The sequence below is a fragment of the Ursus arctos genome, unplaced genomic scaffold (assembly GCF_023065955.2).
Source record: "Ursus arctos isolate Adak ecotype North America unplaced genomic scaffold, UrsArc2.0 scaffold_31, whole genome shotgun sequence".
Lineage (NCBI taxonomy): Eukaryota > Metazoa > Chordata > Mammalia > Carnivora > Ursidae > Ursus > Ursus arctos.
The window spans coordinates 28,919,546-29,197,801 of NW_026622997.1; the positions used below are offsets into that span (position 1 = coordinate 28,919,546).

The 278,256-nt window shown below is 54.5% G+C and overlaps 7 protein-coding genes and 1 pseudogene across 11 annotated transcripts; 2 read left to right on the forward strand and 6 right to left on the reverse strand.

The window, feature by feature from the left end:
* Window positions 1-352, reverse strand: part of LOC113243689 (60S ribosomal protein L29-like) — a 731-nt pseudogene extending 379 nt beyond the window's left edge.
* Window positions 353-47,901: 47,549 nt separating this feature from the next.
* Window positions 47,902-54,548, reverse strand: BAK1 (BCL2 antagonist/killer 1). Its single transcript, XM_026482672.4, has 6 exons — window positions 54,319-54,548; window positions 52,202-52,302; window positions 51,086-51,221; window positions 50,577-50,720; window positions 49,315-49,495; window positions 47,902-49,222 (listed from the first exon to the last, which is right to left on the reverse strand). The coding sequence occupies exons 2-6, from the start codon at window positions 52,269-52,271 to the stop codon at window positions 49,118-49,120; spliced, it is 636 nt and encodes a 211-aa protein (XP_026338457.1). The 5' UTR covers window positions 52,272-52,302; window positions 54,319-54,548; the 3' UTR covers window positions 47,902-49,117.
* Window positions 49,408-60,576, forward strand: LOC113243664 (putative gametogenetin-binding protein 1). 2 transcript variants are annotated; one of them, XM_057304926.1, is made up of 6 exons: window positions 49,408-50,739; window positions 57,240-57,334; window positions 57,541-57,685; window positions 58,566-58,705; window positions 59,884-60,030; window positions 60,307-60,576. In XM_057304926.1, exons 1-6 carry the CDS (start codon window positions 50,673-50,675, stop codon window positions 60,355-60,357), a joined length of 645 nt encoding a protein of 214 aa, XP_057160909.1. In that variant the 5' UTR covers window positions 49,408-50,672; the 3' UTR covers window positions 60,358-60,576. The 2 variants fall into 2 exon arrangements, with proteins under 2 accessions (XP_057160909.1, XP_057160910.1); XM_057304927.1 differs by lacking the exon at window positions 59,884-60,030.
* Window positions 60,577-79,694: 19,118 nt separating this feature from the next.
* ITPR3 (inositol 1,4,5-trisphosphate receptor type 3) lies at window positions 79,695-146,832 on the forward strand. 2 transcript variants are annotated; one of them, XM_026482674.4, is made up of 58 exons: window positions 79,695-80,029; window positions 94,342-94,412; window positions 105,721-105,842; window positions 107,704-107,790; window positions 108,454-108,612; window positions 108,801-108,899; window positions 109,217-109,300; window positions 111,718-111,864; window positions 112,052-112,147; window positions 112,737-112,787; window positions 112,963-113,105; window positions 114,116-114,215; window positions 114,308-114,468; window positions 115,061-115,202; window positions 117,161-117,322; window positions 117,901-118,073; window positions 118,632-118,751; window positions 119,084-119,266; window positions 120,132-120,383; window positions 120,470-120,614; window positions 121,097-121,238; window positions 121,837-122,036; window positions 123,575-123,704; window positions 124,225-124,282; window positions 125,388-125,553; window positions 126,581-126,745; window positions 126,836-126,910; window positions 127,345-127,470; window positions 128,562-128,684; window positions 128,761-128,961; window positions 129,877-130,128; window positions 130,377-130,502; window positions 130,673-130,798; window positions 132,012-132,132; window positions 132,689-132,879; window positions 133,469-133,617; window positions 133,769-133,877; window positions 134,031-134,121; window positions 134,215-134,384; window positions 135,733-135,907; window positions 136,082-136,266; window positions 136,424-136,624; window positions 136,755-136,865; window positions 137,289-137,384; window positions 137,509-137,610; window positions 137,703-137,789; window positions 138,336-138,446; window positions 138,545-138,737; window positions 138,984-139,109; window positions 139,552-139,724; window positions 140,419-140,583; window positions 141,243-141,435; window positions 141,907-142,011; window positions 142,098-142,225; window positions 143,049-143,214; window positions 143,816-143,976; window positions 145,128-145,289; window positions 145,969-146,832. In XM_026482674.4, the coding sequence occupies exons 1-58, from the start codon at window positions 79,941-79,943 to the stop codon at window positions 146,035-146,037; spliced, it is 8,016 nt and encodes a 2,671-aa protein (XP_026338459.1). In that variant the 5' UTR covers window positions 79,695-79,940; the 3' UTR covers window positions 146,038-146,832. The 2 variants fall into 2 exon arrangements, with proteins under 2 accessions (XP_026338459.1, XP_044234266.1); XM_044378331.3 differs by having other exon boundaries at window positions 136,091-136,266.
* Window positions 146,833-147,831: 999 nt separating this feature from the next.
* LOC113243815 (ubiquinol-cytochrome-c reductase complex assembly factor 2) lies at window positions 147,832-161,745 on the reverse strand. Its single transcript, XM_026482675.4, has 4 exons — window positions 161,570-161,745; window positions 151,887-151,961; window positions 151,004-151,073; window positions 147,832-148,012 (listed from the first exon to the last, which is right to left on the reverse strand). Exons 1-4 carry the CDS (start codon window positions 161,705-161,707, stop codon window positions 147,885-147,887), a joined length of 411 nt encoding a protein of 136 aa, XP_026338460.2. The 5' UTR covers window positions 161,708-161,745; the 3' UTR covers window positions 147,832-147,884.
* A 7,784-nt stretch (window positions 161,746-169,529) lies between these two features.
* On the reverse strand, window positions 169,530-193,299 carry IP6K3 (inositol hexakisphosphate kinase 3). 2 transcript variants are annotated; one of them, XM_044378332.3, is made up of 7 exons: window positions 191,689-191,873; window positions 182,632-182,890; window positions 182,019-182,363; window positions 175,501-175,705; window positions 174,182-174,354; window positions 172,906-173,081; window positions 169,530-170,996 (listed from the first exon to the last, which is right to left on the reverse strand). In XM_044378332.3, exons 3-7 carry the CDS (start codon window positions 182,215-182,217, stop codon window positions 170,529-170,531), a joined length of 1,221 nt encoding a protein of 406 aa, XP_044234267.2. In that variant the 5' UTR covers window positions 182,218-182,363; window positions 182,632-182,890; window positions 191,689-191,873; the 3' UTR covers window positions 169,530-170,528. The 2 variants fall into 2 exon arrangements, with proteins under 2 accessions (XP_044234267.2, XP_026338461.2); XM_026482676.4 differs by lacking the exon at window positions 182,632-182,890 and having other exon boundaries at window positions 191,689-193,299.
* A 16,682-nt stretch (window positions 193,300-209,981) lies between these two features.
* LEMD2 (LEM domain nuclear envelope protein 2) lies at window positions 209,982-227,308 on the reverse strand. 2 transcript variants are annotated; one of them, XM_026482678.4, is made up of 9 exons: window positions 226,528-227,306; window positions 224,867-224,907; window positions 221,735-221,810; window positions 218,610-218,686; window positions 217,661-217,740; window positions 215,889-216,034; window positions 214,751-214,852; window positions 214,566-214,668; window positions 209,982-211,590 (listed from the first exon to the last, which is right to left on the reverse strand). In XM_026482678.4, the coding sequence occupies exons 1-9, from the start codon at window positions 227,261-227,263 to the stop codon at window positions 211,440-211,442; spliced, it is 1,512 nt and encodes a 503-aa protein (XP_026338463.1). In that variant the 5' UTR covers window positions 227,264-227,306; the 3' UTR covers window positions 209,982-211,439. The 2 variants fall into 2 exon arrangements, with proteins under 2 accessions (XP_026338463.1, XP_026338464.1); XM_026482679.4 differs by lacking the exon at window positions 209,982-211,590 and adding an exon at window positions 211,609-211,723 and having other exon boundaries at window positions 226,528-227,308.
* A 5,451-nt stretch (window positions 227,309-232,759) lies between these two features.
* On the reverse strand, window positions 232,760-239,112 carry MLN (motilin). Its single transcript, XM_057304865.1, has 4 exons — window positions 238,991-239,112; window positions 236,972-237,088; window positions 233,737-233,845; window positions 232,760-232,930 (listed from the first exon to the last, which is right to left on the reverse strand). Exons 1-4 carry the CDS (start codon window positions 239,105-239,107, stop codon window positions 232,923-232,925), a joined length of 351 nt encoding a protein of 116 aa, XP_057160848.1. The 5' UTR covers window positions 239,108-239,112; the 3' UTR covers window positions 232,760-232,922.
* Window positions 239,113-278,256: the final 39,144 nt, after the last annotated feature.

Below are 278,256 nucleotides of genomic sequence, written 5' to 3' on the forward strand. Positions count from 1 at the left end.
TCCTCAGGAACTCAGGCTCCGCCCCCTTCAGAGAGTCATATCTTTTTAAAAAAAGATTTATTTCTTTATTATTTGAGAGAGAGCGAGGGTGGGAGAAGAGGCAGGAGGAAAGAGGGAGAGAGAGAGAGAGAGAGAGAATCTCAAGCCGACTCTGCACTGAGCACAGACCCCACACGGGGCTCGATATCAGGACCCCGAGATCATGACCTGAGTGGAAACCAAGAGTTGGCTGCTTAACTGATTAAGCCCCCAGGCGCCTGAGATTCATATCTTTGTGACCGGGGTTTCTTGATGCCCCTTCTGTGCCATTTTTGTGCCTGGCTGTCGTTGTGTGGTTCTTAGACTTGGCCATGCGTGAACCGAAGCCTGCGGCTTCCAAAGCGCCTCCCATTTCATTTACTGTATTTATTATTTCAAGAAGTCCAATTTGGTTCTTTTTAAGATGTACCATATCAGTTTTTCTACTTTCCTGTTCCCTGCAGATATATTCAACCTATTTCTTTGCGACAGTAAACTTACTTTATCATCTGTATCACACAGTTCCATTATCTAAAGTCTTTACATCGGGCGGTCCCCAGGCCACAGGGCATCTTCATACAAATTAGAATAAGTGGCCCTTCTTCAACCACGTGTTTTTGTTTTTGTTTTGTTTTAAAACTTTATCCATTTATTTGACGAGCAGGAGAGCACAAGCAGGGGGAGGGGAGGAGGGAAAGGGAGAAGCAGGCTCTCCGCTGAGCAGGGGACATGGGGCTCAATCCCAGGACCCGGAGATCATCATCTGAGCCGAAGGCAGATGCTCAACCCACTGAGCCACCCAGGGGTCCCCAACCATGTGTTTTTTGAAAAGTTAGAAGATTATCACAAAACCTGACCAGCTCGGCCAGGGAGAACATTCCAACATGCTGGTGGCACACGCGCGCGCACACACATGCTGTCACGCACTCACACGACCCCTGGCTGCTGGGGCACTCAGCTGCTGACGGCCACACACTCCTTTGGTGCCACCCCGGCCCCCAGGTGTCAGATGTGGAGTCTGACAGTCTCAGAAATTGGGCTTCTAGGGCAGTGGGCTGGAGCCTGATTTCCTTGTTTCCCGAGTTATCTTTGACGACATGCTGGTTGTTATACTTGAAAAATTATTTGTAGGAATAATTCGGGGTGAAGGTAATTTCCCCCACAGAGCATTTGTGTTTGCTGCTTCCAGGAGCCCGGGGGGCATTGCCAGCGCTGAGCTACTCAAAGTCGAGGCTTGGGGTACCCTGGGTCACCCGGGCCAACAGAACCAGGCTGTAATCCTGGCAGGCTGGTCCACTCCTGGTTTAACCCTTAACCTGGCTTATTGGGGGGACAGGGGCCTCCCGTTAGGCTTCCCACTCGGGGCTGGGTGGCGACATATTGATCCCAAGAGGCCATCCGAAGGAGAGCCCCACCCTCGGCTAGTGGGCAGAGGTCCTCGGGAAGAGAGCAGCTTCTCCTGATCCCCGTGCCCTACAGAGGCATGCTGTCCCGTCTTGTCAGCTCTTTACAGAGGCTCCTTTCAACATCTTCTCCCGCTTTTTTAGTTGTTTCAGCGGGAGGGTTGCTGGAGAGAGCTCTCCTGCTATTACCAGAGAGTCCTGTTGTTTTAATTTGCATTCCTTTGATGAGTGATGGATCCCAGCCTCGCTGGCAACAGTTCCAATTTCCTCTCCGGCCAAGTGCCCGCTCCTCCCCTGTGCCCTCTTTCCTGGCGCTTTCCTGCCTTTCTCTTGTTGATGCGAAGGTGTTCCTTAAACACGCTAGATGTTAATTCTGTGTCAATTGCATATGACATCTTTTCCTGCTGTGTTATCCACCGGTCAGCACCTTTCTGGCAGTCTTTACTGAACAGAAATCCTTGATTTTGATTTGGGCAAATTCAACATATTCACCTCTGGAAGGTTTGCAATGTGTCACTGTGACCCGTCATCATTCAAAGCCAGGTCTCCCAGCCTCATCTGACCTGCGTGAAGTAGAGGGGCTCCGACCTCCCTCTATTGTTCACTAAACTTGCATTTGCACAGGCTAAGTCTGCAGTGTTGGCGACCTTGCCACATTGCTGCCTCATTTGTTAGCTTCCAATAAAAACCCCAAGTCCCTGACGCATGTTGCTGTGAAGCCCTACCCCCCTCACCCTGGGCTCGCCAAGCTAAGTCGGAGACCTACCGGCGGAATACGGATTGCTATTATTTTTCATCTTGAGTCAGCCCACCATGCCAGGCTGCAAAGTTATTTTTGGACCCCAATTCTGTCATCCAGTGCTTTGGATGTCCCAGTTTTTTGGGGCCACCTGAAACTTTGGTAAATATGTCATCCATGCATCCACCTGCGTCACTGGCGAGAAGGTGGACTGTGAGAGGACGAAGGCCTGAGCCCTGGCCCTTGTCCCTGGAGTCCTCTTTCAGGCAGATATTGATTGATTAATTAATGATAACAGGAGTGCCTGGGTGGCACAGCGGTTAAGCATCTGCCTTCGGCTCAGGGCGTGATCCTCGCGTTCTGGGATCGAGCCCCACGTCAGGCTCCTACACTAGGAGCCTGCTTCTTCCTCTCCCACTCCCCCTGCTTGTGTTCCCTCTCTCGCTGGCTGTCTCCCTCTGTCAAATAAATAAATAAAATCTTTAAAAAAAAATTAATGGTAACATTCCCCTAGAGTTCTTGAGGAGCAACTAAATGCCAGAGCCTGGGCGAAGTGCTGGGGACGCAAGGTGGCCGGTCTCTGGGCTCACACTGTCTCGGAGAAGGTGGAGACAATTAAATCTATAAATGATAACTTCCACTTGTTCCCTGCTTTTGTTCTTACAAAGAACTCCCTCACGGATTGTCACTTTTGAGCCCTGTTTGGAACAGGCAGTCAGCTGTGAATAAGCATACTTAGCCACAGACCATCCTGCGGTTCCCAAGTTCTCCTGCGGGCTTTCAGGAAATCAGCCAAGCGCTTTGCTGAAATTCCCGCGCACCGTGTCTACAGTGCTGGTCAAGTTCTGCACCCAGGACAGAGATCAGGCTTGAAGGGCTCCTCACCAAGGCACGCCGTACCCCTTTATTACTGCTTCCTAATTATTTGTTCATAATTCACTGCCAGTCTCATTTGCAGCACTTCCTGAAAGGTCTGTGAGGGCTGCTGGGGTGTAATTCATCAGGACCAGAAGATTCCAGAGATTCTTACTGTCTGCTCTGTTTATCCAGGGAGGTATTTACACTCCAGCCCAGCAATTCAGGGAGCCCTAGTAAAGCCCTCTTCTGGGTCCAGCGTACCCCCTCCACTGGTGGGAGGGGGTAATGCAAGCCTTCTCCAACTGCAGAGGGGGGGCGTTAGGGGTCCTGTCCCATTAATGGATGAGGAAATGCATTTACCAGGTCGTGACTAGCATTTCCTTTTAAATAAAACAGAACGAATAGAAAATATCAGAGAGCGCTGTAGGTGGCAAGGGCACATGCTGTTTTAGGAAATTCTACTTTCAGTTATATATTAGATGTATGTGCGCTGGGTTCAGATCTAAAATCCATCTCTTACTGTGGGTCTTTGTGGAAAACGTTCCAAAACTACCCGCACAGTGATTAAATGCATTCTCTTGAGTCCGCTAGAACACGGTTCAGCTCTGTGACTTTGGAGCCAGTCACCCAGCCTAAGAGAATTTCATCAATAACACAAGATTGTAGGACCTATCTCCTCGGGCTTTAATGAGGATTAAATGAAATAATAAGTGGAAATTGCTTGGTTCAGCATCTGGAATGTAATGGACTCCGAAGATGGGGTTGTTTTCTCGCTTTGAAGATATGCACACATGGCCTGCTTTCCTTCTCATCCCCAGCGCTATTCATTTCACTTCCTACTTTCTATTTTCAGCGGTTTGGAGAAGCAAGTCTGTGGCTTTCTAGCAATCCTGGATTTTATGGATATTATCTCTCACATCTCAGAGGGTTTCAAGGCTCATAAACCCGCTTCTCCCGAGGCTCTTGATGCCTGTGCTGCCTGCGGTTTGGGGGCGGCTCTGCGCGCCCCAGCACCCCCTCCTCCGTCGGAGGCCCAGGCCTGGAGGTATTTTAAAACCAGGCTCTCTCCTTCCTTTTCCTCTGAGGAATGGAAACCTTTTCCTGCCTGTTCTCCCAGCGCCGTAAGCTCTCTCCCATTCTCTGGGCCGGGCCTCTTTTCCTGCCTCCCTGCACCCCTGCTCCATGGTCAGTCCCCCCCCATCCTGGGCGCCCTCACTGTTCCCTGACTCCCGGGGCCTGGAGCCAACTCTCCCCGGGGGGCGGGCGCCCAGCTCCCCGCCCCCTCCCTGAGCCGGGGTCCAAGGGCAGGGTGGGCAGACTGCAAAGCCCAGCTCCCCCCAGAACCAGGCACCCGGTTGCCGGCTTTATGACCACGTGAAAGCACCGCAGGCCTCTCATCATTTCCACCCGGTGCTGGAGGAGCCCAGCAGACTAGGGAACGCTCTCTGCGCTCAAAGGCTGTCCAGGCCTAGGTCTCTAATGCCACCCCTCAAAAAGGCTTGTATCAAGCAGTGGGTGCAGGGGGTGGGGGTGCCTGTAAGACATTCCTCCAGAAGGGCACCTCTAACAGGGGAAATTGCCTTTCTTAACAATAAAATTTGAATCCAAATATGTCACAGTTTATAGCACAATGGAATCAGGATCAAAGCAATTTGAAGGATGAAGCAGAGTTTGCTTTCGAAAAAGCATTTCAGGGATTTTCCTCGATTGTCTATCCAACAGGAACCTCCTGGTTTTTCTTTTCAGATTACATGTTGAGTGCCAGGTGTCAGGAGGGGAGCAGGGAGCCAGAGCGTCCCTTCTGGGCCGTGCCAAACCCCAGGTCACGAAGTCCACTCCACTGCTGGAGACAGGTCCCCAGGTGACTGGGGGACACTCCCTTCTGTTCACAACTCGCAAATAAACACCACTTAGAAAACATGTTGCCATCAGTACACCAGCAGGCAACAAAATGGGTACTTCTCAAATACTCCGAGATCATACACCCTTTTCGGCAATCCCATTTGAACTAGGCTTTAATTAAAAAAAAAAAAAGCCAATTTGATTGGATAGAAACTACTTTTCTACAACTTCCCTTTAGCCAAAAATGTTATAAATTGTTTTTACTCTGAGCTTTATACACCATGTGGACCTGTGTGTCAAAATTAAATTTCAAGGGAAGTAAATGTATAGAAAGATCAGCTGAGCTGAGCCCTCATCCTGAAAACACTTAGAAAAGATACTAGTAACTAGTAGTTAGTAAACAACCGCACACGTATTTTTCCGTATTTTAATCTCTCATTTTGATGACAGAATACATTAGAGGCACACGACATGGGAAGTGAGCCTCTCTAGTAATTCCATTTCCAACGTCAAACCTTAGAGGCCGTTGTGTGTCTGGCCCCCCTTCTCGTAGAGAGACGAGCGATGCCCGTGTGTGAACACTCCCAGGAGCGTAGGTAGAAGCAGGTGTTCGGGACATCTAGGTGGCTCAGTCAGTTAAGCACACAACTCTTGATTTCGGCTCAGGTCGTAATCTCAGGGTTGTGAGATGGAGCCCCGGGTCGGGCTCCATACGCAGTGTGGTGTCTACTAAAGACTCTCTCTCCCTCTCAAATAAAATAAATAAATCTTAAAAAAAAGAAAGAAAAGAAAAGAAAGAGAAAGAGAGAAAGAAAGAAAGAAAGAAAGAAGAAAGAAAGAAAGAAAAGAAAAAGAAAGAAAGAAAGAAAAGAAAAGAAAAAGAAAGAAAGAAAAAGAAAGAAAGAAAAGAAAAAGTTTGTTTCCATCAGATGGTTTGAAGCACTTCCACCTGGGGGAGAATGCAAGGGGTGGGGGCCTTATGCTGGTGCTGGGGTAGCGCACTGCGACCTCTCTCAGCTAGGGCTGGCAGAGCGGGGGGGGGGGGGGGGGGGACTTGGGGCGGGGGGGGGGGGTGGCTCAAAGGAAACCCTTCCAGTGGCATTGAATAGACTGGGGATAAGGGCAGGGCAGGGCAAGGCTGGGAGGGAGCCAGCAATCGCTGCGGCGCCAAGAGGCCACTGGAGAGGCAGAGGTGCAGTGGGAGGGTTGCACACAGCCTGCCCTCAGTGACTTCGGGAGACTCCCCTGCACACCCTGCCCCTGGGGCTGTGCATGCGGCGGAGCTCACAGGTGGGCTCCTGCAGGAGGGAGGCAGCAGTGGTCCCCCCCAGACAGCACAAAGTGACTGCTCAGGACAAAGCCCTTTCCCCTCTCCAGTCCGCGCGGTCGTGGCAGCGGTGCTGGCCAGGCCTCGCCGTGGTGGGGCTGCGTTCCTAGGCCGGTGACACAGGACGGTGAGCTGAAACAGGGAACCCGACTTACTCAGGGGTGTCTTTCTGAAACAGTTAGGTTTCAGCTGCGGCTTGAAATACATCCTCCCCCCCAGCACACACACCATCTTCCCCCCGGTGCTACCCTCCCGGGAGTAACTTCATTCCGCCATCACCGTCTGTCTATACACCGCAACGTGGCCTACTCCGGCCAAAGCCTCCACCTAAGGCCTGTTTAGTTCTCTCTAGTTCTCTTTTGTTCAAGGCTGAGATGGTCTCAACTCAACTCCCAAAAGCGCGCCCCCGTCGGTGTCCCCGCTGAAGATCCCGCAGGTGCAACAGCTGGGGTGAGCCATTCCCGTCGAGATCCGGGCATGGCCCGACGCCAGGCCGGACGTGGGTGCCCCGCGTTCAGGAAGACTATGTCCTCCTCCGGCAGGTCTGGGAAGTGGCTTTAGCGATGTGAGGCCAGGCTTCCCGCGGCTGAGGGGGGGACGTGCCCTTTGTTCCTTGGAGAGCTGCCTGCAGGTAACCGGCTTCTGCCAGCGCCCAGCGCCGCCTTCGGGCCTTCCAGAGGCGCCCATGCAAGTCGGGCCCTTGCGAGCTCTGTCTCTCTTAGCTCCTGCCCCCTGGGCTTGGCTGCGCTACCCTTCCGCCCCCAGGGAAGCTCCTGTGGCTTCTAAAGACCCAGTATGATGCGCCCACTGCAACGGCTGATTCCAGAAAGGCCATGGCGCCTGTTGGGAGGGGAGGGGTGCTACTCCAACACGGAGAGCAGGGTTATCGGCGGAGCCCGGCTTTCACCAGCAGAGCGTGACTCCACCTTACCTCCAGCTGGAGATCGGCTCGCTGGCTGCCCTGCCTCTGCCCCATTCTCTCCAGAACCCACTCTGGTACGGGTGGTGACCGTTGCTTCACCAGCAGAACCCGGAGCGGCCCGGAAGGTGCCCCTGCAAAAGTTATGTCCACATCCTAACCCCTGGAACCTATGATGCGAACGGATTTGGAAAAAGGGTGTTTGCTGGTGTAATTAAGAACCTTGAGACAAGATCATCCTGGATTACGAGAGGAGCCCTAAATCCAAAGCCAAGTGCCCTAGAAGCCACAGAAGAGACACAGACAGGACAGCGGGCCTTGGAAGACGCAGGCGGAGAAAGGAGTTCCTCAGCCACAAGCCAGGGAGCATCGCGAGCCCAGGAGCTGGCAGAGGCTTTCCCCCAGGGCCTGCAGAGGGAGCACGGCCCCGCTGGTACCTGGATTTTGGACCGCTGGCCTCCAGAGCCCTGAGAATCCCTATGGTTCTAAGCCAGTCAGCTGGTGCTAGGTGCTATGCGGCGGCCCCAGGGAGCTCGGAGAGCGGCCTCCACAGTCCCAGTGTCCCTGACCCGTCCTACGCCTGCCAGTCCAGCAGCAGCACTCGGAGGCGACTGTCCCATCCTCAGACACTTCGTCACGCTGCGCTCCTGGCTGCCCGCTGCTATCTTCCGACCTCACAGGTCGCTTTCATGGCTTTTCAGGCCAAGTCCCCCACTTCTCCTTACCACTGAATGTTGGAGGCCCCCAGCTTCCTGAATCCCCTTGGTGAAATCATCCCGTCCCATGGCTCTGAACACCATCGGCACCCTGACATCACCACTGTAAATGTGTTTACCATAGCGGGGCGCCTGGCTGGCTCCGTGGGTGGAGCGTGCGACTCTTGATCTCGGGGTTGTGAGTTCAAGCCCCACGGTAGGTGTAGAGATTACTCAAAAAAAATTAATATATGTGTTTACCATATTCACCTCGGAAGCACTCTCAGATACACTCCCTTGCTCTTCTCATAGAAGCCCTGTGGCTTCTGAGTGACTGGGTGCTGGTCCTTCAGCTACTTTATGGCAAAACCCAGGTTTCTGGATCTTTCATGCCTCTCCTACCGCCCTCTGACGAGGCTGGAGCACCCCCTAAAGGTTCTGTTCCACTGATCGTGCTCCCAGATTTCTCTGCATTAGGAATCCTGTCTAGTGACTCCAGCCTCTGATTATCAAAGCTTCCCAAGAGGCTTTCTCGCTAGAACACGGGTTGGCAAAGCATGACCTGCGGGCCAAATCGGGTCGGCTCTGTTTTTGTAAAGCAAATCATACTGGAAGGCAGCCACACTCATTGGCGTACGTACTTCTGGCTGCTTCTGCGCCCCGACAGCAGAGCTGAGTCACAACGACAGAGGCCAATAAGCCCACAAGCCGAACGTTTTTATTCTCTGGCCCCTTTACAAAAAGGCTTGGCGACCCCTGCTCTGGAATTGGCCACAGGGAAGCGTTCCCCCCTTGCTGTGTTGGCACCGTCAGTCTCCTGCATCCCTTCTGCCAGAGGGGAAGGGGTGATCTTTTTCTGCGTTCCCTCTTGTCACACTCCCGGGCTTGGAAATGGTAGGAAACCTACTATGTTAACGACGGTGTTCGTATTAACCACCTTTCTGCCCTCCTCCCTCCCGTCAAAGCCTGTCCCGGAAGTGGGGGCACTGCCCAGTAAGGCTGGGGTTCCTCCCGCATCTGCCGCACTCCCAGGTTTCTCTCCTGCGTGGACACTTCGAAGGGCCCTTCCATTCGGCTTGGCTGAAGGCTTTTCCAGGCCTCTGGCACTCTCTAAGGCTTCTCTGGAGTATGAAGAGTCTGGTGGGCGATGACAGGGGGCTGCTCCCTAAAGGCCTTCCCCCACTCGCCACATGTAAAAGGCTTTTCCCCGAGGAGAAGGAACCAGGTGTTGGGAGCTTTGCCATTCATGGAGCTTCTCTCGGGCTGAATCCATGGGGCACAGCAGTGACCGCAATACAGAGAAGCCCCGCCACCCCTGTTGCACACTTGTGGCCTGTCGGGGGTGTGACGAGGTGGGACCTGTCTTTATGGCCTCTACAGCTTTTCTCTAGCGTGGACTGGGTGGTCGACAAAGAAAAGCAGCCTCCTGAGAAAAGGCCTCTCCACATTCCTTACAGACACACACATACTCCTTCCCGTCAGGAAGAAAAGGAGAAAGGGCCTCGTTGTCTTGGAAGGTTCTTCCACACTTGTTACCTTCACGGAGCTTTTTCGATTATGAAGTCCCGGTGAGCAGCCTGAGCGACCGACTCCTGGAGCTTTCTCTCCACCCTCAGCTCTCAGGAGCCTTCCTCCCGCATGTCGGAAGCTGGGAGCCAGGGCTGAAGGCTGTGCCACACTGCTCACACTCACGGGCCTTCTGTCTGCGGCAGCTGGTCGGAGCCCTAGACACACACCTTCCCACACTTGCTACAGGAGAGGGCTCTCTCCAGCGTGAGCACACCGATGCACGAGAACGTGGATGCTTCTTGGTGCTTCCTCACGCTCCTTACCTCCATCAGACTGTTGGCGGGTGCAATTCCTCCCGGCCGCAGCAACGGGACAGTGCAAAGCTCTCCCCAGCAGGCTTCCCGCTCAGCAGTAGGTTGTGACTCCCCAGTGGACCTCGGCCCGCACTCGCCATGCTTGAAGGATCTTTCCTTCTAAGACCTTTTGTGCTTTCCCGGGACTCGGGAGATCCTACACAATTAGATCTCTGGGGCCCAGCCTTTGGGAGTTCTCCCCAGCCTTCCCTCCACACTTAGCGTCCCCAGAAACGCCCGGCTTCCCAGCTGACTCCGCCTTCCCGGCTCTGCTCTCACCGCCGGACAAATAAACACCGGACATGGCCTGATGGCCACTGTGCGCACAAGCCAACCTGAGCGCTCAACAACCGAAGAGAGAACGCCGGCGCGCAGCCCTCATCGCCGCAGCCCTCCGCCGGGAGGGGGGGAAGCCGACGCGGAGGGGCCACGAGCCAGCGACAGACGAGGCCGAGGGTACCGGTAACACACAGAGAACAAGAGGGAGGAACGAAGGGCTGCGCCAAACACCTAGGGAATGAACAGGGAAGTCTGCTGGTGTGTAGAGCTGAAGTCAACCCCCAGAAGGAAAGGGGCAAGAAAACAAAGCAGCAGGTGGAGTGCAATGGCTGCGGGCGACGCTCATCGGGGTCTCCGCCGCACACAGCCGGACCGGGCAGAGGCAGGGCGTCCGCTGCCGTCCTGTGCGTGCTGATGGCTAACCCAGGGGAGAGGAAGCGCACACTGGGGTATTCCTGTCCAAGTGTCTATCCGATTTCCCTCTACTGGCTAAGAGAACAAGAGAAAATGAGGAATCATCTAAAGCAGCGTTCTGCCCTCGGTGCGTCCGTCCGTGTTTCAGAAAGCGCGCGGGAAGGAGCTGCCGCAGGAGGAGCGCCCATGGACTCCCCTCACTCGCCCGGGCGAGCGAAGCCCTCCGTCCTCAGCGGCCGGCAGGTCTGGCACCCATCACGCTTCGCCTTGTTCCAGGAAGATGATCAAATCAGGCTGGGAAAATAAAATTCTATTCATAGCACCGGAAACAGCAAAGGGGAGATAATGGACCCAAACCAGCCTTAGTGCTTCTGCCAACGTGAAACAGACACTGCGGGGAAGCCAGCAGGCGAGCTGCTCTCTAGGGGGACGACCACCTCAGGCCGGAAGTGGAACTCCCACGGTCAAGGGCTTCCGTACAAAGACAGCTCACCTGCGTGTTGGAGAGGGTAGATTCAGATCCCAGGAAAGGGGCCCATTTCCAGTAAGGGAAATCTCAGAACCCAACATTTCTGGGAAGCAGAAATAGCCCACTTTTCATCAGGAGGGACCATGCAGCTTACAAGGATTCAGAAACGAAAACCAACTGAACGGCAAGCTGCAGACGCCGCCGCCAACAAACGGGTGACAGCGATGACTTAGTCAGCAATGGGTGAAACTGAGTCACAGAGTTCTTACCCAGTCAGGTCACATTCCCAAAACTCTCCATCACACTTTTTTTTTTCTTTTTAAGATTTTATTTATTTGTCAGAGCACACAAGCAGGGGGAGTGGTAGGCAGAAGGAGAAGCAGACTCACTGAGCACGGAGCCTGATGTGGGACTCAATTCCGGGACCCTGGGATCATGACCTGAGCGTAAGGCAGACGCTTAACTGACTGAGCCACCCAAGCGCCCCTCTCCATCACGTCCTAATTGGAGATTCCTCTGGTCAGGCAAGGCCAGTCCCTATGAGTGAAGTGTATGGCTAGGGCCTCACACGTCCTCAAAGGTCCCCCAATCCTGAAACATAGCATTTCTGCTGCCACCAGAAGAATAAGGGATTATTCAGCAGGGAAAGGGGAGGCTCTGAGTCTGCGTTTATACCTGACAGCAAGGACAGCTATGGAACAGGACAAGGGTCTTCCGGCAGGGAAGCGGATGGTTAGGGCTGCCATAGTCAGGCAAATACCACGGCAATGAAGGTGCAAAGGAAAACCGCATTTCCCTTCCCTACTCCCAGTACTTCTGGTCACCAAATATGTGGGTGTTCAGGGGTGTTCCCACACCAGTTCTCTGACACCAGCCGAGTGTCCCGCAATTTTTTTTAAGATTTTTTTAACCTTTTTAAAAAACTTTTTATTATTTATTAATTTATTTATTATTTTAAGTAATCTCTACACCCAGCGTGGGGCTTGAACTCACAATTCCAAGATCAAGAGTCACACGTTCCATTGCCTGAGCAGCCAGGCGCCACAAGGGAGCAGAATGACTTAACTCACTTCTGACACTGTCTACATGGAGAGAGCATCGTGTCCCACAGGTTAAGGGCTCAGTTCCCCTGGATCGCCCCCACTTCAGATGCCAATTGCAAGTCCAAGTCGTCACCTGCACGTCTGACTGACCGGCTCTAAATCAGAGGTTCCCACGACCCCCTCCTCAGGTTGTATAATTTGCTAGAGCCGCTCTCAGAACTCAGGAACACAGATGACTTACAATGCCAGTTTATTCTACAGGGCATTGAAAGACATGACTGAACAGCTAGGTGAAGAGATACAGAAGCAGAGCGTGGACTTAGGCTGTGCCACGTCCCGGCAAAGAGACGTGTTCTTGTTCATCACACTGGAAGAGCTCTCAAATCTCACTGCCCAGCACTTCTTACCGGGCTGCATGCCCAGTCCTCTTCCCTTCCCATAGGTTGGCAGGTGGTGCAACCCTCCAGTTACTTGGTCTCTCTGGTGACCAGTCCCATCCTGAGGCTATCCGGGGACCCTACCTGCCCTAAGTCGCCTCGTAGCATTAACTCCTGTATGCTTGGAAAGGGACTCCTTATGAGTAGCAAGAGACAATCCTATCACCCAGGAAATTCCAAGGGTTTTAGGAGCTCAGTGCCAGGAATCAGGGCCAAAGATCAAATATATTTATTCTATCACAGGAAGGAATGCAAACTTTAATTGATTAGATGGCCAGGAAAGGTCTCGTGAAGCAGCAGAAGGAAGCAAAGCTTACCAGACCCAAGGGCTAGGGCTGCGGCAGCCATGACCGCCATGACCGCCATGACCGGGCCTCAGGACTTTCCTCTGCACAGGGTGGGGGCTTCAGGGCCACAACCAGCAGAGGCTGGGGGAAAAGTTTCTTACAACCCCCCCAAAAAAAAAGAGGCAGTCCTCTGCCTTGTACCCCGACTCATTCCCAATACCCAGGGAGAGACCAAACACACAAGGCACGAATATTTCCAGAAGGGGGAGTGCCCACGGCCCTGCAGTTCTGACCCTGCGTTCAAATCTGCTTCAGAAACCAGACTCTGAGGCAACAATGGATAGTAAGTACCCAGCATCCCTCCTGTGGAAGACAAGTGGGCTTCACTTTAGAATTTAAAAATCTTCCTACATATATCCTAACCATCTTGACTTGGGCTGCTAAATACGTAAATAGCTAGAAGTGTCACAAATCATAGATCTCCACTGGTCACAGAGATACGGCATGTCTCGCAGTGGAATGCCATGAGCTACAGAGAGAATAAAGTAGACCTAGATGGAAAGACCTGGAGATGTTTCAGGATTCTGTAAGGGGAAAAGCAAGGTTCAGCTTGATTCTTTTAAAAAATATACATGCCTGGGCGCCTGGGTGGCTCAGTCGGTTAAGCATCTGCCTTCAGCTCAGGTCATGATCTCAGTGTCCTGGGATCGAGCCCCGAGTCTTCGATTTCCCTGCTCAGTGGGGAGCCTGCTTCTCCCTCTCCCTCTGCTGCTCCCCCTGCTTGTGCTCTCTTGAATTCTCTCTCTCAAATAAATAAAATCTTAAAAAAAAAAAAAAAAAAAGAATTTCCTTCGCTTGAAAGGCTGAGGAACATTCCATTGCACAGATACCGGGTTTCGTTTCTCCAGTTCCCCAGGGGTGGATACCTGGGTTGCTTCCACCTTCTGGCTCTTATCACTAATGCTGTGATAAACATGCGTGTGCAAATACTAGAGTCCCTCTTTCCAATTCTTTTGGAAATATACCAAGAAGCAGAATTGCTCGGTCATATGGTAATTCTATTTGAATTATTCTGAGGAACGGCCGGGCCATTTTTCATAGTGGCCGCACCATTTTACATTCTCACCAGCAACGCACAAGGGGTGTGATTTCTCCATAGCCTCTCCAACATGTGCAGGTTCTGTTTTGCTCATAATAGTTCTCGTAACAGGTGCAGACTGATATCTCACTGTAGGTTTGATTTGCATTTCCCTGATGATTAGTGATGCTGAGCCTCTTTTCCTGGAAATGTCTATTACTCAAGTCCTTGGCCCATTTTTTAATGGCGTTGTTTGTTTTTAATTGCAGGAGTACTTCATTCATTTACTTATTTGAGAGTGTGTGAGAGTGAGAGCACAAGGGGGGCAGTGGGAGGAGAGACAGAGGGAGAGGGAGAAGCAGACTCCCTGCTGGAGGCTCCATCCCAGGACCCTGGGAGCATGAAGGCTGACGCTTAACACACTGAGCCACCCAGGTGCCTCTAATTGTACGAGTACTTTATGTATTTTGGATCTCTTTCAATTTTTAAAGACTTTTCAAAACCTTTTTGCATGGAAAATGCCTTACAATTCAAGAATGTCTCAAAAATACCGTTTACAGCTGGATCGGGATTTTGGAGATTTTTTAGCTTTTTATTTTGGAATAATGGCAGATCTCACAGGATCTTAGATACTTGCACCTGGAGTTAAAACAGCATCACAGGCTGAATGTAAAGGCACAGTAAATACGCAAAGCTAAGCAGGAGAGCTAGTCCCCTAGCCCATCTCTTCCTCCCGCCCCCTCCCACAAAGGCCACTTATTTCACAAATTAGAATGGGAAAACCATAGTAGAGGGATTTTGCATCTGGGAAGAGTGACAAGGGTCATTACTTCATATATATTACAAAGTTATTCTGGTTTCACTGAGAACATCCCTTGAAAAAAATTTCTATAAAGGGTAGGCAGTGGAAATCATACTTTCTACCAAAAATGAATTGTGACAATTAAGAGGACTTTCCAGAAGCTTTTCCAATGTGATCTGAGCAGTCTGTCAGAGGCTGCGAGGCACTTACCAACGCCACTCTCCTCTCCTACTTACAGGAACACATTTGCGGTATTCAGGGTGCAAAGTGACCAGCTAAAAAGGCCACATCTTCCGGCCTCTCCCACAGCCAGGGCTGGTTACATGATACAGTTCTGGCCAATGAAATGAAAGCCAGGAAGTCACTAGACAGGGCTTCCAGAAAGTTCTTTCAAGTCCTCTTATTAAAAAAGTGTGACGGGGCGCCTGGGTGGCTCAGTCAGTTAAGTGTCTGCCTTCGGCTCAGATCATGATCTCAGGGTCCTGGGACTGAGCCCTGAGTCAGCCTCCCTGCTTGGCAGTGAGTCTGCTTCTCCTTCTTCCTCTGTGATCTCTCCCGCTCTCATGCCCTCTCAAATAAATAGATAAATTACTTAAAAAAAAATAAAAATAAGAAGTGTGATACTTTGTTAGAAATGCAGAATCTTGGGCATTTCCTCCAACCTAGGGAATCGGGATCTGCATTTTAACAAGACCCCCTGTTGGTTCACATATGCGTTTACAGTTTTGAGACATGTTGCTTTAAGGGGAGTTTTTAGCTTCCTCTCTTCCTGCCTGGAATGTGAATGTGATGGCTGGGGCTACAGTGGCCATCTTTTGACCACGATGTGACCTCAAAGAAGCCACATGCTAAGGAGGATAGTGAAAAACAACGGAAGGAGCCTGGGCACTGATGACATCATGGAGCCACCACGCTGCCCGGAACTGCCTGCTCCAGATTTCCTGAACACAAGAGAACCACCTCTACCATATGCAACTACTACTGAGAAGCAAGCTCTCCAGAGGCACAGACTAGAGGAAAAACCAGAAAGCCCTAGGCAAGAAAAAGCACAGTCAACTGTGACTGGATCATAAACTATACATAATCATCCCGTTTTAAGTTCATATAGGTAGGTACATGCAAGCGTATAAAAACGTCCAGGGGCGACTGAGTGGCTCAGTTAAGCAGCTGACTCTTGATCTCAGCTCAGGTCTTGATCTCGGGGTCGTGAGTTCAAGCCCCGTGTTGGGCTCCACGCTGGGCATGGAGCCTACTTAAAAGACAAAAAAATATCCAGAGGATAGAAGTATAGACATCAAAATGCTCATAGTGTAGGTGGTAGAATTATGAGTAAATTTAATTTTCTTCTTTGTACCTTCCATTGGCTGAATTTTTTACATTTTGCATGAATTTTATTTTATAATAAGAGAAATAGTTTTTAAAAGATAGAAAATACATGTACCCTACATAAAAGTACACCCAAGATAATAATAATAAAAAAAAGGTATAATATTGAGCAGGATAAAGAACTGCTGGGGCGCCTGGCTGACTCAGTCGGAAGAGCCCGTACGTGGCTCTTATCTAGAGTTTGAGCCCCACGTTGTGGTAGAGATTATTTAAATAAATAAATGAACTTAAAAAAAAAAAAAAAAAAGAATTGCCCACTTCTGGGAGTGGGAGTGGGCCGATGAGAATAGGGAATCGAGTGAAAGCAACCTTGCTGGACTCATGAGGACAAGGGGCGTCAGAGTATAATTCGCACACCCTTGATTCCTAAGGTCCCACAAACTTCCGGCTCACATCACAGACATTTTTGACTAAACATCAATTCACCGGCGCGAGCAATTCCTTGGTTTTCAGATTCTACTAAGTAACTTTTGGCTACATTCCAGAACAAAATGATCCTCAAGAGGCAAAGACTAGTCACACCTGAGGCCCACGGGAATGTAACCACTTCGAAGGCAGCTCAAGAAACACCCGAACCGGCACAGCAAACCTAAAGGAAGCAGGGCCTTCCAGGATCCTTCCTTCAAGGGGAAAATGTCCAAACACGCACACGCTTAAGGAGACAACGCAGCATCCTGTCGCGTGCACTTCCTCCTCTCGCTTTCCTTCTTGCACAGCTCTCCACGCTCTGTATGTAAGAGTGGTTCAAGAATTAAAATACACACACACACACAAATTTAAGCTGTCTCTTGAATGCAGCTGAGTTAAACTGTGTACACAACAACCCAAACTGGCAAAACTCACACTAAACTAAAACTGTACCAGGACGGCGGCTCAGCAGATTCTAGCACGTCGATGCCCCCCAGCGAGAGGCAATGATGCCCACACCCGACTCACGCGCACACACGTTCGTGAGGGGGAGAATTTTTATCTTTTTTGTTCATTGATGATCTCAAGCATCTAGAACAGGACCTGGCACATAGGAGGTGTGGGGGACATTTTTTTTGAATGACTGTTTATAGCAATAAACAGTCTTTGCTTGAAGCAAAATTACCCACAGACACACATTAAATCAATTTGCAAATGTCTCCAAGAGAAACGGGTATCGAATAAGCCCCCACTCATCTCTGCATTCATCTATGTGTATCAAGTGGATACACGGGCGCCCGGGTGGCTCAGTCGGTGAGGCGTCTGCCTTCGGCTCCAGTCATGGTCCCAGGGTCCTGGGATGGAGCCCCGCATCGGGCTCCCCGCTCAGCGGGGAACCTGCTTCTCCCTCTCCTTCTCACCCCACTCTTGTGCTCCCTCTCAAATAAATGAAATCTTTAAAAAATAAAGTAAAATAAAGCGAATACATATTTTATCAATCAAATACTCAGATGTTACAAACACATGGACTCTCTCCACGCAAGGCGATGAGATGTAAATTACGGGGGACAAAGAGGACGAGGCAGTATGTGTAGATGATGGACAGCCGTGTAAAATGTTCAGCTGTCGGACCATGGAGATGAGATGGCAGGCACTTAGGACCCTACCAGTGGCAGGAAAGACAAGATTAATCAGCTGCAGCACCCACCCACCTCAGGCTAGTTCTGAAGGTGAAGATCAGAAGGCCCCGACTCGCGTGATCTGGGCTTTGTCTTTGATGTAACTTGGAAAGCTGTGATGCAGACAATCCTATTCAAACATCTTCAAATGTGTATTAATAGGCTACCACGTAGCTTGCTGATGCAGGTTATTAAGATCAGTGCCCCTTTTTTAAAATTCTATGATATAATTTGACTTTCCATATCCTTTTTATAGGGAAAAGATGTGTGCCCAACTTGCAGAAATAGTCTTGTTCCCTTGCCAGATATATTTCTCATTGTAAATTCACATGCTGGCTAATTATAACAGCTTGGAAGTTACATAAATGTCCAACAATAGGGAATCAGTTAAGAATAAAATTCATTATAGTGCATATGTATAAGACGATGCAGTCATTAAAAAACATGATGTAAAAGTAGATATTACCACAGGAAAATGTCCACAAATAGAGGGCATATAACAAATCAGGTTATAAAACAGATGTATCAAGTAATCCCAGCTATGTTTAAAAAACTACTCAAGAGGGAAAAAAACGGGGCAGAACCTTACTAAGCATGGGGTTATGTCTCAGGGTACAATTAAAAGATGATTTGTTTTATTTTGTAGTTTTGTGAATTTAGGTCTTATTTTTCTATATTTTCCAAATTTTCTTTTTTAAAGATTTTATTTATTTATTTGACAGAGAGAGAGAGCGAGACAGCGAGAGAGGGAACACAAGCAGGGGGAGTGGGGGAGGGAGAAGCAGTCCTCCTGCTGAGCAGGGAGCCCGATGCGGGGCTCGATCCCAAGACCCCGGGATCACAACCTGAGCCAAAAGCAGATGCTTAACGACTGAGCCACCCAAGCGCCCCAGTATTTTTCTCATTTTCTATACTGAATAAGAATTACTTCTATAATCAGAAAATAAGCAGCAATTTTTTTTTCAATTTTCGTTCAGATGACCTTAGGCAACTTAACCTGTCTGTGGTTTCTTTACCTGTAAATGGTAAAGGTAAAGAAACCTTTAGGTTACCAGGACATGAAAATGCTTAGAACAGGCCCTGGCAAGTGGGAATTGCTCAGGAAAGGCTAGCTATTAGCTCGGAAATTCTTGCGAGTATGGCGGTATGTGCCTGAGGCCAGGCCTGTCTCACCTGTGGTGACCCTACTTATAAAGCCAGCCTGGGAAGCCGGCAGGCTTCTCCATCTTTCCACTGTGAACAGCTAACAAAGGTAGAAAGGGAAACTTAGAGCTGAGTTCACAAATTCCCAAGTCTTTAGGCACCAGGGAAGAAATGGAAACGTGAAAGCAGCAGCTGGGAATCTGACAAGTGGGGGGGTGCTATGGCTCCCTGGACAGGGGGACTCCCCAGAAGTACCCCAATTCAGCTCATTTATTTACTTATATGTATATATATATTTTAAAGATTTGTTTATTTTAGAGAGAGAGCTTAAGCAGGGGAGAGGAGCAGAGGGAGAGGGAGAGAGAGCCTTAAGCAGACTCCATGCTGAGCACAGAGCCCAAAACGGGGCTCGATCCCACAACCCAGGAGATCACAACCCAGGCTGAAACCGAGAGTCGGGACGCTTAACCGGCTGCACCACCGAGGCACCCTATTTATTTTTTTAAAAGATTTTATTTATTTATTTATTTATTTGTTTATTTATTTATTTATTTATGAGAGAGCGAGTAAGCTCACACAAGTGGGGGGAGAGCAGGAGGAGAGGGAGAGAGAATCTCAATCAGGCTCCATGCCCAGCACGGAGCCCAAGGCGGGGCTTGATCCCACAACCCTGAGATCATGACCTGAGCCAAAATCATGAGTCAGACGCTTAACCCACTGAGCCACCCACACGCCCCTAAACATTTTATTTTTATGTAATCTCTCCACCCAGTGTGGGGCTCAGACTCACAACCCAAGATCAAGAGTTGCGTGCTCTACCGACTGAGCCAGCCAGGCACCCCAACTCAGCTTCTGTGAAAAGTGGGCCCTGGCCCAACAGCCCGCATCTACCCTGGGCTGCCTGGCTTGTGCCGTATCCACAGAACACAACTTAAAGTGATGGGAACTTTCCAGGTTGACGACAGGCCACCCCATCAATGCTTCCCTCTCTTCAGGGTGTTTACAACTGGGTTTCAAGTATCTGTCAGTGCTGGGCTGGGACGTTATCAAAGCACACAGCAATGGACAGTTTCTGTCCTCACCCACCAGCGGCCGTGTAAATGACGGAAACCGGCCGTATGACCGACCTGGGTAAGAAAGGCCGTCCAAGGGCTGCACAGCTGAGGGGCCTGTAGGCAAGTTAGTCTGACTGGTTCCAGTCTGAACGACTGGGGAGGGAATTCAGAGAGTAGGAACTAATCCTGCAGCAAATGTGAGCTGTCCGAGAATTCCAGGGACCATATGATTTATTGTCACAATGGGGATACTTCTTATTTCTCAGAGTGGAAAGGAATGCTATTAATAATCACATCAGGACATCGGGTCTTGACTGGAAATGCCTCAAACACATTGGGATAAACAGCTACCCAATTAAATTGGGTAAATTCCAGCTCTTCACCTGACAACCATCTACTTACATGGCAGGAAGAAACCACTCTTTTCAAACCACTGTGTACTAGTAAATAACCCAGAAGGCCTATTTCAAGGGCTTACTCCCCACAAAAGTTTGGGATCTCCCTCTCTGGAATCCTTGGACTGAAAGCCGACAGGCTCTACAGCCAGGATGAGGGCCCCGGTTCCCAGAGCTGATACGGTGAGAAGTGGTGCAGAAGGAAAGGCAGTAGAGATCAGCTGATCTCCCAGTCACTGGTTCCTCCCTAGACCCCTGATACCACACCAGCCTCAAGGAGGGAGAAAGGGAGCTATTCTGTGCAGCGGCTCCACCTGGACTCAGCGGGGTCAGGGGTTGGGCCACCCGTGAACCTCTGTTCCCCTTTCCTCACTGGACTCCAGAGGTTACAAGTCAGCCACTGGCTCAGAAGCCACTCGTGCAGTAATGACAAGAGGCCAGGATTACAGGCCCAAGACCATGTCCGTGGGTGACACCAGCTGGGACTGAAAACTGATGTGCGTTCTACCTAACAAGTATCTTCCAATTCTACAGATGGGAAACAGGGCTCCATTACATTCCCATGGTCTGTCAGATAATTATCCTATTCAGCCCTCTTCCTATGTTGTGAATTTTTAGCTTCTCAAATTTGCCTCTCTTTTTCCTCCTCCTGTACTAATGAACAGAATTCCAAGTCTGGCTTTGAAACTACAGAACTCCCTGACTACTGGTGAAAATGTCTCAGCAAGATCAGGGGGAAAAATATTTCTCTGTTCTCCTACAGCTGCAGAAAAGCAAGCACCATTCAAAGTCCCAAAAGTGTTCTTGCTAAGGTTATTATTTTTTTAAAGATTTTATTTATTTGAGAGACAGAGCGAGTAAGCGTGCTCGAGCAGGGGGGAGGGGCAGAGGGAGAAGCAGTTTCCCCACTGAGCAGGGAGCCCAAGGCGGGTGGGGGGAGTGGGTGCTTGATCCCAGGACCCTGAGATCATGACCTGAGCCAAAGGCAGACACTTAATCAACTGAGCCACCCAGGCGCCCCTTATTAAGGTTATTTTAAGGAGTCTTTCGAGACTCCTAGACTTCAGACATTGTTAATACATCCTGGGAAAGTGATCTTTAAAGTCTATAAATTTTAAAGGCTTTAAAGTCTCTAATTCTGATTACTTACTTAATAATTTGTAGTCCTGGGGGGCACCTGGGTGGTGCAGTCAGTTGACCGTCCCAAATCTTGATTTTGGCTCGGGTCATGATCTCAGGGTCGTGAGACAGAGCCCGGCAACCAGCTCTGTGCTCAGCTGAGTCTGCTTGGGATTCTCTCTCCCTCTGCCCCTCCCCCCACTCACATGCACTCGCTCTAAATAAATAAAATCCTTAAAATAATAATAATTGGTAGTCCTGTAGCACTACTTAAATAGATATGCTAGGTTTTTTGGAAGGTGTGATTTTTCATTCTTAAGCCAGGAGAGGATCATTATTAGCAACCTCGTCTAATCATCAGAGCATGGAAATAAAAATGAATAAAAACACTGGCTTTGGGGCGCCTGGGTGGCACGGTGGTTAAGCGTCTGCCTTCGGCTCAGGGCATGATCCCAGCGTTGTGGGATCGAGCCCCACGTCAGGCTCCTCCGCTATGAGCCTGCTTCTTCCTCTCCCACTCCCCCTGCTTGTGTTCCCTCTCTCGCTGGCTGTCTCTATCTCTGTCGAATAAATAAATAAAATCTTTAAAAAAAAAAAAAACACTGGCTTTATTGGATTTTGTTTTTAAACAGAATTTGATAATCAAATGTTTAACTTAACAGCAATAAAGCTCCAACTGTTTCAATGTCTGGTGGCTGAAGTTATTCTTTTTGCCTTTAGCAAATCGTAAGAGGACTGAACCAAGCTGTCTGGGTGATAGGGAGTGCATCAACCCTGCACTGGGGCCAGGGCCCAACCCCCAGCAACCAGGAGAGTAGAACAGGGTTGGGTTCTTGGGCCTTTGAGCAACCAGGGAAGGTCTTCACCTTCTACAGGCATAACAGTCTGTCGTGTCAAGGTAACTTTCCAGTCCTCTTCCTGTTCCCCGGGGAACAGGAGTGATTTCACTAAGGGGACAGAGGTGAGGAAGGAGGGTTGGAGGTCCCACTGCCATCGCCCAGATACCTTTTCTCAGTCCACTTAGAAGAGGGGCCACTGGATTCAGACTGATGCTTATTTGAACATGAGGGTTCTGAGAATTTGAGGGGGTCCAGATCCAAAGTCCCGTTCTCTACTCTGCCTCCGTTTCCAAAGAAAAATGAAAATGCAAATTCTAAACAGAACATGTAAAAACTGTAAGTACTAGGGGCACCTGGCTCGCTCAGTCAGTAGAGTATGTGACTCTTGATCTCAGGGTCGTGAGTTTGAGCCCCAGGGAGACACAGAAATTACTTTAAAAATAAAAATACATTAATTAATTAATAACATGGGGGAAAAAAACCCTATAAATGCTACTACATTCTGCTCACTCAGAAATCCTACGTCCACTGGGAACCGAGGAGGGTGGGAAGAACTCCATCCTCAGCCCTCCTTCACAGTGACTCTGAGCCACAGTTCAGGCCGGAGAGAAAAGGCGTGGCTAGGCATTGGTAATAGTAAAAGAAACCAAAAATAGATAAATAAAATAAACCAGAAGGAGAAAACCAACTAGAATGAACCTGTATTCTGAACAAAAGAATTCACAAGCGTTTAGCATTCCTACGATAATGGGTGCAAGCTGACTGCAGAGCAGGACAGGGGTCCCAAAGGCCTTCCTGCACTCACCTGGCTATGGTTCTCTGTCCAGCCAAGATACATAAGGCTTCCCCACTTTCCAAGTGGCTTATCACTTCAGTTTTATAGACTGAAAGTCCTATTTGTGGGCAAGAAAAAGGATCCACACGTTAAGGAATCAGGGTATGAGGGCAACTCTCTGCTGATGAGCCCCCTAATTTCATGGCTCCAGGCGGGCTAACTGTCCTCCTCGTTCCTGCCCCTTGGCTCCTACCCACTGGCTCTGGATATGCCATTTACGTCCTTCTTTCCTCTTTTCCCGTGACCAACTGTAGACTTCCCAGCTCCCAATATCTTGCTGTCCACTCTAACCTAAAAATACTTCTCAGGTAAGTTTTTCTGAGGATCACCACAGAAATACAGAAAATGGGTAGAAAGCCTGGTCTGTGTTTCTGGTTTTCCAGATACCCTGGGAATTTCTTTTCTATCACCCTTTTGTAATCAAGGGTAGATTTCAATCCCCATTCATACATACTTTCTCCAACGCTTACACTAACTACAAAACGTGGGGGGCTGGCAAACTCCAGATGGGAATCTTCTACCTGAATGTCCTTCCAAATTTAATCTAATTAAAACATTCTGATACAGGATTACAGTGACAAAAGGAACGAAAAACTCATTTCCTGTATTTGGGGAGAAGTTGGAGAAATATGCTCTGAGGGGCAGAATATACTCTGAGGGCTGAATGGGCCTGGTCTCGAAAATCTTTTGTGTGTGTCTGGGATGAAAAGAAGACAGTGGCAGTGGGCAGCCCCCCTAGAAAGCTACCAGTCAGTCCCAGGCCTGGGATCCTGCTGTGGGGGCTGCTTACACAGAACTCTAGCTATGAGAAAGGCAAGAATTCCGAATGCTCAAAAAAACTGCCCACTTTAACAACTCTTGATCTTGGGGCTGTGAGTTCGAGCTCCACATTGGAGGCAGAGTTTATTTAGGAAAGAAAAAGAGAGAGAGAGAGAGAGAAAGAAAAAGAAGTATCTTGCCTCAGGGCCCAGCAGCACTTCAAGGCTCTCTGTCAAAATACTGGGAATTAGGACCTGCACCAGAAGAGCGCCTGCCATACCAATAAGGGACATTTCAAACCAAGGGACACGCAAAGTCCAAGCCTTTCCTCTGGCATAAAAATCATAATATAGGGGCGCCTAGGTGGCTCAGTCAGTTAAGCATCTGGATTGGGCTCAGGCCATGATCTCATGGCTTAGGAGATGGAGCCCCACGTGGGATTCGGCGCTCAGCGGGAGTCTGCTTGGATATTCTCTCCCTCTGCCCTTCCCCCACTCGTGCTCTCTCTCTCTCTCTCTCTCTCTCAAATAAATCAATCTTTAAAATAAATAGGTGAGTAATATAAATAAGAAATAAACATTGAAATAAAAACCAAAAACAGAAGGTTGAGCTCTGCTACTCGGACAGTCCGAAGCTCGGGAGGCTCTCCAGACCCCGAAGGTTCCACAACGCACGAGAAGGGAAATGCGGAGAAAGACCCACAGTTAGCGAGAAACTGCACTTAAGCCTTCCAGGCGGGCCGACTGAGGGTCACAGGAGCGCTCTTACTCAGTGTCATGGCGTTTCCGTAATTCTTTAATAGCACGTCCGGGTAAAGAGCCTTCTCAGGCCAGTCCAGGCGACTGCACTCTTGGTTTCTGAAGCCCACGTCCACATCATCGAAGGTCACCGGCCCTGGCCACGGGAAGTTTGTCCACTATGACCCAGGGGCGTCCCAGCACCTGCCCCTCGAAGAAGTAGGGCTGGGAACTCGAAGAGTGGGGGATGGACGCGCCTGAGAAGAGACGGTCGGGGGACACCGAGCCGACCACCCGGGCACAAGGAGAGACACCGCTGGCGTCGACCCCCTCCGGGGGACTCGGGACCCGCACCCACTCCCCTCAGGCGCTGGCGGCTCGGCTAGGTGAGGTAAACGGGAGAGCAGAGGAAAAACGCAGAACGCCCGCCCGCAGCAGCACACCTGCCCCCTACCCTCACGGGACAGGGGAAACTGCACGGTTGGTCAACCCCGCGCCCGCAGGAACCTCGGGCCCCGCCCCCAGCCAGCTTCCGCGTCCTCTCTAGGCTGCGCGGAGGACCTTGCGTCTCGGCGGGCAGCTCCGTAGGACGCCTGGAGAGCGCGGCTGGTGTGGGCTTGGACCGGAAGCATGGCGTCCGGGGCCGCGGGGAAGGCCTGAGCGATTCGGCGAGGCTTGGCCCCTCACCCCTCACGTTTTAGCCGATCATCTTTAAAACTATTTTTCCTCTATTGTATTTCCTGTTGGACAACTAAAGAGGAAAAAAAGCCAATGGCACCCCAAATATACGGAAATAGCTACTGTTAACATTTTATTTTTTAAAATTTTTATTTAAAAAAAAATTTTTTTAAAGATTTTATTTATTTATTCGACAGGATAGAGATAGCCAGCGAGAGAGGGAACACAAGCAGGGGGAGTGGGAGAGGAAGAAGCAGGCTCATAGCGGAGGAGCCTGATGTGGGGCTCGATCCCACAACGCCGGGATCACGCCCTGAGCCGAAGGCAGACGCCCAACCGCTGTGCCACCCAGGCGCCCCTAAAAAAATTTTTTTTAACTTGAAGATTCATTACAGGATTATTACAAGTACAATAATCAATACAATGTGATATCACGATAAGGATAGACATATGCACAAATGGAACTAAGTAGACTCAAAGAATAGCAATAAGCACATAAAGGATTCGATCATCAGATTGATACAACAGATATATGCAAATTAAAGCTAGAATTAGGTACTATTACATACCTACTAGAATGAAATTTTAAAACAGTAATGATATCAAGTAAGGTAAGAATACGGAGCATCTAGAAATCTCATTTTTACTGATGAGAGTGCAAAATGGTATAACCACTCTGGGTTTTTTGTTTGTGGTTTGTTTTGTTTTATTTTTACCGTTAACATTTTAGAGAATTTTACTCTGATAATTTTCTACATATAGTTTGATATTTTTGTATCATTCCACTTGATGTTGTCATATAAGCGCCCCTCCACCCATACTGTGACACCCATTGTAATACTCCATTAACCGGATTATCATCATGTATTTATTCATCCTATATCAAATCACCCCCAGACTGAGCCCAGGAAATCAGCCTTCCACCGAACAGCACCACCGAATTGGGTCTCAGCCTGTCCTCAGGGAGGTGCTATGAAGCTCCTCACTGTTTTCTGTCCGAGGAGGACGGTACCTTTTTTACACAGCCCTTCTCTATAGGCACTCAAAGGAAGACATTTTTATGGTCTTGCTATCAAGAAAAGTTTAATAGAGCAACTGATTTGTTTTGGCCTCTGGACCCAGGGAGTTTTGCATTTGAGTTGAGTTGGCTATTAGAAAGCTAACAGAAATTAAGGAGTTGATCCCATTTACAATTGCACCCAAAATCGTAAGTTACCTAGGAATAAACCTAACCGAAGAGTTAAAGGATCTGTACTGAGAAACTATAGAACATTCATGAAAGAAATTGAGGAAGACACAAAGAAATGGAAAAATATTCCAGGCTCATGGATTGGAAGAACAAATGTTAAAATGTCTATGCTACCCAAAGCAATCTATACATTCAATGCAATCCCTATCAAAATACCATTAACTTTTTTCACAGAGCTGGAACAAACAATCCTAAAATTTGTATGGAACCAGAAAAGACCCCGAATAGCCAAAAGAATGTTGAAAAAGAAAACCAAAGCTGGAGGCATCACAATCCCAGACTTCAAGCTCTATTACAAAGCTGTGATCATCAAGACAGTATGGTACTGGCACAAAAACAGACACATAGATCAATGGAACAGAAGAGAGAATCCAGAAACAGACCCTAACTCTATGGTCAACTAATCTTTGACAAAGCAGGAAAGAATACCCACTGGAAAGAAGACAGTCTCTTCAACAAATGGTGGTGGGAAAATTGGACAGCCACATGCAGAAGAATGAAACTGGACCATTTCCTTACACCATACACAAAAACAGACTCAAAATGGATGAAAGACGTAAATGTGAGACAGGAATCTATCAAAATCCTAGAGGAGAACACAGGCAGCAACCCCTGTGACCTTGACTGCAGCAATTTCTTGCTAGACACATCTCCAAAGGCAGGGGAAACAAAGGCAAAAATGAACTATTGGGACTTAATCATGATACAAAGCTTTTGCACAGCAAAAGAGATAGTCAACAAAACCAAAAAACAACTGACAGAATGGGGGAATATATTTGCAAACGACATATCAAATAAAGGGCTAGTATCCAAGATCTATAAAAAACTTACCAAACTCAACCCCCAAAAAACAAATAACCCAGTCAAGAAGTGGGGAGAAGACATGAACAGACAGTTCTCCAAAGAAGACATACAAATGGCCAATAGACACATGAAAAATTCTCACCATCACTTGGCATCAGGGAAATATAAATCATAAACACAATACAATACCACCTCACACTAGTCAGAATAGCTACAATTAACAAGTCAGGAAATGACAGATGTGGGCAAGGATGTGGAGAAAGGGGATCCTCTTACACTGTTGGTGCCAATGCACGCTGGTGCAGCCACTCTGGAAAACAGCATGGAGGTTCCTCAGAAGGTTGAAAATAGAGCCACCCTAGACCCAGCAATTACACTACTGGGTATTTACCTCAAAGATACAAATATAGTGATCTGAAGGGGCACCTACACCCTAATGTTTATAGCAGCAATGTCCACAATAGCCAAACCTATGGAAAGAGCCCAGATGTCCATCAACAGATGAATGGATAAAGAAGACGTGGTATATATACACAATGGAATACTACTCAGCCATAAAAAAAGAAATCTTGCCATCTGCAAGGAAATGGATGGAACTAGAGAGTGTTATGCTAAGTGAAATAAGCCAATCAGAGAAAGATAATTATCATATGATTTCACTGATGTGTGGAATTTAAGAAACAAAACGGAGGATCATAGGGGAAGAGAGAAAAAAAATAAATCAAGATGAAATCCGAGAGGGAGACAAACCATAAGAGACTCTTAAGTGTAGGAAAAAACTGAGGGTTGTTAGAGGGGGAGGGGTGAGGGGATGAGGTAACTGGGTGATGGATATTAAGGAGGACACATGATGTAATGAGCATTGGTTATCATATAAGACTGATGAATCACTGACCTCTACCTCTGAAACCAGTAATACATTATATGTTAATTGAATTTAAATAAAAATTAGAGAAAGAAAGAAAGAAAGAAAGAAAGAAAGAAAGAAAGAAAGAAAGAAAGAAAGAAAGAAAAAGAAAGAAAACAAGCAAGAAAGCACGCTAACAGCAAATCTTACCTAAGGATTAAGGGGACTGGTAAGTGCAAGGGTAACTTTTTACCCAAATCTGTTTCTTCTCAGAATTCAACCTGCTGCCATGTTTCTATAGATAACATTCTTGCTTGGCACAACAATACGAAAATGTTGGTTTACTTGTTTTGCAGAGATTTGGGTTTCAGTAGAAACCAGCCAGAACCAGTTAGGACCTCCAACCTTCTCTTGGAGCATGTACTAGTGTCTGATGGATAAATATTTGATATAGAAGGGCCTACAACCTCATGCGGGAATCATACGAAGGGCGCCATTTTCTGATCATGGGTCGTATGAAGAGGCATGCAGAAGATCTGTAAAGATGCAGACAATGAGAGCACTTAACCCTTCCTTACTTATTAACTCCCTTTATCTGATTTTGAAATCATGTAGCTCCTCTTCCCTATACTCAGATCCTTTTTCATTTACCTTTAAATATCCCTGACTCTTCCCCCTTTGAAGAAAGGAATTTGAGGCTTGCCTTCCCTTTTCTTTTCGCTGCCGCTTTTTTTTTCTTTTCTTTTCTTTTTTCTTTTCTTTTCTTTTCTTTTTTCTTTTTCAAATAATGCCAAACCTGGGGCCTGAACTCATGACCCCAAGGTCAAGAGTCACAATCTCCACTGACTGAACCAGCCAGCCTCCTCTCCTTTGGCAGCCTTTTGAATAAACCCTTTTCTTCCTGCATACTTGATGTCTCAGTGATTGGCTCTCCTGCACGTTGGTCATATGAACTTGGATTGGTCACAAATTTGGTGAGCCAGCCAGGAGCTCTTTGACCTTGGTTCAACGGCCCCAGCCATTAAAGGGAGTCCTGTGATGAGTCCAAGCAGCTGCCTAGGCTTTTCGTCCTAGGGACTTTCCCTGGGGGCCCCACCCCCATTTGGGTCCACTGACCTTGAGGCGCTTAATTAACTCTTAACTCTTGTGGCAAGGAAACAGCTTTTGGCTTCCATATGGACAGACATCTGTTTGGTGTCCACCAGTACAAGTGACCAAATGCTTCTTTCTTCCTCCCGTTTGGTTCCCTCCAAATAGGGGGTTTGGCTTTGGTTCTCTTAGCCTTTTTTTTTTTCCTTGCTTTAGAAAAGGTTGACTAGGAAGCCATTTATTCAGTTGATAAAGCTCTGACTCTTAGAGTGGAACTAGAGAATCTTTGTTCACGAAGGTACTCTTGGCTTCATTTGGTTCATTTGTTGCTGTAGCTTGTGGTATCTTTGAATAAAACTGACTGTGTTGTAATTGGAAAATAGGAAATGAAAATTTGATCCCTGCATGCAGCCCTTTGGGCTATGTTCTCAAAAATTGGACTATGTTCAGTTATGAACCTATGAAAAGGAAAAAGATGATCTTCTTTTGCAGCACTGCTTGGCCACAATATTCATTAGACTTTGGGGGAAAAATAGCCAGTTAATGGGTCCTTAAAGTATAATACCATCTTGCAATTAGGTTTGCTGTGTAAAAGGGAAGGTAAATGGGAGGAAATACCTTATGTTCAGTCCTTTTTTGCTTTTGTATCAAAATAAGCCAGCTCAGAAAAGATGTAAAATTCTACTCCAACAAACCAGTAACACTAAAAGCCTGTGTTGCCTGATTCTCACCAGGGAGAAGAGGATGATTTATTGATTACTTGGATTAAACTCCCCTACAGCTCTTCCACTCTATGGGGGCACCAGAGCTACTGCCTGTACTCAGCAGCCCCAGTGCCAACAACCTGAGCCCCTACAGAGCCCAAACCAGGACCCTCAGCCTCAGGGGGCCAATGGGTAGGAATGATTCTCCCCTTCTTATACCCTAACTCAATTTAGTCAAGGAGCCACTCGTTGCCAGGGAGGACAATATCTGCTAAGGCAAGTCCCAATCCAAGGCTTAGATGGGGGGTAGGAGGATAACCTGTAGGAATGATTAGGGTTCACTCTCCACCCTCCACCTTGAATATGTTTAGCTGCAAAAGCAATATACCTACTTACAGAGATGACCCCAAGAGGATGGAAAATTCATTCCCATCTATTTTTGCCACCCACAACCCCACTTACACAGATGTACAAAATTTGTTAAATATTCTCCTCACTTCTGAGGAATGCCACATGATGCTAAAAAAGACTAGGGAAGAAGTTACCTGGCTGCATGCTAAAACCCCCAATAACTCCCTAAGAGCTAATGCCATGATGCCCATTCCTACTGTGAAGCCCAGCTGGAACATCATTGTTGGGGACCGAGGTTAGTTGAACAATATTGGGGTGGTATTTAGCTGGATTAGGAAAGGGGGTCCCTACACTTGTGTAGTCCCAATAGTTTAATTTTACTTTTGTTTTCCTCACCTGAGGAAAACATATCTAGAAAACTGTTTCTGTGGCTAATGTCAAAGAAATTACTGCCTATGTTTTCTTCATGCTTTAAGGTTTTAGGTCGCACATTTAGGTCTTCAACCGATTTTGATTTGTTTTTGTGTATAGTATAAGAAAGTTGGGACACCTGGCTGGCTCAGTCGGTGGAGCATGTGACTCTTGATCTCAGGGTTGTGAGTTCGAGCCCCACACTAGGTGTAGAGATTACTTAAAAATAAAATCTTTTTTTTTAAAAGAAGTGGTGTAGTTTCATTCTTTTGCATGTAGCTATCCAGTTTTCCTAATACCATTTGTTGAAGAGACTCTTTTTTCCCATTGTATATTCTTGCCTCCATTGTCATAGATTAATTGACTATATAATCATGGGTTTATTTATGGACTCTCTGTTCTGTTCCATTGATCTATGTGTCTATTTTTGTGCCAGTACCATAATGTTTGATTACTACAGTTTTGGAGTATAGCTTGGGATCTGGGATTGTGATACATCTAGCTTTGTTCTTCTTTTTCCAGATTGCTTTGGCTAGGGGTGCCTGGGTGGCTCAGTCAGTTGAGCATCTACCTTCAGCTCGGATCACGATCCCAGCGTCCTGGGATTGAGCCTCATAGTGGGCTCCCTGCTCAGCAGGGAGTCTGCTTCTCCCTCTACCCCTCCCTACCCCTCCCCCCGGCTCGTGATCTCTCTCTCTCTCTCATGCTCTCTCTCCTCAAATAAGTAAGTAAATAAATAAATAAATAAATGAAATCTTTTTTTAAAAAAAAGATTGCTTTGGCTATTCATGGTCTTCGGTGGTTTCATACAAATTTTAGGATTATTAGTCCTAGTTCTGTGAAATATGTTGTTGGTATTTTGATACGAGCTGCATTACACCTGCAGATTGCTTTGAGTAGTATGGACATTTCAACAATATTTGTTCTTCCAATCCATGAGCATGCTATAGCCTTCCATTTGTTTGTGTTTTATAGTTTTCAGAGTACAGGTTTTTCACCTCCTTGGTTAAGTTTCTTCCTAGGTATTTTGTTCTTTTTGGTGCAATAGTAAATGGGATTGTTTTCTTAATTTCTCTTTTTACTACTTCATTATTAGTATATAGAAATGCAACAGATTTCTGGGTATTAATTTTGTATCCTGTGACTTTACTGAATTCATTTGTCAGTTCTAGTAGTTTTATGGTGGAGTCTTTAAGATTCCTATATATGGTATCATGTCATCCGCAAATAGTGAAATTTTACTTCTTCCTTACCAATTTGGATGCCTTTTATTTCTTTTTCTTGTGTGATTGCTGTGGCTCGGAGTTCTAGTACTATGTTGAATAAAAGTGGTGAGAGTGGACATCCTTTTCTTATTCCTGACCTTAGAGGGAAAACTCTCAGTTTTTCACCCCTGAGTATGATGTTAGCTGTGAAATTTTCATATATGGCCTTTATTATGTTGAGGTATATTACCTCTAAACCTACTTTGTTGAGAATTTTTATCATGAATGGATGTTTTACTTTGTTCAGCGCTTTTTCTGCATCTATTGAGATGATCAGATGGTTTTTATCCTTTCTCTTGTTGATGTGTATCATGTTGATTGATTTGTGAATATTAAACTACTCTTGCATCCTTGGAATAAATCCCACTTAATCATGGTGAATGATTTTTTAAATGTATTGTTGGATTTAGTTTGCTAATATTTTGTTGAGGAATTTCGTATCTTTGTTCATCAGCGATATTGGTCTACAGCTAGCTTCCCTCCTTCTTTCCTTTTCTTCTTTCTTTCTTTCTTTCTTTCTTTCTTTCTTTCTTTCTCTTTGTCTGGCTTTGGTATCAGGATAATTCTGGCCTTGTAAAATGAATTTAAAAATTAAACTATTGGGACTACACCAAAATAAAAAGCTTTTTGCACAGTGAAGGAAACCATTAACAAAACAAAAAAGCTACCTACTGAATGGGAGAAGATATTTGCAAATGATATATCTGATAAGGGGTTGATATAGAAAACATATAACTTATGTAACTCTACAAAAATATAGAACTTATACGACTCTGTGCACACACACACACACACACACACACACACAATTTGATTATAAACAGGCAGAAGACCTGAATAGACATTTTTCAAAAGAAGACATACAGATGGCCAATGGACACATGAAAAGATGCTCAACATCACTCATCATCGGAGGAATGCAAATCAAAACTACAATGAGATATCATTTTACACCTGTCAAAATGGCTAGAATCAAAACCACAAGAAGTAACAATTGGTGAGGATGTGGAGAAAGAGGAACATTCATGCACGGTTGATAGGAATGCAAATCAGTGCAGCCACTGTGGAAAACAGTATGGATGTTCCTCAAAAAAATAAAAATAGAATTACCATACAATCCAGTAATTCCACTACTGGGTATTTACCCAAAGAAAATGAAAACACTAATTCCAAAAGATATATGCACCCCTATGTTTATTACAACATTATTTACAATAGCCAAGATATGGAAGCAACCCAAGTGTCCATCAATAGATGAATGGATAAATAGGATATGGGGGCACTTGGGTGGTGCAGTTGGTTAAGAGCTGACTCTTGGTTTCAGCTCAGGTCATGATCTTGGGGTTGTGGGATCAAACCCTGCATCGGGTTCCACCATCAGCACAGAGTCTGCTTGAGATTCTCTCTTCCTCTCCCTCTACCCAGCCCACTCGTGCTTTTTCTCTTTCTCATAAGTAAATAAATCTTTTTTAGAAAAGGAAAGAAGATAGAGTATATTTATACAATGGAATATTACTCAACCATAAAAAGAAGGACATCTTGCCATTTGCAACAACATAGATGGACCTAGAAGGTATGATGCTAAATGAAATGACTAATTTATCAGAGAAGGACAAATACCATATGATTTCACTCATATGTGGAATTTAAGAAACAAACAAAGAAAGAAAAAAGAGACAAACAAAAAACAGACTCTTAAATACAGAGAACAAATTGGTGGTTGCCAGAGGGGAGGTGGGTGGGGGCATCGGTGAATAGATGAAGGGAATTAAGAGTGCACTTACCTTAGGGCACCCAGCTGGCTCAGTTGGTGGAGCATGTGACTCTTGATCTCTGGGTCTTGAGTTTGAACCCCACACTGGGCATAGAGATTACTTAAAAAAAAAATTTATCTTGACGAACACTAAAAATTGTTGAATCATTATATCACACACCTGAAACTAAGATAACACTATATATTAATTATACTTGAATTTAAAAAAAGAAAAAGAAAACCAGTCTCTAAGCAAAGAAGTTTGAATATGTTCTAAGAAATAAAGCAAGGGGCGCCTAGCTGGCTCATTCAGTTAAGCATCTGGCTCTTGATTTTGGCTCAGGTCATGATCTTAGGGCCTTGAGATTGAGCCCTGCGTGGGGCTCCACACTCAGCAGGGAGTTGGCTTGAGATCCTTTCCCTCTATCCCTCCCCCTGCTCACTCTCTCTCTCTCTAATAAAGAAATAAAAAGATTTATTGAGAGAGCATGAGATGGGGAGGAGAAGAGGGAGTGGGAGAAGCAGATTCCCCACTGATCAGGGAGCCCGATGTGGGGTTGATCCCAGGATACTGAGATCATGACCCGAGCTGAAGGCAGACACTTAACGACTGAGCCACCCAGGTGACCAAACTTAGAGACTTTTTCATGGATACTGGGGCCACAGATTCAGTACGGAACTCCTGGCTCTCTCTGCTATCAAATCAAACCACGGCTTTAATGGGAGTCTCTGGGGGAAGTGTTGACTAAAACCTTCTTACAACCACTAGCCTGCCAGATAGAACAAATTCACCTTAAACACAGCTTTTTGTATGTGCCTGAATGTCCCATCCTTTTACAGGGATGTGACCTATTAACTAAATTGAATGCCGAAGCTAATTTTGCACCTGGTCGCATGGATATAAAAGTACCACTGGAGCAAGCTTGTGCCTTTCAAGCAATGCTTCTACATCAAGGTGGGAAGTCCTATCAGAGCTGCCTGAAGAAGTTATCCAAAAGGTTAAGATCAGATGTTTGGGTCAATGGGAAGCTGGGACTAGCAAGCATGCATGTTAAACTTTACGGTGACACTCATGCATGTTAAACTTCATGGTGGAGGGGTGCCTGGGTGGCTCCATCAGTTAAGCATCTGCCTTCGGCTCAGGTCATGATCCCATGGTCCTGAGATAGAGTCTGCTTGTGCTCCCCCTGCTCGTGCTCTCTGTCTCTCTGACAAATAAGTAAAATCTTTAAAAACAAAACAACTTCATGCTGCGGTAAAGATTATGAATGTCAGACAGTACCCATCAAAGGAACAAGCAAAAAGAGGCATTCAGCCCATTCTCTCTGCCTTCTTAGAATTTGGCCTCATCGGCCCCTGGTAATCCCCGTACAATTCACCTATTTTGCCTCTACAAAAATCAGGCACCCAAGACTTAAGGGCCATTAACCAGATTGTGGAGTTTATCTACTAGGTGCTCCCCAATCTATATACTCTCTTAACAACCTTGTCTGGGGCCTTTAGATGGGTCACTGTTCTGGATCTAATGGACGCTTGCTTTTGCATCCTTCTCAGTTCAAATTCCTGTGAACTGTTTGCACTTGAATGGGAAGACCCCTGAGACTAAGAGTAAGCAACAAAATTGCTGGACAATCCTTCCCCAAGGCTTTAAAAACTCCCTCACCATTTTTGTGCAAGTCCTAGCTAAAGATCCGAGAAACCTCTAATTGGAGATGGGACTCTCCTCCAATGTGTGGATGATATATTCATTGCCGAGTAAAACAGAACAGTCTTCACAATTCAATACTATGTTGACTCCAGACTTTTTGGCTGAGGGAGGTTACAAAGTTTCAAGGAAAAAGGCCCAAATCTCCCATCCCACAATAACATCCCAGGGTTTCGGGCTTTCAGCAGGACAAAGAAATCTGCTCCTTGATAGAAGGGAGGCTCTAGCCTGAGTGGCAGTCCCTACTGCCCAGGAGACAATTGTGCAGGTTTCTAGGAATGACTGGGTTTTGTTGAATTTGGATACATAACTGTGTTTGTCTGATAGCTAAGCCCCTTTATGAAACACTAGAAGAGAGAGATAATAAGCCTCTTGACTGGACTGGAGAATGTCATAAGGCCTTCTGGATTATCAAAGAAAAGTTGTTAACTGCCCCTGCGTTGGGCCGCCTGGATATTAAGAAGCCTTTTGATCTGTTTGTTCATGAATGACAAGGAATTAGCTTTGGAGTCTTAACCCAAAATCTTGGCAGTACTAGAAGATCCGTTGCTTATTTCTCAGAGCGTTTGAACACTGTTACCAAGGGATGGCCTGTCTGCTTAAGAGCTGTGGCTGCTGCCTGGGATCTGGTACAAGAAGGAGAAAAGTTTACTTTGGGCCAACCCATCACTGTCTACACTCCCCCCACTGTGTGTTTCCCTTACTAGAGTGAAAAGGGGAATACCGGTTAACATCTAGAAGATTGGGCAAATATCAAGCCATTTTACTAGACAACCCCAATGTTACTTTGAAGGCTGTCTCCCCTTTAAATCCTGCTATCTTGCTACTTTTTAGCATTGAGGGACCCATTTATGATTGTATTCAAATAGTTGAACAAGCTCATTCCAGCTGTCCGGACCTAACCGATGTGCCATTGTAGGATCCTGACATGGAAATGTTCACTGATGGAAGCAGCTTCATGGACCAAGGTCAACAGAAAACTAGATCTGCAGAGATTACCAGCCACGGAACTTTGGAACCAGATACCTCCACTCAAAAGGCAGAACTCATTGCCCTAACAAGGGCCCTTCATTTAGGTAAAGGAAAAAGGATAACTATATATACTGACTCTAACTACGCTTTCTCAGTGATTCATGCATATGGGGCCATACAGGAAATAAAGAAATTAGACACAGCCAAGAAGTTCTAAACTTATTAACTGCAGTAATGAAACCAAAAGGAACTGGCAGTAGTTCATTGCCCAGAACATCAGAAGCCAAATAATGATACAGCTCAAAGAAATAATCAGGCTGATCAGGCCATCAAGGTGGCAGCCCATATGAAGACTCCAAAATCCTCTATGATGCCTTTAGTGCCAGATGCAGACTTAACTAAATACCAACCCAAATATTCCTTGGAAGACCTAGGAAGAGCTAAGGAATGAGGATTTGGGCACAATGCTGTCATGAAAGCTAACCGGAAATATAATGAATAAGGAATATTCCTTATTCCAGAACATCTTATGGAAGAAATAGTCATATTCACCAAAGCGTCATTATGAGCGAGAGGCTACTCTTCAGTGGGTCCAAGTGTATATTGTGGGCCCCAAACTCCAGAGAATTATCTCAAAGATTGTCCAGAAACGTGACACTTGTGCTAAGAACAATCCTAGGACTGGGCCTCCACCAGTTCTAAAAGGTATAAAACTTGGAGGCGCCAGTCAGTAGAGCATCCAACATCTGATCTTGGGCGTCTGATCCCGGCTTTCTGGGATCGAGCCTCACATCAGGCTCCTCCACTAGGAGCCTGCTTCTTCCTCTCCCACTCCCCCTGCTTGTGTTCCCTCTCTCGCTGGCTGTCTCTGTAAAATAAATAAATAAAATCTTTAAAAAATCTGATAACCTGAAACTTTAAGGTTTTGCTCAGTTAAATGATAAGTGAAGTTAGATTCATTAATTTCCAGGTCGTTTCTTTTTTTAAAAAAAATATTTTATTTATTTGTGACAGAGAGAGCATGGGGGGCAAGGAGGGGCAGAGGGAGAAGCAGACTCCCCACTGAGCAGGGAGCCCAATGTGGGGCCCAATCCCAGGATCCTGAGATCATCGCCTGAGCCGAAGGCAGATGCTTAACTGACTGAGCCACCCAGGTGCCCCAGATCATTTCTAAATAAGATAAATTAACAAAACATAGGTTTACTAAAACATAGTTTCTCTGCTTTTGGCTCCCTGTTACAGAAAAACTAAAGATATTTGGGTCTATTAGTAAACATGTTTTGTGTCATGCTGAGAAATTTACTATGAGAAGGCGCATGTTTCTAAAAATTATGAAATGTATTCATAAATTAGCCAATCTAAAGAATGCTGGTGTATCAGTTCACAATTGCTTCCTTCTTCACTTTCACTAGAAATTAAGGTTCCTAAGAGTTAAGAGTTAAGGATTTTTTTTTTTAAGAGAGAGAGAGAGAGAATATGAGTGAGCAGTGGGGAGGGGCAGAAGGAGAGGGAGGGAGAGAATCTTCAGCAGACTCCACACCCAAAGATTTTATCTTTAATGTAATCAGCCTAGAAAAATAAAGTTTCTTTTTTTGTCTTCTATGTTAGGTCTTTGATCACTCAAGAAAGTTGAATCTTCTCACCATTAAAAAAGCTGTTTTGCTAACAACAATGTAACCCTCTGTATTTGCTTTTAGAATCTCTTAGGGCCCCCTTGGTTAAATAGGTGACTAAGTTTTGTAATGATCTGTAATCCCATTTAGGCATGTGCTTTAAAACCTTCTGATATTTTGGGGGCACCTGGGTGGTCCAGTTGGTTAAGCATCTGACTTGATTTTGACTCAGGTCATGATCTCAGAGTCGTGAGATTGAGCCCCACGTTGGGCTCCACACTCAGCACAGAGTCTGCTTGAGATTCTCTCCCTCCCTCTTCCTCCTGCTGGAGCACTATCTCTCTCTAAAATAAATAAACAAATCTAAAAAACAAAACCTTCTGATACCAAGACATTTGCCAAAATTCAAATTTTAAATGAGGTCTTGACGAATTAGGCTTGTTTATTTGGTATGTCAAATTATATAGGAAGCATTGTCAAACATGTGATAAAAAACCTTCTTAGGTTATACTATAGAAGTGAGTGCTGTAACTGTTGTAGAAATTATATAAAATTCCTAAGGTTTTGATATGTCTTGGTATAAAGTCATCACTTGCAATTCTAATTACTGAAGCGTTATGTGTCACCGAAATAACCAGATTTCCTTGTCATCTGCATTAAAATGAACTCTCATCAGATCTCTAATCGTGGGCATTTTTGAGTCTTTTGTCATTTACAGTTCTTGTTTTATTCTGATACTCTTGCAAATGTGTTTCAGCTTCAAGGAGATTCATGGAAAGGACTTTTGACAAATAAAGGTTTTCGATGCCTTTAAGATCATAAAACTAAGCTGAGTAAGAATTTCCAGAACTAATGGGGAAACTGCACTCAAACAGAACAAGAATTAATAACATGAGACTGAATGAATTGAGAAAAGATGATTATACTTTTTATGACTCTTATTTGAAACATTGCTCGTTCTCCAATGTTTGCTCTTCTGGATTTAAGGAAATTTTTTCTCTTAAGTTATCTATGACTTATAGGTATTTGGTGAAATATTCTTTAGTAAACAAATACGGAACATCTTTCTCCCTATCTGATCCCCCCAGAATTTGGAAACTCAGTGAGCATTCTTACTTTCATGGTGATTAGTTGTTGGTTTTTTAGAAGATTTTATTTATTTATTATAGACAGAGAGTGAGAGAGCACGGGGGGGGGGGCGGGGGGGGCCGGCAGAGGGAGAGGGAGAAGCAGACTCCCTGCTGAGCAGGGACCCCCCCCCCCCCCGATGCGGGTCTCGATCCCAGGACCCTGGGATCATGGCCTGAGCTGAAGGCAGACGCTTAACTGACTGAGCCACCCAGGCGCCCCTTCCCTGGTGATTAATTACCTGCATAAGTTCAATAAGAATTTGTTCTCCTTGTAAGAGGACACCATTGGAAACACTGTTCATATTACTAAGGGTTTGACTGGAATGTCGTATCTGAGGGAGACATGCGTAGACTCGGATATGACCAGACAGCTTTAAGGAACTAAGACTGACTTCATGGAGCCAGTGAAGACACCTTGAAAATATCAGCCTAGTACCTTACTTAGAGGGTTCCCAGGAGCCCCACCAGGGGAGTAAGGAAGGTCACTTCCTGGAAGATTCAGGAACGTCAGGGTATTTTGGGGACCTCAAGAAGAGAGGAGTTCACCCAAACCTATAGGTATTGCAGGCAAAGTCTGATGGCAAGTTTCAGTTTCGCTTCTTAGCCAATTTCTATCTGAAATTCCTTATGAAAAGTTCCAGCAAAGCAGATTTAAAAGAACCTATGTGGCCAATCACTATTCTTGCTGAGCTTATGTAAATGATTAGGCCAAATTTGTTAAAACTGGACTAATTTTACAAATAAACTAGTCTTAATTTGGCTATCTTTAGTGGAAATGAGGGCGATTTTAGAGAGAAAAATTATGTTTCAGTAACACACCTTTGTGGATATTAGATTCTAGTTCTGATTAATTGTCTTTGAGTTTTAAATGACGGGGTTGGATACTGAATTCTTCGGGTTTCCTCAAATCTCTGAAGCTTCCAACTTTTTCCCCATTCTCTTGACTTGGAATCATTGAGAACTAAAACTGCCCTTTTTCCTAAAGTCCTGCAAACTGAAGCCGAACAATGGGACATAAATGTTAGAGAAACTGTCACAATGGCCATGTGTAGACAATCTTAGTACCTTAGTGTATGGGCCACGCGAGAAGATGGCCAGAGACATTCAAACTGCAAACCAGGAAAATCTCTGATTGCCGCTGCCTGCCCTCAGTCCATCTGAAGATGCTTGAAGCCTGACATCTAGAAATCTCACTGGCACCACTCAGGACTCAGACGCTGGATTTATAATTTGCCTCAACCACTAACCTGTGTTTTTCTTTTGTTTCCATAGAAATGTTTCTATTTTATTTTATTTCATTTTATTTTATTTATTTGAGAGAGACTGCATGTGAGTGAGGAGGAGCAGAAGGGGAGCAGAGGGGGAGGAACAGGGACAAGCAGACTCCATGGCTGAGCACAGAGTCAAAGGCAGCCCTTGATCCCAGGACCCCAAGACCATGACCTGAGCGGAAACCAAGTCAGATGCTTAACCGACTGAGCCCCCCAGGGGCCCTGGCCGTGGAAATGTTCCTTATTCATTACCTGATTGCCTCTACAATATAAACCTGAGAGCCCACCTGTAGGACCACCTCCTGAGATGAGACAGCTGTTAACTGAACTGTTCTCATATGGAGCCAACTTTGTACCTAAGGTCCAGAGCAGAACACTGAAACTCTGGCTATGCGGGAACAATGCTGATCTCTGATGTTTTTTTGTTTTTTAAAAGATTTTATTTATTTATTTGAGAGCGAGAGTGCGAGTGAGAGAGCACAAGCGAGCATGAGCAGGGGGAGAAGCAGAGGAAGAGGGAGAAGCAGGCTCCACGCTGAGCAGGGAGCCCAACGTGGGACTCAGTCCCAGGACCCTGGGATCATGACCTGAGCTGAAGGCAGACGCTTCACCGACTGAGCCACCCAGGGGCCTTGTGATGTTTTTTGTTTTTTTTTTAAAGATTTTATTTATTTATTCAACAGAGATAGAGACAGCCAGCGAGAGAGGGAACACAAGCAGGGGGAGTGGGAGAGGAAGAAGCAGGCTCATAGCGGAGGAGCCTGATGTGGGGCTCGATTCCGTAACGGCGGGATCACGCCCTGAGCCTAAGGCAGACGCTTAACCGCTGTGCCACCCAGGCGCCCCCCTTGTGATGTTTTTATAAGAAAAAAATATTGGTCAAAAGGGGGATCTTCTCATTACTTCTAACCAGCCTTGGGCTTATCTAGGTCTTGACAGTTGGAGAATAGGAGGGGTCTACTTACTAGGGAATTTGGTTACCCCTTTCTCTGTTCACAATTCCAGGGAACTTTTCAACTTTTTGCTGAACAAAAAGCGAATCAACACCAGATGGGGATTACTTGCCTGGTTATCAAGAGGATGGACCTTGGTGTTCGTTTGGGAGAGCATGTTTAGCGGCCAAAAAAACTGCTCTTGCCATTGTTGCCCAACAAAAAGAAAGTCAATTCGTTGGCAAAGGTAGTGCCTGATAATCACACTGCTTTGCCCTGTATTCTTGCAGAACAGGGTAGAATGCCGTCGCTACACCACTGGCTGTGTTTATATCAACGCTTCTGCTGCAGTAAAAACTAAAGTCTCATCTAGATAAAATCAAAGAGCCAGTCACTTGGCCACGGCAAATTTCCCCAGAGGTGCTTGGGAAAAGCGAGTGGTTTACTGGATTCTTTTTCTGGATTCCCCAAGGGATTAGGTCAATGTTACAAGGACTACTAAAATTTGGGTTATCTATACTTTTCATTTCATTAATTGGATATGTGCTAATCAAATGTGCTTTCCAGTGTTGCTCCAAAATGGCCAAAGAAGGAACTAATATTTTGGTCATGCAGAATGTACTCGTTAAGCCAAGGACCAGGGAACTGTCCCGATTCCTTCAAGGCTGAGGAATGATCATAACTTGGGGGGACTGAAAATGTGCCCCATAGGATTAATAAGATTAAGACTAACAGGAAATGTAAAGCTTGTTTTTCAGAGACCTGTCTCTCCCTAATCAGATATTGTTTCTTTTCAGACCCCACACAACGCACCCACTAACTGTTTCCAGAGGCCTAGACTCGCATCAAAGAAGGTCACTGATTCGGTTTCAACCTGTGAACGGCAATGCCCTGCAGGCCTTCCCTGATATAATGAGCCCAAGATCCCCTCCAGCTTATACCAGCTTTCAGAGCATAGCCCCTCTTGTCCTACAGATGACCTCCTGACAAGCGGGGCCAAATTTTGCCTCATTTTAATGTTACAGCTCCACGCCAAAGTGAACATGGGATGTATGTTACATGTATGTTTGCTCAAAACACATGCTTCATCTTTCCTCACGAGTAGTCTTTAATTTCCCTGCCCTTTGCATCAATATGTATATAATCCCACGCCTAAAATTATAAACATTTGTTCTGATCTCACTTGGGGGAAAGAGATTTGAGCCAGCCTTCTGTCTCCTCTTTTTGCTGCCTCTTGAACAAATCTTTTTGCTGCTGCATACTCGACGTCTCAGTGATTGGCTTTGCTACGCGTTGGGCAGACCAACTTGGGTTCATTTACACTATTTGCAGTTGCTCATGTAAATCAATGTTCAATTAATTAAAGTTGTAAATTTACAAACAGATTTTCCTAAGTTTTTCAGTTTAACTTGCATAACTTTGATGTTCTATTTAGAAATCTTGTGATTTTCATATAAAAATAAAAGTAATAAGTTGTTCCTTGATTAATGTTCAATTAGCCCATGGGCTTGACATATTAAATTTGCTTGAACATTACTCTTGCCATTCACAAAGTTAGCTAATTAAATTCTCTTACATATTTAAACTACATTTACAAATTTAATATACTTGATTTTTTCAAGCACTTCAAATTCCTCATAGGGCCAATTTACAAGTCAAACAAGAAAAAATCTTAAGCATGTAAATGACTCTCATAAACCTAATATTTCAAGCTTTTAAACGTGGCAAATCAAGTTATCTTAAAGATTTCAATAGTGTTTACAAACATAATCAAATTATCTTCTACCTTTCAGCTTCAAATTACAAGTCTGAAATAATTACACAATTCAATTTGAAATCACAAGACTAATCTGTCAGATTCTCTAATATGCCAACTTCTCTTAAATATTATACACACATTACACACACAGACTACCTCAATCTCCAAAAATCTTTTCCCTAAGGGGGCACCCGGCTGGCTCAGTCTGTTGAGCATCTGACTCTTGGTTTCAGCTCAGGTCATGTTGTCTGGGATGGAGCCCTGCATGGGGCTCCTCGCTCAGCAGGGAGTCTGCTTGTCCCTCTCCCTCTGCTCCTCCCCCTGCTCATGCTCTCTCTCAAATAAATAAATAAAATCTCAAAAAAACACACAAAACCCCAAAACTTTTCCCTAGGGGCACCTGGGTGGCTCAATAGGTTAAGGGTCTGACTCTTGATTTTGGCTCAGGTCATGATCTCAGTGTCCTGAGATAAAGCCACCCCTTGGGCTCTGTGCTGACCGGAAGTCTGCTTAAGATTCTCTCTCTCCCATCCCCTACCCCCACCCATGCTCTATCTCTTTCTCTCTAAAAAAACAAAAACAAAAAAACATCTTTTCCCTAACCTTACACAAATGAAGGAACATTACGGACTTCTTTTTATATAGCATTTTCCTTCCCAAGGTGGTAGAATAAAATGTCTTCTGTTTGTATTTTTCTTGCCACAATTCTATAATCATCTTATTGATTTGTCCCTACAACTAAAAAAAAAGTCTTATAATTATCCTTCTATTTTTTAATTTTATTTGCAAGAGAGAGTGAGAGAAAGAGAGAGAGAGCACGCATGAGCAGAGGGAGAGAGAATCTCAAGCGGACTCTGTGCTAAGCCCAGAGCCTGTCGCAGGGCTCAAACTCACAAGCCTGAGATCACAACCTGAGCCGAAAACACAAGCCAGATGTTTATTCGACTGCACCACCCAGGCGTCCCTGATAATTATCCCTCTAAATGTAAACCTAGATTTAAACAAAACTAATCAGTGTATTAATTTATATTATTTATCTATGCAAAGGAACAGAAACACTTGTGATGGAGTGAACAATGCAACTGACCAGTATCTTATACCATCCTGGTCTTTCTTTAGTATACTTTTTTTTTTTTTTTTGCTTCATCTATAAAATGGGCATAGTAATTTCTATCTTAGAGAGCTGTACAGCCAAACAAGACGTCTGTCATAAGCTTAAGAACTCAACACATGTTCATTTCCTCCTTTCTCCTTTTCTGGCACCACAATCTTTCCCCAAAATTCAGATTAAAGTGGAGAAATTCCAGGGCCTCTCCTTCTTCTAAGTGTAAGGGCAGGGGGCATATCTAGGACGCAATTTTGTGAAACAGAAGAAAAATTACTTTCTCCAGAGAGGCACCCCCTTCCTCACTCTGATCCCTCCACTGTCCGCAGTGGGGTTTTGAGATGATTTGCTGCTTTAAAAAATAGAAATAGGGTCTGTTTTAGAACTAGAATAGAATATGGGTTCAATCCCCATGTTGGGCATAGAGATTACTTAAAAAGAAACATAATGTATATATTTGTATTTTGTATTTAAAGGATACGTTAAGGGGGCGCCTGGGTGGCACAGCGGTTAAGCGTCTGCCTTCGGCTCAGGGCGTGATCCAGGCGTTATGGGATCGAGCCCCACATCAGGCTCCTCTGCTATGGGCCTGCTTCTTCCTCTCCCACTCCCCCTGCTTGTGTTCCCTCTCTCGCTAGCTGTCTCTATCTCTGTCGAATAAATAAATAAAATCTTTAAAAAAATAATAATAATAAAAAAGGATATGTTAAGGATTCCAAGGTCATGTGAAGACAGTCTGTTCCATTACACTATACACTCTACTATATATCACCATACACCAGGATTGCCCCACACCCTGACCAGGACAGCACTTGGCTTTGAGCCTACACACAACCCTTCTCTCACACGGCCCAGTAGCAGTGTTATTCAGGTTCCTGGAAACCTTGTTCTTTTTCAGGAGACATGGGAACCCACATCTCTAAGCCCAACCCAGAGCTCCCCTTGCACTCCGATTCACAGCATCCACAATTCAGAGATGCAGAACGTGCCAACTTCACCCCGCCTTGCCCTGGTGTGGTCCACCTGAGAATTTGGCAAGATGTTCCCATTCTGGAGGAAGCCTACCCATCCGCGGGAAATGAACTGGAGAAGTTGCCCTCAGTAAGGTCAGAGATCAGGGGTCAGATCAAAACATGAGAAGGTTGCTGAGTGCAGCTCCCAGGCAGCCGATCGTTGCAGAAGTCCGAACTCTGCAAAAGGAGCTTCCCGGTGGACGCGATGCAGCAGGCAACTTTGAAGAACTGTCTTCATGCTATGTTCTTAGCCAAAGCTGGGAAAAGTTGAGGCATTAGGCGCCAAGAATGACTCCAAGATTGCAAATCAAGAGTTAAGTGGAACTGGGAGGTATTCTGATTTGTCCGTTGATTTCAACAATGGGTGCCCACTCGAATGTTACTCTCCAGATGTCACACACAGGCCTTCACATCCTCACAGGCATCCATTTGGTTGCCGAATCCCATACTCCAAGTGGAGGGAGATTCTGTGGCTTTAGTCCCTTCAGCTATTAAGGGACTTTCTCAGAAAAATCTGGTTCCTGTTCACATCAGTTCATCACCTGATCTTGGTCTTACGACGCTGCCCCTCTACTGAATCATTCACACAATTTGCTGGGGATCTGCTCCCAGCCATGTGCTCAGTAGGCCAGATCACTGCTTTTTGTTCCTTTATTATCTGGTGGGCTGAATCCCCCCCCCAGCATTTTTAATATGCCAGGAGTCTGGTGTTCACCTTTTTAACATGTCCAGCAATTGGTGAACACGCCCCAGAAGCTGTGTGTGTTTGCTGGGTTTCCGGTTCCTTTGGAAACTCCCACCAATCTTTGGTAATTCCATTCCGTCTCCCTCTCTTTCTGTCTTACACACACACCTGCCCACACACGCGGAATCAGAGTGAATTAAATCCATATTTTACAAGTGTCTTTGATCAGGGGACTTTACATCTGAGGTGTGTACAACTGGAACAGGATGTGGTGGTGGTTTCTTTTATTTTAATTAACTAAAGAATTAATTGTACTTATTTTAATGCTATTCGGATGGTTAGGCCATAAAAACTTATATTCAATTCACTGAGTGGTTTGGGCAAAGGGAGGATTTTCTTGTTCGGATGGACACCCAGTGACCTAAAATAAACTTTTTTCAGGTTGGTAAAACATTAGGCACATGAATGTAAACTGTGGGGTGGGGCGGGGAGGCAGGGAGGCTCTGGGTAAAAGGCAAGTCAGGTTTTATACTCACACAGCACAACTGAGCAAAGGACACCTGAACAGGCTTCTCTCCCCGGGCTGTACTACCTACTCCTGGTTGGTGGCTCCACAAGACAGGAATCTAGACCTCTGTGATGGAAACGAAGCTACAATTTCAGAGGAACCACAATTTTGAGAATTTAACTTCCTTAATACCTGCAGAATCCATCTGCTCCCTTGCACCCCTACGACCTCTGCCTTTTTCTGTGCCTCCCAACTTCTCACGCCCTGCTTTCGCCCTGCTTTCGGCAAGCCCGGAACGCGGTGAGATTTCGGTTTTGGAAACTTCATTCTGGCAGAACAAAGGATGGAGTGGAGGGGACCAGGGTGGACTCAGACCAAATGTTTTGGGGCTCCCCACGCCTTCAGGATAGAGTTCCAACTTCTTCCTTACAGGGGCAGAAAAAGCCACAGCTCCTGCCACTGCCCGCCGGACTTCCTCCCAGGCTTGGAAACGCCAGGTCTTCCAAAGAAGGTCCTCAAGCGGTTCTCAAAACCCCGCAGGGAAGAGGCGGGAGGTGCATCCGGAGGCCCCGCCCACCAGAGGGCACGCTGGCGTGCTCGGTGCGGCGACGGCCATCTTGGATTCGGGCAGCCCGCCCATCTCCACGGTCTTCCTCTTCTTGTGGCGGTGGCGCGGCGGCTGCGCGCGGTGGGCAGAGGCGAGTTACACCCCCTCCCCGCCTGAGCCTTTGGTGGTCCTGTGCTGGAAACCAACGGCCCCGGTCCCCACCTGGCCGGCCTCTACGTAAACCATCGAGCCAGTACCCTGGTGGCAAGTGCCAGCTCCCGCCCTATCTGGGCAGGTACCTCAGATTCCTTTATCTGTAAAGTTGGGAGTTTAAGCCCCCCACCTTCCAACCCCCCAGGTCACGAGCTATAACACCTACCGATTGGGCGTGTATGATAAATTCTCAGCGTGAGGCCTGGCACGCAGCGTGTATTCCCTGTAGGTTGTCTAGGAGCTTTTCCTGCGGATTGCAGGGCGCCTCGTAGCCACCACCCTTCCAGCCACCACTGTTGGGGGGGAGGGGGGCAGGGGGGGAGCGGCTTGCCATGACTGCAGTCTGTACGTGGACCCTTTGAAGACCCAAGTCCAAAGGGAGAGGGGACTGGCAAGATGTCCTCAGGGAGTGGCAGTGAAGCCCCTAAGTCCTTTAGGACTCGCATGTGACCATTTTGGAAGGGTGTCAGAAACACAGACCCGAGTGCCCAGGACTGGAAAGACTTTGGAACATTTGAACGCCCCCGTCCTTGTTATTTTTATCACCCCTAGCTGCCTTCCCATAGGGACTCCAATGCAGCACATAATTCCTGGAATGAAAAGCCCTGTGTGTGTGCTAGTTGTGGCGAACATGGGGAGGAGGGGGCTGAGACACTGCATCGGAGGCAGAGCCAGGTGCCAGAGGGGGCTTTTTGGGCCTGCAAGGATGGTGGCACCAGGGAGGGGCATTCAAATCAGGCCCGAGGTGGCCTCTGGGAGTCCCCAGACATGCACAACAGCTCTACCAGCTCCACGGCCAGAGCCCAGCAGTTTGGGGAGCAGTAGGGAGCTGGGGCCTGGGAGAACCACACCTAGCCTTCTACAGGATTGTGAAGTAATAAACCGGATGAATGCCAGGCATGCCCAGGTTCCCCCAATCCAGCCTGGCGGAAAGAGGGGTAACAGAGGATACAAAAATTATCACATGGGAATTAGGGGATTAAAGTTGATTAAAGTTTATTTTTAAACATTCCGAGGGTGAGGGCTGGCCAGCGGGCTCCGTCTGCGTCCCCCCCTGCATTTGGCTTACTCAAGAACTTCTCTCTCCTTACCCCAAACCTCTAGGTATGAGAGATAGACAAGACATTCCCACCCCCATCCACAGGACAGGCTTACGCAGGTGAGGAGTGTGGAGAGTTGAGGGGTGGGGGGTAGAGTTCAAGTATTCACAGTTTCCCCATCCACACCCCCAGATTACACTGTGCCCAGGCCTTGAGGGAGGATCCTAACTCTGGGGTTGCTGGTGACGTTAACAGCCCTTTTCTCACTCAGAAACCTCAAATAAGCTCCTTACCCCCTTTCCCTGACAATAACAAACTAGTCCTAAAGTTTATAGTCTGGCCAAGGAGGGGACCGCAGCACTCCACTTACCCAAGACCCCTCCTTCCTTATCTGGAGTGATGGGGGCAAGGTGGGCTTCACTTGTAGTGAATAGACTGGGTTTAAGTGGTAATAGGTGAGGGAAAGGGGGAGCACTGAGGATCTTGGGAGGCAGGCTGGGGGGTGCTGATGAAGTTTTGACAGCTCTGGTCTGCACCCCCACTCCATCCCCATCCAACACCCAGGCCCAGAATCCCTGAGAGTCCACTGCAAAGGCAGTATGGGGTGGGGGGAGTGGGAGCAGGGCGATAGCTTAGGAAGGGCCAGGACTGGGCTCCAGGCCCAGCAATCAAGCTCTGACTTTCTAGAACAGCTGAATCCTGGGGAACACAGGGTGGCCTACTAACCCCCACATCCCAGACATCCTGGGTGGGAATGGGGGCGGGGAGAGTCCTTCCAAGGGCATTATAAAAAGATATAACCATTAAAAATTTGGGGGGAAATGACTCTCAGCTTCTTGCTTCCCCAAGTTGTCAATCTCCCATGTGTCCAATAGACAGGGCTGATGGAGTCCCAGAGAGCCGGGGAAGGCTACAGCCCCTCTCTGACAGGATGGGGCCCAGAGAGGGGGCCCATTAGCACCATGCAATGTTGGGGCACCCCGGCAGTCTGACTGGCCCCTGGGCAGGGGCCCTCCTGAAGCTGGAGTGCCCACTTGCTAAAGCTTCTGTTTGAGGGGGGCCCCTGCAGGGGAGGGGGGAGGGGAAAAGGCTTGGCTGAAGTCCAGGCAGGGGTGTCTGCTAGGATCCCAAAGGGCCCCTCTGGGAGTCATGATTTGAAGAATCTTCGTACCACAAACTGGCCCAAGAGAACCAAAGACAGAACTATCAGCACGTTGAGGATGGGGCCATTTCCCAAGTTCAGGGCTGCCACCTGCCAGGAGAGACGGAGAGGTCACCGAGGGGCCGACAGCAAATCCAGGCAGGCCAGGGCTGGGCTGGGGCCGGGACAGAGGTGGCACTTACCCAGCCGCCCCTCTGCGCGATCCACCGGGCAATGCAATGATGCAGCATGAAGTCGGCCACAAAGCGGGTCACCTGGCCCAGGAAGCCGGTCAGCCCACGCTGGTAGACGTGTAGGGCCAGGCGGTAGCCGAAGCCCAGGAGAGCCACCACTCGGCCCCAGTTGATGCCGCTCTCAAACAGGCTGCAGGCAGAGTGGTGATCCTGTCAGTGGAGAACCCCAGAAGGCCCTGCGGCCCGCTCTTCCTCTCCCACGGCCTGGTAGCCACCCGCCCCGCTCCCGGCTGGAAAGCAAAATGGCCGAGCTGTGAACCAAGGTGGCAGAGGCTGCCCCAGCCTGGCCTCAATTTGGGCAGAGCCTGCATCTCTGTGAAAGGAGAAAACTCAAGGTGCGTATGAGCGGGACGCTGCTGCTGGGTTGTGGCCGCAGCGCCCTGAGCGCCGAGGGACAGAGGGCAGGGAGGGCAGAGCAAGCAGACAGAGGCAGTAGGGAGATTACCTGTGGCTGTTGCTGCTGGCCTGGCAGCCCGAGAGACAGCAGAAAGAGAAGGACAAAGAGGAGGTTAGGACAGGTCTTGGAATCTGAGTGGGGCGGGGATGGCCTCAAAGGACAGGGGCAGGACGTTTGGGCTCTGAGCGCTGACCTGAAGTCTGTCACCTACCCCCACCTTCACCCCAGTGTCAGTCACCTCGAGGCCGACTCCTAACCCAGATTTAACAACAGATGACACAAGTACGGCCACTGTTCTGAGACTACTTCCTCTACGTGGGGCCTGAGGGCCAGAGGGTTTCATAAAGCCCGTAAGTGGCAAAGCTGAGATTTGACCCAGGCACGTGGTCTCTCTAACCACACCCGACTGCCTCTGGGACACCAGACTGTAGCAAAGGGAAGCCATGTCCAGGACATGAGTCACCTGACCGTCTTCGGTAGGAGTATGATTCCGAACTGGAAGGACAGCTGAGCCTCAGCGGGGCTGGGGAGCTCTGCCGACAGCCCCATCCTGGGTGCCTCGCTAGTCCTGATCTACCCGGTCAAGTCCTCAGTGCCCCAGCTCACAAGAGCTGCAAGCTTCTACACCTAAGATGAGGAGTCTGCGGCCCAGAGAGAGAGAGACAGGGGCCCGAGACCACGCGTGAGCTAACAGCAGATACAGGAACGGCACACATGTCTCTTGACGCTGACAGAGAAGCGTGTGTCTCCCATCCCACGGGCGGGACACAGTGTGAGGGCGACAGCACAGCAGAGAGGCCGGGGCCAGGGCTACCTCGAGGCGATCTTGGTGAAGTACTCATAGGCGTTCTCTGCCGTTGGCTGTAGGTGCTGCAGCATGGTCTGGAACTCAGAGTCGTAGCGCTGGTTGATGTCATCCCCGATGATGGCGAGCTGCCGACCCACCTGCCCCATGGTGCTGGAGGAACGGGAGCCAGGTAGGTGAGCAGGCCCAGGGCAGGCAGGGCTGGGGCCTGGGCTCACGGAGAAGGGGTTCCGCCTGAGATGCCCCCGGCCTTGTGGACCCCTCCCTAGACGTTCCTGACGGTGTGCTCAGACATGAGGGCCGAGCCCAGGGTCATGGGGCAGGCACGCGCTACAAAGGGTGCAAGGTCCCAGATGGGGGTGGAAGCCCAAAATGGAAAAGGCAAAGATGGGAGAAGGACAAGACACCCCCCCCCCGCCCCAGGCCTCCCCAGCTCCCTGGACCTACAGGGCAGTGACTTCACATGAGCCTCCACTTCCCTGAAGATGTCCCTGTGGGCCCAGGAGCCCTTTGCTCACCTGCTAGGTTCTAGGGACAAGGAGACCATTTCTGGGTCAGCAGGCGCAGCCGCCCCCTCAGCCTCCTGCTCCTGCCGATGGCGGTAAAAAACATAGCTGCGGAAAACCTCCTCGGTGTCCCGGGCTACCTGCTCCTCTGAGGATCAAAGCCAGCAGTCAGGGAGGAAGGGCTGGGCCGGCAGCCCCATGCTCTGTGGATGGCTCACTCTTCCTCAAGGCCTCCCTGTCCTCACCCGTGCACAGAAGCGTCCCTAACTCGAGCCCTCAGTTAACACCCGGTGCTTACTGTGTACAGGACTATCCTCACAACAGCCTTGTGCAGTAGGTGAACCCCAGTGTACAGATGGGGAAGCCGAGGCACGGGGCGTTCATGTAATTTGTACAAGGTCACACGGTTAGAAAGAGCAGTGGAGCCAGGACGTAAGGCAGGCACGTGGGACTTCTAGTGTGAGTTTTCATGTGTACAGGTACCCAGCCCTTATGGCTCAGGGAATGTGGGAAATAGAATTTGAAAATTGTAGCTTTGGGCTCAGAAAAGTCACATAGGGCCATAGTGACAGACGGGGCACTGAACCCAAAGCCCAGGGAGCAGTGGGCTGGGGACTGCAGGCGTCCCTGATGGTCCCCTTGGAAGAGGGAAGAAGGGCAGCCATCTTACTTCCTCCCCAATGCCGTAACAATCGCTTTTGCCAGTTAGCACGCCTGACGGGGTGATAAGCCTAGGAACTTCCTTCTTTCCCCTACTGTAGGAATAGGATAGCCACACCCCACTCTTCTGGCCTCTCCTCACCCCTTCCTGCTCCTCTTCCTTGGGATGGCACTGTGCCCACCTCACACACCCTCCCGGGCCTCTCCTAGCCTCTGCCCCACCCCCACCCCCAGGCCCAACCTCCTCCCCACTCCCAGGGCTTAACCTGGACTGCACTCCAGCTTCTGAAGCCACCTGCACCCACCCGCACCAGGTGGGGAGACGCTTTTCTCCTTTATCAAAGGTGAGTGAATGGGGCAGGACAGCCTGCCTGTAAGTCCTGCCTGGCCCTGTCCACTTCTGCTCTCAGCATCCTCTCAGACAGCCCTGGTGGTTATAGGATGGGTGAGGGGCAGAGAGACCCTTACCAGAAGTAGAAGATGGGGCCGTCTCTCCACACTCCTGCCTGGGAGGACCTGGGCCTTGCCCGGATGCCATTTCTCAGGTTCTGGTGGAGGACAGGGTTAGCCTGTGGGGATGGGTGAGAAAAAGCAGAGATGCGGACGGGCAGGGAATGTTGACGAGAGGGTCCCACAGCCACGGGGGGGGGGGGGGTCCCCCATCCCCCAAAGACCCCACGGTCCTAGCTCCAGCCGCCTCTCATTTCACCACCTTGGGTCCCTGTGACATCTGCTGGCAGAATCAGAACTTCCTAAGCATTCTACTAGCAATCCTTCAAGAGAGAGGGAGAAAGGCAGGGCAGTCCGGATTCATAGCTGGGGACCTGGGGCCTACAGCCAGGGTCCTGGGGAGGGGTGATGGCAGCATTGCCCTCGTGGATCTCAAGTCATAATTCACCTCACTCCTGGGCAAATGAGGCGAGTTTTAGAGGCTGGGGGCTCTTTCCGCTGCTCCTGGGGGCCTTCTGCACCCTACCTAGCACAAGCTTACCGTAGGGTTGCCACCTTCTAGCCAATGACCCATGAAAGCTGTGCTTGAAGGTCCCACTTCCCCTTGGCTGGTCAGAGTATGCCTGTTTTCCAACTCAGGCCTCTTAGCCACAAACACTTCCTGAGCACCTATGCCTTACTTACTTTGACCACTCCTCCAAGGGTGTCAGACACTGAAAATGTTCATTAACCCAGCAAGGGAAGCGTCATCATACCCATTTTACAGAGGGGGAAAGTGAGGCACCAAGAATTCAGGGCCCGAAGGCCACATAGCTAATCAGGGAGTCAGGGTGGTAATTTGAATTTTCATCAGTTCATACCCTCAATACTCACTTAAGATTTATTTTCCAGTTTGTAGTTAACTGTTGACATCTCACCTGTGCTCTACCCATTCCTGCCTTGCAGTGAGCTGAGGAAGCTGTCTACACAGCTCCCCTCCCCCGCCACGTGTACCCCCACCATATACCTGCTCTCCTGTCCCCAGCCCATTTTCCTCTTTGCGCAGTCCTGGCCACAGCCCCGATCTGCTCTGTGAACCCTCGACAGAAGGAGTATTTCCTGGACGTGAGCTGTTTCACTTTCAATTTGCACCCCTTCCTACCCACCCCTCCAAAGCTGCCTCCTTCAGCGTTTTGGGGAAGTGCCCCTCCTCTTACTCCTGCGGAAGGCACAGTCCTACCCCAGGCTGAGGACAGCCACCTCCTCCTCTCAGGGAGGACCTGAGTACCCTCCCCGCTTTCCTCCTGCCTCTCAGGCCCGGGGCCATTTTCGAAAGTGCCCCAGGGCGAGAGCTCTCAGGAGGGGTGGGGGAGAGCTCTCCACCCCTCCACCTCCAGAGGGCAGGGAGAAGGGGAAAGGCAGACCCTCCTGTCCTCCAGCCCTGGGTGCCAGTATGAAACAGAACTTTGCTTGGCACACCCCCATCCCTGTGGCTCCTTCCGGAACAAGATGCCCTTCCCTCTCCCCTGGTCCCCCCCACCCCCGAGCAAAATCGGCACCCCCGGACAGCAAGGCAGGAAGGAGGATGCTGACTGCACCACCAACTCCATCCACCGCTACCCCAGGGGTTCGCTGCTGGGGAGTGGGTGGGGCCTCAGAGCGGCCCCCAGGGCCAGAGGCCTGTGCCGCCCTGGGCCTACCCCTGCCCTCATCCAAGTAGCCTGACTTCCTGGTAAGGGGAGTCCCCTGCTCTCCATTTGCTGGGCCTAGGATGTTCCCCAGAGGGAGATGCCTGGTTGGGCGGCAGACCCGGTCTAGGGCTCTTGGGGCAGCAGGAAGTATCATGAAAGTTCTCTCCCTGCCCTTGACCTTGGCTCTGACCTCCACTCCCAACCCCCCAGACTGCTAAAGGACCTGGTTCTTTGGCACCCGACTCTTTGGCGCCCAGGGCCAGGGCAGGGCCGGGGAGGGGTGCCAGGGCAGCTGTCTGAGGGGCAGCCAGAGGGAGCCCTGGCTGGATCAGGCCCCCAGGCAGAGCTACCCAGGCAAGTCTCCAGATCTCCCCCTCCCCACCCGGCTGCCCGCGGGCTCCTTGTACCCCCCTGGGGCTGGGGCTGCCAAAAGCCGGGAGGATGGCCAAGACCCTCCCACCTTACCTGCCCGGACCCTAGCCCAGGCCCGGATGGCTCACAGGGCCGAGGCCAGAGATCCTGAGGGGCCAGCGGCTGCTCCCGGGGGGTTGCGTGCCCAGGCCCGGCTTCCAGGCAAGGCGTCAGCGCAGTCCCGGCGTCTGGATGCAGCCTCCGCTTGTCCCAGAACGGCCCTAGGGACCCGCGAGGCTGCGGTGATCCTAGAGGTGCCGGCGGCTCCCGGCTCCAATCAGCTCCCTCTAGAGGAAGTTGCTGCGTAGCCGCCGGACGTGGATGCAGGGCCTCCAGCCTGGGGGTCGGTCTGGACTGGTACGGAGGGGAGACGCTCCACCCCTCACACTTGGCCCAGGTCAGGTGGCATGGCTCCCCTTCTCCCACTCCTGATCTTTGATCTGCACCCCCTTTCATCAGTCAATACCAATAAAAAAGCCAGTGTCTTAAGCATGGCGGTGTGCCTTGCTCTTTGGTGGCCGGCCGTGGTCCCACTGAAGTTTTTCATAACCGTTGGAAGTGGGTGCTGTCCACTACACCTGTTTTACAGATGAACAAACTGAGGGTCAGCGGGTTTGAGGACTCCCCAGGTCACTAAGCTGGGGTTATAATCAAGTCTCTCGATGCCCTGAGGAGTGATAATACTACATTGAGATTCGATGTGCAGTTAAGATGTGCACAAGGCACTCTGGTGGAGGCTCGAAGTCCTGAAGGTGACAGGCAGGTAAACAGAGATGGGAACGGGGTGTCTGGGTACCACCTGGGCACGTGCCAGTGGATGCCGAGAGGAGAGAAAAAAGGGAAGACAGCAAGTATCTGGCCGTGGGGAATGGTTTTCAAGGGCAGAGGCCACTCCGTGGGACCAGAGAAGGACAAGCCAGGTGTAGGGAGGTGTGTGCAGAGGCCCGAAGAGCCCCTGCCCCATTCTTGGTCCCAGGACCCCCAGCCCCCATGCCTCCTGAAGCCTCATCAGCCACCCCAAATCTGCCTCCCCATACCTCCTTCCCCTGCCTCATCCACCCCCTGCCCTCTCTGGCCCCAGCTAATCGACCCCCCCCCACCGTGTCTTCCTCCCAGCCTCCCCATTCCCCCCCCTCCCTGACCTTTGCCTTCTAGAACTCCTGGAAGTTTCCAACTGGAGGTTTTAATTTGAAAACTCCTCCTGTTCTTAAGCAGTTGGTGGGGTGGCTGCTGCAGCCCCTCCCTCTGAGTCAGGGTCTCTCAGGATGGAGGCCCCAGCTCCACCCCCTCCATCCCCTCCATCCCGACTTTTGGGCCGCTCCTCCATGTTCCGCTTTTTCCGCAGCCTGATGGGGAGCAGGGGCAGCCCAAAGAGCTCTGACAACGCCCTGATGCGGAGCCGGGCATGCCCCTCACAAGAGCAAGATGCCACCCGCCTGATGACAAACCGCCAGGGAAGGGTGGGGAGGAAGGAGCTAAGACTGCCCACCACACTACCCTACACGCTCTCCGTGGCCTTGCCACGGCACGATCCCAAAGGGCTAGGGATGGGGGACCCAGGGGCCCAGACCCCCACCCCCATGGAGGTCCTGAGGGTGGGGGCCCAGGGTGGAGAGGTGAAGCCCATCCTGCCCCGGGGAAGCCAGGAGGTGCTGGGCAACTGGTCTGAGAAGGAGGAAAGGGAAGAGAAGGAGGAGGCAGTAAGGGAGGCCTCCGGGGATACCAGGATCGAAGACAGGTGAGGGACTGGGCTGTGTGGGTGGCGGGCAGGGGCCTGGAACGGGGGTACTGGGGCAAGGATATGGGGCTGAGATGGGAGGACCCAAATTGAGGAAGGCCCAGGAATGTGGGTCTTCAGATGGATAGAGGACTGAAATAAGACCCCTACCTGGGTGAGGAAGGGACAGATGTAGCAAGGGTGGGAAGGAGCCTGGGGGCTGGGGGCGGGGGAAGGTTTGGAGGGAGGGTACCAGAGATGGGATGGGTCTTCCCACAAGTCAGGGGTTGTGGGTGGAGGCACCAAAGATGAGAGAGGGACAGGCTGGGGATTGGGAGGGGAGAGTGCCAGGGTGAGCCAGGCTGCCATTGCTTCCCAGCTCCTTCCTCGTCCCCACTTCACCCTGCCTTTCCTCCCCACTCTCTCCCTCCTGGTTCCCACTCCCATTTGGACCTGGCACCACTCCCTGTGAGTAAGGGGGCCCACCTCCCGTTCTGTTCCCTACCTTCTTCCTCACTCTGCCTTCAAGGAGTGACAACCCCCCTGAATGATGAAGACCAAGCAGGGAGCTGTTGGAGGCGGGAGGGGGGAGGGGGCTGAGCAGAGCCTATGGGAGGGCCTTGGGGAGTTGGGGGGTTTAGGGAGCCTTTGCCACATCTCTGGCTCCACCTGCCACCCCCATCTGACTATGCTTTGGGGTCAGGGGCCACTTTGCCCAAGCCTTGGAGGTGGAACAAGGATGCCCACAGAGGGCCACGGGGCCACTGGAGGTCAGCCCCAAGACCTTCACCAGGGAGGAGGAGAAGGAGTGTCTGCTTGACGGTGAGTGTGGTGGCCACAGGCATTGGGGCAGTGCCAGAAATAGGCCCTCTTCCTCAGACTCCTCGGGGGTGTGGGGCCTGGAAGGACACAGAATGGTTTGAGGGAATGCTGGGGGCAGGCTGCCTGGATTTGAATTCATTCCATTCCACTATGCCAAGCTGTGGGACAGGGGCAAGTTGCTCAACCATTCTGCGTCTCCGTTTCCTTGTCTCTGGAATGAGAATGGAACAGTATCTACCTCAGAGGGCAGTTGCAAGGAGTCAATGAGATGCTCTTTGTGGAGTGCCTAGTACCGTGCCTGGCACATAGGAGGTGTTTGCTAAGAAAACGAGGGACCTCTCCCTCACTTCAGCCTGCTCCGTGCCCAGCTGGGCCTACCTAGGCCTGGGCTGCTCCTTGTTCCTGTCAGCCTGTCAGTGACACTGCGCCTTCACAGGAGACCTCAGGCTGGCCTCTTCGAAGGTGGGGGCAACTCCTTGGAACCGCCTCCTCACCTTGTACAAGCAGCTTCAGAAATCAGCCATGACCAAGGTCTGTGCGACCAGGCTGGGGCAGTAGGGGGTGAAGCCTGGGTGGGGCTCCTCCCCACACTTGGCTGGGCCCCAGGATTTTTGGCTTGGGCAGACCCCTCTTAACTTTTGGGGAGCTGTACCCTCCTGCTTTTTTTTTTATCTGGGGGTGAGGCTGCAGGCTTGGGTCCGTGTCCTCATCTGATCAGCGACGGGGCTTGCCCTCAGTTTCCTCTCAAGGAAGGCTTGCCTGATGAGAAAGGCAAGGAAGAGGAAATGGAGGAAGAGGACGGCTCATTCAAGCTCTGTGTCCCAGGCATTGTCACCCTACAGTCACCGCTGCATAAGACTTTTAGGTCAACAGATACAGTGGGTAAGTGCGGCATGCAACCTGCTCTCAGGCCCGGGGACTCCCCTCGGCCCCTGCTCAGGGGTGTGATACCAGTTCTTACCACCAGGTGGGACCAGAGGACCTAAGATGACCACTGGAGCCGGGGTGTGGGGCTGGGGCTGAGGACCCGTGGCTCGACTGGAGAAGTCTAAGCTAGTCCTTTCTCCAGGTCTGGGAGGCAATAGGTGGGGACGGTGACTAGGGCTTGTGCTCCCAGGAGCATCACCCTTTCCCAGGACAGACTTCTAACCCATTCGGTGCCCCTGTGCTGCCCAGACGTGGTGAGCAAGGATGGTAATAGCATAACATGATCACTGTTGACATTTGCATAGCCAAAACTATGGGCCAGACCCTCTTCTGAGCATTTTTCATGAAATGCCATATCACAACTCTAAGGTAGGTCCTCTATTATAATCTCTACTTCATAGTGAGGAAGCAGAGGCATAGAGAGTTTAAGTAACTTGTCCAGGGTCACACAGCTAGTATGTGGCAGAGCTGTGACTTGCACCTCGGCAGTTGGGGTAGTCCCAGATCCTTGTTCTTGAGTCTGTGGCTGGTGGAAGGTGAGGGCAGATGTCTGCCCCTTGCATGTTCTCCCCAGGAGGTGAGAACACACACACTCAAGCATGCAGGAGGGAGCCCACTGGCCAGGGAATTTCCTGGGGAAGTCAGGGAGGTGGGGAGGTGGTTATGCGGCCAGCTCCAGGTAATGGAAATGTAGGGGCCAGGGCTGGGGGTGACCAGGGACTGCACAGGGCTGGGATGAGGCCTGGAGAGCCGGAGCCGTCTCTTCTCCCTTCCATCGCCGGCAGGTTGCCCCACCATCTCCTGCCTGCCCCATGCCCATTTCTCTGACTCTCAGGTTTCGTGGAGTCGGAGTTAAAGAAGCTTCTGGCAGTACAACGGGAGTCCCGCCTCTGGAAGATGGGCAGCCATGAGGGCCGAGAGCTGCTGACCCAGCCAGAGATCACGCTGGAGGAGGCGGGCATTGTGGACGGCCAGGTAGGCCCGGCCTGTCCCGGACCACTGCCCCCTGCCTGAGGGCACTGGAGAAAGTGGGGCCTCCCACCTCCATAGGCCCCTGGCCCTGGCTCCAACCTCCCACGGCCTGGGTAGCGAAGGCAGCATCCCTTCTTGGTGGTGGTATTTCTGAGAGTCGGAGCCTGACCCCTGCACACACACACTTCTTCATCCGTCTCTCCGTCTCTTACTTGACCTCATAATATTGCTCTTGTTCTCTTTTCTCCCCCATTCTCGCCCACGCTTTACTCCCACAAAAACTTGTTGACACTGGCCTTCAAGGTCGGGCCTGTCCCAGCTTCTCTGAGTGCCCATGGACGGATCTGTGGTTGGAAAACGTGTTGATGTCCTTTTAAATTAATTCGCATTCATTCGTCAACTCATTCTTTCATTCCGTGGACATTTGGCCCTGACAGGCTACGTAGCTCCGTTTTGTAGGAAAGTAAAGGGACGAGCATAGGGTTCAGAGGCCAAAGGCTTTAGCCGAAGCCCTGCTCTGGCCTGGATTTGCTCTGTGGCCTTGGAGGCAGGCCTTGGCTTCTTTACCTGTAGAGGGAGACTGGTGGGAGAACCAGACGGCGCTTGATCTTAGCCAAAAGGCCGAAGCTACTAAAGGATCAAACAAAAGAGGGGATGCCTGCCAGCTGTCAAGGGCACTGGAGTGTTAGGGATGTGACTTACCCCTTTGGGGGAGTGCATAGCAGCATCGCCTGCCCCCCCTCCCCCGGTACTGAGGGGCAGCCCTCTCACTGTCCTGAGCCTGTGGGCCTGAGTCACCGGCCCCTCCGTGCTCCAGGGAACAAGGCTGTGCACCTTGTCCTAAACCACAGGGGTGGCCCCAGCTCTGGCAGGGGCCCTTGCTTCTGCCTTTTCACGCTAAAGGGATCTCTCGTCACCCTTCCCACCCTCTTTTCCTCCCAGTCCCCTCCAGAACCACCCCCAAGCCAGCCTGCCTCTTTCTCAGGGGTAGGGGTCACAGTCCTGGGGTAGCCTGAGCAACATTGGGGGTCCCTAGGGAGTTTCTGGGTAGTGGCAGGTTGGGGCCCAGCTCAGGCCTCACTTGGGGGACAGAGCTGTCCCAGGAAATATCTTCCTGCTGTGGGTGTTTTGAGGGTCCTATCCTCATCACCACCCCCCACTCTCTCCTTATCTGCCCTTAGGGACACCAAGCTGAGGGGGAAGGAAGCCACCCCCCAGCCTTTGGGGAATGCTGGGGACCTAGGGGAGGGGCGCTGAGGCAGCTGAAGCACCACCCAAGGCTGGAGGGAAGGGTGCAGTGTCCCCTTGGTGTGGTGTCCAGGACAGAGGTGAGGGAGGGGAGGGCTTGGCTGGGGTGCCTGACTCCTGGGGCTTCCAGGGACCACCCCCCAACCAAGTTGGAGGGAGAAGGGTCCCTCATTTAGTGGGAGGGAGGTGGCTCAGGGTTGGTGGCCTTGGCTGGCTGTGGGGACATGGGGGAGGGTCTGGAGTGGCCTCAGGATGCTTATCTCTTGGGGGGTAGGGGAACGGTTCTAGGGGTACAGAGCAGGAAGGGAGAGCCCAAAGGCGCTGAAGGCTTTTTCTTCACCCATTTCTGCCCCCAGCACTTGCTCCTGGAGGAGATGGACGAGATGGGAAACTGGCCTCCAGAGTGAAGCTGGTGCTGGCCCGAGTCTGCCCTGCTCCCACACCCCTTCAGCCTGAAGAGGGATTTAGCCTCCCCCTCATGAGGGCACATCCAAGGCGCCCCTGGGGCCAAGGGGTCTTGAGATCAATGGTATCCATGTGTCTGCAGGTTGGGCCTGCCCAGCAGAATGTCCCCACCCATCAGACTCAGGCCTGTGCTTTTATTAATAAAACCCACTTTGACTTTGGCCTCCTTGGCTGTCTCTGGACCCCACGCCTCCTCCTCATGTAAGAGCAAGCTCAGTTTATCCAGGGTCTCGGTCTAGCCCCCAGTGTGGCAGCCCCAATCGCAGAGCCCTGAGTTCCAGTGGAGGGGCCACAGTGGAGGACAAGAGGTTTGATGGACCTGACCTGGGGCTGGGGAAGGACTAGGGGTCAGAGTGCCAGGAAAGCCCCTGCAACCACAAGACCAGACCCTGTTAGTAGGAGCATCCCTGACTTCCCTCCTAAGTTCCCAGGCCAGGCTCCCGGCCTCGTGGGGAGGATCCGGGAATTCTCCAGCAGGAAATTCCTGCCCAGCCAGCACAGGGACAAAGCCAGGAAAGCGGCCTTGGGGCCATGGGGACCTGCTTGGAGGGCTGGGCTGGGGGCAGGTAAAGGGTCCCTGGGGAGTAATGCAGGAGGGCCCCTGGTACAGGGGTAGGGGCAGGGCCCCATCCTGCTGCCCCTGGTCACAGCCCCTCTGTGCTATGCTCAGTGCCAGGTGCCTTGGGGGATCCTGGTCAGAGGGAGGTCCAGACTTCTAGAAGACCCAACTCTAAATCCCAAAAGCAAGGATAGGCTTGAGTCGGGGGCACACAATGCCGTACCTGTATTGGCTATGGAATGGGGCACCCTCATACCTGACTTTTCGGGGATCCGGTGGGAGGGAGGGCCAGGCCCAGTTTGGACACCAGGAGGTGTTGTTCGCCTGGAATCCTTGACTCAGCCTCTGGGCTGGGGGCTGGTGGAAGGGCCATCTGACTGTCCCCTGAGTCAGCCAGGAAGCAGCCTTGTGACACCATGACTCACCTGTGCCCTAATTATTTCCTCCCAGAGTGTTGGCTGTTGGGAAGGGTGGGGGCCTTAGACTGTGGCCTGTGGGGTTCCCTGGTTCCACCTGGACCCTTTGATCTCTCCCAGGACAGACGTAGCACTCCTCGTGGACCCCGTGGAGAGGATGCCTTCTCTCCCTCCCCCATCCTAATAGGCACCGTGACCTTGTGCCAGCCCATACCCAGGCTTGAGTGGGGAATCCCAGGGCCCAGAGTACTGGAGGACAGAGCTCCTCCCCTCCCTCTTTGCCCTTCGAGTGGGGCCAGCCAGTGGAGTGCACAGGCAGCCCCATATTGGGTTGGGGTAGGCTGGGCCCCCACTGGCAGCTCAGGCTCCTTGGCCGCCTGTGTGAGCCAACTGGCCACTCATTGGTCATCTCTGCTCCTGGGGAAGGGACATCTCATCCTCGGCCCCCACGAGGGTGTGGCTGCTGGGGAGCGAGGGGGTAGGACCCTTGATTTAGTACGGGAGACTCTGAGGTGATCCCTCACTTCTCTGCTTCTCTTGTTCCCTTCCTGTCAAGTGAGGGTCATGCCATCTCCTTGTCCACCTCCCCCCATGCTCCGGGGGGTTCCTATGAACTACAGAGAAGAAGGTCTGTGAGCTGGGAGGTAGCCTGTGGGAGCAGGAAGAGGGTCTGCACACTGGTGCAAGGATGAGGACCTCGTCCCAGCCCCTTGAAGTCCTTGGTGGGTTTGTGGATGGGCCCGGTTTGACATTCCTGAGTGACAAAGGCAGGAGTGATATGGCCCAGGGACCTGCTGTAGGGGAAGGCCCAGTGAGCGAGTGCAGAGGGCTGGGCTCAGGCTCGCGGCCCACATGGAGAGAGCTGGGCATTTCCCAGAGGCTTCCAGGGACCTCTTCAGGTGCATCTGTGGGTCAGACCTGAGGACCAGGTGGCACTGAAAGTGGCCCTCCTCCTCCCTGCGCACATGGCGGGGGAGAGCTGCCATGCGATGCCCTGTGGGTTGGGCCCTGCACCAGTGTGCTTGGCTCAAAGGCCAGAAGGCTCTGGAGCGCAGCCAGGGTGCCTCTCTCTAATCCACTCCGAAGGGCCAGTGGGGTTGGCAGTGGCCCTGGGCCGGCCTGCGGGTTTGAGGGGAGCCATTACTGCCAGAACTCGCCAGGTCTCAGCTCCTTTCTGGGTTTCTTGTCTCTCCCATCTTCTTCCAACTTTCTCTGTTGTCTCTGCATGTGTGTCTCTGTTTCATGCTCCCCCACCCCCCACCATGTTTCTCTTTCTGTATCTCGCTTTTTCACTGTATCTCTGGTGAGATAGAGGTAAGAAAAGCAGCCTCCAGATTATTCTGAAGGCATTTTTGGGAACCAGAGGTGGCCAAAAGGAAGGGGGAGGGGAGTGGCGGGGAGGATGGTGCAGAAGGTCCCAGGGAAAAGTGGTTGGGGTCAAAAGCTGGGCCTGCCTTCCTGGGGAGCGGGTAGGGTCTCTCTCCCTGCGGGCTCCTGGGCAGGACCTTTAAGGAAGATGCTGCCTTGGGCCAGGTCTAGAGTCACTGGTTGTCAGTTTTGCCTATCCCAGGGCAAGGGAAGGGCAAAACCACCTGTATTCTTTTCCAGGTGGGCAATGAAATGGAGAACAGAGAAGTAGAGAGATGAGACTCATTGGGTTGGAGCCCCAGCTCCAACACTGACAAGCTCATGTGACCACAGACAGGTCCCATAACTCTCTGAATCTCAGTTTCCACTTCTGTGAAATGGGCAATTCATGGGGCTTCTTGTGTGGGCTGAATGAAGTGCTATTTGGCATCGAACAAGTACTTATCAAGCATCCCGTTCCTATTTCAGGCACTGGGGAATAGAGCAGAGAACAAGATGTACAGAACTTTTATTTTTTTTTAGCATTTTATTATATTGCTAGAAGGATAGACAATAAACAGATAATACATCAGGGAGTGACAAGTACTGTGAAGAAGGATGAAGCTGGGTAATGGGATGCTGTTTTAGACAGAATGTTGGGGTGGGAAAGGCAGCTCTAAGGAGATGATGTGTAAGCAGGTGGGAGGAAGTGAGGGAGGGAGCCAAGGGGGTTTGGGGGAAAGGGCCTTACAGCAGAGGGCATAGCAAAGTGCAAGGGCCCCGAGGCACTGGCTTGTGTGAGGAACTGGAAGAAGACCCTTCTTCTCAGTGGGAGAGGAGTGAGTGGGAAGGGGAGGACTAGGAGGTGAGGTCAGGAGGGAAGGCAGAGGATATGTATTTTGCCCAGCTGGGTTTTTTCTAGGGCTTATTTGATCAGAGCGAGGAGTGACATGATGTGGTTTAAAAGTCTTCCTTGGTTGCTCAGGGGGCAAGGGACTGTAGGGGGCAAGGACAGACGCAGGGAGGCCACGTCGGAGGCTGCTGGGGTCTCAAGGCAGGTGGCCTCACTGGCTGCTGTAATTATTACAAGGATACGGGGCGGGGGGGGGGGGGTCTCCCACAAGGGAGCGCCCCCTGGCCGACGCCTCTGTGCGGTGGTCAGCCAGGGGCTCCCCCCGCGGAATCTCCCAGCCCCGCCCCCGAGGGCGGAGAGGGGCGGGCGGAAGGCAAGCAGGCGGCCCGGGTCGCGCGTGGGCGACTGCAGCGCGAGGGCGGGCGGAGGCGGCTGCCACGGCGGCCAGTGCAGCGTGGCCGCGGCCCCCCCGCCCCCCGGAGGCCCCGCCGCGACCGCAGAGCTTGCGCATCTGGGCGGGCACGCGAGCCGCGAACGCGGGCTCTTTCTACCCGTGTTGGAGGCGCTCTAATTTGTGAGGAGACCGAGGGTAAAAGACACCTCCCTGCCCACAGGAAATTAACAGCCGGCGCTGTGGGGTAACAGCAGACCCCGGCAATGAAAGCAGATGATGATGTTCCCGCAACAGTGGTTTGGAGACATGCGGGAGGGAGCCTGCCATTCCAGCAGGAAGGAATCCAGAAGGCTTCAAGGAGGAGGCACCGTTTGTGATTTGCGCTTGCAGGGGGAGGCGGAGTTCAACAGATGAAGTGAGGAGGGGAGGGCATGCCTGCCAGGAGAGCTCCGTGGTGATGGGACAGTGTCCAGCCGGCACCACCACCCCACGGTCCACCTCCCTAAACCATCCTGGACTCCTCTCCTGGGCCTCGTGCTCAGTCCACCTGTTCATGTGTAGTCCTTTGCTGCCCGCCCTCCATCCCTCTTCACACGTGCTCTCTCCGTGCCTTTCCTGGCCCCAAATCACAGCCACAGCTTTCCGGGCCTCTCCCAGCTGCTGCCCCACCACTGCAGGTCTTCCGTGCCCCGCCCTCTCCCCCTCCCCCCTCCCCCTCCCCCCTCCTCCCCTCCTCTTCTCTCCCCCGCCGCCCATCCATTCCAGCTCAGCTCCAGCCCCTATCCTCCTGGAGCGCTGGCGTCTCCCCGGCTTCAGAAGAACAGGATCTGCGAGTTCAGCTGCTCTCCCCTACCCTGGACAGATACACCCTGAGGACACGCCCTGGGGGGCTTTGTCTCCCTGTCGGCTGTGGCTGGCACACAGTAGGCTTAACACCCGCTGCTAGACGGAGGGGAGTGTAGGTGGGAGGAGGGGGCCCAAAGATATTGCCGGAGAGACCGGCAGGAGCCAGATTGTATAGGACCACTCTGACCAACCTAAATGGCTTGGTGTTTATTCCCAGGGCCCTGGGAGCCATAGAGGGCTAAAACCTAGGAGAGTGGCATGGAGAGGTATACCATGGAGGGTGGAGTGGATAGGACAGGGGGCTGATTGGCCAATTAGGAGGCTGTCACAACTGTCATAGTGAGAGGGTTATGGGCCCAAGCTGGGACAGTGGCAGATGGAGTAGACAGGAGGACACTTGGGTAGCCGTTCTCAACTCGGGGCTATTCTGTCTGCCAGGAGCCATTTGGCAATGTCTGCAGACATTTTTGGAGTTAGGGGAGGTTGCTACTAACAGCTAATGTGTAGAGACGTCTCTAGCTCAATTTCATCATCTTTAATAAAGGTTACTAGGAGGATTAAATGGTTTAATACATGTTTGGGGGTTAGAAAAGTGGTTGATACATATTAAATGCTATGTAACATGAGCTACTGTTATTTTAAAGCATAAATCCTCTGTTCGGAGCCCTGCACTGGCTCCCCATCACCTAAGTGTGAGCCCGAGTCCTTCCAAGGACTGACAGGGCCCCTTCTTATCCAGCTGCCTCTCCATCTTTGACCCCATCTCCTGCCCTCCTCTTGCTCTGTGTGCTTGGCCTCACTAGCCTCTTTGCTGTTTCTTGCACACACTCCCTCCACTCCTGCCTCAGGGCCTTTGTAGTCGCTGTTCCCTCTGCCTTGGAGGCTCTTCATCTAGGAATTTATGTGATTCACTTCCTTACCTCCTTGAGGTCTTTGCTTAGCTGTCACCTTCTCAGGGGGTGTTTCTTAACCACTGTATATGTTGGGGGGGAAAAAGGCATCTATTCCCCTTCGTCCCCTACTACTGGCTCTGTCCCTGTGCTCCTGTCCTGCTTTATTTTCTTCAGAGCACTTTCATCATCTAACATAGCACCTGTTTCATTTTTTTTTTAAAGATTTTATTTATTGGGGCGCCTGGGTGGCTCAGTCGTTAAGCGTCTGCCTTTGGCTCAGGACGTGATCCCAGGGTCCTGGGATCGAGCCCCACATCAGGCTCACTGCTCCGCTGGGAGCCTGCTTCTTCCTCTCGCACTCCCCCTGCTTGTGTTCCCTCTCTAGCTGGCTGTCTCTCTCTCTCTGTCAAATAAATAAATAAAACCTTAAAAAAAAAGATTTTATTTATTTATTTGAGAGAGAGTGAGCACGAGAGCACAAGCCGAGAGCATAATCCGGGAAGGGGCAGAGGGAGAGGGAGGAGCAGACTCCCCGCTGAGCAGGGCAGCAGATGAGGGATTTGATCCCAGCACCCCGGGATCATGACCTGAGGTGAAGGCAGACGCGTAACCGTAACCGACTGAGCCACCCAGGCACCCACTATTTCATTTTTTCCTGTGCTTATTGTCTCTGAAGTGGAACGTAAGCTTTATGAGGGCAGGCACACTTGCCTGCTTTGCTTGCTGCTGTGTCCCCAGGGCCTAGATACTTATATAGCACATTCCAAGTGTTCCTTAAATATTGCTTTAATGAATGAATGGAGTGAGTGAGCGAAAAACCTTATCAGGAGTCAGAGAAGTAGGAAATGAATGGAGAGACGGTAGAATGGTGGAGGGGAAGGGAGGGCCTGAGTGGACCTCTGAGAGGGGCCCAACCCGAGGTCCTGGCATGGCCCAGGGCACAGAGACTTGCTCATCTGCCCTTCTCGGGCCTTCATCCCAATCTGCTCACTGGGATCTTCCTGCATGCAGTGGCCAGCTCTGCCTGCCAGGCCCTGAGCAGGGCACCCCCAGCCCAGGCAGATGGCCAGGCCTGAACAAAGTGTCCTTTCCCCTCTGATAAGCTGCCTCCTTCCAGGGGCACGCAGGCCAGGACATGTCCTGCTGCTCAGGAAGTGCCCGAGGGCCTGGGTGGGCCTCTGGAGTGGGCATGGGGCCGCGGCAGTAGCCACCCTGCCTGGAGGCCGAACAGAGGGGCAAGGGACAAGGGGCAAGGGCCAGGGCCAACTCCAGCCCACCACCCACTCCAGCTTGCAGCCACTCTTCATTCATTCCACAAAGCTCTACTGAGAGCTGTCCGGAATGTGGCTGGACGAGTCCCTGCCCCTGGGGGTGAAGGCTGCCGCGCACTGGGACGCTGGCCTGCCTCAGCTGCTTTGCCCTGGCCACTGTGCTATGCCGTTGGGCTACAGCAGCTTCAGGGCCGGCGGGGACAGGTGGGGTACTGAAGAGGTGTCTCACCTCTTGGCCTTAGGGCGGGGACTGAGGACCTTGTGTTTCTCCAGGCCTCCCTGACCCCTCAAGTCTCCACCCCCACCCCCCGCAGGTGTTTCCCTGTGCTGCCAGGAAACAACAATTTCTGATGATTGGCTGCTGCTAATTCTAATGATGTTGCTTCTTGGGGGCCCTGAACCCCAAGACCCCAGGCCCAGGATCCTAGCCCCTTCAACCCACATAGGCCTTTTTCTGGCTCGGCACACACTCTTGACTCAGCCCCTTCCTCCTGAAGCCCTATCGTCCCCATGGCCCTGCCTCAACTTTCCCACTGCGCTGCAAAATCTGTGTCCTACAAGAGCGGAGTTTGGTAACGGGGCACAGGATCTTCTAGTGAGTGCAGTAACCTCCCCTGTACATCCACACACGCCAGTGCTTGTACACGCGCACGCACACACTTAGATACCCCTTGGGCATAGGCAGCCCCCCACATACCTCTCCAAGTCGCTGCCAGCCCTGGGCCTCAGCGCCTGAGGACTCCTCGGCGTTCACTGTCATGAACAGGCAGCATGGGGCCGACGCAGGTGCTGAGAGCCAAGCTCTGTCCTCTCGGGGCCCCTGTCTTCAAATCTGTAGGATGGATGCTGGTCTCTTGGTATCCCTCGGGCCCATAACCTGTGAGGTCCCAGTTAGCATGGGGAGGGATCTGTTCTATGATGTTACCTGAGGTGGTTTAAAAACATGGTCCCAATATCCTTTGGCACTCTTTCCAGGGAGGGGGTGGGATCTACGTCCTTCTTCCCTTGAATCTGGGAGGGCTGTGGCTGCTTCCACCAGTAAAATACACTGGAAATGATGCTATGGGACTATGGAAGCTAAGTTATAACAGGCCCATAGCTTCCTCTTGCTTTTCTTAGGACAGTTGCTCTGGGATAAGCCAGCCCCTACGTGAGAAGTCAGACCACCCTAAGATTGCCCAGCTGGAGAGGCCCCATGGAAGTGGTCTCACGCAACAGCCTCAGCTGAGCTCCCCGCCATGGGAGGGAGATGTCTTGGGCATCCAGCCCATCAAGCCTTTCAGATGCCTTCAGCCCCAGGAGACATCTAATAGCATTTGTATAAGACCCCAGGTGAGAGCTGCCTAGCAGGCCTTTCCCAAATTCCTGACTTCTAAAGCTCTGAGCAAAATAAAATGGTGGTCGTTTCACACCCCTAAGTTTTGGATAATTTGTTATGCAGCAGCAGTAATCCAAACATTACCCCCAAACTGTTGCTGATCTTTCCCTTGGTCCCCTTCCCACCTTGTCTCCCAGACTGAACCCCTCCTCCACTAGACCCAAAGCCAGGAAGTGGTTCCCTGGGCTCTTGGAACGCAGTGGGGAAGCTGGGACAGGATACCCACCCTCCCTCTGGCCCCAGGGGGTAAATAGGAACTGCATGGGTTACCCTGAGGGCAGTGACCAGCCAAGCCCCTACAGAGACCTGCTGGGTGGCACCTCCACCCTCGTCCATCTATAGCCGGGGCCCGGGGGTCCCTGGTACCCACCTCTGTGCCTGTGTTGGTCCTCAGCTAGGCCCCACCCTCAGCCCGTGGCCCTCCATGTCTCTGAGGCCCAGCCTCCTGACCCCCGTCTGTTGGCCAAACAAGGCTGGAGCTGGATGGAGGTAGGAGAGCCTGTCGCCAGAGCTCAGAGCTGCAGGAAGCTGGGGCCTTGGACGTGAGTCAGTGCTGGAACTACTGACTGGTGTGGGGAGGGTGCATCGGAGATGTCCGTCGTTTCGTTGACTACTCAGCACCATCCCCTATGGTTGGTAGTTCATTATCCCCATCTGACAGATAAGGGAAGTGAGGTTTAGGGAAGTTGTTTATTCAAGGTGAAGAGCTAGGAAGTGGCAGGTTGCCTTGGAGAGCCTGGTGGTGGTCCCTGTGCACTGACTGCCCCGCAGGGAGCAGAGGTCCTCGGTGTGACCTGCTGGGGCGGAGGGGACCCTGAAGCTGAGCCCCAAGGGATGAACAGACATTGGGAAGATGGAGAATCCTGGCAAAGGCCTTGGGTCTTGGTTTCCTCACCTTTCAGGTGGACAGAATAGCTGTGCCCCTGCCGGGGGCTGTTTGAAGATTCAGTGCGTTGATAGAGACAGGGAAGGACTGTAGAAAGGTTCAGGAAATGCTCATTCTTCTTGGCTCTGAATGGGAACAGGGTAAGCAGCCGGGTGTGTCCTGGTTGGAGGTCTGAACAGGTTCTGGAGGCAGCCTTCCAGCTCCCACTCCCAGCACTCAGGCCCCGAGGGGAGGGAGCTGGAGAAGCTGAAGGAAGCTAATTAGTTTGGAACCCCTGAATTTGGGTTTTTACCCGGGCAGTCTAGCATATTCCTCTCTTAAAGAACGTCAAACCTCTGTCATCCTATCCTGCATCTTCCATCCCCGACAACCTGGAAGTCCTCCCTGCTGTCTAACTTCTTTCCCTGCTGATGTGCATTTTGTCCGTAGGGACCAAGGCAGAGCTAATGAATCATGGTGGTTGGCGCTGGAGTCTGCAGGAATCGGGGCAGGTGCAGCCTGCATGTGGCCCACAGACGGTGGTACCCAGAGAGCACCCATCCTGGGCGTGGAGGCCCACTGCAGTTGAAGTCAGAGGAAAGCTCTAGATGGAGGCTGGAGGCGCAGGCCCTGTCCCGATGGCGAGAAGCTCTTCCTGGCCACCCCTGACGAGGAGTTCTAGGCAGGGTCTGGGAAGGCAAAGGAACTGCCCTCTGGTGAGCTCTCGTGGGTGAGCACATTCTCCTCCCAGATTTCCTGTCTGCGACTCTTCTGCAGAGGGAGGATTAAGCCGGCAGGCTCTGGGGGTCAGGCAGGACTGAGCCGGGGTCCCAGCTCTGTCACTTATTAGCTGTGTGGCACTGAACAAGTCCCTTCACCTCCCGGAGCTTTCCTTATCCACGACATTGGGGACAGCGTACTAGCTGTACAACCTTCACCAACGTGTTAGATAGCTGTTTCCACTCCATCGGTAGCGTGGGAACGATCCGTTAGCCGTTTGATTGCCTTCAAGTCCCCTCCACTGTGCAAGCCTCAGTTTTCTCCTCCGTAAAATGGGACGGGGATGAGGCCGCCTGAGTGCACTAATGCAGCCATAGCACCACCTAGGGGTGGGCAACAGGTGTTGGCAGTGGTCTGTCATGAATCCTTTCCCCCTCCAGGCTCCTGCTCCAAGTGCTTGGAGAGCCTTCCTCTTAGTTCCCCCAGGAAACCCCCGGACAATACTGAGGGCTGGCTGATGTCTCGGGCTGCTCCTGGGTGTGGCTAAGTTCAGAAAGAGGGCAGAGAATGACAGCAGTGCCGACCAAAGAGGGAGCTGCTAAGGTCCAGCTTGGCCCAACCCATGTAGGTCTGCTCTGGGTCAGGGGCTGGGCAGGAGCTGGGTGCCCTGGAGACTGGGGGGCTGAGGCCCTCGGGGAGCTCTCATCCTGCTGCCCCTGCAGAGTGGCCAGCACACAGCACAGACTCAATAGGTATCTGTCAACTGGCTGAACGCAGGCCTCCTCCCCAGACTGCCTTGATGGTCTGAGGCTGGGTTTGTTCATGCCTACCAGGAGGGCCCCTTCCAGAGAAAAGCCTGTCCAGCTTTGACAGCCCAGACCCAGAGGGTTTTACGGCACTGGGGCCTCAGGAAGGCAGCACCTTGCTCAACAACTTGGGGTGTTTCTGAGCACCCTGGGACTGCCTCCAGAGCTTGTGATGTCGGGGTGGGACTGGGGGCTAGGCTTCACCAGGCCTCAGGAACCCTCCTCTCTTCATCTTGGGCTGGAGAGGAAGAGAGTCCCAGGAGCTCGGTGGGGGTGTGGGAGGAAGAGGCTGATTGCTCAGCCCGGGAGTCCCTCCTCTCCCCCCGCTACTCTCCATCTGGCCAGCAGCCTCCCCCGCTGCCCCAGGACAAGGGCCCTAGTGTCTGTCAGCTCCTGGGCAAACAGCAGGCCTTTCTCTCCCTCTCCTCTCCAGAGCGCCTCAGCCATGACCCTTCCCTGCCCCCTCCGAAGGGCATGGCACACCCCTTGCTGCTGGACCTCTGCTTTCTGAATGATCCAGAAACAGAGGCTGGCAAAGCTGGCATAGGAGCCAGCCCTGTTTGGTGGGTGAACCCCTATATTTCAGCCATTCCCAGCTTTGGCCAGGCAGCCCAGGCAAGGGCCGGCTCACAGGGCCTCAGTCCTGCCAAGGTGGGCGTGGGGCATGGCTGGAGGCCAGGACCCAGCCCAGGTGGACTTGACGTCATCGTCTTGGTCTCCTGCCAGACAAAGGCTGCTCCTGCCTGGCCCTGGCCCCAGGGAGATTTTCCATGCTGGTCCCCTTTCCCAAGAGGATCACTGGGATGATGTCCCCTCTCCTTCTCACCGTCCTCTCTTGTTGGCAGGTGAAGGGCAGAGGCCTGGGCAGCTTCCCCTCATGGTGCAGGGCCCTTTCCCCAAATCTGGAAAGAGGCAGAATTGCCAGAGACCTGCCCCCTTCTTGGGGGCTCCAACATGCTGACTTGGATAGAAGGATGGGGTGACCTCAGAGAGTGACTGGGAACTGTAATCAGCCTCCACTGTGACCTCCATCATTCCTGACTCCGACTCAGAATTCAGGGGGTTTTGCAGCTCAGTCCAGACTCCTGTACTTACTTCTCCTGGCCAGTGGGTGTAATGGGCACTCAACAACTGATTGTTCAGTGGGGGAGGGGACTCAGGCATGATTTGTGGAGAGCTTGATAAAATCTTCTGCCTTATCAATGTTCCCTCCTTGGTCATCCCACAAAACAAAATCCACCATTAGATTGTCATTTCTTTCGATCCACAAGCACTTCTCTTTATTCAGACCCCTCAGGACTATGCAAATAAAGACAATTGCAGAGAATATTTGCTGACTGAACTAAGGGCTTTACAAAGTACTTCCTTATGCTAGACATTCTCCACTCACCCCTCCAGGTCCACTGTCTATTCTTCTGCACTTGCTCTGGGCGGCCCTGGGAAGCTGACCTCTGTGGCCTGAAGTACTTGGCTCCCTTGCCCTCTGAGCAATGAGAGGCGCTGGTAAGACTGGAGGGCAGGAGAAGAGAGAGGTCCAGGGGTTTGTTTCATGGGCCACTTTTCAGGCTTGGAGCGGTAACAGCTCTCCACAGTTGTTAGCTCCAGGGTGCTGTACCATCCCTTCTCCGGGCCCTTGACCCTGCCACACCTCTGTGGGTGGACCCACTTGTTAACCTCTCTTCAGTCCCTCGTTGGGGACGTGTTGGCAGTTTCCTGCTGGGATCTTGCTAATACAGTGCTCGATCCTTATTTTACACACAAGAACATGGAGGGCCAGAGGGGCTGTGCAGCTTCTCCGTACAGCAGACAAGTGGTCAGAGTCAGGACTCCAGTGGTCCTGCTCCAGAACTTCTGCTTTTCATTTCTGCTTGTGGAGGTGCCTGGGGAGGGGTCACACCTTACCTGCCCGCACACCTCAGGGCACAGGAGGAGGGAAGACCTGGGTAGACCCCCCTGTTTCAGGACTCCAGAACCAGGATGTTTCTCAAGAGGTCAAAATGAGAAGGAATCATGCTTCCTTCTGTGATCAGAGGAAGTCCCAGAAGATTCTTTTCTCTCTTCACCAGCCCAGGAGCACATGTTAAAGTTAGCTGGCCACATTCTTACCGTCCGTTTCCTCTTTGGTCCCTTGCATGTGAAGGTGGTCAGCCATGTCTGAAATAAGTAAATATGGCATCGATGACTGGGGCGTGGGGGTGGGGTGAAGGCAAACAGAACAAGTATTGTTTCCTTTCAGGCTTCCTGAGAGGGTGAGTGTGTGTGAGGGTGTGGATGAGAGTGTGGGAGTTAGAGTGTGAATGTATGAGGGAGAGTGTGTGCGTGTGTGAGGGAGAGTGTGTGACAGGGTTCGTGTGAGTGTGTGAGAGTGTGAGGGAGAGAATGTGAATGTGTAGGAGAGAGTTGGTGTGAGTGTGTGTGAGAGAGTGAGTGTGTGAGACAGTGTGTGAGGGAGAGTGTATAAGAGTGTGTAAGAGAGGGGCGCCTGGGTGGCACAGAGGTTGAGCGTCTGCCTTCGGCTCAGGGCGTGATCCCAGCGTTATGGGATCGAGTCCCACATCAGGCTCCTCCGCTATGAGCCTGCTTCTTCCTCTCACATTCCCCCTGCTTGTGTTCCCTCTCTCGCTGGCTGCCTCTATCTCTGTCGAATAAATAAATAAAAATCTTTAAAAAAAAACAAAGAGTGTGTAAGAGAGCATATGTGAGGGAGAGTACACGAGTATATGAGGAAGACAGTAGGTGTGGGTGTGTGAGGGAGAGTGTGAGTTTGTGAGGGAGAGTGTAACTGTGGCATGTGCGAGTATGTGACGAGAGTGTTGGTGTGAGTGTGTGAGGGAGAGTGTGTGAGTGTGTGTGTGTGAGGTGAGTATTGGTGTGTGTGAGGGAGAGTGCAAGTGTGAGTGAAGGCTCCTGAGGCGGTAGCGCTGGTGGTGGCTAAGTGGTTACTGTGGGCTGGGGTGGCCGCCCAGGGCAGCTTATGGCATGGGGAAGGAATTCTCTGGGAATCCCAGAGGGCCTGGGCTGGCACCCCACCCACGGCGGGTGACCAGGCTGGGTGGTTGCTGCACTGAGTCAGCCCTTCTGGCCCGACTCCGCCCCTCCTGGCCCTGCTACCCTATCCGGAGTGAGGGGCTGAGGAAGCCCTTCAGAAGTACCTGTTATTTGCTTCAAACCACAAGATGGCACAGCTAGCATGGGGGGTGGCATTCCTACCCCTCCCAACTGCAGTCATGGAGGGCCAGAAAAAGGTTAAAGAACAGTCAGAGCCAAGAGTGAAATCTGGGAAGGGGATGTGAACTCTGTTTACAAGAAGTAACCTGAGGCCCAGAGAGGTCTGTACTCTGTGCAAAGTCACACAGCAGAACTGGGAATGAGTCTCCAGGAGGCAGCTGAGGTGTGGGTGGGGGCATACTGGTGAAGGAGGCCTAGGATTCACAGCTGGTAGCCCCTCCTATGTCCAATTGTCTTCTTGCCCCCACAACCCCCGAGTGTTCCCTCTGAGTCCAGGGAGAGGGTCTGAGCACCACCGCCCTTTCTTTTCTCACCTCTTCAGGCCCAGGTCCGACAGAGAGTGGAGGTAGGTTTCCTGGAAGTCCTGCTGGCTCTTGGAACTTGGGGGTTGATGATTTGAACATCTTTATTTTTATTTATTTTGAGTTATAGGCTGTATATTCACATAGTCCAAAATTCAAAAGTTAAGAAAAGAGACGGCACAAGGTAATTTCCCTCCAATGTAGCCCCTATCCCCTCCCCTCCCCCTCCCAGAGGCCCCCGCAATCACTGGCTCCCTGTGAATCCTGAGTTTGGGATTTCTGACCAGAGCTTCCCGTCCCTTCTGTTTTCCCTGTAGGAGAGGCTCCCATGGGAGGTGGGTGCAGCGAGACACCCAGCCATTGACGTTGGGGCCTGGACCAGGTACCCATTTGCCCTGGGGCTGGTGGTGACCTCCTTCCTGTGTCTGAACTTGGCCCCAGCTTAAGAGCATCCTGCTGGAGCCACTCAGGACGGGTGGGGCCCACTGCTTCTCCTTTTCAACTGCTTAGAGCAGCACCCCTGGAAGCTCCCTACCCTCCACCTAGGGGACCCAGGCACCTGCACCCTGAGCTGGGGCTCCCACAGTATCCTTTTATCTCTTGATATAATTTATACACTTTTGCCACCCTTTTTCTCCTTGACAGTTCAAATCTACACAGACTTGGGGCGCCTGGGTGGCTCAGTTGGCAGAGCACGTGACTCTTGATCTCGGGGTCATGAGTTCGAGCCCCACACTGAGTGTAGAGATTACTTAAAAACTATCCACACGGACTTGTTAAGCACTCACTGTGAGCCCGAGCTGGCCTGGAGACACAAAGTGAAAGGGACACAGCCTGCTCCAGCGAAGAGCTCACAGTCGCCTCGGGGAAGCCAGAAAGGAGAAAGATCATTCCAGTTCCAGACAGCCCGTGATATGTGCCTTGGTCGGAGTGGGGGAATTATAAATTCCACATTAAAGAGTCTGACAATGCCAAGTGTTGGTGAGGGTGTGGTTCAGTGGGCACACTCCTCGGGTCTGGTGAGAGGGTGAGGAAGAAGAGCCACTATGGAGAGTAATTTGGCAATTCTAGGAAGGACCTTCCCTGTGATCCAAAAATTCCACTTTTTAAAAAAATTAAACCATTCTTTTTTATTTTAATTTTTTTAAAAAATTTATTCATTTGAGACAGAGAGATACAGAGAGAGCAAGCATGAGCAGGGGGAGAGGCAGAGGGAGACGGAGAAAGCCGGCTCCCTGCTGAGCCAGGAGCCCCACGTGGGGCTTGATCCCAGGACCCTGGGATCATGACCCCTGGGATCATGACCTGAGCTGAAGGCAGACGCTTAACCATCGGAGCCACCCAGGCGTCCCCCAACAATTCCACTTTCTAAGTTCTCACTCTAAAGTAGAGTTTTTAAAAAATTTTGATAGTATCCTCAATAAGCATACACCGCACGTTCATGACTGATGCAACTCTCACCCTGCTAATTACCCTGACCACGTGTGATGCACGTTATTTTCGAATCAGTTTTGAGTTTTAAAAATGCTGACCTTCACCTGCTAAATTGATTTGACCCATTGATAGGTCTCCAGCCGAAGTCTGAACAATGCTCCCACGTGTGTGCACAGGAGACAAGAAGGCTTACTGCAACATTGTTGTCATAGCAAAAACTGAAATGGGGCTTTCGTGATTACCAACAAAATGGGTAAAGAAATTGTGACATGGTTGGGAAGTGGACTATCACATTGTCACGCCACTGCCGCACGTATGAAAGGGTACACCCAGGGTGAGACCATCTAAAGCCGTCCAGAAGGGAAAGCCCTGCAGAATGGTGGCATATTATGATTACGGGTATGATACACCCATGTTATTTGTGAATACATCCCTATGTGGCATAAACATGAAAACTGCACAAAATGATGCCTACAGCAGAATAGCGTTATCTCTGGAGGGAGTTGGAGGGGAACGGAGTGGGGGGGTAGCATAAAGAACTTCAACTCAAGTTTCAACGTTCGGTCCTTTTTTTTTTTTAAGATTATTTATTTGAGAGAGATTGAGTGCGAGAGCACGGCTGGGGGCTGTGCAGAGGGAGAGGGGGAGGGGCAGAGGGAGCCGAAGAAGCAGACTCCCAGCTGAGCAACGTGGCATCATCCCAGGGCCCTGAGATCACGACCTGAGCCCAAGGCTGACTGAGCCACCCAGGTGCCCCTTAAGGTTCAGTTCTTAAAAAAATATATTGGAACCAAATTTTGCAAAATATTAACATTTGACAAAGCTGAAGGAAAGGTACCAGGCCCTCACTATATTTTTAATATATTATTTTATTTAATTTTATTATTTCTTAAAATATTCCATAATAATACTTAGGGGACTGATGTTCCAGAACATCAGGGAAGGAGACTTTCTTCTGACTGTGAGAAGAAAGAGGGGAACTACGGAGGGAAGCCCATGAGCAGGTGCAGAGGTAGGAGTGGATGAGGTCCTGGGTAATGAGAATGCACACCTAGTCCTTCCTAACTGGGGACGCCTTGCTGATGGCCTTATTCGCTTCCCTCCCATGCTGGCACCACACCTTCCCTATTTAACAGATGGAAACAGAGTCTGGGACTCGAACCCAGGCCTGTGAGTCAGAGACTGTGCTCTTGAGCAGTCTGCAGGACGGTTCTTCCTTGAAGAACAACCTTTGTGTCTGCCCGGGGTGCAGGGGCAGGGAGGTGGAGAGAGGGTCTGGTGTGCTGAGCTAAGATGTGTAGACTGGATTCTGTCAGTGATGAGGACATTCAGGAGGATTTCTAGCAGGGGGACAGCGGGGTGAACTCATTATAGTTGTAGCATCTGAACCTTTCTTTAAACAAACTCTAACTCCGAACCCAGAATCTAAAAGAGCTTACAGGGCGCCTGGGTGGCTCAGTCGGTTGGGCGTCTGCCTTCAGCTCAGGGTCCTGGGATGGAGCCCCGCGTGGGGTTCCCTGCTCAGCGGGGATCTGCTTCTCCCTCTGCCTCTGCCCCTCTCCCTGCTCATGCTCTCTCTCATAAATAAATAAAATCTGAAAAAAAATTTTTTTAAATTAGAAAAAATAAAAGAGCTTATAGTAGAGTTGATTTGACAGAAGCAGGTGACAGGGCCCTAGAGCCCCGGGATGGATCCTCTGGGAACACAGCATGGACGCCATGTTCCAGAAGAATACCTAGAAGCAGTGTGTGTGGCAGGAGGCTGGCAGTGGCATCCCTCCTCCGTTGGATAAGAGTTGTGCTGTCTTCCCTCTTCCCCCCAGTCCTCCTGGTTGGTGGAGGCACAGAGGTCCAGAGTACTCCTGGGCTGGGTGTGGAGGGAGAAACAGTGGCATGTGCTTCTGGGGGAGAGAGGCCTGACCTCCACTTCCTGGCTGTGAGACCTTAGCTAATTTATGGAACCACCTATCTGACTCTCAGGAGTGGGAAGACATGGATTCTTGGATGTGGTTGGGGCAAGCAAGGCGCATGTTCCGAGTGTGGCCACTGGAGAGGGTGCTTCCAGCACATTCCTCTCCATCCTTGCTGTGTGGGGAGTGGGGAGGGCAACTGGGCTGGGGCTCTGCTCCATCAGAGCCTGGTGCTCAGCAGAGGCCCGGCACATAGTAGGTCCTCAATAAATGCTTATGGAATGGATGCAGATGTCTCCCTTCTATCCACGGGGACCTGACTTCTGGGAGCAAGAGTAGCTGTTTCCACAGGGCTCCAGGGATGGACAGCGCCAGCTCCAGGGCAGTGTGGGAGTACTGGAGAGAGTACTGGGCTGCCAGTCAGCGGCTGGGCTTCTGGCTCCAGCTGCCACGAATAATATACAGTGTGACCTTGAAGTTTGGTGCGCACTTTCTCTGGGCTTTTGTCATTTCTTTTTGGCAGAGAAATCAGAATGAGGTTTTTCAAACTGCAGTTAAATGTTTGGTACATTTAAAAAAACAATTAAATGGGTCACAACCAGTATTGAAAAACCAAACAAAATACAGAAATAGAACAGAAAATATCAGAGTGCGTCGCAGGTCATAAGGGTAAGTATTGTTTTGTGAAACTATTGTTTCAATTATATATAGATGACCATGTGGACTGCTGTGATGTAAAATGTATTTATTACTGTGGGTCCTGGTAAGAAACTGTAAAACACGGAGCTCAGCAAACCTGGAGGTGGCCCCCCTCCCACCTTCTAGGGGTCTCTGTGAAAAAGCTATACACCCAGGACTCCTCTCTTCATTCACTTGGGTCAGCAGCTGTCTCCTTGCTCTAGCTGCCTCCACCCCTCCCTGGGTCTCTCTTCTTCCTGCTTCAATCCAGTCCCCTCCTCCCTTTCTCCCGGGGACAACCCCCCCACCCCCACCCCCTTCCCAGGAAGTCCGGGTGGGGGTTTCAGAAGAGAGTAAATGTGATCCAGTGGGGGTGGCCGTGGGCACTCTGTCCCAGGAGTTAAGATAAAAGGACTAAGGAGCAAACACCCAAGCACCCGGGGAACAGAATAGAAAGTAGGCGAGCTGGGGACGTGGGTTTGAGGGCAGGACTTCGTGCTCCAGAGCTCGGCGGCGACACCGCAGCGGGTCACTCCCAGAGGGCCAGCACCGGCCTTGTCATTGTTGGCACTCGGTGCGCTATTAACTAGCCAAGGTAGCTTTCTCTTTCGCCACCTCCCCACCCCCCTTAAAAAGAAAGATAGAAGGAGCCAAGAGTTTTGGAGCCAACTCCTGGAGAGGGAGCGGCTGAACTGATTCGGAAGTTGGATCTCTTTGTACACAGGAATGCGGAGAGAAAAAAACAAAACCCACCCCATTGCTTCATTTCCCCTCCAAGCCCAAGCGCTTTCTATTGTGCAATGAAAGGGCTTTTCACGTTGAGAAAAATGAATCCCGATTTGCGCTGCGAAGGAATGAGCGCGTCTCTCCGTGCGAGACGGCTCTCAGCTGGGACGCTCCCGGGTCCTCCGCGCGCGGCTCAAGGTAGCGCCTGCGGGGGCGCTGGACCCCCTTCCGCGCGCGCCCGCACTGGCTCTCACCGACCCGAGGGCAGAGGAGTAGATAGCCCGGGGAATCCCGAGGGCAGAGAGCCCCCACTACGGCTGGGCCTCCCAGGGATGGCGGTTCCGCGAGTCTGTTTGGGAACTCTCTGGAGCTGTAACTCCGAAGCGGGCGACCCGCTGGAGCCCCAGGACTCCTCGGAGTCGCGCGGGGCAGGCGGCTCGTTGGCGCCCGGGAGGCCTGGCCCCGGACGCGCTAGGGGCGCAGGGCGCGGGGAGGCGGGCAGGCGCACATGGGTGCCGGCGGGCCGGAGGCGGCGGGGTGCGGGGGGGCCGGGGTGTGGCTTCCCCGCCTCCCGGGCGGGATTTGCATGTGTGTGTGGCGGCCCCAGACTTCCTGCTCCTTCTACGCTGCAGGTACGCGCGGGCCGGGCCGGGCGGGCGGGCGGCGGGCGCGCCGAGACGCGGGCACCTCCTCACCCGGACGCCACTAGCGGCTCCCGGGCCGCGCCGCGCCGCCTTCCGCTCGGGTGGCCGCTAGCCCGTCCCGGCCGCGCCGAACGCCCTGCTCGCGGGTGGGGGCGCGCCCCTCCGGCCTCCGCGGTCATCTCCGTCCTCTGCACCGAGCCTGGCCGCGCGCGCCTTGGCGCCCCCACCGCCCCGGGTCCCCGGCGGGCCGCAGCCATGAGCGAGATGTCCAGCTTTCTCCACATCGGGGACATCGTCTCCCTGTACGCCGAGGGCTCTGTCAATGGCTTCATCAGCACTTTGGGGTGAGTGAGCCGAGTTCGAGGGGGGCGCGGGCAGGGAGGGGGCGCCGTGGGCCCTGGTGCCACTTGCGGGCGTCCTGCCGCCGCCCCCGGACAGAGAACCTGGAAGTCCCCAGCTTCAAAGAGCGAGGTAGCGGTTCGCCTCCTTCTTTTAGAGAAAGGAAGTTAAATGTTTGCCCAGGTAGAAGTCGGGGACCCTGCGGGAGTTGGTGGGAGGTGCCCCGTCCGCGAAGCCTCCACCCTCGCGCGCTTGCCTTTCTTCCGACCCGGAGGAGAGGCCGAGACTTCCTCTGCAGGTGGTCCCGGGGCGGGGCAGGTGGGTGGCTGGGGCCTGGGTTGGGGGAAGGCATCCGGGCCTGGACGTGACTGGCTCTGGGGGTGGGGCGGAGCTGTGGGGGAAGGCAGGCTCAGCCGGGAGCCCGGAGTCCTCTAGTTACGGTCTGGTCCAGTCGCACCTTTGAAGGGTCTTACCTTTTCCTTCTAGTTCTCTCCTGCCCTGCCCCCTTCAGTAGGAGTGCCTTCTCTAGCCCTCCCCTTCCAGGAGTCCCAGGTCCCGGCCGGCTGCCCCTCTCCCCGCCTCTCCCTGTCAATTTCCTGCGCGGCTCATCTGGCGCCCCTCGGTCCCCGGTCCCAGGATCTCCCGAGCACTTTACAAACATTAATTAATTCTGGCCGTCACCCCCCAGGGTCTGGATAGCAGGAAATCTATTCAAGTCCCCGGAGAGGGCTGGGCCTAAAGCAGGCGTAGGGCAGGAAAGGAATTAGGCAGAGCGAAGAGGTTTATCTTCAAAGCAGCAGTTGGGTGAGTCGCTGGGGGTTGGGGTAGAGTGGTTTCTCCACCTCTCCAGCCAGGCTCCAGGGCAGGGCCTGCTGCCTTTGTCCCATTTTCAGTCTGGGGACTTAAGTTGTCTCATCCTCCCCACCACACCCCCTCCTCATCAGGATACCAGCCAGCCACAAGGTGCCTCCTGTCTGGGGGCTTTGGAGGACAGCCCTGGAACCCTCAATCCAGGTCTGACTCTGGACCTGGCCTGGCCTCACCCTGAGCCTGGGAAGTGGGAGTCACCTGGCTCCCTCCGTGTCTCCCAGGATTGTTGGGAGTTTGGCTCTAACCCTGTTGGAAAGCGAATGCAACAGGCCTGTGGGGGTTGGTGGGCTGGCTTGCCAGCAGGGGATTCTCACTGGGAACTCCAGCATACCTGCTCTCCTTATCTCAGCATCCTTCGTGACTGTCTCTTCGTGATTCCCTCCCCGTTCAGATGTGGACTCCCCAGCCACCAGATTTGACCGATCTTGCTCATTGCCCCAGAGGATGGGGGTGGAACCACATCTGGGCCAGCATCTGTGCCGGCCTCCCACAGAGCACTGACCGGGGTGGTGGGGGTCCCCGGCCGCTCCTCTGGCCAGGGCTGTGCTCGGGGCTAGCCTGCACATCAGAGGCACACAGTGAACTCCTCTGGCAATGCTGAGGGAAGCAGGAGAGAGTGTGGGGGCTGTGGGGGAAATGGGGGCAGATGGTGGAAGCCCCCCTCCTAGTGTCTGAACAGCACTGGGGCTTTTGCGAAATGATCGACTTCTCTGTTGCTTAGTGCCTGCGTCAGGGCTGAGCACAGAGTGGGTGGTTTTTAAGTACCTGTGAGATCTGTCAGCATCGGGAGAAGCATCTCTTCTGCCCTTCACACAGGCCTCATCCTCGTACAAGAGTCTGTCGCCTGCCAACATAGCTTCCTCCTGCCTTGGTCCTTCCTGCCCCCGGAAGCTGCTTCTTCCAGTCCATTTTGACCCTGGGGCAGGACCTGGTGACCTCCAATAGGGCTTCTTTCCGGGGTGCCTCTTCCCTGTGCAAACACCTCCAACAGCTCCCAACTTTCCAGCAATGGATGCCCGCCTCCCGGCTTGGCCTTCATAGCACCCTAACTTAATTTTTTTTTCTAACTTTTCTATTTTTTTCCCCCCCACCTCCCCTTTCACAGCCTCTGAAGCGCTAGGTGCATGGCGCTACTCTGATTCCCGGAACCTACCCCACTCTCTCGGTCTCCTTACCTTTGCTCCTGTGTTGCCCCCGCCCTTCAGCCAGCCTCCACCTGGGTAAATCTGACCCACCCTCTAAGACCTAGTGCAAAGTGACCTCTTTTGAGAGATCCAGCTCCTCCTCTCACAACCTGGCAGAATTAACCCTTCTTCCTCTGTGCTTTGCCCGGCTTTGCCCAGATTCCTCTCTGGGATTGTGCTGTTTCACGATTAGCTGGAGGTTTCTCTGTAGGGCCATCTAATGCTGGGCAATTTGCCAGGATTAACTGATTAATTACACCATGCATCCGCTCAGCGTGTCCACAGCCCGTGTACGGGGCACTGGGGACTCGGTGGCGACGGACGGAGCAGTGTGTCCCACCTTCTTGGAACTTAGAGTCAATGAGAGAATGATTTCTGAGCATTGCTAAGTCCTTGCCACTCAAAGGGTGGTCCGCAGTCCAGCAGCATCAGCATCGCCTAGAAGCTTGCTAGAAATACAGGACCTCAGACCTCTGCCTGCCCCTCAGAATCTGGATGCTCGTCCCTGTGGGATTTGGTGCCTTAAAGTGTAAGCTGTTCTGCTCTAAGTCAAATTCTCTCTGCCCCATCCTCACCAGCATCTTTCTTTCTCTTTCTTCCTTCCTTTCTTTCTTCCTTCCTTTCTCTTTCTTTCTTTCTCTTTCTTTCTTTCTTTCTTTCTTTCTTTCTTTCTTTCTTTCTTTCTTTTAGATTTTATTTATTTGAGAGAGAGAGAGAGCTCAAGCAGGGAGAGGGGTGGAGGGAGAGGGAGAAGCAGACTCCCTGCCAAGCGGGAAGCCTGATGCAGGGCTCGATTCCAGGACCCTGGAATTATGACCTGAGCCAAAGACAGACAGTTAACCGACGGAGCCACCCAGGTGCCCCCTTGCCAGAATCTTTCTGCCTTTCTCCTTAACTCTGGTCCCTTTTGGCCTTCACCCTGGCTCCTGGTGCCCATGCCTGTGAACCCTAGAGGCTGATTTGACTGAGTTCCCAGGCTAGCCCAATGCTTGATGTCCAAGAGGTACCCAGTAAGGACTGGATGAAATGAATTTGTTGAAAACAGGGGCGGCCTTGGTGGGCAGAGGGCTGGCCAGCTGGGAGATGGGAAAGGGGGGCATTGGTGGAGCAGGGAGTCTGGGGAAGCCTTCAGATTCTGGCCAGACTCTACGGGGCAAAGTGGAGGAGGCCAATTAGAGCTTCCTGAATAATTAGAGCTCCAGGGGAAGATTGTACATTAACTCTGGGTTGGGAGGGTGGGAGGGGTCTGGGCAGTAGATCCTGGAGCAGGTCGAGACCTCAGCAGGGACGGGAAAGCAGGCCCACGCCTGTTCTTGGCAGGAGAGTGTGGCCAGGGCCACTGCCTCACACCTCACCCTGGATGGAAGGCAGCAGAGGCCAGGGCTGGAGTGACTGGTCAGGGCCGGGGAAAGGTGGAGGATTTAATGTGGCTCCTGGCCAGTGGCTGTGGGGACCTGGCCCTGAGTGTGCAGGCTGGGCCCCTCAGAGTCTGATATCTAGTTCCGTGAAGATCTCTCTTCAAGGCCACTCTCTCTGAGTGGCCAGAGGGGTGGACCCAGCCCACAGGGTATAAGTTGGGGAGTGTAGGTGACCTGGGTCTTGAGACTGAGCTCCCAACATTTGTCAGAGTGCATTGGAACACCATTTGGGGGCTCTCAGGGCCTCTGGGCCTGTAATACCCAGGGCTGGGTGATCACGGGGCGTAGGGTCAGAAGGGGCCCCCTTTGGGGTTCCCCATCCACCTTCCAGCTTGACTCACTTCCCCAGGGCACTGGAGGTCAGCACCCAAGATACACGGAAGTAAATGTGGAGGAAGCCTCAGGTCCCCAGGGTCAGGACCCTTGGGTCAGTAGCCTCAGGGGCACGGCTCTCTCCTGCTTTGTCATTAACTCGATGGGTGATTTTGGCAAGGCCCTGCCCTCTCCGACTGTGTTTCTGTCATGCCGGATGTCCTCTAGAAGTGCTCTGTTTGCGCCTGACAATCCCCCTGGGATCTTTAAAAAAATTTCAGCCTCTGAGTCCCAGGTCTGACCAACTGTATCACTATTTCTAGGGCTGGAGTCTGAGGGTTGGGTTTTTTAAAAGCTCCCCAGTGATTTTAGCTGGGGGGGAGGAACCCCTGATCTAAGGGCCCTCCTCAGCTGACAGGCTATGAGGAGGCCTACCTGTTGGAACCACTGCCCCTTGGTCCAGAGAGCTCATCTCTTGGCCGTCATCAGACTTCAGTAAGTCATTCAGCAAACATGAATCGAGCACCTACTTTGTGCCAGGCACTGTTCTAGTCACTGGGGAATCTGTAGTAACCAAGATAGAGTTCCAACTCATTCTGGGCTGTACACGGGGGAGCTGGGGGAGGTGGTCTGTAAAAGCCCTTTGAGCCTTAAGTCTCTGAGACGCATATAATTCCAGGGGGGAGGGCACTGTCCCTCCCATGCAGCCTGCATTTCTGGGGCAGATTTCAGACCTGCCCTTGGCTTTCATTTAATTGTGATTTCCCTGGAGATGCTGAAACTTCCCCTGTCCCGTGCCCCAAGGCAGGGTCTTGGCCTCAGCTAGGCTGATTCACACAACTCGTTTTTTGAAAATATATATTTTTGGGGGCACCTGGGTGGCTCAGTTGGTTGAGCATCTGACTCTTCAGCTCGGCTCAGGTCTTGATCTCAGGGTCGTGAGTTCAAGCCCCGTGTTGGGCTCCATGCTGGGCATGGAGCCTACTTAAAACACAAAAACAAAAAACACGCACTTAAAAAAAATACATATTTTTTGTTGTTGTTCAAAAATAATGTATGTCCCATGGAGGAAACTGGAAAAACTCAAATAAAAAATTACGTGCGATACCGCTGTGACTTATACGAACGTGCTGTATGTGGATCTTCTAGCCTTTGGTTTTTTTAGCCTTTTATCTACACCAATAAACATTTACAAAACAATGTCAGACTGCACATACGGCTTTGTATCTGGTCATTTGGGGGGTACGTTAGGCTGTATTTTCCTATGCCCACACGCATTGTTTCGGCCACATAGCATCCCACGGTATGATGTATCCTAATTTACTCCGGTGACTCTAGGATTGGGCATTCAGGTTGCTTCTAAATTTTTGCATTATAAACAGTCTGCACAGAACATCCTAGCCCATACATGCCCGAACGCTTGTCCAGTTATCCTCTCAGGCTAACTTCCCAGACGTGGAGTTCTGAGATCAAAGGGAAGGCCCATCTTTCCCTCGCAGGCTCTCACTCTGCTGGTTTCTCTGGTGGTGGACGTGCTGCCAAGGTGACCCTGCGTCCCAGGGGCCTGACCCTGCTTCGCGTCCTGAGTTTGAGAGTGTTGTGCTAGGGGGATGTGGGGAGAAAGACCAGCCTCCGCCCTCGAAGTGGGGCGTGGTGGCTGTGATGGCGAGGAGGTGACACGGGGAGAGGAGTTGGGTGGGTGTTGGCCTGAGGACACCAGCAGCCCCAGGCTTCCACCGTGGGATGTGGGACGGACGCCAGGGACCCGGGCTGCATCCGACGCCCGGCCCTAAAGAATCTTGCTGTAGCCACTTCACACACTCTGCCCTGCCCTACATTCCTGACCCCACGTCCCCTCCCCGACTTGGCCCAGTGGGGCTGTGGGGTGGGTGGGGCAGTGGCTTGGGTTGGGGGTGGGGTGCTGTGCTGGATTTTCGGGTGGGGCCGCACCAGCCTTCTGCTCTCAGTTTAGGGGGGGGTGTCTGGATTTCTGTTGCCCCTGAGCCCGTGCCTGGAGGCCCTGTAGTCTTGCCCAGACCTGCGGTCCACGCTTCCCCCCCATGCGGACTGGGGGGCTCCTCCCTGGCAGTGGGGGCGGTGAGAGAGAAGGGGAGGAGGCCTGGGAGAGGGGAGGAGGGCAGAGCCCAGATCTCCAGTGAGTTCATCACAGGCCTCTGAGTGTGAGCTCTGAGCCTCCCTGTGTGTGTCACGTTGGTCGTGTTGGCAGTGACACCCAGAGTTCATACCCGCAGTCACGGTTTCCTGCAGTGGCGACTGCTGGTGTAGCGAGGCTGAAGGACTTGCCCGGGGTCACATAGCAGGGGCCCGCTGAGAGGGGGCTGCAGGGCCTTTCACATCAGGGACAGTGGGCGCAGAGATAAATCTAGGCCTTGACAACACAGCGAGCCCAGGGTGTGGGTGGGGACACTTGGAGAGACAGGCAAGAGGGACAATGCAGGGCAGTAAAATGATCCCGGTGGCGGTGTGTAAACGTAGGTATTTTTTGGGCTGGCAGGTGGGCCAGGCCAGAAGAGGCAGAGAACGAAAATCTCAGCCCCGGGGGCGTGGCGGGGTGGGGGTGGGGGGCGCAGGCAGGTGCAGGTGCTGGGCCAGACACCTGTGTGTATTTGGTTCGCAAATCCCTCCCTTCCCTCAGCCAGCCAGCTAGCACCCCCTTCTCCGGCCTGCAGGAGTGCTGTCCTCTCCAGGCTGTGAGCTGAGAAATGGCTGACGGGGTGATCTAGGTCATGAAAGGAGGACTGAAGTCTGTGTCTCAGGGCTGCCGCTGCGGGCAACACGTAGACTTCACTCAGTTTTTACGGTGGGGGGCTCTGCCTTTACCTGTCGCTTTGGCCCCTCACCACCGGCCTGAGGCATACGTATAATTCAAGAGAAGTAGAAAGAACTGTTTAGAACACCCGTATGCCCACTACTTCGACTTAATAATCGCCCACATTTTGCCATATGTGATGCATCTATATTTTTGCTGAAGTGTTTTATGGTAAATTACATAATTGCATGTTTTCACCTCTAAATACTTCATTACACAGCTGTAAGGAATAAGGATATGTTCCTGTGTAACCATAGTACCGTCATCACACCCTTTAATAACTTCCTAATAGCACCCAATGCCCTGTCTGCGCTCAGATGTGCCCCATTGTCCTCAGTCTTTCTTTGTTTTTTGTTTTTTAAAGATTTTATTTACTTATTTGACAGAGAGAGAAAGAGAGCACAAGCAGGGGGAACGGCAGGCAGAGGGAGAGGGGGAAGCAGGATCCCCGCTGAGCAAGGAGCCCGACGTGGGGCTCGAACCCAGGACCCTGGGATCATGACCTGAGCCGAAGGCAAATGCTTCACCAACTGAGCCACCCAGGCACCCGTCTCAGTCTGTCTTTGGCCACTGGTTTAATTTGGGGTCCACTTAAGGTCCCCATGTTACATTTGATTCTCCGGCCCTCACCGCTTTCTTTCCCACCATGATACTGAGTTCCTGACAAGACAGGGCTCGTTATGCTATAGACTGTCTCACTTTCTGGATTTGTCAGCGCTGTTTTTGCCACTGTTTCCCAGAGAGCTCTGCAGCAGTCTGGAGCCGGGCGGGCCGGGCCTCAGGGCCTGCTCTGCTGAGTCCCGAGGCCTCAGTTACTCTGTCTTGCAGGACCAGCGGAGTCTGGTTCCAGGTTATGGAGAGCAGGAGAAAGGCCTGGGCAGGCCATTGGATGAGGCCAGCTGGACGGTCCCTGCTTGCACCTTCTCTGTCCCTTCCCAGCTTTCCCGCTTGTCTCTCTAGCTCCCTGTCCCTCTTCTTAGCCTGACAGGTGCATCTTCCCATGTAACCAGCGCACTGTTGAGACCCCAGCACTTGCCAGAGCCCACGGCCTGTGGGCAGAGGCAGCGCCCTGAAGGCTTGCACGTTAGCCAGGGATCTTTATTTCTATTGGGCCAAAAATTCATTCATTTTTGCCACCTCCGTGCCTCACTGGAGAGATTCTCAGGGTTCTCTGAGTATGTGGCTTACTGTCCTTTTTAGACATAAGGTCTTTGAAGAAAAACCTACCTGCCTGCCCCTTGGTCCAGAGAGTCTATCTCTTAGCCTTCATCAGACTTCATGAAGTCATTCAACAAATATTTATTGATTCATGTTCTTTTAAATTCCATATACTGGTCACTCTGGTGGCAAATGGTGGATCTTTGGTACAGAAAGATATGCAGAGGTTAAGTAAATGGATGTGTTTGCAGGGATGCAGAAATGAATTTCTTTTCTCTAATGAGCCAGGGATCCCAGCCAGTGAACCAGGGTTCCTGTCCCAACATCCCTCCCCACCCCCAGCGAGTGGGTGTGACTTTGGGTATTTGGAGAAAGGGACTCCAACGCCCGCATCCACAACCAGCCAATCCCAGTGTTCTAACAGTGCGCACATTGGGAGTGGCTGTCCTTGGGTCTGGCCTAGATTTGTGGGGTGGTGGCCCGTGTCCTGGGCTGGGAGTCAGCTATCTGGGGTCTGGAACTGGCTGTTCTTTAACTTGTGTGACCTGAGCTGGTCGGTTTCTCCTCCATGCCTCAGTTTCCCAGCTAGCTTGGGGAGGGGCTGTCTGGTGTCCCTCAGGCATCTCCCAGTCTATGATTCCCTGTCCTGTGGCTGATTTGGTGGTGGGTGCAGGCTTTGACTCGGGCTCCTCTGCTAGTTACTTGCCCCAAGCTCCCTTCTTCCTCTTCCTTATCTAATCTTTCCAAACAGCATTGACCCGCCCCACTGCCTTTTCTGTTGTTCCCACTTGGATCTCAAAGTCCAGCCAGGGCAGAATGGGGCCACCCAGGTCCCTGGACGCATCTGCCTTCCTCTTTTCCCTCCAACCAGGGTCTTGGGGTGCAGACCCCATGGGCATTTCAGGGACGGCACCCTCCTCCACAACTTGGTAGAGCAGAATTGTCAACCATCTCCTCTTCAAAGGGTCCAGGGCAGCCCTGCCCACAGACCTCCTGCTACACCCCTCCCCACTTATCCTCATCCCACTGCCCACTTTGCTGATGCCCTGTTCGGCCCTGCATAGTCCAGGCTCAAACTGGCTTTGTGCCTCCCAGCAGATGGAAGACTCCTAGCAGGGACTGTCCTCACGGCTCCGAGTGCCCTCTGGCTGGCCCTGGAGTGGGGAGATGCGGGGGTCTAGGACATGGCTTCTGTCCTCAGGGCACTCAGCATGGCGGCTGTGAGCTTCCTGCCCCACCCAGCACATAATGGCTTCGCCGTAAGGTTTTGTTGAATGGATGGAGACCTAGCCTGTCCATGTGCCATCAACTGACCAGCTCTGTGGGCTGAGGGGGGCGGGGCGGCATTTAATTTTATTCAGTGAACCTCACACTGAACTTAGTAAAACTAGAATTAGGTATTGGATGTAAAAACAGCTTATAAATTAAAACATGTCTGGCACTTTGGAAAATTGGTTTTTCTACTGTGGTCCTGGCTGGAGTGCCACCCGCTTTTAGACGAGGGGCGATGTCTGTGGTGGGGTCAGGCAGGGAACTCTGTAGGAGCCTAAGCGCGGCCTTGAAGATGGCAGGACTCGGACGGGGATTCTGGTGTGCAAACGCCTGGAGGTGGGACGATATCAGGGGGCTGGCAGAGGGTGGGCGTCGGCCCTTCCTGGGACCTTGGGAGGAGACCGAGGCTCTCGCGAAGGGTGGGAGAGGTCCGGGTGGAGTGAAGCGACGCGGCCACTTTCCCCCGGCAGAGCTCGGCTCTGGTTACGGCGCCAGGTGCGCACCCGAAGCCAGGCACCTGTGACCCGTGTCCTGCTAGTTTTATAAACACAGATGCCCCCCCCCCCCGCCACCGTGAGGGAGAGTCGGGGGGTACGGCCCGGCCCGGGACGTGCGTGCCCCGGCGAGTCGCTGAGGGGAGGAAAGCGCGGACGCGGCGCACGTCACCCTCCCGCCCCCGCGCGTGCCTGCAGTCGAGACAGGCCGGGGCGAGGCTGCGCGGCGGGGAGACGGCCGCACGTGGGGCGGCGAGTTTCGCTGGGCGGCGGGGACAGGGGCGGGGCCTGGCGGCGGGGGCGGGGCGGGGGCGGAACGGGGCGGGACCGGGCGGCTGAGAGCGCACTGTGGACCCCGGGTCCGCGGGCTCTCGGGGGTCCTGCGCTCGGCGGCCACCGCCCGGCCGCTGCCCCCACCCGGGCTGCCCCCTGAGGCGCCCCCTCCATCAGGACTTAACCTGTCTTGGATCCCGGCCCTCGGGCCTCCTTTTGGCTTCAGGTCTCGGTGCAGCCCATCCGATAAGAGCTTCCCTGCTTATCTGTTAATGGTTTCTCGCGGCACCCCTCCCGCCCCTCTTGTCGGTAGCACCTTCATGGGTTGTCTCAGTACGAATGAGTACACACAGAGGAATGGAGGGAGGCTTTCGCGGGGGCGCCTGGGGACATTTGGGACTCTAAACATCCTGCCGATGGCTTCTTTGCTTACAGGCTAGGTGGGGAGCTGCCCTAAGCACCAGATGGGAGATAAAAGGATGAGTAGGGCAAGGTGCCACCCCTCCGACGTTCCTGGGAGGGTGCACGGAATGTAGCCCAGCGTTTCTAGGCGATGTTGATTCTGCTAGTCCGGGGCCCACACTTGGAGGACAGAGGGTGTGGAATGTTAGAGCCAGGAGGAACCTCTGAAAGGCCCATCTACTGACCTTGTTTCCCTGATACCTTCGGGGAACACCCCTGCCTCTTTTCTCCTCCCACCTGGCTTGCTTCTTTGCTCTGGTCCCTCCTACAGACGTTCCTGTCCCCTCTCAGCTGCAGGTCGAGGATGAGGATGATGTTTTCCTTCCCAACCTTGTTTGAAGTTCTCCTGGAGGCCATGTGCCTCCCTGTCCCTATGTGGTTTCAGCTCACACTCCCAAAGTATGTCCTGCTTTGTACACCACGGGGCACTGGGGAGGGGCTGAGTTGGAGACATCAGGGCTTCAGAAGCTGTGCCAGAGTGGGAGGGGACAGATGGACATCCGCATGATGACCAGGCAGATTTGTGCCAGGGGGATTAGGAAAAGCACGCCAGGCATACGAATTTGCGTGTGTTTTTCCTGCACGTGTGGCCCAGACAAGGAGTTCCCGGGGGAGCTGTGGTGGGGTCAGGGTGAGGATGGGTTTTTCCTCAGACAAAGTCTCTGAGGAGGTGGCCTCCCCAAGGCCTTGAGCACCGGACAAGATGGGGCTGTTGGGGGCTACCCCAGCCTGCCCTCAGCCACACTGACTTCCATGATGCCCTATGGCTGTCCAGCACCCCCAGCAGTGCCGGGTCCCGGGCCCTGGCCGGTGCTTCCTCCCTTCCCCCATCAAAACACAACCATCCCGGTGTCCCCTCCCTTCAGGGCTTTGCTAAGAGACAAGCAGCTAATCTGATCACTAATGTCTTACAGGAAATTCTATGAATTATTCAAGGCTCTGTACAGCTCCTGGCTCTTCTTTCACACCTTCTCTGAGTGGCCAAGCTCTGACCTGTTCCTTCCCTGAATTTGGACACAATCCATAGTTGGTACCACCAGCTGGCACTAATACATATTCTTTATATCATTAACTCTTCTGAGTGTGTGACTTGTCTTCCCAATGAGATTTTGAACTCCCCGAGGCGGGGACCTTACCTTTTGCTTCTCATATCCTTTCTGTAGAAGCCAGTAAAATGAATTCGTTCACTCACTGTGTATTGCGTGTGTGCGTGCTCTGTGCCAGGGATACCGCAGGAAGCCAAACAGACACATCCCTGTCCTCATGGCCCTTCCATCCCCGGTGGGGGGGTTGTAACCAAAATAGACAAACTGTAAAATATACAGCAGGCCAGGTGGTGAGAAGTACTGTGGGAACAGTGAGGCAGGGAGGACGGTAAGGAGTGTGAGAAGGAGCAGTTCCAAGTTTTAAGAAGGATAGGGAGGGAGGGTATTCAGGGGAATGGGTCATTTGAGTGGAGATCTGAAGGAGGTGAGGGAGGGAGCCAGGAGGGTGTCGAGGGGCAGACGAAAGAACCAGTTCCAAGTGTCCTGGAAGGTTTCAGGAGCCTGGAGGAGGGCTGTGGGCTGGAGTGGAGTGGGCAAGGGGCAGGGGAGGAGATGAGGTCAGAGAGGTGAGGGCTGGATCGTGTGGGTTCCAGCTCTTGTGAATTCTTGGCTTTTATGCAGAGATGGGTAGTTCTGGAGGGTTCTGAGCAGAGGACTGCCCTGACTTGACTCACCTTTTAAAGTAAAGGTGTGTGTGCTGTGTGGGGAACAGGTCTTAGGGAGAGGAGGGGGACATCAGGAGATCGATGAGGAGGCAGTTACTCACATCCCAGTGACAGCTGGTGGTGGCAGAGATGAGAAGCGGTCAGATTCCACACATATCGTGAAGATAGAGTCCACAGGGTTTCCTCACAGATGGGGTGTGAGAGGTGAGTGGAAGAGGAGCCAAAGATCAGTCCAAGTTCTCAGCCCAAGCAATGAGAAGAATGGAGTTGCCATCAGCTGAGATGGGGAGGACTTTAAGAGGAGTGCATTTAGGTGGCGGACCAGGAGCTCCGTTTTGAACCTGCCGAGTCTGAGATGTCTATGGACATCCAGGTGGAGGTGTTCGAGCTACGATCTGGAGTTTGCGGGGGGGGGGGCGGATATGGGAGTCACTGGTGAGTGTCTCAGTGGTCCTTTGAACCCATGAGTGTGGCTGAGATGCCCAAGGGTGTGCGAGCAGATGGGAGAGGGCAGAGGGCCAAGCACTGAGCCGGTGCTGGGGGCCAGGGAAAGGGAAGGAGACAAGGGGGGTCCTCAGAGAGCAAGCTGCCTCTCCCCTCCCCGTCATTGTGAGGTCCTGCACAGCATCTGCTCTGACGCCGCTCGGCCTGGCTTCAAAACCCAGCCCTTCTGCTTGCTGGCTGTGTGTCCCTGGCCAGATGGTTTACCTCTCTGTACTCAGGCTTCTCTGCCTGCCAAATGGAAATAATAACAAAATAGATTTAGAAAATTAAATAACAATATATGAAAACATTAGACACAAAATCCTGCTTGCTTTCATTATTCTTATGGATCACATTGAGTAAAGTGCTGGTGATGCCGAGGGGAAAAACAGCGGCCTGTCCTCAAAGAACCCATAGTGTAGATACGGCAACTAGTGGCAATAGGAAGAGACAGGGCAGCAGGCCAGGCCAGGACCGGGTGCTGCAGGAGCGCAGGGGAAGGAGGCCCAGTGGGAGGGAGGGCACTGGCCAAGGAAGGCTTCACAGACTAGAGAGAGGGGCTGAGGGCAGAAGAATAAATGAGGTCTGCTAGGCATGGGTCTTGGTGGGAAGCCAGGGGGGGCTGGGCACGAAGGGCATCGCAGACTGCCACTGCAGGGGTGGGCACGTCTGTCACACTGAGAGCTCCGGGGACCTTGGGATCAACTGGGGGTTTAGCATGGTTGGAGCAGGAAGTTGTGAGGCTAACTAGGGAGTGGGTAGAGGTCAGACCACAAAAGGCCTTGTTAGTCAACCCAAGGAGGGGAGGAGGAGAAGGAGGTTTTGAAATCAGCTCTGTGACTTCAGGCAAATTATCTCACCTTCAAACTCAGTTTCCTCCTCTGTAAAATGGTGTTAATGACTAGCCCCTGTGGGAAGTTGGTGAGAATTCAGACGGAACAGCTGTGAAGTGCTGAGATCGACTTGGCCTCTGAAATGGTGGATCATCATCACTGTATCCTAGAGGCTGGGATGGCATTGAAGACTTAAATGCAGGGATGGGTGGATGGATGGATGGATGGGTGGGTGGATGGATGGATGGATGGATGGATAGATGGTTTGGTGGGTGGATGGGTAGATGGGTAGATGGATGGATGGATGGGTGGATGTCCTCCAGAGATTCAGGATTAATTCCAGTTATGGCTTAAGAGGGGGGATTTTGGGCCCTAAGGGTAGGCCAAACAGGAGGGTATGGAATGGGGCCTGACCGAGGTTGAGAAAGTGCAAGGTTCATTGTCCTGTCTTTGAGACCAAAGGATGGTCCCCCTCGTTTGGTGTTTCATTAGCTTCTCCCATCTGTCCATCTCTAGTCTCTCTGTGCCTCTGTTTGTACCCTTCTTATTTTTCTATTTATCTTTTCTGTTCTGCTCTCTCTGTCTCTCCCTTCCACCCTCTCTGAGTCTCTCTGACTTCGTCTCTGTCTTAGTCCTCTTCCCTTTCCTTCCTCCATTGCCCACTGCCCTTTCAGGTCTGGGCAGCAGGGTCTCAGGGCTTTCGTGAGAGTTATATCTGCAGTGTGTGGCAACCCAGACTGGAGGCAGACCCCCTCATGGGACATCTCTAGCTCCATCTGGCAGAGGGCGGGGGCCAGGGGTGGGCCAGGTGTGTCTCTGTGCTTTCCCTGGGGCTCCCCCATCTCTTTTAACAGTGGTGCCAGGAAAGGGAAAGACTTGATGGGTTGGGGGTTTTGACAATGATGGAGAGGGGTTTTTTGGAGGCCTCTCTGATGCCCTGAATCCCCTGCCCCGAGGGAGGGATGCCCGGGGAGATGGTCCCTTCTCTCCCACTGACTGGGCTATCTTGTCCCCCAGGTTGGTGGATGACCGCTGTGTGGTGGAGCCCGCGGCGGGGGACCTGGACAACCCCCCTAAGAAGTTCCGAGGTAAGACCCCCGCCCCCACTCCCAGCCTTCCTCCCAGGCTGCTGGGTCCTGGCCCTGGACAGAACTCATTCGACCCCGTCCAGCGCCCACAGGCCGGGTTAGACGAGGCGCTGCCCTGCTGCCCCCATCCCCTTCGGCTTGCACTGCCATCTTGGCACAGATGGCCTCTGCTTGCATTTCCTGGTGGCTGCACCCCACTTCTCAGGGGCACACCCACTTCTGGCTGGGAGCTGTTCTCCCCCCAGCTCCCCACCAGCCACGAGGCCTTCTTTGTCTGCATGACGGGGCATTTTCTGAGGGAGCAGGGGAGGGAAAGAGAATTTCCTCAAGCTTTAGGAGGTGCGGGGTGAGAGCTCTTCCACGTGCTTCCGTCTCCTCATCTGCATGGTGAGGGGATCGGAACCCATGATCTCCGGGTCCCTTCTCCCGAACCCCCTGTGTGCCCCAGCCCCGGGCCGTGTGGATGACTCCGGCCCTAGGGGAGCTTGGGGAGCCCCGACCTGGCTCCGCTGAGTGACCTTGGGCAAGGGCCTTCGCTCGTGAGGCCGGGTGTCCTCCGTGGTCAGTGGGCTCCTCAGCCCCGCCCCGCAGGCCCAAGGGCGCTGAGGGAATTAAATGCTCTCCTGCTGTCACGTGCCCAGCCAGGGTAAGGTGTTATTGTTGTGATTACCTGCGAGGCCGAGACAGACAATCAGACAGATCCTGGGTGTGGTGGGCAGGGTGGGAGCAGGCAGGAACACGCCGGGCTCCTGCCACCTTGTCTGCCCACGTGGCTGCCTCTCCGGGGAGAGATTAGCTGGGATTGTCCTTGGGAGGGATGCTGGGAGGGAAGCGGGGGTTAAGATAATCCTGTGGCATCCTTGGCCGTCTGTCTGCCGGGGCCTTGCCCATCCATGGGAGGGTGGAGGAGATGGAGGGGGGCCCTCCCAGCCCGCAGAGGGGCCCCACGCCTGCTGTTCTGCTTCTGCTTCTGCTTCTGTCAGGGGCCTCTGTGTGGGGCTTTGTGCCCGTGGGAACCGCCTCTGGCCCTGGACTTCCCTCACCACCGGAGACCCCTCAGCCCTGCACCATCTGGCCGCTGCCTCTCTCACCTCATCCCCTCCCCCCTGCCTCCACCGGGAAGGCGTTCTGGTTGCTTTGTTCGCTGTTTTATTTGCGGTATCTGCCACATAGTTGGGGTCTGGTACACATCTGAGGAATAAACGCAGGCGTCAGCCCCTCCTCAGGCTTCCTCCTGCCCCTGCTGCCTCCCTCACGCCTGGCTTCTCTGTTCCCATTGATGTGACCCATCCAGAGTCCCTCAGTTGAACCCAGCCTCCAAGGCTTTGGGCCCGGGCTTCAGGGGTTTCAGGGTGCTTGTGTGGGCCCCCTGCTTGGAGGCCCAGCTCTGACCATGCCTGCCCCTGGGTCCTGAAGGTGGAGGTGGGGCCTGGGCCTCTCCTGGAGCCCGAAGTAGGAGAGCTTTGCAGCCGCTGATGGAGGGACAGGTTTCCACTCTAGCTGGAGGATTTAGGTACATTCTTAGGAAGGGTGAGGGTCCCCAGGGTAGGCTGAGGCAGGGCAGAGAGCGGGCTGGGGCTGGAAAGGGAAGGGGTGTGCGTGTGTCAAGGTGTGTGCAGTCAGCTTTGTGGTGTGGCAGATGGTGACAGGGAGGTGGGTGTGGCAGAGGAGGATTTGCCCTAGAGTTCCAGTGGACAGAGTTTGGGGCCAGTTTTTGACAACAGAAAAGCCACTTAGCAGAACAAATACTCCTTTGACTTCTCCTCCTCCTCTCCTGTTGCTCCTTCCCACTCTCTTCTTTCTCTTCCTCTCCATTTTCCCGAAGCCTGTGAGTGGGGCCCTCCCCAAGATCGGGGGGGGGGGTTGCCCTGTGGTCCCTGTGGCCTCGCTATGCCCTTGCTGCACCCAGCCAGCTCAGAGAGATGGAAGAGGGGACTCAGCCTTCAGCCTCCTCCCTGCCCTCTCTGCCCCAGGTCCTGGCCTGTGGTGTCTTGGTGAGGCAGGCAGAGGCCCCTCAGAACTCCCTGGGGCCCTATTTGGACCTGAGAAGAGCTGACCTTCTGGGACAGGACCCGGTCTCTGTGCAGCCCAGTGGCTGGTGGGGACAGTTGGAGTGTTAGAATTCGGGACAAGAGAATTTGGGACAAATGACTTCTTCATTTTGAGACAGAAGCTGAGAGAAGAGAAAAGCAGAGCTTGGCCTCACACCCGGGAGTCCTGGTTCTCTCCTGTAAATACCCTGGCACTGGAAGGAGGTTCCAGCAAGGGCGTGGGGGCCATGGCAGGCATGTTAGAAGTTGGCCAGGTATTGTCAGAGATGGCCGTGTCCTGAGCCCCACAAGTACTGTCCTTCCATCCTGGGGTGGGCCCGGCCATTGCTGGGAGCTCTGGTTTCTCCCTCTCTCCCCCTGCAGCTTGGTTGTCCTCACACGCTGACCCTGGAGCCCCCAGGCTGAGCTGGCAAAGCCCAGTGAAGCCCCCAGCCTGCCTCCATCAGCCCCTGATTGGCTTCTCGTTTGTGGTTTCAGCTCTAGCCATCTTTTGAGGCCATTCCAAGCCCTGACATGTTCTGGGAATTCTTTCTAGAGTCTGCAGGGCCTGGGGAAGCCCAGGCTACTGGTGCCCCAGTGTGTGGGGTACCCCATTTCAGCCCAACACCCCTGACCTCTGCCTCGCCGTAGGAATCTTGGGGTTATGGCTGCTCTGAGTCACGTGCTGCTGTGCAGGCCCTGGGGTCTGGGCATGTCCCTCCCGTGAGCCCTTTCTCTGTCTCCTCTTCCATGCGGGGGCATGGGGAGACCCAGTGAAGGGCTTGGACCGCTCTCACCGCCCAGTCTACCTTAGGGAAGCTTAGAGCCCACACCCCCAGCTACAGTAATGTACGTAGGGGCCACGTACCCACCCAGGCTGGTGGGATGGGGGGTGGTGCCAGCGAGGAAGATGACCAAGTGGCCTCCCTGTGTTCATATGGCAGGGTGCCCCCCAGCTCCCCCAAGCCTATGCTTCTGCTCTACCTGTCCTGCCTTCCAAGCCCAGTTTATTGGGTTTTTTTTTGTTATTATTAAGACATATTTCAACTCTGCGCTAAAGTAAAGAGAGCTCTGTCAAATCCTTTTTGCCATGTTCACTTCAGACCTTGTCATTTTTTTAAAAAAGATTTGTTTATTTACCTTACTGAGAGAGAGAGAGAGAGAGAGAGAGAGCCCTCGCATGCGCACCGCAGGCGGGGGGGAGGAGCAGAGGGGGAGGGGGAGGAAGAGGGAGACAATCTCCAGCAGACTCCGCCCTGAGCACAGAGCCTGATGTGGGGCTCAATCCCACACCCCACTGCCCTGAGATCCTGACCTGAGCCAAAACCAAGAGTTGGATGCTCAACCGACCTAGTCACCCAGGCGCCCCCAGACGTTGTCATTTTTAAAGCCTCTTATGCCTGTAACTGAAGCCCTCTGGGTCTTCTCCCCCATCCCTTTCCTCTCCCTCCCTCTGCAGAGGCAAATACTCATCAGAAATTGGTGTGTATCACTCAGGAGCCTGTTTTTATACTTTTGCTATTAATCCACAGGGCTTCATTCACAAATGATACAGGGTATTGTTTCCCGTGTTTATAACCCCGTATACGAAAATCTTTTGGCACATTTTTCGTTCTGCACCGTTTTTGAGATTTCTGCATGTTGACACCGTGGCTCTGTGCATCTGGTTAATTGCTATGTAATATTCCACTGGGTGAATGAACTGCAAGCCATTTATCGGTTCTCCTGTTGATGGACAGTTCACTCATCTCCATTCTGGCAGTTGCCGGCCGGGCTGCGGTGAGCGCTCCCATCCACATCTCTTTGGGCTCCCGGGCAAGAGTTTCCGGGGTGTGTTCTGAGGGCGGGGGGTCCTGGTTCGAAGAAGCTCTTCTGAGGCTTCCCCCGGGGCTGTGCGTGCTCAACCCCTACAGACTGTGGTTGCGTGTCCCCCCTGCTTCCACCGCGTTCTTGCCACACCTGGGTCTGTCTCACTTAAATTTCTTCCAGCCTGCTGGGTGTGAAATGGCATCTCACTGTGGTTTTAATTTGCATTCCTCTGAGGACTAGTGAGATGGAGCATCTTTTGGTATGTTTTTTGGCCCTTAAAATTTTGTTCTCCCCTCCCTTTATAAAAGTAAGGCAAATACAGATTCCAGGTTCAAGGCGAAAGCAGTGATGGCCCACCTCACCCTCTCGTACCTTCTGTCTGCCCTTCCAGGGGCAACCATATAGAAAAAGAGACTAAGTAATTTATTCATATGATTAAACCATCAAAAATTGTACAAACAGGTAGAGAGGGTCTGCTCCCACCTGCCTGGTCCCCCCACTCCCCTCCTCTATGATCATCCCTTCAGGTGACCACTTTCCTGAGTTCCTTATGCAGCCCCCAGGGTTCCTTTATGCAAATACAAACATATATTCAGGGATCCCCCCTTTTTCTTACACAGAGGTAGCATTCTATACACACTCTTCTGTTTTTTGTTGTTCTTACTTTATAAATTTTAACTATGGATCCTACTGGAGACCTTTTCATATTAGCGTATAGAGATCTTGAACTCTCTGTGTTTTTTGTTTTTTGTTTTTTTGTTTAGACACCCATTTTTGTTCCGTATCCCGGACAACTGTGTGAAAATAGTGTTTCTCCAACTTAGCTGGTTTGAAACATTTAGAAAATATTTATTTATTTTTAAACTGTGGTGAAGATCTCTAACATAGTTTCTCATCTTTTTTTTTTTTTTTTAAGATTTTATTTATTTATTTACGGAGAGACAGCCAGCGAGAGAGGGAACACAAGCAGGGGGAGTGGGAGAGGAAGAAGCAGGCTCCCAGTGGAGGAGCCTGATGTGGGGCTCGATTCCAGAACGCCGGGATCACGCCCTGAGCCGAAGCCAGATGCTTAACGACTGAGCCACCCAGGCGCCCCCATAGTTTCCCATCTTTAACCATTTTTAGGTGTACAGTTCAGTGGCATTAAGCACACTGTCACCGATATATGGCCACCGCCACCATCCAGCGGTAGAACTGTTGTCTTCCTACAACACTGAAACTCTAAGCCTGTGACGTAGTTACCGCCGCCGCCCCCTCCCCAACCACCGTGCTACTTTCCATCGTGATCAATTTGACTATTCTAAGTACCCACACAAGTGGAATCCTCCAGTATTTGTCCTTTTGTGACTGGCTTCTTTCACTTAACATCATGGCCTCAAGGTTTACTCACACGTAGCGTGTGTCAGAATGTCTAACCTCTCTCTCCTATGGCTGCAGAACATTCCATTTTGCGGCTCCCTTGGAATGTATTTAACCAGTCCTCTCTGATGGACACTTGCGCTCTTCCTAATCTCCATCTTTCCTGAAGACCCTTGTCGCTTGACATTTTGTACAAATGCAGGTGTGCTCTCCGAAGCTCGGACCGGCGGCGAGGTTGCCAATGAAGGGACCGAGTGGAGGGACTGGGGGCGGCTGAGATCAATGTCGTAGGAGAAGGCGGTCCCTTTGAGCTCTTCCTTGTTTCTCCTGTTCGCTCCCAGGTCTCTCCATGCTTATTCCAGGAGAATTTAGTGCCCCCGGGCCACTCCTCCACTTCCTCTGCCCCATCCTCCCGAGGGCAGCCTGCCGCGATTTCCCACTGTCACCTGCATAAACCCGGGGATCATGGTTCCACCTTGGTTTCTCGGCAGCCAGCCCCCCCGCGCCGCCCCACACCCCCTCCCTCTGCGGCCAGACGCACTTTCAGTTTTACATCAAGACCAAAGAACTTGCCTCCTCTTCTGGAACCACAATGGAGTCTTCCGTGTTTTGTTCAGTAGGTCGAGTGTAAATGTTGAAAATAATTAGAAGCAGGTGTTTACATGATTTACACAAAGCTTGGACGTTACCGTGACCGTAGAATTTTATTCCCAGTGCTCCGTTCTCACCTCCAGTCCTCGGCACTGGTGCTTTTCACCTTGCTGGGGCGGCAGAACTATTTGGGGTTGGGGGTGCCTTTACAGATGCATATCCCCTCACCTCGCGCCAGCCTGCTGAATCGGTGCGGGACGTGGGAGTTTGTATTTTTTTCTTTAAAGATTTAATGAATTTATTTATTTTAAAGAGAGAGAGAGCATGAGTGGGGAGAGGGGCAGAGGGAGAGGGAGAGAGAGAATCCCAAGCGGACTCCCCACTGAGTGTGGAGCCAGACGCGGGGCTCGATTTCACGACCCTCAGATCATGGCCTGGGCTGAAACCAAGAGTCGGATGTTCAGCCGACTGAGCCACCCCGGCGCCCCAGAGTTCGTGTTTTGTAAAGCTCCCCCAGGGGCAGTGGCTTTTGGGGTGTTAGGATCTTTGGTTTCAGGGAAGGTCATCAGACTTTGTTTACTATGTGAATATCCTCTTGTCTGCAGCCTCACGGGCCCTGTGTCCCCTCAGCCACGAGTGCATGTCCCCCAACACGCACAGTCCTGACTGTTAGCAAGCTCCTCAGACCCTGACTTGCTGCTGCTGCTCCTGTGTGAGCCCAATCTCCTGGCCACCCTCCCACACGTCTTCCTTTCCACCCTCCTGCCCCGGGGTTTGGTGATAAGAAAGGTTCCAGCCCCTTCTGGGGTTCTGATGGGGCTGCCTTTGGGCCAAAAGCACCGTAGAAGCATGGAAGTGTGCATAGAGATGGGCCACAAACATTTTAGAGGACTGAAGTCATTTATTCATTCAGCAAGCAGTTCCTTTTTTTTTTTTTTTTTAAGATTTTATTTATTTATTTGACAGAGAGAGCGAGAGAGCACAAGCAGGGGGAACAGGGGGAACAGTAGAGGGAGAGGGAGAAGCAGGCTCCCCACTGAGCAGGGAACCCGATGCGGGACTCGACCCCAGGACCGATGCAGGGCTCGACCCCAGGACCCCAGGATCATGACCTGAGCCAAGGCAGACGCTTAACCATCTGAGCCACCCTGGCGCCCCTCAGCAAGCATTTCCTGACAAGTATTACGGGCCAGGCTCTAAGAGAGGATCTATGTGAGGGAGAAAAAGACAAATGCGACAAGTTCAAGGGAGTCTGTTTCCAAGACAGAGCTAGAAGAGTCGGGAGCCTGGAGGGATCCCGTCTGGCTTCCTTCCCGCTCCTGGGTTGCAGTAGAGCAGTGTGCTTCACTCAGACACAGGCTCTGACCCATTAGTGGTTGTGCGAAGTCCCTTCAGTGGCTCCCCCGTCCTTTAAAGACCTGGAGAGAATAGAATTCGGATGCGTCACCATATTAGGGGTCGCTCTTTCTTCATTCATTCTTCCTTCAGCTCCTTCCTTCCTGTTAAATGCGTTCAGTGGGTTTTTAAATGTGGTTTTTGAAGCTTTCTTATTTCTAGAGATTCCATTTGGTTCTTTTTCAGTCTGTGATGTTACTCTTTATAGTTTCCTCTTCTCTGAGGGGATCCTCAGGCTTTTGTGGATTGAAGCGGCGCAGGCGTATCCGTTCTACAGCTGTTGTCTGTGCCTGGAGTCTCTTCACGTCTATTTGTACCGTCTGTTTGGTGGGTTGGTTCTCTCTCACGACAGCTAGCTCCCAAAAAGGCCCTGGCTAGCTTCGATTGTACACTGGCTATTGCATTTGAGAAATCTGGTATGAGTGGTTGTGGACCAGGAGGAAGGTACCTTCTTCGAGAGAGGGTGTGCATATCCTAATACCAGACTCCTGGGGCTCCACCTGTCCAAGAGTGCCCAAAGCCAGGCTCGGGTTCAGGGTTTCCTGCACCATCCAGGGCATTCCAACAGGGCTCTAGTTGCTGGAAGGAGCTGTTCTGCCTCGGGTTCAGCCTTCACTTGGGAGTGTAGCCCTTTGGGGTCCCAGCTTATTGAACGGGGGGTCTCCTGTTAGACTCCCACCTTCCATGGGCCTGCCTTGGATTTCTGCCCCCCCCCCCCATCACCTGGTGAAGCCATCCACATAAAAAGCCTGTTTTCTGGAATCAGTGAATATCCTCAGGGTGAAAGTAGCCTGGGTGTTTCTGTAGCTCTCTAACTCCCCCCCCCCTTTTTTTTTTAAGATTTTACTTATTTATTTGACAGATAGCGACAGCCAGAGAGAGAGGGAACACAAGCAGGGGGAGTGGGAGAGGAAGAAGCAGGCTTCCAGCAGAGGAGCCTGATGTGGGGCTCGATCCCATAACGCCGGGATCACACCCTGAGCCGAAGGCAGACGCTTAACCGCTGTGCCACCCAGACGCCCCTCTAACTTCCCTTTGATCCTCTGCTCGGGCCCAGTAATTCTTCACTATTTTGTCAGTTCTTTGTTCTTTCAGAAGTCTTAAAATAATACCGATTTGAAAAATCCGGTTGTGTTAGTTGTTTTCTGGTTGGGTTGGTCCAAAAGATATTATAACCACAGTTCTCGGCCCCGTCAGAGCCTGCCCTGCTTACCAGGGATGGAAGCCCCCGTGTTGTTTCGTGAAATAGTGATCCAAGAATGTCTTTCGTCGGTGAGTCAGTTCAGAAAAGCTTACGAACCTCTGCTCTAGGGCGACCTGGGTCAGCATCTCTCTTTCCTTCTGTTCTCTTTTCGGGATTGGGGGTGGTGGGGGGGTGGAGGGGTGGGCGTGCAGGGAGACCAGGGAGCTCATGATTGCCAAGGCCTGTGGGCTCCAGGCTCACTCAGACCCAGGGTCCTGGCCTACCCCCTCCCGTCCCAGACCCACAGTGTGACTGGCTGCTGTCACTTCACTGCTCCGTCCACGTGGCGCTCTCTTGCCCTTCCCTCCACTTGCAGTGCCTCATCCCTTCCCTCCCTTCTTGGCTATGAGTTCAGGCCCCACCTCATCCACTGGAGAGAGTTCATCTGGCAGGTATTTGCTGAGCCCCGGGCTAGGCGCTGGGGACACACGGGGATGAGCTCCGTGCCGCCCCGCCCACCTGCCGATGAGCCAGTCAGAACGGGAGCAGCTTGACTGATTAACTGGAATTCGAAAATAATACAATGCGTATCTACATTTATGTCATATAAAATGGGGGCTCCAGGGCCAGGGTCTGAGGGAGTCTGGAGCTGGTGGGGGAGGGAGCGGGGCCAATATAATGCCCTAAGTGTGAGAAAAAAGAGACATAAAAGGAAAGCGATTTCTAATGAAGTAATGCGCGTTTTAGAAGTCGATGTGGGGCACAACTAGAAGGCCCAAGGAAGCAGTCGGAGCTTGCCTGTGAATCATGACGAGGGCAGCCACAAACGCAAGCGTCTGGCGCGGCCACGAGTGATGCAGTCTCTGAAACAGCACAAAAAAAAAAAAAAAAAAAGAAAAGAAAAGAAAAAGAAAAAAGAAAAAAAAACTCCTGGTAAAGTTTGAACAACACAAAAGACAACACAGATTCCCTTAGCTTATATCTGAGTTGCATTCCTGAAAAATTCACTGTTTGCTAAAATCAGGCAAAAAATACTTTGTGTTTCTGTGTGCCGCTCTGGGCCCCGAGCACTGCCCGCAGCCGTCCGCTGGGAGCGTGCGCCACGCTGTTCTCAGCAGGAGTCCTGCCGGACGATCTTTATGGTGCCCGTGCCCGGCACCCCTGTCCCATCCAGCTCCCCTGTCCTGCCCACTAAATGCCAGCTGTTAACTCTCTTGGGACCACCCCCTCCCCCCACTTTGCCAAACAATCCCTGGCGTGGGCCACTGCTCTGACTTCGGTGGGAAACCGGTGGTCTCTAACAAGGCAGTGAGATTGCTGTGGTAAGCGGGTGGGCCTGGGGAGCCCTGGGAGCTCCAGCCCAGACTGAAGAAGCAGGAGGACTTCTTGGAGGGGGTGACACCTGAGCTGCTTCTTGAGGGCTAAGCAGATCCTTGTAAAGACCTACTCTGTCCAACACACTGAGTGCTTATTTCTAGAAGCGATGCCGGCTCGTGCTGGTGGTGTCAAGGTGGGCCAGGCAGGGCAGGTCTTGGTGACTCTATCCACTTATGGAATTGCCATTTCCCCTCTCCCTTCAAGGAAGTTCCGTCTTCTCTGAACTTTGACTCCCTCAGTCTTTCTTCCTGAAGGCACCAGGGGCTGTGTGCTCATGGGTGTGAGAGAAAATCCAATTTTGCTTTTTTTTTTATTTTTTAAGATTTTATTTATTTATTTGAGACACAGAGAGAGAGGGCACAAGTGGGGAGGAGGGTCAGAGGGAGAGGGAGAAACAGAGTCCCCTCTGAGCAGGGAGCCCAACATGGGGCTCGATCCCAGGACCCTGAGATCATGACCTGAGCTGAAGGCAGCGACTTAACCGATTGAGCCACCCAGGTGCCCCCCGTTTTGCTTTTAGTTCCTGGGGGCTGGGTGACCAGCTTTGACCAGAAGAGGCACTTAGCCTTCCTTTGGAGGGCAGATGGAAAGGGCCTGAAGGAGGGGCGCCCGTCCTGGGCGCCATGCTGCTGGACCCCGTGCAGCCGTGGAGGCCCAGCCCTGCGGCATGAGAGGGGTCTAAGAGGCCAGGAGCCCAACCCCTTGTCCAGGCTGTGATTCCCTCCTGTGATGGGGAACTCACTGCCACGGAGCATATAGCCAATGCCATTGGCAGCCCAGGCCAGCCACTGAGCCAGCGCTTCTCCGTGACCCAGAATCCTCCATCGGCTCCTGCCACACTTCAGAACAGGATTTTCCAGCTCATGCTTCCTTTGGATAAGTAGAAGCATCGGCACCCTCTCTGGAGTTTGGGCTTACGAAAATCCTGGTGTTTTGTCTGCTCTCCGAAATAGTGAACCTGTTTGTGGAATTTTGAGGGGCCCGGTCTTAGGTCAAGATCCCTGGAAGCAGAGCCTGTGGAGGAGGGGTCTCAGGAGGACGGAGTGAGGGAGCCTTGCTCATTCAGGGCCGGGGAAGAGCCAGGCAAGGATGTGGTTTCAGGGCGATCGTGCGGGGAGCTGGGGAGTGACCAGCACCACACACAGGTCGCCTCCAGAGGCCGGACGATTGTGTGTGCGCGTAAGCTGCTTGGAATGAGCTGCTCCTGGGGGGCCGGGGGGGGGGGCAAGATGTAACTTCCCAGGCGTCTGTGGGCGAGATGGTGGTGGGCCAGAGAAGGATGCAGCTATTAGCTGTCAGCCACCAGTGGCCACAGAAGCGTTCACAGACGGGGCTGGGGTGGGGGCCCAAGGGCCTCTGATAACTCTCCCACAGGGAAGAGGGCATGTGTCCGCCTCCCCGGTGCGATCCTGCGCTCACGCCTTCTCCAAGTTCTTCAGGTTCTTCCAACCGCTACCTCTCCACCCTAGTGGGGCGGGTGGGTGGGGAGGGATGGGGAGAGTGGAGGTGGGATTTGGGGGCCGGGTTGCAGACGGATCTCCCCCCTTTGCCTGCCCTCCCACAGACTGCCTCTTCAAGGTGTGTCCCATGAACCGCTACTCGGCCCAGAAGCAGTACTGGAAGGCCAAGCAGACCAAGCAGGACAAGGACAAGATCGCCGACGTGGTGCTGCTCCAGAAGCTGCAGGTGGGCGTGCAGCAGGTGCACCTGTGTACGTGCGTTGGTGGTCCGGGCGCACGCAGGGGGTCGCCGCTCATCAGAGCCCAAGGGGCCCGTGGCTGAGTCCAAAACCCCAGCATGCGAGAGATCGGTGTGCGTGGGTGCGAATGAGGTGAGCGAGGGGAAGTAGAGTGCCTTGCCACTGACCCACCCATCTATATGGCCCTCTGTGCCAGTTAGAAGGACGTGCTCCTTCCTCCAGGCTGGCATAGTCCTCTCTGCCCAGAGAACATGGCTCAGATGACTGAAATGTGGACTAGATTTCAGCTCCCACCCAGCCCTTCGGCTGGACACCATGGTGCAGTGAACAACCTGTACAGCTGTACATGGATTTACCACTAGCTTCTGGTGACAGTGGTTCCAGGGAACCTGACTTGAGAACCAGTCTTAACCTCCTCCCTCATTTTATAGAATTGGATCCTGGGGCCCTTAGAGGGGCTGGGCTCTCCATGCTCATCCTGTGAGTTCGTGGTAGGGCCTGAATGGCCCCCAGATCTCTGACCCACCTTGGGCTTGTTGGACGTATCGACAGTGCACAGTGTAAGGGCCTGGTGGTTGCTCATGGGCCTCTTGGGGGCAGCAGCTCAGTGGACATCCTAAACAGTCCTCTCTGGATGGACCTCAGGGCCCCAAGCCCAGTCCCCACGAAAAAAAGACCAGGAGGCTTTAGCTGTGGTCAGCAGCTTTGCAGCCGGTTTCTGAGGCCCTCCCTCAGGCCTGGCGCTCCACTCCCTGTCATGTAGACGTTGCTTTCTTGTGGCCCCCTCCCCGAGGAGGTGGGTGTGAAATGGGCTATGAACTGGGCTGGAAAGAGGGGGTTGGGGGGTGGGCTGCCTGAGCTCTGTCATAAATACCCCATCTTTCTTCCTGGGCTGGGGTCTGTCACAGCATCCTTCCTGCTGCTGATGTAGGCCAAGGCTGAGCTGGGGATCTGGCCTGGGTGTAGGGCGTTTCCATGTGCGTGCGCACACACACACACACACACGGTCATATCGTCACACACTTTAGGTTTGTAGCAAATCACATGGTACAGGGCAAGTTTCCCTAACAGCCACCCTTGCCCCAGTCTCGGTCATGAGGCCTGGATAATGGGACTGAGGAGAAGCAAGGGGCGGAAGGGCCAGTGCTTTCAGGGAGTGCTAGTCTGATGGAGGAGACAGAGCCCTATCTCTAGGAACCCCCAGTCTGATGGAGGAAATAGAGTCAGTCTATCCCTAGGCAGCTTCTAGGCTAATGTGACCGAAGTGCCTAAAAAAGCGTCCTAAATGGGAAGCCAACCAAATCCTGAGGGCCACTAGGGTTGGGTCTGTCTGAGTTGCATGTGGCCCACCAGTGAGGGCTCCCTGGAGGCGGTGGCTAGGAGCACATATCACAGAGCAGAGCGGTGGAAGAGGAAGAGGAAGTAGCCCCAGGTGCATCTGTCAGAGTTTGGTCTGGGCCAGGCGTCCGGTGTTGGGGACATCGGGACTCTGCCAAGATGGGGGCAGTGAGGCACAGCGTAGGCTGTCTGCTGGTGGTGTCAGAGGGCGTGTCAGAGGGAGCTCAAGCGCTGCTGGCAGGTCCCCTCCAGAGGAGGTGGGGGGGAAGAGGCAGGGGATCGGGGTTCAGTTCCCCTGGGCTTCATGCTCCGTGCTCTGTCAGCTCCTCATCAACAGAGGGAGGGAATGGCCTGTATGGCCTCTGGGCGGTCAGTCCAGGCACAGTGCCAGGAGCTGTGTGTGTGTGTGCGTGTACGTGTGTGTGTGTGCACGCGTGTGGGGGTAGGGGACGTGGCCCCGCAGGAGCAGGCTTCTGAGCCCAACTTCCACCTCTGCGTGTGTCTGCGCAGCACGCAGCCCAGATGGAGCAGAAGCAGAACGACACGGAGAACAAGAAGGTGCATGGGGACGTGGTGAAGTACGGCAGCGTGATCCAGGTGAGACCCCCTTGCATCGCCCCGGAGACGCGGGGCTGCTGTTGGGGGCAGGTGGCGGGTGGTGGGTGGCGGCTGGCATGCCCTCCCAGGGTTGTGTCCCCAGCGGGTGGCCCCGCGGCTGTCTCTGTGACTGCATATCTGCTTCTGTGTGTGCGTCGCGCTGTGTGGCCTGAGCTGAGCCGGTGGGCGGGTTCTCCGCACACTGGACACCAGCACAGATCCTGCAGGCTGAGTCCCAGTCTTGGCTCTGGGACCTCGGGCAAGTTCCCTAACTTCCCAGTGCCTCTGTTTCCCCAGCTGTAAAATCCGGCCGGTGATAGTACTTCCCTTTTGGTCATTGTAAGATTACATGAATGAACACACAGCAAGTATTTAGAAATGCTGGCTGCTTCTTTTCTGATCACCCAGGTGCCTGACTGGGGCGTGTGTTTGTGTGTGTGGCTGCAGGCGTTTCAATTTGTGTGTTTATGTCTGTGTATCTGACACTGCATGTGTGTCCAGCTGTGACCAAGGTCCAGTGGGCTCCCCAGAGCCCCCTTCCCCGCTGGGCTGGCGTTGTGGGGCCCCGTGCCCTCACCTGCGCCCTGCCTGCCCCCCAGAGCCCCCTCCCCGCTGGGCTGACCTCCCTCGGCCCCCGCACCCTCACCTGCGCCCCGCCCCCAGCTCCTGCACATGAAGAGCAACAAGTACCTGACGGTGAACAAGCGGCTGCCGGCCCTGCTGGAGAAGAACGCCATGCGGGTGACGCTCGATGCAACAGGCAACGAGGGCTCCTGGCTCTTCATCCAGCCTTTCTGGAAGCTGCGGAGCAACGGGGACAATGTGAGGAGGCCCGGGCTGGAGGGGCGGGTGGGAGGTGCAGGCCACAGCTCCAGAGCCGCTCCTGCAGGGTCTCCCATGGGGGCACTGGATGAGGTCACGCCCACTTCTTAGAGGGGTGGACAGAGATCAGAGAGAGGCCTGCAGGCCTGGCCCTTCCCACCTGCGCCCTGTTCCACCCGTGCCCGTAGGTGGTGGTGGGGGACAAGGTGATCCTGAATCCTGTCAACGCCGGGCAGCCTCTGCACGCCAGCAATTACGAGCTCAGTGACAACGCGGGCTGCAAGGAGGTGAGTGGACGGCGGGGCCCCTGAGGGCCTAGACTCTCGTCCTCCGGTCCCGCCTGGCCTGCTGCGCCAGCTGGGTCTCTCCACTCCTCTGCCTGTTTCTCCACGTCCACCCCCTTCTCCTTGCCCCAGGCCGGCAGCCCTAGGCCACCCGTGCTGGGGCCTGTAGGACCCTGGCTGAGAGAAGACGCCTCCTCCTTGTGCTCTGACGGGAGCTGGGCTGGTCCTCCCCTCACCTCCTCATCCGGGCCTTTCCCGTGCCCCAGCCTCCAACCGCTGGGGGTCTGCCTGGCGTCAGGGTTCTCTCTGCCCTTCCCCAGGTCAACTCCGTGAACTGCAACACCAGCTGGAAGATCAACCTGTTCATGCAGTTCCGAGACCACCTGGAGGAGGTGCTGAAAGGGGTAAGGACTGAACCCCGCCCCCCCTTACTGCTGCCACCTGCCTGCTGGCTGCCCTGCCCATCCCCTCCCCCGCAGGGCCCGCTTCCTCCCCCCACCCCAGCTAAGCTCCTGTTCCGACCCTCCCCTCCATGTGCCCCCTTCTCTGGCTCTGCATCCTTTTCAGCCTCCCCCACCCCCACAGCATCCCAAACCCCTGCTCCCCCACAAGCTGGACCACCCCTTCTCTTGTCTCTGGACCAAAGCCTCCCTTTCCATCCTTCCTGGGTCCGGGCTAGCCTCCATTTTTTCTCTTGCTAAGGGTGTGCCAGTGGACTAGCAGTCCCCATTCCCTCACCTTGGGGGCCCAGATCCTCTGAGCACCCTGTCCCCTCCCCCACGCTGGCTCTGTGGAGCCGGGTCAGGCGCCCTGCCCTTTGCCCTGTGCCCTCTTAGGCAAGGGCCTGAGTCTGCTGAGTCAGGGCCTGTGCTCAGGTCCCGGACCCGCTGGCGTGGGTGCTAGGACACAGGGGTTGGCAGGCGCGAGGGGTTCAGCCTGTGGGCACAGTACTGCTGGGAAACACTGTGGTAATGACTCAGGGAGGGAGCAGAGCGAGGGGGAAGGAGGGCTGCAGAGACGTGTAGACAAGCCCTGAAAACCAGATGTGGGGGAGAGAGGGGGACCCAGAGGTTTAAGTGTGGCTTCAGGGAGTGGAGCCAGCCTATTGAGGGGTAGGTCGTATGTAGAGGGGCAGATTTGGGGGGTAGCAGAGAGGGTGGGACCCCTCAGCTAGGGGAATTGGCAGGCACCGGGCCATGAAAGGGCCATGTAGGGACAGGTGACAGGCCTGAGAGCAGCCACCTGAGGAGGCCAGCTGCCCTGTGCTCACTGCCTCTTGCCCTGCTGAGAAGCCTGCAGTGGCTCCCTTTGCTCTCCTGTCCCAGCCAGGCCGCTCTGTCGGGACTGCACTGCCCCCTCAGGCTGCCTCAGCCCCTCCGCCTCCCCCTCCCGCCTCTGCCTGGGGGCTCTTTCCCTTCCAGCCACGCTCTGTCCAAATGCCTTTCTCTCCCTCCCTGAAGCCTGCACATCATCCACATATCGATCAAGCCTCAGCCTGTGTGCCACCTCCTCCCGGAAGCCCTCTCTGATTACACATTCCCCGCCCCAGATCTGTGTGGTCCTTAGAAAATGAAGCATTGTTGGGCCAAACCCCATGAGCGGCCCGGACTGGTTTTGGTGAATCTGACATGGCTTTGATGTTAGCGGCCAGGCAGCCTGGAAGTGAGGTTTGAGTGTGCTGAGCCCACCCCTTTTGTGACTCTCACCCTGTACTGCGTGGATACAGAAGTCAGGAGGTTCTGCCAAAGTAACCGGCTTCATCTCTGTATATTCACTCACTCACACACTCGCTCGCTGGCTCACTGTGCATTCACTCCACAGGTGGTGATGAGGACTTTGTGTCAGGTGCAGGGTAGGGAAGCCAGATAATGCCGTTAGGGACTTAGGGCTGGGAACAGGTGTGGCAGCCACGAGCTGAGAGCCTGGCAGTCGCAGGAAGCGTGGTGGGAAGGCACCGGCTCTGGAGCTGCACCACGGATTCATGTCCCCTTTGCCACTAGCTGTGTCACCCTCGGCAGGACACTTAACTTCTCTGCCTGAGTCTCTCCGCCTGTAACATGGGGATAATGATCTAGGTACCCAGGGAGTTCTGTGAGGATGACGTGAGAAGTCCACGTAAAGGGCTCACGCAGCGGCTGGGAGGCACGTGGAAAGCGTGCAGTGTTATTATACAAATTATAGTCCTCGCAATTTCTGCAAGGAGGTCATAGTATCCCCATTTGCACAAGAGGAAACTGAGGCTCAGAGATGTGAAGGGACTTATCCAAGGCCACACAGCTTTAGAAGCAGAACCAGGTTCAAACTTGGTCTATGTCCAAAGCTCCGGAGATGAATACGCCACAGTCTCTGCACTCCAGCTGTTCCAGGCAATGGAAATAGAAGAAATGGGCAAGAATGACCCTATTTAAGGGGTCATTCAGCACCTAGGGAGGTGATATCCCTCCTGCCTTCACAGAGGGGGTGACTCGAGTTTGGCCTTTGGAGGTCAGGTCAGGGTATTAGAGGTACAAATCAGGGAAGGAGACAGTCAAGGGTGGGCCTGACATAGGAGGCTGGAGAAGGTTCTGGATAAGAGTGTGTCCCACCCCAGTCACCTGAGGTTCTAGATTTGGGGTCTGGGCGGAGCACCTGGCTGAGGGGCCAGCCCCTGGCCCTGGCCCCCTCCGGTGGGGCTCAGCACACGTCTCACCCTCAGCTTGCTGGCTCTGCCAGGAGCAGGAGGGGCCACGCCAGCTGCGCCTGCATCTGAGGCGGGATGGGGTGTGGGGCTGGCCCCTGGGAAGGTTCCGGTCCATCCTGAGCCCATGACCCACGGCTGCAGGGAGATGTGGTGCGGCTGTTCCACGCGGAGCAGGAGAAGTTCCTGACGTGTGACGAGTACAGGGGCAAGCTGCAGGTGTTCCTGCGTACCACGCTACGCCAGTCTGCCACCTCGGCCACCAGCTCCAATGCCCTCTGGGAGGTGGAGGTCAGCGCTTGCCTCTTACCCTGGACCCAGCCCCCTCGCCAGCCCTGGGCCCTGCCCCTTCTTCCCCCATCACCCTGGAGGGTAGGAAGTGTGTGTGGGGGGAGTTCCGGGTGCCACTTACCCAGAGCTCTGCAGGCCTCCCCAGGGTCTGAGCTACCCCTTCCTGCCTCACCCCTGCACCCCCCAGGTGGTCCACCACGACCCCTGCCGCGGAGGAGCTGGCCACTGGAACGGCCTGTACCGCTTCAAGCACCTGGCCACAGGCAACTACCTGGCCGCCGAGGTGAGTGGGGAGGTAGAGGGCGCCCCGGGAGCTCGGGCTGTGTGTGCATGTGGGTGTGCGCGAGCCTGTGAGCCGGGTGCACATCTGCACGCATAGACACATGTGTCTGCGGACCCTGGCTTATCCGCAGTCTTGCATTTAACAAATACTATGAAATAAGAGTGTGACTGCAGATAAGCCTAATGAATATTACTGTGCCCCTACTATGTGCCAGGAGCTATTCTGCGCGCTGCGGAATCCACAGCCAGCCAGATTCCCACCCCTCATATAACTTACATTGCACGTGTCTGTCCATAACATGCAGGCTTGTGTATACGGGGGCATTCGTGTGTGTGTGTATGTGTGTACGTGTGTGTGTGTGTGTGTACTCATTTGTGGATCCATGAAGAGGGCCATGAAGGGCAGGGCCTGGGGCTCTCACTGGTCGCTTCTTCAGGAATGACTTGGGCTTTAGTGCTGGGTGGGTAGCCCTGTGAGGGTGGGGGCTCCCTGCCCCTACCTGGGGTCCTCTGTGGACCTCGTTTTGGGGTGGGTGTCATGTGAGCATAGCTCAGTATCCAGTAGCTGTCCCCATCTTGTGTCTGTTCAGGAGAACCCCAGCTACAAGGGTGATGCCTGTGATCCCAAGGCAGCAGGAATGGTGAGGACTAGAGCAGGGCTCCAGGGCCTGGGGAAGGGGGACCGTGGGGGTTGGCCAGAAAACCCTGGGAGGTGAGCTGGAGGGAGAAGGCCCCTCGGGTGGGACCCCAGGTGGTTTCTCGGGGGGCTCCGAGAGCAGGGAGAGACTTCTGCCTGAGCTGGGATCCTTATCCCAGGGTGCTCAGGGTCGAGTAGGTCGCCGGAACGCTGGGGAGAAGATCAAGTACCGCCTGGTGGCTGTGCCCCACGGCAATGACATCGCCTCCCTCTTTGAGCTGGACCCTACCACGTTGCAGAAAACCGACTCCTTTGTGCCCCGGTGAGTGGGTGCTGTGTGCTTGGGGGCTGACCGGATGCCCAGGCTGTGCCGTCCTGTCCCTGGGCTCCCTGCATCCCACGCTCCTCTGTTCTCCTGAGCTCCTCTGGCCTCAGGACCTGCCTGTCCCGTCCCGCTGGGGACCGAGCTCTCAGAGCTGGGAGCAGCTGACCACCACCGAACGCACGCCGCGTGCCCGGCCCCGGGTTCTGTGCGCACCAGGCGCTGCCTTGGTGTACCTGCTCTGTCAAAATGCCTTCTGTCCGGTGTTATCAGCCACCTGCCCCCGTCAGTCTGCACACTCAAGCACCCGCTGCACGAGTTTGTCCACGGCACACAGCGGGGTGGGGGGGGGTCCCTGATCTTTAAGGCCGCCCAACCCTAGATGTGAGGACATAACATCATGGAACTTCCCGGGTGTCGGTCAGGCTTTGGCATTTACTAGCTGTCTGACGTCAGGCCGCCTCTTCGGTCACTTTGCCCCGACTGCCGGATCTGTCAGGTGGGGATATCGAGTCCGCCCATAACAGGGCTGATGGGAGACGTCATGGGGTCACTCCCTGTAGGCCCCCAGCCCCTACCTGAAACCTGGGGCCAGGTGCATTTTGAGATTCAGATTGTTTTCCATCTCAGAAAGGTAATTACATTTCATAATCAGAGACAAGAGTGTTTCTGCTGAGACGCGCGCATCTTGGCGCTAAGTGGGATAGATCGTCTAGTCTCACTTGTCCAAATGAATCTTGGTTTCAAGTTTACAAACAAGCCTGGGCTTTTGGAACCCTCTGGGTTTGGGAGTGCAGGTGAGGCCTGTGGCTAAGAGCAGCACAGGGCCTCGGGGCTGTTCGCTGGCCACTCTCCTCTGGCTTGGGCCCCTCCCCCGGAGGGGACGGCTGCCCCTGTCCCGTGGCCGTGGAGTCAGGTGGAGCTGTGGAGCCGTGGTGGGGCAGGGTGGGCAGACAGCGGGGCTGCGACCTGAGGCCTGCTGCCGTGCGCCGCCCCCGCCCCGCCTGCAGGAACTCCTACGTGCGGCTGCGGCACCTGTGCACCAACACGTGGATCCAGAGCAGCAATGTGCCCATCGACATCGAGGAGGAGCGGCCCATTCGGCTCATGGTGCGAGCCGCCCGGGGCTGGGGGGCGGGGCCGGGGGGCTGGGCTGGGCCTTGGCTTGTCCCTGGGTGCCCTGCTGACCTCTGTCCCTGCAGCTGGGCACCTGCCCCACCAAGGAAGACAAGGAGGCCTTTGCCATCGTGTCGGTGCCCGTGTCCGAGATCCGAGACCTGGACTTCGCCAACGATGCCAGCTCCATGCTGGCCAGTGCCGTGGAGAAACTCAATGAGGGCTTCATCAGCCAGAATGACCGCAGGTGGGTCGCACATCAGAGCCCTCGAAGGGTCTGCATTTCATGAACCAAGAGGTCACAAGGCAGAAGCCGGGCAGGCTTGGCTGGCTGGGGTGGGGGAGACAGAGGTGGGGACTGGTTCTGGCAGGTTCTGGTGGATGGGCCCTGGGCCCTTGCCTCATGTACTGCTCATGTACTCCCAGAACCAACCCTGATGATGGGTTGAGGCTCAGAGAGGTTAGGAGACTTGTCCATGGTCACACAGCTAGTTAAGTGGCAGGGTCAGGACGGAAATGCAGAGCCCTTCACCCAAACATGCTGCCTTGTGCCCTGTTGTTCCTTTCCAGATCCGAGTATGCTGAGATTCTTTGTCTTGGGGGCATTTTAGAATCCAGGGTGGGTGGGGCGGGGGGCGTGCTTGAGAGCCTTTTGGAGTGAAGCTGGGGAGAGAAGTTGAAGGCCGATGACGGGGTTCGTGCTTTGGATAGCAGGGTGGGCGAGTGACTTGATGAGAGCGTGTTTGCGGCAGGGCTGGTTGCCCACGAGGGGCGTGTGATGGGTGGGTCCCAGGGGTTTCCCAGGGTCGGTGCCTCACACTTGTCATCCCTTCATGAAGGTTTGTCATCCAGCTGCTGGAGGACCTGGTGTTCTTCGTCAGCGACGTCCCCAACAATGGGCAGAATGTGCTGGACATCATGGTCACCAAGCCCAACCGGGAACGGCAGAAGCTGATGAGGGAGCAGAACATTCTCAAACAGGTGCGTGTGCACACCTGTGGGGGAAGGGCTGTCTCTCTGCAGCTTCTCTTCACCTCTCTTTAGAGCATGAGTATTTGAGCACTGACCACATGCCAGGCACTGCCCTAAGCGCCCTACACCTATTGGCTCAGCCGATCCCCTCCACCTGGGGGAGGTACTAGTATGATCCCCATGTTACCCGTGAGGAGACTAATGCATAGAGGTTGGAGTGACTCGACCAAGAGTATGCAGCTAGGAAGCAGCAGGGTTGGGATTTGAACTCAGGATGTTGGGTCCAGAACTTGTCCTTTTTTTTTTTTTTTTTTTTTTTAAGTAACTCTGTTTACCCAGCATGGGGCTTGAACTCACAACCTGGAGATCAAGAGTCGCATGCTCTACAGACTGACCCAGTCAGGTGCCCCAGAACTTGTGCTTTAAAAAAATAGGGGGCGCCTGGGTGGCTCAGTCGATTGAGCGTCTACCTTCGGCCTAGGTCATGATCTCAGGGTCCTGGGATCTAGCCCCACGTCAGGCTCCCTGCTCAACAGGGAGTCTGCTTCTCCCTCTCCCTCTGCCACTTCCCATGGCTCCTGCTCTCTCTCTCTCTCTCAAATAAATAAATAAATAAAATCTTTAAAAAAATATTTTTTCTGGGGTGCCTGGCTGGCTGAGCCAGTCTGTGGTGTGTGACTCTCGATCTCAGGGTCGTGGGTTCGAGCCCCATGCTGGGTGTGGAGATTACTTTAAAAAATATTTTTTTCTAAGTTTTGATTGTGAAACTTTTCTTTCTTTCTTATTTTTTAAAAAGATTTTATTTATTTATTTGACAGAGAGAGCAAGCACGAGCAGGGGGAGTGGCAGGCAGAGGGAGAGGGAGAAGCAGGCTCCCCCCTGAGCTGGGAGCCCAATGCGGGACTCAATCCCAGAACCCTGGGATCATGACATGAGCCGAAGGCAGACGCTTAACTGACTGAGCCACCCAGGCGCCCCTGATTGTGAAGCTTTTCAAATGTTGAGAAAGTAATGAAAATAGTACAATGAACACTGTACAACCACTGCCTGAATCCACTTTTTTCCATTTTGCCGGTTTGGCTTTCCGTAACTATGCATCCGTCCTTCCGCCCGTGCATTTCCAAACAGGGCGCACCTCACCCCTGAGTTCCTCAGTGTGCATGTCCGGGAGTAAGGGCATTGTCCTCCATAAGCACAATACTGTTACCACGTGTAAAAAAATTAGTAATAACACCAATCCATATCAGATTTCTCTGCTTTACCCAAAAGCTTGTTTTTTGAACCAGGATCCCACAAAAGTTTTCTCATTCCATTTGCTTGTATTTCTTTGGTTTCTGTTCTAGAACAGTTTTTCACACTCGCCCAATCCCTGCTTTTAAATTTTATTAATTACATTAACATTTTTAAAAGATTTTATTTATTTATTTGAGAGAGAGAGAGCACATGAGTTGGGGGAGAGTCAGAGGGGGAAGAAGACTCCCCGCTGAGGGGGCAGCCTGCCTTGGGACTTGATCCTGGGACTCTGGGATCATGACTTGAGATGAAGGCAGACGCTTAATGACTGAGCCACCCAGGGGCCCTACATGAACCTTTTTTCTGATGAGGCAGGTTTGTGTCTGGGCTCTTAGGCTCTGGCCGCAGCAGCCTGACCTGACTTTTCTCTTAACCTGAGACCCCTGAGCTCTTCCCTCAGACGCTGAGCCAGGCCCAGGATCTGAGTTGGTGTTAGTCACGCGGGGATGGGTGAGCTGAGGCCAGCGTTGGGATCCTGGCCAGAAGAAGGGAGTAGGGGCTGGAAGTGGGGCTGATGGTGGGTGGGCTCGGGTCTTAGTCCAGCTTAGAATCAGCTTGGGGTTCATGGCGGTGTGGCTTTGGGGCAGGGGGAGGTAGGGGCCGAGGGCTCCTGGGATAATGAGTGGTGCAGGCAGGTGTAGGGGGATGGCTCCTCATATTCTCTTCTCCCCCAGATCTTCGGCATTCTGAAGGCCCCTTTCCGTGACAAGGGGGGCGAGGGCCCCCTAGTGCGACTAGAGGAGCTGTCAGACCAGAAGAATGCCCCCTACCAGCACATGTTCCGTCTCTGCTACCGGGTGCTGCGGCACTCCCAGGAGGATTACCGCAAGAATCAGGTGTGCTGCCCCCCCCACCCCTGCCCCCGGCCTGAGCCTTCCTGGCCCCCATGGCCCCACTCACCCGCTCACCGGCTTGCTCACTCCCTCACTCCTGCTTTTGTTCATTCAGCAAATAGTTTCGGAGGCGCACACCCGCTGTGTGCCGGGCACTGTTTTAGGCCCCGGGGATACAGTAGGGAACCAGACAGTAGGGCCAGATTCGTGGGTGTGCAGTCGGCCTCTGTGCTCAGAAGGGCCTCGAGCTGGGTTTGATGCTCCGCTGTGCCCATCTTGAAAGTCTCGATTTTTGAAGAAGGGTCCTGCTGTTTCATTTTGCGCAGGGCCCCACAAATTATGCAGCCCGTCCTGCCAGACAATTTCCTCCCTCACGGAGGCTTCACTCTGGTCGGGAGACAGGCTGGGAGCGGAAGTCTGTTCTGTAAACCCAGTCCGCTGCCCAGCGCGAGTTTCCTCTCCCAGACCTCCACCTGGCTAGCCGGAGTTCCCTGCCCGTGAGGGGGACCCCGTCCCCAGGTCTGGGGCCGTGTGCTGGAGCAGAGCTGGGCTCCCCAGCACTCAGCTCGTCTGTTCTCCAGGAGCACATCGCCAAGCAGTTTGGGATGATGCAGTCCCAGATCGGCTACGACATCCTGGCGGAGGACACCATCACCGCCCTGCTGCACAACAACCGCAAGCTCCTGGAGAAGCACATCACCAAGACCGAGGTGGAGACCTTCGTCAGCCTCGTGCGGAAGAACCGGGAGCCCAGGTGAGCCCGGCCGCCTCCCTGCTGCGCCTGCTCCCTCCCCCTTCCCGGCCCTCCCAGGGTACAGAGGCGGCGGGCGCTGGTGGTTAAAATACTGAAAAACCATTTCCTCCACCGGTGAAGTGCCATGTGTCTGAGTCCTGGCCTCTGCAGCCCCTCCCCGGGACCCCTCGCAAGTGTGGCCCAATCTTGCAGCCAGGGGGTTGATGCCCGGTACAGCAGAAGCCCCAAGACGCTTCTCTGGTGACAAAGTCGGTGCCTGTATCGAACCAGTTGTTAAATGTTCTGAAAATCACTCCTCGTCCTTGGGCCCCCTTTACTCTGATCCCCGGGGCCCCCAGCCAGCCTCCCCCTGCCCTGGGGTGATCAGCCCATGACTTGTCCCTCCCTGGGCCGCTGGGAATCCATTGTGCCCATCTCCCAAGCTTTGGGGCAAGAGCAGAAGCAGAAGCAGTAACTGGTTCCAGGGGGCTGGGGCTGCCAGCTGGGGAGGGGGGGGCTTCATCCCCACCAGGGACCAGCCTCTGAGCCCCCTCCCCACCCCTGCGGTCACCACCCCAGGTTCCTGGACTACCTCTCGGACCTGTGTGTGTCCAACCACATCGCCATCCCCGTCACCCAGGAGCTCATCTGCAAGTGTGTGCTGGACCCCAAGAACAGCGACATTCTCATCCAGACCGAGTGAGCCATTGCGCTGTCTCCTGCCCACACCCCGGCCTCCGGCCTGCCCCGCTCCTCAGGCTCCCTAGAGCTTGGGCCCCGTGTGCGTTCAGGCTGGAACCGGCACCCTTGCTGTCTGCAGATATGCACCCTTGCCGCTGCGTGCCCAGCTCTGGGCTGGCACTGCGTGAGCAAGGAGGCCTTGGGGAATGAGCCAGACCCTCTGTCCTTGAGAGGCTTGTGGTCTGAGGAGTGAGTTTGAGCTGGCACTCCGCCAAGCTCCAAGAGGGGTCTCTGCGGCCGGGCATGCTCGCGGCCCCGCGCCCCCTGTGACGGGTGGCCCCGGTTCGCAGGCTTCGGCCCGTGAAGGAGATGGCCCAGTCCCACGAGTACCTGAGCATCGAGTACTCCGAGGAGGAGGTGTGGCTCACTTGGACCGACAAGAATAACGAGCACCACGAGAAGAGCGTGAGGCAGCTGGCCCAGGAGGCGCGGGCGGGCAACGCCCACGACGAGAACGTGCTCAGCTACTACAGGTGCCCCTGGGCCCAGCTCCTTCCCGGCCTTCAGCGCTTCCGGTGCCCCCGGGCCTCTCAGAAGGCCTTCGGCCAGTCCCTGCTGAGGGATGAGCTCCAGCAGCTGTGCGGCCTTCACTGGGGAGGCTGAGTAAGGACGACTGTGTCGCCCGCAGAGCTCAGCCCAGGCCCGGGGCCCAAATGAACCCCAAACCTGTCTCCACACATATTTATTTGAAAAATAAGATTACTATAACACTGATCCAATGCTGGCCATATACCAGGCCCTGTTCGAAGTGTTTCACCCAGCTACTCGTTGAAGCCCCACCATAGCCCTGTGACTACTGTCACACTCAGAGTTGGGAAGACAGGCAAGGGACGTGAAAGGACTTGCCCAAGGTCACACTTCCTTAGTGGTGGGCCACGGTTCAAACCCAGGCTGTCTGGCGCCAGGGCCACGGCAGGTAAGGCAGGGCTCTGAGCAGGAAGCCCAGGGCAGGCCAGTGCCCCGTGCCGAGCAGGGCCGTCTGCGGGCCTCCTTTCAGCTGCTCTTCCATCCAGGGCTCTCCCCTGCACCTGCTGCTCTGCGGAGGCGCGTCCCCCTACTGTACTTCCCTCCCCTGCCTCTCCCAGCCTCTGGCTCAGCCAGTCCTCCTCCCGTGAAGACCTGTCCTGGCTGAGCCAGAAAGTGGATTCCTCCTTTGCAAGGAGGGGGAGAGCTGCAAATGCTCACTCAGAATTGTCTTTTCTGTTACGTTGGCGGGTGGCTGGTTTGACCTAAGTCCCTTTGCCACTTTCCCAAGGCCCCCGCCAGCCCAGGCCTGAGTGCTGGTGGCCCTCGCTGGCCCCCACCTGCTGCGGGCTCACCCTCCGCCCCGCCCTGCAGGTACCAGCTGAAGCTCTTCGCCCGCATGTGCCTGGACCGCCAGTACCTGGCCATCGACGAGATCTCGCAGCAGCTGGGCGTTGACCTCATCTTCCTATGCATGGCAGACGAAATGCTGCCCTTTGACCTACGCGCCTCCTTCTGCCACCTGATGCTGCACGTGCATGTGGACAGGGACCCCCAGGAGCTGGTCACGCCGGTCAAGTTCGCCCGCCTCTGGACCGAGATCCCCACAGCCATCACCATCAAAGAGTGAGATGGGGAGCGGAGGGTGGGCCAAGCGAGGCCGGGGTGGGAGGATCTTGGGGACCCTCATGCCTCCCTGCCTCCGCCCACAGCTATGATTCCAACCTGAACGCCTCTCGCGACGACAAGAAGAACAAGTTCGCCAGCACCATGGACTTCGTGGAGGACTACCTCAACAACGTGGTCGGCGAGGCCGTGCCCTTTGCCAACGAGGAGAAGAACAAGCTCACCTTCGAGGTTGCTGGGCAGGGGGGTGGCGAGGCGGGCCCCGGGGTGGGGGCCTGGTTCCCCCCTCACTAGGAGTCAGCTGCCCCCGGGGCGCTTTGGGGGCTCTACAGCCTCACTTCCCTCCGTGCCTCAGCCAGTTCAGGGAGACCGCATAGACCGCCAGGACTCCCCAAGTGGAAATCCTCTCCCCTGCCACCTGAGAGAGGGCTGCCTCCCCCTGGTCCACTCACCCCTGCAGGCCCCCTGGGGGGAGCACCCCACCTTCCTGCCTTTCTGCCCTATCCCGAGTAGCCTTCCTTGCAGGCCTCGCTTCCTCATTAGCTCACTAGGGGCGGCTGTGTCCTCTCAGTCATGCGCTCCCAGAGGCCCTGCCTTTTCCGAGGAACCTCGTCCCACCCTCCTAACACCCGCTCAGCCCTATTTTCCCGTCCTGGCCCCGCCCCTCGCGAGGCCCCGCCCCGCTCACCTCGGCCCCGCCCCCTCCCCCGCAGGTGGTCAGCCTGGCGCACAATCTCATCTACTTCGGCTTCTACAGCTTCAGTGAGCTACTGCGGCTCACTCGCACGCTGCTGGGGATCATCGACTGCGTGCAGGGGCCCCCGGCCATGCTGCAGGCCTACGATGACTCAGGCGGTGAGGCCTAGTGGCCAGGGCCACCCCCCACCCAGCCCTGGCCTTCCTCCGTCTCCTAGTGCCAGAGTCCTCTCTGATCAGTCCCCCTGTGCAGCCTGTCTCCTGGCCTCTGCTGGACCAGAGGGGCCCCTGTCCAGGCGCTGTGGAGACCCCGGGGTCTGGGGGTGTTGCCTTCCAGCGCAGCTTGGTCCTGAGGGGAGATAGGAGGGAGGAGGGGAGCCACAGGCCCTGCCTGAGGAGCTCCGGGTCAGACAGGGGAGCGGGTGGGAACCAGCCCTGCCCTCAGGGACACCCCCGGTGGCATACACTCCTCTAATCAAAGAGTGCAGAGTCTGACTCCTGGTGCCTGGTGCTCCCCACATGGTGTCCCCTCCCCAAGCTCTGTAGCAGCTCGCAGAATGCCCCGCGGGAGAATACTCACTGATCTCCACACACAGTTTACCTTTGCCCTGGCCAGCCCCCCTTTGCCCAGATTTGGCTTAAAGCTCACCTCCCCCAGGAAGCCTTTCTGGGTGAGCCCCGCCACTGACAGAGACGGGATCAGACCCAGGGCTCCTGCTGTGCACCCCATGACCCCCTGGTGCTTCTCCCTCCGCAGGTAAGAACGTTCGACGGTCCATCCAGGGCGTGGGTCACATGATGTCCTCCATGGTGCTGAGCCGCAAGCAGTCTGTCTTCGGCGCCCCTAGCCTGTCTGCCGGCGCTGGCCCCACGGAGCCGCTGGATAGAAGCAAGTTCGAGGACAATGAGGACATTGTGGTGATGGAGACCAAGCTGAAGATCCTGGAAATCCTGCAGGTGGCTGGGCTGGGACAGTGCGGGGAGGTGCTGGGAAAAGGGCTGGAGAGTGGACAGGGAGGTTGGGAGGTGAGCCCCTGCTCAGATCACAGTATCCAGTACTGGAGGGCTCCATGGTGACTGGCTGTGTAGCCCCGTGGTTTCCAAAGCGTGGTCCTTGGACCCGCAGCATCGGCCTCACCAGGGAGCTCAGAAATGCATGTTCTCGGGCCCCGCCCCAGACCTCTGTAGGGATCAGAGGCACCCGAGGCAGGCCCACAGTCTGCTGTGACAAGCTTCCCGGGCGATTCTGGTGTGCATGAAAGCCTAGCTCCATCCATCCCACCTTTGTACGGATGAGGAAGGGAAGCGGGGAGGGGACTTCACTGCCATCCCACAGTGATTTTGGAGCAGAGCTAGAGCTCTGAGAGCCCATTTCCTGGTGAGGCAGACACGGTCTTTCCTGTTCCAGGTCTTGTTGGAGACCCCCTAGCTTGGAGAAGGGGCCGCTAGGACCCCGGGAGTGCTAAGAATGCTTGCTTTTGAGACTTAAGTCTCCCTCGGTTTACAAGAACGAAGCGTTTCTATCAATAACCTAGCTTCCGGAAGGGAATGTAGATGCAATTAAATGTCCTTATAATCTGCAGCCTCCGGGAAGTGCCCAACTATCTTCATGTTACGGCCTTGCTAGAGTGCAAAACAACCTTAATTTGACAATGGCAAGGCCTCTGGTATCTTGTGAATCTTCTTTAACATATGAAAGTATTTCCTCAACCTCCCTTTTTCCTCACCTCCCCCAGCCCCGTGGTATATAATCAGCCACCCCTCACAACACGGGGCAGCCGCTCTTTCTGCCCTCGGGTCCTGTCCCCGTGCTTTCATAAACCACCATTTTTGCACCAAAAAAAAAAAAAAAAAAAAAAAAGAATGCTTGCTTTTGCCTTGCTACCACCAGAGGATGGGAAGGGTAATGCAGTGACCTCCCTGCAGTCTGGGCAGGGCCTGGGCAGGGGAGTCAGAGGATTCTGATTCATTCTAGGAGCTAAGGGCTTCCAGATCGGCCTCGTGGGGTGTGGCCAGAAGCTCTGTGTCTCATAAGGATAGAGGCCAGTCAAGGGTGTCTGCAAACCCTCTATCCTCACCCCCCACTCCACACTGGCCTCTCGTGCTCCCCGCTAGTCTTCAGTTCCACATCCCCCTGCCCTCCAGCCCCTGGCAGAGCAGGGCAGGAGGATGAGAGCTGGCTTCTGGGCCTGGGGAGCTTCGTTCTCTTTCCTGTCAGTCACCTCCCTGGGAAGGGGGGACCGAGTGGTCTCTGCCTCATTCAGAGGGGAGGTGTCATCCCTCATCACTGGGGTGAGAGTGGAGGAGAGGGCACTCCGGACCCCCGGGGACGGGAGTCTTGATTTTTTAGGTCGCGATGTCCTACGTAGCTGGGACATCTATGCCGAGACCCCTGAGTGCTAGAGCTCGTAGGGGTACCCCCTCCCTGCTCCTGGGGCACGACTGGCCTTCTGACCTCAGCCCAGTCCTCACCCCATCCCTCCCTGTTTCTCCAGTTCATCCTCAATGTCCGCCTGGACTACCGCATCTCATACCTGCTCTCCGTCTTCAAGAAGGAGTTTGTGGAAGTGTTTCCCATGCAGGACAGCGGGGCTGACGGCACAGCCCCGGCCTTCGACTCCACCAGTGAGCCCCCCCCCGCCTCCCCCCCCCCCCCCCCGCCTTCAGGCTGAGGCTGTGTGACTTACCCAGGGGTGCACATTAGTGGGGTGGAGGCTGGAGGATGCCTTGGGGCCAGCTCCCCAGCCCTGCCTCTGTTTCCTAGCCCATTTAATTGCCACGGTGAGAGGCAAAGGCAGACATCATTCTCTCCATCTCCTAAATGGAGAGACTGAGGCCCAGAGAGGGGCAGGGACTTGCCCGAGGTCACAGCCAGTCAGAGGCTGAACCAGAACAGGACCCAGGTCCCCTGATGCCCAGCTCAGAACTCTGCTCGCCCCTGCAGGGTAGTGGGGCTGTTCTGGTCCCTGCCTTGGCTGGCTCCACCCCTACCCTGGGAAGGCACATGCAACTGGGGCTGCCACCCAACCAGTGCAGGGGATGGGGTGGTTTGGGTACCTCCCTGCTCCCTCACCCCTGTGCTCCCCATCTTTCCTGGGCACGGACCTGCCACCTGCCCCCATCCACCCACTCTTGCTCCCCACAGCTGCCAACATGAACCTGGACCGCATCGGGGAGCAGGCGGAGGCCATGTTCGGAGTGGGGTGAGTCCGGGGTTGAGGTGGGGGGTGGTGTGTGCGGTTGGGTGGGTGATGCTGACATGGTGTGAGTACTCCTGTCCTTGGGGTCTCCAAGGCTGGGGCTGGCCCCTCCTCCTGGGTCTGCAGGACCCTTACGAGGCTCCGGGGCGGGGGTCTCCTTGGCTCTGTGCTTTTGCCCTCTCATGCCTACCTAGCCCCGGTGATATAGGGGCCACTTGGGCCCTTGTGTCATCTTGGTCATTCCCCTCCCCTCACCCAGGGCAGTCGTGGCTCTGTGCATCGGGACTTGGGCCAGGTAGCTGGAGGGGAGCAGGGGGGAGTGTGGGGGATAGCCTGCTGTACACAGGGCTGGGGTGGGGAAGGGGCGCCCTGGGAGCTGGGGGCTCTTCACCATTTCTGTGCCACGCCCTTGGCATCTAGTGAAGCCCTGGAGCCCCGGCTCAGAATGATTTTTAAATTCATAAAATAAAGCATGTAAATTACAAAGGAAACAGGAGCTTTGAGATGCAGTTATCAAAATATTGAAGAAAACAACTTTGAAGTGACGGTTAGATATGCGGCTCTTTATTAACACGTTAAGTAACGAGCTGGGCCGGGTGTGTAATTAGTACCCCGGTTTCGGAGAAGTGAGGCATGTGAACGGGATTCGCATTTCCTGTAACAGCCGTAAGGGGAGGACATCTGTGATTGTTGTTGGTGACAAAGTCACAGGTACTGCTCATTTCTCCTCACTGAAGGAAACGCTGCATTGTAGTTAGAGGTTGGTACAACCGAAGATGTGAATCTTCCCCACCCTCCGTTCCTGGCCCCAGCCGATCTCCGCGAACCCCTGGCGGTGTTGGGGGGGTGTCTGTGGGTCCCCTGTGTAGAGTCCCTGCTTCAGCTGCATAATCAAGGGGAGGCCTGCGGGATCTCAGGGAACACGGGGATCACTCGGGGAGCTCAGGACGGTGGCTGGTGACACCCTGGGGAGAAGTCGTCACTACTCTGAGGGAGTCTTACACCGGGCACGGCAGCCACTGGCGGGGGGCAGGGAGCACCCCGCCCCCCCCCCCCCCCGGGCAGCGGGGCGCTCGGTGCCCAGCGTGCCCCTCCCTCGGCGCCGCAGGAAGACCAGCAGCATGCTGGAGGTGGACGACGAGGGCGGCCGCATGTTCCTGCGTGTGCTTATCCACCTCACCATGCACGACTACGCGCCGCTGGTCTCTGGGGCCCTGCAGCTGCTCTTCAAGCACTTCAGCCAGCGCCAGGAGGCCGTGCACACCTTCAAGCAGGTGCTGCTCCCGACGGAGCCCCGCCCGGCCCCTGGGGAGGGGGGAGGAGGCCGGGGGGGGGGGGGGGGGGGCTTCGCCGACCGCCTGGCCAAGCACCGAGTGGGCGGGTGCCCTGGCCGTGCTTTGGCCTGTGCTGAGCACGGGGGGTTAGCTCAAGATGCTTATTTGGGGTGCTCGGCCTTGCAGAGCTCCTGAAAGGTGAAGGCCAAGTATCGGCCACCTTTATGAGCTCTCAGCCTGACTCAAGGCTTGTCGCTTTTTATGAGGCGAACAGCACTTGATAGTTTGCAAACCATACCATGTGTGCCTTTGCTAAGTGCTTCAAATCACACCTGGCACGCAGGCAGCCCTTGCTAAGGGGACTGGTTCTGTGACCGTGATGTCGTGTGGTCTCGACAGCAACCTGGGAAAGGCGACCGGCATTTAACGGGCGTGTGCCAGGCACTGAGCCTTGGCCTCGCATTAGTGGACTTCTCGCAGCGGCCCCTGGCAACACAGTTACTATTCTCGTTCCCGTTTTACGGAGGGGGCATTGAGGCCCGGGAAGCTCTCCTCCCTTACCCTGACCGGAGTGAGTGAAGTGGGAGCCAAGGTTCACAGCCGTCCTGCAGCGGGCACTCAGTGCTGCCAGTATTCTTTGTCCTGCCCTGTTTGGGGTCGGAGTGACCAAGTGACAGGCCTTAGCGGCACCAGTCAATGAGCAGCTGAAGCCAGCTGAGGGGGCAGCTCATGACAAGGAGTGCAGGGAGGCCTTCGGCCATCAGGGCAGGCTTCCCGGAGGTGGTGGAGCATGGCCCGGCGGCCATCAGCGTTGAGGAGGAGCAGAGGCCTGGAATAGGGCAGACACCGGGGGTGTCCACGAGGCAGTGGACCCGGGGTGCCCGTCTCACCAGGCACGCCCATCGCCACCAGGCATGCCCGTCTCACCAGGCACGCCCATCGCCACCAGGCATGCCCGTCTCACCAGGCACGCCCATCGCCACCAGGCATGCCCGTCTCACCAGGCACGCCCATCGCCACCCTGCAGGTGCAGCTGCTGATCTCTGCTCAGGATGTGGAGAACTACAAGGTGATCAAGTCGGAGCTGGACCGGCTGCGGACCATGGTGGAGAAGTCGGAGCTGTGGGTGGACAAGAAGGGCAGCAGCAAGGGCGAGGAGGTGGACACAGGTGCTGCCAAAGACAAGAAGGAGGTGAGCGGGGTGGCAGGGAGCTGGGAGGCCAGGGCTCCCAGCGAGGGCTGGGCTCGCCTGACCCGCACTCCCCATTCCCTGTGTCCCCAGCGGCCCACAGACGAGGAGGGCTTTCTGCACCCACCTGGGGAGAAGAGCAGTGAGAACTACCAGATCGTCAAGGGCGTGAGTGGCCTGGGACCCTGAGGCCCCCCTGGAGGCCCCAGGGCCTGGCCTCTCCTGCCTCCCCACTCTGCCGGCCACTGGCCCTAAAATACACATCTTCCGGCTTTGCCTGCGCGTTCAAGACAAGCCTGCCCAGGTCCAGATGGAATTATTTTAAAGCGGAAGGAATTTAATGAATTCCATTTCACAGTCATATTGTTGTATTTATTTTTATGGGTGGAATTGGGTTTTTAGTGTTTCCCTGCCTTGTTGCGGTGATCTGACTCAGCGACCGTGGCCTCCTTCCCCCTTCCTGTCCCCGATGCGAGCTGGGGCTTGGCTGGACTTGGCAGCGGACTCTGACCAGCCGGAGCTGGCGGGGGGGGGGGGGGGGACGGGCGGGGGAGCCGGAGGAGGAGGGAAGGGGCTCTGGGCTCACCCCCCGCCCTCCCCAGATCCTGGAACGGCTGAACAAGATGTGCGGTGTGGGGGAGCAGCTGAGGAAGAAGCAGCAGAGGCTGCTCAAGAACATGGACGCCCACAAGGTCATGCTGGACCTGTTGCAGATCCCCTATGACAAGGTGACCTCTGACTTCTGACCTCTGACTCCCGGGACAGCTGTTCCCTGAACCCTGACCTAACCCACACTGCACACTAACCCCGAATGCTGACCTAACCCGGCCTCACCGCTGATTCTTGACCCTGACCCCGGCTTCTGTCCCCCTCTGGCCTCACCCTGAACATCTCAGCTTCACTGTAACCTGTGGCTGTTGCCTCCTCATCTTTTTTTTGTTTTTTAAGATTTTATTTATTTGAGAGAGAAAGAGTGAGCGAGCGAGAGAGAGAGAGAGATCATGAGCAGGGGGAGGGGCAGAGGGAGAAGCAGGCTCCTTGCGGAGCAGGGAGCCCAATGCGGGACTCGATCCCAGGACCCTGGGATCATGACCTGAACTGAAGGCAGACGCTTAACCAACTGAGCCACCCAGGCGCCCCTGTCGCCTCCTTATCTTGATCCACGTTGACCTTTATCTGACCCCAGCCTCTCTTTGACTCATGATGTCAACTCAGACCTCCAAATGACCCCTGACTTTGATTTCATACCCTAGCCTCACTGTGACCTCTTACCCTGACCTGTCCCCAGGCACACCCTGGTCCTGGACTCCAAATTTAGCATCATTTCAACCTTTGACCCTCCATGCCTCCCCTCGGCTGCTCGATCTTCATATGTCCCAAGCCTCACACTGGCTCTTGGGCCTGACCCCAGCATTCACCGGACCCAGACCTCTCAGCCTTGCTCCCCCACGCCGGCCTCACCTCAGCCTCTGCCCCTCAGGCCTTCACACGTTTCCTTTTTTTTTAATTTAATTTAATTTTTTTTTTTTTTTGAGAGAGAGAGAGAGCACAGCAGGGGGAGAGGGAGAGGGAGAAGGGAGTCCGACACAGGGCTCGATCCCAGGACCCCAGGATCATGACCTGAGCCGAAGGCAGATGCTTAACCGACTGAGCCACCCAGGCGCCCCACACACATTTCCTTATCCCGACCTGGAGGCCCAGCTTTCACCTTGAACCTGGCCTCCTTGTGGTCCCAATCCCAAGCCCTGAGCCCCGGCCGCACCCGTCGGAGCTCAGGCGCGAGGCCGGCCTCACCTTCGTCCTCCGCTCCGGTGCCCAGGGTGACGCCAAGATGCTGGAGCTCCTGCGCTGCACGCACCAGTTCCTGCAGAAGTTCTGCGCCGGGAACCCCGGCAACCAGGCCCTGCTGCACAAGCACCTGCACCTCTTCCTCACGCCGGGGGTAAGGGCGCGAGGCGGGGCGGCGGCGGGGAGCGGGCCCTGGGCCCCCTTGGTGACGGCCGCCCGCCCGCCCCCAGCTCCTGGAGGCCGAGACCATGCAGCATATCTTCCTGAACAACTACCAGCTGTGCGCGGAGATCAGCGAGCCCGTGCTGCAGCACTTCGTGCACCTGCTGGCCACCCACGGGCGGCACGTGCAGTACCTGGACTTCCTGCACACCGTCATCAAGGCCGAGGGCAAGTACGTCAAGAAGTGCCAGGACATGATCATGACCGAGGTGAGGACAGGGCGGGGGGCGGGGGGGTGCCCAGGCGGCAGGACCCGGAGTTCGGACAAGTCAGACGGGGTCACGAGAGGGACAGTGAAGGTGCTGGCCGCCGGAGGGAGGACTCAGGCCACAGAGGCGGGTCTAGGGAGCTCCCGTAACAGGCCTGAAAGAACTCACGCTCACTCCGCTGTTTCTCCTTGTATTGTCATGTATTTAAAAACGGCGACGCGCCTGCTGTGGGCCGAGGAGCGTGTTACCAGGGGACGTCAGTGGGGTGCAGACTCGGGGCGGGGGCCACATCCTGTGGCTTCTGCGTGGGCGCCGGCGTCTGGCGCACTGTAGGGGCCCGGTAGACCCTGTGAGCCAAAGGCACGAAGGAGGGAGGGCCGAGTCTAAGTCTGGGGCAGACGTGGTCTCTGCCCAGAAGCGTCTCACAGGGCGGTGTGGGGGCGGGGGGACGGGGGAGCAGAAAGGGGGACGAGGGACCTGATAAATGAGGTGCCCTGCACCAGAAGTGCTGTACAGTGTGAATGATTAGTTGCTGTTATTACTATTACATAATTGCTGCCACGCGAGGATGCAGCTGTGTGCTCTGGGAGGCTTTAAATTCCCCACTGGGAGCAGAGGGCAGGGAGGGGGTGAGCCAGGCGGGGGTGGGATTAGAAAGGGCTTCCTGGGGGAGGCACCTCTGAAACAAGCCTGAGTGGGATTTCTTTCCTTAGGGGAGGAGGGGGCACTTTTTGTGGGTCCAGGGTTTGGCCCTGATGGCAGGTGGCCTGAGACATCAGCCTACGGCTGCGAGCGCCAGGCAGGGGAGGGTTTTCCTGAGTGTCGGGTGAGGGCCGGGGTCAGAGTCCCAGTCTCCCTGGTACGCCGGGGCCTGCTGGACCGGGGGGTCTGACAGGGCACCCCTCCTGCCCGCAGCTGACCAACGCGGGTGACGACGTGGTGGTGTTCTACAATGACAAGGCCTCGCTGGCCCACCTGCTGGACATGATGAAGGCCGCCCGGGATGGCGTGGAGGACCACAGCCCCCTCATGTACCACATCTCCCTGGTGGACTTGCTGGCCGCCTGCGCCGAGGGCAAGAACGTCTACACGGAGATCAAGTGCACCTCCCTGCTGCCCCTGGAGGACGTGGTGTCTGTGGTGACACATGAGGACTGCATCACTGAGGTCTGGGGTGCCTGGGAGAGCTGCGGGGAGGGGGGTGCAGGGGAGAAGGACTGGTGGAGCCAGGCCGGGGCAGCTGTCAGCCTTTCATGGCCGAGCAGGAAGGGAGAGGTAAGGAAAGTGGGGGCGGGTGGGAGGGGTGCGGGCAGAGGAGCAAGGGGGAGGTCAGGGGAGAATCGGTGAAGTGCAGAGAAAGAGAGCCTGGGCCAGCGGCCCTGCTCACGCCCCTGACCTTGCCGCCGGCTGCGCAGGTGAAAATGGCTTACGTGAACTTCGTGAATCACTGCTATGTGGACACAGAGGTGGAGATGAAGGAGATTTACACCAGCAACCACATCTGGACTCTCTTCGAGAACTTCACCCTGGACATGGCTCGGGTCTGTCCCCCGGTGGGGGTGGGGGGGGCAGCGTGGGCTTGTGGGGTGTCCTGCTGGGCAGGGGTGTGGTTGGGAGCCTGGCAGCCTTCCAGGGGGTGGGCGCCTGGCAGCCTTCCAGGGGGTGGGCGTGGAGGGGCCCCCAGAGGATCTCTCTCTCTCTCCTGCCCCAGGTGTGCAGTAAGCGGGAGAAGCGCCTGGCTGACCCCACGCTGGAGAAGTACGTTCTGACCGTGGTGCTGGACACCATCAACGCGTTCTTCAGCTCTCCGTTCTCTGAGAACAGCACCTCCCTGCAGGTGAGCTCCTGCGCGCACAGCTCTTGTGCAGGGCAGGGGGGGGAAGGAGAATATATATTCATGTCTGCTTGTGCATAAAGACGTAGCAGAAGGACATAGACGAGTGTGTTAGTTACATATGCTGTGTAACAAATTACCCCCGAAGTCAGCGGTTTAAAACAACAAACATTTATTCTCCTGTAACTTCTGTGGGTCAGGGATTACCGTGGGGATAGTACCCTAGAACAGGAATTCCTAAACTGACTTGGTGTGACGGGTCCCAGGGTGGCAGGGGACGGCTGGCAGCACTTACTCACTGGACAAGATGGTCATGCCTACCACAATGGTTAGCAGAGCCCGGGCAGTAATCCAGAGGGCCCGATACCCAGAGATCTTTGGTGTTTTCCTAGTCGATCGGATGCCCCTAGGACTGAAATAGACAGCCTTCTGAAGTCTTACCTGCATCAGCAGAAAAGATCTAGCTAGGGAACCGAAGTTTCTCTTAAGTCACTGGAAGAGTCATGGCCCCTCAATCGATTCCCAGATTCCCAGACTTCATAGCCCAGAGCCCCTTGAAGGCAAGAGAGACAGGTTCCTTGGGGGAGGGAGCCTGCGACAATACCTAAATCATAATACAATTAATCACTGGATGGACACAAGAGCCCAAGAAAGGGGTTACTTATAGGTAGAGGGACTGACGGTAGGGTGGGTCCTGGTCTCTCAGCAAGGGTGGGTTTGTTTTGACACACATGCGTTTGGGCCCTGGGATCTCTTTGGGACTATGAGTAATTTGTATCAGCTTTTTCCACCTCTCATCAGTCCCAGGGCAGAGGTGGGAGAATGGGCTGATCGGGTCAAGGTTGGGGTGAGACTTCTTAAAGTATGCCTCTTTGTAGCATACTTTGGGTTTTGAACCATGGGAATATATCACCTTTTCACAATATTTATTTAAAAAAAAATTTTAAAGGAAAGGAAAGGGTCAGCAATAGGACTATAAGCCCCAGGTCTGGACCTTGGGGAGTTCTCACTGGGCTGCCATGTACAGTTGGGCAGGTTGTGCACTGCTGAGAGGAACAGGGGTGCCTTTTGCCAATTGGCACAAAGCTGCATGGTAGCTATTGGAAGCCTATTCCTCCACCATGCCCATTCTCAGTGGGCCCTGGTCACTGGGCCTGGGGCCGCCCAGGGTGGAGGGCGGGCCAGGCTGTAGCAGTAGGTGTGTCGCCTCTTGCAGACACACCAGACCATCGTGGTGCAGCTGCTGCAGTCCACCACGCGGCTGCTCGATTGTCCGTGGCTGCAGCAGCAGCACAAGGGCTCCGTGGAGGCCTGCATCCGGACCCTCGCCATGGTGGGTGAGTGTGCCAGGGGCACTGGCTAGCTCCAACCACCCCTCCCCTCCCTTCACTGGAGGGATGCCTGCCCTCAAAACAAACACGTTATTCCTAAGCTCGCCCATCGTCTGCTCCCAGGTAGTTCTCAGTAAGTCCTTCTTGGTGTCTAACTGGCATCTTAGCGATTGAGAGAAACTTTTTTCCTTTGAGCTTTGAGTCAGTTCCCCGAAGAGAATGCTGGGTGACATCCCCCACCCATTTGCAGTTGCAAATGGTTTCAGGCAGAAGGGAGGCCTGTAGATGGTTAAGGGAGCACTGGGAAAGGGGAGAGAGAAGGTGGGAGAGAGGAGGGGAGGGCTCTGGGTGGAGCCAGGGTAGAATCAAAGAAGCAGAAACTCCATCTTTCTACCCCAAAAGGGGAAGAGGGCACCCCAGTCCAAGTGGGGGCCAGTGCATACTCCAGAATCTCAGTTGGTTCTCCCCGTCCCCCAGTACAGCAGCTCGCAGCCTGGCCGCTCTGGCTGGCCGAGCCCCGCCCCCCACCTGCCCTCCAGCACCCCCTTGTCTCTCCCCCCAGCCAAAGGCCGGGCCATCTCGCTGCCCATGGACCTGGATGCGCACATCAGCTCGCTGCTCAGCAGTGGCGCCAGCTGCGTGGCCGCTGCCCAGCGCAACGCCTCCAACTACAAGGCGACCACACGGTCCTTCCCCCGGGTCACGCCCACCGCCAACCAGTGGGACTACAAGAACATCATTGAGAAGCTGCAGGTGGGTGCGGGGCTGCCCGGCGTCAGCCACGAGAGCTGCTTCGGAAGCGCAGTTCCGGGCAAGCATCCCTTCCCGCGCTGCCCGCGCTCCCCAGGAAAGAGGCCCTGTAAGGCCAGGCCCTGCGCAGGGGGCCGAGGGGCATCGTTCCGGGGGAAGCCAGGACAGCCCAGGCCTCCGCTAGTGGGGTTGGCGCTCGTGAGGCGTGTCGGGACACCTCTCAGTCCCGATAGCACATTCCTGTTTAGGCGACACCCTCCTACGCACTGCTGAGGGGGTGTGGGGCCTCACTGTCCCCACATGGCAGAGACCGAGGCCCAGGGAGGGGGAGGCGTTTGCCCCAGGTCACACAGCTAGAGGAGGGGCTGGGAGAAAAGCCAGGGCCTGTGGCTCCCAGCCAGGGCCTCTGAGCAGGCAGACCACCTGCATCGTTCAGGGTGGTTCTGTGGGTGCAGGGCCCCTCAGACGGGCGCGGGGAAATCCGCGGGGCCATTTGGTGTTGGGGTGGGTGGAATGGCCGTGCAGCCTCACTCATCTTGGGCCCGGACGGCACTCACCTGGCCCGGTAGTGACTGTGCCGTGCCCACCCCAGGACATCATCACGGCCCTGGAGGAGCGGCTGAGGCCCCTGGTACAGGCGGAGCTGTCGGTGTTGGTGGACGTCCTGCACTGGCCCGAGCTGCTCTTCCTGGAGGGCAGTGAGGCCTACCAGCGCTGCGAGAGTGGGGGCTTCCTGTCCAAGTGAGCAGCATGCCGGGCCGCCGGGGGTTGGGGGTGGCGGTGGAGGGGGTGGGGGGTGGGGAGAGGCTGGGGCGTGCCCCAGCACAGGGCGGGGACGGGCTGCCCACAGGGCAGAGGCCGCCCCCAGCGTGCCCTCCTTCCTCCCGGCCAGGCTGATCCAGCACACCAAGGACCTCATGGAGACGGAGGAGAAGCTGTGCGTCAAGGTGCTGCGGACCCTGCAGCAGATGCTGCTCAAGAAGACCAAGTACGGGGAGCGGGTGAGTGCCCGGGCGGCGGCAGGGCCCGGGGAGCGGGTGGGGGAGCGGGTGGGGGAGCGGGTGAGCGCCCGGGCCAGGGGCTCGGGGCCAGCGCGCGCCGGCCGGTGGTCCGATGGTGACGGTGCACCGTGGGGCCGCGCTCCTTCCGCCCAGGGCAATCAGCTGCGCAGGATGCTGCTACAGAACTACCTCCAGAACCGGAAGTCCAGCTCGAGGGGGGAGCTGCCGGACCCCGTGGGCACCGGTCAGTACCGCCGCCCCACCACCACTGGGCCCGGGGCTCTCCCTTCTGTTCCCCTGCCCCCCAGCTTCCCTCACACGGGTTCCCCCACTCCAGGCCTGGACCAAGACTGGTCAGCAATTGCGGCCACCCAGTGCCGGCTGGACAAGGAGGGGGCCACCAAGCTGGTATGTGACCTGATCACCAGCACCAAGAATGAGAAGATCTTTCAGGAGAGCATTGGCCTGGCCATCCGCCTGCTGGACGGTGGCAACACCGAGATCCAGGTGTGGAGCGGCTGGGCGTGCTGGGGCTCCCCTCTGGGTGGCACTTCCTGCTCAACGGAGGTCCGGTGCGCTACGTTGCTGCGGGGCCAGGGCTTGGCCGCAGGGCTAGGAGCTGGTGGCCAGCAGGAGTCTGGCGACGCGTGGGCGCCTCCAGCTCCCATAACTGCCCCCGCGTCACGTGGCCTCTTTCTGCCCGCGTGGACCGTCCTGCTCAAGCCAGGCCCGAGCCTGTCTTCCCTCCACGCTGCCCACATCACGTCCATCGTTCCTGCCTCTCGGTCTCTGCTCAGGCTTCCCTCCCTCCTCTTCCATGTCCCCCTCAGCCTTTGGTGCCAGCCGAAGGACTGCCTCCTCTGAAAAGTCCCCTATGATTGCCTTATCCCCATTCATTCATTCATTCATGCTTTATTGTTTTCATTTTTTTAAAGATTTATTTATTTGAGAGAGAAAGAGAGAGAGGTGGGGAGGGGCAAAGGGAGAAGGAGAGAGAGTCTTAAGCAGACTCCGTGCTGGGCGTAGAGGCTGATGCAAGGCTCGATCTCACAACTCTGAGAATCTGACCTGAGCCGAAACCAAGAGTTGGACGCTTAACTGTCTGTGCCACACAGGCGCCCCTCATGCATTGTTTTAATAAGTCTGCACTTAGGGCCTTCCATGTGCCTAGCACTAAGGACTCAGCTGTGAACAGAAAAGACAAAATCCATATATCCTATGAACTGGTCCTATATCCTAGTGGGGACAACAGCCCATGACTATAGTCCCCACATGGTCTGGAGAACGTGCTGGACAGTGCTAATAGAGGCGAGGGGCCTGGGGGCGCTGGGGCAGGGATGGGGAGAAGGCCCCCGCAGAGGGACCAGTGCAGCGAGGACCCAGAGGTGAGCAAGTGGACGAGGGGGGTGGGCCATACCAGGCAGAGCAGCGGGTGCCAAGAGAGGTGGCAGGCCATCAGGCGGCCTCATGGGCCCTGTGAGGTGGGGCTTCTCCTGTGGGTGAGATGGGGCCACTGCAGGGTGTCAGGCAGAGGAGGGACAAGGCTAGACTTCAAGGGACACCTCTGCTGCTGCGTGGGGAGCAGACGGAGGGCCAAGGGCAGATGCAGATGGTGTGAGGAGGCTAGCGCAGGCCCCCAGCATCGCAGCGACGGCAGTTACGGACCCTTCCCCTCCACCTCTGACAGTCCTAACCGCCCCTGCCCCAGCTGCAGTCCCCGGGCACATCGGGGACCCGTCTGCGGCCCAGCCTTGTCCCTGCAGCATGGGAGAGAGCTCTCCAGGGACTCACCAAGGGCTGCGTAGCACCAGGCCCAGTGCTGAGGCTGTCCCCCATGTCACTGTCTCCCCCCCAGAAATCCTTCTACAACCTGATGACGAGTGACAAGAAGTCAGAGCGCTTCTTCAAAGTGTTACACGACCGCATGAAGCGGGCCCAGCAGGAGACCAAGTCCACGGTGGCCGTCAACATGAACGACCTGGGCAGCCAGCCGCGTGAGGACCGGGAGCCAACAGACCCCACCACCAAAGGTCAGAGGTCACGGCGGTACAGGATGGGGGTGCTGGCCCCAGGTCGGAGGGCCCAGGGTGAGGGTGGGCGCAGGGTGAGATGCGCAGGCAGGGGGCCCGAGGGCGGGAACACAGGGTGAGAGTGAGGGTCCGGTCCCTTCCGGCAGCCCCAGCCTCACCAGGCCTCCCCCGCAGGCCGCGTAGCTTCCTTCTCGATGCCAGGCTCCCCATCCCGCTATTCGCTGGGCCCCAGCCTGCGCCGGGGCCACGAGGTGGGCGAGCGTGGACAGAGCAACGAGATGGGCACGTCTGTGCTCATCATGCAGCCCATCCTGCGCTTCCTGCAGCTGCTGTGTGAGAATCACAACCGGGACCTGCAGGTGCGTGGCTGCCCCTCCCCCGCCGCCCGGCCAGCACGGGGACCCCCACCCCTGCCGTCTGCCCACTGCTCTGCCGCAGGCACAGGGCGGGCTCCCCGGGGCCGGCCTCTCCCTCCCTGCGAGAGCTGTGCCACGCCCACCGTCCCGTGCCCCGCAGAACTTCCTGCGCTCCCAGAACAACAAGACCAACTACAACCTGGTGTGCGAGACGCTCCAGTTCCTGGACATCATGTGCGGCAGCACCACGGGCGGCCTGGGGCTGCTGGGCCTTTACATCAATGAGGACAACGTGGGCCTTGTCATCCAGACGCTGGAGACCCTCACTGAGTACTGCCAGGGCCCCTGCCACGAGAACCAGGTGAGCTGTCCGGCAGGGCGTGTGGCCACGTGGGTGCAGGGAACAGTCTGGGCAGGGGAGAGACTCAGGTCTCCAGAGCCACCAGCGTTCTGAGGGGCCCGGGCCCCGTGTCCCCCACCGCCTCTGCCAGAGCTGCATCGTGACGCACGAGTCCAACGGCATAGACATCATCACTGCGCTGATCCTGAACGACATCAGTCCCCTGTGCAAGTACCGCATGGATCTGGTGCTGCAGCTCAAGGTGGGGCCCGTGGCCGCCCACGTGAGTGTGCATGCGGCTCGTGTGTGGAGTGTGCCGACTGGGGTGTGCTGATGGGTTCAACACGCGCACACAGATGAGTGTGGGAGCAAACGTGCTGCGTGTGCGCTCCTGGCGCTAACGAGTTCTGGGTTTATCTGAGGGCCTGCTGTGCGTGTGTCGCTCTCGGGGATGGTGTGCTCCTGCCGCGGGGTGCGGGTGAAGGCAGCGGGGGGGGGGGGGGGGGCGCTGGATTTGCAGGACGCTTCTCAGCAAGCCCTGGGGGACAGTGGGGAACACGGAGGCCGTGGCACATCTTCCGGGCCTAGAGAGGCTGTTGGGGACTAGACAGAGGAAGGGGTTGTTGGGGGGCACGGTGAGGGCTCTCACACTGCGGCCTGTCCCCCTCTCCCCACCTCTCTGCAGGACAATGCCTCCAAGCTGCTCTTGGCTCTGATGGAGAGCCGGCACGACAGTGAAAACGCGGAGCGAATCCTCATCAGCCTGCGGCCCCAGGAGCTGGTGAGGCTGGGCCAGGAGTCCGGTGGGAAGGCTTGAGTGGGTGGGGTGTGGGGGGACAGGACAGGGATTAGGGCATTCCTACGCCCCAGGAAGACTGGCGTTCAAACAGGCGCTGCCCCACCAGGTGGACGTCATCAAGAAGGCCTACGTGCAGGAGGAGGAGCGTGAGAACTCAGAGGTGAGCCCACGCGAAGTGGGCCACAATATCTACATTCTGGCGCTGCAGGTACCAGCCCCCCCCGTGGCCCCGCCCCCGGCGGCCCTGCCCCCCCGTGACCACGCCCCGTGACTCCGCGCCTCTCTCCCCCTCTCCCGCAGCTCTCCAGGCACAACAAGCAGCTGCAGCACCTGCTGAAGCCGGTGAAGCGCATCCAAGAGGAGGAGGCCGAGGGCATCTCTTCCATGGTGGGGGCCCGGGGACCAGGCTGGATGTGGGGCGGGGCTTAGACTTAGGGGCGGGGCTGGGGAGAGATTGGTTGGTGGGCTGGTATCTGGAGGTGAGGCTAGGGATTGAGGGCGGGGAAGAGGGCAGAGGGGAGAGCGGAGGGCCCGCAGGAATCAGGATGAGGCCGGGGGCAGGGCCAGGAGCTCTGGGCGGAGCGCGACCGGGGGGCGTGGCCTGAATCTGAGTAAAGAGCTAGAATTGGGGGGTGGAGGGCCGGGCTCAGGGCGGGAAGAGTCAGACGGGCGGCCCGGCTGAAACCTAGACGTACAAGTGGAAGCGAAGCTCAGGGACGGGTCTGGAAGCCCAGAGCAGGACAGCGGAGGGCGGTGACTGCCCTCTGGGATTGTCCGGACATGGCTCTCCCACTACCCTTTCTTAATTTGGGGCTGCATCCTAGTTGGGCTGGGCTGGCTCTGGTCCGGTTGGGGAACCCTCGCGCACGTAGGGCGGGGTGGCAGGCAGTGGGGAATTGCGGGGCCTGACCTCAGCGGCCCCTCTACCCCCAGCTCAGCCTCAACAACAAGCAGCTATCCCAGATGCTCAAGTCCTCAGCGCCCGCCCAGGAGGAGGAGGAGGACCCCCTGGCCTACTACGAGAACCACACGTCCCAGATAGAGGTAGGGCCGGAGGCAGAGGGGGCACTGGGAGTCAGGGCCGGGCCCCTGGCCCTTGGTGGCAAGGGCCTAGGTGTGACCTCGTGTCTGTGTGCGCCCAGATCGTGCGGCAGGACCGCAGCATGGAGCAGATAGTGTTCCCGGTGCCTGGCATCTGCCAGTTCTTGACGGAGGAGACCAAGCACCGGCTCTTCACCACCACGGAGCAGGACGAGCAGGGCAGCAAAGTGAGCGACTTCTTCGACCAGTCCTCCTTCCTGCACAACGAAATGGAATGGCAGCGCAAGCTCCGCAGTGAGGACCCCCGCGGGGGCGGGCGGGCCAGGCCGGGGCTGGAGCTGCTCAGTGGCGCCCCCTGCGGACCCCCCTTACCTGCTGGTGGTGGCCGCACCCCACCCCACCCCTGGGAGGGTTCCAGTCACGTTTTCCTCCTGAAGTGGGGCCTGGAGCTCGTGCCAGCGCTGAGGGCCCGTGTGGGTGGGTGGAGAACGTGAAGGAGAGACCCCGCTCTCACCGGCCCGCCGCCACCCCCTCCCCCAGGCATGCCACTGATCTACTGGTTCTCCCGCCGCATGACCCTGTGGGGCAGTATTTCCTTCAACCTGGCGGTCTTTATCAACCTCATCATCGCCTTCTTCTACCCCTACATGGAGGGCGCGTCCACAGGTGGGGACACAAGGCTGGCAGGCTCCCCCTCCCTGGCTGTGGGCAGAGCCTTGGGGCCAGCCGGGCTCTGCCGGGACCAGAGGCAGAGTGGGGAAAAGCACCCTGGCCCTGCTCTTCGGGCTCTGCACCCTGGCCTGGGGAGACACAGACGTGGTCCTGTGGGACAGACGGGGTCCTTGACCTCGAGACAGTACATGCCCCTCGCTCCGTCTCTGTCACACACAAACACGAGCCAGAGGTCAGATATGGTAGCAGCACCTGAATGGGCCTCCTGCCTTAAGCCCCGTCGGGCAGGTGTGATGGTGGGGGGGGACCCTAATACCAGGTGACCAAGACCTTTGTAGGGAAGGTTTCTAGGAGGAGGCGGCTTCTCGGGTGTGCCGGGGCTGGGGCCGTGGTGGGCTTCACTGAGCGGTGCTCGCCCCTGCACCCTGGCCCCCAGGCGTGCTGGGCTCCCCACTCATCTCGCTGCTCTTCTGGATCCTCATCTGCTTCTCCATCGCCGCCCTGTTCACCAAGCGCTACAGCGTCCGGCCCCTCATCGTGGCGCTCATTCTGCGCTCCATCTACTACCTGGGCATCGGGCCCACACTCAGCATCCTGGGCGCCCTCAACGTGAGTGCCGGCAGGACCCCACCCCACCCCCGCTCGCGGTGCCGTAGGACCTCGCGCCGCGGGCCGCCTCCCAGCAGCTGCTGCTCTGCCCTATCCTGCTTGTCCCTGTGATGGGATCAAGCTTGTTAGAGACCCACGGTTAGGGCTGTTCTGTGCCTCCTCCCCTCCCTGGACCACCTGGGGCAGCCGGCACTCAGAGCGAGCCAGCCAGGAGTCACTGGGGGCCCCAGCTTCAGGGCTGCTGTGTGCACGGTGTTAGTGGGGCGCTGCCCAAAGGCACTATTCACACTGCAGACAGCACAGATTTGTATGTCGTGACGATTCCTGACCGCTGGAAATAAAAAGTATCTGGAGCGGGGAGGGGTGGGCCAGGCGCCTTTTCTTAACTGACCCGGTCGCCGTAAAGGCCAGGGTTGGTCTGTCCAACTCCGCCCTCCTTTATCTGCATCTCACTTTCTTCCTGGAGCCAGGGACCCCAGGGGCTTCTCCCCATTCTATCCCAGGAGCCCAGATACATTTCTGGAAGCATTTTCATTAATGCCGAGCCTGCCAGGCTGAGCAGGACCGGCTCAGATCCGCTCCACGGAAGGGCCGCCAGCCTCTGAGCTGGGCACTGGGCGAGCACAGTGGCAGGGAGTGGAGATCTGGGGTGGGTGGTGGGACACTGATCCCCACGCCCTGTACTCGCCCCCAGCTGACCAACAAGATCGTCTTTGTGGTGAGCTTCGTGGGCAACCGCGGCACCTTCATCCGGGGCTATAAGGCCATGGTCATGGACATGGAGTTCCTCTACCACGTGGGCTACATCCTGACCAGTGTCCTGGGCCTCTTCGTCCACGAGCTCTTCTACAGCATCCTGGTGAGCCTGTTGGGGGCTGGGGCGGGCAGGGGCGTGGGGGCGGTCGGGGCTCTCCTCAAGCTGCTGGCGGTTCCCAGCACCAGGCTCTCCGTCCCGTCCTCTTGCTGTGGGGCTGGGAGAGATGGATTTCCCGAGTCCTCCTCTGCCTGACTCCGCCTGGCCTTCAGGGCCCTGCTGGCCACTCCTGACCCCCGTCTGGAACCAGGGTTTGCGTCCCAGCTTGGACACTACTAGCTTTATAATTTGGGGCAAGTTTCTTAACTGCCCCGTGCCTCCATTTCTGTATCTGTAAAATGAGGATAATTAATAGCACATACCTTCTATAATAATTGTGAGGTCGCCATGAGCTTAATACACAAAAATCACATCGAATGCATCCTGGCAGGTAGCGAGCGCACTTTAAGAGTTGGCCATCTTTCTCCCCCCGTGTGTGGGATTTGCCTGCCCATTCACACATTACGCCTTCTTCTGGGCCACACTCCCTTCTCTTGGCCTTAGAACGCCAGGTTCCTCTGAGCAGCCTCCCCCGACAGGCCCACTAGGCTGGTTCCACCTGCCAAACACAGACCCTTCTGGAGGAGCCTGGGGGAAACCACCGGGAGCCGGGCAGCCCTGGGATCCAGTGGCGCCTGCGGTCCCTCATGGCCCTGTCCCTGCAGCTCTTTGACCTCATCTACCGTGAGGAGACGCTGTTCAACGTCATCAAGAGCGTGACTCGCAATGGCCGCTCCATCCTGCTGACCGCCCTGCTGGCCCTCATCCTCGTCTACCTCTTCTCCATCGTTGGCTTCCTCTTCCTCAAGGATGACTTCATCCTCGAAGTCGACCGGTTGCCCGGCAATCACTCTGGAGGTCTGGCGGCCCCTCTCCTTGGCGGGTGTGGGGACTGAGGGGGGCTGCACACATGACTTGTGTCAGGACCAGGCCCTGGGAGTGCTTATCCACCAGGCTCCCTGCCTCAGTTTCTCCTCTTGGGTTCCAGGGAGGTCTAGCTATGCCAATCTGCCTCCCTTTTCCCTGGCACAGACTGAGGGGGTGGGAGAGCCCTGGTTCGGCTCCCTGAAGAGCCTCTTGCTTGCAGACCCTGGCATTCGTGTTAAACTTGGTATTTGCTGCGGCTGCCTGTGTGCCAGGCTCAGGGGTGCAGACCCCCTTCCTGCCCTTCGTGCACAGCCCAGTGGGGGCGAGGGCACGAAGACCCTTCACTTGTAGCTGGGCAGAGTCGGGAGGCTTCGTGGAGGATGTGATGCTGGGGACACAATCTGGGGAATGAGAAGGCCCGCTATGTCCTTATCCTGGTGACCTCATCCATGTCCTCTCTAGCCAGTCCCCTGGGCATGCCACATGGAGCTGCCACATTCATGGGCACGTGCAGCGGGGACAAGCTGAACTGTGTGTCAGGGGTCTCGGTGCCTGAGGTCCTGGAAGGTGAGGGCAGTGTGCCTCGGGAGCCTGGGGGAGGGGCGCGGGGGCAGGGGGCTCGGCCTGGGTGTGAGCACACACTCCGCGTGTAGGGAACAAGGAGCTGGAGAGCACGGAGCGGGCCTGTGACACGCTGCTGATGTGCATCGTCACTGTCATGAACCACGGGCTGCGCAACGGTGGCGGCGTGGGCGACATTCTCCGCAAGCCCTCCAAAGACGTGAGCATGCCCTGCCCCACTCCCAAATCCACACGGCCCAAGCCCTGGCCCGGTCAGCCACTGTGAGGTCCTGCCGCTGGCTCACGGCCTGGCAGAGCGGCTTGGCCCCCACCTTGCATCCCCTTTCCCAGCTCTCCCACAGATCAAAGTGCAGTTAGGTGGTTGTTGAGTTTCCCCACCTGACTCCGCTCACACATCCCTATCAGCTCACCATAGTCGCTCTAAGGAAAGACCTTGGCAACCACGCTTTGCCCAGGTTAGGGAAGGCGTGAGTCAGACGTCGGGCGGATCCCCGGCTACGCTGGCTTCATCTGTGAGGCAGGGCCCCAGCCCACGGTGGGGGCGGGCAGGGTGGGGAAGCTGAGTCGGCTCCACGAGGCCTCAGGATTTGACTCGGGCAGCCAGGGGTTACTAGTAGTCAGTCTGTCCTCAGTCGCATGGGGGCGAGAAGCTGCTTCCTGGCCAGAGTTTCTAGAATGTGTGAGGCCAGGCATCCTCGGGCGGGGCAGAGGAATTCAGAGCTGGCTCTGCCCCCTGACCAAAAGTCAGGGGCAGAGACAAGCCTCCACCTGCAGCCTCAGTGCCCCGCGCCAGACTCCTTCCACAGGGCTGAGACCCAGCTGGTATCCTGAGTCCGCTCTTTCCTGACCCACAGTCAGGGCCTGCGGTTGCAGTGCTCGCTGCCCGGAGTGAGGCTGGGTCGGCCTTGCTGCCCTCGGGGCCCGGGGAGCCAGACGCCTTCGTTCCCCTCTGCTGAGGGCCGGGCTCCTCGGTCAGCGCCCTGGCCCCTTCCTGAGCCTGGCCTCCCTGCCTCGCCCCGCAGGAGTCTCTCTTCCCGGCCCGCGTGGTCTACGACCTCCTGTTCTTCTTTGTTGTCATCATCATCGTGCTGAACCTTATCTTCGGTGTGATCATCGACACCTTTGCCGACCTGCGCAGCGAGAAGCAGAAGAAGGAGGAGATTCTCAAGACCACGTGCTTCATCTGCGGTGAGGCCCCGATCCTGCCCTCACGGGCCGAGGCGGGGCTGGGGCAGCCTGTCTGGCCTTTCCCCGGTTCCCGGGGCCGCTGGGGCTGCGGCTCGATAGCCGTCTGCTCACCCTACCCTTGGGGAGAATAGGACCCTGCCTGGGCTGAGAGAAGGGGGTGGGAAAGAGCCTCAGAAACCATTCCTCCGAACCTCAGTTCACAGAGGAAACCGAAGCTCTCTGGTCTCCGTCCAGCGCTCTTCGGACTGCTGGTAGGAGGTGCTAGCCCCTTCGCCACAGCCTAAGGAGCAGGCCTCCCCTGCGACACAAACCCCTTCTCAACTGTTCCTGCTTCGCCCGGCTCGGAAGGCTGGCTGCCACGGTCCTTAGCCGCCGTGGAGGGCCGCAGCCGTGGCAGGGCGGGGGCCCCGCGGCCAAGCGGCTGGTGCCTTCAATAGAAATGACCTAAGTAGGCCGGGGTGGGCTGTCACACGTGTTCACCAGCCCCGTCAGCCTGAGAACGAATGCCCCCACCGCACCAAGAGGCGGGGTCTGCTCGGCCAGGGGGCCCCAGGTGGCTCTGGGAGGCCGACGGTTTCGTCTTCACCCTCGGCATCCTCAGGTCTGGAGAGAGACAAGTTTGATAACAAGACCGTGTCATTTGAGGAGCACATCAAGTTCGAACACAACATGTGGAACTACCTGTACTTCATCGTGCTGGTCCGCGTGAAAAACAAGACGGACTACACGGGCCCCGAGAGCTACGTGGCCCAGATGATCAAGGTGTGGACCCGGGAGGAGCGGCCGTGGCCGCCGGGGTGGGACCGCTGGGAACACCTGTGGAAAGGCCGGCCTCCCCGGAGCCCCGCCAGCGGCCCGTGCTACGGAGGGGCCTCTGAGCTCTTCTGCACGGGCTCTGTTGTCAGGAAAGAGCCCACAGCGCACCCATCAGCCCCAAAGGATGTGCATGGTGTCCCCGGGGCCTGGGGGTGCCCGATAGTGAGGAATCGGGGGAGCAGGGCCGACGCTGCCCCGGCTGCTGCTCTGCGGACCATGCTGAGGCAGCCTTTTCCAGCTCGGCAAGAGGAAGGGCACCTTCCCAAAGCTTTGGATGGTCCAGGCTGAGAGGGAGCCTGGAAAAACTTGCAACTACCAGACAGGAGGAATCAGAGTTACTCTGTCCGATTTCCGTAGTGATGAAGGGCGTGAAGGCAGTGAATTAAAAAAAAAAAAAGTCTTGCAGTGTTTCGGGCAAAGGAAGCCCATCCGTTCCATCAAATGTCGTACATCTTCAACTTACTGCACAACGGATAAACTGCAGGCTAGAAGGAAAGACCTGTTTGGGGGGGGAGGGGGGTTCTATTGGTTTTCGAAGTCTGTAATTTGAGCTGATCTTTGAGTACAGGTTTATCTGTTGATCTGAGAACTCACAGCTTGTGACAAGGAGCCAGAAAACTCACGGCCCCCTCCCCCTCCTCCTGTGTCCCAGGAAACGTGGCCTTGCCTCTCCGACACATGTCCGATGCCAGCAGAGTCTCCCCTCCCTCAACGTGCCATGTGTCTGACTCGCATCTTCCTGGGGTGTGGGGTGTGTGTGGTGGGGTGGGGCGGAAGGAAGGAAGGAAGGAGCTTCAGGGTCTGGTACCGAGCCCCTCCTCCACCTCTCACAGGGTGTTAGGAGAGTAAACAGATGGTGCCGATATCAGAGAGACTAGCCTGTCCCAGTGCACTGGCCTCTCAACGCCCCGCTGAGGGTTCACCGCCAGCTCTCTGGCTCGGGGGAGGACCCCAGTCGGTGCAGATTTTCCCATGACACATCCCTGGGGAGTAATTTGTCCAGGGTGTGACAGCAGGCTCCCCTCCATTACTGCTTTTCTAAACGAGGCCTTCCTAGGCTCAGCCCAGCTCGCTCATCCCGCCGGGATCTTTTTCAGAACAAGAACCTGGACTGGTTCCCCCGGATGAGGGCCATGTCCCTAGTGAGCAACGAGGGGGAAGGGGAGCAGAATGAGATCCGGATTCTTCAGGACAAGCTCAACTCCACCATGAAGCTGGTGTCTCACCTCACTGCCCAGCTCAACGAGCTCAAGGAGCAGGTGTGTATCCAGGTCCATCCCGGACCCACCCTTGGGGGTCCCACGCTGCGCAGCTTCAGACCCTCACTGGAGGTCACAGCCCAGCCTCCGGTGCAGGGCGGAGGGGAGGGTGCTGGGGCTCTCACGGTCCTTCCTTTACTTCTTGGGTCTGGGGTGGAAGGTGCCACAGACACTCTTCCCCACCCCCCTCCCCGGAAAGCTAGACTGAGGTTGGCAGCCCCTGTCTGTGAGCCCCCTGAAAGACAGCCAAGTGGACCCTTGGTAGAGGTGTGAGGGTTCCTCCCCCTCCCTTCCCCCCTCACCCCTAGCAGCTGCTAGGGAGGCTCTCTGAGGGATTCACCAGTGATGGGGGAGGTCAAGGCATCCTACTTCTCAAGATCCCTTCTTGCCCAGAGCATCCTCCTCTCTATCCAGCAGTGGCTAAATGAGGCTAGACAGCCCCTCTTTTAGGGGGGGTGGTTCCCCAGCTGCACCACATCAGGGTTTGTGATGCACTAATCGAGGACAAGGGTTTGGGGCGGACATCCTCATACACCCTGGGGGAGCCTTGGGCCGCTGCCAGCGCTGAACGGCAGCTGGGCCCACTGGGCAGGGGGCCGGGCACCAGCCCCACCCCAGTGCCCATGGAGGGAGGGTGCCGGGCTGCCTGAGCGGACGTGTGGGCCCCATTTAATCCTAGATGACAGAGCAGCGGAAGCGCAGGCAACGCCTGGGCTTTGTGGACGTCCAGACCTGCATGAGCCGCTGAGGAGAGCCACCGAGGCCCCGACGGGGCAGCCGTCACAGACAGCTGGGGCAGGAATGCTGCTCCTTCCCCTGGGTCAGGTGGCCCGGCCAGCCCGCCAGCCTCTCAAGGCCAGGTGCCACTTGGCTTCCAGCTCCCATTCTGCTGGACACCCCCGAGCCATCCCAGGCTCTGGCCAGCATGGAGTGGGGAGCCGCAGAGCTGACAGTCCTGCCTAGAGCCATTGGAGACGACTCAGAAAGTCACTGGGACTCAGCTTACCTTAATGCCTTAGAGGAAGAGAAGTCGTCTGGAAGGACGACCGACCGCTTTGTCCCTTAAAGCAGTAACTGACATTCCTGTGTTCCTTGCGGGTCGTTAGGAGTGGGGTTGCCTCTTTATTCTAAGCACTACATTTCGGCTTCCCCTGCTCCCGGGGGAGGTGCGGTAATGCTGTTGTTGCTAGTGATTTTAGTGCTCTGTTATTTAACTTATTCAGGGGTGCCATGCTCAGCCCTGGCTGCATGGCTCCCCCCGGGCCCCAGATCTGCTGTAGACAGCACGGAGACCTCATCATCCAGGCCATCCCTCTGGCTCGGCCCCAGGGAGACTGTGACCCGAGGACGAAGAGCCTTGCTCCTGGGACCTGCCTCTTCCTAGTAGGCCTGCTGAGAAGCGTCACTGGCCCAGATGACAAGGCCCGGGTGTGTTTGAGTGGCTGGTTTTTGACTGCTTGTTTTATCTCTTGGTGTAACATTTTACAGATCTTTTGGCCTGAGAACTAATGTTAATTGCCTTAAATAAATTAATAGAACTCTAGTCCCTGAGAAAGGGATGCTGTTTTCTACGCTCCCCAGGGGCTGTGGGGGTTCCTGTGGCACACAGGCAGGGGACAGACTATGAGCCCTTGCCCACCAGCCTGGCCTCACCTCGGGCTCTTGGTGGACACCCCGAGTGCACCCCGTTTTGCAGCAAGGCCTGGACAGAACCGTGTTGCAATAGAACTGGTTTGTATTTTATTGTATGTGTTTTAAAACATCCTGAGGAGTCCAGGTACAGATGAGGTCAAGAGCTCACATTCACTTCTTCCCCTCGAGGGGTGCCGTCAGCCCTGCCCGACCCCTTCTCTCGGCTCTGTGCTTGACAGAAGCAAGCTCAAGTGGGGGACATGAACATTTACGAAAGAGCTAAGGTTCCGTGAAATAATAAGGTGACCCTGTGTGTGGCCCTGGCCGGGGGCTTTCGTCCAGTGACCTCCCACACAACCCGCCCAGAGTGCTGAAGTCGACCGCAACCCGAGTCCCCGCCCGGCCAAGGCCGTCCGTAGCTCTACTCTGGCCCTTAAGCTAACCTGGAACGTGGGCTTTCTGCAAGGTCAAGGGCAGAGGACGTGGCTCCGTCCTTCTGCGTCAGTGCGAATGAGGGCCAAGCAGGCTCTTCTCATCTCTCCGCCCCACCACCTCCTGCTGCTTTCTGGTTGCAACAGGATGCCTTCAATATTTACCGCTGTTTTTGGCTCTCCCCCAGGAGCTCCGACAACAAAAGGGAGCCTGAGAGTCTTGCCAGGAGCCAGCAGACCCCCGCTGGCAGGTGGGGCTCCTGTGGCTGCGCAGGAAGCACCTTGCCCAGAGGCCCCGTCACCTTCCCTTCTCAGGCCCAGACGGCAGACCTGCATTTCCTCTCCTCTGGAGACTTCCCTACCCTGACCGGCGGGCGGGGTGGGCGCTCGATGGCATCCCTTCTCAGGCAGAAGCTTTCTTCAGAGCAGCAAGGGCTTCCTTTTTGTGAAAGCTGGAGGAGATTCCCAAACCGTGAGGATGGGGGAAATCAGGGTAGTTTTATTTATGATGGCAACGTACAAGACTCCACACTTAGGTGCGCGGGCGAGATAAGGACCGAGCCCAGGCCTTCTGCTTCTCCTCGGGATTCCTGGGGGCAAACTTCTCCTGCAGTTTCTTCCACATGCCTTTATTCACTTCCTTAAACTCTTCCAAGGTGTCTGCAAGAGGGGAAGACAATAAATAAATAAATAGACCGAAGTCAACAAATTGATTATATAAATTGGCCCCACAGGCTTTTGCCATCCGAGCACACCTTGATTTTTACAGTGTGGTCCTGAGAGAGGGAAGCATGGCCCCAACTTCTGATAAGCAAATCAGATGGGCTCACAGAAAAATAACCGCTCGTGTGGATGGAGCACCTTTGTAGCAGGCCCCATGTGAAGCACCCCGTGCCTTACGGCGGTCTCCGCCCACATCTAAGCTGGGCCCCCGCTGCCCGGTTCCACAGGACCAGCAAAGAAATGGCCCTGCCATGTCAGCGACACATCCCTTGGGCCCAAAGGCCCAGAGGCTTTCTCTCAAAGCTGGGCCTGCGCCACACAGACCTTGCCGTCTCCACTTCTCAGATGTGGAAACTGAGGCAGAGGGAGGCGAGGTAACTTGCTCAGGTCACACAGCTTGGAAGCGCTGGAGCTGGGATGTGGAGCCAGGCAGTGTGGGCCCGCCACATGCTGTGGGCTTGAGCGAGGGGTGGGGGCAGGTGGACCCCACTGATCATTTCCTCACTGGGAAACAAATGATTTAGCCCTGTCAGCCTCAGGTTCCTCGTCTGTAGGTGGAGAGCGCAACGCCTGCCTCCAAAGTCGCGGACTAAAGGAAACAGAAGAATTTGCTTGGCGCCCGGCCTGCACTCGAGAAAAGCTGGCCATCTTCATAGCTCTGAAGGCAGTAGGGGGCTGGCTGGTGAGAGCTAGTGGGGCCCTTGTTTAAGAACACACACGCACAAACACACCCACACCCCGCAGGAACCAAACCCAGCTTCCTCAGTCTTGGCACGACTGACATGGTGGGCCAGAGAAAGCCTCGTTGCGGGGCTGACCTGCTCACTGGAGGGTGTCTAGCAGCAACTTGGCCTCTACCCACTAGATGTCAGTAGCAGCCCCCCGCCCGGCCCCTAGCTGGGACATCTAAAAATGTCTCCAGACGTGGTCACACAGCAACGTGGCAGGTTCCCCCCTCCCCCCACCCCGTGGAGAACCACCGGTCTAAAGGCTCTCCAGGGCTAAAGTTCTATGCTGCCTAATTTTTTTTTTATTAAAGATTTTGTTTATTTATTCAACAGAGATAGAGACAGCCAGCGAGAGAGGGAACACAAGCAGGGGGAGTGGGAGAGGAAGAAGCAGGCTCATAGCGGAGGAGCCTGATGTGGGGCTCGATCCCATAACGCTGGGACCACGCCCTGAGCCGAAGGCATTCGCTCAACTGCTGTGCCACCCAGGCGCCCCTATGCTGCCTAATTTTAACTGTATTTTAAATTTAGATTTTCACATAGTATTGTTTAAATTTCATAGCCTAGATTTTCCTTGGTTAACAAAACTTCTAGAGAAAAAAGAAGAACCTTCCTGAACAAAAAAGTAACTTACATTTATCGTCAGTGGGCTCTGGACTAAATGAGGACATACACTGTACCTCAGCCATGAGCCCAACATCCCACCCTGAAAACTTTCCAGAAGTCTAGGTTTTCTTGTGGGCACCAAGTGGGATGCTGAGGGGTTCTTGTCCACTTGCAAGCCATGAGGCCTCTGTTTCAGAGTCTCCCATGACCCCAAGCCCCGGGGGGACACCCTTGGGCCCCAGACCTTGGCCACATTTCAGACTCGCCAGGCCCTCAAACACTGTAAGGTGTGTATTCTTGCCTTGTCAGAGGAAACAATCAGGAAGCTTGTGCCACAGAGTCGCAACAAAAATATGCGGGTTCTCGTGAAAACAAATTATCAGCAAATTTCCCAGAGCTGAACTCCTGGCCAGAACAAGGTAAAGCCACAAGCCAGTGATGGGGAGTCTTCCAACTCCCCGTCCTTTGCTGCAGTCTGTTGCCCCCCCCCACCCAATCGCAGAGGTGTCCAGGGACTAACAAGGAGGATGGAGGCTGGGCCTCTGGAACTTATTTCCATTCTAATTTCCAGTTCAAACTTTGTTCAAACCCTCTGGGGCCCTCAGAGTGACACGGTGCATCAATGTTGGTAACTGCATGCATCCAGGGACGGGAATACGTTTATGTACATATTTTTAAAAACTGTTGATAAATTAATTCTGCCTGGCCGAAACACCTTTACCCCAGTTTTCCAGAGTACTGTAACAAAAATAGGATCAGGGTTGACATACAATAGCAGGTGACACTGCCAGGTTTTAATCTGTTCAGAAGGCAAGAGTTCTCTGGAAGGCCAAATCCCCAAAACTTAGCTGCTGAAAGGCTGCCAGAGGAATAGGAAAGAGAAATTTCTAGAGTACCAGAAGGTGAATGTTTCAGGGCCATGCCCTTGCAGAAAAGGTTAGCCTATTTTTATATATGGTATCCTTGGCAATAAAAATAGTAATTTTCCAGAACCTGCCTACTTCAACCCAGGCTCCCCTTGCCACTTACCCCCAACTCCCCCTTTGGTGACAATGGAGATGGGGAAGTAAGGAGGGGACAGCTAGGCAGGGTATTTCCTTTCCTGTTAATTGAGGTCTGTCGACAACTCCCAAACGTACCTAGTTAAACCCATATCTAACCCACAAACCACGTCCCCTGGGTCAGATAACTCTCCGACGGATATCCCCATACACGCTTATTGAATGGCTTTTTGTTTTAATTAAAACCCTCATTGTTTATAAAGCCCCCTTAGGACCATAAAAATAAAATTATTTTCCTTCCATCCTGATTTCAACTACTTCCATTTGGCAAATACGTATTCCCCTGTTCCCTGCTGCCCAGCCTTGAATTTAAAAGCTCTAAAGATGGATTTTCTTTTTTTAAATAATGCCTTTGACCTTCTCCATATTCTATGGCCAAAAAGCATGAGCCCCGAAGCTTCAGAATTTCCTCTGGGCTATTCCACAAGACTTTCCATCAAGCGGAGTGATCTTATTAGACAATTCCCCTTGGCTGCTCGAACTCAAAGCATCATTTGCAAACCGACCAGAAAGGGCAGCTGGGTTGTCAATACCTGTGGACAGGATCAGCTTGTACTCTTCCACGGACAGGCCACTGAAGCTCGTGTCTCTGGGGCGAGGGTACTGGTCACATGGGACAAAGAGGACAGAGAGGGTGGGGGAGAGATTAGTTCTGCAGTACAATCTGAGACCTGATGATCCTGGAGAAGCCTTGCTCTCCCCGCACAGTTCACCGCACAGTTCAACCCACTGCAAGCCAGAGGCCCAGCTAGAAGAGCAGCGCCACCTAGAGGTCAAATACTTGGCTTCCCTTGACGAGACCCAAGAATCCTCCGGAAAAGTAGGCTGTGTGATTCAGGAGGTCTGGGTGTGGCCCGATTCTGCATTTCAAACCAGCTCCCAGGGGATGCCTACACGGCTGTCATGGACCCCACTCTGAGCTGAGAGGATTTAGAAGAAATCCCTTTTCCCTGTAAGCCAGGCATTTGGCTGTGTGTATCTCTGGAGTTACTGAACACATTGTTCAAGCTTGGGGAGAAGCACACTCAAAGGAATTTGACAGTAATCACGCCAGGGCCTGTCTGACTGGACTTTCCCAAGGCACCCATCTTTATCACCAGAGTGTGGGGGAAATGCCAGCTCCGTCAGAGTAGATGGGAAAATACACGTAAGGCCCAACAGTTGTCAGATACACCCTAAGCACACACTGGTCTATAAAACACATGGCTCTTATTCAGAATTAGAAATAGCTTTTATTTAGGTGACCTAAAAGCCTCTACCAGGCGCCTTTGTTGGCTTGGTTGAAATTACTGGTTACATTTGAGAGTAGCAAAACCACAATTCTTTACAAAGCACTGTATAATCAGAGTTTCACTCTCTCTCATTGGTCACTTCCAGTCCAAGGGCTGGGGATATAAAAAGGACTGGCCCACTCACCTTGTGTTTGTAATAGTTTGAATGGAGTCGTGCTAAGCTCTCATACATCTGATCACAGGCCTCAGGCTCTGCAATCTGAAAAACAAAGAACCCCCCAAGGAAGTAAGCAAACAAGCCGGCTCCAGGAAGGACCCCACTTACGCAAGGCACGAGGCAGCCTAGCAACTTAGCACTAGCTTCCCCACTCCGTGGGACGCAAACTTGGCCTCCAGCTCCAGTTATTAGAAAGCTATTAGAAATCGCCTCATCATGAGAATCCACCTCATCAACTCCCCAACCTGCAGAAAAACTCCATCGATCCACGGGCAAACATCTGTTGGGCATGTGACCTGTGGATCACCGCACCAGCTGCAGCGCGGGCCACCCCAATGAAAATACAGCATCTGAAAGGTGAGCCTCCCGGCGGTGTGGGCGGTCAGAAACGGGGGTGGGGGGAGGCACATGCTCAGCGTACAGCAAGGGAGACGGCAGGCAGCACCAGGTTCTGAAAGATGCGCAGGGGTTGGGGAGCAGAAGGGAGCACGGAGAGGCCTTCCCAGTGGAGGCATGTGTGAGCAGGAGGAGGCACGGATGCTATCTACGTTTCAGGTCCCATCAGTTTGGCCGAGGGCCTGAATATGCAGGGGAAGAGCCTGGGCAGGTGAAAAAAGCAAGAGCTTTTTGACTCAAACCTTCCATATGAAATGTATTAAATACTCTTTTATGAAAGGCAAAAAAAAAAAAATCATCCGAGCTTTCACCTGTGGTGAGCCGTTACAATTTTACAAGGAAAGAAACAAGGCAGTAGTTGGTTGAACTGAGGAGAATCCAGAGGGAGAGTCCAATTAGGTCCTGCCAGAAAGGAGAGGGCCCCAACACGGAGGACTTGCGAAGAGAAGGGGGGAAATCAAGACATACCCTGGTGCCCTTGCTGGAAACTACGGGAAAGACAGACACGCACAGATGTGAGGTGGGTCGTCCCCGTTCAGCCCTCTCTTTAGTCATCCCTTCCTTCTGCCCTTGCTAAGATTTATCTATGGACCGTTGTGCGATTCTGCCAGGAATTCTGAAAGCTCCCCAGAAAAAAACCTTTCTCTTTTATGTTTTTCCCCAGAATTCAAATGAAGAATTTTTCCAACTTAAATCCTTTCTCGAAGAAGGCAAAGCATAAATAAATCAGTAGTTAAGTGTTTTAATAAGGCAGCTCTGCTTCTGCCTCTGTGCGCGTGTCAAATGAGGTCCCCACTTCACAGCCAACAAAAAAAGATGATCCGTCGTGTAGTTTTACTTGATCTGTCCCTGGGTTTGGGCCACTCATCACGAGAGTGCCCAGGAAGCCACATCAGAAGAGAGAGGGTTCTGGGCTGAGGAGGTAGCCCGTGTCCGCTGAGTAATAATCAAAGGCATTACTTGAACAGAAAGAAGGGATGGAAAAATGTAAGGGCAGGAAGGGGGCGGGGGGAATCCAGCTGGAACCGAATTCTGCAACACACACTTCGGAGGAAAGCATTTCGAACATTATGGCTTCAGCGGGGCACACACAACCACGAGCTAGCACGGAAGGTAGGAGGACAGAGGGTACGAGACACAAAAGGAAACAGAGAATAATGCCAGCACCAAGTTTTAAATATTATGGCGATTATCAAAAGAAAATCGCGTGTTTCATCTTTTGCTTGCGATCTTCATTCTTGTGTGGACGGGTTCACTTACGAATTTAAAAGTCATGCACCGAGGGGCGCCGGGGTGGCTCAGTCAGTGAAGCGGCTGCCTTCGGCTCAGGCTGTGATCCCGGGGTCCTGGGTTCAAGCCCCGCATCACGCTCCTTGCTTAGTGGGGAGCCTGCTTCTTCTTCTCCCTCTGTCCCTCCCCCTACTTGTTCTTGCTCTCTCTCTCTCTCAAATAAGTAAAATCTTTTTTAAAAAAATCACATGCCAAGAACCTGCAGCGTGCACGGCCCTGTGTAGGAGCAGGTCTCCGTGGCTGTGGAGAGCAGTGGAGTCACACCGCCTGCCTCGGAATCTTGGCTCCTTCACTTATCAGAAACGGGATGCTGGGCAAATCATGCGATCTCCCCGTCCCCCACACTTCAGAAAAACACTGCCACATTCGCTTTATCACCCTCTCTATATATACACGTTTTCTTTCTGATCCATTTGAGAGTAAGCTGGAGCGTGAGGCTCCTTTATGCCGTAATGTTTCAGTCTGTCTCCCGAGAACAAGGGCATTCTCTTATGTAACGACGGGTCAGTGATCAAATTCAGGACACCTGACATTGATGCAACACTTTCATCTAGTTCATCATCCGTATTCCAATTCTGTCAATTGTCTCAGTTATAATCCTTACGTAAAAAAAAAAAAAAAAATCCTTTTGGCCCAGGATCACCTACGGCATTTATGTGTCGTGTAGCCCTCTCCTTTCAGCTGGGACAGTTCCCCGGCCTTTGTCTTTCAAGCACTGACATTTCTGAAGCATACCCGCCAACTTAACCTTTCTTTTAAAAGAAAAGATAATAATAGTCCCTATTTCTGAGGGTGCTGCGAGGGAAAATGAGGTAATGCCTGGATTGCTCTGAAGTTGGGGCCTGGAACACTGATCAATGTGAGTGATTAGCTTTTCTTAATATTATTGGTAGTGAACGGCTGTAGCAGGAAACGCCGGCCTCCACCTCACCAACTACCCTGAGACAGGTAATCCTGGTGACAGTGCAATGAGGGCTGCGGTGGACCCTGCCAGGGGAGATCGACCAGCCGGCCGGAGGGCCATGGCTCAGGATGAGCAGCGGCTATCAGAAGAAGGGGGGGCTCTCTGCGCACAGGGCCAGCTAAAGCACATGCCCGGGGGAGAGGCACTGAGGGCATTCTCAGCAGATCAGTGTTGCCCGTGTGACCGCGGGGCTGTGGGCAGGGATGGAGTAATGAAGGCATGGAAGATTGCCCCACCCGACCACGCCACCGGCGCAGACGCTGTTGGCTCCCAGCGGCCACCAGGCACCCCCACGTCAGTTCGATGGGGATCAAACACCGACCCTGGGTCTCTGCCCGGTGAGCTGTCACCTGTGGCACCTCTTCTTTGCCTGATGGCTGCTCATCTGGACCCTCCCCTCCTATCACCATCCGACCACCTTCCCACCCGAGCCTTTATTCACACCTGCGACTTGCCCTCCTCACAGCTCTCCTGGGCTTCCATCACTGCTGTCAGGCCACCAACACAGCGCTTCCCGATCAAACCCCCAATCTAACGTGGTCCTCGCCCTTGGAAATCTTGCCCGTGCAAGTTCTCCTCCTGCTTCTCTAATGGTGAGAATTTGCCACGGGGCTACTCAGCTACTCCTACTACACCCTTGAGGCGATGAGCAGCTGTCCTCTTCCTTCCTGTCTTTTCCTGTCTCTGCAGGGGCAGCAGGGCAGAGGAGGGGCACAGAGGGAGGCCGGGGTCACCCTTGCAGAGCGCTGCTCCTGGGAGGGCAAAGGGCATAGGGTCTGAATGCAAAAAGCAAGGGGATGATCTGAGCTCCCTCAACCTCTTAAAATTCCTTCGGTATTAATGACACAGCCTCCTAGATATTTTACATAATGCCCGGGACTCCATTAACAATCCAAGAAGGAACCAAACACCTAATAAGAACCAATCACCAAAAAATGAACTGGTCACCCAACTTCTCGTTTGAGGCCAGAAGGTGTGTACGAGGCTGTAAGAGCAGCTCGGAGGAGGAGATGAAAGCAGACAGACCAACTTCTAGCCAGTTGTGAGTGCCCGAGAGCAAAAGCAGCCACGGCCAATTCCAGGTACCGGGCACAACCAACCCAAGCTCATTGGGTTACCATTTAAAAGGATTATCGATAGAAGTATCTGTCTGATTCCAGAAGCCTTGCCACACTCCTACATCCTACACTTTATTCACAGACTCCAGTACAAATGTTTCTGAATTTGGAAATATACCGTTTTCCTGAAGAAATGTACTGTGCACTTTTAGAAATATTCTTACACACAAGCTTTAAATTACCTGATTTTGCATTCACACCTAATGAGATTACGGACGTTTTAGGACTAATAGTAGCTCTGGGTTTGAAAAAGGCAGCAGTGGGACATTATGAAAAATTCAGCTCTGCTCCCTAAATGTGAATAAAATAGATGTTCAACTGACATAGTGTCCTTTATGGCTCTATTTTTGCTCCTTTTGCATTTCCCCTGCTCAGTCGTCAGTAAATTTCTCTTTACCATATTAAACTTTTATACATACAAATCTACATCAGTGCCGCAGGCACTGATTTGGATTTTCAAAATTGAATTTTGGGTGGTGACTGCAACTGGTACACACAGCGCCCTGATTCTAGTCACACAAAGGGACGCATAAGCACTTTTGGGAAAGGGTGTTGCAAACTGCTTTGCTAATTAAGGTAGAGCTGGATTCGGTCCAGAAGGATCTATGAAAAAAGGTTTTCATGGCTTGGTAATGAACTTCTGAAATGAGTTCATTCCGTTACGGGAGCCTGTTCCCTTCAATTCTACTGCAAATCTATTTCTTGAGCACCTACTATGCAGAGTGCTCTGCTAGGGGCCTGCGAGGGGACATAAAACCCAGCCTCGGCCTCGGAGAAGTTGGCAGTCAAGCCGAGGAGACAAGACGGGTATGCATTAAAAATCAAACATGGGCCTGGGGCAGCGTGGAACCGAGCGCTAGAGTTACAGGAAATCAGGGGTGGGAGCGGGTCACCAGGCCGGGCTGACAGGCAGGTGTCGCAGGGGTCTTGAGTTGCAGTGCAGTGACAGTTCCCGGAGTGAGGGGGAGCCGAGGCCCGCACTGAGGAGCGCAGTGGCAAGGCTGGAGCTGGGCGTGGGTAAACGGGGATGAGAGGAGTGGCTGGGAGGACGCAAGAAAAAGCAGGGGACAAGGACATTTTAGGCAAAGCGGGGTCTTTCTTAAGCTGAGCCAAGGCGTGCTGGGAAGGCAGCAACTCTTGGCAAGCCTTGTGTGTCTGAGGGGTGGTGTCCACAGCGCACTAGATTCTCGAAGGTTAAGAAGCACTTACGTTGCGGCCAATGTGGGAGGCAATGAGAGGCCAGGGCACGTGCTGGGGTGTGGCGAGAGGCAAAACACAGGCTGGCACCAAGGCTCGGGGGACAGTGAAGGCCTCACACACCTGCCTGCCACTCAGCCAGGAGGCAACGGGCAGACCCAGAGCGCTCCGAGGAAAGCGGAGACCCACTGAAAGTGGTCAATAATTTACCCCTCTAGGAGGATGAGCACCTAGATCTCTAACCACGCGCAGAAGGCTGCCATCTCGTGGTCTCCACGCAACCTTAACTCACTTTAGCTCCGCCTGCAACTGGAGAGGAGAAAAAAGATGGCGCTGTCCGCATTCCCTCCCAGAGATGATTCTCCTCACAACTCCTGCTGTGCAGTGGGCTCAGTATTAGAGCTAAAAATAGCGTAACTGTCCTCAGGCCATGCCTCAGAAACTGGCCTTCTGGGGGCCCGCACCTGGGGGGGGGCACGCTGAGGGGGCGTCCCCGCGGCCGGCCCAGGCAGCGGTGGTCACACCGAGGAAGCCGAAGACCAGGGCTCCGCCGGGTGACCGAGACAAGAGAGTCATATGCAACCTTCGCATTCTCCCCTGAGAACTGCGAATAGCATTTACGTTACTGCAAACCCAAGACACAGTTCAACTTTTTTCAAACGAGGCTGATGTGATTTAAACCCGGGCATGATGCAAGAACTCACTGGTGGGTGAGCCCCTTCCTGGGTGGCCGCGCTTCCAGGCTGTTCCTCAGAGCTGTGCCCTGTGCTAGGTTTGTGGGTGCTGGTGTGCAGTCAGGGATCTTTCAGGAAGCCGCTCCGTGCACCTAAAGAACTCATTAGAAGGACTGGCCCCTTTCCCTGTACTTAAGTCAACAATGGAGAGTTGTTTTGCCACCTTCTCCCACATTGTGATTCTTTTATGAAGCTCTTGGTGCTGCAGGGGATGTGTTTTCTTGAAGAAACTGTATTCAGAGGGGGCAAAACCCATAACCATTAACTTTCAAAAAACTGCACAAACGGACAGAGGGTGTAAGAGGTGTTAAGTGTGTTCCTGCTTCCCACCATCACCTCCCTCTTGGGGGGTTCGGGGTGGACCGTGAGACTCCCCAAAGGGCAATCTCAAGGGGAATTAATGGAGGCGGAGGTTTCTGTACTCTGCGTTCAAGTCTGAATGACTGACTCGCTTTCTAGTGAGTCTGGCCCTTCTGCACTGGTACCCCACCTGAGGGTCATCTTTCTTCCAATCTGTATGAGGGGGGTCATGGCTGGGGCAAAGAAAAGCAGGTGGCTAAACACAGGGAGACATTTACTTCTTTGGCAAAACTGTCATTGGTTCAAAAAGGTTGGAGCAGGGCATGAGAGAAAAGGGTGGCTTGATGTTCATGGAACAAGAGACCTTTTTAGCAAGAAAGAACGTGGGAGAAATGGCAGCTGAGGAGAGATGAGGCACCAAGGAGGCAACGCCAGATCAGGACCAGGACAGCTGCTTACTTGCCTGGCCACTGACTCCCAGGGGATCCTGAGTAAGTTGTTTTACGTTTCTGCCTTGTCTGTAAAATGGGAATAAGTGATGGCCACTTTCCCCAGCTGCACTGATTAAATTCAGTGAGAATATGCATGCAAACGAGTGCCTGGCATGTGTTCAGTGTTATTGTTAAGGGGCAGGAAGCCAAGAGGCTGAGAGGACTGCCTGCCTCTCTCCACTACAAGAACAAGGAGGCTGTGGAGCAGAGCTGCCTCCCTGTCTAGTCCGATCTTTCTGGCAACTGGCGTAACCAAGGGAGAGCTCCCCACCCATCAGCCAACTGGGTCTAATGCTTGCTGCCGGCTGCCAGCTTAATGAAGAGTCTACCAGAACCACCTTTCTTTCTCAAGGTTTATAAATGTTCCGGGGTGTCAGTGGGAGTGACTCACAGTGCTGTTCTCGATTCTGGCAAGGGGCTGCTCCCTCTAAAAATTATCACCAAGATTTACTAAGCCCAGCAGCATTCTCAGGTGCCATCAGGATGAGGTACCATGACAGTGGTCCTGAGTAATGTGCTTGCTGCCACCATGAAATACTGGTTCACTCTACCAGGGATGCATTCATCAGCAGCTCCAGAACCATCAACAGAGCCATGACTTGCATCTAAAACCATGACTCAAATCTGTGTGGGCCTTCAACTGATTAGAACTATCTCCCCAGGTGATGACAAAGGATGACAACTCCAAAGGAGAAAGCTCTACCCTCCTTTCCTCGGTCCTCTTACACTACTAAGTCAAGTAGGCGAACATCACACTCTCTCACCTCCCCAAGGCTCCAGCCTCTGTCAGCCTCCCTGCTGGCTGCTTTCACCACCTGAATTTCAGTAGAGTAAATTGCACATCTACCCGACTGTTAAGTTTCTTGACGGTACGGACCAGGCTATGTCCCTCTTCTGGAGTTCTTAAGGTTCCCCCCACACAGCAGGCTCTCAAATTCTTACCACTCAGGACACAGAAATAGTCCTTCTCACTCTTCTCTACTTTTCTCCACCTAGTTCTGCCACACCTGCGACTGCGTTCAAATGATTTTTGTCTCGACCCATAACCGGTCATTTACTTAATCTATTCATCCAGACATTTACTGGTTGTCCTTTATGTGCCAAGAACTATGCTAGGCGCTGGGGGAAGACAATAAATGGCATCCTCTCTATTCTTAGGAGGCTCACACTACAAATACGTTGGGAACAGAGCCCTACAAAAGTCTAAGGAGTTTGTAGAGTTGGGACTGGATACAATTCTTGCCTTTGAGATCTTGATACGTTGGACCAGTGAAGACCACTGTAAAAGGTGCATCAGTGGAGTGCCCCCCCCACTTCCCCCAAGCCCTGAGCCAGACACTTCATCCATGCCCTCCACCCAGTCTGGGATCTGGTTTCAGTGGTGCCCCTGGGCATGTTCTTGCTCCATGAGGTGGTCTGGCTTGGCTCTTTGTTGGGCTAAGTTGCAAAAAAACATGTTCCTGCTTTGACAGGTCGCGGCCAAGTTTGGCAAAAGTCATTTCTTCAGGTTGTGTGTTTATGTATCCCATTTCCTATCTCTGACCTCTTGCCTGAGCCCCAGGCTCAAATATCCCACTGCCTACTTGACATTTCCACTTGGAGGTAAGTCCACTTGGCATCTCAAATTTAACATGTCTAACACTGAACTCAAGATGTTCTTCCCACACCCCACCTGCTCCTCATCTAGTCTTTCCCATCTCAGTAAATGGCACCTCCTCCCACCCAGTTGCTCAGGCCAAAAAAATCTAGGTGTTATCACTGGTTTCTCTTTTTCCCTTTACGTCACATCCACTATATTAGCAAGTCCCATTGAAGCAACCTTCACAGTGCAACCTGCATCTAGCCACTCCATCTCCTGTGCTGCGTCCCTCGTCCAAATCACCATTACTTCTTGCCAGAGTAGCCTTTTCTCCAGCCTCCTTGTTTCTATCCTTGCCCCCTATAATCCATTCACCACATGCAACCAGAATGATCTTTTAAAACAAATAAATTAGGTCATGTCAGTCTTCACAAACCTCCCCAGTGGCTTCTCGCTGGCCTTATGATAAAATTCAACTCCGAACCAAAGCCTATAGGACCCTACTGGGCCTGGCTCTTGTCCTCCTCTGACCTCAACTCTTGGCAAACTCCATCTCACTCATTCCCCTTCAACCACTCTGGCTTCCTTTCTGTTCCCTAACACGCCAGTCTGTTTCCTGCCTAGGGCCTTTGCCTGGAATGCCCTTCCCACCAAGTATACAGTCAGCTCATCTTCTTCCCTTATGTCTCATCTATGTGTCACCTCCTGAGCCAGGCCTTCTCTATCAGAACTCGTATTACCCTTCTATCATGCTATTCTATTTTACATCTGGCACAGGACTGATCTGGACTATCGTACATATGTCTACTTGCTTACTGTGTCCCAGACAAGAATGCAAACTTCAACTTCAGGTGGACAGGACCCCGTCTGTCTAATTCACTGCTGTCTCCCCAGCACCTAGCACAGTTCCCAGCACACGGTGGGTGCTCAATGAATATGTGCTGTGTATGAATGAGTCCCAGAGCCGTCCTAGCACCGACCTGGAGGAGAGCAAGAACGTAGATCTACTACTCACACAGGGGCAAGGGTTGAGGTCCCAAACCTGCTGCGAGGGCTTACAGGGGCCCAGGTAGCACACAAAGGCTTAGCTGGGGCCCTGCAGAGGTCCTTGGGGTTCAGCTCAGTCACTGCACAACACTGCGGCGTAATAGCACTGTGTCAGGGAAACTACAAGCCTGCGACTGTTACCATCTACGACTGCTGTGCGCCTCAACCCTGGCTGCACCTAGAATCATCTGGTGAAGTTACAAAATACTGAGGCCAAAGCCCCAACCCCAGAGGTTCTGATTCAGTAAGGCTGAATGGTTCCTGACATCTAGATTTTTAAAAAGCTTCTTCAGTAACTCCAAGGTGCAGCCAGATGAGAGCACTGGGTAAAAGGCTGGGTGGTCGCTCTCTGCAGTTCCCGGAGGGGGGGTGGTGGTACAGGAGTGTCCGCGCGCACGTGCGGCCAGGGAGGGAAGGCTCGCGCATGCGTGGACCCCACTGCTCGCCCGCTCGTCGGCCCCGCCCATGCCTCGTCCTTTCCACCCCTCGCCCCAACCGCCACCCCGCTACAGGCGGACCCCACAGTCCGGTCACCTGGGTGTTTTCTCCCTCCCGAAAGGCCTGTGCTACCCGCTGCCGCAGGTAAGCGCCCAAGTCCCGGCCCCGTTTGGTCTCGTCCACTGGCCATTCCTCACAGAGCTTAAGGAAACGCCGGTAGCGGCTGGCCGCCATTTTGGGCCCCGTTCTCCCCGCCCTTGAGGGAGGAGTCGGCGCGACAGGCGGCGCTTGCGCACTTAGGCTCTCCGGCTTCCAGGGGAGTAGGGCTGGGAGGGTGGAATGAGCATGCGCGAGTTCGCGGGCTCTCCGGCGCTCTCCGGAGAGGGGCGCTGCTCTCCTGTCTCTGCGAGAGGAGCTAATTCAGTGTTCCTCCTCCTGGTAACGGCCCAGCTCCCAGGGGCCAGTCAGATGCGGAGTACCCCAGGGAGAGGTTTGCTTCTCATTTTTCAATGACTGCACAAGCTCCAGACTAACAAACTTCCTCCGAGACCTCTGCTAATTTGCATAAACGAATACATTTGCGTGTAAATACAGGTTGTTATTCGATGAAGATGTGTATGAACTTAATCCCATAGCACTAGAGAAAGCTGTTCGCCTCCCCTTCTCTCCTTTCACGGCCCGGTACTTGTCACTACCACTTGGTACTGCTCCTTAGCTCTCGTTCGTCCTTCCCCAGGCCCTGTTAGTATCCCTTCAGAGCTTCCCTCCCCACACCAGGCACGTGTCCCTGGGAGGCACAGATCTGCCAGCTTGAGCAAAGTCAGCTGGGTTGATTCAGCCTGGGAAACTTGTTTTACCAGGTCTTTTCTTATATATCTCCAGCTGCAGCATCATGTGGGATGTCATCATTTTTCTTTTCAAGATACCCCCACCAGTTTCCTTAAGAAATCCTCAGCCTGGCTTTGCTGAGCCGGTCTCTGTCTTCACGGTCATACAACATTCAGCTTTCCCCAAACCTCTTCCTTCTCACCTGCCTACTTTGTAAAGGTAAATCCAGGAGACTCTTGCCTTCAAGGAGTAGACTTGAGTAGTGGATACACAACCCGAACACAAGTTCAAAGTGTTAGAGAATGCTGGAGAGTTTGGAGAAAGAAATACCACTTCTAGCTGTTCAGGGGAATAAGGGGAGAAAGATCAGAGATGGCTTCTGAAGGAGATGGCATTTGGGCTGGACCTTGAAGGATAGTTAGGATTTGGATGAGTGGGAATGAAAGGTTCCTGAGCAGCAAGAGCCAGGCCTGGGGCAGGAATGGGAGACAGAAGAGGAGGGAGGGGTTTAATCTGAGGAAAGACCAGTGGGTGGTTTTAACAAGGATCAGCTTCGAACTGTTCTGAAGACCTTAAGAGTAAAGACCTATTAAATGAGCACCTCTGGGGACCTGGGGTGTGCAGAGCACACTTGAGGTAAATGAGTTCAGGCAGTGCCTACCTGAGGTTAGGAGAGCTCAGGAGGAGTGGAAAATGAGGTTTTCAGGGGCACCCCCATCTTTTCCCAGTCCAGCAGTACCTTCCACCTCTATCCTCCACATCAGCTATATTTATAGCCACATAGTTTTGATGGCTGCCATGAGGTCTAAAGGTCAAGGATTGTATCTGTTTAATGTCAAGTTCCAGGCGCCTAGGGTTGTGCTGGGTGCCTAGGGGCCTTGTCATTCTGCCTGAGGCCTGACCACAGCTGTGGCTTTGAAGAGCACCTGGTTGGCTGACAGTGTCCCTAGGATGCAGGGACTGAGGTCCCTCTGTCTTCAGTGAGAGGAAGAGTAGCATGAGGTGACAGCAAATGGTTTTCGCCCCACTTGAGGCACAAGTGGAATGAGAGGTTGAGAAGAACAACTAGACATCCAGGGAACTCAAACCAGTGTCTCTTTCTAAGGCTCTCCTTTCCCCAGCACAATGTCTTCTAGGTGGGTTGTGGTTGTCCCTGGTTCAAATTGCCTTGACCACCTCTCTTACCCCCACTGGAGGCTTGTTTGGTTTGGTGGTTAAGTAGTGAGGCCTTGGAGTCTTACAGACCTGGGTTGGAATGTGGGCTTGCTCATTCATTCATTCATTTAGGACTACCTATGTAATTTGTGGAGGCCCAGTGAAAGGTGAAAATAGAAAGTTCCTTGTTAAAATATTAAGAATTTCAAGACAGGGGTGCTTGGATGACTCAGTTGGTGGGTTAAGCATCTGCCTTCAGCTCAGGTCATGATCTTGGCGTCCTGGGATCATGCCCCACGTTGGACTCCCTGGTCATTGGAGAGTCTGCTTCTCCTTCTCCTTCTCCTTCTGCCCCTCCCCTGACTCGTGCTCACTCAAGCACTCTCTCTTTCTCAAATAAAATCTTAAAAAAAAAAAAAAAAGAAATTTCAGGACGGTAACAGCAGAACATTAAACCAAGTATGGGGCTCTTTGGAGTGCAGGGCCCTGTGTGACCGCAGAGGTCACACAGCCATGAAGCAGCCCTGAGCTCCTTCCCAGTGGTGGATGGGACCGGCAAGGGCCCTGGTCCTGTGGGTTTTACATTTAAGTGGGTGGAGACAGACAACAACCGAATAGACATATGATAATGATAATAATAGTGCTTTATATATATTAAGTCGTTTAGTAAATGAACAAGATAATTTCAGATACAGTAAGTGCTAGGGAGAGATTCCAGGCAGGGTGCTCGGTCCACAGCAGCTGGCGCAGGCGTGGGTCTGGGTGGTCTAGAGGAGGCCTGTGTATGAGAAAGACCTGGGTCACACAAGGGGCAAGAGTGGCTTCCCGGCAGAGGGACTGCAGAAGCCTTCAGAGCAGCCAACCTTGGGTGGGTTACTTAATCTCTCTGAGCTTCAGTTCTTCATCTTAAAATGGGAATTCTAATGATAAAGTAACACCTAACTGACTATTTGCTCTGTGTCAGGCACTGTTCTAAATGCCTTATACAGTAGTGACTCATTTAGTGCTCATAATGGCTCTCAGAGCTAAGTACTGCTATTATCCCCATTTTACAGAGGTGGAGACTCAGGTACAGAGAGGATGAGGGCTTGCCAGGGTCCCTAGCTGGTAAGTGGCGGAACCTGGACTCTGACTCCAGAGCCCACACTCTCCCCTCCTCCATCAGGATGCCCCTTCGGTGTTATCAGGAGCTGCATGCGTGGTGTCTTCTGGGATGCATTATAGTTTCCCAGGGGGCTCTAGGATCCTCTCCAGTCTTATGTTACCTGTGCCCCCCACCTTCTCATGCCTGTGGGTGGCCGGAGCCAGAGTCTGGGCCCATTGGCTTGTCAGTCACCCAGCGCCATTCTGGACACATTAATAGGCACTGCCTGGAATGTGACTTGGCAGTGCCAGTCCTTAGGGGATTGATGACCATTTTAACACCCACCTGCTGACTGTCACTCATTCCACACTGAATGCAAGCTCCCCTGGCTCCTTGAAAACCCCCACCAGGGCTGTACCTCCTGATCCATTTGGAACGGGTAGCTGTGCTCCGTGGAGTCCTGGTGGCTCTTTATAGAAACAGGCACCATAGGGGGAGGAGAGGAGGGAGGGAGCACTGCTTCAGTTTTTCAAGTTATAATGATCCCAGTAATTGAGACCCCGAATTGCACATTTAAATCGCTTGAAAGTAAAAATATCGTTTTGTAATGCTGGTGTTAATAATGTAAACATTAAAAACAAATTAAATACTTAGCTGTATTGTGGGGCACGATTGCCTGATTTTTCTTCTTTCAACTTATTCAACCGGAGGAAGTGATTGGCTGCCATACCCAGATATGTTACCATAAAAAGTGGGTCTGGACTTGCAAGGGAGAAGTTAGTCACTTCATGCCCCTGCATATAGGTGAGCAGGAAGGGGCAGGCTGGTAGTAGATTGTGACCTTTTTCTGGAGGTGAGCTGTTTTTCAAGACTCACAGGTGTTTAAGGTATGCTGGGGTAGGCTAATGGGGTCCTAAAGCGCAGCCCAGTGTACCCAAAGCCCTTCTGCTCTGTGGAGACATCTGTCATCTCCCCTGGGCCCTGCCTCCCTCCCTTTGCTCTAATCCATGTCACCTCAGAGAGGCCTTTCCTGGCCCCCATTTCAGGAGTGGCCCTACCATTCTGGGTCCCTGGAAAACACTAATCACTATTTGACAGCAGGCCCTGACAGAGAGTCATCACTCACTAAATGAATCTGACGAGAGCAGATCACCTCAGAGTTTGGACCCGGATCTCCTAGCCTACCCATTCCCCGCACCCCGGCGCCTGCCCCTGTGAGACAGTCCTCTCCCTCAGGTCTGAGGGAGAAAGGTGAAGGGCAAGTCAGGAGCAGGTAGATTTCTGGATTTGATACTTGGATTAGCTCTCGAAGCTCCTGTCCCATTTCAGGGCAGCCTAGTAACAGAAGGGAGAAGTTCTGAGCGATGCATAATGAAAAGGACCCAACCTGGCTGCAAGTCAGCCCGCCTGGCTGGCGCTCAACTTGGTATTGTCCCAGAGCTGCTTTTCCCTCCCTCCCTCCCCTCTAGTTCTTGGCACCCACGCCTTCATTTTAGTTCTTTCCCTCATCTTCTGTTTTATGTTTTTGGCCACAGTGGATGCAGATTTAAATCAAAAGTCAGAAGTTTAGATCATTTTGAAGAGCTGCTGATGAGTGGTCCTGCCTCGCCATTTGTTTTATGAGACCGCTTCCTGCCCTTTCCAGCACGGGCTACAAGGCTCCGTGCAACTGAGAAGGGTGATGGGACCTGCCAGGGTGCTGCCCAGAGGCCCAGGGCTTCCTGATGACATTGCATCATGGAAAAGCTGTAATAACATTCTGCTCTTCAGCTTCCTCTTCAATCGCACCGGGAACACCAGAGGGAGGAGGCAGGGCTGGGTGACTCTCCCCGGCTGTCCTTGTCCTCCCTGCTGGGGAGGTCGGGAGCGGGTTGCCTCTCTACAGCACCTGTCTTGAGGACCAAGTGAGAGTTCCTGGGGGGCAGATGGGACAGCTGAGGTAGGGAGATGGGAAGCAAGTCGGCCAGCACTCTGGGCTCACACTCACTGTCTGAGGACACTGCCGGGGACGGGGGGGGGGGGGGGGGGGCGGGGAGGGTCTGCGTCAGAGCCCGCAGCCCTGGCACTGGCAGGCCCCTGCTCCCCCCCACGCCCCCACTTGCTCTTTATGTCTCTCCTTCTCCCTCCTTAAATCAGGTATCAGTTTGACATGAGGGTTTTGGAGGTTATAATAGAGACTGGCTAGGGTCTCATCAAACCCATTTCCTTTTCCAGGCACACAGTTAAACGACATCTCAGCCTGCTGGCATCTGGGGAGGGCCCACGGCTGGTTCTTGCCTCTGGAATGTGGGTGTGCCTTCTCGGTGCTGTCTAACTTTTAGGCCTCGTGGTCGATTGAAGGTGGTGGAGTCACAAGATGGAAGGTCCCTGGGTGACTGTGTGGAGTGGAGGCTCGCTCTTTGCTGACCAATCCTGATTGTGACGTTAAGCTACTGTTGTTTGGGGATTGTTATAACAGTTAGCCCACCCTGACTAATACCTGTGTGTTTCTCAGTTCAGAAAAGAGAGCTCCCCAGTCTGGGGTTGGAGAGGCTGCCTGGGAGGCCCTTCCAGGCTTGCAGACAAGAGGGAGCACTAAGGCGGAAGGTGTGCAGGCCCCTGACAGCCCTCAAGTGCTGGGCTTTCTCCATTTTCATCTTAATCTTTCCTGGTGCCTCTTCACATCAGCCCCGGCAGCCAGCCCTCACCCCTCTGTTCCCTGAGCAAAATGCTCGATTCCTGTCGCTGTGCTTGTCCATGATACCTGCCTTCTTGATCCCCTCTCAGACTTGCCTCCCTTTCAAGGCACAGCGGAGACACCACCTCCATGATCGTCCCACGTGACAGTGAGCCCTCACTGCCTCTCCTCTCCTCGGTGGCACTCTGGATGGCTGCACAAATGGCCCCCGTGACTTGTTGAAGCACCCCTGATATTTTCACGTGAGGGTCTTCACCTTCTCTTTAAGTCATAAAGTTCTTAAGGATAATGACATGGTCCTCACACTTCTTGTTTCTTGCATGGGTCCTGGCACTATGCTGTATGTACCAGGCACTCGGAAAATATTTGTTGGTTGGATGAATGGAGGGAAGGAAGGACAGATTAACGTAATCACAAACACATGAGCTCCTCGGCCAGATTTTCAAGTGTCTCCACCGTCTGGGCTCACTCCATTTCTCTCCTCTTCACTCTACCACTCCCAACCACAAAATCCCCATTCTGGATGGGTTGGTCTATCCACAGACTCATGAGCATGCTGGGCTTTTCCTTCCCTCCGCCCAGCCAGCCCCTTCCTTATTCTTGTCATTGTTCAGGGCCCAAGTGAAGTCTCATCTCCTCCAGCAGTTTCTGTGATGTGTGTCGGCTGTCAGGTGATGTGTGTTTCTCTGTTGGCTGTGGCCCGACCTCTTCAACTTGGAGGATTGGGCCTCTGCACCACCCAGATGACTCCAGTGTGGCACTGGGGACTGGCTTTGTGCAGTTTGCCGTCAGTTCGTGTGTGTGACTCTTGCCTCCCCAACTAGAATCTACGCTCCCAAGAGCTGGATCTTCCCCAGTGCTTAGCAAAAGGATCAGCAGGGAAGAGGTGCTTAGTTCAGTGTACATTTGCTGGGTACTGGATATTCAGGGCCCCCTTACCTCTTTTGCCATTTTATTTTATTTTATTTTATTATTTTTTTTTTTTAAAGATTTTTATTTATTTATTCGACAGAGATAGAGACAGCCAGCGAGAGAGGGAACACAAGCAGGGGAGTGGGAGAGGAAGAAGCAGGCTCATAGCGGAGGAGCCTGATGTGGGGCTCGATCCCGTAACACCGGGATCACGCCCTGAGCCGAAGGCAGACGCTTTAACCGCTGTGCCACCCAGGCGCCCCTCTTTTGCCATTTTAAAGCAAACTCTCATTGGAGATCAAATACATATATGCCTGCCTCTTCTTCCCACATGTCTCTGTTCTTCTCCCTCTGCCTGGGTTTGCAATGCTTGGGTGGACTCATTCAGCTGGATCAGCAAAGCCTTGTGCAAATTTCCAGATAGTGGTGACCCCTCTGAGCCCAGGAATCTGGGAAGCACAGTCTAAAACCGGTAGCCAGCTTTGCCCCTTGCAACAAACTGTACTTTTGTTGATGACATCTTCAGGGGCATGTGGGCATTTGGTCTGGGCCTCGAGGGATTGGCAGAGTAGGAAGAAGGCCTCTTGTGAAGGGCATTGTTGGATAAAGCAGGGGCTAAGGGAAGATGGGTCACATGGGCAGGGGCCAGGAGAGTGATTGCAGCACAGTTAGGGACTTGGGTGGCCAGCCCTAAAAGACTTATATTCTAGCTGACCCCCCCCCCCCCAAATCCCCAGGCAGGTCCCACAGCACCCAAGGCTGAGAACGGGGCCAGGAATCAGAAGCTAAGGCAGGGAGCTTCGGACTTGGTTAAACCAGATTTTCAAGCAAGAAAGTGGCCTAGAAAAAGCAGTATTTCGGGCTCCACTTTGTTATCAGCAAATAGTTAGTTTTCGGCTGACTTCCTTTTTGCCACCCAACATACTTTGACTCAATTCTCCCACCATGGGTGCAGAGCATGCAAATTAATCACGTCGTTACCTCAGCCAAACATAATTAGGGAAGTTAACTTGCTTGGAAATCCATATAATGTATCCTAAAATTAAACAAAAAAAAATTTTTTTTTTAATCCAGGCCTTTTTCCTTCTGTCAGTGTGGATTTTTGGAAGGTTGATGGTAATTAGCCAGGAGAATACAACAATTATTAAAAATTGCATTGTAGAAAGTTCAGATGAAAGGACCACTTATGAGGTCCGGTACCTGCCTTGTAGATACATGCAAATATTTGATTAGCCACCATTTCCCCCCGGGATCCCCAAAGGATTGCAGGAAATCGGTGAACTGTTCTTGCCGCACGCTCTAGTCAACAAGAAATTGGAAATGCCGTACAGCGTGATGATCAGAATACACAAAAGAAGGGGTAATAAGGCCCGCCAAATAATCACTGGTGACCTCAGCAATTTTGTTAACAAATTTATTTCCCTAATTGGGTAACGTATCTTCGTGCTTGACTCAAGGGCATTGTAATAGGTTTCCACACTGCAGAAGAAGGAATTAATTAGAACTGTTTGCTCTTTGTTCCATATTTACACTTGTCCACCAGTCTTGTAAACATTGCGCCTGGTTTCCTTGGCTCTCCAGGCTTCTCTCTCCCGGCTCCCCACCCCACCCCCAAAATAAATAAATAGAAAGCGGAGAGTGTCATTTAACAGCAGTGGCTCATCTTTTTGCGCAGTCCGCCCCCACCAGAAGCTGCAATTCGTGGTTAGAGCCGTTTTGCGGCCAGAATCGGCAGAGGCGTCACTGCCAGTAGGTACTTGGAAGTCTAGAAAGAGACCCTCGTCTCCACAGGCAAAAATGGAGAACCCAGGGTCTCGATTTGCCAAGGCTGTGTCTGGATTGCCCTTGCGCATTCAGACCCTGGGTAAGAAGTTGGCGAGACGGGCAGATCTGTCCCACTTCTTCCTGCCCCACCTAAATGCGTCTTAGGAAGATAAGAGACAGTCACTCGTGAGCTCTGTCTGCTTTTGGGGTGGGCAGCGCAGGCGATCAGAAAAACCATACACTCGTGAACTCACTGTTCTAGTCTTCTTCAAGTAGAGTTTTTTGCCTCACAGCTTGCCAAGACTTCAGCATGACAACAAAAAAGCATTTTTAAACGCAAATTCTCCAGAATCTCAGTGTAATGCTGGCTTCTCCCTCATGCCGCGGGCCTCCCATGTACTCTACGATGGCGCCGTTTCACACTGACTGCCCAGCCCCCGACGACCGGCATTAGCAGAAGAGGCCAGAGTGCATGGAATTAGCTCCAGAGCCGTTAATAGGCCCTGCCACGTATGGCTTTTGAATGTGGCTATTATTATTGCAAAGACCTCTAACAGTGTCTGGGGTACCCCGGCTACCAGTAGGTCCCTTGTGAGAACTATACTCCAGAAAAATCTGAAGAGGCCCAACAAGCCTCATTCTCCCTCTTGAATATCCTGCAGGATCTGGATGAGGTTTTCTAGGCCAAAAATGTAGCCTGAATCTGGTCCGTCGTAAGTGGTGTGCTCGTTCCAGGAGCCTTTGTATGTTGTGTGCGCAAAGTCAATCATCCGGATGTCAACTTTGGTGAGACCCCCGGAAGGGCTGCCATGGGCCGTCTGCGGAGCCTCCTGAGGAGGCAGGCCCCCTGGGGTCCTTTCTGGCAGCTCCTGCCCATCGTAGATGATGAGGAGAGAGCTGGAGTAGAACCGGTATGAGCTCTGGCTCCTAATGACCGAGAGGAGGGCCCGAAGCTGGTGCTGGATGGGCTCCAGGAGCTCTGTCCGGAGGCGGGTTCCGTCATGTAGGAACTGATGGAGGGCTTGTCGGAAGCCCTCGACGGAGAGTTTTCTTCCATAGTACTTGTCTTTGCAGAGAAAGTGCTTCTTATCAACTTGATAAACCTGATAATAAAAAAAGAAAGAAAACGTGAAGAATTGCCAACTCAAGAAAAAACTTGCAATGCTATGGCTGCAGTGTTAGGAGCTAACATGATATATAAACAGATTTCCAGGAGAAGCAGGGCAAGAATGGCTGAAATGAATGGAAGGATGATCTTTCATCAAGCACCAGGGGAACTTTCACATTTTAAAATGCTTTCTGTGCGAGCCCTTAATAGGAATCCAAGGTCTACATATCCTTCACCCCACAAAGGTGACCCTCCACCCATAAAGAAAAGCTTTGGATCACCTTTCTTGTGAATTTCCCGTGTCATCCTCCAAATCATGATTTAAACCCTGGCTCCTGGCCTTTTTCCATTCAAATATTAGCAAACCCAAGCTAGAACATTTTAGTAGGAATCTGAGATCACAGCCAATGGCCTTGGAAAGCCAACTAGATTCAATTTTCCCCAGTGAAGTTTATAAAGTCCTTTCTCTGCAGATTCTAAGGGAACAGTCATGGCTCTTGGGGTAGAGCAGGGTTGACTGATGATAAAACGATAAAAAGGCTGGATGAGGTAGAGATGGGGTTTTCAGGCAGCCAGTGCAGCTGAGGGGAGCCTGGATGGAACGGGGAGGTTCGCAGCAGCTCTGTGGGGCTGGTGGCTCCTCCTTGGCACCAGCTCCTCTCCCCCTCCCCTGTCATGTCTTGGCCACCAGAAGGAAGCAGATGGAGGAGATGCTGATGGGGGGCAGTGGCAGCCGCTCCCGTTGCATTCAGATGGCACAGGCACAGGCAGAGGCTGTACCAAGGCCAGTGGCTGGCGTGGCCGTGACTTGGCTCACTTCTGTCTGGCACACCTGGGAAGGACAGCCCATACCTGGCCAAGACAGTTTCTCAGGTCTTTCCTGCCTTCAGGTCACGTGGTATGTTTATGGAAAACCAGTGTTGAAAAAAAACCAGAAGGCTATGATAGACTTGCTTTGGAGGGCTGGAGATAGGCTGTTAAATTAGCCATCATAAATACATGACAGGCGTCACTGTCTAAATAAATCAGATCGTTTTCAGAAGATTGGAGGTCCGGAGAGATTCCATTTACACCCCAAATCATCACACTCCATTCTCTTGAGGACTGCGTTCCAAGCCTTCCAAGGGACATCTGTGCAACAAATTTATAGACTCCACTTCCAGCGTCAAGGGGTGGCAGTTTCAATTAAGGAAAGCTTTAACGTGTACCGTCAAATCGGTGTCTGGTTTTGCTTTGAGGAGATAGACGGTAAGGGCGAGTGGGGAAAGTTTATTTCTTCCCGTTCTGCAGCCCCTGCCACAAGCCACATCAGAGCTGCAAAAATGGGGTAGAGTCTGGGCCGTAAAAAACATTAACCGTTCCTTTGCCTCAGCTGAGCAGGCTATGACCTTCCCACTTCGTTAACCAGAACAGGTAGCAAAGAGAAGCAGAAGACGTGGGGTGGGAAGTATGGCTAATAAGGGTTCAAAGAGCAGGGTGCCTTATGGCGCCTGAGGAGGAGAGAAGGGTTCAGCTGTACCCTTCAAGAGGCTGAGGAAGCCATGGAGTGCACAGGGAAGCTCTTTTCTGTGCTCTCCCCAGCCCCTGCTCACACACTGTCACCAGAGGTCTGCTCTCAAAGTGGACAGGACCCACGTGGCCACTAGGAAGTTTCACCCGCTGGAGACCCAGAAACCGAGTTAAAAAAAAAAAAAAGGGGGCAGCTTTTTGGCACCACTACCCTGAAAGGGGCTCTTACAGAAATCCCGGTGTGTCCTCGAGCGGGATCTGCCTTTCCTGCATGGGAGGGCTGTGCCTGGCTGCCTCCTGTGGCTCTGTGGGCAGGGCTGTCCGCTTGGGAGACACCCTGCCCCGCAGTGGACATGCCAGGACGCCCAGCCCTGCGGCGGGCCCTCGCCACCCACCTGCATGCCGCAGATGCGCACGCCCAGGCAGGCCGAGGTGCTCTGCGCACACTTCCTCATGTGGCGGGCCTTCTTCTCCTCGGACGCGTCGTCCCCGTGCTGCCGGGTCCCCATCTTCAGGTCCAGGATACAGGGGTGCTTGTACTGTGACACGACGTTTTCCAGCAGCAGAAACCCTGGTCGCGCTAAGTTCAGGAAGGCTCCGCGGACGTGGAGGCTGCTGCCGCTCCGGAGGCGGTTAACACGCCTGGGCGGCTGCCTGGGACTCCCTTCTCTGAGCGCCGTTCCTGCTCTGCCGGCGCCTCATACACAAGCCCATCGTCCCTCTTTAAGAATTCAAAGTATTAGCTTTGCAGGCTGCTTTAATAAGTCCATTTATTTAGGGGGAGTTTATGACCATGTGAGCTTCTTTTCCTTTTCCTTTTTGCTCTGAGGTTGGAATTGAAATGCAGGCGTGAAATCCCTGGCAGGGCATGCCCAATTTACATCTTATGCCAGAAAATCATAAGGCTAAAACCTCGAGTCACTGAACGGGCCAGTACCTTTTGGGAGAAGTGGGTTGATGTTAGCTTTGGAGATGAGTTGCAGGAATATTAATTTCAGCGGAGTAATTATCCTGCAAAAGCTTCTTAGGGATTAGGGTTGCAGATGTGTCTTAGTAAATACTGTGAAACCAGTCACCCGTTTGCAGGAAGGAGCCCAGCACTGACAAAGGAGTATTTCAAGCCTAAATGTACTCACTGAGAACATGGCAGCTTGAGGATGAGGGGGGAGTGCCTCCCCTCAGAGTCTCCCTCTCGGGCACTTCCCTGAGGGGGGCACCACACCCCCCACCCCATCAGCTCCATAGGAAGACATCTGCAGGGAGAATTTGGAGGGCTAGAAGGGAGCCTGGGCTTTGGGGAACCCACCCAGCAAGGCCGTCATCATTCCTATCTGCCCACAGAGACCCCCAGCCCACCCCAGCCCCTCTGCCCAGGTGGCAGCGACACAGCCAGAGGCCTGGCCATGGGCACTGTGTTCAGCGTAATTCCCAGTCTGACTTCCCCCATATTCTCTGATTTTTCTTTCGGAAGGATCAGATTTCTTCCAGGGCTTAGGTTTGAGGGCTTGTGCCTTGATGTCTCCCTCATATCAGTCTCTCCCCACCCACCCCTTCCCTGGCCCCGTGTTGTGTCAGTGTCTCCCCCTCCTGCCCCTGCGCCCGTCTGTCTCTGTCACCCCCCTTCCGGCCCCCCACGCTCTCACAGGCAGCAGGGAGTGCCGGCAAGGATACGGTGCCGCTGGTTCTCTGGGTACTCGGTGCGCAGGCGGCTCAGGTGGGCCTGGTGGCATTGCAGGCCCCACGGGTTAAAGCTCCTCCTCTCGGCCTGGTTCCCTTTAGCGTCTTCCACCAGGGAGGAGACTGGGGTGTTGAGGTGGAACTCGGACCTCAGGAGCGCGGCGGGGCTGCGGAGAGGGAAGCGCACGACAGTCAGGGCAGCCGTGGCCAGAGGGCTGGGGGAAGGTGCCCGTCCCTGGGACGGGGCTCTCCTGGGCTGGGCTCTGACACGGACTGTCCCTGGCTGCTCTCCACGATGCCTGCAGGGCCTCGGAGTGCCTGTCTTGCCCCGTTCAGGCCCTGGGCACCAGATTGGGCCACACTGCGGCCCTGGCAGGGCATTTCTCAGAACCCCAGAAGAACTCATTAGAGCATGTCACCACCTCTGTCACCACCGCAGAGGGCTGAGTGGTTTAAATTCACTTGTAAGTGACCTGGATTCCTCTTGCACTATCGAGGTGATGCGGTGCGGGGACAGCGACCCTGCCTGGAATCAGAAGGCTGGGGATTTAGGCTGTGAGTGTGCCCTGTCGTTATTTCCTTGAGACCTCAAAATGCCCTCAGAGGTGGGAATCCTGGATCTTTGGTCCACCCTCTCTCCTCTCCTCTGCATCTTGGCTTCCCCATCTGTGAAATGGAGATAATGCGAACCCGCTTCCTGATGCTGAGCCAAGAGGCTTAATTAGATCCACTGTGCTCCTTGGGGAAGGGAGGTACTTTCATTGTATTAGCTCCCTTTTGTTTCCCATAAATGTTTTATAAGTCCCCAGGGGTCCTTTTCATCTGAGAAAGGTCAGCTAGCATTATCAGAGGTTTTAGAGACCTCTCTGGGACCTCGGGTGCCCTGAGCTGCCTGGTCTCCGAGGTCCCACGGGCGGCTGCGTTGACCGCTGAGGAAAGGTGATTTCAGACCGCCATTAACCACTTTTCCTTTGTGGCAACTATTCTGGGTTTCTGCACCCCCCACACCCACCCAGAGACACTGTATGGTGTCAGTGACACAGGTATTTAATTAAACAAATATGTACTGAACGCCTGCTCTGTATAGGACTCTGCGTACGCGGCAGCTTCCGAGATAAATACCTCGGGGTCCTCCCTCTAAAACTGTGTGAGGGAAAATTCATTCCTTTCTTCGGCCGCATTGGTGTTTCTAGAAGGAGGCTTCCTATGAATTGGTCACTTCCTCGGCCTGTTGGGGAGCTGTAGGCCTTGGTGCAGGTGGGGGCGGTGCTGGTCCCTGCTAGGTTTCTGTCATCCTGCCACATGGCCCTCACCTCTCCTCGAGCGAGTGAGCCAGCTGCCACTGGGCGAGGGGGTGGGCGCCACCGCTGCCGCCGGTGGTCTGCTGGAGAGTCTGCCATATTGCCACTGCCGCCGACTCCGTGGAGACCTTGAAGGGCCCCCGGTTCTCCTTCAGCGGGGTGGCCACCAGGCTGAGATGGCCTCGGCTGTCTTTTTGGAGGTGCACCGTGATGGTGCCTGCAGAGCACACGGGGGGGAGGGGGAGGGGGAAACCAGATGCAATTTACCTGGTGGACACGTTGCAAGAGGTGACATCCTTTTGAATTGTAGTTTAATGGCACTGATCAACCTCCCCCCTCCCCCTTCCCAACTCCTCTCTCAAGGAAGAGCTATGGGGACTGTTCCAGAATGAGCCAGGGCGGCGGAGCCTGCAGAAAATAGCCTTGGGCTGGTCTGGGCATAGGCTCTGCTTCATTGCGTCTCTCTGGCCTTTCATGCTTTGAACAAAGCCAGCCCTGTACATTTTGTTCTCACCTTCTGGTTTCTCGGTGCACAGTGGCACCTTCCCAGTCACAAGAGAGCTGTTCCAATGGGGCTCAACCTGGGGTCATCGGAGCCCGTCCTCCACAGAGAGGGCCCCCTGCCTCAGGGTGGCTGTGAGGGAAGTTGGGGCCCATCCCATTCCTCCCCTTTGCCTCCTTCATCATCCTTTCTCTCCCTTCCCTTTTTCTCTGTCTGACCAGCTTCTTCCAGGAAGCCCGCCTTAGACAGCCTTCCGGGGTTTGGCCTCTGTGTTCCCATCATTTAGACCTTGCCCCCCTCACCCCGATCTCTGGCTTTAACACAGATGCCTGGCATCTCCTTCAGTTAGACACACAGCACATGACTATTATTGACGGAACATGGTTCTTTGATGGAAAACAGGAGACTTGTGGGATTTCTCCAGCTACGGTAACTCCTGACCGTCGGTGTTTGTAATCAAGGCACGGCAGCCTGCTCCAGTCGCTGCTCGTGAGAGTGGAGAGTGTGAGGAGACCCAGTGAACAAACGTGCTAATTGGGCTTCTCCTCCAGGACATGGGCCAGGTCGGGTAATTAGGTCTGGCATGCATGTCAGTGGCTCCATGGTCACCCCTTTTGGATTTCGGGCTCTGGTGGTACAGTCCAGGTCTTCCCCCATGGGCTCAGCATCTGAGCTAAGTGGGCGCCCCACCTCATCAGAGTTCTGGGGGAGATGGCCCCGCAGGTGACTTTGTGAGGACTGGGTTTCTAGTGTCCCTGGTTCCCTGTTCTTCGTGCAGCTGATGCCTTGACTGTTCTGATGCCTCCTTCTCCCACCAAGCCAGGCTCCACCCTGCATTGTGCCTGCAAGGCACCCTTTGGAGTGCACCAGTGGCTTCCTCACCCCTGGGTTCCCAGGGGTTGGGCCAATGGAGGACGTTGGCAGGAGATGGGGTGGGGCCGGAGAAAGATCGAGGTATTTACCCCACTGGTTCCCTCCCTGCCACAGCATGGTCCTGTCCCTGTGGCCTCCCTCTTGCTGGGTCCATGATCCCGTTCCCTCTCTTTGGCCCTTCAGGCCTAGGGATGGTCACAGCCTTTCAGGAGTGCTGGTCCCTGAGTGCCTCAGCATCCCCAGTTGCTCCCTTAATCCTGAGTGCACTTCTGCGAACCGTCCCTTTGAAAACTCCCTTCATTTAAACCCCTTTCAATGTACCCCTCATGTCCTGCTGGGACTCTGACTGAGAGAAGGTGGGCTGCATGTGATCAGGTCCCCTCAGCCACTTGGTCACTCTCTCAACACAAGTGGAAATTTCTGCTGAGCCAGCACTCAAGGCAGCTGATTTCCCTGCTCGCATCCCTGCCCAGGCTGGTCAGTGCAGACGCTCATTTCCAGGGCTGCTCTATAATTCAGCAAGTCGCTCTTCAGGGCCATCTGTGCCTAGCTCAGCGGTCTCTCTGGGCTAGTCCTGTCGTCTCAGATTCCCGGTGCCCTAATTTCGCAGCCTGAGAGTGACATTCAGTTCTTTCCAGCTCCTTAAAAAAATTCTGCGTTGCCTCAGCTCATCTCAGGCCCCTGAGTCCCTTGAATGAATAATGATACTACTAACAATACCATACCTGAACCTGGCATTTTGTCATTTACCTGAACCCGGCATGCCCACCAGAGGGGTTCCGCTTGTGAGAACCGGAGGCTGGTGGCAGGTCAGGGAAAGAACTGCAGTCGTAATAATCACTGCCACGTACTAGCTTCCTGCTTTTCATCTGTTACCACTGAGTGACTGCAAGCCACCGAGACTCAGAGGGATGGAATGACTTGCCCAAGGTCACACAGTAAGGGGTGGAGCTCTGAGAAAGGCCATGGCAGACGTGGCTAAGGAAGAAGGAACAAGCCGTGACACGGAGCCGAGGACTTTATCGGGAGACTCCGGTGTCGTCATGCTGTGTTTACTTCAGTCTGGATGAGGGACACTCCTGCTGTGTCCTCGTCACATGTTTTGGCCATTCTGTTCCGTGGGAGTGAACAGAGAAACCTGTTTTGAGAGGGTCATCAGTACAGAGGGTTGGGAGCGCCAAGAAGCCCAAGGACATGGTGTTTATGTTTCTGTTCCTATTTCCTCAGGCAGGAGGGCTGCTGTGCTTATTTTGGGGAGGAGGCCTGACCTGGAAGCCAGCACCAGGCCCCAGGGCTCATCCCTCCACTGTGTGGAAAGGAGAGTGCGCTGCCGTCCGTGCTTGTCCTCGGGGAGCTTGGAGCTCCTGGCTGCTGGGGATCCCAGGATGGTGTGCCAGCCAAGGGCAAGGCCCTTTTGGGTCTTTTGTAAAGTTCAGCTCACCATCTGGCCTTCCCGCTCTGGGACTATGGTGACACGCTTGCCAGAAACCACTGTCTCGGGGAGCCCCAGCCCCAGGAGGCCTCCCCAGAAGGACAAGAAATGTGACCTTCCCCTGCTTCTCTAGGCTCCAGCTCTTGTCTCATCTCATCAGATTTGAGTGTCTGAATAAATGGAGATGAGCAGAGGTGCAAAGTAACCCAAAACCAATAAAATCTAAAAATCATTTCTATTTCTCATATTGTCAGAACTATCCAGCCAGAGTCCGTGTCCCTGCCTCTCGCTCCGTCTTCCTGCATGCCTCTGGCTCTATGTCCCCACCTATCCATCTTCCCTCCCTCTCCCACATCCCTCTCCAGCTCAGTCCAGAGCTTGCAATGAAGCCTGAGACCCATAGCAGATAGCCGCCTTGCAAATGATCTCGAGTTACCAGCTCTTTACCGAAGCAGCCTGTCAGTGGAATCCAGACTTCTTGGGGCTTGGATTGGTTTTTAGTCAAGAATTGTGTTGGTCCCAGCCTGGCTTCCGGCTTGCTTTGTGTGTCCATGGGGGCTAGGCCTGGAGGGACACAGGCTCCCAGCACCCTGCCGCCTCTGCCTGGCCGGGGGAAGCGGGGGACAGCCAGAGCTTTGTCTCCCTGCTCACCAGCCCTCTCCAGGCACCTCAACCAGCAGTCACGCCAGCTGGGCAGACAAGAGTGCTTACTGCCACAATTGCCATGCCCAGAGCATCTCAGCAATTTCGGTTTGGCCAAGCAGCTTCCCCAGCCTCCGGGAATATTCTGTCATGTGTTTATTTTTAAGCTCATGAGAGCATTTATTTGCCGGCGTCTATAATATGAATCTGGCTTGTCCGTTAACTAACCAGACTTAGGAGTATGTCCTTGCTCACCCAAAGCTGACAGGTACACTGGGAGGCAGAGGGATGCGGCCCCAAGATGTTGTCATGCCCAAGGAGCCCCGAAAAAGGTCCAGGCAAGCTCCTGGGAAAGAATTGCTGTCGTAATAATCACTGCCACGTGCTAGCTTCCTGCTTTTCATCTGTTACCCTTGGGACATCACTTCCAACTGCCCGACACTCCCTGCTGCCATCACAGTTCAGGACAGTGAGAAGGGAGAGAGTGTGCTCCATGGCATGCAGTGGCCACTACAGAAACAGCCCCTCTCTCTGGGGCCCTTCCTATGGGGGAGAACAAGGGAGACCCTCCCGTGGCAGCCTTGTGGGTATTCGAGGGCCCCTGACCTGAGGCCACTCGTTGAGTGATTCTGGGTAAGTCCCATCCCCTCCTTCATTGGGCTAGGCGACCCCTTGAGCAGTGGCATGCAAGGAGCCCATCTCTTGGGTGACAGCGGCTGGTGGAGCGGGCCTGGGTGGCTGAGAGCCCACACTTGGGAGCCAGACCTCAGACCTTTAATCCTGACTCTGCCTCTCACTGGTTGTGTGACCTCAGGCAAATCATGTCACCTCTCTGAGCCTTGGTCTCCTCACCTGTGAAATGGGTAATAGTAGTGCCTGCCTTGGAGTGTTGTTAACGAGGATTGAGTTGATACACAGAAACTATTTACAGTCGTGTTTGGCACTGAACGCTGAGGGTTAGCTGAGACCACTTTTCTCATCCAGTGAAGCAAGAAGCCTGCGCAGCCTGGGAGCCCTTGGAGGGACGGTTTCCCCTCTAAAACCTGACGTCAGCCGGCTGCTCCAGGCATCTGAGAGTGTGAGGGTCCTGGTTCTGGGCCTTTCTCTACTATCTCTCTAGATGTGCTTTTCCTTAAGTGGGGCCTGGCCCATGGCACTCCACAGATGGCATTCTGGCTGTTGAGTGAACCCGTGTTTCGGCACATGGAATCCTCATGTTTGGGTGTCACCCGAGTTTGTGGGCTTTGCCTCACCCTTGCCCTCAGCAGGGCTGTGTGGTCTCCCCTGAGGGGTGTCCTGTGGTTCCCTGACCCAGTCCCCTCCCAACTTGTGTGCAAACGCCATATCCTGGCCGAAGCCCCAAGGCAGAGGCTGGAACATGCTCTGTGGCCATTGGTACACGCAGCCGTGATGTCTTGGCTTAAATTGATCTCTATCAAGTCAGCAGAGCCCTAAGGCAGGAGGTACCAGGGATAGGCCTGACCGGGCCTGGGAGGCAAGGTAGAGTAGGGGTCTGGACAGTAGACCGGTGCCTGAGGGTACCCAAGAAGGGTGCCGTTCTCCCCCGCCCAGAGGAATGGGTGTGTGTAGACAGGACACTGGGAGGGCATCGGGATGGGGTCCTGGAGACCAAGCAGCCTCTTTCACTTTTGTGCTCTGCCTGTGGCTACCCCAGCAGTCTGTCTCAGCTCCAGAGCTGTGCCCAACAAGCGTGAAATGCTGCGGGCAGGAGGCCACCCCACGCAAGATCCTGCCACCCCTTTGCTAGGTTGAGTTCAGTTGCAAAAGGACAGACATTCATTACAGCGGGTGCTCTGACGAGCTGAGCAGTGACCCACAACTGATGGGCAACCCCGGCCTGCGGCCCCAGAGGCCCCAGGGGAGGCCTGCAGAGCCGCACACCAGCCCCCCACCCCTCCCTCTCAGTGTGTGATGCTCGTGGGTCTCGTCGCAGACTCTTGGAAGGTCTTGGCAAGCCAGGATTGAAGCGGTGCTTGGGGCTCAAGACCTTGGCACCCTATCAGTGAGTCTCAGTCTGGGACATGCTGAATACAGATTCCTGGGCCCTGACCCCGGTTCCCCAGGTGTGGAAAGGAGCCTGGGCATCTGCATGTGAACCCCTACACCAGCCTTGGTCAATCCCAGAGCCCACTCTGGGAAACACCCATAGAGCTAGGCCCCATCCTTCCGGTTATCTTGATCATTGAAATGCAAGTGCGTTTTTGACTGACTTATTTGGATGTTATCATCACTTTTACTACAGATGCTTGGACAACGAGGGCAGAAGCGTATAGTCACAACATTTAAAAACCTTTAAAAGAGGTCTTTTTTCTGGGCAGACATCCCGTTGAGGGGCTGGCAGCTGGCAGAGTCATGCCCTGAGCCCTGTGAGCCACGTTTACTGAAGGCCAGGTGTGGACCAAAAGCCTGCCCCATGGATGCTGGCCAGCTGCCCAGAGTGCCCCTGCCTGGAGGCCTACAAATGGTGGCCCTCCCCACCCAGCCTTCTTCACTCCCCAGAACCCACCTTGTACTCTGATCCAGAACACACACGGCTCTGTGCCCCACTTGCCCAGCTCTCCCTGGAAGGCAGTTCATGGCCCTGGCTTGGTCACTGGATGAGGATGAGGAATTCTGGTTTCCTAAACATGTCAGGTCCCAGTTCCTTCATGCCCTGACCCAGACCTGAGGCTCCTCCCACCCACCTGGGTCTCCAGAGGGAGGTGAAGGAGGCCTCAGCCTGCCCTGTCTTTCCCAGCCCTGGCCACAGGACCCAGCCATGGCACTCCTGAAGCACAGACCAGATACCCTAGCAGAGTGGGGTGGGTCCGGGGTATCATTTCATTCCATTCTCAGTTCCTTGAAGCCTAGTAGCTTAAGCTAATTTGTAGGGATGCCAAATGGCATTAGACTCCAGGCCTGGAGGCTTGAAGAGTTCAGAGAAACTAGGACAGTGAAGGCCAACCGGGCTGTGGGAGAGGGGCATGTCTCCATGGCAACCCTCACACGCAGCACAGTGCACGCGGAAGCGATGGGGGCGCGCACGCAAGCCTGGCCTGGTCCGGCCGCCTGGACACTCACCTTTGTACTGCGGAGTGAAGCGCTTCATGGCCAGAGGCAGGGATTCGTAGAACCTCTGCTCCCGGGAGATGAGGGGCTTGCACACGGTGTGCTCATCGTACTTCATCACGCTCAGGTGCCCCCCGACCTGGTGCAGGAAGGGTTCTAGCCGCACGCCCACTCTGGCATCCCCAGGATCCGTGCTGTCCTGCACAACCATGTGGGCGCGGCAGGAAGGCCTGGCGTAGAAGAGGCAGGTCCCAGACGGGAGGCGGGGCTGTCAGTGGTCCTGAGCTCTCTCCTTCTGGGCCTTTATCAGCATCGTAGCACAGCTGTCCCTCTGTCTGTCGGCCTGGGAGGGGGCCCCTGGAAAGCAGAGGAGGAAGGTGGAGATGGTGTGAGGGAGACGGGGTGCTGGCGGGAGCAGAAGGACCCACAGTTCCCAGCCACGGCCCACTGGTAGTTGAACAAGACTGTAAAGAGGCATCCATCACTTCTAGAATAATCTGTTATAAGAAACTAGTAACGGTGGTTGCTCCAGGGAGCCAGGATGAGAGGTAGACTTTCTAAATACTGTCCTGTGCCTTTTGAATTTAAATATTAAAACATTTAAAAAAAATCAAATAATACACACAACTGTAGACTTCCAGAGTGCAGAGACTGTATCTCAACTCCTCATATCACATTTCCTGCCAGCCTTTGGGAACATTGGTCGCAGGCCCAAGAAGAGGGCAGAGCCCCCGCTGTCGAGGCACTCGGCCTCTTGCAGGGGCTTAGGCGGTACAGGAAAGCTTCGTTTTTGTGCACACATCCGTCTGCATCACGGCTCCACAACGTCATTGCCATGTGAGTTTGAGAAGTTACCAAACCTCTCTGGGCCTCAGTTTCCCCATCTGTAAAATGAAATAGTAAGGATACTTACCTCATGGACTTAGGACAAAATTGAGATAAAGCCCATGAAAAGGTTAGGTGAGGGCCCAGAGCTAAGTACTCAATAAATGTGATTTATCATAATTATTTCTAGCGTTACTGCCGTGGTGGTCATATTTTCCCAACAGTTCTGGGTTGGAAGGAAGGCAGGCTTTCTCCCTGCCGCTTTGCACATAAGGGAAGCGGGACCTGAAATGTCCTGACCGGGCTCTGGTGCGGGCCAGGAGCGAGGCAGGAGGAAAGCAGGGGCTGCTTGTCTCTGGGCCTAATTCTTTATGACCTGCTACTCCGTTTTCCTCCCTAAGGGAGGGCTTACTAGAACTCTGAGCTGGAAATACAGCCCCGAAAGACATTCTGACTTTATCTCAGGAGAGTGCCCAAGGAGCCACTGTGAAGGGAGGCTCTTCTGGCCACATTTGTCCTGTCCCGTCTGAGAGGACGTTCCCACAGGGGTGCCCATCACTGCCGAGTTATTAATACTCTCTCCTCTGCTGGACTCCCGGCCAAGGATGCCAGCAAGCTAGGCGGCACTGGACATGAGTAACACTCTAAACGACCTTCAGTCCAGACCATGGGCATGGCCAGCTGGCTGCATGCATGGAGTGCCTAACAATTTTTTCAGGACTCCAGCTCAGAGAGACCCCCTGCCACCTACCTGGACCTCTGGCACCAGGTGGCGCTGAAAACCTCAGCCCTCCCATTTATCCCCCTACCACTCCTGGGGGTCTCCCTCTCACATTGGCTACTGTCTTTCAGGCCACAGAGTGCCCCTTTAGGAAGGGGGAGGTGTTTTGCCTGGGGTGTGCATTTGCTTTGCTGGGTGCAGGACGAGGCTTCTGAGAGCTGCCTGTAAGGCTGGAGCATGACTGGGGAGGTGAGGGTTGCCGGGCCAGGTGGCAGGGATGGGGGGAGCCTGAGGCCTGATGGCAAGGGGCCATGCTGACGCAGCAGCCTAGGCCTTACCCGGGGTCCGCTCTCCCTGCACAGAGGGAGCCCCACTCAGAACCTGTTCCACGAGCTGAGAAGTTGGTAGGAGGCATCTAGGAGCAGAGGGAAGTCAGGAATCGGCGCAGCGATAAGTTGATACGTGACAGGATAGCACGATGGCTTGGCAAACCCAGTCCTACTTGCAAATTTGGTGAAGGCAAGAAGGAAGGAAGAAGAGAAACACCAAGGTGGCCCAGCACCACCTGACCAGGCATGGCCTTGCCAAGCCAGCCGAGCCGTGCAGACGCATCCAGGTGGCATCCCAGGAGAGCCCTCGTGCTGCCACACGGGGCAACACACCACCCTTCTTCCACACACTCCTGTCTCCCTCAGGGGCTCCAAGGACATCAGTGTCCTCTTGCAGTGGCGGCGTGGGGAGGAAATAACAATAAATGGTAGTAAAGCCAGAGAGCCTGCCTTGTGCCAGGCTCTGTATTGTATAGACCAACCCGTGTAAGCTTCACAACTGCCCGATGAGGTAGTGCTATCAGCCTGTTACACAGGTGGGGAAAATGGGAGATTAAGTAACTTGCCCATGTGCACCGCGCCAGTAAAGGAGGGAGCAGACACCTTAGCCCCATCGCGCACTTACCCAACCATGCAGCAGGGAGGCTGAGGGCTGCTGTGTACCCACTTTGAAAGTCAGGAAATTGAGCCCCGTGGAGGCTGGAACTTGGCCAAAGTCACCTGCAAGTCACTGGCTGTGCTGGGATAGGACCCAGGTTTTCTTGTGCCTGAGACCTGGTCTCTCCCTTCCTAACCAGCCCTGGCCTGCCCTCCTCCAACCTGATGAAGTGAGTGCATGTTCCAGGGATGGGGGGCTCCGTGCCTCTGCAGACACCGTCTTGAGGGCTTGGTATTGACCTCCTCGGGACTTTCTGGCTGGGGGTGTCAGCAAGACCCAAGAAGTACCCTCATTCCCAGATATTCTCAGGAGCCCCGGCTGGACCTTCTCAGCACAGAACGAGCCAGGGAGATCCTGGGCCTCCAGGGCAGCCCATGGCACAACAATGCAAACTTAGGGTGGGTTCGTAGTGATGGGGGTGTCTGCTGGGTAGTGAGCCTGTACTTCTAAAATATCTAGATTTGGGGCACCTGGTTGGCTCCGTTGGTAGAGCGTGTGACTCTTGATCTCGGGGTCATGAGTTTGAGCCCCATGTTGGGCAGAGAGCTTACTTAAAAAAAAAAAGTTAAAAAAAAATCTAGACTCAACAGGTGGGGACACTGAGGCCCTTTCTCTCAAGGCTCACCTTAGGGTATAGATGAGGTGATCTCTGAGGGTCATCCTGCTCCTGAGCTGTATGGTCTGTGGTTCTGACACAGGTTGGCGGCAAGGGGCAGAGGGAGGGTGGAGGGGAGTGGCGTCAGCACCTGAGCGAGGCAGGTGGGCTCTGCTGCCGCTCAGGGAGGCACTCTATGGCTTCCCCGTGGCATGATGCTGACCTTCCATTCCCGAGGTCGTCTCTCTGTCACTGTGTACAGCCTCCTGCTCTATGGGAATGGCTGGGGAAGACCTCCATTCTTCCCCGTCCTCCCTCAGAAGTCCCAAATAAATAATTCCGGCTGACAGACCTTTTTCAACCCGGACCTTCCTTTTGCCACACTCAGGTGCATCTGTCATTGGCATGGCCCTTGGCCTTTGATCAACGCCCTGTTTCCTCAGAGCCCTGGCTAGGGAGTCAGGAGCCCAGATCTGTTCCAGGCGTTCCCACCAGCTTGCTGAGGCCCCTGGGACGAACTTGTAATGTTCGTCTGAGTCTTGGTTTCCCGCCCACTGCCATAGCCTTGTCACGACGCTCAGGTGACAGAATGCACAGCGTTCCTTTGTGGAGTCCTCTTCCCAAGCGTCTCCACCACTCAAGGCTTGTCGCTGCGTGGGTTATTCTCAGGACTGACTCAGCTCGGGTGCTGGGAAGGCAGGTGAGGCGCCTGCCTGAGGCAGGACCTTACGCCCCCTCTGACACACTTGCCAAGTACACTGGGCTCCAGCCCACACTTCCCTCCATAGCCCCACAGCTGGCCCCTCACCCAGCATCCTGTCTTAGTGTTCCATGGGGAGGGAGAAGGAGAGAGGGAGGGAGGGGGGGAAGAGGGTGAGATGCCCCAGCCAGGAGAGCTCGGCTAGAAGCCCCCTTCCTCAGGAGTCGTGGACAAATGGCCCAGGTCCCCGTGTCCTCCTAGCCTGTCATTGGGGTGTGTCCTGAATGAAGGAACTCTGGGCTCACTCCAGGAGATTCAAGGGCTGAAATCTCTGTTGGGTCCCACTGTCCAGCTGGTGGTTAAATGAGGCCCCGTGCTGCCTCTGTGTCCATGCAGCCCCATGAGGCCCGGGTGACAGCCAGGCTGCCACTGGTCTGAAAGGAGGGTCATGGACAGCAGGGCCTGCAGTTGTATTTGGCTTCCCGAGTGGGGACAGATGACAATACCAGTGATGCCAGACACAGGAACAGAGGCCACCATCAGGCTGAGGCAGACGCGTGCCTCGTGGCTCATCAGTAGCAGTCGGCACGTTTTATTTCCCGAGAGTCTGTGTGTACATAATCTCTACCCACATGCTGAACCCAAGGTCATTAAAAATTACGGAAGCTACGCCCCTGCTCAAGCTTGCCGCTCCGATTTTAGGGCAGATGGCAGGCGAGACCACAAATCCGACTTGTACCGGTTCACACTTGGACTAGGTTAGTCATGAGCTATGTCTTACGAAGGCCTGTCAGCTCCTTCTATCTGGAAACAGGCTGGCTGCTCGTGGTCCCCGTTGGCGCTGTTCGCGGACAGTCTGGTGTTCCCTGTGGGAATGTGGTATGATTGCACTTCCCTTGCCCTTTGAAGGTAAGTGCAGCCACAGGACTCGCTTCCGCCGACATAACGCGGATGGGAGTGACACGTGTCACTTCCGGTGGGAGCTTTAAGGGCAAGCCGCTGCCCACGTCCGCTCTCCCTGGCCCGTCTCGGAAGCGCCGCTCCCTGAGCGACTGTGCATGTTGGACGCGTAGCCCGACAGAGAAGTCCATCCCGCTGTAGGAGGCCCCTGCGATGTGGGGGTGTTTGTTACGGAGCACGGCCTCGTGCATCCTGACCAGCGCACCGGCTCCCCGGCATGGAGCCCGGGAGCTGAAAGGGACCTCACTGGAACCAGGCACTCACATACTTCCTGCACAAGTGTGTCCTGTGCCACAGGAGCCACTCCTGTGCCCCATGGCCTGTGGATCTCCGCTTCTGAGGAGACTCACTGTCTGCTGCAGAAACCGAGGCTCTGAGGGGTTGAAGACCGTTCGCCCAGTTGGGAGCCAGTGAACACTGTAGCTGGGGTGGGGTGCAGCCGCAGCGAGCCTGGCTGCTCTAAAGGCCCCAGGGCTGGGCTCCTGTCGGAGGCCCTGTCCACGCGGTGTGCCTCCGTGGCCTGCCTCAGAAGTGGGAGGCTTCCGGGAGCTCGCCCCCAGCTGGGCAGCGCGCTGCTGGGGGACAGGGTCCACGGGGGAGCTCAGCAGTGTGGCTTCGCAGGGCCAAGGGGGAAGGGCTGCCCCCCGCGGGCCCGTCTAGACCTTCCCGAAGCCGCACCCCGCAAGCGTCATCTTCAGCACAGTAGTACCCTCGGAGCATGATAACCTCTCACATGTGTATGAACACTTCTGTGATTACCGAAGTACAAATTCATTTAAAGGCATTATTGAGTCCCTAGTAGTTTTTATCATCATCCATTTTCTCAATCAGCGGATACTAAAAGTATAATGAGTATCGCAGGGGGACTCATAGGGAAGAAATTACGTTGAAACAGAGTCCTAGTTGAAAAGGTTAGGAGAGGTACTGCTGTCTCCTAAGGCGGGCGTGGTGTCACGGGTCCTGGATGGAGACTGAGGGGGGAGAGATGCCAGCTGGGCCTGGGTCTGGGGGAGGCTGAGGAGAGCCTGTCTCGGGGGCCGGGGGGCTGGTGCACGGGGAACAACAGGGAAGTGGCCAGGACCGGCCAGGAGACCAGAGGGAGGGCTGTGAGTGGCGGGCAGCCTGGTCCGGTTCACTCGCTGGCCTGGAGGGGGCCTGGCCACGCAGACCGGGACTGCCTGTCTGGCTCCTGCTCAGGCCACGGGGGAGGGCGTTGCCTGAGATGGTGAGGTGTGGAAGCCTTCGGGAGCGTATCCCAGTAAATCTGATGGGGTGAGGGGGTGGGAGGTGTTCTGGGGAGGAGATAATGAAGAAACGGCTTGTGTCCAAGGGAGACCGCAGTGTAGGGTGTGTCAGGCTGCAGATTCAAAAGCAGCGTGGTTTATGGCCTGCCCTCTCGCCTCTGAAGCTCTACCATACATTCCGCAGGCCTGATGGAGCAAAGGTTTGGTACAAGTACCATTCAATGTCTTTGCGATGCCCGAGGGAGCATTTTTTAATCTATTAGAGAGGAGAGGACCCGAAAACCATTTAAAACTGCTTAGGTCGTAATGGGCAGGAGGATTTTGGAGTTTCTCATGTGGCAGAGGGTTGTGTATCATCTGGGGCCGTCTAGGCTGGGAAAGCACAAGATTATTTTCTGGGGAAAAAAAGCCACGTTTTAAAATCCATTCTAAAAATGACTCAAGGGCTGTAGGATCGTGCGCCCTCCGTCTGCGTGGCCCCCCCGCCCGATGGGATCAATACGGAACACTGGGGGACTTCACACCTCGCCTTCTCAGCCATGGCTGAAATATGTGACTTTGCAGGGTGTCTGTTCCCCAGGGAAGGCTTGATACCCAGAACCACGGAGCAATGCTTCATATTCCTCCATCACACAAACTTATTTCGGGACTGATTTTATCCTTTGAGAGATTTTTTTCTCTTTCTCCTTTTCTCTTAACATTTAAAATCTCCCAATGTTCCTCCAGTTTGAGGATCAAATGCGATTTTAATACAGCGATTATTAGTTTAGAAGCCCTTCAGCCACTGACAAATGTCCTTAGAAGCAGCAGCAGCAATGTTCTGAGCTTGCTGTCAGGGCGGGAGACGCATGGGGCAAAGATGACTCCGGAATCCCAGTGCCACTGGAAGGGCTGCTCCGGGGGAGGCAGAGGCTAGAGGCTTCTCCCCGACCTCTACTGTGTCTTGACCTCATGACAGCACCTTTTGTCCTGGGTACCTTGGGCGTGGCTAGTAATGGCTCCAGCAGCATCCCCCAACTCCCTCAGGACCTCACCTCCTTGAAGCTGCGTCCGGGATCTTGGATACCGCTAACCACCCAGACGTGCACATTTCCAACCTCTGACACCCTCCCCCACGCCTCCCCACCTTTCTCTAAGTACCGTGATCAGCAGCCACCTGCCTTATGTAAGAGGCCTTTGAGCCAGAGACAGAAGGTTTTGGCAGTGGTTAGCATGGCAACTTTATGGCCGCAAGAAGAAACGGCCGTTTAAGGTCAAAATGTAACCGTGGGTGGAGCAAACGTGTGAGCGTGCAGATGAATTTGTGAGTGCGTGTGTGAGCGTGTGGTCTCGGTCCTTCAGACCACAGGGTGGACCTGGCCGACTCCGATGAGACCCCTGTTCAGGGAGAAGACGAGCGGGCCTTTCCCCAGCAGAGGGCAGCAGCAGACATGCCAGAACGGCCCCGAGCTGGAGTCTCTGGCCCAAACCCTGCAGCCAGCCAGCCCTGGCCTCCACCAGGGAACACATACCGGACCCGGGTTTGCCAGGCCTGCCCTCAGACAGCCCAGCAAGGCGGCTGAGGGGCCCCTGCCCTTCCCAGGGGTAGTTTTTCAAGAGCTCAGAAGTTACCAACAAGGTCGATGTCCCTCCACATTCCCTTTTCCTCTCACCACGCCCTACTTTTTCTAAGGGGTGTCTGGCTGAGGGGAGCCTCCTGCCCATGGTGAGGCATGTTCTGAGGAGTGGGGTGCCTGGCTCCATTCACGGGATGAGGGACCCCAAACCAGAGATAGGGCTTGCTGAAGAGGGGACAGGGCATACGAGCTGGAGGGTACATCTCAGCTTGAGGGGAACATGGTCCTTGGCAACCCGACTCAACCGGTCCCTCCTGGGGGCAGCTGGACCCCACAGCGCCAGCCCTGCTGGATGAGGAAGAGTAACGGCTCTCGGCTCTCGGTGAGCCCCTGAGTCCCCCATTCCTGGCGCTCCTCCTGGCCTCTCATCTCACTTCCCGCAACAACCCAACGCTCGTAAAGTTGATTGCCGTTCCCTGCGGCTGCTGGTGAACAAGATAGCAACCGTACGGAAAGGATTTATTCAGGTGTCCTGCTCAGAGCTGAAGAACGCAGGGGGAGCCATGAGATGGCTCAGCCTGGCCTGCCACCCCCAGGGTGCCCTGGGACAGAGCACACTGGGAGGGTCCCAGGGGCCACAGGCCCTTTGCAGTGGAGGAGCTTCTCAGATCCCTGATTAGGAGCTGGCTCTGATAAGCACAGCACAGGAGGGGACCGGGAGACCCGGTTCTGCCTCACATTCCCTGTTCCTTTTTCTCTGGGCCTCAGTTTCCCTTTCTGTACTGAGAGCTGTCTGACTCAGCCATGTTCTCACTCTCCTGGGGGACAACTGGCCCTTTAATTCAGCAAGTCAATGTGGTGATGGGTGGGAGGGGGGAGCTAGGGAGAGGTGGTTGGAAGAGACACTTTCAGATTGAAAGGGACTTAAAAGACATACTGACCCATATACCTTGATTGGATCCTGGTCTAAACAAAGCAATAAAAAACACCTAGGAGGCCACTGGGGAAATTTGAATATGAACTCCAGGTAGCCATTCTTCGGGAATTGTTAGTTTTGTTAGTGGGATAATGGCATTGGGGTTATGTAAGAACCTCCTGAGGTACTTTGGGGGGAATGCTGTGATGTCCAAAAATTACTTCAAATACTTTAGCCTTAGAGCAGTCAATGAAGCAAGTATGGCAAAGGTCAAACAACTGTGTAAATCCTGGGGTAGGATATGCAAGAGTTCATCATATCATTCCCTCTACTTTTTCCTGCAGGCTTAAAGTTTGTCAAGTAAAAAAGGTTCAAATATAAACTGGTAGCTTTTAAAAACTGTAGAAGCCTGGGCCCTGCCCCATAGGATCTGAATCTCTAGAGAAGGAACCTGGCATGGAGGTTTCTAGGTCCCCAAAGGTCCTGAGGACCATGACAGGCTCAGACAGGTTCAGGTCAAGAAGAGCCCATGGGGAGGGCTCCCCAAAACTCTGCCGCTGCCCAGGGCAGGGGCCCTTGATAGTGCCCTTGGTCTACCAGCACTCCATGGGGGCGCCCCATACCCAGGCCACGGGCTGCTGCCAACGGGCGCTGACATCATCCCAGCCTGGCGCACCCCTCCCCCCTACAGCGGAAGGGTGGGGCTGCCGGGACAGGACACGTCGTTCCTGGAGCCCAGGGGTTGCTTCCCATGTTTCCTGGGACAGCTACCTCTCTGAAGGGTTAAACAGTGCATATCATTGGCTCTCACCCCTGTACCTGCCACACAGCTTCCTCTGCGGTCCCAGCTCCCCCGAACCCCCCCTGCCTCCATGCAGGAGCCAAGGTTAGAGACTCCTGGACACCCTAAGAAGGATTGGAATTACTCTAGGGGCAGGAGGCAGAGATGGGAGACGAGCGAACGACAGAATTTCTATCTTACTGAGCCGACCCAGCAGCATCCGCATACACACAGGTGCACATAGACGTACAGGCACACACCCAGACAGACTGGCACCTCCGCAGGGTGGACCCCTTGTTGGGGGTGGGGGTCGTCCCGTCCTGGATGGACCCTCACTCAGTCACCATTAAGGGCTCAGCAAGGCTCTCCCTGCCCTATCCCCCAAGGCGGCACTCACCAGGGCCTTCTTCCTGGAGGGACAGCAGGGAGCGTGTGGAAGGGAAGGTCCAGGGGAAAGTAATCTCCTGTTTCAGTGCCCGCCGACTGCAGGCCTTCCTGGCGTCCCAGCTCCGAGAACTCACTGTCCACTACAGCGCTGGTGGAGCGGTCTGCCTAGACTCGGGTCTGCCCGGTGGCCTGGGGAAGGGAGGTCAGCTGACCCTGGGGAAGGGCTGGCAGGGGCTGGCACGTCCAGCTGTCAGCTGGTGTAAGGCTGCACAGAGCAGGGCCTGAGGGCCTGGGAGGGAGGGGGAGTGAAGAGGAGGGGAGGTCTGCCCCGCTGCCTGGATGGATGTCAGGCCCTGCGCACCAAGGGCCGATTGCATAAGGCCCCTGGTGGGTTTTTGATGCCTTGAGGTAAGGCTAGGCTAGGGGGACTTGTTCTCCTTTCCCCCACCCTGTTCCCCCACAACTTTACTGACAGTTTGCTCCAAGCTGTGGCCACCAGAGAGAGAGAAAGGCATACAGAAAGACAGTCAGCCAGTCAACAATCAGCTTGAAGACAGTCAAGTAGTTTTTGAGGCCCTTGTGTGTTCCTGACTTGCTCCTTGCTCTGCTGGGCTGACGGAGGAACCTGCCAGACCAGTGATGGTTGTCAGGGGATTACAGTGGGGGTGGAGGACGGGGTGTTCAGCAAGTTGAAGGGCGATCCCAGTGTATTTGGGGGGTGAACATGGAGCTTAGGGGGGACTCCTTGCCCAGCATAGGGGGAGCAGGGAAGGCATCCTGAAGGAAGCAGCCACTGGAGACCTGAAGGACAAACAGGGTCATCCAGGTTGGGGTGGGGAGAGGGTGGTGGGAAGAGAGTGCACGAGATAAGGGAAGAGCAGTGCAAAGGCCCAGAGGCAGCGGGGAAGAGGGTGGTCAGGGTGGTGGAGGCACTCAGAGCCCTGGAGCATGCGGTAGGAGGGGAGTGATGACAGACGAGGCTGGGGTAGGGGAGGCAGGCCTCAACGGGTCTCTAACCTTGGCTTCTCAGGACAAACTGAAGGGCTTTATATGAGGAAGGGCCAGGCCCCGGTTGGCATTTTGAGCACATCCACTCTGCTTTGAGGAGAGTGGCTCAGGGAGGAGTGGATCAAAGATGGGCAGGTAGGTCAGGAGGCTGCCAGGTGCTGTCCTCCAGGTGAGCCCAGCCTGGTGGCAGGGCTGAGGCAGTGGAGTGGAAGGGAGTGGGTGAGTTCCTGAGATGTTAAGGAGACAGGCTCGACAAGGTCTGGTGATGTGTGGGAGATGGGTTGATGGGAAGAGATGGGTGTGGACAAAGGACAGAAGCTCGTCAAGGGACAGGCTTCAGGTCTTAGTGAGTCTGGACCAAGTATTAGGTCTGAAGTCTGCCCTTCAGGCAACTCAAGCTACCCCAGACTCTGGCTGTAGTTCCCTTGGGCCCAGGGCGCCCCGGTAGCCCGGGGCCCCAGCCAGCACCTTCCCGGGCCTCTCCAAGTGTGGGCACTCGGCCCCGAGGCTCAGCAGCAGCCATGGGGCTCAGCCTCCTCTCTGGACACAGGCTCTGCCCGGGCCCTTGGTCTCATCTGACTCTGGGCCACATCCCCCAGGTCCTTGCCTCCCTCAGGGTGCCCTCACCTGTCTCCTGGTTCTCACGGGGCTCCCCCAGATTTACTGCTGCCGCACTGAGCCATGACGGCTTTTCCATCCCCTCACCCCTGTTTCCACGTGTCCACGGAAAACTCATTCCTCACCGACAGCCTGTCTGCCCTCATTGCTCACGCACGGAGCAGATGAGCCCCGGGCTTTGATACGCCCAAAATGGGAGGTGAGACAGGACTGGAATGCAGGTCTCCTGGACCTTGTCCCAGAGTCCCGCCGTCACTGTCTGCGCAGTGCGCCCACTCTGGGGCCTGGCCTATCACCAGCTGCCCCACATGTGTGTTAGCGGCGGGAAGGCCTCGGCAGGCTTGGGGGCTGCCAGCAGCTGCCCTTCCTGTGGCCACCCTCCTTTCTGGTCCCCACCCTGAGTGCTCCCCACACCCAGACAGGGCAGAGCCCTGCAGGCATGACAGGGATTCCTGGGCACCCTGAGGCTGGGTTTAACGGGCTGAGGAGCCCATGCCCCTGCTTGCTCCCCAGGGCATCGGATCACATTTCACCAGGGCAGGCAGATGGTCCGGCTGCTCCGAGAGCCTCCTGCGTACTTGGTCTCTCAAGCTGCCCAGCTATGTGCTGGGCTCCGGTTACCTGGCCCTGGAAGAGAGGGTGTGACCTCCTTTCCCCCCACCCTCCCCCACCTCCCCCTTGCCACCTGCTGGACTCCAAGCCCGTTCAGGGAAACCTTGAATCAACAGGCGGCTGAGTGGCAGGCCCTTCAGGGCAGAGGAGAAGGAACCTCCCACCGGAGCCATTTGGCCAGGGAGCGGCCCCAGGGCCTCAGAAGGGTGGGGCCACATTCCAGGGCTGGTGTTCTGGTTTTATTTCGTTGTTGTAAAGAGCAAGGTTCCATACTGACTTCCGACACATCCATTTATTTCACATCTTTTCTGAGCCTCCACTAGGTGACCCGAGATAACACAGCAGTCAACAAAATGCGCAGGGCCCTGTGGTCACAGAGCCCGGGATCTGGTGCTTTCCTATTACGCAATCAAATGAGCCACTTTGTTTCCCGACTATGGCCAAGTGCTCCTCGTGGTGATTTTTCCAAAGCTCTGCTTTACCTGCAAGATACCTGCAGCTAAGCCTCCTTCTACAGCCATGTCTGGGACCACCTCTGCCCCACGACAACTCTTCCAGGCCAGCTCTTGGATGCCACCATTTGGAGACAGAAAATGGCTGGGGCTCATAAGCACACAGCCACCTATTGGGGGGGGCCACCCTGCTGGCTCAAGGCAAAGGGGTACTCCCCCTTTAGGCCCCCCCCAACTAATCTTTTAGGACCCCACCCTTCATTGCTGCATTCCCTGGCAGTTTATCCATCACCACATCCTGTGAATTTCAAGTCCCAAACTGGACTCCTTTTTTCCGTCTCCACAACCACCACCCTGTCCCACCATCTTGCCATCTCCTACATGGATGGCTTCAGTGGCTCCTTGTGGTATCCTCCCTTCTCACCACACCCCTGCTCCTACAATCCATCCTCCCCAGAGTGATGCTTTGAGACAATTCAGGTCATGTCACTTACCTGCTTAATACTCCTCAGTGGCTCCTGGTCCTTAGAATAAAGTCCAAAGCCCTCCCTGGGGCCCAGCCCTGCCCACCTTCCCAGCCCTATCTCCCAGGGCTCCCCCTCTCCTTCTGTGGTCTAGCCACACCTTGTGCAGGGCCTTTGCACCTGCTGTGCCTTCTGCCTAGGATGCCCTTCCCTCATCTCTCTGCCTGCCTAACTCCTCTTCACCCTGCAAATGTTAGCTCAAGTGTCACCTCCTCCAAGAAGCCCTCCCTGACTTCTCTGACATGGTCTGCTATCCAAGACCTTTCTTTAGAAGCATGGGTCCTAGATATAGTTGTGCTTGTACTTGTGTGATTATTTGCTTCCTGTGTGTTTTCCTTCCATGAGGGTAGTGACCTGGATCATTGTGCCTAACGTTGGGTCCCCAGCATGTAGCGTGGTGCCAGCCTCCTGGTACCTGTTTGGTGAATGAATGAAAGAATAAATGTAGGAATTCATTCTGGGTCTACAACTCCCCTTTCTAGGCTCTTGATGCCCTGGCTTTCACAGCTGGGGGTATGAGGATTCATGAGCTGGTCTCAGGGGGTTCCTTTTCTCTTCCTGGCCTCAGACATGGAGGCCCTGCCTGGTCACTGTGGCCTGTGACACCCTCCCTCCCTGCCTCCCTCTCTGCTGCCCCCATGACTCAGTTATCCCGCTCTAGAGACAACAACAACATGTTCCAGGACATGTCATCACCCCCTCATGGCATAAACATCATGGCAGCCATGGCTGCTGCTGACCCCCCCGGGCTCCTGCAAAAGCCCCTACTGCCCTGTGCTGGGCCCCTCTTGCTGCACCCAGCTTGGCACGCCGCCTCCCCTTCCTTCCTCTCTTCCGCTCCCTGGCCATGTGGGGTCCTCCAAGCCCAGTGTGCCCACCGCCCCCTCCACGGCCCTCCCTCACGTCCATTCTGTGTGAGGAGCCCCATTTCACAGGCCAGCACATTGAGGCTCAGAGAGGGGAAGCACCTCAATCTTGCGATTCCCTCCACAATCTCGTTTCTTCCTCCTTTTCCTGCCCACAGGTTATTTCCTGAGCTGTCCTGGCTTTTTCTGTGTCCAGTTTTTCTTTTTTCTTTCACATTCTCTTGTCGCCTTTTCTGTTTCTACGGGTACTTCCTGTTCTCACTCTGCTGTGTTCTGGCCACTTGTGGGTGTGTGAGTGCCTCAAGGCGATAGAGCACATGGGGCTGAACAAGTATGTCCTCATTGGTGGGCTTTTGGGAATGGGTGCTCTGGGGATGGCAGGGCTATGAGATTCTGCCCAGAGACTCGGGCGCCGGGGGACCTCACCCAGGTCCTGGGTGCCTCGAAGGGAGTCCCAGAGCAAGGTGGCAGGGATGGAGCCCCTTGGCTTCCTTCGCAGTTGACACATTGATCTCACCTGCCCACCGGTGGTCCAGAGCCTCCCCGGATGGCGGTGACCTGGGCCCTGTAGGGGTCAGCTGCCTCCCACATCAGCTACCGCCCCATTCCCTGGAAAGCCTGGGATAGAGCACACACAGAGCGAGGTCACTGTCCAGCCCCTCGCAGTTGGAGGAAGGCTGAAGGCTGGTGTCTGGCCACTCGCAGAGGATTGAGTGTGTGCTGGCCCCACCTGGCGCCCAGCTCCTGGCCCCACCTGGGAACTTCTGGCCTGGGCATTGGGATCCTGTCCCACAGCCCGCCTGGGCCCGTGTTGGACTCCCAAATGGCTGATGCACGAAGACCCCTCGAGGCACAGGCCATGGCAGCCGCTTCCCCCTTACTGACCTCCTCCTGCGTCCTGGGAGCCTGGAATCTGAGGAGACTATGCAGCTGGGCAGGCAGGACCCCCTCTGTCAGTCTGATGCACCCCCTTGACTGGGACGCTGCAGGAGTGTCATCAACCAGTCCTGGGAGGAGCGTCAGGAGCACCCAAGACGCCAGGTGGGGGGTCCGGGCCTGACCTGGCTCAGCGTCGTGGGGGGCTCTGAGGGAGCCACTGCAGCCACCCTGTGGGTTATCCTTTCACGGGGGCAGCAAACATTCACATATTTCGTGGCCCCTTGTTCTTTACACACACACACGCACACACGCACACACACACTACCTCATTTGATTCTCATAAGGGCCCTGTGAGGGGGGGCCTTTATCACTCTCGTTTTACAGCTGAGAAACAGAGGCTCAGAGAGGCTTCAGGTCACACGCTTTTCAGTGGCAGAGCTGGGATTTGAACCCAGGGTCCCCATTCCTAACGACTATTTGACTCACCAGCAGCCCCGCAGACGCACACTGATGCAAGGACGCAGCCCCACGCCCAGGGGGAACACCCAGGGTGACCCCTCCACTTCCCCAGTCAAGCCCACCGGCCAGCTCTGGGCAGGGAGGCGGCAGGAGGGAGGCGCTGGCTCATCGGCGCGTGCGGACACAGCTGGGGACCCCAGCCCGGGGCTGGTTCTCCATGCTGGGTCCCCCAGCTCACAGCTGGCTGAGGCGCAGCTGACGTGGGGCGCAGAGAGCCCAGTTCCAGCTGTGGGTACCGCAGGGCGAGGCTCCTCTGCCCCCACATAGTCGCAGTAACATCTAGCGGCCGACATCAAAGGCCACTGGAGGAAGGACCCTGCCCTGCCCGCGAAGGCCCAGAGGACTTTGCCACCACTGCTCGACTCAGGAGCTGACCTCCTGGAGAGAACAGGCTGCCTGCCTTCGGGCCCACGGGGACGGCCACTGGCAGGGCCCTGCTCTAGGGCATTCCCCAGGAGATGAGCCCACCCTTCCAGCTTTGTTGGTCCCGCTGGTCAGAGCAGGGCTTTCCGAAAGAACCGGCATCTCAGAGCATCGGAGCTCGAGGGTCCCTCAGAGGCCACCTGTACAGTCTTTTCATTTTACAGCAGGGAAGAGACAGAGGCTGCAGAGAGATGCCCGGAGTTGCACGGAGGCCAGTGGAAGAGCCACACTTGAACCCAAGTCCTGAGACTACTAGTCCCCCCCCACCCCCCTCCCTCTGGGCCAGTGGAGGACAGGCAAAGAGCCTGGCCTGTGGGTGGGGATGCACCTGGGTTTGAGTCCCCGCCCTGCTATTTCCCAGTGATGTGGCCTTGGACCAGCATCTTCACCTCACCGAGCCTCCGCTTCCTCATCTGTAAAGCCGGGATAATTTTCTTAGGGTGATTGTAATGTTGTAATAACATATTGCCAGTGAAAACCATTTCACACGGTGTGTGACCCCAGGCCTCCAAGATACGGGCTATCAGTGTAATTCTAAACGGCTGGCAGGGCCTCATGCAGACGGGACGGTCAGGGAGGGGACACCACAGTGGCTACCCTTCCCAACCCTGAACTGAGATTCATGCCCTGACATGGTTATGGGGACAGTGGCCCAGAATATTTGACCCTGGGACTGTCTCCCAAATGCACAACCTGTAGGTACGACAGGGACACACAGTGCGGTGGGAGCCTGAGGAGGGAGACGTTAGTATGCTTGCCGTGGGGGGCAGACTTCACGCCTCCGAGGGGAGGTGGCGTCCAGGCTGGGCCGAAAAGGGCGCCCAAAGTCCCCAGGCCGAGAAGTGAATGAAGGGAATAGCAAGGGGACTAGCATGCACAAAGGCACGCCACTAGAAGAGCAGGGCGTTTCTGGACGCCTGGAGTGGAGGTGCCCGGAGTGGAGGTGGGGGTGCAGGCAGGTAGGGAAGACACCTGTCTCACCTTTGACTCTGCCCACGTTCTGACCGTGAAGCGAGGACCACAGCTGCTTACAAGGGCCGCACTTCACAACTCGCACAGAATGTTCTCTCATTCCACACATGAGGAACCAGAGGCCTGCCGGAGGAAGTGGCCCCCCAGAGATGCATGTCTGGGCAGGAAGAGCCAGGAGGGGCCCAGATCTAACAGCTCTGCGGCCAGGGATGACTTTCAGATGTGGGGGGTGGGAGCTGAGGAGGATTGACTTGGGGGACAGGGACGTGCACCGCGATGCTCCTGTGCCCGCAGGCAGGTCCGGCCTGGGCCAGTGAGTGATGCTCAGGGATGACAGCCTGGGGGGCGGCTGATGCGGGTTATTTATGGCTGTTTCTCTGTGAGTCCTTCAGGGCCGAGAAGGTAATTGAATAAGTGAGCGTGAGCAAACTCGAGCGATCATTTAATTGTGACAGAAAATGAAGTTGGTTGCAGCTGGGGGCCGCCAGCCCATTACGGCCGGCCCTGGTTTCTGCTGAGTTGGGCAAGTGGGGCTGGAGCGGCGATCCGTCCTTGCTCTGCCCCCAACCCGTCCCCTGACAGCTGTCCCCACGTCCCCACGTCCCCGGGGCCAGAGGCGTTGGTGGTCAGGGAGTTTGTTCTCTGGGCAGGCCACTCCCCGTCTCCTTCTTTGCCCCAGGAGAAGGCCCTGGAGGCCGCTGCAGACAGTGTGGGGCTGGGAGGACCTGGGAGCTCTGGGGGAGGCTTGTGGCCTGGGGGCAAGAGAAGGGGCTCAGATAATGAGGTTTGGAACAGCAACATCAGCGGGTACATATGAAGCCCTTGTTATGTGCCAGGCACTGTTGTAGACACGAGTTCTCTCAACTTAGTTAACCGTCCGGTCACACTGAGCTGGAAGCACCATTATTATCCCCATTTCAGGGATGAGGGCGCTGAGGCACTGGCTCCCAACTCAATGCGCTTCTCCTGGAGAATCCCCTAGGAGGCGCTGAGGTTCTGGGGTACAGCAATGATCCAGGTGAAATGCAGCGAGGACCTGGACCTATGGGTCCCACAGGACCCTGCAGGCTTTCTCTCTCACCTCTTTTTCAGCCCAGCTGGCCACCCACTGTCTGCCCCCAGGAAGACCAGGTTAGAAGGCTGGCCCCCAAGTTCTGGGACTGGAGTAGGCCCTCGCAGCCCTGGACCAGCTTAGCCCCAGAGAGCCTTGCGCCCTCTGGCACCCTGTCCAGCTCTTCTGAAGGAGCCGATAAAATTAGGCCTGCAATGTGAGAAGCCCGTTCACCTTCCCAGGCCGGGCCAGCCAGAGGCCCCAGGGCAATGCTGGGGAAGGCAGCTCCAGGCTGACTGGCAGGAGCTGGGGTGGGGTTGGGTCTAGACCCAAACCGGGTGAACTCAGGCAAGTCCCTGGGCTGTTGCATCCTATCCAGCAACACTCATGGCAGCGCCGGGCCTCAGTATTCTTCCCTGTGAAGCAAGATCTGAATGCTCCCTGCCGCTGTCACTGGGTGACCCCGTTGTGAGGAGCTGGAGACATCGAGAGAGGCTCCTCTTTCATGCATTCGTTCATTTGTTCATTCATTCGTTTGTTCATTCATTCATCCATCTATGGGACACCTGCTATGTACCAGCCATGAAACATGATTTGATTTTTAAAATGATGTCCCTGTGTTATTTTTGTAAAAATTAAACTTACTTCAAAAGAAGGGGAGGGTATTTTACCATAATTAAAAAAGAAAAAAGAAGGAAAGGAAGAGGAGTCCTTCTGGGAGGACTCCCGTTGCCCTGCTGAAGCCCACAGAGAGGTAGCTCTGGTTCAGGAGGGTCCGTGCAGGGGGTGCTGAGCTCTTGGAGGTGGGGGGCACCATGACTGTGAAAAACTCACCCCCCGTAAAGGGTTCCTCGAGGGGGTTAATCGCTGTGCCTCTCAGATGTCACAAGAGTATGACGGCAGCTTCCTGTAAACTCTCTATAAATATTCACTGGCTGCAAGCTTTGACCCTAAACCAGAAAGCAACTCCTGGCGGGTATGCAGTTCCAGGCACCCACTCGGAGAGGTGTTGGGAGGGAACAGTGGAGACCCAGCCCTCCCCAACGGCGGGGGTCTGGACTCAGAGTCTTCTTGTTTCCTGGATTCCAAGTCAGGTGCAGGACCAGGAGGGAGGGCGTAGTGATGGGGGTGGGGCGTGTTTGCATGTGGAATCTCTCTGATGTGCCCATGCACACCTGTTCCCACATACGTGGGGGTGTGTGCAGGTGTGAATGGTGTCTTTGGTTGGAGGGGTGTGAGTCTGTTCTGTCCAGTCTCACTCCCTGAACACAGGAACAGCCCTGGGAGACTCAGCTTCCTTCCCTTGCAGGTGTCTTTAGAGCTGGCTCTTGGCCAAAGCTGTGTAGCAGGCAAAGTAAATCCTGGGAAACCCACCCCCACTGCTGCTCTCTCCATTGGCCTCCTCAAGGTGTTTCTTCATAGGGGATGCTATGCATTCTCTCTTTTCTTTCCTTTGACAAACCTACTTGAAGGTGAGACTCTGATAGGTTTGCATTTTTAAAAAGGACAAAATGTCAAGCTAAAGGAATGAATCTTTAATGGTGGAATTTCAGACCTCCTCCTCTTAGGAGAAGTTTTATTTGTTTTGGCTTTGGTTTGGTTTTGTCAGGGAAGCTTCCCTGTGTCCCCAGAGCCACCCTGCTGCCCCGGGCTCCCTCCTGGACACCCTTGGTCAAGTTACTTTCTCCATCACTTGCCAGAGCGTTAGGGGGGTGGGGGTGGGGATCAGCCGCTTCCTCTGGCTCTGAAATGGGCCCCCAGCCAGGGAAATCCGCTCTCCACTCCTGCATTCGGCCTGTCCCTTTCCCTCCTGCCCTGGCACACCCTCCCCAGAGGGAGGTGTGGGGGGCACTCTGGGAGCCAGGAGTGATCTGCGCCCCCTCCTGTGGGGTTGGGGCTGGGCAGAGGACCCCAGCCACATCCGAGTCTCGAGTCTCGTTGACGGCTCTTGCGCAATGTCAGCTCTTACCTGGACCTAGCTCTCCCTGAGTGGGAGGCCTCAGCCGGCAAGCGAAGGAACGAACCCCTCATGCTCCCTCCGCCCCAGGTGGGTGCCCCAACAGCCAACCAGGCTGGGGGGCTTTATGCACCAGGGCAGGCTGCAGGGGACCGATCAGGCTCCCCCCCTCGTGCCCACCCCTCACCCCACTCTACCCCTTTTCTCCCAGAGCAGCCTTCTCCCAGACCTTGCTCCTCAGTCCTGGAGTGGGAGGAGGGAGAACGCCGTCTTTTTTTTCTTTTTTTAAGATTTATTTATGTGTGTATATATTTATGTATTCATTTGGGGGGAGGGGGGAGGGAGAGGAAGAGCTGACTCCCCGCTGAGCTCAACCCAGGGCTCCATCTCACAACCCCGAGATCATGACCTGAGCTGAAATCCAGAATTCGGACACTTAACCGACTGAGCCACCCAGGCGCCCTGAGCAGCGCCATCTGTAGGGATCTCTGGCTGTACCAGCCGGGACAGGGCCTGGGGACATGGCTGAGTCCCTGGGCCTCCCTGGCCGGTCTCTTCATCCTCAGTCTCCTGGCTCCGGGAGGCCCCCGGTGGAGCTGCAGGAGAGCTCAGCACTGAGGGTGGGGTGCGGTCACTCTGTCAGCCCCCGCTGTGGAGATCAGAAGGGAAGAAGGCCTCACCCCTCAGACCGAGCGCTAAGGAGCCTCCGGTACAGATGGCTTGGTGAGTGGGTCCCAGCTCTGGCCCCCTGAGTGACCCTTCTGAAGACCTGTACCTAGAGCTTCAGATCCTGTGGTGCCAGCACCCTGTCCTGACCTCCCCAGTCAGCCCAGAGCCCCCCGCAGCAGCAGGGCTCCTCACTGGAAGTCTCGGAGCTCGCCTTCCCCATCACCCCAGCCCAGCCCGCTGGGTGGCGGAACCCTGGCAGGACATGCCACAGCCTGGGTCAGGTCCTGTGGATCCTGTCTGCCTGGAAGCAAGGCAGCCTGACAGTTGTCACTACTGTTCCCAGAGCTGGGGGTAGGGGAGTTGACTGGCCATGCCTCCCTTCCGTCCTGCTGTGTTGCTGACCCCTGCTGGCCATCTCCACACACACCCTTCCCAGTCCAGGCATCCCTCCACAGAGGCCTGGTGCTTGAATGCTTCCAGAAGCCTGGTGCTTGAATGCTTCCAGAGGAAGAGTGTCACCTAAGTGTATCACAGAGCCAAGCAGTCACAGAACCTGGGTTTCAAATCCAGAGCGCATGCCCTTGCCGGCCAGGGATAGCCCCGTCTCACCCCCACCTCCCACTCGGCTCCATCTTGTTGTTACTTTTCCACCAAGCCCTGCTGTCCCACATAAACTCCCACCTTCCCCCCAGAACCTGCAGTGGATTCACTCCTCCTCCGGGAAGCCCTCCTGGACAGCTAAGGTGTAGGGAAAGAGGCTTCTTCCCCAGGTACCTTCTCACAGTGAGAGGAGGGGAGGTGGGGAGATAGGGAGCCCATGCCTGTGAAGTGAGTGAGTCCATGGTGACACAGGGAGGGGCGTCTGTTCCTACTGCTCCTCTCCCCTCCAGATTTGGTCAAGGACCTTCTTGGCGCCTGGCAGGACCCCAGGAGTCAACATTTGGGAGTTCCTGCCCGGGCCTGATCTCATACTGACCCTTGGCAGGATGGCAGGGTCTGTGCCAGTGGGCACTGGCATCTTCCTGAAGGCCTGTGGTCCCGCCCTGCCTGGTATACCAGGTTCCGTTGGGGTCAGTGCTTGAGGGCACGGCTGGGGGTACAGACTTCCTTGCCCCTTAAAGGACAAGGAGCTGGGAGGAGGCACAGAAAGGCTTCCTGGGTTTGGTCAGCCCCTGCAGGGCGAGCAGCTATGGGGGTGTGCGGGTGGGACACAGGACACTCTGGTTACCGGGGTCTGCATTCTCCCCCTTCCTTTGATGACCTCTGGCACCTTTCCGTGGCCACAGTGACCTCGGTCATGCTCAGGCACCCTCATCCCTAGCTGCTGCCTTAAGCTCCTTCCATGTTCAGTCTGACTGTTGAGACCTCGGGGAGCAGCACTGCATTCAGAAGGATTCGCATGGGTGAAAAACTCCGTCAAGATCTAACCAAAAGCATCTCATGTAGGGCAAAACTGTCAAACTCCTCTAGTTCCATCCATTCATTCCATGCTAGCATCTCTGCTGAGTGCTAAGGCAGTCTCTGCTTACATACCTCCAGTGACATGAGGCTCACTACCTTTTCAGGCAGTCCAAGGCTCAAAATAGTGAGGACTTTCTTTCTCCTACAGAGCTGAGGTTTGTCTCCCTGAGGCTTCTACTCACAAAGCCTCAGAATCCCCCTAACCCTTCCCCTGATGTTTGGAGCGAGTGACCATCTTATTGCTTAATGTTTTCCCCAAAGTGAAGAGAAGAGGCCATTAAGAGACCCCTCTGAGAAAGGGGGAGGTGCCTGCCAGACGGGAGATGCATCTCACACCCAACCCTCAGCTGAGCTGCTGAAACTCCAAGCTCAGCCCTGCCAGCTTTGGGTGGAGAGTGGAGAGAGTTCTTGGGGGTCTCAGAGGTCTAGGCCTGATTCTTGGTGGGACATGTTTGAAGAGGGAGGCTGCCCTAGGGGTGTCCTGGCCATAGGAAAGGAAAGATAAGGGCGCCTGGGGGGCTCAGTCTGTTGAGTGTCTGCCTTCAGCTCAGGTCATGATCCCCAGGTCTTGGGATCGAGCCCCATGTCGGGCTCCCTGCTTCTCCTTCTCCCTCTGTCCCTCCCACCTGCTTGTGCTCTCTCTCTCAAATAAATACATAAAATCTTAAAAAAAAAAACCAAAAAGGAAAGGAGAGATGGACGTGTGGGCCTGATTCCCAGGTGAATGGCATGGAAGGAAGCCGGGCTTGAGCTGCCTGAAAGACCCCTGCCCAACAGGACAGCCAGTCCATCCCGGACTTCAGACTCGGGCGCCCTGGCTCCCCAGTCCCTACTACCCTCCTCAACCTGGATGCTATACCTTTACTGATGCAGCCACAGACCGACACCCCGTCTCAAGTTGCTGCCTATAGAACTGACCATCAACCCTGGACCCCCAAGCCCGCACTGGAGTTTTGTTCCACACCCCTCCCCCCCCGAGGCCCCAGGTCTGTGCAGTCAGGTCTGTGGCCCTGAGTGCAGTAGTTTTCCTCCCATGAGCCACTGTTCCTCCCCATTCCTCCGCGCATGGAGGCAGGGCACAAATAGATAAATAAAACGAAATAAACACGTTCATCCCTGTTAAGTTTCATCTCGTTAGATCCACCCCATCGCTCCGGCCTGTCAACTTCTCTTTGGATCCCAGCTCTGTCATCTGGCGTATTTGCCATCATCCCCCCCAGCTGTGTGGCATCTGCAAATTTGATAAAGTACATGGAGCGTGTTTGTCTCACAGGAAGCCCCCTCCCCCCATTGGGTGGCGGAGGGCAGGTGTGCACGGGCGCGTGTGTATACATGTGCGGGGTGTGTGTGCGCACACACACACACGCGCGCGCACACACACACACAGACACACACACACACACGTGTGCGTTTTCCCCTTTCTTTTCTGGCTGAGGCTTGTCAGCCCTGTCCAGCCACTTGGATCCTGGTGGGGATCCTGGGCACCTATGTCCCCCAGAGGGCTTGGCACTCAGCAGCCACTCGCTGTGCCCGTGTCCCTGGGGCGATGGGAAGCTCCGGGTACATCCACATGTCCTCGCCTCCGTTGGCTGCTGTTTAAAGAGCCCCTGCCCTGGCAATGCCCCACTGGCCCCTTCTACTGAACTGGAGGCAAGGCTGGCCAGCCAGCACAGGCCTTGGCTCTCCCGGCCAGCGGTGCGGCCCTCCCTCCGCAGGTAGATACGCAAGACGCAGCGCCCCTGCGGCTGCTGATGGTGGAGTCAGCACCGCCGCATGGGGTGAGAGCTCCTTCTTGCCAGTGTACCTGCTGTGTGCTGTTTCTCTGATCCTTCTCTTCAGGGGACCCCAGACCTTCTCTTTGAGGTGATTACATAGCCGTGATAGGCAGCTTGGGAAGAGCCAGATCTTCACTGCAGAGCCTGCCTTAACAGAATGAAAAAGATCCCAGGGCCTAGACAGACCTTCTAGAATCTTCTAGGCCCTTCCCTAGCCTCCAGGCACTGTATGTTAGCGTACAGCGTACAGGCCTGTTCCCGTAGATCCCCTGGTACGATGGGAGCTGTTTGTCCTTCCCGCCGGGTAGGAAGGTAAAAGCTGGTTACCTACATCAGGGGGCTGAGGCTGTAATAAACCACCCCAGGTTCTTGGGAGTGGTTTCTACCAACATGCATTGATTTCTTGCTCACACTGCTACATGGCAGGTCAGCTGGGGATTCGGTCCCAGCCACCATGGCTCTGGGACCCAGGCTGAGGGGGTGGCCCCAGTTGCAGCACCACACCCTGGCAGAAGGAAAGACATCACAGATCGCGTACTAGCTCTTAGCGTTTCTGCTTCCACGTGCCATTTGTCACTTCCATTCCACATTTCACTGGCCAAAGCAAGTCATGTGGCTGTGCCTAATTTCAAAGAGAATGAAGCAGTCCGATCTTTTCCAGTGCCAGGAATTCTGGCAAATGGCCTCAGTGACAACTCTGCATACGGGCTGCTCCTGTCCCACAGAGCCATCCTGAGCTCCTGTCATACCACTTGGACGCTCATTCTCTGAGTCTGGCGTGGAAGGTTCTTCCACTTCCCACCCGAGGGGCTGTGTAATACACGCTCTTGGGAATTTTGTCCGTGTCTGGATCAGTTATCCGTTACGAGTCACAGACCACCCCAAAACTTAGTGGTTCCGTGTGACAAAATGTCATAGAACTACACAGACACTCTCACACACACAAGAAGCGCCCAAATAAGGTCTGTGCCTGAGTTCGTAGTAGTGGGTCAAGGTCATTTTCCTGGTTTTGACAAAATGCCATAGTTATGTGGGAGCTGGGTGAAGGGTACATGAGAAATCTCTCTACCCTTTTTGCATCTTCTTGTGGATCTCAAACCATTTCAAATTAAAAAGTTATAATGGTAATAATACGGGCTTAGTGGCTTAACACAGCAGCTGTGCGTGTACCCACGACTCTGCCACGTGGGCAGTGCTGGGCGGGAACGGCTTCTCCCTGCTCCCGTGGGACCAGTAAAAATGGCCTCACTCGTGCGTCTAGTGTGCCAGCTGGGGTGCTGGGACAGCGGGTGGCAGGCGGACAGTGGTCCCCCACGAGGTCTGTCCAGCAGGGCGGCTGGGCCACTTTCGGTGGTGGCTCTGGGCTCAGGGGGTGAAAGAGGACATGATCAGGCCTGAGGCTGGCACTGGCCAGTGTCCCTCTGACCATCTCCCTTCGGTTAAAGCAGTCGCAGAGCCCACCCAGATTCAAAGGAGAAGAGGTAGATGCCACCTCTTGATGGGAGGGGCGCCATCTCCAGTTCATTGCCATCACCAGCTGTGTCAGAGGCTTCTCGATCTGCCACCCCGGCTCCAGTCCAACCCCCTCACCTGTGATGTGGGGGGTGGAGGCTGGAGAAGGGAATGGCATCAGCCATGCAGAGAACATCACCGATTCAGGGGCAGAGCTGGACTCCCAACCCAGGGCTCAGCCCGCCTCACCCCTCCGAAGCCCCGGCTGGGCGGTGGGGGCCCCCCTCACCAGCCCGGCACCGCTGCTGGGGAGTCTGTCTTGCACACGCTGGTGTTTGCAATCAGAAAGTTCAGCGGCCCTTCCAGTGTGCTTAAATTAGTCCCCATGAAAACCAAATCATTTCATTTGCAGAGAAGGGCTTAATTGCAAGGGGAAGGAGGCAAAGGGAATTCTGTTGCCTGTTTTCATTGAAGAAAATTGCTGTACTTTCCCCTGTCTCCTTCCTAAACAGAAGCAGCTCAGAAATTGGGCTGTAATCACAAGTGATACCTCCGCTTTCCTTTCTTCTCAGAGCTTGTTCCTGCGGCCTGGCACCTGCAGGAGGCGGTCCCTCCACCGTGGCCAGCACTCTCAGCACACTGCTGCTGCCGGGTTGAGGGGTTCGCCCTTGAGGTCCTGGGGGCCTCAGCCCTCGACTGGCCCTAACTCTTGGCAGGAGGAAACATCCTGTCACTTCCTTCAGAAATCTCGGCCAATCTGCTCCAAGCCCCCACTCCAGGAGAGGAGGGAGGGAGCCGCATGGCACCCGGGGGAAGAGCAGACCAGGTGGAACAGTGAATGCAGAGGCTTAGTGGCAGCAGGGGGCAGGTGGGGGCGAGGGAGCGAACTGTGTGGCCTGAGAAGGGCAAGAGGGCAGGTCAGAGGAGCCTCCTAGAGCCTCTCTGAGGTCCTGGCTCTTCCCTGGGACTAAATGGTTTTACTCTTCTGGCGAAGCCACTGCACCTCAACAAACCGTGAGTGGCTCCCCTTATTTTCTTTGGAGAAGGGAAGAGGGTCTGAGTTCAACCGCAGCTCCACTACTTGCCCGACCAACCCGTACCTCAGTTTCCCCTGCCCCCTATAAAGGGGATAACAACAGCACCTACGGCATGGGGGTGTGGTGGCCGTTCAGTGGGCCACGGCTCACTAGGAACGGGTCATAATGCTATCGTGTTATGGTTAATGTTAACCATTTCTTTCTCAATAACGTCTCTTGCTACAGGGATGAAGTGATTGGTTAGCCCAAGGTCCCAGCCAATAAAGGACAGAGCCGGTCGTGAGGATGCTGGGGGCGCAGCACCAGGTGGCATGCCGCCCCCCATTCATCCCCTCTGCTTCTTTTCCCTGGTGCCTGCGCCATGGGCCCTCTGTCGATTCTTTCCTTGTCTCTACAGCTTTCTCTGGGGACAGGGGTGGAGAAGCTGGCCTGGCTGCCCGAGCAGCCACTCCCCTGCCCTGTCCCTTGGTGGAGGCCGACAGGATAATGGATTTGAAGTCCACACACCTGCCTCAACTAAGGGGTGTGTGTGTGTGTGTGTGTGTGTGTGTGTGTGTCTCAAAGTCAATGGTGTATTAATTAAGGGGAACAGCTGCTACCGCAGTTCTTATGATAAGTCAGTGACAAATGGCCGTGTTTACCTCTCTCTGTGTACCTTTCTCCCAGGCTCCGGGAGATGGCCTGGAGCTCCTGGGTGGATGTCCACGGCCGAGATTTGTGGGGTACAGCCTCTCCCTCCCTCACCCCCCCCAGCTTCTTTATCAGTGCCACCAAGCCCAAGAGGGCAGTTTGTCCCTGAGGAAAGACAGGTCTGCGGCCTTGGGAGCCTTGGAGGGACTGGGCGGAGCAATGGAAACTTCCCAACAACGGCTCCCACTAAAAAAGAGGCCCCGGGACCCCCTCCTCGGGCAAATCCCACCACCCTGCCCTGTCCCTTGTGCAGTAGGAGCTGCTTGAAAGAGAGACTTGGCCCTTCAAAGCAGAGGAGGGCTGCAGGGCCAGATCTGAGCCCCTGCGGCAGAGGACGCACCTTCCGGGCCTTTGTGCCTGCGCTGTGCTCGGTGCTCCAGAAAGGCCGGCGCGGCTGGCAGGGGCCTTTTGTTACCTCGCTTATTTTGATCTCGCTCCGCTCTCCAAACAGCCTCACAGAAATAGAGCCGCGCATTAGCTCCCTTCCCAGCTTAAGACAAAACAGGGCAAAGGGAAAAAAATCTTTCGCCGAAAAACAGAAACGGGAAAGGGGGGCTCATTTTTGTCTGGGTTGTGTTTCTGGGTGCTTCGGCGATCAGTTTCTCCACCGAATTTCCCGCAGATGGGAGGAGAGCAGGACGGTGCTCCCGCGCCGGCCACCATCTACAGGTGGGACCCTGTGGAGGGCGCAGCGGCGCCAGCTGAGAAGGAACGGCTGCATCTTAGTGCCAAGCCCCTGCCTGCTGCTTTTCCCCACACCCCACTGTACCCTCAGGGTAGAGACCCTCCCAGACCGCGGCTGGCCTCTGCAGGGGTGGGGCCCAGACACTAGTCTGCGGGCAGACTTTCATCTCCACCTCCTCAGAGGACACCATCAGCCGCAAAGGAGCCCCATCCAACCTCACTCTGCTCTTCCTTCCTCCCCCTCCCAGGGCTGAGAGGGACCAAGCACCCCCAGGAGCCTCTGGGGCCATGAAGGGTGGCAGAAATGGGGCCAAGGAAAAAGGTTCTACTGAACCCCACCCCTTGCCACTCATTCACTGGGACCAGGTGGGCGTGTTTTGAGTCCACACTGGGGGGGGGGGGGGCTAGCCACACAGAGTGGTAATGGGGAGACTAAGGCTCTGGGAGCTTTTGTGGCTTGCCCGAGAAGCCAGTGGTGGAAAGGCTGGGGCCCAGAGGGGACTAAGGCCAGCCAGCCGGAGAAGGCCCAGGGCCCCTGCTTAGCCCGCCCCAGCCTCCTCTTCTGGCTGACCTCTCCGCAAGCTGCCATTCCTTACAATGTTGCTCTGGGGGGGGGGGGGGAAGGGAAAGAACCATGGATGAGAAACAGATCCATTTTTAATAAATAGTTTATTTGTCCAACAGTTTCAACCCTGATATTGAAGCCTGTCGCGGTGTTACTTATTCTTCTGGCTGGAGCCTGATGATAAGACCATCTCCTTGCCATGGGGCCGGCACTCAGGTTCCAGCCCCGGCGATCATCCAGACATCAGAGGAAATGAGAGAGTATTGCTCAAATGAGGGAGACGGGAGCTTTATTAAGGAAACAAAAAATACCAGGAAGACCGAAAGGGGGTGGTTGATGCCTTCTGGAGGCAGCTGTTTCGGCTCCTCCGCTTGCCCCTATCCCGCCTAACGCGGGTGAGAACATATGGGAATGAGGCTCTGCTGGAGAGGCTCCCCGCACTTAACTAATAAGGCCCCCCGCCAGGGCGTTTCTGGAGCTGGGCGCCCGCGCCGCTGGCTCACGGGCTCGGGGGCTGGCGGGGGGCCAGGATGAAGGTCTGCGGCGGCGCGGGCACGCTCCGCGCGGCCAGCAGGGGGCAGCCGAGCGGTCGCTGCGCAGGTTCTGGCTACGCGGCCCCGCAGTGGGGCCGCTGTGGTCGCCCTAAGACAAGGGGACCGTCGCACACTGGAGGCGCCGCACTCCCAAGGCCCCAGAATCCGCATCGTCGCCCGATGCAGTGCCGTGGCTGCGGGTCTCTCTGGTCTAGAACCGCGACTCCGTGAGAAGCACCACTGAAGAGGCCTGGAGGCCCGGCCCTGGGAGGCTGCCTCCGGCCACCCTGCCCTCCTATCTGCTCTCAGGCCTGTGCCTGCTCCAGGTTCCTCTCAGGCGGCCACGCTGGCAGCTCACTGCTCCTGACCTGAGGGTCCTGCGTGCCAGGACCTGTCATTTCTAGATAGTTCTTCTACGGTACTTATCCTACTTTCTAGCACCTTCCCCCTTCAGGATAAAAGAGGCCCAACCCAGCTAGAGGACAGGCTTTCTCCCCTCACCCTTGAGCTCCCAGGTAACACCCTCTGAAGGCACATGGACCAAACTGTTCCCCAACCCCTGCCGCCCCAGCCTGCCGCCCCGACCCACCTCCCACAGGCACGATGCCCACCCTGCTGAGCACTCACCAGCGGAGGGAGAGCTCCAGCCCACCTAACTGCACACTTGCTCCACAGGCTCTCACAGCTGCTGCTCTTTCATCTTTTCTATGCATCAAAACAACCCTTCTCCCCTTTTCTGCCAGCAATCAGGGCAGAGAGGACTGGACCAATGCAGAGGACAGCTACCCACGTGGCCTCTGACTCTTCCCCCCTGCTGCCCTTCAAGGAAGCCCATGCTTTCCTACAAGCTAATCTCTGAAGAGTCTTACAAGAGAGACCTTTGGAACCAGAGTCGGGAGGAGGGTGAAAGTCAAGGCAAGTGTGAATTCAGCACTGGCAGGTCTGGTGGCCTTGCACCCCTGGAAGGGACTGGCCTGGGACAGGCTGACTGGGAACAGGCCCCCCGGCCGGGATTTATCGCTCGGAGTCGGAGAAGGAAGAGGGCTTAGTCCATCTCCACACCAGCATATCTTCTCCAGCCACACGGTGGGACTCTGTCTGGATCCGGGATTCGTTGGATGCCAGGAACTCTACAGCCCGGTCCCAGACCCGCTTCATGCGCCTCCTGCAACGAGAGGGGCCAGGCTCAGCAGGCCAGCAGCGCCCCTCGAAGCTCCATGCGGCGCTGCCCAGAGAGCAAGCTGGCCCGTGCACACCCTTTGTACAAACTGGGGACAAAATTCCCACGCGGAATTTATCTGTGGGAGGAAAAGGCAGCAGGTACTAAGAGAACTCCTGCAGAGGAGAGAAATTTCTTGAGCCACAGAGAAACGATTCCTCAACCTTCTCTGCTCTAAAAGCATTCAGTGAAAGGGAGCTGAAGGGAGCCGGAGGTGTCCAGAGCACCCCAGGTGTCCAAGTGGGAAGGGGCTGTGCCGGCATTGGCCAGCTCCTGCTGGGGGCTGTTACTGCAGCAGCCCTGGCCGGGCACCCCCACCCCCACCAGTGCTGGATGCATTTTACTGCCCCATGTGCGCCAATTAAAGAGTGGCCACTGGGCTGTTGAGTCCAAACTCGACAGTACTCTGGAGCATGGGGATGAGCTCAGCATCCAACTGGGGAGGCCAAGAAGCTGGAGCGGCTCCTGGACCAGAGCTACCAGGCAGGGCCCCTTCTCTGTGGCTCCCCGGGGCCTTGAATCCCCTTGGACAGCCCGCTATAACCTCTTCCCCCTCCAGACTAGACAGGAAGATTCCAAGCCAGTCAGGGAGGCTTGCTGTGACATCTTCTCTCTGATGAGTTCCTGTCTTTCGTCAGCTCTGCAGACTACCTCCCCGTGACCCCTCGCGTGGAGAGGGGCTGTGGGTGTGTACGAGTGGGAGCAGGAAAGGTTCAGCCCGAGGGAGGACAAAGGAGGGAAGCTCCTGAGGTGGCCTGTGGGTCAGGAGTCGGAGCGGGGCTACCAGGGCTTTCTACCTCAGAGGTCGGGTCCTGTCACCGACGACCCCTCGGCCTGTTTCGCAGCACCCACTCGGCTGGTCTAGCGCAGCCCTCCCTCCCAGGCTGCCCACGAACAGGCATCGCACAAGCTCCTGCGAGCCAGCTGCTCTCAGCTCCCCTACTTTCCTCGACAGCCAGGCCCCTCAGCCCTCCCTCAGTCTCACGGGCGGACCCTCCTCTGCAGGGCAGACCCGAGGGGGCCCACGCAGGGCCTACGGCAGCGGATGTGTCCTCACACCTTGAGGGCTCGGCTGCACTGAGGGGGGGCGGGCGGTGCTGGGAGATAAATCAAGAGGCTGAGAGCCACTGGGGGGTCAGCCCACCTGTGGTCTGTGCTGCCGCAGGGGAGCGGAGGCCGGGCGGCTCAGGCCCGAGACCGCGGCAATGGCACTCTTGCTCTTACCTCAGTCAATGTGTGGACGGCGCATAACCGAAGCCGCAGCACTAAGGGCTGCCCTGACTTAATGAGCTGCGAGGCCATCTCCCGACACCCCTGCGCCCCTCTTCCTGAGGACCTGTGGCTACCGAACAGCACAGTTTCCTTATGCCTTTCTCACGTCTTCGTCCTGAGAAACAACGCTCTAGCAGGGTGGGGGTCTGCACTTCCATGCCCACCGTCTCCCTGTGACCCAGGAGTGTGTGGCCCGCGGCGGGTGCTCCACAAACACTTGCTGACTTAACGAGGGCTTCGATGCCGCCCTCTGCAAGGCGGTGGTGCTATCCAGGTGACGGATGACGAAACTGGCTCAGAGAGGCCATTACCCACGGCCACAGACGACTCCGGGCAAGCCAGGAATTTTGGGGTAGTATGTATGTACCAAGTGACCTCCCCCTGGGAGTGGGAGGGCCATGTGGCTGCCTCCTGCTGGGGCCATGCTCCGTCTGCTCTCCCTAGGCTTCCTGCTGCACCTTTCCAAGGAGTAGGGTGGGCACGAAAGTTCTTAAGGATCTTCACCTTTAAAAGGGGTCTTAAATGTTTACTCTTCCAATTCCTCTTGGGTTGCACAGAAATACCACCAGCAGTGGGCCTCGAGCAAGTTCCTTAACCTCCTCGTGCCTCAGTTTCCTCATCTGTAAGATGGGTTACTTGCTGTTCTCATGTCCCAGCGCCGCAGCGAGGATCGAGTGAGGGGGGATGCGTCCGCGGAGGGCCCGGAGCAGTGCCAGCTCACAGCGAGCACTCGGCAAGCGCACGTGCTCGTGACCCTCTGAGGGGATGGCATCCGGCCGTTGACGGCAGCAAGCTGCTGAGCAGGGCCCACAGTCTGGGCCGACACCTCGGCAGGCCCTGCTGGCCAGCCCCTGGGACCCCATGCTCCAAAGCTACCCCACACTGGGTTTTGTCAGGGTCCATCCAGCATCTGCGGCCCAGGCATGACCATGGCCCTGCCACCCGCTCCTGCGCAGCGGTGTGCCCTGGAAACTGACCCCGGCCGTTGCTGTGAGACTCTGCTTTCAGCTACAGGCACGCACGTGTACATGTGCATAAGTGCGTGGGAAGCGAACCAAGGTATTTTAGGTAACGTGTCATGGGTCATGGTTAAAAATGTCTGAAAAACAATCTCCTCCTTGCTAGTGACTGATTCAAAAATAGACAAGTAACCAGTTCTGGCCAGCAGGGCTTCAAGGAGCGTGTCACTGGCAGCTTCTGGAAATGTTTTCTCCTGCCTGTGAGAGCGACCGGAGGCCCATCTCTCCCCTACTGGCAGTGACAAGGCAGACGTTGATCCCGCTGCTGTGGGACCGGGACCACAAACATCACAGGGAAATGGAACCAGAGACCCGACTATTCTATACCTGGAGCCCACATGACTCTGGACTTCCACTCACAGAAACCCAGCTTGAGCCACTGGGGGGAGGAGGGCACTAGCGTCTGCTACCCAAAGCTCCCCAGTCAGCACTGATGCCAACAGAGGAGTGGGGTCACGCTTCCAGACCCCGTCTGTGCATTCCACCACAAAGAGCCGAGCGCTGGAGCGGTGGCAGGAGGCGTGCACAGCCCCCTCGCCCGTGTCCTCGGGGCTGAGCTGCGCCTCCCCCCCATAATGGGTGCTCTGGGCCTTCTCCTGTGGCACTTGCTGGGCTCAGCCCAGGACTCACCGGCTCTGTGGAGGGATCAGGGTGTCGCGCACGTGCAGGATGCCCACGTACGGGTAGCGCTCCATGTCCTGCTCCCAGTCCACGTAATGGTCCTGGACCACGTCTGCAGGGTAGGACAGAGGGCACTGTTTAGGGCAAGGCCCTTCTGGCCGGTGCCAGTGGTCCCTCCCCCAGGGGCCACACACCTATAATCTTCTTCACCATCTCATACATGGCTTGTTCCTCTTCTTCCAGCTTCCGCCACCGGTATTTCAGGAGGATGAGGAGCCCCCACAGAAAGGCCAAACCTACGAGGGAACGCAGGCCCCGTTATTGGTCACATCACTTGTGGCCGTTCGGCTGCACGCCGGCTCTCCGCACCGGCTGGCCGCTGTGCTGGAGGCTGTGGGTGAGCCGCACGAGTGTCCTGACTACCTACTACGTGCCAGGCCCAGACCGGCCTGCAGCTTACACAGGATGTGGGGATGCGGAGGGGAGGCGGGCTCTGAAGCGGTCATCTTCCTCCCGCTGGCGACCGCAGAGGCCTCCCCAGCTGTCCAGATTGCAGCCCCTCCCAGCCCCATTCCGGGCCTTTCATCTCCTCCCTTGTGAGCTGGAACACGGCGTTTCATACATATATACATGCAGGCCCTTTGTATTCCGAGATGCTGCTGCTGATAATGATGTCTGTGCCCGATGGCGTGGGTGAGGGAGCCGTGTGCACGCCCAGATGGCCTGTGATTTGTAACGCTGCCGTGTCTGCAGAGCCGGCAGCTTCCGTGACTCGGCCTTTCGCCTTCAGAGACACCCCGAGGTCTCTGCTCAAAGGCAGCCCCTGATGACAGGCGACAAGACCTGCGCTCTGCTTTGCAGCTCAGCCCCCTGGGCCCTTCCTGCTTTCACTGGGTACCTAGAGCTCCCAAGGAGATGTTTACATTGTTCACGGAGTAAAATTAGGCCAAGCCTCTGCTGCGCCTTCTCCTCCTTTGAGAGGCTTGCACTCTAGGGCCCTGGGGGGCGACGATGCTGGGCTCCAGCCAGGGCCAAGCTCCCCCCTCGGGGACACGGACAGTCCCCGACCCTGATCAAGGCTATTTTCCAGTTACCCTCCTGCTCCTGCCACCAATCTCTACAGGTAAGATGACCCCGGGCAGAGGCTGACTTGTTCATCTCCTCTGTCTTATTAGACAGACCTCAGGTTCACTAGACAGAAATGAACTCTCTCGGCCTGGGTTTCTGTAACTCATCACTCATGCCTGGGAGTGTCACTGAGCTGGGCTCCTGGGGGGTGCTGTGTGAGCAGTCCCAACGGGCGAGGGAGGAGAAGGGCAGCCAAGGACTTACACCAGAAGAAGATGAGCAGGTTGGTGATGGCGGTGAACAGGGCGCGGCTCAGGCGGCAGCCCACACCCATGCGCGGGCGGGCGGACTCCAGGCAGACCACTTTGTCCACAGTCGTTACCAATTCCGACGGGTCTTCCCCTTTCAACCTGAAACAGGACACGGGGCTACAAAGGCGTTCAAAAGCTCCCAGGAGCTGCGGGATCAGCCCCATTTTAAAGTAGAAAGAGAAGAAAGGAGGAGCTTCGAGGCCTTTACTTCTTAAATTGACTTGGTATCCTGGTTGCATGCTTTCCAGAAATTTCCCACGTTGGCTACTTAGAAAGAATAAAGCTTTAAAGACGGCAGCAGGCTTGCACCCCTACTGCTAAAGTGACGTCCCCCTCTGTCGGGTCTTTTGACAGCCCCTCTCAGCGTGTGGAAGATTAAACTGTAAATTGGATTCCCACCTCCCAGCATAGAGAAATGGAAATGTTTACTGAATCGCTGGCTTTGCGCTGCATGGCAGGAACTGAAAGAGTCTGGGAGGGTGTGCTTTTCCTTGGTGACGGTGACAAGGAGGCACATAAGCTGTTTAAGTGTAAAGGTTGGGGTGCTGTGAGGCTCGGGGAAGGACAACCCCCGGGCTCTCCGAGGCCAGGCCCCAGCCCCAGCACCTCCACCCTGGCCCCTGTGAGAGGAGGTGTCAGGAGGATGGCCACGCCTGCTCCTTTTTCTGGACAGGTGACCATCTCGTGCTCCGGACTGCACACGGAATGCCCAGTATCTGAAGTGTCCCGATATCTCACGACCCACTTTGAACACTGGTCGTCTGAGCTGGCCTCGGCCACCCTCCCGACTGCCTTCCCCCAGTGTGAAAAGGCGAGTGCCATCATTCTTCTGTGCTAGCAGCTTCGGTGAGCGCTGCCGAGGATAAAATCCATATTCTCCTCCGCCGTACCTAACACACAGGAAAATCGCTCAGCCACTCCGGGAAGCAGTATTTTTTTTTAAGCCAACGAATGTTAATCGTGCCCTGCATCCAGTTATCAAGCTTTAGGCTGAGCTGCCCGAGGGGCTTCTGGTGGAGGCACGGCTGATGGAATTAGTAGTCTGGGTGGATTAGAGAGGAGGGAACAAAGCCCTAGAGGATATTTGAGTATCGGGAGCTGTGGCCTGAACAGAGACCCTGACAAACCCCGGGAAACGGGAGGGAGTGCCAGCGTGAAGAACTGGGGGGGGGGGGGAGCATCTCTGGTGTGCCCCTCCCCCACAGGCTGAGTAGCCAGATGGGGCCTTTCAGGAGGGTGAGGGGGCTTGCCATCTCTGCCAGCAGTGCTCCCCAGAGACAGAAATGAGGTCGAATTGCTCAGTCAGAATAAAATCCAGTATTTCCTTTTGCAGTGTCCATGCTGAATGAAACCAACAGACAGAAACATTTCATCTAGGAATGAAAACTAGCACCGGACGAATGGAAGTGCAGAAAAATGCCTCCTCTAGCCATCCATGTGGGACCAGGGAATTTAAAGGACGCAGAGGGAGTTACTTGAAACGCTTAGCTGGAACACCAGGCTCACATCCTGATCCCTGGATTTTGTGTCTTATCTTGAAATGGCTCCTATGCTGCCCCCCGAATGCTTCCTCCTTCCCTTGCCCGGCTGCTGGCTTAGCCTACGAGGACTCAGCCAGGAGGCCTGCCTCTAACTTCAGCCCCAAGACACATCTGTGAGCGCACGGCAGCCGGCCGATGGGTGAGGGCCGTGGCCGCCGCCCCGCGAGGCCTCGCCCACACTCACCAGATGCCCACGTCCTTGTTACTGCTCAGTATCCAGGTCAGCGCCGCTTCGAACTTGGCGGACGAGTTGCCAGTCACATTCTGTGGGAGGGGGCGGGGGTTAGTGCTGCGTCTGCGCGGCCCCGCTGGAACATGACTCTCCCGCTGCATTAAGGAGGCCCTCTCCTGTGTCCTCCACAGGCCCCAAAGCCCCGTTCTGCTAAATGCACAACAAAGTGGCAGGTGGAAATCTGGGCTGATGAGAGCCAGGGAAGAGCTCTTGGGAGGAGTCGATGCGGAAGCACACAAGAGAGCAACGCAAGTCTGAGGCAGCCCAAACCAAAGAACCTTCTCAAGGCCCAAAGCGTGAGGCCAGAGAGCTGGCAGTTCACCCTGGGGAAAATGAAAAAACGCGTGGGGATGGGGCGGGGGGAGGAGCGGGCAGTGGTCAGTCCCTGCCCCTCTCTGGGCCTCAGTTTCCTCATCTGGGAAATGACAATGAGCTAGGAGACCCCTAAGGTTTCTGCTGGCTCCGAAGTTCCAGAATTCTATCAAACTGGGGCCAGGCCACCAGTCAAACACATCCCGAGCAATCCGCATGGCAAACATAAAGCAGAGAGCAGACAGGTAAAGTGCAGATCTGTAAAGCTGCTGGGAAGGGGAGAGAAGCGGGGAGCAAGTTACAGGGCCACTGGAAGAAGAGGCAGCCTGCACTGGCCGACCAGCTGCCGCACGCGGCGGGCTGGGCTCGGGCTCACAGCTCACCTTGGACCAGTCACCCCTACTGCTGCCTAAACTGAAAGTAGCCTAACACTCAACCAAGTTTAAAAAGAAAAAAAAAAAAAAAAAGGGAAAACAAAAAAGCCAAAAAGCAAACACAAAACGGAAAGGGAAAAAAAGACAGGGCTTGCAAGATCAGTACAAAAGCACCAGGACCTCTCGGGACCGGGCAAGCACCGCAGCCTACTTACTGCTAGGTATTCCTGGGCTTCCATTACAGGAATGCATTTGCTTTTTAGCTTCTCTGGATTTCCACATTCAAAATTACCTAGGAGGAAAAAACACACATTCAAACACAAAGAAGAGGTGGAAAAAAATTACTCTGAAATGGACTAAAAAAAATGCAGCAGGAATCAAGCCATCAGCTCTGATGGGGAGCATGTGGCCCCGCGGCTCTGGCTTCTGTGGGGCATCTTCACTCTGCAGCAAGATCAAAAGCCACTTAGCTTGGATCGATTCCAGATCATTAAAACCTGACCTGCAAAGCAGTACGGTGATTTGCATTAAATGACTAAAAAGCTGCCCAATCCTAAGGTCTGTTTGCAATTGATCCCTAAAAGGATCAGACAGATAGCTTTGGAAGGTACCAGAATGGCACTATAAATAAACGCAACCTGGGAAAAAGGAAAGGCGGGGAGGCCGTAGGCACTGCAGGGATTCTGACCGTGACACAGGCAGGACACCTAGAACTCCAGGCCCCGTTTTGAGGGGTTCTGGGGAGGGATGTCCAAAATGCCCCACAGAGAAAAAGGGTGTCTCTGTGCTGGGCAGTGGGGCCTCAGTGTGGTGCTCCAAGGGGCTGTTCCCTTCCGAGCACCCTGGGTGACCAACTCCCACCTAGGATGAAGCCCACCCAGGGCCACCTCCTCTGAAAAATCCCCGGCCTACAGCAGAATCTTGTTGGACCAAATCACTCTGGACTTGGGGGCCTGCCACAGCCACTGGCTCTTGATAGCCCACTATGGTCCACCCACCACATGCTGCTTCCCTTGGGTCACCAGACTCCTTGAGATCAGAGACAGCACAGGGTGGGCCTGTACAAGATCCTGAACTCCCAAAGAGCCTGACTGCTCTTAACCTGGCACAGCCTAGGGGCTGCGGATAGCCAGTCTGTGTGCTGGGGAGGGAGTGGCTGAGAATGAACTTGGAAAATCTTGAGAATGAACTAAAGCTTATCCCTCCTATGCCGAAGTTGATCTTGACCTTATGGGACCTCTGAGATCAAGCTGGCTTTTCCTGCCCCACCCCGATCGCCTTGCCTCGCTTAAGCCTGCCTGGACCACGGCCATGGTCTCCTGATGGGTTTCCTCCTCTCCCCTTTCCCATCCACATGTGATCAACTAAAGTTTGAAATGATTCTGCCTAAATGGCACTGTTACACGCAAGCTGCTGTCACCTTTGCCTTCCTGGCTCCTGGCTCTCAGCACATCACTCCCTGCTCAGAAGCCTCCCTGGCGCTCACTGCCCGCGGTGACCAAGCCCCCGCGGCCTGGCATCTATGGCCATCCACAGTGGGGCCCAACAGACCTTTCCAAACTCCATTCCTTCTGTTTCTCCTTCCCTGATGAGGCCAACTGCTTCCACCCTTGCCCCTGTCATTTCCTGCCTCTTCGGGCTCCGCCCTGCCCCCCACCTACGCAGAATCGATCCCTCTCAGGCTTCAGGGCCTGGCACAGACACCGCCTCCCCTGTGACGCTTTCCAGCGTGTCTCCTGGAACTTCTGGCCTCTCAGTTCTCATCCAGTCACACCTCGTAACAGCCAATGGTCAGGGAGATATGCGGCCTGTCTCTTCTGCTAGACCAGAAGCAGCCTGTAGGCTGCAAAGGCCAGCACAATGTTCTGCCCACAGGTGACCTCCAAGGTGGGGGGTGGTGTGGGGGGACTACGGCCTAGTAGAGCCCTTGTTCCCCTGCAGTGAGACCCTCAGGGTCACCCCTGCCAGGCTTGTCAGAGGACCGGAGGCACTAGGCCCCTTGGCGGCATAAGCCAGGACTAGATATGGGGGGTGGGATGGAGGAGAAAGCTCTCCAGCATCCACAGTTTAAGACAGAGCTTCTCTAATTCATACTCTGCGGGTCTCTTGGAAATGCAGACTTTGATTCATAGGTTTGGAGGGGTCCGCAGATTCTGCATTTCCAGGAAGCTCCCGGGTGACCCTAACGCTGCTGGTCCCCAGACCACAACTGAGTCACTAAGGTCTGGAACACCCTCTTAGGCCAGAATTTATATTGCAAGCACTTGGGCCACGGAGAAGGGCCCCTGAGGCCTGTGATGCTGTGAGCTCCCACTCCACTGCTCCTCCAAGGAGCTCACAGATGCCTCCCTGACCACCACCAGGCTCCCGCCAGTCTGGAGGGAGGTGGTGGCAGAGCTGAGGCCCACAAGACCGGCCCCGAGGGCTGAGGGCCCAGCAGAGGCCCAGGCAGCCTTGGTTCCCGAGCAACAGCTTTAGACAAGGGTGGGCCCCACAGGTCAGAGGAACCTCCAGAATACCTCGTAAGACTGAGTAGCGCCGTCTGGTTCTCGTGCCAAGTGTGTTTCACTCAGGGCACAAGCTCTGGCCATTCACCTGTGCCTTTAGCAAGCGATTCTGAGAGGTGTGGGGAGCTGATATCTCTGCCTCAAAGAATAATTTTCTAAATAAAACAGTAGGGGAGCCTTCCGGATGGACACTTTTTAGGGGGTATTTCGTGGGGGGGGGGGGTGAAAATGCCCTCCTCTAGAGCACAGCACTTACTTTTCACTTTGTAAAAAAACACCCCCCCCCCCAAAACCGACCCAAGACCACTTGGTTAGATAGGGAGACAGCTTCTGAGAGGATAAGGGACTCGTCCAAGGTCCTGCGGCCAGATGGGGAGATCAGGACCAGAGGTGACACCGGAGCCCTGGCAAGCTGCCCACCATGCAGACCCCTGCTACCTGCATAGGCCTCTCCCCCTGGCCTGGCCGACCATCTGTACAGGGAGGCCCTTCAGGTCAGAAGACCGGAACTGAGGAGTCCTGGGGCCTGGCACCTGCCAATGCAACACGAACCCCCAGAGCATCACCTGGTGAGCATCCAGAGAAAGCAGAAAGGCTTGTGCATGGGCCAGGACCCCTGGGACCCCTAAAGGGGATGTGAGAACCAACTGTAGGCTTAAAAAAGATGTGTCTGAGTGCAGAAGGGGGGAAGGCAAGACTTGGTTTCCGAGTATGTCTTCTGGGAGATCACGACAGAGCATCTCAGCCACCTGCCAGCCAGCCCCCGCCTGGCAGATGAGGGTAAGAGCCCACAACCCTCACAAGGGATCTCGGGCCCCGAGACGTGCACTCACCGGCTTGGATGGCCAGGAAGTTGTACAGCTCGTGCAGCAGCTCCAGCAAGGCCGCCTTCTGCTTGGCCTGACAGAACTGCAAGGGCACAGGACAAGCAGTCAGCAAGGAGGGGCGGGGGACGGGGGCTCTGTCTCTCTGGCTGGACCTCCTCGGCTGCACTGTCAGTGCTAAGCGGCAAGGAACCCCTCAGGACCCACATTCTGCAAAGCGGTGGGTGCAGGGACAGGCTGGATGGGTAAATATTGTTAACCGTAAAGCCTGAGGCGGAGCTAAAGGCAGCACGGTCACTAAGGGGCGGCCATCCTGGAGGCCCCCGGCCTCTGTCCTGCGGCTCTCGCTGGAATAAAGGCCGTGAGGCGGGGCTGCGGAGCAGAGGCGATGTGGCTGCAGGGGGCTGCGGGGGGCTGCGGGGGCTGCGGCAGTCGGGCCTCCGCGGCGGGCCCGGCAAACGCCGTACTACTGCAGTCTCGGCTTCCCTAGGGCCACTCCCGTCTGCTTCTGGAGTCAGGTGTCTACATTCTGCCCATAAATCGTCTGCTCTGTGGATGAGCTGCAGCAAAGGCTTCACCTTAGACTGGATCCTAGACTGGAAATGGGAAATCTCTAGACATTGTGAAGCTATAGGGGACGAAAGTCATCTGTACGAGAACAGGAACAGGAAGAGAGGCACACCTAGATCTCCTGCACTTGTAGCAGAACTGACACCATTTTGCTAGGCTGCTAGCTTTAGAGTATTTGAATGAAAGGCTGCTCTCCTTGAGAGTGAACGACAGGCCATGGGCTGCCGTGAGTCTGCACTGAATCTTCACCACAATCCTGACCGCACCCCGATTTCTCAGATGAGGAGCTCAAGGTTTAGAGACCTGCTAGGCCCCCAAGATCCCCTAGCTAGCAACTGCTGGAGCAGGTCGGCTCCAAGCCTATACCGCCCCCCTCAGACCTCCTCTGGGGTGTCACTGGGCAGGGCGCCCGACTGACGCCAAGGGTCTGGACTCGGGGCCTAGCCCGCGACAACTACAGAAGGAACCACGGTCCCCTTCCTTCTCGCTTGTTGCCCTCATCTGCAATGTGCGGGACTTGGTTTCTCATAGTCTCAGAGGCCAAGATATGTCCCCTCGTGTTGCCTAAAGACCCAAAAGTCTTTAAAAGGTACAAAGTGGCGTAACTAAGATTTACAAGTATGACCATTAACGTTCAGAAACAACTCTCCAGTCTGTAAGTAGAAGCAGGTACCCAAACTACCTTTTAAAGACGAATGAGATGGGAAGTGTTGTGATAAGAAATGTAATGAATACACAGGGAGATCCCAATTCTATAAACATATGTACACAGACAAGAGGGGAAGGAAATGCCCCCAAAATGTCAATGGCGATCAACTCTTGGTGGCAGAATCATGGCTGATTTTGTCACATTCTTCAAATTGTCTACACTAAACATCTCTTACTGTCACAACCAGATAAACAAACAAACAAACAACAAAAGCGGTCACAATTAACTCTGCTCTGAACTCACCAACACTTAGGCAAAGCAGGGCTGATACCACCTAAAGGCAACAGAAGGAGAGAAGGCACCAGACCACGAGACGGCCTGACTGAGACAGCACACCCACTCCCAGCCTGTCCACACGTTTTCAGCAGCACAAAGGCAGAAAGAAAAACGCTAAGTGTCATAGTTGGCTGAGAAGGAAAAAAACACGTATATCTAAAACTCCAATGCCCATCTGGGTTCTGGGGGAGCCTGAGCCACACAAAGAATGAGACTTTGAGCAAGAACCTCACCAGAGCTGAGAAGCATCTCCCAACCTGCCTGTTTCTGTGTCCACCCTTCACGAAGGCCAAGAGCACCCCGTGAAGTCTCAGCTCAGTGGAGCCTGCCAACGATGCCCAGACCCTGCGTTTCTGATGCTTGGAGGTTGCACTGAGCACATTTTCAGCAAGGCCCCGGACTGTGCCTGTCGGGGCTCACTCAACTGGGGCAAAGAACCAAGAGACAGAAACCAGAGAAGTCTTACGGACTTGTTTCCCGTTTTTGCTTTCAGGGTTCAAAATTCTCGTTTTCCTTCCAGCCACTACCTATTTTTCTGGGCCACTTCCTGTAATCATCAACTGTGGTTTTCATGACACAAGGCAGTTAAATTAAACTTAATATGAATCTGTTTTCACAAAACAATTGAGAGGCAAAGATACTTGGTGGATGAACGCAATAAAGGAAATAAAACACCCCCAAATGTATAGCAGAAGCCAAAGAAGAGATAAAACCTATTATCTGCACCAGGGCACCCCTTCAGTAACATGGGTAAGAGAGTGAACTCGTGACACTGTATTGTTTCATTCCCAGCCCCTGGGCTGCCAGACGTGGAGACTGAGGCCTCGGGAGAGGCCTGGCATTGCACACTTAATAATCAGACTACTAAGTCATGCCCTCTGGCAGCAAAAGGCTCCTCCTGGTAGGATTTATGACCTGAAAATTTACTGCCTTCTATCTTCCCCAGACTATCACCTGTGCCAGCATCCCAGCTCCCGGCTAAGGCTTCGTGCATGACTCATAAATGGATGGGGCTGCTAGCCTTCCCCAAATATTATTTGTAGGGAACATTAAAGCTTCATAAAACAAATCTATCGACTAGGAGGGCTAATTCTACTTCAGATATATTTAAAACAACCCCCCCCTCACCTCATGATGTTCCAAATCCGAACAGCACTGTCAGCCACAGACGTACTACTTGAGGGAACGTGGACCTGAGAACCCCGCCTCCGGATGCTTAAAAACTGCCAGCCCTTCCTCTGGAAGCCAGGGAGCTTGAGAAGTCCTTCAGCCCCAACCTACTGCATCCCCCTAGATTGACTTAGGCAGAAGATCAAAGTCCCCAGCGCTGTGATTGATGGGAGCGCTTCCGTAACAAGCCCAGGGTTGGATCTTCGGAGTTCAATTCCCTCTGTTTCAAGTACTCCTTTGCCTGCCACAATTGAGTCTGACACAAACATCACAGAACACGATGTGATTCTGGTACATTACAGGAAGCACTCCTGAAAATGATCCTATTATGATCTTTTTCTGGGCCAGTTTACCTCCTGACGAGGCTAACATCCTTGGGAGGAATAACAAAAGCTAGAGAAGAAACTCAGACTCACCTTATCTGTTTTGCTTGCACAGTCCACTGGCAATAACTTCACTGAGACCAAGAAAAGAAACACAGAGGAAATTAAAAGTGTGGGTTGAGGAAAAGATCGCAAAAAGGGACCACTCTCAAAATTCAGGGGAAGTAAAACATTACCAACATAAGGGTGGGGATCAGGAAGATGTCATCTAAATGGGGGCACTTTTAAAATGCAGACAGTAACATGTAAGGGTTTCCCAATCCTGGATTAGGAACTAGGACGAGGACAGCTGGGTCCGAGGACAGCTGGGTCCAAGTCCTAGCTGGAAAAGATTAGCCACGGGCTCTTGGGTAACTCAACCACTCTGAACCTCCATTTCCTCATTTGTAAAATGGGATCAATAAAGCTTCCCCTGCTTAACTCGGGGAGTTAACTTCACACAAGTCAATATACATGATGGTTTTGTAAACTGCAAACAGTTATATGCTGAACAGGGAATAGTACCATCATGGGAGGGGCGCTCCAGGTAAATCCCAGTATATCCAAGAGCTGCGGTCTTAAAGCGTCTCAGCAGTGAGTATGACAGTATACTGTTTGTTGTGGTACCAGTACAGTCCCACAGCACTCCCGGGTCTGCTTAATTTCTTTAGCAGGTGGATAAACTGCTCTCAAAGCCAAGAAATTATTCGGGCGTGTGCATGAGTCTGGGATCCCCATGCCCACAGACTTGTTCATATACCCAAACACCCATCTGCTGCAACAACTAAGACACAATTTAGCTTCTCCCTGCATCTTGGCTGTTCCTGCTAGGCATGGAAAGATGTGGCCTTGGCTTGAGGCTGGGAGCAGTATTAATCACAATGCTTTGCAAAGAATAGCAAAAGTTGGTGAACTCACAATGTCACTTTATACTTTAAATTTATACGCTTTACCCTTTACATTTATAAAGAAATGATTTCTATGTTGTTTTCTGTTAGACGAAAGCCCAGAGTTATCCAAGAGGCAAATTTCCCTTTTAAGAAACATACCAATCCTTAACTATTCATACTGTATCCTGCAGACCTCTTACTGGCATGTCTCATCACTAAAGTGTGGACAGAAGCATGGCTGGGAATGTCCTTGACTCACAGAACCCTCTCTGCACACACTCCAGGAGGATAATGCAAGCAAGGATAAACGCCTCCATTTATATCAGTTTAAACTCTTCTGGTGCTGCAAAGCTGGGAACCCAACCAGATCCAATCTGTGGGCAGTGAAACCTGGGGTGACTTCAAATGGGCACTAATGTGTGAATGAGCAAGAGATCCAAGTTAAGAAAGAACTAAAAAGGAATGGGGGTGGACCTGTCTGTTGGAGAGGGGTGTGGTTTTCTCTAGAGAGGGAAAACCAGAGGTTGGGGTGGAAGTGACTAGGAATGAAGACTGCTTCCAGCACGTGGTTGAAAGGGAGATTGGTAGGGAGGGCTAGGGCAGAAAATGAGAACAGGAGAGAGTGAAGACAGAAATTATTGCAGGAACTCCAGCCCTCTTCTTTCACAGCCAGAGGAAGGAGAGTCAGGGTCTGGAGGTAAGAAGACAGCCAGAGGCATCTGACAAGGCCCGGGAATGTGCAGCCTGGCGCTGAGAGGAACGGGTGGCCATTCTGGTGGACACTCGCGCGCCCAGGGCCCTCCCCTGCGCCGGCCCGGGACGTACTGTTGTCCTCCGCCTCCTGCGGCGCCGAGGGCTTGCCCATCTTCACCCAGAGGATGCCCAGGAAGACGAGCAGCAGCCCCAGGCTGGCCCAGAACAGGAGCCGGGACAGGCAGCGCTCCAGCCGCCGCCCCGCCTCGGGCCGGCCCCGCGCCGCGCCGGCCGGGCCAGTTCGCGTCGCCCGCAGGCCCGGGCGCGGGTCGGCGCCGAGGAGGGCGGAGGGCGGCCGTGCCGGGGTCGGGGTCGAGGTCGAGGCCCACCAGCGACGGACTCCGTGGCCCGGCGCGGCCCTGTCGAGAGGCCGGGCGTCCTCGTCCTCCTCGGAGCTGCCCCGGACCGAGGCGCGACGCCTGAGCGGCGCAGGGCGGGCGGAGTAGGCGAGGCCGCGGCTCCCGGACCAGGAAGCCGCGGAGGCCCCGACATCGCCGTAGGCCCCGGAGGTCGCGTAGGCCGAGCCCGAGGCCGACGGGGAGACCCAGGGCTCCGCTCGCAGGGAGGCCGCGGCGGGCCGGGCTCGCAGCGGCGCCTCCTCGCGCAGCCGGGCCTCCTCCCGCAGCCGCTCCTCGCCGCGCAGCCGGGCCTCCTCCCGCAGCCGCTCCTCGCCGCGCAGCCGGGCCTCGCCCCGCAGGCGGCGCAGCTTGTTGCGGTAGACGTCCCGGGTGGTGTCGGTGATGGGTCCTGGCTGGAAGCCCAGGGCCTGTAGCTCCCGCCGCAGCTCCAGGTCCGACAGGCCGGCCATGGCCAGGACGCCGCCCCCCGCCCGCCCCCGGCGCGCACCGCACCCGGAACTGCTCCCGCCGGCGGCCGCGGCGGAGCGGGCGGGGCCCCGCGCCATGATGGGAAGGTCTGGCTGTGCCGCCATGTTGAGAAGGTCCGCACCTTCCTGATTGCCGGCCATGATGAGGGGGTCAGACTCGGCCCTTTAGGCCGCCATGTTGGGGAGGTCCGAGGATTTTTTTTTTTTTTTTTTTTTTTAATTTTTACCCCCCTCTTCTTCCTTTTTTATTTCCCCTCCTTGCTCAGTCCAGCTCGTCCGTAAGACTGATCGGTGTTTCTTTGCGAATATTCCACCCCATGCGCCGTCCCTGGCACGCGGTAGGCATTGAGTAAAGTGTTGATTTAGTGGATGCATTGCTTAATGGTGAAAGACAAGCCACTGCGGAGAATGGAGAGATGGGATCCTTTGCCTCTCTCTGTGCTTGGGGAAGGGCTTTGTTTGGGTCGCGGGCTAGACGCCGGGCATGTTTTGAGACCCAGTCCGAGGGCGGCAGGCCTCTCTCCTATGTAGGCCCTGCCCGAGGCCAACGCCGAGTGCTTCGAGGGGCCAGAAGAGCCAAATGCCCTTGGACTTAAGTGGGCAGGACAGGCTTCTGGTTGGTGGGATTTTCCGCGAGAGAGGGTAGGGGAAGACCCCCGAGACACAGTCTTGTGTTACTTGCAGATTTAGGTTGGCGACTTCCAAACCCCAGCAGTGCCACTATCAGATGTGTGATCATATCCAATTAACATTTCTAGCCTGCTGGCCAGTAAAGTTGGTAGGGTTGCTATGAGGATTAGAACAGGTAATTTGTACAAGGGGTTCAAAACAGTGCCTGGCACACGCTCCTAAGTGTCTATACTTAACCCCTCTCTCTGCAGCCGCAGCGCTAGAACCTCCCCGCAGGGCACCCTATTTGATTACAGGAAGTCTCTTAGCGGAGAAGCTCCTAAGGGAGGCATGGGGAGGGGTGGCAAATGGAAACAGAGCTATGGCTCGCAGTCTCCCTTCCACCTCCCTCCCCTCTTGGTAAGCCTTCCACATCCTTCTTCAACTCCCTGTCCCAAACATTTGTGGCCGCCCTTGGCCTCTGAGGTTCCATGCCACTGCTACTCCTCTAATTCAGTTCTCCCCTTCCCTGCCTCTCGCCCAGCCCCCGCCTCATCTGCCCCTATTCCTTCCCTGGGTGTGGGCAAGGCCCCTCTGCCGGTGGTTTGCAGCCCTGCCACTTGCTGTACCACAGGGGTATTCCTACACTGGCCACATTGCTGGGAAAATTACAGCCTCTGCTCAGTCAGGCTTCCATTGTTAGCCTCCCCATATCCCCCAACTTAGCTGTTCCCATGTGGTGCAATTTTTCTCACCAAGTGTTGTTTTCCTTTTCTCTGCCTGTGTTTGCACGGAATGCCATGAATTTGATATAGTGATTGCCTAACACATATACCACATAATAGTATTTTATTTCTTTCTGAAGCACTGTTTGCATGACAAATGAGTTGGTAACATTTGTGCAACTCCTTGCAGCTGTGCAGTTCAATATACAAGGAATGAGCCTTTCGGCATCAATACTGGCCCCGTGTATTCTAAGAGGGCTTGAATCTGACGCTTAAACAAAGTGAACGTTCTGGCATTTCGCAGAGTTACGGTCTGTTTCATCACAATGGATCCCAGGGCGATTTAAAAATATGTCCTGAACTGGAGCCGCCCCCAGCAGTGGTCCCCAGCGTGGGCTTTGTCAGCCTGCCTTGCATTTGGGGACGCGGCGGCTGCTACCCGTACCTAGGGCCCAATGAGCCTCACCCGCCAAGCCTGTTGTCTTTTCTCTAGCCTGGAACCCACCATGTTGGCAGCCGTGGCTCTCTGCTCCCATGTGGTCTACCCTCTGCCTCCACGGGGCTTCTAGCAGTTGCTGGATTTGTCTCGCTGGTTCCAACGGGCCTTTGGGCTCGTGCACCACCCCTCACAGCGTGTTTGCCAATCCGTGCTCCCCTGGGGAAGAAGCCTCACCATCGGATTGAGAAAAGTCCATCAGAAAAACCCTCACGAGTCAGTCGTCCCTCTCAGGTCTGGGGCCTTGCCATTTTCCTCCCGAGCTCCCTGTTCCAGTCTGTTCCAGTCCTGCCCCTTTGGTGGATTGATAACCCCTCCGAGGCCCTCCATCCACACTCTCCACCAATCCGCCCTCACCTGCTCGTTGCTGCTCCTGTCCCCCTGAATGGGCCCCCCCACCCTTTCTTCACTGCCCCCCATGTCTTCCCCGCTGCGGGCTCAGCCCTGGTGCTCCTTGCCACCACTGCCTCGTATCAGGAGCTGCTCCTGAGACTCTTTCGGGCACTCTCAGAGTTTGCGTCCAGTGTTGAGTATGGGAATGCATATTTTAAAGCAAAGGGCAATATTGCAAAGTCAGTGGCTGCCCTGCATGCCCCCCTTTCTCCTCACTTTCTTGTGGGTTTTTTTTTTAAGGTGAGCAGCTCAGGCTGTGGGCGGTCCTCCTGATTTATTAAAGGCAGAAGAGGAAAAACAAGCGCCCGTATCCAAATCTACTTAGTAACCACATCCACGCGTTTAGCAGAGGTGAGGGACCTCTAGGAGGAGGCTCTGGATTCCCAGAGGGCCGCCGCGCTGCCTGCCGTCCTGCTGACCTCTCTCTGTCTCAGCAGAGCCTTATAATAACAACAGCTATAAATCTTTTAGTGGGTTCCATTCTCCTTCTCCTCCTGCAAAAAGCCCTGCACACATTTATCAGGTCCTTAAAGATGCTGGGGGACTAGGGCCTCGTCACCTCCCCGCCAGCCTCGTGCACTCTCTGGGCTTCCTTGGAAGCACATCATGGGCGGTGCCATGCTGTGGGATGGTGGGGTGCTGGGAGAGTGTGGTTGAAAAGTGGGGGACATAGTGGGTGCCATCTAGGCTCAGGTTTTGACTGGAATGGTCCCAGCGCGGCCCAGCTTCGGGCTGCCTTATCTCCATGCCCCCGGGAAGAGGAGAGCTACCTTTCATCCCTCCAGGTCAATGAGGGGCAACTAGAGTCACAGAGAAATGCCAGAACAGGTATAACGGGCAGTTATGTTGGCTGCTTTTCACAATTCGCTGAAATATAACAAAACTCTCATTCTTTTGGCCACACTTTGATACCTGTGGGTAAGAGTTCCTTTAGAGGCATAGGAATACATTCCTGATGTCAATAACGAATTGTGTATGAAGAAAAATGTAATGCTTTCAGAACATTTTCTTTTGGGCTTTGTCCATGATTAGATTATACTAAATTACAGAGTACAGATATCAGGCAATTACTCTTTGCTTTTAACTATTCAATTTCATGGCAAATCCACGTAGCTCAGTAATTATAAAATCATGCCGATGTGGTTACGGAGAAAATACCTCATCATCTCCATCTTGTGAAGCGAGGTTCAGGTTGCCCTATAATTACCCGTGGTCCTGTTAAGTGTAAAGTACATTCCAAACGAAGAGGGGTAATCTGTAACTCTCTGTAATTGCCAGTGTTCTGGAGAGATTCTTGCCGATTTCCCTGGATAAACCTCAGTAAGATGTGAGGAAGATCGCTGTCCTCACCTGACTGGTTCCACCGGGCACTTTCCCCTCTTCCACCCTGGCTGGGTCCTGGTGCTGGCCGTGGATAGCTTTAACCAAGAGTGGATCTCTCTTTACTTCCCTTTTGTGAAAATATGGTCATTTTTGTCTCGGCTCCGCTCAGGCTATTCTCCCCAACCTCCCCCCTCCCCGGTTTTAATTTCTTCCAGGGCTCTGCATGTCCTGTAAGCAATCGAGTCTGCTGTCCTGGAAACTGGAGGAACTCGTTGGAGAAAAGGAATTATTTGAGCCGATTGTGAGAAATTGAACTGTGGCAGGAGGAGGAAAAGGAGAGAAGAAAGGAGCCGACACATCTACCCAGGCGGCTGGGGCACCATGCATACAGATGCAGGTGGCGGCTGGGTCCCTGTTGCGGCTCATTACTGAGAAGCACATCAGAGGCCACTGGGTGAGGGTCAGGGACAACCGGGCTGCAGCGCTGAGCTTTGAACGGGGCTGTTCTGCAGAACGAACAGCATCCTCATGCCACCTAGGTGCTGGGGCTGTGGAACCAATTCCCATTTTCAGAAATGCAGACTTCCTGGGGCAAGTCACCTAGGGGCCTCATTTCCTCTTTGGCACCTATTTCAACACTGCTGTCCAACCCCAGATCTTAAGGAAAATTCCCCAGTGGGGTGGTGGGCATGGGGGGGCAGGTGTGGGGGGCTGGGGTAGGGGGGAGAGGTGAGCGCCCCCCTCTGGTGATGGGGGAAGGTAGTCTCACTGTAGCAACAGACCTGAGCAGAGAGTGAGGAAAAGACACAAAAGCTGTGTTTTCCGCCTAGAAAGAGACAGTGAGCATTTCGTTTGTTTTTGGAGTGGGTTTCGGGAAATGGCGTGAACGGCACAGCGGAGCTCCGGAGGGCGAGAAGGGGTCTTGGATCTTCCCAACCGCATGCTTTGTAGATTTTCCTGCCTTTCTTGCTCCATTTCCTCCCCTGCCCCGTGCAGCCCTTTCTCCGTTTCTGACAGGGTGTCTTGGCAGGATTTCCCGAGAACTTGCAGCTGGGCTTGGGCTGAACCCTACGTGTCTGGGAAATTGTGTGATTGTGGAGCAGGAAGGGTCTGGGTCCCACGGAAGGTTCTGGTGTCCCTCAGGAGCGCTCAGAGCACCCCAAAGGAGCATCCTTTCTAAGGGTGGGGGTCATCTCTTTCCGCTAACTACGATCTGTGGCTAAGCTCACGCAGTGGTTGGGGTGGGTGGAAATGTGGAAGGCGCAGCATGTCTAATACCTGGTAACCTATGGACAGAGGGAGATGTGGTTCCTCTAAGGGTCTGGTTTATAAATAAATGAACATTCATTAATGCAAAATTAAATTAGAATGAAATTTTCCCATCCAGTTTTGTTTAGAAGGCAGAAATAAGTGGGTTGGCTGTGGAATTTTGCTGCGGATGCTGGAGTGTGTGGTCACAAGACGATAATAATAATAGTGATTTGCTGGTGCCTGTCCCCCTATCTCAAGGCACATATTACCACCTTGCGTTTGCAAAGGCTCATTGAGGTTGAAGGGCTAGCTGGAAGTTACTCAGCAAGGGGTTGAGTGCAGAAGTCTTACAACTCTCCGGCCCATTAGACCTTGAGCTTGACAATAAACAGAAAGGAGACTGGGGTTCAGGAGACCTGAATTCCAGTCCTTGCTCTGCCATGGACTGGATTGTGGGCAGAAAATGCCATCTCTCCTCAGCGGCACAAATCTTCCAGTTCCGTGGATCTGACTTAATATTTGAACGTAGAATTTATCAGAGGCACATGTTTTGCTCCTGTATGTACCACCACTGACGGCCAACTCTCTCTGAGCTTTATTTTTCTTTTCCCCCTTTATGGAATGACCCAAGTTTGACCTTTAAAAATTAAAATATTAAATAAAAGAGTCATTTCTGGATATTTCCCGCTTTATTTGCTGGAAGGGGGCTTGCCTGGGAGAGAGTATTTTCCTTGGGAGCCCGTCTGTTGGCCATGCAGGTTTCGGATTTCACGGCGTTCCTCTGGTGGGAGGGGGCTCCTGGTTTTCCACCTGCTCCCCAGAGGAGCAGTGGAGGAGCGGGCTGTCACTCGTCTGCTGGGAAAAGGGGGGGGGGGTTGCAGCTCAGGAACACCAGTGGGTCCGCCTATAAAACTGACTTCCATCTAAACCTGCCTGCGGACTGAGGGAGGAGTGGACACTGTGGGGGAGGGGACAGGTTGCTGACCAGGCAGCTGGAAGCTCGGCCTCTAGCTTTCTCTGTAGCCTGGGGCAAGTCATTTAACCTCCGGTTTCTCCACCTCTAACACTTCCTCCCCGCCTCTCTCCTCTCCTCTCCTCCTGGGAGCTCTGAGAAGTAATTAGTGGCTGTTCGTCAGACAAGTCCTAGCTTTGCACAAGTTACTTGGGCAGACCTGGAACCGGGCAAGGCTATGTGGAGCTCAGGACTTCAAGTTGTAGAACAGATCAAGGAAATGCAGACTTTTGGGGCCAGACTGTTCCAGAGTTCCCTGCCGAGGAACTGCCCAGCCTTGGTGGTGTTTGGAGGAGGGAATGAATATATCTGGAGCAGGGGGAGGGGTGGGTGTGTTGTTGTGGTCCGCTCTGCCTGGAGGCTGGGAAATTCGGGGTCTGAGCCTTCGGGGCAGGGCCTTGAGATGCCCCTGGTTGAGGAATTGGGCCTCCGCGGTCCCCAGTAGCTATCAGAGCCTGCCCTGCTCTGTGATGAGGCTCCCCTCAGAGACAGGGGCACCCTTTCCCGAGAAGACAGCTTCATGCTCTCAGGTGCAAAGCAGCAAAACAAATCGCCGTCTGCAAACCGCACTCAGATGCGCTCCTGGAATATTAACGCGGGGTGGTGAGGCCGGGCCCCAGCCACAGAGGCGCCCGCCTTCCCTTACCGTTCTGGGTGGACAGCAGCGCCTCACTCAGCAGCCCTTCCAGGGCGGCCCGGTACTTTTCCAGCTGCCTGGAGTTCATCTTCATTCCAATTTCCACAGGAGCAGTCAGCTGTGAAATAAGGCAGAGTTAACAAGAAGGAAGAGACACGGAGAGCGCCATTAACCCCTGGGTGCCTTACAAGTGGCAGGAGGGACTGCCAGGAGCCACGCGGCTCTGCGGCGGCCCCATTCTTGCCATCGATCCGCTGGGAGACTCTGGCCTTCCAGGGCCAGCCAGGGAATTCTGGCAGCTCCCCCCAACTCAAACCAGGGGGCTGGATCCTGGAAGTCACCCAAGACTTGCTGGGAGGAGGATCGACAGACGTCCCCTGGTGGGGAAGCTGGGACAGGAGGGGAGGGGTCGGCAGGAAACCCCCTGGCTTTTCCCGTGGGAGGAAACGCTCCCTCCCCCTTCTCCTGAACAATGATAGCTAGTCCCTGGAGCCAGAGAGCACGGGTGTCATTCCAAACGCTTTATGTGTATGAAGTCTCTCAGTAACCCTATGAGGCAGAGACCAGTGGTGTCCCCGTTTTGCAGATGAGGAACCTGAAAACAAAGAGGTAGAATAATTTGCTCAAATCCACACAGGTACTAAGTAGCAGGTGTGACACCCAGGGGCCCTGACTTCAGGGTCTGTGCCACCAGGTGAGACACTCTGGCACTGTGGGGACACAGGCGAGACCCCAGGGAAGCCATCCGGAGGCTCTCATCAAGAGAGGTGGTTATGGCCAAGCCGGCGGGGGGTGGGGGGTGCTGACTGATCTTGCTGTCACCCCCAGAGCTTCCTGCTTCAGTGGTCTTGGTTCACAAGCCAGCCACGATTCCCTGCCTGTCTGGAGAGCTGTGATGGAGGCGTCCCAGGGGCTCCCGGGTTGGGAAACAGGCTGGGGCTGCCTGAAGGGCCACTTGGAGGGTGGGTCCGGTTGCTGTGGGTTTCGGCCTCCAGTCATCCTCTACGCATCAGTGTCCTCACCTTAAAATGAGGAAGCTGGATGGAATGATCTGGAAAGGACCTCCTGACCTGTATATCCTGTTCTAGGGAGATGGAACGGCCTCGCAGAGATGTTCCACAGGATGTAACCCGTCCTTACACTGCTCGGGGTGGAGGTAGGGGGTAATTCTGATTGAGCTCCCCTTGGCCAGCTGAACCAGTCACTCCCAGTTCCTCCTGGGGAGCCCAAGGAGCGGGACAGGAAGGCACACTCCCCTACCCTTGCCACCCAGTGTGGTCACAGCCCCGAGGTCCCTCTCCGGGCCATGACTCACCTCCCTGTTTGTGGACAGCTTGCTGTGGTGGCCGGACAGGGTGGGAGGGTCCTGGGCCGGTGTCCGGCAGGAGGCGGGAGGCGGGAGGGCTGGAGTCTAGCTCAGTGCTGCCCTGACTATTGTGTCCCCCTGGCAAGGCCCTCACTCTCTCTACATATCACTCTCTTCCCTTCCCAGTCCCCTTTACAGGGAAGTGTCCCCCGCTCAGTCCTGGGACCCCCTTCCTTCTCCATCCACTCCCCACCTGGTCCTGGCTTGAAATTCCAGCTAATTGCTGATGCCTCCCACATGGATGTCTCCAGCCCTAAGCTCTCCTGAAGTCCAGTTGTCTATATCCGCCTGTCTGTCCAACGCCTCCACCTGCACGCCCACCAGGCATCTTACAGTTCACAGGTCCTGTCTGACCTCTTGACCTTCCTCCTGCCCTCCTGCAGCCAGCCATAGGCTCCACCGTCTCCATGAGCGGTGAATCCATCCTTCTAGGTCCTCTGGCCCAAACACGGGGCTTGAACTCATGACCCTGAGATTAAGACCAGAGCTGAGATCAAGAGTAGGGTGCTTAAGGGACTGAGCCCCCCACGCCCCTGGGGAGATTCTTTTAAAATGTAAATCTGATCATGTCCCTCCTTTGCTCCAAAGCCCCCAGTGGCTCCCACCTCATCAGAGTGAAAGCAAAGTCTAAACAATAGCTTACAGAGTCCACGGGGTGGTCTCACCTCTCACTTTCTCTCTGACTCCTTCTGCCCCAGCCACTCCAGCCTCCTCACTGATCTCAGAATACACCAGGCCTACTCCAGCCGCAGGGCCTTTGCACTGACTACTCCTGCTGCTTGGAGTGCTCTTCCCCCAGACAGCTTTGTGGTTCAGTGTCTCACTGTCTCCAGGTCTCTGAGCCAATGCCACGTACTCATGAAGCCGGCTCTGACCACCCTATTGAAATTGCAACTCATCCCTCTTTATTCTCTGCTTTATTTTCCTCTAGGCACCTGTCACTACTGGCCACACTATGAAGCTTGCTTTTTATCCTGTTTGTAGTCCATTGCTGGTCCTTCTGGTATCTCATTTCTGGCCCCTCACTGGAGTGTGAGCTCCACAAGGTCAGAGGATTTATCTGTTCTGTTCACTACTCTATCCCCAGGGCCCAGAACCATGCTTCGCACTTAGGGCTCAGCAAGTACTTACTGCCTGGATAAATTAGTCTGTGAAATTAAAGAGCTGCACTGGACAAGTTCAAGGCTGGCTCCGGCAGGACAGTCTGTGCACTCTAACTCAGCACTGACCCGAAGGTCTTGACAGCGTAGTTGTCTCCTACGCTAGGGAGAGGAACCGGCACTCTTGTCATCTGTCCCCTGAGACTGCAGTTGCCTCCTGACTAGTCTCCTGCCTCCGCTTGTGCTGCCCCAGATCTTCCTAAGTCAGATCAGGTGACTTCCCTGCTTTGGAGCCCAGTGACCTTCTAGACATCTTGCCTGGACCACCAGGCCCTGCCAAACTCTTGTCCTGTCCTGGCACGCCCTGGCCTTGAGGGCCTCACACCTACTATGTGCTTCCTGAGCAGGGCCTTTGCACTTCCTTTTCCTTCTGGAATGTTCTTGCTCTAGCTCTTTGCATTAGAGACTCCTTCACGTCATTCTGGTTTCAAATAAAATAAATGTCACCTCCTCTGAGAGGCCTTCCCTGACCCCTCCTCCAGCCAAAGCCATGCCCCCAAGCTCCACCTCGTTATTCTCTATCCTGCCTCCTTATTTGGTGCCTGAAATGGTTTATTGTCTCATTGTTGGTGTCTGTCTCCCTTTCTCCTAGGATGGAGCTTGTTGCCTGAATGTCTGGTTCGCTGCTGTATCCTAGCACAATCTGAGGCTGGCCGGGGGAGCCATTCCCTGCCCCCCCCCAACTAGGTTTCTCTGTATTGTTGCCCTGTCTGCTCACCTTGATAACTTGGTTTTCTTCTTCCTCTGTGGGCTCCACAGGATCCAGAGGCCCCACTTCCTCAGACCTCTTCTGTAAAGCCAGGGACTTCTTTTGACTTCTGTTGCGCTCCTTTTCCTAAGGGCAGAACACAAAATGGCACAAAACCCGGGTCTCTCCACTGCCCAGATGGCACTTGCCTGTCTCTGTCCAGGGTGCTAAGTGGCCTGAGCTTCCCATAAGCCAAAAGAATTCCTTTTCCCCAGGTGCCTGTACAACAAGGAGTCCGGAAATGCGATGGCCACAAAGGCTTCCGAGTTGCCCACCAACAGGTCAACTTGCAGAAGAATCCATTCCTTTGTCGTTCTAACACTGCACCCAGGTTGTTACTGTTAATTAAGTTAAAAGGCTGAAAATAATGGCTGCCCTTCGTGCATATTAAGAGTGAAAATGTGTTTTTCTTAGCAGAGAGCCTATAAAAAAGGTGGCAAGACAGCCTAGCCTGTGAGGGCACCGTGGGGTGGCCCAGAAACTGGAGTCCCTGGGAGGTGATTTATAAGAGGCGAGACAGGGAGATGAATTATGGAGGAAGGAGATTGCAGCTTCTTCATAAAAATCCTGGTGCCTGGCAATTACAAGGAGAACCACAGAGCCGATTAATGCAAAGTGTCCTTTGGTTGCCATTTTGCTAGTTTATGTTCTACTGAGTTTGACTGTTTCTGCCCCAAATCTTACGCGGCGTCCTGCTTGCCGGATCCCAGGGCACTGAGATCAGACACACCTCATTCCTCTGGTTTCTCTAATGGCACCCTTGGGATTCAGCTCCCGGCCTTGCCTGAGACATGGTGATTCTAGAACAATGGGCCATCTCTTCTGGGGAAGTGTGGTGGAGGAAGTGTGTTTAGGGAGCCTGCCGCATCTACTCCGCATCTCCACGGCAACCCCTGAAGACAGGGGTGGGGGGGTGGGGGCAGGGGGTCGGGGGGTGGTGGCTGGGGGCAGGGGGCAGCCTTGCCTCTGCAGGGGACACGGGTCACTGGGTCTGCGGCAGCCTGCTCCAGACACAGCATGTAGGTCCAGAGGCCACGCGACCTCCCAGAGAACTGATTCGTGTATCTGTCCCCATTGGAACCTTGGTCTCAGACACATGGGACTCGAAAGTCCCATTTCTTCATCGCCTCAGGTTAGAGAGAAACACCTATCTGCACAAGAAACTCAGAATCCCTTGATATCTAAAGTCGACGTCATGGGGAACAAGGTCTGGCAGTCACTCTTTCGGAGGCCCTGCCGCCTGAGTTCGGTTAAGCCTGCCTGGTTTTCTTCTGGGTTCTCAAGAGGCGGCGGCTCTGGCCAGCACTCCACGGAGCAGCATCTGCTCTCCCACTCTGGGCCCACCGAATCCCCCTCCTTCTCTCTGCAGACGCCCAGCTCAGCTCTCACCTTTTCCCTGCAGGCTGCGACTCGCATCAGCCTGCGGAGACCTCTCCCTCCTCCGAACTTAGCACTTACCATCAGTATCACTTGCTGGGCAATTAATCATGTCCTGCCTCTGACGTCTCCTTTGTTTTCTATTGTTAGTGAATTTTTCATGTGTTTGTATCTTGGCTCCTGAGCCTGCTCCTTGAAGACGGAGGTTCTTAGATCTCTGCCTATGCCTGGCCTCTCACCCGGGGTGGCCCTTTGTATTCCAGGGACGCTCAGCAAATATTTATTGGCTTGTTAATTGAAAATCTCCGCTGAAGGATGGGCAGGGGTGGGAAAAGGTGTCACTCATGGGAGCCGTGGTCACCTTTGAGTGGTGCTAGGGAGGAGTGGAGGTGGCAGGGAGATGGCTGGAGTTTGGGGTTAGCTTGGGTCCAGGTCCTTTGTGCTGTCCTCAATGTGGCTGGCATAGCTGATTAAACGTGGGTTTACCAAAGGGATACTTGTGCATTAGAGAGACTAAGGCCACCTGAGTGCTGAGCAGGGCTCTGAGTCACTTGGGCCACACGGCGGGGGGAGGCAGGCAGCCTGGGCGGTGTGTGTGTGGGGGGGGTTTACCCGAATCTTCTGGAGCTCGCTGTGGGTGAAGATGGGGACGAAGGCTTCTGTCTGGGAGGCCAGCATGGCAGCCACGTGCACCAGCAGCAGAGCAGCCACAGCCTTTCGGGACACCATCCTGGAGCTGGACAGGTCAGCAGGTTTAGGGTGCACACCCCGCCTGTAGCTGTGACCATAAGTGAGCCACTTAGCCTCCCCTGATGTGGGTGCGGAGCTTGACCGGAGGAGCTCAGAGCCCCTTCTCTGTCGCAGAGCCAGGGGAGGTGAGCAAGCGCCTGGGAGAGGCTGCCTGGCCCCTGCCGCACGCTGGCGGAGAAGCATTCCACATGTCAGCCCCCCTCTTTGTTACAGCTGACGTCTTCCAGGGCCAGCGGGGCTCATGAAGTGGGAAAGACCCCATGTCTCAGAAAAAAGACTAGCTTATCAACAGAATGGTGCCCCCCTTGAGCCCCCCCTGCTCCCTGAGCTGATGAGGATGACCAAAGGGATGGACCCGGGCCCAGATGACCCCGGCCCTCTCCGAGAGTGCCAGACGGAGACTCTGGGTCTGGAGAGAAAGGGGCTGGAACCCTCTGCCCAGATGGAGCCAGAGCCAAATGGAAAATTTCAGCAGGAAGCAGCAACCAAGAGCTGGAAGTGGGGTCTCCACCCCTCTGGGGGCCAGCACTGGCTCTGGAACAAGACTCTCCTGAGCTCCAGCTAGTTAGCTGCCTATTGGTCATCTAGAAACAGCAGGGAGTCTGTCTGTTCCCTGCAACCTCCTCTCCCGACCCTCAGGGCTGGGGGTGCCTGTGTGCGTGCGTGGGGCCTCCTGCATCCTAGGAAGAGGGTATGTCTGGATTGGCGGGCAGGAGGGGCAGCCGCAGACACCCGCCAGGAAACAGGTGGGCGTGGTGACCCCAGCAGAGCAAAGGCTTAAGAAACAGAGTTAGTTGGGCAGACCTCGAGCCAGGTCCGGATGGTCCTGCGGTGGAGGCTGGGGGAGGGTGCTGCCTGCTGCTCCCCAGCCTCAGCTGATTCCTCACCCGGTGCATCGTGCCCCCTTCAAAGCCCTCTCCTATACGATCCGCCCACTCACCTGGGAGCAGGTGCAATCTGGGGAGGGGAGGAGACCTAGACAGGTGAGGGGATTCATTCAAAGGTGGTGGGGGCTAGAAGGCTAGCCTTCTGAGATCTGCTGCTTGGCCCTGCGCCCCACTCCACGTTGCCTCTGCCTACAGAAGGTGGAGAAAGGCATGGCGGGGGGCAACCTGCTGAATGCTTTCCGGGCCCCAACATTCCTTTGTTGAGTGGGGGACCAGGCCCCAGAGCAAGGAGGGGAGACCGGCGCAGCCTCTGCGGCAGGTGGAGTGGGGGTAATTATAAGGTTGCAGATAAACAGCTCGGGGCTCCCATAGCCCTTGGGCAGCCTGGATTCTGTTCACAGGAGAAGGTCCTGCCCTGGACTGGCCTCCAAGCTTCTCTGCAGGTCCAACCCCAATTACTCCTCTGGGGAGAATCGTCCAGGGCTGTGGGCTTCCACCCTGCCCCTCCTCCAGACCCTTCTTCTCAGTCACCTGAAGACCCCTCTGCTAAGCAGGACACTCCCTCTGCCTTCTTTCGTCCTGCTGTCTCCGTCCTACTTTCTCCCTCCATCTGGCTAACACTCCATGAGAAAGAACGTGAGAGCTCAGCCCGCCAAAGCCTCCCATGCTAGCTACATGCCAATTCCTAGCAGGGACCACCCACCCATGGAAGGCCACCTCTGGGGAAGCCGAGACCCTGTCCGAAACCCCAGGAGGATCTGGAGCGGAGCAAGGGTAGTGGGGGTGGAGGGCTCCCAATCACTATTCTCCCTCTCTGTTCCTCTCCTTTCCCTATGGAGTCTGTGGGGCTCGACTTCCCTCCCAGTGGAGACGGATGTGTCACTTTATGGTGTCCCATTTCCTTCACGGAGATGTTATAGAGCCCTTTTCATTCTGGTGTTCACATTTAATTCCCTTCATAAGAATCAATAAAAACTTTAAATAAAAAAAGGAAAAATCCAATCACTGCTCATTTTCTTGATCCAACTGGCAGTTGGCATGTCACCTACATTCATTTGTGTTCCTGGGAGCTCGGAGTGGGAGAGCTTTCACTGTACGATGAGATACTGACTTCGCTTTTCCATCTCCACGGATGGGGCTCCAGCCTCCAAGCGATCAGCTCTGGATAAGGGGGCGCCTGTCCCTCTGTCCCCTCCCACAGTAGCACCGGCCCTGGTGAGTCTGGCCTCATCATACACTCTCCCTAGGGACCAGCTTTACCGTTAACTTTCCAGGGTGAAGCCTCCGTGCCAAGTGGGGTCCTGTGTCCATGCTGAGCTCTGGCTTGGGTTCCTGGCCTGCAGTCAATGGCACCACGCACCCCAGACAGCCTCTCTTTTGCCAAGAATTGTACCCACCTGCTCCTTCCTCCATGCCTCAGGGCGGTCCTGCTTTTGCTCACACTATGTGTGGCGTTAACCTGCTGTCTTGGAAATCGGCTCAGTGCCTTCAGTCGGAAGCCTAGCTAAGTATTGGAAGGTGGCAGAGGGGCCATAGGGGAGATCTCTGGACTGGGCTGGCTCTGCTCACACCCCTGTTCTGCCCTGGGGCTCACGCTGAACAGCCTCCCCCCTTCTATGGCTACTCACAGCAGGGCGGTCTGAGCGGGGCTGGTGGAGTCTGTCTCTGCTTGTCCTCTGGTATCTGGCTGATCTGACCTGTCTTTATATCTGGTATCCAGCTGGTCTGATGGGCCCTCCAGCCCTCCCTTGGGAGCCCATTAACCTTTGGCCACACCTTGGGGGCTTTGGGTGGGGAGCCTGAATTCTTGGAGTTCATGGAAACAGCAGGCAGGGCCTGCCACGTGTGGACTTCTGGGGACTTCCTGGAAGGCCTCTGCCTCCGGCGACGGTCAGGATGTGGTGGAGGCCAACTCGCACCCAGTTGGCACTCTTGGGTCCACCTAGAACTCAGCTGCCCGGGGATGCCTAGGTGGCTCAGTCAGCTAAATGTCCAAAGGGCTCAGGTCATGATCCCAGGGTCCCCGGATTGAGTCCCGTCCTGGGCTCCCTGCTCAGCGGGGAGCCTTCTTCTCCCTCTGCCCTCTGCTGCTCCCCCTGCTTGTATGCTCTCTCTCTGACAAATAAATAAAAAACATCTTAAAAAAAAAAAAAGAAAAAAGAACTCAGCTGCTGCTGGGAGGTTCATTTTAACCAAAGCCCTTTCTTTTTTGTTACTTAAATATACAATGTCGTTGAGCGTCTCCAGGCCAGCTCTTTAGCAATCAGATTCTCTGTTGGCCTGTCAGAGAGAGTGCTGTATTGGAAAGATAACTTGTCTTCAGCCTTCCCCCACCGAAGCCCCTCACACAAGAAAGAAAGGGTTCAGGAGTGTGTGGCAATTTCAATCGATTACTGAGAAGGAAATGGCAATCCAGACCCAGGGCTGTGGAGCACGGGGAGCTCCGTGGGAGCCGAGGAACTCTGCAGAAGGTTTATAGGTTTGTAGCCTAAATGGGGCGATGAGATGCCTATCCGGGAGCAGTTCATGGTACTGTGAAATCAAATGGCAAATTGAAAGATTTAAAGAGGGAAGAGGGAATGTAATGTGGAATCAGACAGGGCTTGCTGCCGCGGCTGGCCGGTGCCGCTTCTGGAACACCGGCACGTCCGGCACCACTCAGGGAACGCTCGACACTCAGGTTCTAATTAAGCCTCAGCAATGCCATGACGTTGGTGCTCCTATGTCGCCCATTTTGCAGATAAGGAAACTGAGGCACAATTAAATAGCTCCTCTGTGACCCCACTGCAAGTTCTCTCTCTCTTCTTTTAAGTAAGCTCTACCTGCAACATGGGGCTCAAACGCACTACCCTGAAATCAAGAGTTGCATGCTCTACCGACTGAGCCAGCCAGGTACCCCCAAGGTCTCTTTATACAGGGTCAAGGCTGGACGTGGCCAGATGTGGCAGCGGTGGGAGTGGGGGCTTCTGGGATGCAAGGCATAAATAGGTGTGCAAAGGATGGCACAGGATGGGGGGGGGGTCACAGGGAGGTCCCCTCTGAGGGTTGGGAGAGGGTCATTCCAGGGTCTGAGTGTGTGGGGTCCTTAGAAACCAAGCAGAAGGATTTGGATTTGATGGGGGGAGAAATTGGGACCCTTCTGGTGCCTTGAAGGGGCTTTTTGACAATGCATCATGCTGGACAGTCATGCCATGGTGGGGCACAGCCATTGGGGCAGGGTGAGGAGGAGAGGCTAGGAGGAGGCTGGGCAGAGTGAGTGTGAGGTCCAGAGGGTCTGGACTAGCAGAGGCCTTTTCCCCAGGTAAACCTTCCAGAGTGGCTGCTGCAGACATCCAGATGGGGATTGCTTCTGGTCCAGGAATCCCTCCCCTGTCAGTCTTTCAGTCTGCTGTGGCTCTTCCCCTAAGAAAGAAACAAATGCCTGGCGTGCTTCAAACCCCACCCACACACCCTCTAAATCCCCTGCCCAGCGAGGCTTCCTGCTGGCAGGGTCTCTGCATTCCACTCCAATGCCAGGTCAGACCTCCCCCAGCATGCGATCGGCTGCTGTCATTCCACACGTGCGCTGGGTCTCTGCAGTCTTTGAGATTTGGCCCAGAGGAATTAGAGCTTGCGGGGCTTGAAACTGAGATGCCACTGCCCACCCTGCCCCAGGTTGCAAGAGTGGCTTTTAAGACGTGGTCACACACCTCGGCGGAGGCAAGGTAGCATGGGGGCAGTGAAGGAGCTCTGCTTCCCGGCTCTGGGAGGTTCCATCTGTACCAGGGACTCCTACTGGAGCTGGGGGGGGGGGGGGACAGGTCGGCACCTGCTTCTCCAGCACATAGAGGTGGCCCCCGTGGGCCAAATCCAGCCTATGAGCTAAGAGTAGTTTTTACATTTTTAAATAATTCCAAAAAATCAGAAGAAGAAGAATATTGGTGATGTGTGAATTTATACAAACTTTGAATTCCTGTGTCCATAAATAAGGTTTTATTGGAACACAACCACTCTCATACATTTATTTATTGTCTGTGGCTGCTTTGGGACGACAACAAGAGAGTTGAATAGTTGGACAGAGACATTAAGACCCACAAAGCTGAAAATATTTATTATTTGGGCCTTCTAGGAAAAGTTTGCTTACCCTTGGCCTCGACAGTGTCTGAGCGTGGAAGGTGCTCGATGTGTAGAAAATAACAGCCAGACATCCTACGTATCAGCTTTTTAAAATCTCACAACACTCTGAGGCTAGTGTGGATAATATTCCATTGTATAGGTGGGAAAACCGAGGTGAAGCAATGGGCAGGTCACAATGGGCAGGGCCCAAGGTCACAGCAGTTAAAAACAGCAGGGCCCAGATTCAAACTCGAAGTGGCTTCAGAGTCCGCCTGATGTTTGATGAGTGAGCACGGGGATGTTTACAGCTGGGAAGGCCCTTCATAGTGCCCTGTGGAAATTCTACAAACTGCCACTTTCTCTTTTTTTTTTTTTTTAAGATTTTATTTATTTATTTGACAGAGAGAGACAGCCTGTGAGAGAGGGAACACAAGCAGGGGGAGTGGGAGAGGAAGAAGCAGGCTCCCAGCGGAGGAGATGGATGTGGGGCTCGATCCCAGAACGCTGGGATCACGCCCTGAGCGGAAGGCAGACGCTTAACGACTGAGCCACCCAGGTGCCCCTGAGCCAGCCAGGTGCCCCCTGCCACTTTCTCCTAAGCCAGCCCCCCAGCAAGGTGTCTGAGCATGACCCAGTCTGAACAGCCCAACTGTGAAAACCACAGGGTGTTCTGGTGTGTTCTTGGATTTGGAGAGGCCAGACCTGGACCTGGGGACCTGGGGAGGATGGTGGGCCAGGCCATCTGCCATGCACAGGGGATAATTTGAAGCCTCTCCCCATCACCCCTCTACACCAGGCCTCTGAGACCTGTGCCCTGCCTCTGCTGGGCCAGTCCAGGCTCTGGTCCAGAGACACTCCGTCTGAGAAATGATAGGAACCTGGGAACCCGAGACAGGCCCACGATGAGAGATGGGGAGAAGGGAGGTGCTGGAAGCAGTAAATAACCCGGGATCAATTTTCTGGGCGTGAATAGCATTATCCTAGAGCTCTCCTGTGATTCAGTACTTCTGATCCAAGCAGTTTGCAGGGTTACAATATGATATCTGCAGTTTGGTCTGGAAGAAAGGCAAATTGGGGTTCACGGGGAGCTACTCTTTGTAACGCAGAGGAGCACATGGACTAGTGGGGGGCTCTGCTGTGGTCTCTGCTCTGGGGTCACAAGCTGCAAGGAGGAAGGGGCCTCTCCTTTGTGCCCCTCTTGGCTGCCGATCGTGAGGGTCAGCTCATGAGGAAGCATCCCACCAGGAGAATGTCTTCTCTCTCCTCTCTGTCAGGTGCCTTGGTCCTCGAGGTGTATTTTCAGCTGGCAGGCGTAGTGCTTCAGAAATGGAGAGACGGGTAGATAACGAGCCTAATAACGGCTACATTGTCTTTACCATGAACACCTTCTCTCCCTACAAATGCTCAATTAGTGACTATTTCTCCTGCTAGGAACTGGACAAAAATAAAAGGAAGGCATAATCTGATGTTCTTCCTTCTCTGAACGGGGACCGCCTCAGATGTGCAGCGGCTGAAGCAGAGGGGAGACAAAAAACCTAACCCACGTCTGGGAAAGGAAGTTCACAAAACTCAGAGGAAACGACTCAAACCACATGTGGGCACTTGATTGCCTCTTTCCCCCATGTTGGGCAGAAGTCTTAGCAGTTCAGCTCTCCTCTCCTCATGACCTTGAAAATATTGTTTGCTGGGTACTGCATAACATCTTCATTAATGGCCTGGAACAGGGAGGCAACGGCATGTTAATTAAATTTGCAGATGATACTAAATTGGGAGATGTAGCAAACATCAGGGAGGACAGAGCCCTAATACAAGAAGATGTCGGGAGGTTGGAACTACAAGCTGGAAAAGGCCAGGTGAGCTGCTGGACATATGTCACCAAGGCCCCGAGGACATGAGATGAGGATGTGGACGGTGAGGAGAGGCCAGCAGAGAAGGAAAGCTACAACTGGGGTGACCTGGGAAGGGGGGTGGGAAGCATGATGGTGTACACATTGCCCTGTTTTCCAGATGGCTCCCTCAAAGAGGCAGAGGATGGTGGCTAGAGGAGGACAAGAGTTCAGATGAGTCAAAATCACCCAGAGATTGCTGGGAGTGCCAAAGCTTAAGGTATAAAAATGAAAAATGAAAGGTTTCGAAAGGCCAGCTTGCCCAGAATGCTGGTAAGAATTAAATGTGCATTCCCGACGTTGAACAAAGGCCAAGGACAGGCAAAGAACGCAGTGTCTCAAGTACAGGAGCAGTGGGGGCGGTGGGGGGGCGGGGTAGCCGCAGCTCCACCTGCAGACGGCCCTCCCGGGGCGGGAGCTGTGTGACTGGGCTCATGAGCACAAATACTGGTCAACGGTGATGGCATTTCAAACTAGGGTGAGCCAGGCACCCCTGGGCGGCTCAGTTGGTTAGGCGTCTGCCTTAGGCTCAAGTCATGATCCCGGGGTCCTGGGATTAAGCTCCTTACTCAATGGGGAGTCTGCTTCTCCCTGTCCCTCTAAACCGCCCCCCCCGCCCCTGCCGGCTTGTGCGCTCTCTCTCTCTCTCTCTCTCAGATAAATAAATAAAATCTTAAAAAAAAAAAAAAACTAGGGCAAGCAAAGCACTGAAAGATGTATTTTAGGCAACAACAGTGCCCTGGCCCATGGGACCCAGGTTTTGGTGACCTGTGGGGTATTTTTATTCTTTTCCTTCTATGGCTCAGGGTCTTTTTTAAAAGTCACAAATGATTTGTTCAGAACTGATACACAGCAGACACCATATACCAGGAGCCCCCTGGTATAGAAATAGTGTGAGTGGAAAGGAAAACACAAACTCGGGGAAGGTCCGTCCAGGGTTAATTTCCAATTTGTTGAGCTGCTTGTGTGTTACACCTGATACTTGAATTAACATTCCTGCATCTCCGACTTCCTGTTGAGTCCATTCAATGTGCACCAACAACCCTGGACCCAAAACAATCCAATAAAATGCTTTCCTGTTAAGTTCAGCTCTATGGATTATTGACAGCGTGCGCAGAATTTGGGGACTCGGTTGTTTTACAATAGCATTCCTGCCGACTTCCCGGTCAATACTTCCCCGGGTGGCTAATATACTCCTAGAAATGTCCCAGTCGCTAACGTGCTTCTGGGTTCCCTTTCTATTTATGGGGGTTTATCACAAAAGCTGCTGCTATAAAACTTCAAAAAGAGGTCACATAACTTTTTTTCCAGGGACGATGCAGGTGCTAAGAGCTGAGTCTATGGGCCGGACTTCAGTGGGATTTGTTTTTTCTATTCTTTCTGTTAATTGAGCTGGTGACACCAAGTCTCCTTTTAATTGAATTTTAAATATATGTACTTATAGTTTTATAGAGATGATGGATGTGTGTGAAGGGAAAGCAGGTGGCATTGGGAGTGACGAATTAATTATAAGGGAAGCCAAAGCCTCTCTTTTCTCTTCAACTCCTTCAGGGCAGGCGGCTCCCAGCACCCTGATCCGAGGTCAAGAGGTGCTAGAACAAGGAGTCAGGGACAGCTGACACCTTTCCATAAGTGATTAAGGAAGTCAGTGCTTGAGAAAATTTCGCGCTTTCATGTTTTAGAAGGAAAGAAATCTCCGTAGAGGTTTTACGCCATGTGGATGGGAGCCAAAATTATTTCAAATGTCAGCCTAATCCAGGGTAGATTCAGGTAAAAGGAGCCAGGTGTCCAAACTTTTCCTCTTCCATTGCAACGATGGACCTCATTTGTTGACTTCCCCACACCTGCCGGGCTGGCGGGTTTTGGATTTGGGGGGCTGCCGGTGGCTGCTGATGGGAACAATGGGTCACATGCCACTTCTGCCATTGACACCTGTGGCAGCAGTCACGCAGACCTCCTTCCCACCAGCCCACTCTGGAGGCAAGTGGCAGGGCAAAGAGGCGATTCTGGTTCCTCTGTGGTCCATGGCTAGTGTGGGGTGACTAGTGGGGTCTGGGCAATTGTGCAGGACAATGAAGGAGGGTGAGTTCACCCAGGAATTGAGCAGAAATTGTTGGTCTGGTGCTCAGGAGCCATTCACAGCTCCAGCCCCTTCATCAATGTCTGGCTGAACAGAGACCTGGTCTGCCACCACAGTGAGTGTGCTCCTTAGGTCCTCAACCCTTGTGGTCGCCCGTGTGGCTCACCTAAGTGAGGCTTGTGCCAGGTGGGCAGGTCCTAAAATCGCAGTTGGGATAGTAGGGCAAGCCAGAGGGACCACAAGAGCCAGGCTGGGGGCAAGATGAGCTCGGAGAGAGTGACATAGGTAGTGGCAAGCTTCGGCTACTCCTACCAGGATCTTGAACAAGAACTGCCCTGAGCAGCTCTGAAGACAGTGCGTTAGAGCTCGTCCTCACCTCCCCTGGCAGCACTCGTTCCTCTTTTTCCTTTTCTACTTCCTGGAATAATATTTCTCTTGGAAGAGCAACCAAGTTACTAGGGAACTGCAGCCAAACAACACTGCAGGACTTTGAGAGAACACCCCCAGGTCCCAGGCAAGGCCCAATCATAGTGGTAATTCATCTAATCATTATTCACCCAGGGCTCTTCTCCTGAGTGTTTGACTGTCAGAACTGAATTCCACCCCAAAGAAAAGCTATCCTCAGAGAAGATTTGCAGTTGTCCTTTGTAAAAGGAGAGAAAAAAGGGGGAATTTATTTAAAATAGGCACGTGTAAGCTCCCAAGGGACAGGAGGCATAAATTGCAAGAACAGCTCCAATCAAACTTGAATCCTCCTGGTTTAGGATTTTGCTAAGGAGGATGGAATTTGAAAGGAAACCGAGTATCCCGACTCACTTCCAAGTCACATCAAGGCAGTCAGCTTGTGACAGGAAGATAACCTGCAGGAGGGCTTTATTTGATGTGAAAAGGGTTAACGTCATTTTAGCAGATTAGAAATTCTCTGGGTCTCTTAGGAATGAAAAGCAAATTCAGAGCTTTTACATGAAGGAGTGTGCATAAACCCTTTTTAGACACTGGAAACAAAAGGGGGGAAATGGCCAGACTTGCTTTATGTTTGACACAGGCTCATGAAGATCGTGAGTTTTATGATTCTCATTTTACGGATGGCCTTGCTGGGTGGTGGGTAAGTAATGAGGGGAAAGGTAGGACTATGTTAAAAGCACCAGCCATCGAACCAATCAATGAATAGTTAATGATCACCTCGGCAGGGTTCAACTCTGTGCTAGGCGCTGGGTGGGGTGGAGGCAGTGGACACTGAAAACATACGCCAGCCTAGCCCTGCAGGAGCGTATGCTCTGGTTGAGAAGGAAAGATGACAGCAAGGAGCCAACGCTGAACACCGTGAGGTGGCAGTAAGCTCTGGAGGACTCCAGAGGAGAGAACTTCTTTAAAGCCAGAGTCATCAGTGGGGTGGGTGAGCAGAGTAGTGGGAAAGCATATAAGCCTCAGTATGCTCTCCACTGCCACGTCACCATCTCTCCCTTTTCCTTCTTTCGCTCCCCTTGTTGCTGCATCCCTCTGCCCTCAGCACCTCCCCACGCCCCACCTCTACCCTCCCCAGAGACTGGAGACACATTTCAGGCCAGCCGTGTTATTGGATTTTAAATGATGCTATGGCTTTTTAATTCTTGCTTTAATTGCCTTTCTGTGCAGGGCACTGAGAATGGTTGATTACGAGGCAACTGGGCCTGGCGGTGACATTCCTTATCCGATGTCCCTTCAAGGTGCAGTGAAAGGGACATGCTCTTAGGGCCTCAAGAGTGGACTTTTATTCGGCCTAGCCCTCAGCATCCTCCAGCTCTAAGGCGCCCGGTGCTTGCTCCAGCCTGGGGCGCTGTCCGTGGTGCTGAGGACCCCAGGCTGCCCGACTTAACCAGGTTCTCTGGACACCCCAGGGCACACCTTTCTGCAGCTTTAGAACTTGGGGGGCTGAATAATTTTTTTAATTTCTAATTTTCTTTTAGAGAGGAAAGGGAGAGAGAGAGAGATATGGGGGTTGGGGCAGAGGGACAGGGAGAGAGAGAATCCTAGGCAGGCTCAAAGCTCGGGGCACAGCCTGATGTGGGGCTTGATCCCATGACCCTGAGATCATGACCCGAGCTGAAATCAAGAGCTGGATGCTTAACTAACTGAGCCACCCATGCACCCCTGGAGGGCTGAATAATTTAAACAAAGGGATATATTTCCCCTTCCCCTATGAGTAGCAAAACAACCTCTGCTGCATCTCTGGGAAGATTACCCCTCGTTCAACAGTACTCAGCAACCCTGCTGGGAGCTGGGAGAATAAGCAAGGTGTGTGGGCAGCCTCCACTGTGGTGTTCCTGCTGTGGGTGGGGCTCACTATTAGCAGGCAAGAGAGAGGAGCCCTGAGAAGAAGAGCCAGCCCAGCCCTCCTTCCCTCAGCCTCTGGCTTTGTCAGGCTCATATGGGGACAGCAGGTCCAATATGTCCCCTTATCATTCATGACAGGCCCAGCACTGTGCCAAGAAGAAGGCCCTACTTTGTCCTAAAACATAGCTGCTTAGCGAGGCCAGGCTGTCACAGACCAGCACCACACAGACCCACGCAAGCAGGTGCTGCGTGGGGCCGGGAGGGCTCATTAGAGAGGAAACAATCTGGGTGTGGCACTAACTGTGCTGCTGGGCAGCAGACCTTTCCTTCACCCTCCAACTCACAAGCTGCCTTTCCCGAGGTCCCGTAGGACCCTTTCAGGCCTGGGTCCAGCTTGAAGCTGTAGTCCATCTTGTCAGTTCAGATGAAAGATTGGACACTAGAGGTCATATCGCCCCCCTAGGCAGGGCTGGACCAGCCAAAGAACCTGTAGGAATGCAACCCCACTAGCTTACAAGTAGTTAATCAGCACACCCTTAAGATATAATCTTTATATGCCTGATGAACCAGATGTACCTAATGAAATCTCTAACATAAACAATAAAGATATGTTTCAGATTCCAAGTTTCCTGAGATGGAAAAGATCTCTGGGAAACCAGATGAAGCTCCACCAGAGCACCTGCTAGCATGACCTCATGGGCCTCCCATCAATGGCATTCACCTTCTCAGGAGACCCCTGGCCTCACATTTGCCCTTAAAAACCCTCACTTACAAGCCACTGGGGGAGTTTGGGACTTTTGAGAGTTAGCTTCCCATTCTCCCGAGTGGCACCATGCCAATAAATAGCCTATGTTTCTTCACTGCAAGAGTTCAGCGTCAGTTTTTATTGGCTTGTTGTGCACTGGGTGGGCAAATGCTCACTTGACTCAGTTACAAGCTCAGGTTCCAGGAGGGGTGCCCATGCCCCACCCCGACTTGGCCCCTGTTCTATCCTACTCTCTCCTCTCTGGGTTTCTGTCTGTTCTCTAAACGTTCTTCCTTTCCTCTCTCACACCCTGTCTTACAGCTCCTCGTTGAGTAGCTACATCTGATGGGCCCCTGTCCACAGTTGTCAGCCACCTTTCTCCCCCTTTCCTCATCCCCCTGCCAAGCTTAATCCACCTGGAAGCCTCCCGTAGTCAACAGATCCTGGTCACGGTCAATGACCAGGGGACTGAGTGTCTGTAAGAAACAGGAATGTAGTCCATCTCCTTGGGGGCTCAACTCTCTCTGGGACAGAAGTGGGCAGGAGGACCAGGCCCCGAGGGGGCAGATTCTAGATTCTTTACCAAGCTTGCTGAGGCCATCTCCAATAGCCATCTCCAATGTGTGTCTTCCCCAACAGCACCAAGCAATTCTGTGACATCAGTTGGTGTCCGTCAGTTTAACTCAATTCTGATACTATCTATCTAGACGGCTCACTCCCACAAGACTGCCCTCATTTCAAATACTAATCAGAAGTCCAGGTTGTGACCTGTGCTTCTGACTGGTTGGCTATAAACTGGAGATTCCCCATGAGCCCCTCCTTGGGTTTGATTGATTTGTTTACAGAAGGCAGCTTCTGTGACTTGTAAGCTTACGTTTACCAGTTTATTATAAAGGATACAGATAAACAGCCAAATAAAGAGGTATGCAGGGTGGGGTCTAGAAGAGTCCCAAGCACAGAAGCTTCTGTCTCCACGGAACTGGGGTCCATCACCCTCTTGGCATGTGGTTGTGTTCCCAACTCAGAGGATCTCTGAACCCTGTCCTTTTGTGTGTGTGTGTGTGTGTGTGTGTGTGTGTGTGTGTGTGTGTGTTTGTGTTTTAATAGGAGTTTCCTTACATCAGCACAATTGATTAAATCATTGGCCACTGGTGACTAAACTCAGTATCCCCTGGAGGTGGAGGAAAGGGGCTGAAAATTCCAATCCTCTTAGTCAAGTGGCTGGTTCCCCTTGGCAACAAGCCCCCACCCTTAGGTGCTTTCCAAAAGTCACCTCATTAATATACATCCAGGGGCAGTAGAAAGAGGTTTGTTATGATAACAAGACACTCCTTTCATCATCATGGCTCAGGGGCTATTTCAGGAACCAAAAAACAAACTTCAACAAAAGATGCTCCCATTGCTCTTCTCACTTAGGAAATTCCAAGGGTTTTAGAAGCTCTATACCAGGAAGGAGGAAGACCAAATATGTATTTCTTAGGATAAATTCCAATATCAGTCCACCATTAGGGAGCACTCTCCTAAATGATGGGTGGCAGTGGGGGACTTAAGGACAATTTGGTGGTGGTGGGGCAGAGGCAGGAGAGCTCCCCCAAACCCAAACTCTCTAAGCTAGAGGGGGAGACCAGGAGGGTCCAGGGCCTGGAGGGAAGCCATAGCAGGAGGGAACCCAGGAGCCAGCAGAATGGGGGCGCTGATGTCAAGCCTCACAACCTGACACTGCCTTCCCCCCACCATCACTACACTGTCGTTGCCAGAGCGCGGGTGTGACAGGCTCCACCCGGCAGTCCCACTTTCATCACCAGCATTTTAATTCGCTGATTTAACATTTCCCCAGAATGTAGGGTGGATTTTTTTCACCACTTGATTTCCTACGGTTTGTCTGTTCATTGTTTTTCTTCTTAAAAGAATAAAGCCAAAGACAAGCACCTGTCTTTTATGCTTTTGCTGAAATTTTGCAGCTGTCGGTGGTAAGGGGGGTGATAGAAGGAAGTGCATTTGGGAGAAGGGATGAAGAGGGACTGGATTCTGTGCCCAATGAAGTTGAGCTCTGCCACTAGAAGACGCGCCCCCTGGAAGATGCTAAGTCTGGGGGAGGGTGTGGCTGGCTTTGGAGAGTGCCCCCTTGGGAAAAGCAGCCCTGTGCCATAAGCTACCTTGACAACACCCTGGCTCTGAGAATGTGCTGGCCCTGAAGGCTGGATTTAGGGTCACCCTCACAACTGACTAGAGCATGGCCTGGGCACCTACTGGACACAGGATTAGCTCCCTCGCCCCTCCCTTTCTTCCAGCATGGAAAGCTAAACGAGGAAGAGGACTGTGGGCAGCAGGGCTGATGAGACACCTCTCCTCTATGAATGTCAGCCCTGATGGAGACTGTAGAGGCACGAAAGAGCTTGACCATGTTCTAGAAACTGAGAGGTCAGCATGGTGTGGAGTGAACCCAGGAGGGAGCTGGTGGGAAGTGAAAACTGGGGATGAGGAGAAGGAAAGAGCTGAATCATGCGGAAGGCCCCCTGTGGATATTTCTCATGCTTTGGCTGTCCAGCATCCACCCTTCCTCCCTTCTGGCGCCGAGAAAGGAATCTTGCCAGAGGGGCCAGATTCTCTCTCTTGGCTGGGATATGGACTTTAGCATGGCTTGGCCAACTGCTCCCTCCTGCCCTGGACTTCAAGTCTCAAGTAGCCAAAGATGGGAAGAAAGTCAGGCTCTCTGGGTGGTGATAGGGGAAGTGGGGCCTAGCAGCCTTGAGTGTGTTCTGTCCTGGCCATTCCTGCCCAAAAACGGTTCTTGTCTGTTTTCCAAATCTTGAGTCTCCTGTCATCAATTCTAAGGACTGATACCCCCAGCAAAGCCTTCTTTTCTTATGCTAGACAGAAAAAGGTGGTGTTACATGTGAATGAGCACATCCTGATTGACCCTGGATGGGAGTCTGGATTCAAATGGGATGCCACTGAGGGGTTTTGGGCAGGGATTTTTTTTTTTTCCTAGAGAGAGAGAAGGAGAGAGAGTGTGTGTGCACACAGGCACACAAGGCGGGGGGGCAGAGGGAGAGAGAAAGAGAATCTGAAGCAGGCTGTACGCCCAGCACAGTGCCTGACAAAGGTCTCTAGCTCACAACCCTGAGATCATGACCTGAGCCAAAATCAAAAGTCAGATGCTTAATTAACCATCTGAGCCACTCAGGCACACCTAGGCAGGGATCTTTTATTTATTTATTATTTTTTAAAAAGATTATTTATTTATTTCAGAGGGCGAGAGCACAAGTGATGGGGAGGGGCAGAAGGAGAGGGAGAAGCAGGCTCCCCGCTGAGTAGGAAGCCAGGACATATGACATTCGGGGCTCCAACCCAGGGTCCCAGGATCATGACCTGAGGTGAAGGCAGACACTGAACAGACTGAGCCACCCAGACGCTCCCCTAGGCAAGGGATCTTTTTAAAGATCCTTCTGGGTGCTGTGTGGAGAGTGGATTATGGGGAGGCAGGAAGAGAAGCACGGATGCCATCTGGGAGGTTAGAGGCCAGGTGGGAGATGATGGTGGCAGGGAAACCAGGAATTCAAGATCTGTACTTGGAAATGGCCTTGGTGATGATGGATAGATGGAAAAAGGAATCAGGGATGGTGCTTATGCTTCTGACTTGGATACTGTGTGGACAGTTCTGCAGAGGACTGAGGATGGAAGAGATCTGTGTTGGGGCAGGTGGAATCGACAGCCCCATGTTGCACATTTTAAGTGTGAGCAGCTATGTTCCATGAGGGTCCAAGCAAGAAAACAGAACTTTTGCCAGGCAGTTCAGGAGTGGGAATACAATATGCAGAACCAGTTGCAGAGGCACCGGAGAGCTCAAACAGGAAGTGGGAAAGCAGGTGTCTGCCCCTTCTCTCCCGCAGCCTTCCGCACACCCCGCCCCCAGGATAGAGGCAGAAGAGAAAGAGGTGATGGTACCAGCCCAGGATCTGAGGCTGGCCGGTGGGAGCTAGGATGTGGGGACGGGGCTTTCCCAAGGGGCCTCCCAGGCTGGGGAGGTTGAGGCCACAGCAGAGGTGTAGCCACTGCCAGGTAAGCAGCCACTGGCAGAGACACAGCAAGTCAGAGAGAGGGAAGAAATACCCCGGCTTCTCCTCTTCTCCCTCCTACCAGTCTCCAGCCATTGGCTGAATCTGACCGGAAGCCAGCAGGCAAGGAGCCTTGGAAATGTAGTTTTCTGGGGGCAGTTGCTACGCTAGAGAGGAGCAGGGGGAGGGCAGGTGAAGCAAGCAGGGGTCAGACAGATGTGTACCGGAAGTCACAGTGACAGTTTAACTAGTTTTCTTCCAGAAATTATTTGTATTTTTAACATGCCCTTTTCAAAGGAATAAATCTCTAAGAAGGGGATTCAGGCATTGGCGACAGGTGAGCCGGGGGGCATGGAGGCCTAAGAGTCTCTCCTAGTTTCCCTGCAGGGTGGTCCACCTTGGAAGTCAGAACCAGCCTTGCTCATATTCTGAGAAAGCTCCCTGGTTCCCCTGCCGCTCCCAGCCTCCTTGTCCAACATTCTTCTGCCTTTTCACAGGGACAAGGAAACAGCCGACTTGTCAGAAACCTGCCTCCAGGATAAAGAGAAGGAGAAATGTGGCTAGGAGAGCGGTGAAGTGGTGATGACAGCTGCTGCTTAATATGGAAAAGGGGATCCTAATTATTGCTTGGACAAGCAGGGGAGTAAAAAGTCAATCAGACACCGTGGGGAGCAGCCAGGCGAGGCAGGGCAGGCTGCCTTCCGCTAAGAACCCTAGATCCCTTCACCGAGGGGGACGAGCTTCTGGTTGAGAGGAGATGGTGACCAAAGGGACCTGAGCCATTCACTCACTTGGCCCCGAGGGGGACCTCTGGTTCCAATGAGGAACAGGGTGGGGTGGGGGTGGGGCTGAAGCCCTAGAGTGGCGTTCCGGTTCCAGCTGGAGAGCAGGGCTGTGGCATAGCCTTGGGAAAGCTGTCTCATCTCTCCCCTTGGGACCTCAGTTTTCTCCTGCCTGCTAACCCGATGCCTCCTCCTTCTCCCAGTCTACAGAGACTGGGCTTCTTGCAACGCCCACACCATCAGGCTCAGAGCCCCTCCCGCCGTGCACAGGAAGTCCAGTCCCGCCCAGGTTCGCCTCCAGATCTGCTGGCATTTCACTCCCCTGTTCCTGGGGTCCACTGTCTCCGCCTCATGTGGGCATTTTCAGGCCAATTCCTTCCTTCTCAAACTCCTTCCCTCCAAGCGGGGACACAGTCCTAATCCCCGTAATTCCAGAAGCCTGGCTAAGTATGAGTAGGCGCTCAGCCAGTGGCAAAGTAAAACGGGTTAGCAGCTGCCCCAACCGCTCCATGCGCACCTCCCCCACCCCTCTCCCCCAGGGTGGCTCTCCTCTTAGCTTAGACCTGATGCTATGCCCCCCCCCCCCATACCCTCAATGACAGTGCCTTTGTCCATGGCCCTGTCACCCAGAGCCCAGGCCCCCAACCTCTTCTGGGCTCAGAGAGAGAGGCCACACTGCCTTCAAAACCGTGTGCTTACCGGATCCATCCTCTCTGGTCCAGAAGAGGAGTTTGGCTGCACTTTGACACAAGAAAACCTACTAAATCATTTTGCCCAGAACAAAAGAGCTCTTTCCACAACATGGATCAGAGAACTGCTGATGGCTTTGATTGTAGAAGTTTGTTCCCACTTCTGGCCAGTGAAGCTGTGCAAATATTGGGGTTTGGCCTGGGTAGAGCCCCTTTTCATGTGAATAATGGGAATCATAAGGTCTGCCTGGCTGGAGCATTGTATTAAATAGAGAATGAATACAAAGAATCCAGTGCATACGGTAGGTACTCAATAAATGCTGAGGCATTTTCCCCCTCTTGGCTCAGGTACTTCAACTGCAATATAAGGAACTGGGGAAAAGAAGGCTGTACTGGAAGGTTTGGGATGCCCCTCCCAACTCTCTGAATACCAGAGACAGGTAGAAGGAGGCTTTTCTGGGTGATGACCGGGACTTGGAAGGGGCCAGACCAAGCATGGTGGTTATGGGGCCAGGTCTCTACTTAGAGCGGTCCCTGGTGGTCAGCTGAGTGGACCACTGAGAGGTGTAAAGAGCTGAGTTCATGTCCAGTTTCTCTCCCTCCTTGCCTTGCTGTGTGTCCCTCAGGCAAGGCACAACCTCTCTGTGTCTCACTTGCATCAACTGTCATCGCTGCTGAGGATGGGCCAGAGTATCTGATTCAGGTTTGAGTGGCCAACACCTGGATGCGGGGCAGAGCCAGGCCTCGTGAGGTTGTGTGAACTGAGGGGTCGTGGGGCCTGACCTGTGCATGGAGGGTTTGGAGAAGCTGTCTGTAGTCACGCCTACAGATGTGGGATATTGTCTTGGGCACTGAGCCCCTGCTGACCTCCCCTTGGGAGGAGTGGCCTCGCTTTCTCCTCTCTCTAGCCCCCAAGAGCTTGACCTACACCCAGCACACAGTGGTGCTAAATAAATGGATAAATGGAGTTTGCTAAATAAATGGATTTATGCGTGAGAAGCCCTGGTTTTAAAAATGAGAAAATGAGGGGCGCCTGGGTGGTTCAGTCGGTAAGCATCTGCCTTTAGCTCAGGTTATAATCTCAGGGTCCTGGGATTGAACCCCAACTTGGGCTCCCTACTCATTGGGAGTCTGCTTGCCCCTCTCCCCCTGCCCCTTCCCCTGGTCATGCTCTCTTTCTCTCAAATAAATAAAATCTTTATTTTTATTTTTTTAAAGATTTTGTTTATTTATATTTGTGAGAGAAAGAGAGCGAGCATGTGCGAGCCTGAGCAGGGGGGAGGGGCAGAGGGAGAAGCAGACATCCTGCTGATCAGGGAGCCCGATGAGGGTCTTGATCCCGGGACCCTGGGGTCATGACCTGAGCCAAACAAAGGCAGACACTTAATGACTAAGCCGCCCAGGTGCCCAATAAATAAACTATCAAAAGAAAAAATGGTTAAAGGGTAGAGAGAATTAGTGGGGGGGCAGGGAGAAAGAAAATCTCAGCGTGGAAAGGCGGTCTGCTATTTCTTAGCTGGAAACAGTTACTTAAAGCGGGGGTGGGGAGATGGCCGAGGCACCTCCCCAGCCTTCTGGAACTCACAGCAAATGATCCACAGGGAGGGGTGGGCCAGGCGAAGTCTGGAGGCCAGAGAGGACAAAGTCGGTGGGCCCTCGGTGGCAGGTAGGCTTCCGGAGGGCTTACTGGAGGAGGCGCATTTAGAGGCCGAGTGGGAGCAGGGTCTCAGGGACAGCTTCTCTCAAGGCCTGATGAGCTGGAAGAGGTCAGGAGGGTGAGGCCCTTCAGGTGTGTGTCTGGGAATGGGGGCCCTGTTCTGGGCACCTAGAAGGGGAAGCCGGCCGTGTTCCCCCAGCTCCTCTGCTGGTGGGTCTTAGATTTACAGCTGTGTTCAGCAACAGGGCCCAGCTCGTTGAAGCATCCGCCGTGGACCCCACAAGTGGTAGTCCTGACCCACGTCTCCCCTGGGGGTGAGAAGAGGATTTTGACCCAGTTTCTGGTCTGTGATGGCTCTCATTCGTTGTGTTGGAGGGTGACTTGGGGTGGGGACTAGGAGGAAGGCACAGTTACCATCAAAGGAGACATGAAGGCAGAGACAATCGGGCTCCCTGACTTTTTCAAGCATCAGGATCCATGTTTGACATAAAAAACTTTCAACAGCTTTGAACACCGACTGGCTATGACCGAGTTACCATTAAGTATTAAGTGTGACAATGGTATTTTGACTCCACTTCAAAGTGAAGCGTCCTCATCTTTTGGAGGTGTGGACAGATGAACCCGAAGGACATGTGACACTGGGACGCCCTTCCCAAGAACGGGGAGGGGCATGGCTGGGGTGTGGCCACCAGGCCCGGCCATGGGCTGACTGTCGATGCTGGCTGAGGGCTACCTGGGCCTTCGTTAGAACCTTCTCTGAGCTTTCGTGTAGTTTTGCTATGCTCTATAATAAAGAGTTAAAACAAAACAAAACAAAATCCAGCATTCCTTTGAAAACAAAAGCTTTCAATTGCGCTTGTGGTGGAAATGTGATGCTGTGTGGGAAACTCACAACAGCGGAAATCCACTAAGGGGTCAGGGATGCTCGGGATGAATTTGCATTTCATTATCACATTAGCATCTTCAGACAGGTGAAATATGGACAAAACAGAACACAGGAGGAGGGCAATGGCTAATCTACCAGAATAACCTCCAGGGTGGGGGAGGGAAGGGGAGGGAAGGTTAAAGGAGGAGGGGGGCAGGGAGCAGGGCTGGAGTGAGAAAGACAGTGGGGAGGGCACCTGGGCAGAGAGAGCTCGGGAACAGGGAGGCAGGGCCTGCAGAGCTGGGGGCCTCCTGCTGCTCTCCAGGCTGGGCTGGTCACCAGAGCGGGGTTACTCCTGATCTGGCGGGGAGGGGGGGGGCTCCAGCTCTAGATGCTGCCACATCGTACTTCTGCTCCTACTGCACAGGTATAACCACCTGATGTCTGCGTGGACTGATCTGCGGGTCAGGCACCCGGTGTCTGTCACTGCCGTCACTCCGTTCGGATCCCTACCACCAAGGAGAGCTCTCTGGCCACTCAGCCTGCCACCAGCTTCTTTCACTTCCTCTTCCCCTTATCCGAGTGTCTGGCAGCTTGTGGCTCAAGCTCTGGAGGGAGGGTTTAGAGGACTCCCCCCCCCCCCAGCCGACCGGCTAGAACGGTGGCAGCTAGAATGGGGGGGGGCACAGAGGTATGGGTCCAAAGTTCCTGAGGTCATAGCACTGGTCACCTCCTGACATCCTCCACCCCTCCGCCCCCAGGTCCAGCCTCCTCTCCTGGGCCTCACGGGGCCTGTGGCTGGAGCCGAAGGCTTTTCTGGGTGGGTCTGCCCCTCTGCAGAGTGGCCCAGGCTCCAGGCTCTGAGTTGGCATTTCTGGGCCAGTCTTCAGTGTCCTACTCCCCAGGGGAAAGAGGCCTGGATCTGGGGTTCTGCAGGGCCACTAACTTGCTGTTTGACCTGAGGTGAGTCTCTGCTCTCCCCACGCTCATTTCCTCAGCTGCTGGGAGCCCATACTCCCCACCAGAGCTGCTCTCAGAGACCCCAGGCCAGAGGGGCCAAGGGGGCGAGGAAGTCAGAGCTTCTTCTGAGCTGCAGGGCTGGAGGGGGTTAGAGTTGGCCTTTTGAAGGACCTGCTTGGCCCTGCGCCCCTGCCATGGCTTCTGCCCTTCCCTCTGCCCATCCAAATCCAACGTGTTGCTCCAGGAAGACCTCCATGAGAGCAGTCCTTTCAGTCTTCCTTCGGAATGAATACCATGCTGCGTGCCCAGTCCTGTGCTGGGACCAGGAGGGCGGGTGTATCAGGGCTGAGGCTCTTCGCTGTATATCTGTTGCAAGGAATCCTCTAGAGCATGGCCCAGGTGGCAGGCTTTGATCCCGCCCCCATTGGATCATGTCCCCGAATGTGGACCAATCGGCTGTGGCTAGGGAAATGAGGCGGGGTCACATGATCATGGTGTCAGCACAGTCCTAGGGCCAAGCTGGGAACCTCAGGGCCCATCTGCTTCTGCCTCTCCCTGTCCCTGCCTGAAGTCTGGCAGCAACAAGGGGCATTCTCTGAGCCCACTCCCCTTCTGCCCCCCAGCCCAGGACCCCATCACCCCCCTGGTCTCCAGCCTCTTTTCTCTGCCTCATCCCATTCAATCCGCCCATATGGCCGCAAAGACGTCCTAATGAAACCGCAGCGGAGGGTCTCATCTTCTTGCTTCACAACTGGGAGGGCTCTCTGTGGAGTCACAGCCACTTAGCTCCATAGATAAGGGTTTTCATCACCTGCCTGCCACCTGCTTTTTCTGGCCTGCCTCCAGTACCTTCCATCCCCCCAGCCCCCATCCCAGAGTCCTCCCTGCACCCCAGGCTTGGTCCGGTTCCTTAAAAATGCAGGTACCGTCCTCCTTCAGGTCTGGACACACTGTTCCCCTTGGCCGGGGTCCTTCAAGGCTGAGGGAGAATGCTCCCCTCTCTGGCAGCTTTCCCTGACTCCTCAGGTGGAATGGATGGCCACCTGTGCTCTTGTAAACACCTCCAGCGCGGGCCCCCCTTCTTTCCGTTACTGCAGCTTTATCTGTCTCACTCCTCCATCGCATTCTCATGTCCAGACAAAATGGGGACTGTGTCTTACTCGTTTAAAATTTTGCCCTGCACACAGTAGGCACATAATAAATGCTTGTTACTTTGAACAGATAATTGCCACTCACATCATGCATGAATTGCTTGTTTTCTTTTAAGGCTTTAAAAACTATTACGAAAATCATCCCCGCGGCTTTTACATATGCATAACCATACCAACGTGGATAAATAAAAAGCGAAAGTCCCTCATACTTTTCTCTCTCCCAGTCTAATTCCCCAGGGTGAGCCTGTCAGCCTCGGGGAGTGCTTTCTCTAGCCAGGGGTCCTCAAAGCTGGCGCCCCCCCCCCCCCCAACGGCATCAACCTCGTCATCAACCTCCGTTAGAAACGCAGATTGAGGATTACAAGCCCAGGGCCAGGGGCCAGACCAGCTGGAGCCACAGGAGCCTGGGGACCAGGCCCCGCACTCTGTCCCCAAGTGAGAGCCATCGAGTCCCAGCCTGAGAATCACTCAATGAGTGCAGAAGCCCCTGGGGCCAGAGCTACCCCTGACCCCTCTGGCCCAGCAAGGAGTGGGGGCACAGCAGGTGCAGCCCCTATCACAGACCCTGGCATTTTATTTTGGAGCTAAACCCCAAAGTCAGGTAATTTCCTTGTCTTTGGCCTCCTTCCGTCTCAGTGGGTGGCAGAAGAGAGCCAGCGTGGGCTGATGGCCGGTTGCCTTCCCGTGGGGCTGGGATGGGGGTGGCAGGGTGGGGCTCTGGCTGGGACGGGAATGCGCTGTGTGGTACTGGGCAAGTGGCTGTACCGCTCTCATCTCAGAAAGGCCCTGGCTCTCTAGAGGCCCTCCAGTACGGGAACGGCAACAACAAAGAGGTGTTTTGAACTCTCTGAGGGCTTGAAGTCCAGAGCAGGGAATTTTATGGGGGTTTCCAAAGGGAAGGGGCGAGACCCCAAAGTAGTATGAAAGGACTCATTCCTCTCCCGTGCTATCTGCTTTCCCAAACGCAGAACAGACAAACCACTGCCTATCAGTTGCCTGTGTGGCCTCCGTTTATGGATCCATTGGAAGAAAAATTCCATTGCATAAATTCAATCTTTGTAAAGAAAAGGATATAACAAACATTTATTCAGCAACCCCCATGTGCCAGGCACTCTTCCAGATGCCAGGGGTCCGGCCGGGAGGAAAATGGACAAAACCAGCCTGCTCCGATGAAGTTTACATTGTAGTCGGAGAACTGGGCCATCGACAGCGTGGGGAGAAGGGCCATGGGCTAAGCAGGTGCGGTGGGCCGAGAGGGAGCGGCTCAGAGCGCAGAGCCAGCAGGCCGGGGTGCCATCGGGCCCCTTCTGCACAGCGGGGAAAGGGAATTTCCAAGCGCTCTTCACGGGAGCCAGGGCTAGTGCCAGGCTCTGCCTTGAAGGGGCTTCTGGTGTGTTTACAGAAAGACACCAGACTGGCCCCAGGGGCTCAGGTGATTCTTTCTTGGACAGGATTCCATTTGTGAGCTGGCTTGGCCCTTCCGGGAAGGCTGGCCAGGAGGTTGGAGGGTTCAGAGTGGGCTTCTCCGAGGAGGCGGCCCCCTGGCTGGGCCACGAAGGATGAGTAAACTCACAGCTGCACAGGAGGGAGAGGGCACTTCAGGCCAAGGGACAGCGTGAGCCAAGGGGCTGCCCAAACTGCCCCCCTCCAAGTATCCCCCTGCAGGAGGGGATGGGCTGCCCCACACCTGCCTCCTTCTACTCAAAGCCCAGCCCCCACCCGAGTTTGGCAGGTGCTGTCAGCACAGAGTCCTCGCTAATTATACCCTGGACAGATGCTGAGCTCTCATTGCCCTGGCACCTTTTAGAGGCCTGTGATGCCAGCCTCCACTCTGGGATGTCATTCTTTTGTTTCTTCCAAGGCCTCCCCTTAGCCTCCCCTTCACCTCCCCACACCAGCCTTACGTAACCAAGAACTGTTTCTGGGCAAAAATCCAAAGAGAAAGTTTTTATCTGGGGGGTGGGCTACAGGAAGGCACAGATATTCATTCCCCTATTTTTTTTTAAAAGGTTTTATTTATTTGAGAGAGAGAGAGAGAGAGAGAATGTGCACACGATTCGGGGGGAGGGTCAGAGGGAGAGGGAGAAGCAGACTCCCCTGCAGAGCCGGGAGCAGGGAGCCCAGCTTTGCGAGACTCAATCCTAAGACCCTGGGATCATGATCTGAGCCAAAAGCAGACGCGTAACCGACTAAGCCACACAGGTGTCCCTCCATTTCTGTATTTTTTATGGAGTTCCCCAAACTGTCATTCTATGAGCCCAAGTACAACTCTGGTCCCTTGCAGGCCCCACTGGGTGGGGGAAGCCAGCACAATGAGTAAGTCTGGTGGTCCAAAAAGGGGTCGGGAATATCTGTGCCTCGGTTTCCCTGTAGTTGTGCTGTGAAACTGGGGTGGGACAGTCAAGGCGTCACAAGTTCTGTATCTTGCATCAGAAGGGCCTGGTTTGTCAGCGAGCTGACCACTGGTGGGCATTTTACACCTGTCCTGCGGCTCATGACGGGATCGCAGGCAAGTCTGGGCTGCGGGGCCCTGGGGTAAAATATGGCCCGGGGAAGGGGGGTGTGTGGGTGGCAGAGCCTGATGAAGGCGGCTGGCCATTACTTAACCATCCTGATGAGCTTTACACTCCCAGTGGTGACATTTTTGCTTCAATTTCTTAAAAAAACAGAGTGGCACCTCCCCCAGTCATTTTTCTGCTTTTTCTTCATAAATGAAAAGGCAGATGTTTCCCAGAAGAGTTCCAGCTAGAATCTCATTTCTCCTTAGTGCCTTGCAGCTCGGGATGAGATGAGAGATACTGCTGCCCCCTCAGGCCCGCCGCAGCCGCCTCTTCCATCCCGGTTCCCTCCCTGCCCCCCCATCCCCCCTTCAGCATGCTTTCTTGGTGGTCTCCCCTCTGATTCCTGCTCAGGGCTTCTGGGCTTGCTGCCCCCTTTTCCTCTGCCCTCCCCTCCCTCTCCCCTACATCCTTCCCCTTTGTCTACTGTGGGAATGCTTCCCCATTCCCTCCTCCCCTCCTCCCTCAACCTTTCCTCTTCTCTCCCACTTTCCAGGTCTCTCCCCATTTTGCAGATGAGCAAACTGAGACTCAGAGAGAAGGAGTTTGCCCAGGAGCACCTAGCTCATCCCCCTGGGTGGTCAGTGCGCTATGGCTGCTGGTCAGGTCACCTGGGGCTGGACGATTGTCCCTCCAGCTGGGTTGTCTGTGTTGTGGTGTCCACCCGGGAAGCCACAGGTCTGGCCAGACCAGACCCTTGCTCTGTGGGTGAGCAGCCTCGATGTCAGCTGGGAGCCGGCAAGAGGTGCAGAGCCTCGGCCCCCCTGCAGACCTTTTGAATCAGATTCAGCATTTGAACACTATTCCCCTGGAGACTCACAAGCACGTCAGAGTTTGTGCTGACGTGTTTTCAGGCGAGGGTCTCCAGCCTGCCTGTCTTGCCTCCAGGACGCGGCAATGTATACCCCTCAGGGGTCCCCGGTGTGTGCTCACAGCCACTGTGGCAACCCTGCCCTCCGCTGCTCTTCTGCACCGGGGAAAGCCTGTCTGAGTCCCCACCAGGCGACCCAGCCCAGAGTGGGGCAGCGGTGATAGCGGCTTGGCTGATTGCCCCTCTGTCTCTTGATGCACAGTTAGGCCTTGATAAATAAGGGCTTGGAGACATCTGGAAACCATAACCTGGCATTAGTGGGCTGGGCCCTTCCACCTCTGTCCTGAGGGTAGGCCCTGCAGGCCCTGTGGCCTGGGCCAGGCCCGCTGTGGCGGGGAGGGCTGCATCTGGGCCTAGCAGAGGCAGGATGTGAAGGGGACGCGGAGAGCTGGGATCCTGTTGTGTGGTGCCTCCCAGGTCCAGCCGCTCTGGCCCCCGCCTCAGGCCTCCCTGCCGGGGATCTGAGAGCAGCCTTGGCAAAAGAGGTCATTTGGGGGCGCCTGGGTGGCTCAGTCGTTAAGCGTCTGCCTTCGGCTCAGGGCGTGATCCCGGCATTCTGGGATCGAGTCCCACATCAGGCTCTTCCGCTGGGAGCCTGCTTCTTCCTCTCCCACAGGGGGACTGCTTGTGTTCCCTCTCTTGCTGGCTGTCTCTCTCTGTCAAATAAATAAATAAATCTTTTTTTTTTTTTTTTTAAAGAGAGGTCATTTGTCTCTGGGAAGCCACAAGGCAGGGCGCTCTCAGCCCCTGTGGCTAGTGTACCTGGTCTGGAAAGGACGGCTGTCTCCTAATTCAAGCCCCTCGTTTGACAGGAAGAAACAGGTCCAGGGAGGGGAAGGACTTGGCTAGGGTCACACAGCTTTGTCTCTGGGTGTAAATGGCAGCCCCAGTCAGCTGTGGCCCAGCTCCCAAATCCCGCAGTCATCCTTAACTCACCTCTTTCCCTCACACACCCTGTAGCAGATTAGCGATGGCCAAAAATTCCCCGCTTCTCCTCCCACTGAAGGATGAAGCTCGTGGCTAATCGCCCTCCCCTCCTTGAGTCAGCACTGGCGCTGGTGTGGTTTGGCCAGTAGAAGGCGGTGCAGTGAGATGCTAGGACCTGGTGCTTGATCCTAAGGGGCTTCCATCTTGGTTTGTTGGAACACTTGCTCTTGTCACCAGCTGCCATGCTATGAGAAGCCCAAGGAACCTGGGAGAGGCCCGTGGGTAAAGGGATAGACCTCGGGCCCACAGCCCGGGCTAGGCTGCCAGCCGCTGCCAGCACACACTCGCTGTGACTGAGCCATCTTGGAAGTGGCTCTGGTGGCTCCTGTCAAGCTGGCCCAGCCGATAGCGCATGGAACAGATGAGTCGTCCTTGTTGAGCCCTGCCAATTTGCAGACTCATGAGCAAATCAATGAGTGTGGTGGTTTTGAGCCACAAAGGATTGGGGGTGGCTTGTTATGTGGAAATACATAACTAGAACGCACTCTGAGTCAAATCTGTCAGCTCTGCCTTCTAAATATATCGAGAATCCAACCTCCATAATCTCCTACTTGGAAGATTACAGTAGTCTCCTGATGGGTCTTCCTGCCTCTGGTCCCTCGCCCCCTGCAGTCTGTTCTTCCGCTAAAACAGAAGTCAGATCATGCCCTTCTGCTCAAACCCTCAACAGGCTCCCCAGTTCACTCAGAGTGAGAGGCAAAGTCCTTTCCGTGGTCCAGCAAGCCCTGCAGGAGGGGATGCCACTTACCTCCCTGCCCTCATCTCCTCCTCTCTCCTTGGCTCCGTCCACTTCAGCCACTGGGCTGGTTAGTTTTTCACCATTCTATGTTCGCACCTGCCCCAGGGCCTTTGCACCTATTGCTTTCCTGAGCCTGAAGCTTGTTGCTTGCGGATACCCTGCTGGCCCACTCCCTTATCTCATTTAAGTCTCTAGTCAGATTTTCCAGAGGGACTTCCCTGATCACACTACATAAATCAGCATCTCTATCCCTCCCCAGCTCCCTTATCCTGGTGTTTCCTTCTTCACAGCACTTAGCACTGACATTCCATATGTTTCTTTTATTATCTCTCTTTCCCGACTGGAACATGTACTCCTTGAGACGGGGGATTTTTGCCTGTCTGCTTCACTGCTGAATCCCCAGCACCCAGCTCAGGGTGTGGTCTGTTGTGGGTGCTCAGACGTATTTGTGGGAGTGGAGGAATGTGTGAGAGCTGACCTGGGCTGGCAGGGGGCCCTGCGGTCCCAGGGGCTGTCAGTGCTCCTGCCTTTCTCCTGCAAACTTCATTTCCCCGGGCCCCTTGTTGTGGGCTTCTGGTTCCTAGAAGGACTCCCCTCCTCCTGCCCCCCAGCTTCGGTCCTCCAGCCTCTTTCGCACTTAGTATCTCCCTTTGGGCCCCGCTCACACTTGGCCCTGCACCTGAAATGGCTTCCTCCAGTCCCTGCTGCTCGTCGAAATCTCACCTGGCTCCCATCTCCACATCAGCCACGTCCTCCTGCAAGCATCTGCTCAATTGGCCATTTGGGAGCTCACGCCTCTGGAGAACAGAGAGAGTGGGTTCCTGGCTGCCCAGTGAGGCTGTTCCCTGGGGAGCCTGCCCGAGGGGTCTCTGGGCTGTCTGTGGCCAGACCAGGCCTAGACATGCTTCTTCCCCCCTGAGCTCAGCATCCCTGCTCCTGCAGCCTTGCCTTTCCTCTGGTGCAGCATTTTCTTCCTCGGGTCCCGGGCTTTGGACAGCTGCCCCCCCCCCAGGGCTGCTCCCCTCACCCCAAGATGGCACCAGGCCCGGTACCACTTTAGAAGGCCTCACTGGGCAGCACAGCCCCGTGCTCTCTCCCCCAGAATGTCTGCACCCACATTGACACCCCTGACATCCCCCCAGCTGCACACAGAGGACCCACTTCCAGCTACGTTCATTTCTGCCACAGAAGGAGGCTTGTAGCCGCGGTAGATGAGGTCTGCAGGGCACCAGAAGTGAACCTCAGCCCTGAAGCTCTAAAAATAATTTTCTGTTTGGCTCCGGAACCTGGTTCTGCCCTTCATCTGACTGCAGGAGGCCTTGGGAGGGCCTCGATCCTGAGGCTGCACTGTGAAAACCTCAGGTAGGGAGGGAGTGCTGAGTCCCGTCCAGCTCTGTCCCCTCCCCTCCCCCACCTTCGGGTGGTGGCTCCTCTCAGTCACATCAGATCTAGGATTCCATGCATTTAAAGAGTGACCATTATTGTAGGTCCAAGAAGGGGAAAAATGCTGCCGATGAAACTGGGATAAGCCATCAATTACTGGACATACTTAGTTTCAGGGACATTAAAATGTAAGAACCAGTGTGCGTCTTTGATAAGATATGGTTGTTGTCGGTTGTCATGGAGGCGGAACAGCCCCTTCCTCTCCAAGCTAGGCACTCTCTGGCTCACACCTTCCCTGGAAAGGAAGGAACGGAAGAGTTGCCTCCGATCCAAAGGCTTTGGCTCCCACCCTTGCCAGGCCTGTCTGTGAGAAGAACCGGAGATGGGGGTGGTATCAACAGAGGACTGGGGAGACTGAGCAGGGGATCCTGGCAGTAGAAAGTGGGAAGAAATCTACCACCCACGGAGCCTGTTGAATAATAAAGTCACAAGCCCACGCCACTGTCTTGTCAACCCAGAGCAAAACAGATGGCCTCAGCCCCTGTCCCCCTGATCTGAGTCATGGAGGACTAACAGGCAGGCAGAAACGATCCTACCCCCTCCCCCGATTACTCAGCTCGAGGTGCTCAGCGATGATCCTGGCTCCCAGGAAAGGAGGGAGGGGGGCTGCTGGAGGGAGCCTCGTCCTCAGCTTTCTGGGAGGGAAACAGAAGCCTGCAACGTGGAGTTGTCAACACCAGTCCAGGGAGATGGGATGATGTGGGAAGGACGGACAAGGGAGCAAGGCCCAGAAAAACCCGAGAGGAGCATCTGACTGCAGCAGGAGGGACCGAAGTCTGGCCTGCAGGTGGAAGGGGGTCGTTTGCCGACTGCAGCGGATGCCACCGTGCTGCCCACATAACCCCCTTAAGACTCAAGTGTCTGCTCTCCCCGCGGTGGGGAATGTGGGCAGCTGGCAGCTCCAAGGTGAGCCCCTCTTGCTTCTGAGTGTACTTGGCTGAAGGGACCCTCCTTCCTCAAGGGTACCCCATTTTCTGGAGGTAGCCTGTGTCCAATGACTGGAAAATGCACAGGGTAAAGGAAGGTCCTCCTTGCCTCCTGGGGGCGGGGCGGGAACAGGGGGTGTGCTGCCTGCAGGGCCGTCCCTGATCGGCAGCTCCCGGGGGTGGGGTGGGGGAGTGGCCAAGGCCTCTGTTGCACCTGCATCAAGGCCCAGCCCTCACTCTGCCCAGTCCTGCCTCCTTCACTCCCCCATGGGTTCTGTTCTCAGGAAACCTGCCCATGAACCTCCAGCTCAGGGTCTGTCTCCTGGGACCGACCAGTCGCAGAGACCTGGAGGAAAAAGGGGGAGAGGTGGCTGCAGGAAGTCCCACTCTGAAGCTGGCAGGTGGCCTAGATAACCCTGGAGACTCCTCCCCAGCCTGTGGGTCCTCCGGGGAGGAGGGAGCTCTCAGTGGCAACCCTGGGGGTGTCCTCCACGTCAGCCCTAGCTCCCTGCCTCGCCACAGGCCCAGAGGAGAGGCAGCAGGTGCAGGGACCATGAGTCTGGACAATGGCAGGGGCCAGGGATGCAGACAGTCCAAGCAGGGGCGCTTGGGGACATCTGGCAGGTGATACAGGTGCTGGGGGCCTCAAGTGGGACCGGGGGCAGTGGAGGCCCCCCTACCTGTGTGCAGAGCAGAGCGTATTTGAGCTACACGCAAAGCAGCATTGGACAGTCTAGGTCTATATATGATTGCATGGGTGGTTGCATGGGTGCATATCTGTGTGTGTGTGTGCACGCGCGTGCGCACATGGAGGTACAAGAAAGCTTGTGTGTGCTTATACCTGGCACGTAAGCACACGGTTATGAACGTGCACGGCTGAGTATGTGCGTCGTAGGCGTGAGTGTATGCACACAGGCCCGTCTGTTTACCGATGTGCCTGTGTGTGGGTACAAACTCATGCAGGAAACTCATCTCTGTGTCATCTCCCTCACCAGCTCCAGCCTTTCTGTCTTGCCTCAGATCCTCTGCCAAAGCTGTCTTGAGACCCGCTCTTCCTCCCTAAGTCTCAGCCTCCTCCACGAAGCCTTCCTTGGTGAAGCCAACACCCATTCCAAGTCATCCTTTCTTGTCATGGTGTGTGCTCAGCAGAACAATTTACTTGTAGGTTTGGCTCCGTGTATTTGTCTGTGTCCCAAGATCAGACTGGGAGGTGCCCAGGCCTGGGAACAGCCTCTCCCAAACGGTCAGCGTCTCCCCAAAGATGGGGACTGGAATCCTAACTCTGTCTTCCAGACGGAGCTCAATAAGCCCCACTGCGAAGGCCCTGAGAGAAGGCAGAAGGCTGGGACATCACTTCCTGCACCAAGCCCAGTCTCCTCTCTGGATGACGTATGTGGTGGTCCAACAGAATGAGCTTCGGGCTGGGCCTTGGGACACCTGCGTTCTAATCTTGACTCAGCGTGACACTTGAGAAATCGTCTGCTTTCAGGCTCCAGGTGCCTCATCTGTAACGTGAGGGCTTAGACGGGTGGTCCCAGGGCGCCCTGCGGCCCTGCCCTCTGCCAGCACAGCTCTGGTGATGTACAGACCTGTACAGCCCCTCGTCCCTCCCCCTGACCCCGGTCCACCTCTCCATCTTCATTTTAAGCTTGTCAATTGACCTGGCTGCCAGAGGTACCCACCCTCTCGGCTGTGCAGGGAATGAGGAGGGTCAGTGGGCCACATGTCCTGTGTTATTACATTGAATAAGCTGACAAAAGCCATCAGAAGATATATCATTTAATAGGAGATTAAAAACCAACGAGAGCAGCTGGGGTTCTGACCCAGAGTCTCTGAGTTTTTAATTTAATTTCTTTTGCTGCTCAAATCACAACATTCTAAAATGATAAAAGTAGCTGTGTTTGCTCAAGGGTTTTATCATTAATTGATTTGGCTGAAGTTTTCCCATAAGCCTCATCTTTGGGAACACGCTTCTCATTGTAAGCCTCCAGACTCGGTGAGAAGGGGAAGTGCAAGTCATGTGGGGACAGGAGTGGGCCCGGAGAGTGTGCCCTTGGCAAGCACCTCCCCTCAGGTCGGCAGGCCCGGGGCCTGTGTGGAAGCCTGGTGGCAACGTGGTGGCGTTGCTGCTCCAGCTTCTAGAACAGACTCCTCCACAGTCCTCAGTCTAAAAGGCCAGAGCCTGTACGGTCTCCCCTGATGCTGGGCAGGCCAGAGGCTTGGGGTGGGGTGGGGGGTGCTGTCTGGGTTGTTTTCTGGCCAGGCCTCATTCCCCCCAAGGCTGTGCAGTTCAGCAGAGGCCAGAGCCCCACTCCAGCTCACAGGCCTTCACCTCCTTTGTCCCTCCACTCCCCAGCTCCATCGCGACCCTTTCCCGAGGAGGAGCTCACTACTGCCCTTATTTCCCACAGTGCCCTGGGCCAGGCCCCATCTCTGACAGCCGCTGGTCAGGGCTTTGGCCAAGTGATCGGAACAGGCTTCATGAAGACAGGCGTTTGTATCTAACCTCCAAAGACGAGTAAGAGTTAACAATATGTGTGTTATTATTGAATTTCTGATTATAAATGGTAACATATGAGCCTATTGTCGAAAACTTGGAAAATATGGGCAAGTCTTACGTTACTCAGAGCCCTTTTGGTGGCACGTGAGGGCCACCAATTGGAGCTCATGCAGGCAGGAGGGAAGCCATTACTTGGTGACCAGGAGGGCTGGGGTGTGCTAGACATGCCCCCCGCTCACTCCTTTCCCCTCAGCATGCACGTTCCTTGGTCTCAGGCGGCCTGTCTCTCTGAAGTTGCAATACTGTCTTACAACCTCACACCTTCATGATGGAGGAGGAGAGAAATGATCTCTGACCGCTCCAGTTCCGGAAACCCCAGGGAAGAGCTCTGGTTGGGTCACGTGCCTCACCCTGGGCCAATCACTGTGGCCCCTGAGGTGGGATCAAGATCCCATTGGCCCACATGGCTGGTGTGGGTGGGTGGGTGATAAGGAGCAGAGGCTGGGTGGGGCGGTGTTTCCCAAAGTAGGGAAGGCAGGCAATTTAAGTGTGCTCTTACTGTGAAGTGCATTTGCTATTCGCAAGGCAAACACTTCCGTCGAATCGGCGAAGGCATGTAACAGAGGAGGAAACCAAATGGGACGGACATATGGAAAGACGCTGGGCGCCGTAAACAGGGACGTCCACATGGAAACGACAGCGAGAGACAATTTCCTGCCCACTGGATTGACAAAAGTGAAACGTCTCTCCATCCCGGTTGTGGGAAAGGGGACTCTCCACTCTTGTGTCTCACTGCTTAGGAGCACGCTCTTGCAGCGTCCTGGGAAGGGGAAGGTGGGCATGCCCTGCCACCCGGCAACTCCACTTTGGGTATAAATATAGAGACAGTCTCACTTGTGAGCACAAGGAGACCTGAGAGCTGCAGCATGTTTGTTTGTTTGTTTGTTTTGAGGGGGGGTGGAGGGCAGAGGGAGAGAAGAGAATCTCAAACAGGCTGCACTCAGCATGGAGCCCTATGCAGGGCTTGACCTCCTGACCAGAGATCATGACCTGAGCTGAAACCAATAGTCGGGCACTTAACCAACTGAGCCCCCCAGGCGCCCCAGAGCTGCAGCATTTCATGGGAAAAAACTATTGTCCATAATCTCAGCATTTATTAACGAGAGAAAGGATAAAGTGTGGGATACTTATAAATGGTATTCTTGACAACAGTTAAAATGAATGTTACTTGCTACCAAGATGGATTAAGTGCACAAACATATTGTTGGTTGAAAAAAGTAACCTGCAGAAAGTCTTATGCTATTTAAAAAACTATTAAAACCTACAAATATTATGTATTACTTATGGATACATTCGTAGGTGGTATGTAGGTTTAAAATCATGCATGGGAATGCCATCAGTTTAGGGTGGCTACATTTGGAGAGAGAAGAGGCTATGTAAGGAACCGGGGAGAAGTATACAAAGGATTTCAGTTGTACGTGTAATGCTTTATTTCTTAAAATTAAATAATCTTAAAAAATGATCTAAGACAAAATTTAAAAATGGGGTTCATTCTGTGTGTGTGTGTGCATAGCTTTGATGTCCTGCTTTTCACTTAACAGTTTATAATGAGAGGGGCGCCTGGGTGGCACAGCAGTTAAGCGTCTGCCTTCAGCTCAGGGCGTGATCCCGGCGTTCTGGGATCGAGTCCCACATCAGGCTCCTCCGCTATGGGCCTGCTTCTTCCTCTCCCACTCCCCCTGCTTGTGTTCCCTCTCTCGCTGGCTGTCTCTGTCTCTGTCAAATAAATAAATAAAATCTTTAAAAAAAAAACCAGTTTATAATGAGCATGGAAACATGATTTTTAATGTCTGCGTAATATCCCCCTAAAGGGATGTGCCATAATTTATGAACTCATGTCCTGTGGTTACATATAGAGGGGTTTTTCCCCCCTATTTTTCCACATCACCGTGACTCTCCTTAAACAAACGCTTTTCTTAGGGCAGAAAGCTGGGATCACTGGGTCAAAGATTTGAGCTCTTTTTAAGGCTCTTGGTATAATTCTTGGGGGAGAGGGTTAGTCAGAACTCTTTAGGTTGCAAGTGACAGAAAACCAGTTCAAACGGGCTTAAGTAAGGAGAGAAGTTGTTGGCTTATGTTGCTGAAAAGGCCAGGAGGCCCCCAACTGCCTTGGCTGCTCCTGTTCTCGGAACCCCAGTGAGAATGTGGGGAGAGCTGGGATGGATCTCCCAGCCCCGAAGATGCCCTCTGCTCCTCTTGCCCAAACAGGTGTGTGTATGAAGACTGCCTTCAGGGGTGACCTCCTGCAGGCTCTGCCCACCCTCTAGTCCCCCTCTCTCCACACTCACCTCAGCTTTCCTCAGAATCAGCTCCTTCACAGACAGCCCCCCCCACCCAGATGCTCACCGTCTGTATTCGTTCCGTAGGGCAGGAGTAACAAGTTATAACAGACTCAGTGGCCTCAAACAATAGGAGTGTGTTTTTTCACGGTCCTAGAGGCCAGAGGTCTGAAATCAAGGTGCCAGCAAGGCTTTGCTTCCTCCCTTTGGAAGTTCCGGGGGAAAATCTGTTCCTTGCCTCCTCAGCTTCTGGTGACTGTCCTCATTTCTTGGCTTGTGGCCCCCTCTCTCTGTTCGTCTTTCATGTCACCTTCTCCTCTGAGTGTGTCCTGTCTCTCTTATAAGGATACTTGTCCTAGCAGTTAGGGCCCACCTGGATGATCCAGGATAAGCTTCTCCTTTTGAGATCTATAACTTAATCATATTGTTGGCATATGAGGTAAACTTCATAGGTTCTGGGTGACTATATCTTCAGGAAGGAGGCATGTTTTCAGCCTGCCCCTACCATCCTTATCGCTCAGAATCCCAGAGGAGGATCTCAGGCAAAAATCCCAGGGGAGGGCTCTGATTGGCCAGCTCAAGTCATACACCCATCCCTAAGCCAATCACTGGGGCCAGAGCACAGAGGGCATCTGATTGCTTAGGCCCAGTTACTCCTAAGCTCACAGGCGGGAGAGAGGAGCCAGCCCCACCCAACCACGTGGACTAAGTGGTAGCACTACGGGATAGACAAAGGAGGAGGCCACTTCTCCAAGGGGGTGGGTGGGTGGAGAGAGGGTGTCCTGTCTGCCTTGCAGCATGTTACACTCCTGGGTGGCTTGTCCCTACCCTCCAGCGACCTGGGCTCAGCCAGCATGCACCCCTCCCTCCTAGGAGTGGCGGTCCCTTCATCTTCCCAGGGAGCAGTGCGGGGCCACAGGTGAACTATGTAATATGTGCAGGGGATGGAGGGGTCCCACTGAGGGTTCCAGCAGAGGAGCTCCTGGGTCTGGCCTCTCTGGTCCTCTCAGTCCTGCCCTGGACCAGCGACCTGCAGAGAGCTGTCCACTGTCGTAGGTGGGATGGGGGTGGGGTGGGGTGTCTGAGCCCCAGTGCGGGTATGTCTCACCCCAGCAAAAGTTCCCTCAGGGGACCTGCAGCCAGAGTGTTTGTGTCACAACTGCATTTTGAAGAGAAGGACTCTCAGGTAGTCTGGTTTTTGAATTCAAAATGCTGGGACACCCCACAAATGAAGCTCAGGGCGAGATAAAGGCTTGCGCCTTTGTCATCTCGGAGATGACTGTAATGACTCAAGGCTCCAGGGTGTTCCACACCGTCCTTCTGACTTCCGCACTTGATGCTAGCTGCCTTGGCTGCTCCTGTTCTCAGAGCCCCAGTGAGAATGTGGGGGGGAACTGGGATGGATCTCCCCACCCTGAAGATGCCCTCTGCTCCTCTCCCCCCAGACATGTGTGTGCATGTGCGCACACACACTCACTCACAGATGTGTACCCAGCTCTTCAGTCTCCGGCCCTGCCCATCAGCCCAATAATCCCTTCTGTGTTTAACAGCTCCCCCATGGCCCGGCCTCCACCGAAAGCGGTCAGCCTGCCCTGACTGTAAGAGCTGGGCCGAGTCAGCCCGTGGGGTCTCCGGGCAATCTGGTACTCTGGGCTCTGAGATGCGTGCTCGGACTTAACATCTATTCCTTCTGGTGCTGCGGAGGCTGCAATGCTAACGACGATGTTTCCCAGACTCCCATGCACCCAGGCTTGTAGTTCTCACTGGGTTCTGCCGCAGAGATGCCTGCGCATGAGATCGGGAAGGGCAGGAGTGAAACAGAGAGGCTTCCTGCCCCTCTGGCTGTTCCCTGATGGCACATGGGCATTCCCACCTCCAGTCACTGGCTTTGTGGGAGCCCAGATGCAGGGACGGTGGTGACAGTTGCTTGTAGCCCTGTGCCCCACTGGTGGCTCTGGATTCCCCACCTTCCTGATGGGGACCAGCACCTCCCCAAAGGGGCCATTTCAGCACTGTTGCTCTGAGACATTCCTGGAGGCCCAGCCTGGGGCTGATACCTACTGCCCTGCCCATGACTTGGTAAACACCTCCTTCCCTGTATGGCTTCCCTCTCTGCCTAAAATGCCCTCGCTGCTTCTGTTTCCTGCACTGGACCCTGATTGAAACAGACACAGATATACTTTGTGCAACAGTTTGGATTTTCAGCATGAAGCCAATACTTCATGAGGGGCCCCGGGACCAGGGCAGCCTCGAAGGACCACACAGAAGTGAAATCGGGAGCAGTGTCTGCAGAGAAGGGCCCTCCCACCCACGCATAAGCATGCACACACACACACTCACACTCTCACACACACACACACAGACTCTGGAAGGAGGCAGAGGGGTGCTTTCTGCCTTCCCGGCACTCCAGCGTTTGGGGTCTTTGTCCGCACGTAGCCTAGGATCGCAGGGTGACGTGCTGAAACGTTAGTCCCTAGTCCCTCATCCCTGACCTTGGCCGTTCCCACTCAGTAGCCAGCAGGACAGCTGTTGTCTCAGGGAAGGGATGAGTCAGCATAAAGAGAGAAACAAGCAGTCATGGCCTGGCATTTGAGTTTTCAAAATCTCATCCTTCAAAGGGAAACGGAAATGACTCACGTGGATAACAGTTCAGGAGACCGGAACAGGTGGGATGACAGAACAAGCTTCCCACCCTTCTCCCCTCTACACACACAGAGTTTTCTGGAGAAAGACTTGCGGGAGAGGTAGAGGGAAAGTAAGCAGGGCCGAGAGAGTTTGGGCACCTGAGAAAGAGGAGTGCTGAGGTCACAAGTGACCCTACAGTTTGGCTCACGTGGCTACCTGATTGGGTTGCTGAGTTCTAATTCCAAATTCTTCCGATCTCATTGGCTTAGCTCATCTTTTCCAGCTGGGCTCCAAGTCAAGGTCACTGACCAGCCTATGAGATGGCCTTTGGCTCTGCTGACCACCCGTGGGCTAAGCAGCTGTGGCCAGGAAGTGGGTCACATGGATGGAGGTGTGGGTGCCACGCTAGGAGGTTTAGAGGAAGCCGCAGTTGGGGCAGAGCAGACACACCTCGTTCTGGAATGTACTGCTCCTCTCACAGACGTCGCGTCCTTCAAGGCGGGGCCCGGGAGTTATAGGGTTTTTGTGGTTCCTTCACCTCATTGGTCGGTAATGGAGCCACGGCGGTGTCCCCTCTGGGAACAGGGAGTTTTGCCAGACGGAGAGTTTATCTGCTTTTGATTTGGTTCATGTTGCAGGCAACTGCTTTGTTAAGAATTCCAGGCATTCCAGCAGCAAAGTCCATGCCCCTTTTCCTCTCGACAGTCTGGGCCTGTCACCTGAGTGCACTGTGCCTCAGTTTCCTATTTTGTAAACTTCCTGGGAAGTTTAGAGGACATTCATCAGCATAGAAATGCTACGGAGAAGTGCAAAGTAGAGCCTGTAAATAAAAACCCTGTGGGGGAATGGTGAACTCAGACCCCCTTTTTCTGTCTGTCCCCTACCTGGGCCCCCAGCCCAGGCCACTCTCCACAGTCCCCTCAGACCCAAGGCGGAGAGAGGAGGAGTCTCCTTTGCCCCCTGGGCAGGCACAGGGAGGGGCTGGGCGCGGCCTGGCCATGGGCAGCGAGGTGCTGACAGAGCCCTTCTCCCCGTGATGGATGGCCCGCCGGCTGGAGCCGCAGTTCCAATTTGCTCCCCATTTGGACAGCCGCTCTACCCACAATTCAACTTGTCAGGGCCACAAATCACTCTGCGCCATCAGACCGAGGAGGCGGTGGGGAAGCCCGGAGGCAGGAGCACAGTGGTTCCTCGAGGAGCCAGGCTGGGGAGAGGGGCCATGGGGTCGGGGCGCTGAGGCTATGAGGTTCGGCTCTATCCTGGGACCTCTGGTCTTCCACACCGCAAGCTCCAGCCAGCCCCACAGTTCCAGATGACAGGCTCTATATCCACTCTTAAGCCCCACCCTCTTCCCAGTTCCTCCTGAAACAAGTACAACAAACCCTGTGCTTAGTGTCCTACTGCCCCCAAACTGTCCTCAGCCCAGCTCAGCAGCCTGGGCTCTACCCGTGTTTTTTTTTTTTTTTTTTTTAATGATTTTTTATTATATTATGTTAGTCACCATACAGTACATCCCCGGTTTCCGATGTAAGGCTCGATGATTCATTAGTTGTGTATAACACCCAGTGCACCATGCAATACGTGCCCTCCTTACTACCCATCACTGGTCTATCCCATTCCCCCACCCCCCTCCCCTCTGAGGCCCTCAGTTTGTTTCTCATAGTCCATAGTCTCTCATGTTTCATTCCCCCTTCTTCTACCTGTGCTTAGAAATCCCCAGGGCCTCCTGCTGTCTTCCAGTCTCTCTGTGGGACTGATCCACTCCATTTCCAGGCCATCATGGGAGTTAGGGTTATTCATTCATTCACTCATTCATTCGTTCATTCTGAAAACATTGATTGAGCGTTCATTATGTCACCATGGTGAGCAAAACCGGGAGCCCACAGTCTAGGTGGCTGATATAAGTTGAACAATTAGAGAAGCGTACAACTTCAAACTGAGACAACAGCTGAGTGAGGAGGAAAGATCCTGG

Bases quoted from the DNA above. Each gene is read 5' to 3' on its own strand.
- LOC113243664 (XM_057304926.1), top strand. From the start codon at position 50,673: ATGTCATCCCCGATGATGGCGAGCTGCCGACCCACCTGCCCCATGGTG. The intron at 58,706-59,883 runs GTAGGCCCGGCC...ATCTGCCCTTAG, and splicing joins CGGGCATTGTGGACGGCCAG to GGACACCAAGCTGAGGGGGA. The intron at 60,031-60,306 runs GTGAGGGAGGGG...TTCTGCCCCCAG, and splicing joins GTGTGGTGTCCAGGACAGAG to CACTTGCTCCTGGAGGAGAT.
- IP6K3 (XM_026482676.4), bottom strand. From the start codon at position 182,217: ATGGTTGTGCAGGACAGCACGGATCCTGGGGATGCCAGAGTGGGCGTG. The intron at 175,706-182,018 runs GTGAGTGTCCAG...TGTGCTCTGCAG, and splicing joins CTTCACTCCGCAGTACAAAG to GCACCATCACGGTGCACCTC. The intron at 174,355-175,500 runs GTGAGGGCCATG...CCCTCTCCGCAG, and splicing joins GCTCACTCGCTCGAGGAGAG to CCCCGCCGCGCTCCTGAGGT.
- LOC113243815 (XM_026482675.4), bottom strand. From the start codon at position 161,707: ATGGCGGCCAGCCGCTACCGGCGTTTCCTTAAGCTCTGTGAGGAATGG. The intron at 151,962-161,569 runs GTGACCGGACTG...TTTGTTTTTCAG, and splicing joins GGGAGGGAGAAAACACCCAG to ATTGCAGAGCCTGAGGCCTG. The intron at 151,074-151,886 runs GTGAGTGGGCCA...CCATGTGACCAG, and splicing joins CAAACTATTACAAACACAAG to TACCCTCGCCCCAGAGACAC.
- LEMD2 (XM_026482678.4), bottom strand. From the start codon at position 227,263: ATGGCCGGCCTGTCGGACCTGGAGCTGCGGCGGGAGCTACAGGCCCTG. The intron at 217,741-218,609 runs GTAAGTAGGCTG...CCCCTCCCACAG, and splicing joins AAGCCCAGGAATACCTAGCA to AATGTGACTGGCAACTCGTC. The intron at 211,591-214,565 runs GTGAGTCCTGGG...CTCTCGTTGCAG, and splicing joins CTGATCCCTCCACAGAGCCG to GAGGCGCATGAAGCGGGTCT.
- ITPR3 (XM_026482674.4), top strand. From the start codon at position 79,941: ATGAGCGAGATGTCCAGCTTTCTCCACATCGGGGACATCGTCTCCCTG. The intron at 124,283-125,387 runs GTGAGTCCGGGG...TCGGCGCCGCAG, and splicing joins GAGGCCATGTTCGGAGTGGG to GAAGACCAGCAGCATGCTGG. The intron at 130,799-132,011 runs GTGAGCTCCTGC...CGCCTCTTGCAG, and splicing joins AGAACAGCACCTCCCTGCAG to ACACACCAGACCATCGTGGT.
- BAK1 (XM_026482672.4), bottom strand. From the start codon at position 52,271: ATGGCATCCGGGCAAGGCCCAGGTCCTCCCAGGCAGGAGTGTGGAGAG. The intron at 51,222-52,201 runs GTAAGGGTCTCT...TTTGATCCTCAG, and splicing joins GGCCCCATCTTCTACTTCTG to AGGAGCAGGTAGCCCGGGAC. The intron at 49,496-50,576 runs GTAGCCCTGGCC...CTCTGCCTGCAG, and splicing joins TTCACCAAGATCGCCTCGAG to CCTGTTTGAGAGCGGCATCA.
- MLN (XM_057304865.1), bottom strand. From the start codon at position 239,107: ATGGTGTCCCGAAAGGCTGTGGCTGCTCTGCTGCTGGTGCACGTGGCT. The intron at 237,089-238,990 runs GTAAACCCCCCC...TTCTGCCCTTAG, and splicing joins GCGAGCTCCAGAAGATTCGG to GAAAAGGAGCGCAACAGAAG. The intron at 233,846-236,971 runs GTGAGCAGACAG...CTTATTTCACAG, and splicing joins AAGAAAACCAAGTTATCAAG to CTGACTGCTCCTGTGGAAAT.